The sequence below is a fragment of the Oryctolagus cuniculus genome, chromosome 2 (assembly GCF_051225735.1).
Source record: "Oryctolagus cuniculus isolate XC-2025 breed Fujian yellow rabbit chromosome 2, ASM5122573v1, whole genome shotgun sequence".
NCBI lineage: Eukaryota > Metazoa > Chordata > Mammalia > Lagomorpha > Leporidae > Oryctolagus > Oryctolagus cuniculus.
In genome coordinates this window covers 10,563,994-10,833,936 of record NC_142868.1, presented here as the reverse complement: position 1 = coordinate 10,833,936, position 269,943 = coordinate 10,563,994, and the positions used below count along the sequence as shown (strand labels likewise).

The 269,943-nt window shown below is 43.0% G+C and overlaps 2 protein-coding genes across 11 annotated transcripts; one reads left to right on the top strand and one right to left on the bottom strand.

Annotated features, from left to right (window-relative positions):
* Positions 1-26,183: 26,183 nt before the first annotated feature.
* On the top strand, positions 26,184-88,323 carry FBXL5 (F-box and leucine rich repeat protein 5). Of its 2 annotated transcripts, XM_051830210.3 has the most exons (12): positions 26,184-26,337; positions 40,173-40,388; positions 43,168-43,263; positions 46,483-46,669; positions 49,636-49,818; positions 53,491-53,616; positions 59,136-59,284; positions 59,878-59,960; positions 61,156-61,881; positions 79,090-79,238; positions 79,349-79,406; positions 87,532-88,323. In XM_051830210.3, exons 1-11 carry the CDS (start codon positions 26,254-26,256, stop codon positions 79,360-79,362), a joined length of 2,013 nt encoding a protein of 670 aa, XP_051686170.3. In that variant the 5' UTR covers positions 26,184-26,253; the 3' UTR covers positions 79,363-79,406; positions 87,532-88,323. The 2 variants fall into 2 exon arrangements, with proteins under 2 accessions (XP_051686170.3, XP_051686171.3); XM_051830211.3 differs by lacking the exon at positions 79,349-79,406.
* Positions 88,324-90,927: 2,604 nt separating this feature from the next.
* CC2D2A (coiled-coil and C2 domain containing 2A) lies at positions 90,928-243,241 on the bottom strand. 9 transcript variants are annotated; one of them, XR_011386194.2, is made up of 37 exons: positions 242,906-243,241; positions 237,823-237,879; positions 234,317-234,394; positions 232,360-232,483; positions 204,605-204,693; positions 204,231-204,332; positions 188,595-188,696; positions 187,737-187,889; positions 184,249-184,411; positions 180,553-180,689; positions 179,449-179,580; positions 167,218-167,427; positions 166,827-166,933; positions 162,817-162,957; positions 161,485-161,641; positions 159,822-160,060; positions 158,945-159,122; positions 143,540-143,696; positions 141,750-141,897; positions 139,929-140,067; positions 137,345-137,548; positions 134,538-134,630; positions 126,121-126,212; positions 122,450-122,617; positions 119,600-119,705; positions 118,988-119,097; positions 117,097-117,193; positions 116,227-116,325; positions 114,100-114,276; positions 108,982-109,185; positions 106,239-106,328; positions 104,248-104,339; positions 102,601-102,735; positions 96,393-96,515; positions 94,001-94,059; positions 91,818-91,995; positions 90,928-91,249 (listed from the first exon to the last, which is right to left on the bottom strand). XR_011386194.2 is itself a non-coding variant. In XM_051830185.3 (37 exons), exons 2-37 carry the CDS (start codon positions 237,859-237,861, stop codon positions 91,061-91,063), a joined length of 4,833 nt encoding a protein of 1,610 aa, XP_051686145.3. In that variant the 5' UTR covers positions 237,862-237,879; positions 242,906-243,241; the 3' UTR covers positions 90,928-91,060. The 9 variants fall into 9 exon arrangements, 8 of the variants coding, with proteins under 8 accessions (XP_051686145.3, XP_089183083.1, XP_089183084.1 ...); XM_051830185.3 differs by having other exon boundaries at positions 104,248-104,361; XM_089326957.1 differs by lacking the exon at positions 108,982-109,185 and having other exon boundaries at positions 104,248-104,361.
* Positions 243,242-269,943: the final 26,702 nt, after the last annotated feature.

Genomic DNA, 269,943 nt, shown 5'->3' with positions numbered 1-269,943 from the left:
CGTGATGGGCTTTGCTCTTTAGTTTACTATAGTTCTAAGGCAAGCGATATGGGTTCCTTCTTAATATAAATGGAGGTATATTGCCTGTATGCTTTTATTACTTTGTTTAACTTTATTTATATAACTTTATTTAACACTGTAACTGTAATACATGTACTATGTTCTTTTTTCTCTGCTGCATAGTATTCTGTTTTAGAAATATACCACATTTGAATTACCCATTTTTTCCAGTGTTTCTAAATATATATAAACTTTCTCAAGCTAATATGCCGAGAGGTAGTGTTTTCCCTCAAAATTTATGTGTTGAAGTTCTAACCACAGAGTGTGACTGTTTGGGAGAAAGGGTCTTTAAGGAGATGGTTAAGTTATGATGAAGTGGGGGTGCTGATCTAACCTGCCTGGTGCCCTTATAAGAAGAGATGAGGATACACAGAGACACTGAACATTCACATGCACAAAGGAATGGCCATGTGAGGACACTTCCAGTAGGCAAGCCAAGGGTAGGGGCTCAGAAGAAACTAACCTGAACTTGTAGCGTCCAGAACTGTTATTTAATAGCCACCTGGTCTATAGTATTTGTCATGTCAACTCTAGCCAACTAGCACAGGTGAAATTGCTGGGTGGTAGGATTATGCACATGTCCACCTTTAAGTAATTCTGATGTTTTTTCTAAAGTAACTGGGTCAGTTTATAATCCTACTAGTTTTGTGCTATGGTTTGTTCCCTCTGAAAGCCATGTTGAGATTTAATCCTCATTTGAGATATTAAGAGGTGGGTCCTGTAAGAGTGAGGGCTCCACTCTCCTGAGTGAATTAATTGATTAATGGGTTAATCGATTTCTCAAGAGTAGGTCTGCTGTAAAAGTTTGCTTAGGTCCCTGCCCCTCCCTGTGTGATGCTCTGCCCTGCCCTGCCTTTCTCGGGACTCTGCCACCAAGAAGGTCCTCACCAGACATAGCCCCTTGGCCTTGGACGAGAATTGTGAGACAAAATAAACCTCTTTTTCTTTATAACTTACCCAGCCTGTTTTATTGTGTTAATAACAACAGAAACAAGCTGAGACACTGTGTCTCAGAGTTCTTGTTCTACATCCTCGCCAAAACTTGTTATTATCGACCGGTCTGTTGGGAAAAGAATGGAATCTTATCATTTTAAGTGTATTTGCCTGATAAAATTAGAGTTGACTATATTTCTTGTTTGTCTATCAAATACCTCTTAACATGTTTTTTCCACTTCCCTGTTGCACTATTTTTTTTCCTGTTACTAATGTGTTGGAGTTAATTTCAGGGAAATTAGGCTTATTTTTTCTTTCCTTTAAAATTTTTTATTACTTTTATTTATTTGAAGGGCAGGAGACAAAAACAGAGTGTGTATGTTGTGGGGGGTGAGGGGGGTAGAAACAGAGAGATCTTCTATGTGCTGGTTTATTCTGCAAATGTCTGCAACAGCCAGGATGAAGCTGGGAGCCAGGAACTCAGTCCAGGTCTCCCAGGTGGAGGCGGGGACCCACTGCCTGACCATCACCTGCTGCCTCCCCAGGTGCACATTATCAGAGAGCCAGAATTGGACGCAGTGGAGGCCTGAAGCCAGGCACACTGATACAGGGCGCAGGCGTCTCAAGCCGTGTCTTGACTGCTGTACTGAATGCTGTTTCTGTCCTTTCTTTTCAGCCTGTCCTCTTCTGTGTCTTAAGAAATTATTCCCAACCTCCAGAGTAAAAACAGGTAGTGTCTTTTTTATTTCCTGAATGTTTTACTTTTTACGCTTGAATCCCTAATGTACCTGGGAATTTTCTTGTTTGATTTGATGCCTGTATGTAATTCCACTCCACCCACCCCCGTTTATAACAAGTTGTTCCCAGCAGCATTTACTGAACACTTATTTTCCCTCTCAGCTGACCCGAAGCTCCAGCCCTGTCATACCTCAAATTTGCATACAGTGTGATTTTCTTTCCTGTCCTAGGCTGTAATTATTTTATTGACTCTAGACTAGCATTACATTGTCTTAATTATCATGGCTTTATAATGAATATTGATCATAGCAGCTGGACTTATTTTTGTTTTAAATGATACATGGTGTATAATTACTTGACTTTGAGTGCCTGGTATTCAACCTGTCATTTGGGGAGTAGAGCTGATAAAGATTATATAAGATACGAAAGGGCTTTGCTTTAAAGATTACAACAAAAATCTTTTCAAGGCAACACAATAAACACCACACCCATGGATATTTTAAAAAGACATTCGCAATATATGTCTGGGGCTTTGTGGGTATCTTCATTTGGGGGTTTAAGTGAAAAATGTGAGGTTGATAATAGTATATTCATTTCATAGACTTCAGCAGCTTATTTTTTCAAATGATGAACAATGTATCTTTTAAAGAAAATTTATTGAGGCAGGTGCTGTGGCCTGGCAGGAAAAGCCATTGCCTTCAGTGCTGGTTTGTGTCCCGGCTGCTCCACTTCTGATCCAGCTCTCTGCTGTGCCCAGGGGAAGCAGTAGAAGATGGCCCCGTGCACCCATGTGGAAGACCTGGAAGAAGCTCCTGGCTCCTGGCTTCAGATCAGCGCAGCTCCAGCCATTGTGGCCATCGGGGGAGTGAACCAGAAGATGGAAGACCTCTCTCTCTCTCTCTTTCCCTCTCTCTCTCTCTCACTCTCTCTCTCTTTACCTCTCCTTTCTCTCTGTGTAACTCTGACTTTCAAGTAAATAAATAACCCTTTAAAAATTTATTTATTTGAAAGGTTGAATTATAGAGAGGTCTTCAATCCACTGGTTCATTTCCCAAATGGCCATAATGGCCAGAGCTGGGCCATGCCAAAGCCAGGATCCAGGAGCTTCTTCCAGGTCTCCCACATGGGTATAGGGTCCCAAGGACTTGAGCCGTCCTCTGCTGCTTTCCCAGGCATATTAGCAGGGAGCTGAATTGGATGTGGAGCAGGTGGGATTCAAACTGGTGTCCATATGGGATGCTGGTTAAGCCACTGTGCTACAATGCCAGCCCCAAGAATGTGTCTTTTATTAGGTAATTATAGTAAGCTGTTAGTGACTACATTTTTGTTTAATTTTTTGTTTTCTTAATATTTTGTCTTTAGCTCAGGAATTTTGTTTTTCCAACAAAGACTAGAACATTAACTCAATAGAATCGAAAGCCATAATTTTTTAAGTTCATTTATTAAAGTGTTTAAATATATACAAAAATAGAGAATCGTATAATGAACCCAACAACCCAGCCCTTAGGTTCAACTATTATCAACATTTGGCCAATCTTGTTTCTGTTCTCCCATGCCCCACCACTCACTCATCCACATGTACACACCCTCCATGATGTACCAACCTACTCAGCCAGATTTTGAAACAAATCCCTAATATTGTAGCATTTCACTAATAGCAAGTATTTGGATTTTTCTAGTTTTCTAAACAAAACCTTTTCTCATACTTGTTTCTTTGAATTAGAAGCCAAACTATGTCTGTACTTTCCATCTGATTGATATATCTTATGCCTCTTGATATATAACAGGTTCTTTTTTGGTTTTCCTGGACATTTTATTTGTTGTAGAGATTGGGTCTTTAGTTGGTTGGATTTCTTATGTTCTGATTTTGACTGTTTTCATCCTCATACTATTTCATTCAACATATTCCATTACGTATATTTCCTAAAAACTGATAGTAAAATCAGGATGCCTGACTGGATATAGGTTTGGCTACTTTGTGGGTGTTGGGGACAAGATACTTCTTATGTGTTAGTTTAGAAACATCCTATTTCATTATCTCAGGAGATGAGACTCTTCAATAATATTTTTGGAACAGTCTTTTATATAGATTGAGGATTATACAGCAATAACAATTCTCATAAGTGTTTTTCTTCTGTAATTATATCTTCTCTAAACTCTGGTTTTACAGCTGGGGAAAGGCCCAGAGAGTTAAATATTTGGCAAAGGCCAAAAACTAATTTAGTAATACAAGTAAAATTTTATCTTAGAGGCATATACCTTTATCTGTCTATCAGAAGAAACTCCAAGGTGCTGAGGATGGCATTTCTGCCTTTCCAATTGGAGATTTTGTGATTGAAAAGTTAGGACAGTAAAGTCTCAACTCCAAGTTCTGTTTATGCACTACCTGTGTGGGAACTCAAACTTGGGTTTGAAGGAAATAGCTAGTGGCAGGCTTAAATAGGACTTAAGCCGGATGCCTGGTAAATCCAGGACGGGAAGAATACAAGAAAATGTTTATTACTAGATGGACATTTGGCTTTACATAAATTTTTATATGTGATACTTACCTCATTTCTTTTTTAAAAAAGGCAGAGAGAGGCCGGCGCCGCGGCTCACTAGGTTAATCCTCCGCCTTGCGGCTCCAGCACACCGGGTTCTAGTCCCAGTCAGGGCGCCGGATTCTGTCCTGGTTGCCCCTCTTCCAGGCCAGCTCTCTGCTGTGGCCAGGGAGTGCAGTGGAGGATGGCCCAAGTACTTGGGGCCTGCACCCCATGGGAGACCAGGAGAAGCACCTGGCTCCTGCCATCGGATCAGCGCAGTGCGCCGGCTGCGGCGGCGGCCATTGGAGGGTGAACCAACGGCAAAGGAAGACTTTTCTCTCTGTCTCTCTCACTGTCCACTCTGCCTGTCAAAAAATAAAAAAATAAAAATAAATAAAACTATAAAAACAAAAGGCAGAGAGAAACAGAGAGGGAAAGAGACAGACCTTCCATCCATTAGTTCAGTCCCCAAATGCCTGGCCAGGGGAAGCCAGGAGCCTGGAACTCAATCTGAGTCTCCCGTGAGCGGCAGGGATCTAAGCCCTTCAGCCCTCACTTGCTTCCTCCCAGGGAGCACATCAGCAGTAAGGTAGAGTCAGAAAAAGCAGAGTCAGGACTCAAACCCAGGCTCTCCTGTGTAGGCTACAGTTGTTCCAAGCTGCTTCTAAGGTCTGTGCCAAACGCCCATCCCTACCTCATTTGTTTTTGTACTAGTATCTTTTGTTTCCACTTCTAGTTTATAATTGTCTTATAAATATTAGCTATAAATTAACATCAATTTGAGGAAACGGAATTGTGGAACAAAATATAGGAAGTGAAAACCAGAGGGACTTTGTATTCTGCAGCAGTTTACATAATTGAAGAGATGAAGTCAATGATTTGGAAAAATCTACAAGCCTGGTTACCCTTCACTGAAATCTTGCAGTTGCTTTAACTATTTGACATGCAATGCAGTCTGTGGTGGCAGGCTCACAGTTTTTTCTGTGACTCCTATTAAACTGATGGGAATTTGCAAATACAGTGATTGTGGGTATATGACAAATTACCATTTCAAGCAATTACCTTGACCATTTTCCAACATGATAAAAATGAGGCAGCAAATAGAAAGTTTTATAACTTAAATAAAAGGTCCATGAATGATATATTTTAATAAAAAAGTTATGATCATGTATAATTCACTAATATTTAAATGCAATATGGAGAAATCATCCCAAATAAAAACAATGCAAATAAAAAGTGGAGAACATTTTACTTAAAGTGATGTGTGTGCTGTCTGTTCATAAGTTCATTCTGATCTGAGAGTACAAAAGGCAATCCTCAGAGTACACTACTAACCCTATTTCTTTGTTTTTAATTGGGTTAAATATTGAAAGTACTAATAGCAGTACTGCATTCATTCTATATAGCAATGGACAGTTAATTCATCCAAAAGAATGATACATTTAATGTTCCATAATTGTTCTTTAATATTTATGATGTAACCTATATTATTTCATATGCCTCATATACCAAGTATAACTCAGGCTTTGATCAAGAGTTTTGGAAAAATAATGAATCTATCCAGATACTTTCCTTGAATGTATCAAAATTTTTTTTCTAGGATATAATGGCCAGAAACAGTAAAACATGAACAAAATTACATGTAAAGCAATTTTTTGAATATATCAAAATTCAGCCAATGAAGGACAATGAATCCTGAGTGACAGAAATATCATGAGTTCTATAACTGCCTCAGTGACCTCCTTGAGAGAATTCTAGGCCTCAGCACAGGTAGGTAGAAATATGCAGCCTGGTGGAACCCCTAAATTCATGAGATAGCCTGGGGAACCGCGGCAGCTGGAGTTTGCAGCATGGAGTGCTGGAGAGGAAAGAGCTGCACAGAAGGGGAATTCTAGAGATCCAAAGCAAACCTCCACTGAGTTCTCAGGTAGGTGCTAATTGGTGTATAAATATGAGGAAATGACTTGAGACCAAAGAAAGGATCACCAAAAGCATGGAGGGGCTTCAAAAATTTCGTGAAAAATTCAAGTTATCCATTGGTTGTATTTTCCATGAACTTTTAAAAGAGATTTATTTGTTTTTCATTTGAAAGGCAGAGTGACAGAGGGAGAAACAGATCTTTCCTCTGCTGTTTCACTACCCTATTGGCTGCAAGAGCCAGATCTGAGCCAGGCTGAAGCCAGGTACATGAACCTGCATTCCAAATGGGCTGCAGGCATCCAAAGTACTGGCTGAACACACTGTGCCACAATTCCTACCCCTCGGTTAACTTTCTGAAGTCCAACAGAATCACAGATACTTGTGTCCTGCTCAGGGAGGGCTGAGAGTAAAGCCTGTCCCCATAAGACAGACGGAAAAGTCTCATCATTCATAGAACTTTGTGTAGTATCCGTTGAAGGGTCTTGTCTCAGGTGTAGGGAATAATTATCTCTAGAGTAGGCACTGTTCCGTCTTGCCTAACAAGTGTTTAAGGCAAGCATCAAATTCTTTTAAGTAACTGTTCAGATAAAAATTCAAGAAAAATCACAGGGTGCCCTGGCGCAGCAGGTTAACACCCTGGCCTGAAGCGCCAGCATTCCATATGTGCACCGGTTCTAGTCCCGGCTGCTCCTCTTCCAATCCAGCTCTCTGCTATGACCTGGGAAAGCCATACAAGATGGCCCAAGTCCTTGGGCTCCTGCACCCACATGGGAGACCTGGAAGAAGCTCCTGGCTCCTAGCTTCGGATCAGCTCAGCTCTGGCCCTTGTGGCCAATTGGGGAGTGAACCAGCAGATGGAAGACCCCTCTCTCTCTCTCTCCCTCCCTCCCTCCCTCCCTCCCTCTCTCTCTCTCTCTGCCTCTCCTTTCTCTGTGTAATTCTGACTTTCAAATAAGTAAATAAATAAATCTTAAAAAAAAAGAAAATTCATAGAAATACAAAATATCCACTCCACCCTATCCCCCCCCCCCGACAAAGGTGAAATTTACAGTGTCCATTCTCCAATCAAAAGTTACTAAGGATGCCAATAAACAGGAAAATAGGACTTTCAATGAGGGAGAGAACATAAGAAATATTTGAAAATAATAGCTCAAAAGTTTCCAAATGTGATGGAAACTATAAATCCACAGATGCAAGATCAATGAACCTTAAGCACCAGAAGCATAAACAAAATTACAGGAAGGTTCACTATAATCAGATATAGGTACACTATAATATAATATAGGTACAATATACAATATAGGTACACTATAATCAGATAATATCAATGACAAATAAGAGACCACTTAGGATGCCCTTATCCCATATTGAAGTGCCTAGACTTGAGTTCCTATTCCACTTTTTTTTAAATTTATTTATTTTATTATTTTTTATTTTATTTTTATTTATTTATTTATTTTTTTTTTGACAGGCAGAGTTAGACAGTGAGAGAGAGAGAGAGACAGAGAGAAGTCTTCCTTTTTCCGTTGGTTCAACCCTCAAGTGGCCACTAAAGCCGGTGTGTTGTGGCTGGCAGGCTGCGCCAATCTAAGGCCAGGAGCCAGGTGCTTCTCCTGGTCTCCCATGCGGGTGCAGGGCCCAAGCACTTGGGCCATCCTCCACTACCCTCCCGGGCCACAGCAGAGAGCTGGACTGGAAGAGGGGCAACTGGGACAGAATCCGGCGCCCCGACCCGGACTAGAACCCGGGGTGCAGGTGCCGCAGGTGGAGGATTAGCCTAGTGAGCTGCAGCACCGGCCTATTTATTTTATTATTTGAAAGGCAGAGTTACAGAGAAGCAGAGGCAGAGAGAGGTCTTCCATCTGCTGGTTCACTCCCCAAATGGCCACAGTGGCTGGAGCGTTGCCAATCTGAAGCCAGGAGCCAGGAGCTTCTTCCAGATCTCCCACATGGGTGCAGGGGCCCAATCTTTTGCTTTCCCAGGCCATAGCAGAGAGCTGGATTGGAAGTGGAGCAGCCAGGACTTGAACTAGTGCCAATATGGAACGCCGACACTACAGGCAGTGGCTTTACCCGCTATGCCACAGCACTGGCCCTCCTGTTCCACTTTCAATCCAGCCTTCGGCTCATGTTTATCCTGTGAAGCAGCACATGATGGCTCAAGAACTCGAGTCCCTGCCATCCACATGTAGACCTGGATGCACTTTTGGGCTCCAGTCTTTGGCCTAGCTCAGCTTGGGCTGTTGCTGTAGGGGAGTGAACCAGCAGATGAAAGATGTGGCTCTTTCTCTCCGCTTCACTCAACTTTTCAAATAAATAGCAATAAAAAAGAGACTGTAAAGAAACGAGCACTGTTTCCAAATAACTTGGAAGTAAAGTCACAAAGGTGAGTATAGTATCAGATTTCCTGTAAGAGACAATTTATTTGCGAAATCAGTAAAGCAACATATTTCAAGTAGTTGGAAAAATCTTGTGAAACTAAAGCCCCATGCCCAGAGAAGACATCTTTGAGAAACAAAAGCAAAATACTTTTTCAGACAAAAGCAGAGGGAACTCAACCAGCAGATTGTACAAGAAATGTCAAACAGAGTTAACTCTCCTCACCAGAAATACAGGGCTGGCAAAGTAGCCTGCAACATGTTATTTTACTGCCCACAAGCTAAGAATGGTTTTTCACTTTTCTCGAGAATTATAAAAAGAAAAAAAAAGATACTTCAGACATTGCCAAGTGTTTCTTGGAGGGCAAAACTGCCTCCAGTTAAAACCACTGCTTTTACATGTATATAGACCCCAGAAAAAGCTAGAGAGTATTAGGCTGGATTAAAAAAAAAAAAAAAACAGTACTCAATTGTATACTGTCTGTAAGACACACTTCAATTCTGAGGACTCAAATAGGTTAAAAGCATGAAAAAAAAAAAGATAGTAACACCAATCAAAAGAAAGCTGGATAGCTATATCATTATTAAGGTAGATTTTGGAGGGAGGAATGTTGGCAGATATAAAGACTATAAAATAGAACATCACTTTGGAAAATATAGTGGCAGTTTCTTGTAAAGTGAAGCATACATCTACCACTTATATGATCTAACCATCCTGCTTCTAGTTGTTTTATCCAAGAGATAAGAAAATATTTGTCCATATAAAGACCTTTATAGAAATGTTCAAAATAGCTGTCGCTCTGCAGTTTTTAATTAATTAGTTGAGATTTAAAGGTGCATACACTATAACTAAACATGTTAGAAGAAAATATATGAGTTCTTTTCTCACGGTATTCTTTAACTTTGTCACCATCCTCCCCACCCCTCCCCTTTCCTTTCCTCTTCTCTCTCTCCATCCCCCTTTCTCATCCCTCCTTCTCTCTCTGCATTTCAATGAAATTAATAAATATTAAAAATACTTAATATTCACTAACAGGTTGCAGTTTCCTCAAACCAAACATGAAACAACTTTTTTTAATTCCTATTTTTAAAATCTGAGGGGCCGGTGCTGTGGCACAGTGGGTTAATGCCCTGGCCTGAAGAGCCAGCATCCCATATGGGTACCAATTCGAGACCCGGCTGCTCCACTTCCAATCCAGCTCTCTGCTGTGCCCTGGGATAGCAGTAGAAGATGGCCCAAGCCTTTGGACCTCTGCACCCATGTGGGAGACCCGGAAAAAGCCCCTGGCTCCTGTCTTTGGATCGGCACAGCTCCAGTCATTGTGGCCAATTGGGGAGTGAACCATAGGATGGAAGACTCTCTCTCTCTGCCTCTCCTCTCTCTGTGTAACTCTGACTTTCAAATGAATAAATAAATCTTTAAAAAAAAAACACACAAAACAAAATAAAATCTGAATAAAGATTTGCATTACATGAACAAGTTAAGGAAATGATGTTTTTTTAATGTGATGTTCTTTTTGTGTTTATTTTTCCCCAGAAAACTTTTATTCAAAATTACAACTTTATGAACATAGTGATTCTTCCCACCATATCCACACTCCCACTGCTCTTCCTCTTCATTCTCCTGTTCCCATTTTTACTTTTTACTAAGATCTATTTCAATTAACTTTATACAAATACGATTAACTCTATATTAAGTAAAGAGTTCAATGAATTGTATGAAAAAAGCCTGCTCTTCAACAGTTGAAACAAGGGCTATTCAGAGTCATTGAATCTTGAAAGGCAGATTTACAGAGAGTAGGAGGCAGAGAGAGAGAAAGAGAGAGGTCTTCCATCCACTGGTTCACTCCCCAAATGGCTACAACAGCCGGAGCTGAGCCAATTCAAAGCCAGGAGCCAAGAGCTTCTTTCGGGTCTCCCGCGTGGGTGCAGGGGCCCAAGGACTTGAGCCATCTTCTACTGCTTTCCCAGGCCACAGCAGAGAGCTGGATGGGAAGTGGATTGGATTGTGGAGCAACTGGAAAGGGATTGGAAGTGGAGCAGCCGGGTCTCAAACCGGCATCCATATGGGAGGCCGGCGCCCAGGCATTGGTCTCCTTTGAGGAGAAGAGGTGAGCTTGAGACCAAGACAGAGCTGAACAAACCTCCCCTCTGATTTAAAAAAAAAAAAAGGGGGAAATTTACCACGCCCAACTTGGGCGTGGGCGCTAGCCCCAGTTGGTACAATTTTCATCCACGCTGCCACAGAACCACACAAAGGATCCGTGCAGTCCTTGGTGTGAACATGGATCCTGCAGCAGTGGTCCTCACCAGGGAATCGGGGAACCCTAAGCATGTGGAGCTGCCCAAGTGACTGCCCAACGGCCCAGCCATACCCTGTGCCCTCCCACGCAGCCACGGTGTCCTTACAGTTCCAGCAAACAAGGCTCCCACAGTCACGAGCTCCCAGCTCCCTGTCAGTGCTCACAGCCAGACTCGTGTCTCCTCTCAGCTCACTGCTGGGCATTCAGACATGAGCTGGCGCAGCTGTTGCGTATGTCTAGAATGGCACCGCCCTCTCTTGGCTAGGTACAGTATGCTGGTGCCAGCTGGTTGGGGAGAGAGAAACATGCCCCCTTTCCCCCCTCTATGTTGGCAGGTACAGGGCTCCAAGCTGGATTCCTGCCAGGCTCTTCCTGCAGCTTTATCACCAATGGCTAGGGCTACTGCTGTCTGGTCTCACCTCACTCCGAAGTGGTGCTGAGGCTGTCGGCTGCTGGGTCCTGAGCTGTGTGTGTCCACACCCTCCACGTGGGTCCACATTGTCCATCTAATTTGTGTGGAGTTTGCTCTGCCATTTTCTCCCTAATTCTTCCCTGTGACTGTACTCTCTCCACTTTTTTATTTTTTTAACTATCTTCTGCTAGACTAGAGCAGTAAGCTCCCTCCCCATTCCACCATCTTGACTCTCCCTGTAATGTTTGGAAATGGGATTTTTTTAAAGAAGTGTATCAGTAAGAAATTGAGGCAATTCTGCATGATGTGGCCATAAGGAAGTGAGTCAACTTCTTTCCTTCAGCCCGAGGATGTGGCATATGATCTCAGACAGTTCTTTTGTTGTTTTGTTTTTGTTTTGTAACATGTGAGAAACATCCCTGAGGACTCAGAAGGCTCTCACAATAAGGGTAGGAAGGATTTTGTTGAAGTTGGAGATTCTAAACTTGAAGGTGGTACAAGGAGTCATTAAGATTCATGAGTTGATAATGTTGCAACCCATTTATACCTGTGGGCTGTTTGGGCCTTGGGAATTATGAGTTCTATGAAGATGAGCAAACAGCCTTCCTACCTTTGGAAAGAGTCTACTCAGGTGAGGAAAAAGATATATATATATATATATGTATATATGTATATATATGTAAATAAGCAATATATTCAACTTTATAAGTCATGTACTGAACCAGGTGCTTTATTGAATGACACATAAGAGTATTAGAGTCAGGGCCGGCACTATGGCATAGTGGGTAAAGCCATCACCTGCAGTGCCGGCATCCCTTATGGACGCCAGTTCAAGTCCCTGCTGCTACTCTTCCGATCCAGCTCTCTGTTATGGTCTGGGAAAGCAGTAGAAGATGGCCCAAGTCCTTGGGCCCCTGCACCCATGTGGGAGACCCAGAAGAAGCTCCTGGCTCCTGGCTTCAAATCAGCTCAGCTCCGGCCATTGCAGCCAATTGGGGAGTGAACCAGCAGATGGAAGACCTCTTTCTCTCTCCCTCTCTCTCTCTCTCTTCCTCTCCTTCTCTCTCTGTGTAACTATGACTTTCAAATAAAATAAATCCTTAAAATCAGAAGAGTATTAGAGTCCCATCTGATAGAAATTGGAGTGCCATTAATTTTTTTTTTTTTTAATAATGGAGTCATGGGACCTGTGCTGGGATGTAGCAGGCTAAGCCTCTGCCTGTGGCACAGGCATCCCATATGAGCACTGTGTAGGAGCACTGGTTCATGTCCCAGCTGGTCCTCTTCCAATCCAGCTCCCTGCTTATGGCCCAGGAAAGCAGTTGGAATGGCCCAAGTGCTTGGACCCCTGCACCCTCGTGGGAGACCTGGAAGAAGCTCCTGGCTCGTGACTTCTGATCTGCCCAGCTCTGGACATTTCAGCCATTTGGGGAGTGATTCAGTGGATGGAAGACCTCTCTCCATCTATAATCTACCTTTCAAATAAATAAATAAAATCTTTAAAAACAAAAACAAAAAATAATGGAGTCATTTATAAGATCTGTTTCAGAAACATTTTCGACCAGTTGGTTTCATAGAAGGTTAGGAATGAGGCTAAAGGCAAAGGGAAGAGCAGTTCAGGCTGGAGGTAAGTTGGGCATAAGCTAGGTATGTATTAGCATGAGTAGAGAGGAGACTGACTCACAGTGTTTAAGGGGACTGCGTACCTTATTAAATATTGGATTGATGGAAAGTGAACATTTAAAAAATAACTCTAAGGCCTCTAGAAATAGTATTATATGGTACCTTAAAGATAGAGGGTGGGGCTAGATTGTCTAGGTTTGAATCTTGCTTTTAGCAGAGTATGTACCCTCTCAGTTTCCGGGTTTTTTTTTCGTACGTAAAATTAGGACAATAATCATACCTACACTACATAGAGTCATTTTGCCCCTGAACATACCCGATCTCATCTGTTCTTGGAAGCTAAGCAGTGTTGGGCCTGGTTAGTACTTGGATGGGACTCATTTTGTGAGCAGAAGTAGTTTAATGCCCCAAAATATCTTTAGAATACTGCTTTACATTTTGGTCTGTTTGTTATTATGCTAGCTAGGGTAACTGAATAAACAACCATAAAAGTCAGTGTTATGTGACTACAGACTTGGCAAACTCAGTAGACAGAACGGTCAGATCACTATTGAACATATAGAATCTGTAGTTTCTGGCACACTGTTCTTATAAGTTCTGTTGAATAATAATAGAAATAATTAGATTTTTAAAAAGGCACTTAAAAAAATCATGTGCCAGTTACTGTTGTAAACTCTACCTGTATAATTTCATTTAATCCAGACTACTATCCTATGACACAGGTAGTATTAACTCCATGTTATAGCTGATTTACCAGAATAGTGAACAAGCTTATGGCTTAACAATGTTAGCAAAGGTATCATTCCCAGGAGCCAAAAGAAATTCTGATCTACCTTTCTGGTAGTAGTTGAGAAGGTGGATCAACTGGGATTTGAACCTAGACAATCCAGTTCCAGCAGTAATGTGCTAAGCAATTATAGTTGTCCAAATCAATTTGAAACCTTTGGCCCCTAATAATCTCAATACCAGACTCTATTATAGTGTATAGTATCCTATTTCATAAGTGTTAACTGTTTAATAACAATGACACCTATAATTCATTGAATGGCCATTCTGTGTCATTATGCATTATACTCTGGTATTATACCTAAACACATTGTCTTCAGTTTCCATAATGACCCATTAAGATAATCAGTATGTCCTTGCCACATAAACTGAAGCTCAGAGATTTCAGCCCTGGTCTGTTTATTCCTAAAGTCTATACTATCTCTGTACTAATCTTTCGATTTTAGCTATTATATTTAGAATATCATATTCTGTTTTACAAATGATACTGTGACTTCCTTGGACTCTGCAAAACAACTTAACTGAGTTTAAAAAACAGTTTTGATTTTGGAAGTGTAGTAATTGACATAATTTGCAAAATTTAGCTACGAAAGAATCTCGTGTAGAGACCTACGCCTTGCTGCAATGTGCTGGACCAGATTTCAAGAGTAAGTCTAAGGATCACATTTTTCAAAGCACCTGGTGTGATTGCGATGCACGTTCTCCAAGGAGCGTACTTTGAGGAACACTGTGAGGGATGGGGCTAGTTCCGACATCTTGACCTCTGAGCTTTCTAATTGAAGTCTTACTACATTTGCATCATCAGCACCATACAATTTATTGCCTCTAATTATGATTTCATGTCTGCTATTGTTAAGTTAGTTGAGAGCAGGCACATGGCTAAGAACCCTGAAGCAGTGTGTTCTGTGCTTCCTGCTATGCTGTCCATTCTCTGCCACTACATGCCTTCCCCCAGGTGAGGTGCTCAGCCAAGCTGTATGATCAGGCTTGTTTTGAACAGGAAGTCGTGATGTGATGATTGTCCAGGGCATGAGCACTGGCTACAAATCCTACTTTCTTCTCTGAACTTTGGTTCCCTCGTCTGTAAAATTGAGTTGACAACCTGCTTCACATTGTGAGATAATGTGGTGACTAGTACCATATGTAGTTAGTCTTTCAAAACTGATGGAGGGCCGGCGCCGTGGCTCAATAGGCTAATCCTCCACCTTGCGGCGCCGGCACACCGGGTTCTAGTCCCGGTCGGGGCGCCGGATTCTGTCCCGGTTGCCCCTCTTCCAGGCCAGCTCTCTGCTATGGCCAGGGAGTGCAGTGGAGGATGGCCCAGGTGCTTGGGCCCTGCACCCCAGGGGAGACCAGGAAAAGCACCTGGCTCCTGGCTCCTGCCAGGATCAGCGCGGTGCGCCGGCTGCAGCGGCGGCCATTGGAGGGTGAACCAACGGCAAAGGAAGACCTTTCTCTCTCTGTCTCTCTCTCTGTCCACTCTGCCTGTCAAAAAAAAAAAAAAAAAAAAAAAAAAAAAAAAAAAAAAAAAAAAAACTGATGGATATCTTTAGCACACAGTGCACTCTTACCTTTGAGAAGCTTGTGGGAGTATTATGCTATATGTAAGGGGAAGGATATAATTTCTTAGGAATGTTCAGTAAGAGACTAGCAAGATTAAACATGTGAACCTGTCATTCTTCATGAATGATAGCTTTTTTTTTTTTATTTCTACCCATCTTCTACCCAATTAGACATTTGTGTTTGGTAGGTATTTCACAATTTTCTCTTATTAATTCATTGCTCCTCCTACAGACTAGGTTGCTATGACCTATTGTTTTGTTTTATGGATCAATTATTCAGCTGCTGAAATGTTATTTGGACAAAGATCTGGTAGCAACAAATGTGCACACTACCCCTTTTTTTCTGGGATTAACATTGTTAAGCCAAAAATGTGTTCATTCTTCTGTGGTTCCTTGTCAGCAACAATAACACGTTGGCAAAGAAAAAAAATTTATAACTTACCACTTATCACTTACATTTAAATTACATAAAGAGAATGGATTATACAATTTAACTTCCTACAGATTGTGACTGAGGAAAAAGAGGTTTTTATTTTAGGTTGAGAATTGTGAGGGAGGCTCACTTGAATTATCCAGATTGAACTTCTCATTACCAATGATTTCTAAGCCTGATTTTTCAAAAGGGCAATTCATCTCCTATTATTTCTTGGGATAGTCTTGTTAATCCATGATATGTAATAATAAAAGATAGTATTGAACGCTCAATGTGCCAGGGACTATGAAAATGTGTTGTTTATCAACTTTGCTAACCATTACAGAGACACTGTGCAGTGTGTATTATTTTTTCTCCTAATATATAAGCAACTACCCAGAAGCTGAGAGACAATAGGTAATTTGCCTTGTATCACACAAGGAAGGATGGACCTGGGATGGGAACCTAAGTCTAATTGTTAGCTCAGACTTCTACCACATTGCTATAATCCCCTCAGGCCCTCAAATTGGAGTTATTTATGTCTTAAATATATGCCATACAATAGTTTTTTTGAAAATGGGATGTTACTAAATCAAACAAAATATCAGAATAGTATCATAACTCTAAAATAATCACTGGTACCTGCTTTTCTAACTCATCAGAAAATTGATTAGCTTTTCATTTCAAATTTCTAGCTCAAGTAATTATACTATTTCATTTAATTAAGAGTTTTTCAACATTTTAATTAACATAATAATAAGAAAGATCAGGAACTGTAAAATGTGGGAGGGAGTATAGCATTGTGTTTAATGTTTACTAGCAGCGTGACTGAATACAGTGCCTTGGTTTACTGTATGTAAAGTGAGGTTTAAAAACATTTTCATAAGGTAAAGATATGAAGATATCTTCAGTATCTTGAGAAAATGAATCTTCAGTGTTGAGGGTATTGCCTGTCATATACTTCCTTCATATCTATGATTTAATTTCATTTCCAAATAATGTTCTGAGGCAGAACATTATATGTTTATATGTTAACCAATATGTTTATTTCAGTCAAGAAGTCTTCATAGAAACATTACTGATTATTTCACTTTCTAGGAGGAGAGAGCACTAGATCCTGGGTTGTAGGTCATTTAAAGTAAGAAGTTTGAGTTTTAGCCAAGATGCTGTGGAAACTGTGAAAGGAGGGCAATGCTATATTATTTGTTCAAGTGAGTCCTTTGAAATTTCTGTTTGTCCCCCAATATCTCTCCACCTACAGTAACAGATTCCCTGAATTTTGGCTTGGTTCATGTTCACTCAGAATACATAGTCACATTTTCCTCCTTGCTTGCGACTCCGTGAGCTTTGTGATCTAAGGTATAGCCGATAGGGTGTAAAAGGGGTCTTCAGAAAACTTCCGTGTGTACACTCTGACTCTCTTCTTCCTTTCTTCAGTCTTGTTGCCTAGAACGCAAGTTCCACCGTCTTTGAACTTAAACACGTATGAAGATTACCTTCTAGAGCTAACAGAGTGAGCTGGGGAGAGCTGTGCCCCTAAAGATGAAATGGAACAGAGCTGGAAAATCAGTCCTGGGCCAGTTATGCTAGTCTACATGAGTGTGGTAGCCTGTGCTCAGCACCCCCCCCCCCCCCAGTGATCCCTGTGTCTGGCATGCACACCCTTGTTCAGTCCTCTTCCACATTGTGCAGGAGTGGTTGGTATGCATGACCAATGACACATGAGTAAAGTGATGGTTTGTGGGGCCAGCGCTGTGGCATAGTGGGTAAAGCCGCTGGCTGCAGTGCCAGCATCTATATGGGTACTGGTTTGAGTCCTAGCTGCTCCATTTCTGATCCAGCTCTCTGCTGTGGCCTGGGAAAGCAGTGTAAGTTGGCCCAGATGCTTGGGGCCCTGCACCCTTGTGGGAGACCGGAGGAGGCTCCTGACTCCTGGCTTCAGATCAGTGTAGCTCTGGCCTTTGTGGCCATTTGGGGAGTGCACCAGTGGATGGAAGACCTCTCTCTCTCTCTCTCTCTCTCTCTCTCTCTGCCTCTGCCTCTCTGTAACTCTGCCTTTCAAATAAATAAATCTTTAAAAAAAAAACTGAAGTGATGGTTTGTCTCTTCCTATGTTACGTTATAGAAAATGGGATTATTTTGGGTGTTTGGATTCACTTGCTTTCTCTTTCTTGGCACTCCCCCTTTAGAAAGCAAATACCGTATTCTAAGTAGTTCTAGGGAGGGTCCCACATGGAGAGGACTTGAGGCCCATAGTTAAACAGCCTGCGGGTATCTGAGGCCTCCTAACAACCACTTAAGTGATCCTGAAAGCAGTGTCTGCTGTCCCAGCGAAGTTTTGATGTGATTGCAACCCTGGCTGCCAACTAAGAAACTGAACTTTATAAGAGAATTACCTGGCTGAGCCACTAATGTTTGATCTCCAGAAACTGAGATAATAAACATTGCTACTTAAGCCACTATGTTTTAGGATAATTTGTTATGCTACAATATGAAGGTACTTCAAAAAGATCTCAAATAATTAAATTAAAAGATGTTTGGGTGCAAAAAAAATTTGTTTTTTCATAACATGCATCTTCTGTGAATTTTTTAAAGAATTCTCATTGATACCTGAGGAAGAGAGAAAAACAAAAAAACTCTGTCTTATTTAAGTCATTGTCACTTGTACTTCCTGTCACTTGCACTCTAACTCTAAATCCCTTCTCCAGGAACTTGACCTTAAGTTATTTGTAGGATAAACTTTAAGAAACAGCTTCTACTGTCCCAGGGTTCTCAGGGGCTGAGAACTGGCAGAGAACGTCTTGTCTGCTCTCTTCATTTTACAGGTAAAAGTAACAGCTAACAGTGTGTCCTATGCCAGTCTGTGTAGCTCCACATTCAGCATCGCATTCTTAGGATACCCTGTGAAGTAGAGACTGCCTATCCCATTTTACAACTAAGGAAACTAGGCCGGCGCTGCGGCTCAACAGGCTAATCCTCTGCCTAGCGGTTCTAGTCCCAGTCGCGGCGCTGGGTTCTGTCCCGGTTGCCCCTCTTCCAGGCCAGTTCTCTGCTATGGCCGGGGAGTGCAGTGGAGGATGGTCCAAGTGCTTGGGCCCTGCACCCCATGGGAGACCAGGAGAAGTACCTGGCTCCTGCCATGGGATCAGCGCGGTGCGCCGGCCACAGCAGCCATTGGAGGGTGAACCAACGGCAAAGGAAGACCTTTCTCTCTGTCTCTCTCTCTCTCACTGTCCACTCTGCCTGTGGAAAAAAAAAAAAAAAAACTAAGGAAACTAGGTCCACACTCCTACCCAATTTGCTTTATTGCCTGTTAATTGTTCAAGAATATTTTTAAAAATAATTCAATTACAAGCGTATGTCAACATTTAATCTTGCACACAACAGGAAAGACCTATAGTAGTATAGCAGTCCAAAGAATCACCTTGGTAGAGACAATTTAGGAAAAGTCAATAGAATGGAATCATAATTGAGCTAGTTACCAAAAGAAAATAATGATTAAAGGCCACCTAACTCCCAACTCACTTACCTAGATGGTTGATGACTGGTTTCCCGGAAAAATCAGGCATGTGCCTGTAAAAGTTCTTTATAATATGTAGATGAATTCATCATGGTGATCACTTAGGACTTAAAAGCATCCCGGATTGACTCTTCAGTTGAGGAAGTTGAGGCCTCAGATTTGTGCAACATTCTATGGGTGTAGGCAGAGGGGGGGATTGGAACTCAGGTCAGTCAGTCTTCTAAGTATAAACAAAGCTGTTTCCAAAGAACTGGTGAATAGGAATAGGAATTCCTGTTTCATTCTACCAACATAGTCCTTAGCATTTTAAAATTTTCTGGGAGTTGCTTATGTAACTAAGGATTTTTTTGGTACTATTTTCAGACATTTTTAATGTCTAGGAAGGAAGGAAACAGAATTTTTCCCTCAATGATTTCTGTTTCCTCTCTGTAGGCAGTGATTAAGCAATTGCTGCCAGATTTCATCATTGCAGTGAATGTAAACCTGACAATTGACAGGAAGCTTATTGTCCGTTTCCAGTCTAGAAACTTGTGATACTTTCCCTCACTATGTAATGTGACAGCTGAGTCATGCTGTCTGTGAGAGCAGCCACCTTTCCCTCAGGCCATATATACAACATCCTTGCTCCCCATAATAGAACCTTTGATTGGAAGTCAAGGAGTTGCTGTTGACTTAGCAATATTTATTAAGAACAAAACAGGTGACAAGAAAGGAAGGTTTTTGTTGTCTGGAATGTTTGCCTAGAAGTACGATGGCCCACTATATACATTGTCTCTATATTTGTAATGAAGCAAAATATGGCTTTAACACTATCTTAACTACTTCTCATCAAAAGACGATCTAAGGAATGAGACTACTCCATTCCTGGACATTTATGTAGTTTGTGGTATAGCTCACATTCTTCTGGGCGAAGAGGTGCCCATAGCTGAGCCTCATCCAGTACCCAGTTTAGGAGTGAATTCTTGCTTATGAGGTCAAACTAAGAACCCTTTAAAAGAAGGAAAAATATTTTGAAAGTAAGAAGGACTTTAGGTATAGCTTGTTTGGGTTGGTTGATCTTAAAAACCATTTATGTGTGTTACTAAATAACAGGAATTTTTGTTTGTAAAAGTCTTTCAAATTCTTTTTTATTCATGCAACAGAAATATTTTATGCCTCTTATGTCTGTCTACTGTTTGTTCTAAGAACATAGATAAAGGAGATGAACACATTATCTATAATATCAGGTACTTAAGATTGCTAAGAAATAAATAATTTATTTAATGGGCTACTCTTTTATTTCTGCTATTGTTCTGAATTTTGATTGTTAAAAATATTATGTAGTTAAAGCTGTCATCCACAGAAATGACAAAGAGGAAACACTGACATCACAGATTCAGGATGGCATGTGTAATATGAAACTTTAAACCTCCTTAAAAACTGTGAGGTTTTTCAAGAATAGTAATCTGGATTTATTCTACTTTATATCTTGAGCCACTGTTCCATAGTGGGTATTCAGTTAATGCTGACTAAATGAAAATAAAGTCCCAGAAGTGCTGGATGGATAATTTCTCTGTATCTCCATGACTGAGCTCAAGGGCACCTCTACCAGAAAGTCCCCTTGAGCTATTTGGAAACTACAGTAAGACACCATTCTTTATGTGTCCATTGGGCTTCTATTTACTCTGATGCTAACATGCATTCTTTTCTGTTCACGAGGACACAGTGTAAGCATTCCTGGGCCAGCACTGTGGTGCAGCCAGTTAAACTACCATCTGCACTGCTAGCGTCCAGTACGGTCACCAGTTTGAGCCAGGGTTCTCCACTTCCAATCCAGCTCCCTGCTAATGTGCCTGGGAAAGCAGCGGAGGATGGTCCAAGTGCTTGGGCACCTGCCCCCACGTGAGAGACCCAGATGAGGCTCCTGGTTCTTGCTTCAGCGTGGCCCAGCCTTGGTGGTTGTGGCCATTTGGGGAGTGAACCAGTGGATGGAAGATTTCTCTCTGTCTGTCTCCCTCTCTCTGTAATTCTTTCAAATAAGCAAACAAATCTTAAAAAGAATTCTGTACTGGTCACCTTTGGCTGCAGCTGAGAGATTATTAGCACACATTAGGCATTTAACTTGTTGATATGAACTAATGACCAAGAATTGACTTTTGACTATAGGGTTAAGTGCATATTCTGGAATGAGAAGGTCTTGGGATCTAAATCCTTGATTTTCCACTCACTAGCTCTATGACCTTCTGTGGTGGAATGAGAAGGCCATGCCAAGATGGCCGCTGGCAAGCGAGCATCAGTTACTCAGGAATGGCTTTGAAACCCACCTGGCAACGGAGCCTGCCTGGCAACAGGCTGTGATTGGATGGCTTTGGAAACTGCCTGGCAACAGGCTGTGATTGGTTGGGGCATAGACCGGATTGGCTGGTCTTGGCTACATAAGCTGTTGTACCAAATGAAATAAAGGAGTCTGTAGGCTGCTTGCCTCAAGCCCGCTTTTCACCTGACTCCTGGTGTGGTAACTCCCTGCCTCTTGCCCCCACCATGCTCCTCCTCTCAGAAAGGAATCCACTGCAACGTTGTTAAGAAATCAACTGCAACAAACTTCCATGGGTCAATGACTCTGAACGTCATTTTCTTTACTTATGAAATGAGAAAAATAGTAGAGAATTTCACATATTGTGAGGATTACATGTGATAACTCATGGAAAACATTTACAGTGCCTGGTGCATATTAAGTCTGCCATATATTTTAATGACAGTTTTCTTTCCACTTCCACCTGTATCTTTATTTTTTTTTCTTTCCTTTAGTCTGCTTTTTCCCTGTCTTTTTTACTTGTGTTCTATCTGTCCCTTTTTCTTTTACACCTTTTTTTTTTTTTTAAGATTTATTTATCTATTTGAAAGAGTTACACAGAGAGAGAAAGAGAGAGAAAGAGAGAGAGAGAGGGAGAGAGAGTTTATCTTTCACTCCCCAAATGACTACAAAGGCTGCAGCCGGGCCAGGCCAAAGCCAGGAGCCAGGAGTTTCATTTGGGTCTCCCACATGGATGCAGGGACCCACGCACTTGGGCCTTCTTCCATTGCTCTCCAAGGCACATCAGTAGTGAGCTGGATAAAAAGCAGAGCATCCAGGACTCCAACTGGCACCCATATGTGATGCCACAATGCCGGCCCCTAAACTGCAGATTTACAAAAGTAATTTTACTGCTTCCTACCTTAATACCCCTGCTCATAATTCTGCTGTAAAACTCTAGAAACTTTCTTTTCACAAATTACAGCATTACAGCATATTTATTTAACAGTGTTTTAAAAATCTTTTATTATTTTACTTTATATAAATCTTGGCTTCATACAGTAGCAACAAATAGAAATGAATCATACATTTTAACAGATCCATACTTTTCAATTGAATGGATGTGCTATAGTTTACTTCATATCCTACTGATGGACATTTATTTGTTTCCAATTTTTTTTTCTCATTGTGAGAAAGGGAGGATTGTATATTTGGAATAAACTTTTATTTCCAATATGTTATTGGCTAATTTGTTTTCCCCCAATTTTTATTTTAAAGCCCTAACCCCCAGTACCTCAGAATGTAACTCCTTTGGAGATGAGATTTTAAAGAGCTTGAGTACCTAAAAATGACGTGGTTGGGAGAGGGCTAATCTGATTTGACTGGTGTCTTAAAATAGGAGGGTAGCACATACAGAGACATCAGACACACACACACACACACATACACACACACAGATAAAAGGCCACGTGTGGGCACTCTGAGAAGGCAGCCAACTGCAGGCCAAGGAGAGTGGTCTCAGAAGAAAAATATATAACATATGCACACATGTAGGTATATATATTTTATTCACTAAAGTTCACTTACCCATAAAGTGTACTAAAGGAAAAAAAAAAAAGTAGCATTGGGCCACTGCATTTCAACTCACTGTCTTTCTTTTAAAATACTATGATCCACACTAAAAGCTTTACCTCTAAGTCAATTTAGACTGCCCAGAGCAGTTGTTGATTGGCTATTTTGAATGACAATGAGGTTCAGCTGGTACAAAATTAGGATTGTTTCTGTTTTGCAACTGCAAATTTTTTTCATTGCTTATTTTCACCAGGAAACCCCTAGTGGGTAAAGGGCTGTCAGAGCCTCAGTTAACAATGCCTGAGAATTGACCTTCCCTGACTAATAACCCCAGAGTCTGCAAAACTATGGTTGGAAAATATTACAGAAGAGGCCTCGTGTCCTCGTATCTTGGTTACCAGAGAATGACTTGACTTTTCCAGAGAGTGAGAGTAGGAAGAGTCTAGAGAGCGATCAGAAGTTGCAGGCACTGTTTTCATTTGAGTCATCTAGTCTCCTTGTAGAGGCCACCACCTAGCAGGTTGGTAGAATTCCAGTGCTGTCATATAACCAAAGGCATCATACGGAGAGGTGATTAGACCAACAATCCCCACCCCCCACCCCCGCTTTTTTTTTTTTTACAGGCAGAGTGGACAGTGAGAGAGAGAGACAGAGAGAAAGGTCTTCCTTTGCCGTTGGTTCACCCTCCAATGGCCGCCGCGAAGGCAGGAGCCAGGTGCTTCTCCTGGTCTCCCATGGGGTGCAGGGCCCAAGCACTTGGGCCATCCTCCACTGCACTCCCGGGCCACAGCAGAGAGCTGGCCGGGACAGAATCCGGCGCCTCGACCGGGACTAGAACCTGGTGTGCCGGCGCCTCAAGGTGGAGGATTAGCCTAGTGAGCCGCGGCACCGGCAGACCAACAATCTTTATCTTAAACACAGTTTCTAGCTGCAGTTGTTCTAGCAACCTACAGTAAAGATATTACATTGATTAATGTCTTCTCTCTAGGGCTAAAGTTTAATATAAGTCAATCATTTATTCTGGATATATAAGGTGATTAATTGCCACATTATTCAGCATTTGGAGCTAACGTTAACAGCTTCTTAGAAGGAAAAAATAACCAACAAGTCTTATTTTTATCATTTTATTTCTTTCATTTTGTCATCTTAAATTCCCGGAAATGGTCAGAGTCCAACGTGGCTGGTAATACTATTCAACTTCAGATACTATACAGCTTCAGATCTGGGTGAAGGTGAACATTTGTGCATGGAGTTTTTTGTTGTAAAGCACTTATTTAAAAAAAAAATGTCCCTGGTTTTACGTAGATGAGTGAATAATACAGACAGAAGTGAATGGGAATTACAGCAAGGTGATTTAAAAGTTAAAATGAGGATATTACAGAATACCATGAAAATAGGTCATGAAATACTTAACAAATATTTATTGAGTTCCACCTGTATGATAGGCAGTATTCTAAGTGCTGAGGATAAAACAAAGGGCCCGTTCTTATGAAGCTCGTTTCCCTGTGACTGGTTCACTAGAGGTGTGGTTCTACATTCCAAGATAGCTGGGTTAAAAGATCAGAATGAAGTAAAGAAACAGAAGGCAAATAAGGAAATGTCTTCTGGCAGATATTAAAAAATACAGAGGCAGAGCCTTAGTGAAAGTGCAGGAAAAAAAAAAGACGATGGAAAATAGAGGGAGGAGGGCTTCATGCATTTTCTTAACTGCATATAAGCTATTTCTGTGTCCCTCCTAAGGAAGTGCCTGGGAGGGTATTAGAACCAGATTCAGAAGGCCAGGTTATTTGCAAACTAATTTGTAGGGCCTTGGGCAATTAGCACAAGGTCTTCAAGACTCCATTTCATATAGGTGTACCTGTTTTAGAATTAATAGCTCACAGATTGTACTTATTATGGGCTTACAAAGTGCTATTGTTAAGTATTTCAAATATACGAACTTACTCGTTATAAAAATCCTGATGTAGGTATTATCGTCTCCATTTTATAGAGGAAAAAACTGAGGTAGAGAGAGGTCACAAAGCTTGTCGAGGGTTGTACAACGGGCCCCTGGCAAAACCAGGAATCTAACTTCACCTCCAGAGTGTTTTTAACCACCGCCCACACGGCCTGCCGGTAAATGTCAGTCGAAAGAAGGCAGTCCCCTCCCTCCAAGCTGCTTTCGTACTTCCTACTCCATAATTTGTTGGATATTCATCGAACCTCCACGTTGTCACGGAACAGCGAAAGGAGGGTGCCCACAGCATATTTTAACTCCTGTCCTCCTGGAACTGATGGCTGTTAAGCAAAATGATATCCTCTACCCAAGTTCTCAGCCTTGCCTGTTCTCTTCCCATTTCCCTGTGCGTCCATCGGTTCTGCAGCCAGCCAGCCGAGGTTGAGCAGCAGGAACGGAGAAGGCACGTGGGGAAAACAGAAACTGACCTGGGCCTCCGCAATGACCTTGTCTAAGACTCCGTCCTCTGGGCCCCCCTACAAAGCAGGGATTGGGCCGAGGTCCTGCCCCGCAGGCGGTCCTCGATGACCCGCCCGTCCCCCTCGCCCAGGGCCCCCACCGGGCCAACAGCTGCGGGCTTCTCCGCCCCTGGACCCCCTGGACACCGCTGGCCGCCCTGCCCCGCACTCCCAGGCCGCGCGCCGGCCCACGCACCGCCGCCTTTGCAATGGGTTGCAAGACCATGGAGCCCCCGCCGGGCCGGGAGCCAAGCCCGGGCCTTCGCAAGCCGGCGGGGGAGCAAGCAGCGGCGCCGGAGGGCCCCGGCCTGCGCAGCTCCGGCGCCCCCAGGCCAACGGGACACCTCGGCGAGGGCCCCAGGTCGAACTCCCAGGGCGAGCGCGGCCATTGTGCTCAACGGCCTGGGCCTCAAGGCCTGGTGGGCAGAGGCTACGAGGAGACGCGCCGAGTGCACCCCCGCCCCTCAGACAGTGTGTTTTCATGCGGTGCAACAAATAATGAAAAATGCTTGGTTTCTTCCCCCACATGCGAGAACCAGAAAGACCGAGAGTCGGAGGAAGGAGGAGGCAGCCGCGAGCCTCCGCGCGCGCCCGGTCACGTGGCCCGCGCTGACCGCATGGCGGCGGCCGGCGCGCCCCCGCGACTCTGCCGGCCGAGCGTCCCGGGCGCGCGCGCCGACGGGGCGGGCGCATGCGCATGGGGGCGCGCCGCCTCTGCCCCGCGGCGAGGGTGTCTATGGAGAGGCGGCGGCCGCGGCTGCGGAGGCAGAGGCTGAGGCAGTGGCGATGGCGCCGTTCCCTGACGAGGTGGACGTCTTTACCGCCCCGCACTGGCGGATGAAGCAGCTCGTGGGGCTCTACTGCGACAAGGTAACCGAGCGCTGGGCCTCCTGCTCCGGGCGGCGCGGGAGGCGGGAGGAGCGGGCCGGGGCCCCGGGGCGGCCTGGCCTGCGCGGCTCCCGCAGCCCCCTGGGCCGCCGCCGCTCGCGCAGCTGTCAGCGCTCTCCGCACCGTCCCCAGGGAGCCGGGCCGCGGCCTCGGACGTGCTTTCGGGGCGGGCGGCGCGGCCCCGGCCCGGCCGCGTCCTCGCGCCCGGGGGCCTGGCGGGCTGAGGGGAGGGGGCGCTGCCCGGGCCCGCGCCCCCCGCCGGCCGCGGGGTCAGCCCGAACGCCGCGCCGGGCCTCCCGCAGCTGCCCCCGGGGGCCAGGGGCCCTCGGGGACTCGGGCCGGCCACCTGCGGCGGGCTCCCCGTTGCTCCAGGCGGCCTCGCCCCCCGGGTCGGTTTCGGGGTTCCCCGGCGCTCTTCGTAAACCCCGTCGCTTGCGTCCTGGTTCGGTTCGGGCGGCGGCGTCTCCCAGGTTCCCGCTGCTCAGTTTGTCCTGCTAGTTTCTCCGCCGGCTGATTTGGGAGGTTGAAGAACTTGGGAGCCTTCGCTTCTCATTTATGGCCATCTTTCTGCCTCCCAAATTGTATTGCTCAGAGCGTTCACTCGAGGTAGATTTTGTTGAGAGGGACCCCGGGGAAAGTTGGTTTAACCCATTGTGAGACACTGTTTTGGACTCTCTACTGCTGCAGCTTAGGCTGGAGAACCAGTTCTGTGCAGAAAGTTCAGGGCCTTCGGCTCCCGAGCTAAGGAAAATGTAACCGTTTCCACCTCTGTTGGGGGAGATCTCGTGCAAGCCCTGAAAACTTCACGCAGTCCTCAGTCCTGTTACTTGTCGAAGTGAGCCACATGAAAGGCATTTAAATGATTGCTGTTGAAACAGAGAGATCAACGTTGACGAATTTTCAGGAATTACCTACCATTAAGGAGAACGCCTTCGACAGAAATCAGGGGTGTCTTGCAACCCGGAGAGGTTTTCGGAGGATTTCCGCTGAGTTGGATGCTAGGCCACACTCAGGACCAGCCGCTTCAAGCGCTGAGATTGAATTTCAGGTTTTAGCACCCCTGCCCCACAACCATCCTCTCCCTCCCTACATTTTGAAAATTATATGATACTATATTCAGATGTAGTTTTAAACACTAGGGCTATTTAGCCCACTGGTTCTCAACCTTGGTTGATTCTTAGAATTACTCCAAAAGCTGTGAAAACTCCTGGTACTCAAACCACTAAAATTAAGACCTTGAGATTGGAACCAGACATGGAGTTCCTGATTTAAGGTTCTCCAGGTGAGTGCAGACTGTGACCAAGGGAGAGAACCCTGTATCTTGGAGAAGCCGAAGGAATGGATAAATCTTAAGCAGAACTGTGTAACCCTGAATTTTCCAGTTAGCTGTATTGTGTTTTTATCCCTTCTGGCCTTGAATTTTGTTCATTCTAACAATATCCTTTAATTGCAGAAAAGAAAAAAATAGACAGGTTTTATATTTTGTCAGACTTAAAGAGGTTAATGAGGACTTACAGAAACCAAGATTTTCTCCCAAGGTTAGACTGGGCGAGGTAGTCCAGACATCACCTGATATTATATGGAAAAGTTTATGCATGTCTACGTTTTCCTAGGGGATCTGTAGCTTTCATCAGACTCCCAAATAATTGTGACACCTCCCCCAAAATCACATTTATTTAGTTGTGTACTACATTAACTAGCCTTATTTAAGAATTTTGTGGGAGTTATTCGCTATTTTTGTGGCTCTTGGTGATGGAGAACATTTGAACAAATTTTGAAAATGCTGTTACCTTAAAAAAACTCAAAAATAAGATTTTCAGTAGTGAAATGTTTCTTCTTCCATATCTAGTTTAATAAAGCATTTGAATTTGGCATAGCTTAAGTCCAAATTATCACTAACTGAACTAATTAGATATAATTAATGAGACTGCTTCATCATGAAGATAAAAGTCCAGTTTCTTGAACTGGGACCAAGGTGATTTAACTATGTAGAAATTTTTTACCTGGATTTCTTCTCAATAGTGGTAGTCAATGAAAAGCTCTCAGAATGTCCTTTGGGACGTAGAGTGGAAAAATAAATATAAAGTGATGGTTAAACTGTTTTAAAGGAATTAAAGGAAGAGTGCCTTGTTTATTTTTATTCACTTGTCATCTCAACTTATAACATCACCATTCTTTAATTGTATAGACCAAGGCTATCCAACCCAAACAGGCAACAATGAATCTATGCAAAGTTAAAACTAGTTTTTATAAGTTAAAGTAAAAAGGCACAAATAATGTCATTTTACTGTATTCCACATTTTTACTTTAAACATCCAATAGTTATAAAGAAGTTACTTTTATTTCCAACATTGAATTTTTCAACTGCAGAATATTTTGGAAGCATCTGTGTGTTTACTAGCAACAAATCAGTCATTTAATACTTAGTTGGAATTTTTTTTTTAATTTATTTTTAAAAAAAGATTTATTAGAAAGAGATCTTCCATCTGCTGGTTCACTTGCCAGTTGGCTGCAGCATCCAATTGGGCCAGGCCAAAGCCAGCAACCAGGAACTCCATCCTTGTCTCCACTGTGGGAGGGAGGGGCAAAACACTTGGGCCATCTTCTGTCTTCCCAGGAGCATTAGTAGAGAGCTGGATCAGAAACTGAGTAGCCAGGACTTGAAATTGCACTCTGATATGGGATGTGCAAGTGGTGACTTAACCTGCTGTGCCACTATGGCAGCTCTATACTTAAAATTATTTATTTATATAGACTTTTAACTATTGCTGTATAATACCTAGTTTAATACTTTTTCCATGAATTCCTTTATATTTATAAAAGGCTTCCTGGAAAGGTTTTTCAGTTTTGTTATTCAGACTGTATCTTTTTTTTTTTTTTTTGACAGGCAGAGTGGACAGTGAGAGAGAGAGACAGAGAGAAAGGTCTTCCTTTGCCGTTGGTTCACCCTCCAATGGCCGCTTCTGCAGCCGGCGCACCGCGCTGATCCGATGGCAGGAGCCAGGATCCAGGTGCTTTTCCTGGTCTCCCATGGGGTGCAGGGCCCAAGCACCTGGGCCATCCTCCACTGCACTCCCTGGCCATAGCAGAGAGCTGGCCTGGAAGACGGGCAACCGGGACAGAATCCGGCGCCCTGACCGGGACTAGAACCTGGTGTGCCGGCGCCGCAAGGTGGAGGATTAGCCTATTGAGCCACGGCGCCGGCCTCAGACTGTATCTTTTGAGATAGGTAAGGCTGATGGGGTATTTCTATGTACAGCTGGGGATTTGTAGGCATAGATTAGCTAGGTCAATGTTACATAAAGAGGGATAGATCAGATGGAAATCCATGTGAGAATTATGGCTCCTAGCTTTATTTTCTATGTATGAAACCGTAGTAGTTTCTAATTTTTTGGGTTCACAACCTGCTAAGAAATATTTTTTTCTTTTGCTAATACACTAACCTCAAAATTAGGATGATTTTAGAGAAAGATTAGCATTCAGTGACATCCTTTTCTGGTAGTACTCCAGTTCCTCTGTCTTTTCTCTAATTCTGAAAATTTAATACCATTACTTCTCTCAATGAGAGTTTTCTTCTGTCAGTCCCACCTGTAGTAGCTCTTGTTGGCAAAGTGAGATATGGTCTCTAAAGGAGTTCACAATCTAGTATGTAATGACATTTGTGCTAGGATAGAAATCCAAATAGGTTTGTGAGAGCAAAGGGAGGTATGTGGTCAGTTTTACATTGAAGTGTCAGGAGTGGTATCTTCATCTGAGTTGATTCCTGAAGACAAAGTAAGTGATGGTTGTAAGGATAAGGTAGTCCAAAACATTCTCAGACTTATATGTAGACCAGTTAAGAAGTTAAATTGGTGGTAGCCTTAGAGAATACCCAAGTTTTCCAGTTAAATATACTAAAAATGCCATCCATTTTATTGTTTTATAAAGAAAGGCTGTTTTATGACCAAAATTCTGAGAAGGAAGTAATTCCAGAATGATTTGAATACAATGTTTTAAAAAAAGTTGAATGAACATAGCTTTGTGATCATTTTTCCTTGCCTTTCTCAGTACTCTGCTTACATGTAGAAATTTACTGACTAGTTGTGAAGACTGGTGTGATAGAATATTGAATTGAGAGCCAAGAGAAGAAGGAAAGGGGAATTTAATGAGTTCTTTCTATGTGCTTATATTTTAATCCTTACAAAAACTCCTAAGTATTATACTTCATTTAAAAATGAGGAAACAGTCCTAGTGGCTAAATGACTTATCCAACTCATTCATCGAATAATTAGTGGAGCCTGAATTTTAATAGTAAGAATTTTATTTTACTCTACTGAAGTGCATATTTTTTTGCATTACCTCAGTGATTCTGCTACATACTACTAGCTTTTTGATCTTGTGCAAAACAGTTTACGTGTGAGTCATCAGTTTTCCATCTATGAAAGTAAATTTCACTAGATAGTGCTAAAGTTTCTTTTTAACATAACCTTTTATATTTCGTTTTTTATACAAAACTATACAGCTTTATAGTTGCAGACTTCATACACTTCATAATTACAACTTTAGGACATGATGATTCTTCTACCCCTACTCCCACCCCTCTACCTCCTCTCTCTCTTATTCCCACTCTTATTTTTTACAAAGATCTATTTTCAAGTGACTTTTTTGTTTTTATATTAAACTTTTTTTAAATTTATTTTTTAAGGAATAAAAATTTCATGAGTACAACTTTAGGAATATAGTTATTCTTCTCACCATACCTGCCCTCCCACTCACACTGCCAACCCCCCTCCCCTTGCCAGCCCCATTCTCCATTAAGATTCATTTTCAGTTAACTTTGTACATAGAAGACCAATTCTACACTAAGTAAAGATTTCAACAATTTGTGCACAGATACACACACAAAACTGAGAACTAGTTTTACAGTTAACTCTCATCATACAACTCATTGAGGACAGAGGTCCTGCATGGGCAGTTAGTGAACAGTGACTCCTGTTAATTTAACAGTCTACACTCTTATGTATGATGTCAGTGACTACCTGAGGTTCTTGACATGAGCTGTGGAAGAAGCTAGGCTGTGGAAGTCTTTTGAGTCCACAAACTCCTTCAGTATTTGGACAAGGCCATAAACAAAGTGGAAGTTCTCCCCTCCTTAGAGAAAAGTACATGCTTCTTTGATGGTCACTTCTTTCAGCTGGGGTTCCACTCACAGAGATCTTTCATGTAGAACATTTTTTGCCACAATGTCTTGGCTTTCCATGCCTGAAATGCTCTCATGGGCTTTTCAGCCACACCAGGAAGCCTTAAGGGCTGATTCTGAGGTCAGAGTGTTACTTAGAGCAGAGCCATTGTTGTCATGCTAATCGGCTGTGTGGACTGCTTCCCATGTTGGAACATTCTCTCCTTTTTAATTCTGTCCATTGTTATTATTACCAGACACTTGATCCAGTTTATATGATCACTTTAACACTTAATCCTATCTATATATTCACTTTAACACTTAATATGATCCCTTTCACAATTAAGATGGCATTATTAACACCAAGGTTATTGGGATTTGGAGTCCCATGACAAGTTTTTAAACTACCCTTAAAAGTAAGTCCATAGGAATATATGCAGCTTTACAGTTACAAACTTCCTCCTCCCTCTCTTATTCCCATTCTTATTTTTCACTGAGATCTATTTTCAGTTGACTTTATACACGTATGATTAACTCTATGCTAAGAAAAGAGTTCAACAAATAGTATTTACAAAAACCCAAAAACTTCCTCAGTAGTCAAGACGAGGGCTGTTCAAGTCATTGCTTCTCAAAATGTCAGTTTCACTTCTACAGATTTCATTTTAGGTGCTCTATTAGTTATCACAGCTCAGGGAGGGTATTTGTTCATTTGGGGCTGACTGGCTTATTTCGCTAAATATGATGTATTCCACATTCATCCATTTTTTTGGAAATGACCAATTTCATCTTTTTTCACCACTATGTAGTATTCTGTGGTGTACATATCCCATAAATTTTTTTTATCCAGTCTTCAGTTGACGGGCATTTTGGTTGATTCCTCGTCTTAGCTATTGTGAATTGAGCTGCTATAATCATGGGGGTGCAGATAACTCTTTCTTACGCTGATTTCATTTGGTTTGGGTAAATCCCAGGAGTGGAATGGCTAGGTCTACATTCAGATTTCTTAGGTATCTCCATACTGTCTTCCATAGTGGCTTTACCAGTTTACAGTCTCACCAATGGTGAATTAGGGTACCTTTTTCACCACATCCTTGCCAGCATTTGTTGTTTGTTGATTTCTGTATGAAAGCCATTTTAACTGGGGTGAGGTGAAACCTCATTGTGGTTTTGATTTGCATTTCCCTGACAGCTATTGTTCTTGAGCATTTTTTTCTTATGTCTGTTGGCCATTTGGATTTCCTCTTTTGAAAAATGTCTAAGTGCTTTGCCCATTTTTAACTGGGTTGTTGTTGTTGAGTCTCTTGATCTCTAGATACTCTGGATATTAATCCTTTATCAGTTGTATAGTTTGCAAATAATTTCTCCCGTTCTGTTGGTTGCCTCTTCACTTTCCTGAGTGTTTCTTTTGTGGGAACAGAAGCTACTCAGTTTCATGTAATCCCATTTGTTGATTTTGGCTTTGATTGCTTGTGCCTCTGGGGTCTTTTCCAAGAACTCTGCCTGTACCAATGTCTTGCAGGGTTTTCCCAATGTTCTCTAATAATTTGAATGTGTTGGATTGTAGATTTAGGTCTTTAATCTATTTTGAGTGGATTTTTTGTGTAAGATGTGAGCTAGGGGTCTTGCTGGTGTTCGATCCAGTTTTTCAGCACCATTTGTTGATGAGACTGTCCTTGCTCCAGAGATTGGTTGTAGCTCCTTGGTCAAATAGCAGTTGGTTGTAGATGCTTGGGTTTATTTCTGGCATTTCTGTTCTTTTCCATTGATCTATCCATCTGTTTTTTTACCAGTACAAAGCTGTTTTGATTATTACTGCTCTGTAGTACGTGTTGAAATCAGGTATTGTGATGCCTCCTTTTTTTTTTTTTTTTTTTTTTTTAGTAAGATTTATTTATTTATTTGAAAGAGTTATACAGAGAGAGCGGTCTTCCATCTGCTGCTTCACTCCCCAGTTGGCCGCAATGGCCAGAGTGTGCTGATCTGAAGCCAGGAGCCAGGAGCTTCCTCTGGGTCTCCTACGTGGGTGCAGGGGCCCAAGGATTTGGGCCATCCTTCACTGCATTTCCAGGTGATAGCAGAGAGCTGGATCAGAAGTAGAGCAGCCAGGCCTCAAACTGGCACCCATATGGGATGCCGGTGCTTCAGGCTAGGGCGCTAACCCACTGTGCCACAGCACCAGCTCCTCTGGCTTTGTTTTTGTTGTATAAGATTGCTTTAGCTCTTTGGGATCTCCTGTGTTTCCATATGAATTTCAGCATCATTTTTTTTTCTATATCTGAGAAGAATATCTCGGTATTTTGATTGGTATCACATTGAATCTGTAAATTACTCTTGGTAGTATGGGTATTTTGATGATATTTATTCTTCCAATCCATGAATATTGAATATTTTTTTCTATCTTTATTTCTTTAATGCTTTGTAATTCTCATCATAGAGATCTTTGACATCCTTGGTTAAATTTATTCCAAGGAATTTGATTTTTTGGTAGCTATTGTGAACAGGATTGATCATAGATGTTCTTTCTTAACTGTGCATTAGCTGTGTATATGAAGGCTGTTGATTTTGTGTATCGATTTTATATCTTGCTACTTTGCCAAACTCTTCTATGCATTCCAGTAGTTTCTTGGTGGAGCCTTTGGATCCTCTCTATATAAAATCATGGCATCTGTAAATAGGGATAATTTGACTTCTTCCTTCCCAGTTTGTATCCCTTTGATTTCTTTTTCTTGCCTAATAGCTCTGGCTAAAACTTCCAGGACTACATTGAATAGCAATGGTGAGAGTGGGCATCCTTGTCTGGTTCTTGATCTTAGTTTTCAGCTTTTCACCTTTCAGTAGAAATGCTGTTGTCATAAATGTCCTTGATTGTGTTGAGGATTGTTCCTTCTATACCCAATTTGCTTAGAGTTTTCATCATGAAAGGGTGTTGTATTTTATCAGATGCTTTCTCTGCATCTATTAATATAATCATGTGGTTTTTATTATTCGGTTTGTTAATGTGATATATCACATTGATTTGGTAATGTTGAACCATCCCTTTTTACCAGGAATAAATCCCTCTTACTCCTGTTGAATGATCTTTCTGATGTGTTGTTGGATTTGATTGGTTAGAATTTTGTTGAAGATTTTTGCGTCTATGTTCACCAGGGAAATTGGTCTGTAGTGTTCTTTCTTTGTTGTATCTTTTTCAGGTTTAGGAATTACGGTGATGCTGGCTTCATAGAAATAATTTGAGAGAATTCCGTTCTTTTGAATTGTTTTGAATAGCCTGAGAAGAATTGTTGTTAATTCTTTAAATGTCTGGAGGAATTCAGCAGTGTAGCCATGTAGTCCTGGGCTTTTCTTTGTTGGGAGGGTATTTATTACTGATTCAATTTCCATCTTGGAAATTGTTTAGATTTTCTATGTCCTAGGTTTTCTATGCCTTCATGGCTCAATTTAGTTAGGTTGTGTATGTTCAGGAATCTATCCATTTCTTCTAGTTTTCCTGGTTTGTTGGCATAAAGCTCTTTGTAGTAATTTCTGATGATTCTTTTTATTTCTGTGGTGTCTGATGTTAAATTTCCTTTTTCATCTCTAATTTTATTAATTTGGGTTAAAGTTTCTTCACTGAATGTAAGTCTGCCTTGATAAAATGAAAATAACCTGGTGGAGTAGACAGGGTTTTGTGTTTTTATATATTATTTTCATGTCTAATTTTGAGCTTTCTGTCTTTTAATGAAACAATGCTTTTGATAATCCCCTTTAAACCAGGCTGTAATGTTTTAGGTTGCAAAGTGTTTGCAGTAGAAAGTTATAAAATCTTTTGAAATCTATACAGTGACATGTTACTGTTACTATTTGTTGATTATGTGTATCATGTTCTGTGTTGAATCCTTATTGAATTTGTGAAGCACCATAGTGTATAACAATGTAGATCGCTAGGAATCTTTCTATTCTGTTTTTCAAAATATACCCTAAAAGGAGCCTGGCATTGTGGTGCAGTGGGCTGAGCTGCCACCTGTGATGCCAGTATCCCATATGAGCACCGATTTGAGTCATCCACTTCCAGTTCATCCCCCTGCTAATGTGCCTGGAAAGGCCAGGGATTATGTCCGAACTGCTTGGGCCCCTGCTACACATGTGGGAGACCCTGATGGAGTTCCAAGCTCCTGGCATTGGCCTGGCCAAATCTTGGTGGTTTAGGGAGTGAACCAATGGATTTAAGAAATCTCCCTCTCCCTCTCCAACTAACTCTCAAACTCTGCCTTTCAAATAAATAAATGTTAAAAAATTTAAAAAAATATTGTAATGTCCATTAGTAGGCCATAAAACAACTCTGTTGGACAGAAACAGCATTAAAAATAAAGTGGAAAAGTATTAGAGTATTACAGTACATCACAGGTTAGAGAGGGGAATACTGTTTCCTGAGATTTTTTTCAAGTGTTTGTGTTGTGCCTGTGTCAGGATTGCCCTTTGTTTTCATACTGAAGAGCATGTGTAACAGTGTTTGAATAATGGTTCTCTAGAGCAGTGTTTCTCAACCAAAGTGCTTATTGACATTTTGGGCAAGATGATTCTTTGTTGTGAAGGCTGTCCTATGTGTTGTAGGATGTTTAGTCACGTCCCTGGCTTTTATCCACTAGGTGTCAGCAGCACTTCTCAGTGGTGACAGCAAAACTGTTTCCAGAACTAGCCCTCTACCTCCTAGGGGACAACTGTTGATAACTGTTTTTATTTTTATTTTTTATAAAGGCAGAGTTATAGAGAGGCTGAGAGAGAGAGAGGGAGGGAGGGAGGGAGATTGCTCTTCTATCTGCTGGTTCGCTCCCCAGATGACTGCAATGGCCAGCCATCTTCTACTGATCTCTCAGGCCATAGCAGAGAGCTGGATCGGGAGTGGAGCAGCTGGGACTCGAACTGGTGCCCATATGGGATACTGGCACTGCAGGCAGTGGCTTTACCTGGTATGCCACACTGCCGGCCCCAGCACTGTGTATTCTTTCTGACAATTTACTCTCTTGGCTTTGAGAAGATAGTTTTATGATCGAAACTATTGTAACTTGCAGAAAGCACATAAGTGTTAGAGTAATAGATCTGGTCTCTGCTTTGTTGCCTATCATGTAGTTATATCTCTGAGCCTCACTTTTTAAATTTATAAAATGAAGATTTTAATACCTATTTCCTGTGATTAAGAATGAACTAGTATCTAAAACACCTAGTATAGCACTTGGCATCCTGTAGGCTTCAATACAACCCAGAAATTATGGGTGTCCAGGCCTTTTTTTTTTGTTTTCTAATCAAGTCTGCATGTTTGAATAACTTTGTGTAGGCAAGTGTTTTTTTTTTTTTTTATGGTTTTATTTATTTATTTGAGAGGTATAGTTACAGAGACAGAGACAGAGACAAAGGTCTTTCATCTGCTGGTTTACTCCCCAGAAGGCTGCAACGGTTGGAGCTTGGCCGATCTGAAGCCAGGAGCCAGAAGCTTCTTCCAGGTCTCCCATGTGGGTCCAGGGGCCCAAGCACTTGGGCCATCTTCTGCTTGCTTTCTCAGGCCATAGCAGAGAGCTGGATCTGAAGAGGAGAAGCCGGGACTAGAACTGGCACTCATATGGGATGTTGGTGCCACAGGCCTAGGATTAACCTATTGTGCCACAGCGCCAGCCCTGGCAAGTGATATTTTTAAAAACTGTTCATATAAACTGACTTTTTAAAAAATGTGAATCCTGTGTTCTCTGTTTGTTTTAACTTCCAAATCTACTAACTTTAGGCACCAGATTAAAAGCATTTGTGTTGTGGTGCAGTGGGTTAAACTACCACTTTGGACCCCTGCATCTCATATTGGCAAAGTACTGATTCAAATCTTTGCATCTCTGCTGCTAATCCTTCCAGGGATGCAGCAGGTGATAGCTCAGGTGCTACCCATGTGAGAGACCTGGAGAGAGTTTCAAACTCTTGGCTTTGGCCTGGCTCAGCTCTGACTGTTGGTGGGCCTTTGGAGAGTGAAGCAGTGGATGGAAGATCACTCTGTCTCTGTATCACTCTGCCTTTCAAGTAGATGAAAAATAAACATTAAAAAAAAATCTGAACTTCTCATGTGAAGAAAAACTGACTTCGGTTTTTATATGGATTTTATATGCTATGTTCTTTAAATGTATTAACTTTTAGTCATCATATGAACCCTATGTGAGGTAGTTAATACTGTTGAACATATGAAGAAACTGAGGCACAGAGGCGTTTAGGACTTGCTGGCAGATGGAAACACACTGTAGTAATCTGGCTTCAGTATCAGTGGGTTGACTGTCTTTGAGTCCTTTTATATTATTTATTTTCTTCTCAATATGTCATATAAAACGAATCTTTACCTTAACCTGTTATTAAATCTAAAAATTTCTAATAGTGTGGCATTTCTTACGATCCTTAAAACCTATAATATGAGTTTAAACAAGTCTTTTCTGTGTTTTGTTTTTGTATGGTTCAAGAGCTAAGAGGTTTTGTTTTGTTTTACATTTTCACAGTTGAGAAAAACGAAAAATATTTTATGATATGTGAAAATTATATGAAATCCAGATTTCACTGCCCATAAGTATAAACATTTATGAAAATACAGCCATAGTCATTGCTTTACCTATTGTTTATGACTACTTTTGTGTAACAACTGAGTTAAATAGTAGCTACAGGCCATATGCCCTGCAAAAATGGAAACATTTACATCTATCCCTTTACAGAAAAAGTTGCCAACCGCTGTTCTGGATGATTTACTATGTATTGTGGTTAATTCCTCATTTCTTACTTCCCTTCACTAGAATGAGAACTCCATAAAGGCAGAAATCTTTGTTTTGTTCATTGATATGCCCTAAGTACCACGAATAGTGCTTGGCTTATGATAGCTGCTTGGTAAATACTTGAATAGAGTAAAAAATGCATACATTTATAATACGTCTGTGTAATATTCAAAATGATGATAATCAGCATTATTAAGTACCAGGCAATCATATGAAATGCAGATGTTGTATTTCCATTAAACACCAAGAGGAAACTAATAAATTGAAAGATAAAAGTAACTTACCTCCTAGGGTTCCACAGCTAAATAAATGGTAGAATTGGTATGTGACTATAGGACTGGTTCTCTATAAATAACCCAATGTCTAACCTGTAATGCCTTTTATGGAAGGTACTTAGTTAATTTTTTTATGTGTAGTGGAATTGTTTTGACTTAGGAGTTTGCACCTCTTCTTTTCTGTTACTCTTTAATCAGAATATAGTTCCTGCCTGGAGCAGGCAGTGAGGAAGCTTGGATTGTGCTTTGTTTTAGGTGTACTGGGTCAGACTTCAGAAATAAATGTGAAGTATGGTATTAGTAGCTTTTTGTTCTCTTTTACTTGTCATATTTAACCTAACCAGCCTTTTTCCATTAAAATAAATTTTGAAACTAGAATTGACACAGTGGAATGTAGATTTAATATAGGTAATAGATGGTTTGAATCTTTGAATTTTAACTTTATAGAATTTTTGGATAATATGTGTGTTAAATATTAGAATTTAATTTGTCATTAAGTGTAAAGTTACTTAAGAATAGTCATTTTCTCTTGAATACTAGATATAAATTGATGGTGTTTATATTTCTTGATATTTTTATTGATTTGCACCTTTTTCCCAAATGCATTTACTTTCTCATACTTTTTTTTTTTTTTTTTTGACAGGCAGAGTTAGTGAGAGAGACAGACAGACAGAAAGGTCTTCCTTTTCCGTTGGTTCACCCCCCAAATGGCTGCTATGTCCGGTGCGCTGCGCCGATCTGGAGCCAGGAGCCAGGTGCTTTCTCCTGGTCTCCCATGCAGGTGCAGGGCCCAAGCCCTTGGGCCATCCTCCACTGCCTTCCCGGGCCCCAGCAGAGAGCTGGACTGGAAGAGGAGCAACCGGGACAGAATCCGGCACCCCAACCAGGAGTAGAACCCTGGGTGCCGGCGCTGCAGGTGGAGGATTAGCCAAGTGAGCCGCAGCGCTGGTCTTCTTTCTCATATTGTGATGTGTTAGATTTCTACATTGTACTACTACTGTGCTTCCAGCCCAGAAAAATAAATAAGCTACTAAGTCTTTATCTTAGTTTTCTTTTTTAAAAAATAGCTATACTAAGATTGTCTAATGGCATTCGAATAATCAATATTGTATAAATATTTCCTGCATAGGTCAGTCTCATTTTGATATTAAATTTTAAACAAGCTATATGATATTTCTGAAATTTTATTTTGTAAAAGTAGAATAACATGAATAATATTTTGAGTAAAGAAAAGAGCACATCATACTAACACAACTGTTCTAATGTTTACATGTGCCTCTGATATGCTTGCTTGTATTTAATATCCATAGAGGGTAATGAAATTTTTGGCTGAGGGGACCTGGTTTAATTCCTTTTATTTAAAGAAACTGATTTTGCATGCATCATTTTTCTATATTACCAAGTTCTTCAGATGCAAACCAGCATCCTCCTGACCTAATGTATTTTTTATTATATGTTAAAAAATCATAATTCATGATTTTCTTTATTTGTACTTTGATATAACCTGTTATAAGTATCTTGGTATGTACTAAAGTTAGTAAAAATGCATTTGAATATTTCTTACTGGTACATGTCTGCATGTATTTACTATGGCCTTCTTTTAAATTTTTTATTTAGCTTTCTAAAACCAACTTTTCCAACAACAACGATTTCCGTGCTCTTCTGCAGTCTTTGTATGCTACTTTCAAGGAGTTCAAAATGCATGAGCAGATTGAAAATGAATACATTATTGGTTTGCTTCAACAGCGCAGTCAGACCATTTATAATGTACATTCTGACAATAAGCTCTCTGAGATGCTTAGTCTCTTTGAAAAGGGACTGAAGAATGTTAAGGTGAGTTACAATCATTGATATTTAACTATCACAACTTATACCACATTCTGATATGTTACTGGCAAAATTTGTTAGCAATTTAGAGTAAGTGCTATTAAAGAAAAAAAAAGTTTGTAGCTGTTAAAGGTGGAAAAGAAGATATTCAAGAGGCACAGCTGCAGTGGAGGCTTGCAGTAGGATAGAGAAGGAAGGGTCAACTCCCAATAAAACCAGAATAAGTAGGAGTTTATAGCCAAGGAGCAAGGTGGGACTCAGTGGATGAAAATACACCAAGAGGAAACATGAAAGCTAGGGCCTTCTTGTTAGAACAGCTCTACAGGATTCTTGCTGAAGGCAAGCAGGGGAGTAAGTTAATTTGACCAGATACTGGGAGTAGTCAGATCTCAGGGGAGAAGGTTTTCACTACCAACTCAGGATTCTTGATAAAATGGTCTGGGTGGGCCAAGGGTGGAGTGCAAAGTTAGGCATATGAGAAGAGGGCTCAGAGGAGCCTGGTTTAGCTTTAGCAAGAGTCTTATTAATCAATTGCTTCTTTATTACTGTTTTATAAAATTTTATAAATGTTACTCACCAAGACTGAATTAAAATTTTAATTACCATAAAGTTGTTAGATTCTGTTGACATTTGTTATCAGTGCAGGTACAAGGGACTAAAGGTAAAATTGTTACTTAGATTGAATACACACTTTAATTTTATACTGTTTATTTGAAAGGCAGAGTGAGAGAGAGATACTTCATCTACTGGTTCATTCCCAAATACCCACAACAGCCAAGATCTGGGCCAGGCAACAGCCAGGAACCGGAAACTCAATCCTGCACATGATGACAGAGACCCAAGTACTTGGGTCATCATCCAGTGTTTTCTTAGGCAGGTTAGCAGGGAGCTGGATCAAAAGCAGAACAGCCCAAAGTTGAACTGTCTCTCAGATAAGGGATACCTGTTTCACAAATGGTGGCTTGACCTATGCCGCAATGCCGACCCCAGTAAATTTTATTTTAAAGTTCAGTGCCATATATAATGTTTACTGTATTTTATTTTTCTCATGGTAGGTAGCAGGGATGACTAAAAAAGGACAGTTTTTAATTTTATAACAAAACAATTTTAAGTATAGTTCAGGGTAATGTTATACTTTCCTCTTAATTATGTTTATATGTTGTAGATATTTGAAATTTGATCTTATTTCCTTCTGACTCAGTGAAGAATAGGCTTAAGTTAAAGCTCTATCAAAGTATGCTGTACCCTTTTGAGATTGGTGTTCTAGAAAGGCTGTTCTGTAGGGGTGGGGAGGAGGATGGATTGAAGGAGAGGTAAAGACTGGCAGGAAGACTGTTACAGAAATATTATTGTAACAGTCTCTGGAGAACACTTAGTAACTACCTGGTCAAGAGGGTAGGAGGTTGGGTAGGGTACTGGATAGTAACAGAAGAGAGATTTATTTTCCTGTTGAAAGCTCCTTTGTGCTCTTGGAATTTTGTATCATATTCATGTGTTACTTTTTCAGTAAGATCTGAACTAAACTAATGACTACTAGACGTAGGGGAGGGATAGACAACATTTTGTAGGAAATAAAATTGATAGAGGATGGTGATTGTGTATAGAGAGAAGGGGAAAAAGAAGTGGGAGGATCGAGCCTGACTTTCTAGGGTGTATAGAAGAGGGTTGGAAAATAAAATGATCATTCTGGACTGGTTAGGCTTGAACTGCTTATGTAATCCAGGTGGACATTTATTAATAGGAGGAGGAGGAATAAATGGATTTCAAGGTCAGGAGAGTAATCTGATACGGAAAAGAAAATATGATAATTACTAGAATATAAGTAGACATGGAAGCCACATGGCTATGCTTAAAATATGTAAAAACCTAAGATAATAACACATTGGATTGAACTTTGGGAAGCAGTTAAATAAATTAGCTCAAGAAAAAGGAGACTAGAGAGAACTCAATATGTATTAAAATATTGACAGCAGTAGTCCCTTTTTTTTTTAGTGTAAAACAGGATGATCAGATCCAACACCTAAGATTTGGTTTCCTTTAGTAATGTGATTTTTTTTAAATAGTAGTAAAAATAAAATTATTAAATAATAGTAAATATTAAGTAGAATAATATTTTAAAAATGCATAAAAAGTCTAAAACCAAAATATTCACATATTTTCAACTTTTCATTGTTTTGTATATTTCCACATGGTTGAAGTTGAGAAGGTTGGTATAGAAGTGATGGATAGGTTACAGGAAAATGTGATTTTAGTCCATGTGAGAAAGAACTTGTTAGCTCTTAGAGTTGCCTAGAGTTAGAATGATTTACTTTAGGTATAATGAGCCCCTTGCCTTTGGAAGTGTTGATGCTAATGTATAAGATCTTCTGTATTAGGATCACATCACAAGTATTCTGAATATTTTAGTGGACTGTGTTCCATGATCTTAAAGGGATTTTGTAATGATACATTTAGATGGGCTTTTGTGGGGCTGGCTGCTCTGAGACATAAGATTATTAACACATGGTTACATGAAGGTATAAATTAGAAATCAAATCAGAAGAAGTTTTGAGCAGCAACCTCCTGCTTTTAGATGTTTTATTCATTAAAAAATAATCACATTGCTAAAGAAATTAAAAATTTATGTTTTGGATCCGACCACTCTTTTAATATCATAGAAAGTAAAGAGGCAACTGCTATTTGTCTGTCTTTTCTGAGATTTTATGTTGCATTTAAACTGATTTCCTGGGATCAGGGACAATATACATAAGCAAAACTTTCATAAGAAATATTTTTTTGTTTCCAGAATGAATATGAGCAATTAAATTATGCAAAACAGCTGAAAGAGAGATTGGAGGCTTTTACAAGAGATTTTCTTCCTCACATGAAAGAGGAAGAAGAGGTAAGTATATTTTATATGCCTTGTGATTTAGATTTATAAAATCTTACAAATACTTTACCTCCTTAGAGTCAAAATAATGCATAGAAAGATAATTCTGACTGATGGTGAGAAGCCTTGAGTTTCTTTTGGGCGCTCAAAGAAAAAAAACCCAAGAAGGAAAAGCATCATTTCATTTCCTCAGAAAGGTTGTTACTTTTTTTGAATGAGTGATTTAATTCATTTCATCAAGAAATTTTTATTTTGTTACTGTAGATGGGGACTGTGTTAAATGCTAATAACTTTTTTATATCACCCAATTGTCTTTTCAGATACTTTAGAAGGTTCTTTAAACTTTTGGCTTTGTTTATATACTAAGTTTAAGGATTTCTAGTAATTTTTGGTTTTGGTAGTGGACTTTAGCAATTAAATGAGGTTTTAAGTTTATCAGTTTCTCTGTCTCTGTCTCTCTTCTCTCTCTGCCTCTCAAATAAGAGGTGAGTGCTTGGTCTCACAGTTAGGATAGTCGTCTCCAATATTGGAGTACCTAGGTTTGATAGCTCAGTTCTAATTTTCTGCTAATGTGGGGAGGCAGCAGGTGATGTTCAAGTGCTTGAGTTCCTGCCAATCACATAGGAGACCTGGATGGAGTTCCTGGCTCTTGGCTTCAGTCCAGACCCAGCTTGAGCCATTGTGGGCATTTGGGGAGTGAACCAGTACAGAGGAGTGCTCTTCAATGCTTGCTTATGCACACTGTCTCCCTTGCTCTCCCTTTCATAGATAAATGAATAAATATTAAAAAATTCATCAGTTTTATGCCTAATACACATATATTAAGGGTTTTATTCAGTGGGTGAGCAAAACATTTTCCCTTCTTTAATATGGGATGAACATTAGTGTAAGATACAGAGAAAACATTTTATGAGGATCTACATCCTTGTTCAGCTATAATGCAGTTGTCAATTATAACTTCATCTTATAATCAGACTGATTGAAAAAAAGACAACAACCTACTTAATCCCTTTCCAGACCAGTTAAATCAGGTAGGAGGCATTGGCATGAGTATTTTTTTCAGGGCTCCCAAACTTAATGTATATGCAGCCAGCATATTACATTGAATATGCTTTGAAACCAGTGTTACTAAAGCAGTGTTGCCCATACTGTGATGCTCATCAAAATTATCCGTGGAGGGCTGGCATTTTTCCTAGTAGTTAAGATGATGGTTGGGAGCCTGCACCCCATATTGGAGTGCCTGGATTCCAGTCCAGTCACTCCCAATTTCAGCCTCCTGCGGATGTTCCCTGTGGGAGGCAGCAGATGCTGACGTAAATGGTTGGGTTTCTGCCATCTGCGTGGGAGACTTGGATTGCTGGTCCCTGGCTTTGGTCTGGCCCAGACCTGACTGTTGCAGGCATTTAGGGAATGAACCAATGGATGAGACATAAGTCTGTTTTTATCTCTCAAATAAATGCATAAAATAAAAAATAAATATCTGTGAAACTAAAAAAAAAAAAAAAAAAAAACTTTGTTTCTACCTCTCATTTGTTTCACTGAAGTTTTCCATAAATGATTATCTAGGAGTCCCTGTGGTAAAATAGTGATTTGGGGAAACATCTCCAAAACCCAGAAACAATATTGAATAGTTCAGAATCTTAGTAGAATTCTTACTTTGATGGTTTCACTACTCTTGAGTTTCATTTTCACTTGAGGTGGAGGTTGTTCTTGTGTGGAGTTCAGTTTTTTTTTTTTTAATTTTTTATTTAGTAAATATAAATTTTCAAAGTACAGTTAATGGATTACAATGGCTCCCCCCCCATAATTTCCCTCCCACTCACATCCCTCCCGTCTCCCGCTCCCTCTCCCATTCCATTCACATCAAGTTTCATTTTCAATTATCTTTATATACAGAAGATCGATTCGGTATATATTAAGTAAAGATTTCATCAGTTTGCAACCACACAGAAACACAAACTGTAAAATACTGTTTCAGTACTAATTATAGCATTACTTCACATTGGACAACACGTTAAGGACAGATCCCACATGAGAAGTAAGTACACAGTGACTCCTGTTGTTGACTTAACAAATTGACACTCTTGTTTATAGCATCAGTAATCTCCCTAGGCTCTAGTCATGAGTTGCCAAGGCTATGGAAGCCTTTTGAGTTCGCCGACTTCATCTTATTCAACAGGGTCATAGTCAAAGTGGAAGTTCTCTCTTCCCTTCAGAGAAAGGTACCTCCTTCTTTGATGGCCCCTTTCTTTCCACTGGGATCTCACTTGCAGAGATCTTCCATTTAGGTCGTCTTCTTTTTTTTTTTTTTTTTTTCCAGGGTGTCTTGGCTTTCCATGCCTAAAATACTCTCATGGGCTCTTCAGCCAGATCCAAATGCCTTAAGGGCTGATTCTGAGGCCAGAGTGCTATTTAGGACATCTGCCATTCTATGAGTCTACTGTGTATCCCGCTTCCCATGATGGATCGTTCTCTCCCTTTTTGATTCCATCAGCTAGTATTAGCAGACACTAGTCTTGTTTGTGTGATCCCTTGGACTCTTAGACCTATCAGTGTGATCAATTGTGAACTGAAATTGATCCCTTGGACTAGTGAGATGGCATTGGTACATGCCACCTTGATGGGATTGTATTGGGATCCCCTGGCATGATTCTAACTCCACCATTTGGGGCAAGTCCGATTGAGCATGTCCCAAATTGTACATCTGCTCCCTCTCTTATTCCCACTCTTATATTTAACAGGGATCACTTTTCAGTTAAAATTTAAACACCTAAGAATAATTGCGTGTTAATCACAGAGTTCAACCAGTAGTACTAGAAGAAAACAAAGAGAAAATACTAAAATGGATAAAGTATTACATTGTACATCTACAGTCAGGACAAGAGCTGATCAAGTCACTGTTTCTCATAGTGTCCATTTCACTTCAACAGGTGGAGTTCAGTTTTTACAGTACAAGAAGGCAGTAAATTGACCTGTGTCTAACACTAAAAATGCCTGTTTATGAAACTCAGTGCAGGAGAATCCTCTGGTCTTGATGCTTTCAAGTTGCTTAGAGTTTGACTTAGCTGGAGAAAGCACAGAGAAAAGGATCCTTTTGACAACATTTTCTGCAATTTTATCTCTGAAATATACAGTCATAATAATATACTTGAGCCATTACTAATATGAAGAGTGTAGAGTAAAACAAAACAAATTAATTATCTTACCTTATGAATATTCTGTTTAATTTAGGTTTTCCAGCCCATGTTAATGGAATATTTTACTTATGAAGAACTTAAGGATATTAAAAAGAAAGTGATTGCACAACACTGCTCTCAGAAGGATACTGCAGAACTCCTTAGAGGACTTAGTCTATGGAATCAAGCTGAAGAACGACAGAAGTTTTTTAAATATTCTGTGGATGAAAAGTCAGATAAAGGTGGGATTGATATATGTAGATAGAGAACATTTTAGTTAGAGAACATTTTATTAGCTCAAGGCCTTTGACCTCTTGTTGATATGAACTGTAGATTTTGTTTGAGGAATCATTTAACTCAGGCTTACAGTGTGGTTAGTTGAAGCCTTTTAAATCACTTAACAAATTTAAATGAGGACTGTAGTTTCTATTTCATTTAAAAAATTTTAATGTATAAAAATGGTGCTATGTATGGTGTGCCATGTGATGATGTTTTGGTACATGTATACATTGTGTAATGTCCAATCTGTGTAGTTTCTGTTTTATAATTTAGTGTTGTCTATGATTTATCATCTCATATACTTGGGTCATAAACGGTATAGTGTTTCTTGAATGAATTTATATATGCAAACAATATATATTTTGTTTTTGACAGGCAGAGTGGACAGTGAGAGAGAGAGACAGAGAGAAAGGTCTTCCTTTTGTCGTTGGTTCACCCTCCAATGGCTACCGCGGCCGCCTGATCCAAAGGCAGGAGCCAGGTGCTTCTCCTGGTATCCCATGTGGGTGCAGGGCCCAAGGACTTGGGCCATCCTCCACTGCACTCCCTGGCCACAGCAGAGAGCTGGCCTGGAAGAGGGGCAACCGGGACAGAATCCGGTGCCCCGACTGGGGTTCCGACTGGGACTAGAACCCGGTGTGCCAGCGCTGCAAGGCGGAGGATTAGCCTATTGAGCCGCAGCGCTGGCTTGCAAACAATATTAATAATATTTGGCCAACCAAAGTTATTGAAAACCACCATGAACAGAGCACTTTTATAGTGTAATCCAACATTATGGATTCCATGGATCATAGTGGCTTTTTTTTTTCTTTTTTTCATTGATTTTCTAAATCATTCATATGGATGGTCCCCAATTTAAAATTGTTCAATTAATGAGGGCCGGCGCCGCGGCTCACTAGGCTAATCCTCTGCCTAGCGGCGCCGGCACACCGGGTTCTAGTCCCGGTTGGGGCGCCGGATTCTGTCCCGGTTGCCCCTCTTCCAGGCCAGCTCTCTGCTGTGGCCAGGGAGTGCAGTGGAGGATGGCCCAGGTGCTTGGGCCCTGCACCCCATGGGAGACCAGGAAAAGCACCTGGCTCCTGGCTCCTGCCATCGGATCAGCGCGGTGTGCCGGCCGCAGCGCGCCGACCGCGGCGGCCATTGGAGGGTGAACCAACGGCAAAGGAAGACCTTTCTCTCTGTCTCTCTCTCTCACTGTCCACTCTGCCTGTCAAAAAATAAAAATAAAAAAAAATTAAAAAAAAAATTGTTCAATTAATGATTTTTTTTGACTATATGATGGTGCAGAAGTGGAAGGCATATTGTACTTCACGTTTTTTGTTTTGGTTTCTTCCCAGGCTGGCAGTATTTGGTATGATACTCTCTAGTGATGCTGGGCAGTGGCAGCCATAGCTTCCAGTCAGCCATGCAAGTCACAAAGGCAAAAGCTGACACAGCACAATGTATTGTGCAGCTAAGCTATGATATTTGGTAGATTAGGTGAATTAAATACATTTTCAACTTTCAGTAGGTTTACTGTGCTCTAACCTCATCATAAGTCAAGGAGCAAACTACTTATATTTCTACCCTTTTTCATGTATCATTCTGTATGTTTATATCCAGTAGTACTCAAGGGAGTGAGTATGACAAAGCTTTTCTGTATACAGTTACTTTGAAAGTATACCTGCTTTTTTTTTCATAGCAGACTACCTCTTTATTTTTTATTCTTATTTATCTTTAATAGTTTTGCCCTTTAAGACATAATTAAAGAAACAGTTGGCATTCTCAGGTTTGTAAAAATTTCCTTACTTCCTGATGGGTGGTAGCAATGGTTTTCCTGTTAAAATAGACTACAATTTTTTAAAATTAGTCCTTTATTCTTGTTTTTATATAATAAAGTAGGTTAAACTCATGTTGAAACAAAAATATTGTAAGTTAAGCTGTAATTAGGCCCATAAAGTTTGTATACTTTACTCTGAAATGCAGCTTGTGCCTCATATACCAAGCTAAGATCTGTTAGATCTGGTTTAATTGTAATTATAACATGAGATTTAAAAGCATCACACTTAATTATGTTTAATTTTCTTCTTCAAAGCAAATTATAGCTGTGTTATGTTTAAAATATTTGGCATTTTAAAAGTGGTAGTCTAAAGCAATTTGATCATCCTATTTCTATATTTAAGTCGTTTTGTGAAGACATGATATACAAGATTCTTAAATTCTTTGTAGTAGAATTTAGTATACATCTTTTATTTAGTACTGTATTTTCATTTGCTTTCAAAAAATTGCTGCTGAAATAATACATTGTAAGAAATACATCTAATGACTTAGTTTCTCTGGTAGTTGCTGACAAGAGTCCCTTTCATTGTATACCAGCATCAGAACTATTTATATTGTATCAACTAGTATATAACTTAGGTAAGTTATGTATAGGTTAATGAAGTTAGATACCACAGACCTTCTATATGAAATAAGAAAATTAAAAAGGGAACATGTGGAAAGTCCTAACAGGAGTCATAATGCCTGAATAGAACATATGAGATTTGTGGGTGTCATTAAAATGCCTTGGAGATCTCATAATCTGGCCTACTATATACTTACTGATTTAAAGCTGTGTAACCTGTTTGGTTCCTTTTCCAAATGATGCTACTTATGCTACAAAGTGAGTATTGTTTTTGCTGTAATGCTTTTGTAAGAGGAAGTCAAATGTGTATTCATTATTGTAGCTCCCACTGGTGGAGTATGATTTGGGCTATGATAGTTTAACCCTACAGGTTCTTAACAATTTTAACATCCTCATGGGACCTGTAAAACATGTTACTTCCTGTTCACATCTTGCAAGCAGGAAGGAATTAACTCCAGGTACTGGATTTTATTTATAGAAATGTGGTTGTAATTTCTTGTTGCGTTCTTAAAGCCTTTACTGATAATTTTTTTCTTTTTATTTCAGAAGCAGAAGTATCAGAACACTCCACAGGTATAACCCATCTTCCTCCTGAGGTAATGCTGTCAATTTTCAGTTATCTTAATCCTCAGGAACTATGTCGATGCAGTCAAGTAAGCACGAAATGGTCTCAGCTGGCAAAAACCGGATCACTTTGGAAACATCTTTACCCTGTTCATTGGGCAAGAGGTATGTTAATGGGACTTTTAAATTTTTTTAAAAAATACTATGATGTATTTTTCTAGGTGAATACTTGCAGTCATTAGTAAGCAGAATCAGGAAAGAAAACTGAGAGGTTGACTAAAAAGTGGATTTCATTGTTAGGTGATGAATTCTTGGTATACATTTTTGAAAAGCTAATAATGGTAAAATGTTCATGGCTAAATTATATGGTGTCTGCAGTTTCCTTCAAAATAACTAGGAAAAATAGTCTGGGGAGGAAATGCAAAGATTGACAAAATGTTGATAAATGTTCATGATAGGTAATGGGGTACATGGAGATTCATTGTATTAGTTCTTTCTATATTTGACTATGTTTAGAATTTTTCATAAAACTTTTAAAATTGATTTTCAGAACAGTTAAGTAAATTATTTGAGATCTTTTTTTAAAAAAAGATTTATTTATTTATTTGAAAGAATTAGAGAGGGAGAAAGATCTACCATCTACTGGTTCACTCCCCAAATGGACCCAGTGGCCAGGCCTGGGCCAGACTGAAGCCAGGAGCCAAGAGCTCCATCCTGATCTCCCATGTGGGTACAAGGGCCCAAGCACATGGGCCATCCTCTGCTGCTTTCCCAGGCACACTAGCAGGGAGCTGGCCCGGAAGTGGAGCATCTGGGACTCAAACTGGTACCTATTTGGGATGCTGGCACTGTATACAGTGACTTCACCCTCTTGTGCTACAGTGACAGCCCTTTGAATATCTTAAAAATAGAGAATTCTATGAAATTTTAAGATGAGGTACCATTATGGCTTATCTTGGTGGTGAATCAAAATAATCTATTTTTGTCTATAACATTTTTTGTGATGGGTAATTTCTCATATCACAAACTCATTAATTTCATTGTAGTGTGTTACTTACACATGTGAATAGTTAAAGAACATTTTCTTTTCATGAGCATATTTTACAACCATGGATTCTCATAGCTCATGGCATCTCCTGTCACTGAATTAAAAGTGTTTTCTAGGTGAATATTAACTTAAAAATTTACATTAACTTTTTTATAGTTCTCCATTTTGTGAGATTTTAACATGGAAATATTTTTTTAAAAAAGGTTTGTTTATTTATTTATTTATTTTAAAGGCAGAGTTAAAGGGAGGGAGGGACAGAGATCTTTCATCTGCTGGCTTACTTCCCAGATGGCTGCAACCGCCAGAGATGAACTCATCCTGTCAGTGGCCAGGAGCTTCTTTCCGGTCTCCCACATGGGTGCAGGGGTCCAAGTACTTGGGCCATCTTCCACTGCTTTCCCAGGTAAATCAGCCGGGACCTGAACTGGTGGCCATGTGGGATGCCAGCACTCCATATGGTTGCTTTATCTGCTACGCCACAGTGTTGGCCCCAGAAATATGTGTTTATCACATCATTTTGTGTTTGATTCAAATTATGAATATTTTAAAAAGTTCTTATTTGTTCCAATAATATATAAAATTAAAAATGTTAGAGGGGCAGGCGCTGTGGCATAGTTGGTAAGGCCACTGCCTGCAGTGCCGGCATCTCATATGGGTGCCAGTTTGAGACCCAGCTGCTCCACTTCCAATCCAGCTCTCTGCTATGGCCTGGGAAAGCAGTAGGAGATGGCCCAAGTCCTTGTACCCGTGTGGGAGACCTTGAAGAAGCTCCCAGCTCCTGGCTTCAGTTCGGCACAGCTCCAGTTGTTGCAGCCAATTGGGGAGTGAACCAGCAGATGGAAGATTCTCTCTCTCTGCCTCCCCTTCTCTCTCTGTATAACTCTGATTTTCAAAGAAATAAATAAATCTTAAAAAAAGATATTTAATATTTTTGAGTTGAGCTATTTGGAGTGTTGGGTAGACTTATATGATCCAAATAATTAGAATCGTTATTTTTTATGCAGAATAACTTTTCCTGTTAGTTGTAGGATAATGAAATATTGAGTGAGCAGTTAAATAAGAGATGCATCAAGTACTTTTGTTGTATCCAATTATGAGTTCTTAATTGAAGACGACTTCACATATGAATGCAAATGTAATAGTGCTATTAGTGAATGCACTCAAAACTTTAATAAGCCTTTTTAAAAGAATGTATTTAAGCAAGGAGTTCCAATAAAAATGGTTTTTATATATGGGATTTGTTTTGAGTGGTTTTCAGTCCAAATTGATTTTTTTCTTTTTTGACAGGTAGAATTATAGACAGAGAAACAGAGAGAAAGGTCTTCCTTCCGTTGGTTCACTCCCCAAATGGCTGCTACGGCTGGCGCTGCGCCAGTCTGAAGCCAGGAGCCAGGTGCTTCTTCCTGGTCTCCCATGAGGGTGCAGGGGCCCAAACACTTGGGCCATCTTCCACTGTCCTCCCGGGCCCCAGCAGAGAGCTGGACTGAAAGAGGAGCAACCAGGACTAGAACCGGTGCCCATATGGGGTTAACCGGCGCCACCCCCACCTCCCTCCCCACAACATTTGAAATGTTTGGAAACATTTTTTGTTCATCCCATATTGTTTTATTTTGGCATCTAGTGGGTAAAGGCCAGGGTTGCTGCTAAGCACCCTACAATCCACAAAATAACCTCCTGTAACAAAGAATTTCTGGCCAAGGGCAAGTGTTGTGGCATAGTGGCTTAGCATGCCACTTGGACCTGACTACTGTCCTTCTGATCCAGCTCCCTGCTAATGCATCTTGGGAGTCATGGGACAATGGCTCAAGTGGTTGGGCCCCTGCTACCCTCATGGGAGACTTGGATGGAGTTCTGGTTTCTGGCTTCGGCCTACCTCAACATCGGCTGTTCTGGGCATTTGGAGGGTAAACCAGCAGATGGAAGATCAGTAGATCGCTATTTCTCTCGCTCTCGCTCTCGCGCGCGCGCTCTCTCTCTCTCTCTCTGTCTTTCAAGTAGATAAAAATAAATAAGTATTTTTAAAAAAAGAATACTCTAGCCGGATATGTCAGTAATATTAAGGTTGAGAATCCCTATTTTAGATGTAGTATTAAGAATAAATACATTAATTCTGCATTGTCTTTCACAGTAATGTAGTTTAGTTGCAATATATTTTCCAGGATTTCTATTTATGGTTTAGCTTTACCTTAGTCTTTCCCTTTGAGTTCTATTCCTGCCTACTTCTGAATTAGAGTCCAATATGCTTTGGTTTACTAGCTAGCATTGTATTGGGACTGTCTCAGGAGCCAGGTGAAGCCACAGTAGGGGAAAAAGGTTAGGTTGTTTTCAGTGGTTTCTGAAGTTTCATGTAGGGCCATTAATAACTACTTTTTCTAGAAAAGATTACAACCACTAAGTCTATTCTGTAAAATATAACAGTTGGAAAACATTGCATACAGAGAATAAATACATAGTAAGGGTATAGCAGTCTATGTACATTTTTGTAGTTCTGTTGTCAGTTTTAGAGAAGGATTTACTTTGGGAAAATATGAACTATTGATAATTTGTTAGTAGTATTAACTGAATCTATATATAGTCCTAGTTCTTTATTATGTTTGAAATGGAAGCATTAGCTTATTTAAGTGTAGGGTTTTTTGTTTTGTTTTGCTTTCTTTAATCCATAGTTAAATACTTCTAAAAGTAGCTGGTCTTTGCCTGTAACTTGGATGTTTCCAGTGTGTAGAGGTTTTTATTGTAAATAGATAGGTGATCTAATCTGATTTTGTTCCTCTTATTTATTCACTGGATAGGTGATTGGTATAGTGGTCCTGCAACTGAACTTGAAACTGAACCTGATGAGGAATGGGTGAAAAATAGGAAAGATGAAAGTCGTGCTTTTCAAGAGTGGGATGAAGATGCTGACATTGATGAATCTGGTAAAGCATGTTTGGGATTAAATTATTACATGACATTTTAATAGCTGATATTATGTTTAATAATTAGGAATTAAGATTCACGTGTTTTGTGTTTTCTGAGGAAATGGGGCTTTGGTTCTTTTTTTTTTTTTTTTTTTTTTTTGAAGATTTATTTTATTTATTTGAAAGAGAGTTACAGAGTGTGGTAGAGACAGAGAGGTCTTCCATCCACTGGTTCACTTCCCAGATGGCTGCAAAGGCTGGAGCTGCGGCGATCCAAAGCCTGGAGCTTCCTCCTGCGGCAATCCAAAGCCAGGGTCTCCCACGTGGGTGCAGGGGCCCAAGAACTTGGGCTATCTTCTGCTGCCTTCCCAGGCCATAGCAGAGAGCTGGACTGGAAGAGGAGCAGCCAGGACTAGAACTGGCGTCCACACGGGATGCCGACATTTCAGGCCAGGGCTTTAACTCCCCCGGCTTTGGTTCTTTCTTTTTTTAATTTTTAATTTATTTTTTTATTTATTTGACAGGTAGAATTATAGACAGAGAAACAGAGAGAAAGGTCTTCCTTCCGTTGGTTCACTCTCCAAATGGCTGCTACGGCCCGCGCTGCGCCAATCCAAAGCCAGGAGCCAGGTGCTTCTTCCTGGTCTCCCATGTGGGTGCAGGGGCCCAGGCACTTGGGCCACCTTCCACTGCCCTCCCGGGCCCCAGCAGAGAGCTGGACTGGAAGAGGAGCAACCAGGACTAGAACCGGTGCCCATATGGGATGCTGGCACCACTGGTGGAGGGTTAACCAAGTGAGCCATGGCGCCAGCCCTTGGTTCATTCTTTTAAGATTTATTTGTTTATTTTCAAAGTGTTACAGAGAGAGAGGGAGCGACAGAGTTATTCCATCCTCTGGTTCACTCCCCAGTTAGCCACAATGACCAGGGCTGGGTCAGACTAAAGCCATGAGCCAGGAGCTTCGTCTAGATCTCTCACATGGGTGGCAGGACTCCAAACACTTAGGCCATTTTCCTCTCTTTTCCCAGGTCATTAGCAGACAGCTGGATCGGAAGCAGGGCAGCAGGATGTGAACCAGCACCCATATGGGATGCTGGCATCTTAGGCAATGGCTTTACCCGCTATGGCACAGCGCCAGCCCGTTTGTTCATTTTTTTATTTTAGACGGAGAGAGACAGTAAGAGGCAGAAGGACAGAGCGCTCCCTTCCACTGGTTCATTTCCCAGATGTCCACGATGGCCAAAACTGGGCTGTGCCAAAGCCAGGAATTGGAAACTCAATCCAGGTCTCTCACATGCCTGGAGGAACCCATTTAATTGAGCCATCACTGCTGCCTCCCAGGTTTGCATTAGCAGATGCTGTATCAAGAGCTAGGGATCAGACCCTGGTTCTCTGATATGGGACACTGGTGGTATCTTAGCCGCTAGGCTAAGGGCCCACCAAGAAATGGTGTTTTTAAGCCTACTACTTTTTAAAATTTGAAGGAGTAATATGCAGATTTAAAATTTATTCTGTTTAAAATTTTTTCCTGAGGTATACAGGATTGTTTCTCATGGTTTTTTTTTTTTTTTTTTTTTTTTTTTAAGATTTTATTTATTTGAAAGAGTTGGAGAGGAAAGCCAGAGAGAGGTTTTCCATTCCACTGGTTCACTCCCCAAATAATCGCTCAGCCATAGCTGAGCTGATCCGAAGCCAGGAATCAGAAGCTTCTTCCAGGTCTCCTACGCGGATGCAGGGGCCCAAGGAGTTGTGCCATCTTCCACTGCTTTAACCCACTGCACAACAGCACCAGCCCCTCCTATGTGTTTTTATATTAAAATTAAAAATCGGAAATAATGCCTGTTTTCTCTTGGGCAATAATGTATAATCATTATAATGCTTTATAGTTTACATTGTGTTTTTAGGGGCCATTTCAATTGAATTTTCAGTTCAGTGGCATTTATTCAGTCATCTGTGGTGTAGCAGAGCAAACCATGAAAGCTGTTGAGTCTGTTTATTCATTTGTAAAGTCATAGCCCTTACCTCATAAGATTGTTATAGAATTAAGTAATAGATATGAAAATTCTTTGTTAGTGATAAGAGATTGGCTAAAATAGTTTTTACATTCTTTAAGCACTGTGGGAGAGTTCATAGGTGACTCATTCTATATCTTTAAAGAATTCACAAATGGGAAGATTTAGACTGTAATACTTAATTCAAGGCATGTAATGAAAAATACTGTAATAGAAGGGCAGAGATACTCCTAGAGTATGGAGGAAGAAGACCTAAATTCTGTCATTGAGATTAAGCTAGATAATAATTAGTAAAAGATGATAGTTAAAAATTAACAGTTGTGATATTTTTGTAGTTTTTTAAAAAAAGATTTTATTTATTTGAAAGTCAGAAATACAGAGAGAGAGAGATTGATCTTCCATCCTTTGGTTCATTCACTAAATGGCTGCAACAGCCAGGGCTGGGCCAGGCTGAAGCCAGGAGCTTCTTCTGAGTCTCCTATGTGGGTGCAGGGGCCCAAGTACTGTGAGCCATCTTTCGCTGCTTTCCTAGGCACATTAGCAGGAAGCTGGATCAGAAGTGAAGCAACCAGGAACTGAACTGGTGCCCATATGGGATGCCAGCACTGCAAACTGAGGCTTAACCATCTATGCCACAGCTCTGACTCCTGTTTTTGTAAAACTGAAACTCTAGGGAGTTTTTATTTGTAAAGCTTCCCGCTTAAAAGTTAGGTGGTCTGGTAAAATAACTACACATGGAAGGGCCGGCGCTGTGGCTTAGCAGGTTAAGCCACCGCCTGTAGTTTTCGCATTCCATATGGACACTGGTTCAATTCCCAGCTGCTCCACTTCTGATCCAGCTCCCTGCTGTTGTGGCCATTTGTGCAGTGAACCAGCACGTGGAACATCTTTCTCTCTGTCCTCTTCTTCTCTCTGTAGCTCTGCCTTTCAATTAAATAAATAAATATTTGAAATAAGGGAAAAAAAAGAACTATACATGTGGAAAGTAAGAACTCTAAGTATAAGGACGATTCTTTCAGCAGCTAATGTAGTTTATTCTTTATTTTTGAATGATTTATTTTATTTATTTGAAAGAGCTACAGACAGAGGTAGAATCAGAGACAGAAAGGTCTTTCATCCGCTGGTTCACTCCCCAAATGACACTGATGGCCAGAGCTGAGCTGATCTGGAGCCAGGAGCTTCCCTTAGGTCTCCCAAGCTGGTGCAGGGGCCTAAGTAACTTGGGCCATCATCCACTGCTTTCCCAGGCCCTAGCGGAGAGCTGGATCAGAAGTAGGGCAGCCGGAACTCGAACAGGTGCCCATATAGGATGCCAGCACCATAAGCCAGGGCTGTAACCTGCTGCACCACAGCGATGGCCCCAATGTAGTTTATTCTTAGGAAATGAAGCTGCCACATTTTGGTATAGATTTGAAACTTTGGAAAGTGTTTCTTTTTAAAAGTTTTAAAAAAATCAAAGCAACATTTATTCAAAAGGCAGAGTGACTGAGGGCAGCAGAGGCAGAGAAAGGTATGTCATCCATCCCCACATGTTACAACAGCCAGAGCTTGGCCAGGCAGAAGCCATGAGCCAGGAACTTCATCTGGGTCTCCGATGTAGGTAGCAGGAATCCAAGCATACAGGCTGCCATTTGCGGCTTTCATAGGGAAGTTAAATAGGAAGGTGGATCAGAAGTGGAGCAGCCTGGACTCAAACTGCCCCTCTGCTATGGAGTACTGGTGTTGCAAGTGGCAGCTTAACCTGGTACAACATATTGCTAGCTTCTGGAAGGTGCTTTTTTAAGGAAGAGGTCTATTCCAGTGAGATTTGGTGTTGTGTTTACCTGTGACACTCTAGTAGTATGAGGGATATAAACATGAACCAAAGGGAAAAAACACTCTGATCCTGTTGAACTTAAAATTTGGAATGGGTAGGCAAACAATAAACACAGATTAAGTATGTGCTCTGTTAGATGGTGATAAGCATCTTGGAGAAAAACAAAAAAGAAGGAGAAATATGCCAGAAAGAGTTGAAACGGTTGCAGTTTTAATTGGAGGGATTATTAAGAAATTTGAGCAAAGAATTTAGGTAAGACTTAATTACCCATTCTAGAAGATTTTTTCATGGTGTTTATATTCAGAATTTTAAAGGCTTTGCCCAGCTTAGTTGGTTTGCTTCAGTATTTGAAGAAAGGCAAAGAAAAGACTTGTTTCCTTCATGTTGAAAGGGAAATTTAAGGCTATAAAAATGGAACCTTCTAAGATACGCATTTATTTTGTTAGTGTATGTAAGGCAGCTTTGGATTTCCCATCTACTACAGTGCTTTTTCAGTTTTGTTTTCTTTAGTAGTCCTGTAGAGAAAGGATTTTTAGTTTAGTTTTTTTTTTTTTTATTCTTAAAGATTTATTCCTTTATTTGAAAGAGTTATGTAGAGAGAAATTTGCTGTCCCTGGTTCACTCACCAAATGGCTGCACCATCCTGAGCTGGGACAGGCTGAAGCCAGGAGTTAGGAGCTTCATTTGGGTCTGCCATGTGGTTAATAGGGGCCTCAGCTCTTTGGCTGCCCTCTGCTGCTTTCCCAGGTGCATGAGCAGGGATCTGTATTGGCAGTGGAGCAGGCGGGACTCAAACCAGTCCTCATATGGCAGGCAGCAGCTTAACCTGCTGTACTCCAATGCCAGCCCCAGTTTTCCTTTTTCCTAGATTTCACAGGAAACTGTACACATTTAGATGTAAAGGACCACAGGAACAAAAGAGTGACTTGAGAATAAAATTAAAGTAGAATAAATAGGGCTTACTAAATTAATTTTGATTTCTTTTCATATTTTACATGTATGTCTGGTTAAAGCAGGAGTTGAGGATAATACCGTAAACCCAGTGCCAATCATAAGAAAATCAGTAATTGTTCTTTTCACTTATATTCCTTTTGTCTACTGTATTTTGTTTTAAGTGAGATTTCTTTAAATTCACTGTTTTAAATTCTTTCATGTTTAGAGACATTCAAGTTGGGTCTTTAGGTGAGCATGATAATAGGAGTCATTGTTTTTAGTGTAGTTAGTGTGTTTTTGCCTTGTATTAAATTGGAGTTTGTAGTATTTTTATTGTAGTTGTTGCTTCAGTAGTACAACTTTATAAACACTCAAACTTCACAGGAGTTATTAAGTGAAAGACAAAAGTCATGTTTATTTTTAACTTCTGAAAAATTGTGAGGTACTTTACTTTGCTTGACTCATTGTGATCAGATTAATTCAGCTTCAAATCCCTTCTAGCTCTGTGACTTTTTTGCTTAGGTAGAATAACTCATAATACTTCTTACCATGGGCCATTTTTCATTTGATATCATCTATTCTCTTGAAAAATTTTTACTGTTCTTCTAATATTCAGAATTTTTTTTCCCAAAACTATTTTGTTGCCTGAAAATGGGATTTTACATTAGGGAGTTTAAAGATAATGTAAAATATTTTATACTTAACAATTTGAATTTTTAAGTGACCTAATTATAATTAGTTTATCAAGTTCATAGACTTTTTAATTCATTTTACAGAAGAGGCTGCAGAGGAATCGATTGCTATCAGCATTGCACAGATGGAAAAACGTTTACTTCATGGCTTAATCCATAATGTGCTACCATATGTTGGTACTTCTGTAAAAACGTTAGTATTAGCATACAGTTCTGCAGTTTCCAGCAAAATGGTATGTATGCATTAGCATTAGTTTGGGTATTAAGGAAAATTGCAATGATATTACTTCAGTTGCTAATTCTTGAGTCTGATTAAGGGAAAAAAGAAACCAAAACAATTATTAGGTGCCATCCCATGAGTAGGCACACACTGCTAGATTTCATATAATTTTACTCAGTTTTCACAGCAATCTGTGTAGCATAAATATCGTTGCCTACATATTGTAGAAGAGGTAACAGACTGGAGGAGGCTGATAAGCATTGTATTCAGTTTCATAGATGTTAAGTGATGAAGACCAGTTTTATATAACTTTATGATAAAATATGTAAGACATGGTACGCTGGACAAATCAGGTGAAACCAGTTTTATGAAAGTATTTTGACTTCTACCTTCTTAAAAATATAAACGTACTGGTTTTCAGTTGCATGACTACTTAAATTGGTTCCCAGGGATTGAGCCCAGAATATTTATTTTTATTGTGCTATTCAACTAATGTTTTACATCCACAGAAGTTTGAGAATCATGGTTGTATTTACTAATAGTTGTCTATTGCTTGTCTAACTGAAGGTCTGTTGATCTTTACAGTGTCTTTTTCCCCCCTCTTAGGTAAGGCAGATTTTAGAGCTTTGTCCTAACCTGGAGCATCTGGATCTTACCCAGACTGACATTTCAGATTCTGCTTTTGACAGGTTAGTTTTTTTTTTTAAATATTTAAATATAATGAATTCTAGCTATGAATCAGTAGAATTGCTCTATAATTTCTTACATAGTTGCAGTTTAATCATATTGTTATTTTTTTACTACCAAATCTTAGTCATACATGACTTACTACTTGATAACACTAATTGTTTTTTTTTAATTATTTATTTATTTTGATTTTATTTGAAAGAAACAGATTCCCCCATTAGCTAGTTCACGCCCCAAAAATGCCAGTAACAGCCAGGGCTGAGCCAGACTAAGCCAGGAGCTCAGAAATCAATCTGGGTCTTTGATTTGGGTGGCAAGGACCCAAGTATTTGAGCCATCACCTGCTGTCCCCTGGGGTGCACCCTAGCAGGCAGCAAGTCTAGCTGGAACTTGAACGAGGCACTCTTGATAGGAAATGCAGGTATCCCAAATGGCATCCTAACCGTTGAACCAAATGTCCACACATCTCCTCGCTATACCCCCATCCCACTGCTGCCCTGTTCTTTGCCTCTTGTCCATAGGTCTTAGCTGATTTTAAATTCTGATTGGTATCATCTTGCTGTCTCTGTTGTCTTTTATTGTGTCTGGGCCTTGAAGCTGTGCTGTGCAACCATGTAGACTGGTATTATATTTTTCAGGCTTCAGTTGGTCTCTGAATGCTATTTGGCAAAGATCTCTCTTAAATTCTTCACAGTTATTCTCAAATGCTACCACTTTCTTCAAGCTGCACTTTCAACAGATAATTTTTCCTTGGGTACCAACAATTTCCCCTATTCTGTCTCACCCCTCCTTCCCCCCTGGCATTTCCTGATTCAGAGGAAAAGGTAAATTCTTCTCTTGCTAAGACTAATACTCTCCCATGCCTGGAGCTTGTTTCTTCTGGATCTTCCTCCAGTAATCATTAGTTACTGTGTAGAGACTGCCTATCCTCAACTTGTTACTTTGATAATAAACTGAAGACTAGCCATTTCTTACCTTTCTCTAGTCTACCCTTTTGTTAGGTTAGCAGTTCTATTTCCTAATTTGGCATTTTTTTCCCTATTCCTAGTGTCCAAAATAGTGCCTGCAAATGATAGTGAATGTTTGAGTAACTATATTAAATTTACAATCTTTTACTTATATGTGTGTGTTTGTATGTATAATGCTTTTGATGCATTTAGCAGTATCTATTAATCATCTTTTACCTCTTAATTATAGTTGGTCTTGGCTTGGTTGCTGCCAGAGTCTCCGGCATCTTGATTTGTCTGGATGTGAAAAAATCACAGATGTGGCTCTGGAGAAGATTTCCAGGGCTCTTGGAATTCTGACATCTCATCAGAGTGGCTTTTTGAAAACTTCCACGAGGAAAATTACTTCGACTACATGGAAAAATAAAGACATTGCCATGCAGTCCACCAGGCGGTATGCCCGTTTGCACAGTTTAACCAGTGAAGGCATTGGAGAAGAAATAAATAATGAACACACCTGGACTAAGTCTGTTTCTCCTGAAAATTTTACTTCTCCATATGTGTGGATGTTAGATGCTGAAGATTTGGCTGATATTGAAGATGCTGTAGAGTGGAGACATAGAAATGTTGAGAATCTTTGTGTAATGGAGACAGCACCCAACTTCAGTTGTTCGACCTCTGGTTGTTATAATAAGGATATCGTTGGACTAAGGACTAGTGTCTGTTGGCAGCAGCATTGTGCTTCACCAGCCTTTGTGTATTGTGGTCATTCATTTTGTTGTACAGCAACAGCTCTAAGAACTATGTCAGCACTCCCAGGGTCTTCTGCAGTGTGTAGAAAAGCATCAAGGACTACATTGCCCAAGGGAAAAGACTTAATTTACTTTGGGAGTGAAAAATCTGATCAAGAGACTGGACGTGTACTTTTGTTTCTCAGTCTGTCTGGATGTTATCAAATTACAGATCATGGTCTCAGGTAAGTACTCAATTGTATAGTATTAGGAAATGGATATCTTTCTCATACATGAATGGAATAAGAAATTTTTACTATAAGTTAATCATGCCCCTTTATATAGGCAGGAGAGTTAATCAAGATCAGTCCTACTTCTTAGTGCTGGAACATTATGATTTCTCATATCAGCAGTTTCATTCAGTTCAAATTCATTTTGGCATATAGAACAAATTTAAAAGTTTAATCAAAACTTAGTAATGGCTACATTACATTTTTTTTCTTTTTAAAGTTTTATTTATTTATTTGAAAGAGTTACAGAGAGGCAGGAGCAGACAGAAAGATCTTACATCCACTGGTTCACTCCCGAAATGGCCACAACAGCTGGAGCTGGGCCAGTCCGAAGCCAGGAACCAGGAGCTTCTTCCAGGTCTCCCACGTGGGTACAGAAGCCCAAGGGCTTGGACCATGTTCTACTGCTTTTCTAGGCACATTAGCAGGGAACTGGATTGGAAATGGAGTAGCCGGGACCCAAACTGGCACCCATATGGGATGCTGGCATGGCAGGCAGTGGCTTTATCTGCTGTGCAACAGTGCCAGCCTCTACATTACCTTTTTTTTTTTTTTTTTTTTTTTTTTGACAGGCAGAGTGGACAGTGAGAGAGAGACAGAGAGAGAAAGGTCTTCCTTTGCCGTTGGTTCACCCTCCAATGGCCGCCGCTGCAGCCGGCGCACCGCGCTGATCCGATGGCAGGAGCCAGGATCCAGGTGCTTTTCCTGGTCTCCCATGGGGTGCAGGGCCCAAGCACCTGGGCCATCCTCCACTGCACTCCCTGGCCATAGCAGAGAGCTGGCCTGGAAGAGGGGCAACCGGGACAGAATCCGGCGCCCCGACCGGGACTAGAACCCGGTGTGCCGGCGCCTCAAGGTGGAGGATTAGCCTATTGAGCCACGGCGCTGGCCTACATTACCTTTTTAAAAGATAATAAAATAGATGAATAAGATAATTTTCACCCTCAAGTACATAAAACAGAAGAAAATGTGTTATCATATACTGTTGCTGAATATTGTTACGGTGAAAAACAGAATACAAAATAATTTAGTGCAGCTATATAGCTTTTAAGTATTTATAGGAACAAAAGCACTTCTAGGGTAGAACTTTTTAAATTTCATGGTTTTTTGTTTTTTGAAGCAGTTTGCTTTGTTTTTTAATTTTTTTACTTCTTTGAAAGAGCAGCAGAGACAGAGATCCCCTTATCTGCTGGTTCAGTCCCCAAATGCCTGCAACTACAGGGGCTGTGCCAGGCTAAAACCAGGAGCCTGGAACTCCGTCTGGGTCTCCTGCACGTGTGGCAGGCAACCAAGTACTTGAGCCATCACCTGCTGCCTCCCAGGTGTGCAGTTAGCAAGAAGCTGTATCAGAAGTGGAGTGGGGACTTGAATCAAGGTACTCCAAAATGGGATGCAGGTGCCTGAAGTAGCATTGTAACTGCTGCACCAAATACCCATCCCTGAGGCAGAGTTTAGATACTGTAGCTGGAAATTAGAATTTTTGATCATGACGTACCTAATCTTCTGCTGTGGAAGTTCTTCATTTTATTTTCTCATTTTTATGAACACAACCTTTAGCAGATTAAATTGAACCCTTTAAAATTATTTATATGCTTTTATTTATTGGACAGAGACGACATATCTTCCTTTTTTGCTGGTTTACTTTCCAAATGTCCACATGGGCTGGAGCTGAAGCTAAGAGCTTGGGACTCAATCCAGGTCTCCCAGATGGATGGCAGGGACCCAACTACTTGAATGATCACCTGCTGCCTCCTAAGGTGCACTAATATTAGTAAGAAGCTAGAATTAAAAGTGGAGCCTGGACTCTCACCCAAACTTTCCAATATAGGATGTAGGCATCCCAGACAGAGATTCAATCTACTCTCCTTTTTTTGCCCCTAGACAAAAAGAGAGGTAGAAGTGAAACATTCATTAGCCCAGAGAAGTAGCTCTTTTCAGAAACCAGGTTCTGCTATATATTCTATGAAACCCAATTGGAATTTTGTTGGGTTATGAGTACTCTATGGACAATGTTGGGGACAATACCATGGTTCACTGGCTTTAGGGCCAGACCTACTTTGGGTAGATTATGCTCTTCTTTATCTGTATAACTGGCATTTTGTAAAATATTTAACTTCATTGTTGTGAGGCTTAGGTTACATGCAAAGCATCTAACAATAATGTGAGGTAGGGTTTCAATAAATACAGCTACTGTGCAATAATTGTTTGATTACCGTTGATATGAACCTTTGGAAATTGTTACAACATAAAGTTCTGGGGGGCTGATGTGACACACAGGGTTGGAGTTCCAGGAGGTTTAGTTTTATTTTATTTTTTTAAAGATTTATTTATTTGAAAGAGTTACAGAGAGTCAGAGGCAGAGAGAGAGAGAGGTCTTCAGTCTGCTGGTTTATTCCCCAAATGGCTGCAAGAGCTGGAGCTGGGCTGATCTGAAGCCAGGAGCTTCTTCTGAGTCTCCCACATGGGTTCAGGGGCACAAGCACTTGGCCATCTTCTACAGCTTTCCCAGGCCATAGCAAAGAGCTGGATCAGAAGTGTAGCAGCAAGAGCTAGAACAGGCACCCTTAAGGGTTGCTAGCACTGCAGGTGGCAGCCTTACCTGCTATGCCACAGCGCTGACCCCAGGAGGTTCACTTCTGATCCAGCTTCCTGCTAATGTTTCCTCAGAAGACAATGGAATATGGCCTAAATAATTGGGTCCCTGCCATGCACGTGGGAGACCTACTTGAAGTTCCTGACTTCTGGCTTTGGTCTGACATAGCTCCGACTCTTGTAGGCATTTGACAAGTGAACCAGCAGATCCTCCCTGTCACTTTGCCTTTTAAATAATTAATTAAAAAATGTTTAGGGATAATGGGATTAAAAGATGTTTAAGTGCAAAAGTATTTTGTAGTACATGCATAGTTTTTTCATAAAATATGCAGTTTCTATGAACTTTTGAATATCCCTCATTTGCATAGATTTCAAATTTTTTTTCACAGAAGGAAATTTAATCTTAATTATATTTTTCCATGAATTTTTTGAAGTACCCTTTTGTTTTTTCTTGATAATGAGATATAACCTGTTCTGGGACAGTGTTTAGAAACACTCAGAATGGTCCAGTGTTTGATGTACTTCCATAGGCTTTCCTACAGTACAGCCTCTAACAAAACTGGGCTGCCCTGAACCGCTGATAAATTAGTTGTTTACCTTTAAAGTAAGAAATTAGGGATACATGAAAAATGTTTGTGGTGTGTGCTCAGGTAGACTTTGAAGAGTTTGTGCTTAGAGACCTAAAGTTCTTATGAGGTTGTCTAAAACAAAAAGCAAAACATGTAATCAAGGCCTATGGTGGTTCCATGGGTGCTAAATATGTCTGTGAATATCAAGCACACTTTCCTTATTTGAAGAGCAAAAAATCATTGTGAAAGTGTTGAAGGCACAAGCAGAGTCAAAAAACTAAATGTAAGAAGATAACCATACTACTTTCCCTTTCTCCCTCCTTCAATCCCCTTTTTTCCTTTTTTTTTTTCTTTAGTTTTTCCAAAAACATGATTTCAGTTCACTCCATAATCACAGTATTAATGCATCACTAACCCTAATATTCAACAAGTAAAAAGTAGAAAGACCAGGGCTGGTGCTGTGGCATAGTAGGTTAATTATCTGCCTCTGGCGCTGGCATCCTATATGGGCATTGGTTTGAGTCCCAGCTACTTCACTTCTGATCCAGCTTCCTGCTGATGGCCTGGGAAAGCAGTAGATGGCCCAAGTGCTTGGGCCCTTACACCTACATGGGAGACTTGGAAAAAGCTCCTGGTTTCAGACTGGCCTAGCTCCAGCTGTTGTGGCCATTTGGGGAGTGAACCAGTGGCTAGAAGACCTCTCTGTCTCTCTCTCCCCATTTCTGTCTGTATGCCTGCCTTTCAAGTAAGTAGTCTTTAAAAAAAAAAAAAAAAGTAGACCACAGTTCTACAGGAGTATCAACAAGGGCCAAAACCAACAATCAAATCACAAGATGTCCATTTTATCCCTATACATTTTTCTTTCTTTCTTTCTTTTTTTTTTTTTTTTTTTTTTTTTGGTATTCTATAGTAACTACCACATATCTGAGAAGGCATATGATATTTGTCCTTTTTGGATTGGCTTATTTCACTAAGCATAATGGTTTCTAGTTGCATCTATTTTGTTGTAACAGACTGGATTTCACTCTTTTTTATGGCTGAGTTGTATTCCATAGTGTATATGTATTACATTTTTCTTTATCCAGTCATCAACCGATGAACATCTGGGTTGCTTCCATATCTTAGCTACAGTGAATTAAGCTGCAGTAAACATAGGGGTACAAATAACTCTTTGCATATGCTGATTTCATTTCGTTTTGGTAAATTCCCAGGTGTGGGATGGCTGGGTTAAATGGTATATCAATTTTCAGATTTCTGAGGAATCTGCATACTGTCTTCCATAATGGTTGCACTAATTTACAATTCTACCAACAGTGTATTAAGGTACCTTTTTCCTCACATCCTCACCAGTATTTATTCATTTTGATTTTTAGATGGTGTCCATCTAACTGTGTTGAGGTGAAACCTCATTGTGTTTTTATTTATATTTCCTTGGAAGATTTTTCCATTTTTTTTCTACTCTTCTATTTCTTAATGTCTTGTAGTTCTTGTTGTAGAGATCTTTTACATCCTTTGTTGAGTGTATCCCAAGGTCTTTAAATTTTTTTTGTAGCTATTGTGAATGGGACCGATCTTAAAAGTTCTGTCTCAGCCATGGCATTGTCTGTGTATACAAATACTGTTGATTTTTTTTGTGTTGATTTTATATCCTGCAGTTTTACCAAACTTTCTTATGACTTCCAATAATCTCTTAGTGAAGTTGTTGGTTCCCCTATGTATAGGATCATGTCATCTCAAACAAGGATACTTTGACTTTCTCCTTTCCAATTTGTACTCCTTTTATTTCTTTCTCTTGCCTAATGACTCAGACTTTTATAACTATATTGAGGGGCTGGTGCTGTGGTGTAGTGGTTAAAGCCCGCCTACAGTGCTGGCATCCCATATGGGCATTGGTTTGAATCCCAGCTGCTCTACTTCTGATCCAGCTCTCTGCTATGGCCTGGGAAAGCAGTGGAAGATGACCCAAGTCCTTGGGTCTCTGCATCCACTTGGGAGACCCAGAAGAATCTCCGGGCTCCTGGCTTTGGAACAGTGCAGCTCTGACTGTTGCAGCCAATTGGGGAGTGAACCAGTGGATGGAAGAAACACCCCTCCTCCTGCCTCTCCTCTCTCTCTCTCTTTTTTTTTAAGTTTTATTTATTTATTTATTTGAAAGAGTTACACAGAGAGAGGAGAGGCAGAGAGAGAGAGGTCTTCCATCTGCTAGTTCACTCCCCAGCTGGCTGCAATGGCCAGATCTCACTGATCCGAAGCCGGGAGCTTCCTCTGGGTCTCCCATGTGGGTGTAGGGGCCCAAGGACTTGGGCCATCTTCCACTGCTTTCCCAGGCTATAACAGAACTGGACTGGAAGTGGAACAGCCGAGTCTTGAACCAGTGCCCATATGGGATGCTGGCCCTTCAGGCCAGGGTGTTAATGTGCTGTGCCACAGCGCTGGCCCCTCTCCTTCTGTTTAACTCTTTCAAATAAATAAATAAGTCTTTAAAAATAAAACAACTATATTAAATAGTAATATTGAGATTGGACATCCTTGTCTGGTTCCTGATCTTAGTGGAAATGCTTCCAAATTTTCCCCATTCATATGCTGCTGGCAGTGGGTTTGTCATATATTGTCTTTATTGTTTTGAGGTATATTATTTCTGTACCCAATTAGCTTATGGTTTGTATCATGAAAGGATGTTGTATTTTATCAAATGGTTTTTCTGCATTTGGTTTCTATTCTTCAGTTTGTTAATGTGATGTATCATGTTTATTGATTTGTGTATGTTGAACCATCTCTACATCCCAGTGGTAAGTCTCACTTTACCCAGGTAGATGATCCTTTTGCTGTGTTGGTTTGATTCAGTTAGCTAGTATTTTCTTGAACATTTTTGCATCTGTGTTCATCAGGGCTATTGGTCTATAGTTACAGTTTTTGAATTAAGATGATGCAGGTCTCATAAAAGCATTTGGGAGGATATTATCTCTTTCAGTTTTGAGTAGCTTGAGAAGAATTGAAATTAGTTCTTTAAAAGTTTGATAGAATTCAGCAGTGAAGCCATCTGCTCCTGGGCTTTCTTTGTTGAGAGGGTCTTTATTACTGATTTAATCTCCACCTGAGTTCTTGTTCTATTTGTATTTGTGCCTCAATTTCAGTAAATCACTGCCTTGATTTGTGTTGAGAAATGTTTCTTCTATACCCAGTTTGCTTAAAATTTTCATTATGAAAATGTCTTCTTTTTTTTCACATGCTTTCTCTGCATCTACTGAGATAATCATATGGTTGTTGTTTAATTTGTTAATGTGATATATCTCATTGGTCTATAGTGTCAATTAACTCTTGCTTCCTTGCTGATCTTCTGTTTGGTTGATCTGTCCCTTGCTGAAAGTAGGGTATTAAAGTCCCCCATTACTGTTGTATTGGAGTCCCCATTTAGATCCAGTAACATTTCTTTTTTAAGTAGTTAGGTTCCCTGTAATTAGGTGCATATACATTTATAATAGCACATCTTCCTGTTGAATTGATCCCTTATTCATTACATAGTGCCCTTTTTGTCTTTTAATTTTTTTTTATGTTAAAGTCTATTTTGTCCAGTATTAGGATGGCTACACCAGCTCTTTTTTGGTTTCTGTTAGCTTGGAATTTCTTTTCCCATCCTTTCACTTTGTGGATATCTTTGTTGGTGAGATGTGTTTCTTGTAGGCAGCAAATAAATGTGTTTTTATTTTTTAATCCATTCAGCCAATCTGTGTCTTTTAACTTGAACTTTGAAGTCATTTATCATTCAAGGTGACTATTGTTAAGTAATGACTTGGCCCTGACATTTTCCCATAAATATTCCTATTGTTTATTTGGATTTTCTTTTTACTTTTACTTTATCGCCAGTGGCTTGTGCTGTTGCAGACTGGTCTCACCTCATTCTGCAAGGCTGGTGTTGAGGTTCTGGGCTTCTGGGGTCCTGAGTTGTGTGTGTCCTCACCTTCCTCGTAGGTCCACAGTGTCCCTCTAATTTGTGTGAACTTTCCTCTGTCATTTTCTCCCTAATTCTTCCCTAAGACTACACTCTCTCCACTTTTTTTGAAGCTATTTTCCCTTAGACCAGAACAGTACACTCCCTCCCTGTTCACCATCTTGCATCTAATCTGACCATGTATGTTTGGATTTTTTTCTAGGCTCTTTATTCCATTCCTTTGGTTCTATGTGTTTTATGCCAATTCCTTTCTTGATTATGATGTTAGCTCTGGGTTTTTCCATCAATGACCTTTATTATGTTAAGGACTTTCCTTCTATGTCTTAATTTTTAAAGATTTTTTTTATTAAGAAAGGGTGTTTTTCTTTTTTCTCTCTTTTTTGAAGTATTTATTTATTTATTTGAAAGGCAGAGTTATAGGGAGAGGTGGGGAGATGCAGCGGCAATGAGAAAGAGATATCTTCTATCTGCTAGTTTACTCCCCAGATGGCTGCAACGACTGGGACTGTGCCAGGCTAAAGCCAGTAGCCAGGAGCTTCATCTCAGTCTCCCATATGGGTGCAGTGGACCATGCACTTGGACTGTCTTCCCTTGCTTTCCCAGGTACATTAGCAGGGAGCTGGATTGGAAGTGGAGCAGCCGTGAGTGGAACTGGTGCCCACATGGGATGCTGACACTGCAGGCAATGGCTTTACCCACTAAGCCACAGTGCTGGTCCCTGAACTTTATCAAATGTGTTTTTTGCATCAGTTGATATGATCATGTAGTATTTGTCTTTGAATCTGTTGAGATGAATTGTTTGCTTTGTGTATGTTAAATCAGCCTTACCTGACAGAGATAAAGTCTTTTTTTAACATAATGTATAATCTTTTAAGGTCTTGTCCAGTTCAGTTTGACAGTATTTTATTGTGTTTATTTAATGCAGTTGCATTACTGTTCACAAGGGATATAGTCACAAGAGATTATTTAGTACTGGTAACTTGAGTTGCATACATAAATGAGAACATTTTTTACTATACCTCACTATTTATAAATTCCAAGATATTTACTCATATTAATTTAAAAGGCAGAGAGAGATCAATCTTTTCTTCAGTTAGCTCCCCAAATGCCTGCAATAGCCACAGTTAGGCCAGTCTGAAGCTAGGAGCCAGAAACTAAATCTGGGTCTGCCACCTGGGTAGCAGAGACCCAAGTAATTGAACCAGTACTTGCTATCTTCCAGGGTATACATTGACAGGAAGCTTTAATTGGAACTGGAGCCAGGTCTCTAACTTAGGCACTCTGATATGGAATGAAAGGTGTCTCAGGTGATAGCCTAACCTCCGTGCCAAATACCAGCCCTGTTGTTTAGTAGTTTGTGCCTGGATACCAGTATGAATGTGTTTTGTTATTTTTAAATTTTTTGATTTTTTTCTAAAGATTTTTTTTTTTTTATTTGAAAGAGTCGCAGAGGTCTTCCATCCGCTGGTTCACTCCCCAAATGGCCGCAGTGGCCAGAGCTGAGATGATCCGAAGCCAGGAACCAGGAGCTTCTTCTGGGTCTCCCACATAGGTGCAGGCGCCCAGGGACTTGGGCCATCTTACACTGCTTTCCCAGGCCATAGCAGAGAGCTAGATTGGAAGTGGAGGAGCTGGGACTTGAACCAGTGCCCACATGGGATGCCGGCACTGCAGGCCAGGGGTTTAACTCACTGTGTCACAGCACCGGCCCCAAATTTTTTTTTAAAGGTGTACAAATTTCATGTATTTCATATATGCAGACTTAGGAGCACAGTGATACTTTGCATTCTGCCCACGCTCCCACCTTCACTGCTCTTTCCTTTCCCATTCCTTCCTTCAATTATTGCAGTTATCTACTCTCAGTCTATTTTATACTCGAAAGATTAACTTTACACTAAGTAAAGAATTCAACAAATAATAAGCCAAGAAAAAAAAAACCCGCCATTCCTCAACAGTAGAGACAAGGGCTATAGACAATCATTGAACCTCAGAATGTCATTTTTACTCTTATAAATTAGAGTTTTTTGGTACTGTATTTACCTCAGATCAGGGAAAACATGGTCTTTTTGGGACTGCTTATTTCACCAAGTAAAATTGTTTGCAGTTGCATACATTTTATTGCAAAAGACAGAACTTCGTGCTTTTTTTATGACTGAGTAGTATTCCATGGTGTAGGTATACCACAATTTCTTTATCTAGTCACCTGATGATGGATAGCTCAGTTGATTCCATATTTTAGGTATTGTGAATTGAGCCACAGTAAACATGGAAGTACAGATAACTCTTTTCATCTGTTTTCATTTTATTTGGGTAAATTCCCAGGAGTGGGATTGCTGGATCATATGGTAGATGTATTTTCAGATTTCTGAGGTATCTTCATACTGTCTTCCACAATGGATACACCAATTTACATTCCCACCAATAGTGGATTAGGGTAACTTTTTCTGCATATCCTATCTAGCATTTATTGTATGTTGATTTCCATTCTGCCTGGGGTGAGGTGAAACCTCATTGTGATTTTGATTTGCATTTCCATGATGGCTGGTGATCTGCACATTTTTTTCATGTGTCTGTTGTCCACTTCAGTTACCTCTTTTGAAAAATTGCTGTTCAAATCCTTTGCCCATTTCTTAAGTGCATTGTGGTGTTGTTGATTTTCTTGAGCTTTTTGTAGATTCTAAATATTACTCCTTTATCAGTTCCATAGTTTGCAAATATTTTCTCCCATTCTGTCAGTTGCCTCTTTAGTTGCCCCAGTGTTTATTTTGCAATGCAGAAACTTCTCAGTTTGATGTCATCCCATTTGTCAATTTTGGCTTTGATTGCTTGTGCTTCTGGTATCTTTTTCCAAGAACTCTTTGCCTGTGCCAATGGATGGAGTTTCCTCAGTGTTCTCCGCAGGTAATTTGATGGTATCAGGTCATAGACTTAGATCCTTGATCCGTTTTGTTTGATTTTTTTTAAGGTGTATGGTAGGGGTCTTATTTCATACTAATGCATACATACAAAGATACAATTTTCCCAGCACCGTTTGTTGAAGAGACTGTCCTTTCTTCAGGGATTGATTTTAGCTCCTTTGTCAAAGATTAGTTGGTTGTAGATTCATGGAATGATTTCTGGAATTTCTCTCTGTTCCATTGTTCTGCATATCTATTTTTGTTCCAGTACCAGGCTGTTGTGATTATTACTGCCCTGTATTATGTCTTGAAATCAGGTGTTGCGATGCCTCCAGCTTTTTTTTTCTGTTGTAAAAGATTGCTTGGGCTATTTAGGGTCTTTGATGTCTCCATATGAATTTTAGCATTGTTTTTTGTAGAGAGGAGTGTTGTTGGTATTTTGATTGGTGTTGCATTGAATTTGTAAAATGCTTTGAGTAGTATAAAAGTTTTGATGATATTAATTCTTCCAATCTTCAAATTTGGAAGATTATTCCTAATTTGTGTGTCTTATTCTATTTGTTTCTTTAATGTTTTATAATTTTCATTGTAGAGATCTTTGACATCCTTGGTTGACTTTATTCCAAGTTATCTAAGTTTTTTATAGGTAATGTGAATGGGATTGCTCGTAGAAGTTCCTTCTCAGCACGTCAGTGTCTTTGTGTACAAAGGCTATTGATTGTTATGTGTTAGTTTTATATCGTACACCATCACCAAACTGTCTTATGAGTTCCAGTAGTCTCTTAGTGGATTATTTAGGTTCCTCTTCATATAGAATCATGTCATCTGCAAACAGGGATAATTTGACTTCCTCTTTTCCAAATTGTATCTCTTTAATTCCTTTTCCTTGCCTAATGGCTCCTAGAGTTTCCAGGACTATATTGAATGCAGTGGCGAAAGTGGATATACCTTGTCTGGTTCCAGATCTTAGTGGAAATGCTTCCAACTTTTCCCCAGACAGTATGATTCTGGCTGTGGGTTTGACATAAATTGCTTTGATGTGTTTAGAAATATTACTATCACACCTAATCTGCTAAAGTTTTCATCATGAAAGGATGTTTTATTTTATCAGATGCTTTCTCTGTATCTGTTGAGATAATCATGTGGGTTTTTTTTTTTTTTTTCTTTTCTTTTCTTTTTTTTTTTTTTTTTTTTTTTGACAGGCAGAGTGGACAGTGAGACAGAGAGAAGGGTCTTCCTTTACCATTGGTTCACCCTCCAATGGCCACTGCGGCCGGCGCGCTGCGGCCGGTGCACCACGCTGATCCGAAGCCAGGAGCCAGGTGCTTCTCCTGGTCTCCCATGCGGGTGCAGGGCCCAAGCACTTGGGCCATCCTCCACTGCACTCCTGGGCTTCAGCAGAGAGCTGGCCTGGAAGAGGGGCAACCGGGACAGAATCCGGCGCCCCGACCAGGACTAGAACCCGGTGTGCCGGCGCTGCAAGGCGGAGGATTAGGCTGTTGAGCTGCTGCGCTGGCTGGTTTTTATTCTTTAATTTCTTAATGTGATGTATCCATTTATAGCTTTTTGTATTTGAACCATCCCTGCATACCAGGGATAAATCCCACTTGGTCTGGATGAATGATCTTTCTGATGTGTTGTTGGATTTAATTCACTAGTATTTTGTTGAGGATTTTTGCATGTGTTCATCAGTGATAATGGTTTATAGTTCCCTTACTTTGTTGTATCTTTTTGTGGTTTTTGAATTAAGGTAATGCTGGCCTCATAGAAAAAAATTTGGGAGGACACCCTCTCTTTCAATTGTTTTGAATAGTTTCAGAAGAATTAGAGTTAGTTCTTTTTTTTTTTTTTAAAGATTTATTTTATTTATTTGAGAGGCAGAGTTACAGAGAGAGAGGTCTTCCATCCGTTCGTTCATTCCCCAGATGGCGGCAGCGGCCGGAGCTGTGCCATTCCGAAGCCAGGAGCCAGGAGCTTCTTCCGGGTCTCCCACACTGGTGCAGGGACCCAAGGACTCCATACTCCACTGCTGTTGCAGGCCATAGCAGAGAGCTGGATAGGAAGTGGAGCAGCCGGGTCTCGAACCAGCACCCATATAGGTTGCGGGCGCTTCAGGCCAGGGTGTTAACCCACTGCGCCACAGTGCTGGCCCCAAGTTAGTTCTTTTTTAAATGTATGGTAGAATTCAGCAGTGGGCTTTATTTTTTTGGGAGAGTCTTTACTACTGATTCAATTTCTGTCTTGGTTATTGGTCTGTTTAGGTTTTCTGTGTCTTCATGGCTAAATTTAGGTAGGTTGGCCGGTGCCACGGCTCACTAGGCTAATCCTCTGCCTGCAGCGCCCACACCCCAGGTTCTAGTCCCGGTTGGGGCGCCGGATTCTGTCCCGGTTGCCCCTCTTCCAGGCCAGCTCTCTGCTGTGGCCCGGGAAGGCAGTGGAGGATGGCCCAAGTGCGTGGGCCCTGCACTCGCATGGGAGACCAGAAGGAAGTGCCTGCCTCCTGGCTTCAGATCAGTGCGGTGCGCCGGCCATAGCACACCGGCCGTAGCAACCATTTTGGGGGTGAACCAACAGAAGGAAGACCTTTCTCTCTGTGTCTCTCTCTCTCATTGTTTAACTCTGCCTGTCAAAAATAAATAAATAAATTTTAGGTAGGTTGTATTTGTTTTAAAATCTATCCATTTCTTCTGGGTTTCCCAATTTGTTGTCATACAGCTCTTTGTAGTCATTTCTGATGATTCTTTTATTTCTGTGGTGTCTGCTGTTACATTTTCTTTTTCATCTCTACTTTTATTGATTTGGGTCTTTTTTTGGGCCAGTGGTATCTCAACTTTGTTTATTTTTTCAAAAAACCAGTTTCTCATTTGCTGATCTTTTATGTAGTTTTTTTTTGGGGGGGGGGAGTTCAATTTTGTTTCTTCTCTAATTTTTTTAAAATACTTATTCATTTATTTGAAAGGTAGAGTTACAGTTACAGAGAAGTTACGCAGAGAGAGAGAGAAAGAAAGAGAGAAAGAGGTCTTCCATCCACTGGTTTTCTCCCCATATGGCCACAACAGCTGGAGCTGTGCCGATTGGAAACCAGGAGCCAGAAGCTTCCTCTGGGTTTCCCTTGCAGGTGCAGGGGCCCAAGAATTCAGGCCATCTTCTTTGCTTTCCCAGGCCATAGCAGAGAGTTGGATCAGAAGTGGATCAGCTGGGACTCGAACTGGTGCCTATATGGAATGCTTGCACTACAGATGGTGTCCTTCCCAGCTCCTTTTCTCTAATTTTAATTACTATTTCTTTTCTCCTGCTAATTTGGGGTGTCATTTGTTCTTGATCCTTGTTTTCTAGATCCTTGAGATGCATTGATAGCTTGTTTATTTGATGCCTTTCCAATTTCTTGATTTTGGCGCTAACTGCTATAAACTTCCCTCTTAACACTGCTTTTGCTTTATCCCCTAAGATTTCATATGTTGTATTATCTACTTCATTCCTTTCCAGGAATATTTTGATTTCTTTTTTGATTTCTTCTGTGATCCCATTGTTCATGTTGTTCAATCTGTGTTTTTGCATGTTTTCTAGAGTTTCTTAAGTTGTTAATTTCCAGCTTCATTCCATGGTGGTTGGTAAAGATACATAGTATGGCTTCAGTTTTTTCGAATTTGCTGAGAGTTGCCTTATGGCATAGCATATGGTCTGTCCTAGAGAAAGTTCCCTGAACTGATGAAATGAATGTGTATTCTTCAGCTGTGGGATGAATTGTTCTCTAGATATCAGATCCATTGGGTCTCCATAATATAGATTAGCTATATTGTTTCTCTGATTTTCTGTCTAGTTGATCTGTCCATTGATGAAAATGGTGTGTCTAAGCCCCCCATTACTATTAGAGTGTATATCTCACTTTAGATATATTAACATTTGTTTAAATAGCTGGGCACCCTGGCATTGGGTGCATATACATTTATTATAATGACATCTTTCTGTTGAATAGGTCCCTTAATCATTACAAAATGCCCTTCTTTGTCTCATTGAATAGTTTTTGTGTTAGTCTATTTTATCTGTTATTAGGATGGCTATACTTGCTTGTTTTTGCTTTCCATTAGCATGGAATATCTTTTTCTGTCCTTTTGCTTTCAGTCTTTTGTTGGTGAGGTGTTTCTTGAATGCAGCAGAAAGGTGGATCTTGTTATTTAATCTGTTCAGCTAGTCTGTACCATTTAATTGGAGAATTTAGGCCATTTACATTTATGGTTACAAGTGATAAATTGGTCCTGCCAGTTTAACATAAATATTCCTATTAAATTCATTGAATTTCATTTATTCTTTTACCAGGAGTTTTTTCTGCCTCCACATTCCTTCATAATGATGTCTATCTTTTTGTGTTTCTGTGTATAGCACATCCCTAAGCATCATTTGTAAGGCTGGATGAGTGGCGACAAATTCTTTGAATTTTCTTTGTTATGGAAGATCTTTGTTTCACCTTCATTTATAAATGTGAGCTTTCCAGGGTATAATATCCTGGGTTAAGTTTTTTTTTCTCTTGAGACTTGGAATATATCTCGCCATTCTCTCCTAGTTCATCGCATTTCTTATTAGTTGTTACTACTCCTCTATCTAAACCTTTCATTGAGTCCTACTGTCCTTTGGCAAAAGGCCATATTCTTGGCCTTTGCTTGGGTCTGTGATTTGTCTTTTTTTAATCTTTTGTAAATCTCCCTCATCCTCCTGTGTTCATCCTTACCAAAGACAACATTGAATGGATAAATACTCTGCACACACACCCCCCATTCTTCAGTTGCTCATACTCTGCTATTTTCTCAGTCTCCAAGGTACCTCACTTCTCTTTCTTGGGTTACTGTATTTGCTTCCTCTGTCTCATTTACTATTATTGGGTAACTTTACTCATCATTTCTATCACATCTTAGATGCTGCTTCCAGGAAATCTTTACTGACCACCAAAGGCCCTTCTCCATACTCTCAAAAGGACATTTATTGTATGGTACTATAATTACTTGCTTACTTTTCAACTTAATTGATTTTCCACTAAGTCCAGTAAGTCCATTGACTACACAGATGGTTTACTGAAGCATATATGTGATACGAAATTTTATATTCAATGCACTTGGTCCTTATTTGCTGGAAATTTTTTCACTTTTAGAACTGAAGCAGTCTTTGCATTGAGGCACTGAGATCTTTTATTCTTTTATACCATTTTTTATTTTTTTTACTTTTTAAAAATTTATTTTTTTGAAAGGCTTAGTTACAGAGAGAAAGAGAGAGAAGGATCTTCCATCTGTTGGTTCATTCCTCAAATGGCCAGTTCTGGGCTGGGCCATAGCCAGGAGCTTCATCTGGGCCTCCCATGTGGGTGCAGGGGCCCAAGTACTTGGGCCACATTCCACTGCCTTACCATTCACATCAGCAGGGAACTGGGTTGGAAGTAGAACAGCTGAGCCTTGAATCAGCTCCCATAGGGGATACTGGTGTTGTAGGCAGCAGCTTAACCCGCTATGCCACAACACTGACCCTGGAAGATAATTAGTAAACTTTTAAACCCTGTATTTCTTTCCTTAAAGACTGCTTTGACTAACTGCTGTGGTCCAGTCAAATCATAGGAATTATGAAATGATGCTGTAGTTAACCTAAAGTCTGTAAGAATAGGGGAAATCTATGATTAAAAGTAAGTTCTTAAAATTGAATCAAAAGGTAGCGGGAAGTATGCCTTTAAATTTCTCTTGGGATTTGTTTTCTTGATAAGCTGTTTTGAAGAGATAATTTTGTTTCTTAAACTAGCATATACAAAACTTTAAAATGTTCCAGTCTTTACCATTCATTATCCTCCTCACTGAACACATTTATCAGTAATATTTTCTTTCTTTCGGATCTCAGTAGTTTGTGTACTTTTTACTGAACATTACTTCATAATTTTGTTGTGAGAGATCAGACAGCACAGAGAATACTCCTCCATCCCTACTTCTCTCTCCAACCCATCACAGCTAGGGCCAATGCCAGAGCTGGGAGCCAAGAAGCTATGCCACAATTGTGAACTGAAACTGATCACTTTGACTAGTGAGATGGCATTGGTACATGCCACCTTGATGGGATTGAATTGGAATCCCCTGGCATGTTTCTAACTCAACCATTTGGGGCAAGTCAGCTTGAGCATGTCCCAAATTGTACATCTCCTCCCTCTCTTATTCCCACTCTTATATTTAACAGAGATCACTTTTCAGTTAAATTTAAACACCTAAGAATAATTGATAGAATAAAAAAGGGAGAGAACGCTCCAACATGGAAAGCGGGATACACAGTAGACTCATAGAATGGCAGATGTCCTAAACAGCACTCTGGCCTCAGAATCAGCCCTTAAGGCATTCGGATATGGCTGAAGAGCCCATGAGAGTACTTTACGCATGGAAAGCCAAGACACTCTGGCCAAAAAAAAAAAAAAAAAGGACCTAAATGAAAGATCTCTGCAAGTGAAATCCCAGTAGAAAGAATGGGGCCATCAAAGAAGGAGGTACCTTTCTCTGAAGGGAGGAGAGAACTTCCACTTTGACTATGACCTTGTCTAAATAAGATCAAAGTCAGCAAACTCAAAAGGCTTCCATAGCCTTGGCAACTCATGACAAGAGCCTAGGGAGATTACTGACGCCATAAACAAGAGTGTCAATTTGTTAAGTCAACAACAGGAGTCACTGTGTACTTATTCCTCATGTAGGATCTCTGTCCTTAATGTGTTGTCCAATGTGAATTAATGCTATAATTAGTACTGAAACAGTATTTTACACTTTATGTTCTGTGTGGGTGCAAACTGATGAAATCTTATTATATACTAAATTGATCTTCTGTATATAAAGATAATTGAAAATGAATCTTGATGTGAATGGAATGGGAGAGGGAGCGGGAGATGGGAGGGTTGCGGGTGGAAGGGAAGTTATGGGGGGGAAAAGCCATTGTAATCCATAAACTGTACTTTGGAAATTTATATTTACTAAATAAAAGTTAAAAATAAATGGATTCCTGCCCAAGAATAAGGTTGGTTATCAGAAATTCTTGTATTTTCTCATTACCAAATCAAAACATGTAAAATAGTGGTCTAGTGGCTAATAGGAGTACATTAATTTTCATAGAGTGACATATTCTAATTGTTGAATTATTTCTTTTGCAGGGTTTTGACTCTGGGAGGAGGGCTGCCTTATTTGGAGCACCTTAATCTCTCTGGTTGTCTTACTGTAACTGGTGCAGGCCTGCAGGATTTGGTTTCAGCATGCCCTTCTCTAAATGATGAATATTTTTATTACTGTGACAACATTAACGGTAATGCCTTTTAACATTGAGATACTTTAAACTTAAAGTATCTTAGCAATTCTAATAATTTTGATGATTTTAAGTTTTCAAGGTTTCTAATTCAAGTGTCTTGCTTTCAGATTTAGTACTTTAAATTTGATAAAATAGCCATGCATTCATTGATTAGTATCTTGAAAGGTAAGTTTTTCTTTTCAGATAGCTATTCATATGTACATTCTGTCAGGTTTTTGAGTCATGTAGTAATTAAATTATTAAAAATGGTAGCTTGTTTTATGGAAATACTGAAATACTTATAAAGTTTTGGGGAATTTCTGTAGTGTTTGCTCTTTAAAAGTTCAGATGTATTCTAGATGCACTGATTTCTCTGGAACAGTAGACTCAGTTTTTGTGGTACACCTTTATCAAGTGCAGTAAAAAAAGGAGGGCGTTGATCATGTGAACTCCTTATGAGTTCTGGGCCTGATTCCAAATAAATCTTACCGAAGATGGAGGGAAGGATAGTGTGGTATTGAGAAAAAGCTGATATGCTTTAGACATGACTAAAATTCCTATAGTATTTGATTCCTGAACCTACTTAAAAAACATATTTCTTGGTGATTTTTTGGGTCATTGTTTTGTTTTTCAAGACTACCCTACCATCCAGTGGTCCTGTTGAATATGCTTTCTGAAAGTGCTTTCAGTACTTTTTAGGCATTTTATAGTCACTGCTAGACACTAAATTTTGCAGAAGTATTACAAGCTGTTCCTCAGTTATTAGTAAATGGTTCAGCATCCTATATTTAGTGCTGGGAGAAAATTCAGATGGCCCAGATTCTCCTGTGCACGTTTTTATACTATATACTATTGTCTTTGAGAACCCACTTCATCTTCAAGTGATGGAAAAATCAGCTGAATTTTTCTCAGAACAATTGATAGGAGCCAAGAAGATAAGAGAGAATAGTGATGTACTGGGAGATAGAGAAGTTAGCAGATCTGCTATTTCTTTCTTTCTTTCTTTAAGATTTATGTATTTGAAAGTCAGAGTTACACAGCGAGAGGAGAGGTCGGGGAGTGGGGTCTTCCATCCGATGGTTCATGCCCCAATTAGCCACAACAGCCAGAGCTGCACCAATCTGAAGCCAGGAGCCAGGAGCTTCTTGCAGGTCTCCCGTGCAGGTGCAGGGGCCCAAGGGCTTGGACCATCTTTTACTGCTTTCTCAGGCCATAGCAGAGAGCTGGATGGGAAGTCGAGCAGCCAGGACTCGAACTGGCATCCACATGGGCCACAGTGCCGGCCCCCAAATCTGCTATTTCTTAGAAATTAGATTTTCCTTAGAATATATAAGGAGATCAGAGATGACAACTCTAATATTTTGGAAATCACAATGTTATGCAGGAGATGACTACTTTTATTCCTATACATCAACACTAAATTGAAACATATCTGTTGACTTCACTGTATGGTCAAGGAATGGTGAAGATGGTTGCCATTTTAGATGCAAACTGCTGAGTTGGCAAAAACAAAATGTAGTGTAGCACTTATTTTTTTAATTTTAAGTTTTTAAAGATTTATTTATTTGAAAGGTAGAGTTACAGAGAGTGAGAAGCAGAAAGAAAGTGATAGGTCTTCCATCTGCTGGTTCACTCCCCAAATGGCTGCACTGACTGGAGCTGAGCCGATCCAAAGCCAAAGGAGCTTCTTCTGGGATTCCCACACAAGTGCAGGGCCCCAAGCACTTGGGCCATCTTCCACTGCTTTCCCAGGCCATAGCAGAAAGCTGGATCAGAAGTAGAGCAGCCAGGACTTGAACCGGCACCCACATGGGATGCCAGCACTGCAGGCGGTGGGTTTACCTACTATGCCACAGCGCTGGCCCCATAGCTCTTACTTTTGTGGATGCAGTTGGTTTGATAAGAGTTTTTTGTGTTTTTTTAACTTAATATTTTATTATTTTTTGAGATAACATTTTAAATTTACATTATGGTCAAAGGCTTAATGGCTCTACTAAATAGAGTTCAACAAATAAGTAAAAGGTTTTTTGTTTTAACAGGAAGTTGTATTATTGTAGCCTCAGTGTACTTCTTTTTTTGACAAACAGAGTGGACAGTGAGAGAGAGAGAGAGAGAAAGGTCTTCCTTTGCCTTTGGTTCACCCTCCAATGGCCGCCGTGGCCGGCGCACCGCGCTGATCCGATGGCAGGAGCCAGGTGCTTCTCCTGGTCTCCCATGGGGTGCAGGGCCCAAGCACTTGGGCCATCCTCCACTGCACTCCCTGGCCACAGCAGAGGGCTGGCCTGGAAGAGACTATGCATGGGTTTACAAAAAAATTTTCAGCAAAATAAACTTAATGCTTAATTCCACTTTCTATAAACTTTTTGAAGTACTCATAATAATAACTAAGCAATCACTTTTATAAGAAAACACATTTTATTTGAATTTTGAATTGTTCACATTGATTTCAACACAGGTTATATTTGGGAATAAATCTAATAACCTAATTTATTATATTTATTTTGGGATATATAGGAGTTACGGGTGGTGCGGCATTGAATATCGGTTCATTTTTATGACCTAGTTACTTGTTTTGTGTTTGTGTTTTTAAACTTCTTGAAGTAATATAGATGGGATAAATTTAATATATAAAATCTTTTGTACTGTCAGTATTCTTTTCATGTTAATCTGTTTTGAATATGTAAATGTTAAAGTGTTCCAAAGGAGCTGTTATATTACTTTTGTTAAATATACGATTTTTGTTTTGGTAAATGATTGGTAATTTTTAATAAATAAATTTTAATGAAGTGATCTGATTTTGAAAGATTTGAATGGAAATTGAAATGCTTGTTTAACCCAATATTCATTCTCCTTTTATAGTTTGTTGTATGGTTTGGGGGAGCTAGGTGACTTGTTACTTGTGTTGCAGAGTTCCGGCTAATGCTTTGATATAATCTTTTCATTAAAAGGACGTTGGACAAGCTACAAAGTGTTACAGTTGCATTGTAACTAGTTTTGCAAGATATCATAATTTCAAAACAATTTAGCTTATAAATATTTAGTGAATGCCTAATGGCTTGCTTTGGCACTCTTTCTATTATTACTATTATTTTTGAAAGTAGTCTGTTTAATACAAGGCTGTGGAGTAATGAGGAAGCATATTTAGGTGCCAAATTATATTTTAAATATTTGAGAGTAGCCTTTAAATGTGTTTTGTTAAGTGAAAATCTACATAGTTAATCAGGTTATTAATTAAAGGAAATAAATGCTAAGAAACATTAGTCATTGAGTAGTAAATGATAAGGACAGCAGAACTTAGCACTAATAGAGATTTTTGACAATTGTCATTAGCGATTCAAATAACTATCCTGAGCAAAAAAACCATTATCCTAAGCACTCATAGGAAGTGCAACTTTTGAATGTTCTGAATGATTCTTTATAACTTTTAAATTTACTATTTAATTGATAAGGATTTGAATCTAAAAGCCTTCTTAGCTGTAACATTTAAAACATTCTTTATCATTTTAAGGTGTTAATTGTAATAGCAGTTTTAGTGCTCTGAATAACATTTGAACAATGATAGCAAATAAACTTTCGTACATATTTGCATTCAATGTATTTATAATTTATGAATTAAGATAGATTAGTTCATAGTTTTGGATGTCTCAGATGATTTGCTCTCTTATGTTTCTAATTTAAGTTAAAGAGGAATTAAAGGTAAGTGAAGGTAAGTGCAGATATATAGCCTGAGTAAAGTACAGCACCTAAAACCCAGGAAAAACAAGTCATTTAATAATAAAAATTGGGGGAGATATTAGCTAACTTTACAGTTCTTTTCACTTAATATTTTAAAAGATTTTATTTAGTGCTTATGCAGTTTTATTTTCCTATTTTGTTTACTCTTTATAATTTCTTCCTCATGTTATAATCATTTGAGTTCTGTGTTGAGATAAAAATCTGCTGGTGATAAGTATTTTAAAGGAACTGCTTTTTGTCAGTATCTGTGGCAGCATAGCTGTCTACTTGATACACCCGGCAACCTGACCTATCCTAGTGATATTTCTCTCTAATGCTGCCTCGTTGTGTCTGTTGTCCATTTTTTTGTTTGTTTTCTGAGCAGTCTTCTGTGATATTTAAGGGTCTTTCAGTCGTTGTCTTTATTTTGGTTTTGCTTTGGGCCTTTGGTAGAATAAAATCCTTTCATCGGTACTATCAGTTTCATGATTATTAGTATCAGACACCAGTAATTGCTTTGTTCCAGACTTCAGTACAGGATTGTAGTTCTGAGGTGTTTAATATTCTTCTCTAGAGAGACTTTACTTTCAAATTTGGAAATACCAGTTTGTTAATTACTTCTCTGTACACTTAGAATCCCACTGGAACTCAGATATTCTGGTGCATAGTTGGAGCAGAGGGCACATTTTATATCAGTGAAAGCTGAGGTTTTGTTTTATGATTAAGAAGGAACTGCTGACAGCAAGATTATTAGCTTTCTACCTAGCTTAGAGTGCAGACTTATACTCCCATGCTTTTCTTCCCCTATTATTTCTACCACCAGCCATTTGACATTGATGCAGAGTGACCCGGGTAACCAGGGTAGAAACTGAGGGTGCTGGGCCTCAGAGTCTCGGGTGAGGATAGTTCAAAGCTGTATGGATCTGGGTAAATGTGAATCTCAGGAGAACGTCTTCCTTGACCAATTGCTTCTTTGAGGTCCCCTTTTACTTTTTACCCTTGTAAATCAGTTGCATACTTAACCTTTCTGCCATTTAAAAAAATGAGAATATAGACATTTTGAAGTGTTTTAGGATGTCTTAGTTTGGAAAACTGTATGAAAATCTCCATGTCTCTCTCTCCTTATTTCTCCCTTTAAAAAGAAACTTAGAATAATTACACACTGATAAATTATAGATCAGATACTTCTTGACAAAACCTAGCAATCTAGGCCTTTTGTCCTGGACTAGGTTTCAAGGCAGGGGCACGTTAGTGAGGCAGAACTCCGGCTGTAGGAACAGGCACTACGTGATGGGCAAAGCAGTAACTACTGTAGGGAATGAGGAAAGACAGGGAGTGGGGGTTGCATTGTAGGTAAAACTGGAAATACATTCAAAGGGAACACCTGGTCAGAAGCTGATGGTGTTAGGAGTTTCAAAACACAGGTTTCCTTATCAGGGCATTTCTAATAAATAGTTAATGGCATGTACCAAAAAATGTTATCTTGACTTTGTGGTTAAGATGACATAACACTGTCCTATTTTAAGGGGAAATAATTTCACAAAAACAATGCTTTGTGAACTTTAAATATTTGCCATATTTTTCATTTAAAAATGGAACATATATTTATTTTCATTAAATAAAAATAGGCTTTATGGTATTTCAGTTTTACACTTAAGATAATTTTAAACTGTTGGAAAGTTTTAAAAATATAAACAATATAAGGAGTCTTCATGTACCAGCAGTTTTAGCAGTTATAACTCTGGTCAGCCCTCTTTCATCTGTTACCATTGCCTATTCGATAATTTAAAGCTAATCCCAGCATCATTAGTTTTAAAATTAATTATAACTATTTGGAAACAAATGAAATCATGAGCGATAGCAGTTCTACATGTATGTATAAGGTTCATTAGTTTATTTTTTTTAATTTTTTTTTTTTTTTAAATTTTTTGACAGCCAGAGTGGACAGTGAGAGAGAGAGACAGAGAGAAAGGTCTTCCTTTGCCGTTGGTTCACCCTCCAATGGCCGCCGCGCTGATCCGATGGCAGGAGCCAGGTACTTATCCTGGTCTCCCATGGGGTGCAGGGCCCAAGCACTTGGGCCATCCTCCACTGCACTCCCTGGCCACAGCAGAGAGCTGGCCTGGAAGAGGGGCAACCGGGACAGAATCCGGCACCCCGACCGGGACTAGAACCCGGTGTGCCGGTGCCGCAAGGCGGAGGATTAGCCTAGTGAGCCGTGGCACCGGCCCCATTAGTTTATTTTTTAAAGATAATTTATTTGAAAGGCAGAAATACAGAAGGAGGAGGAGAGAGCGAGCAAGACTGAGCAAGCGAGCTTCCATCTATCAGAAGTGGAGTAGCTGGGACTTGAACTGGTGCCCATATGGGATGCTGGCACTGTGGGCAGTGGCTTTGTCCACTATATCACAGTGCTGGCCCTAGTTTCTTTTCTTAAAGATGTGTTGTCATTTCTATAGTGAGACGTGTGAATATTATACTCAGTCTTTAAGAAATTTGTCCTGTTACTTCATTTATGCTATCTTGGAAAGACAAGGAAAGTTAAATTTCTGGAAATAAGTTTTATCTTTGCATTTAGTTGCAAGTAATTATTTCCTTCTGGTATTATTGGCAGAAGTGCCACCTTAAAAAGCTACGAATTTAGGGCCTGATTTGTGGTGTGACATAGAGGGTAAAGCTCTGCTAACATCCTGACTATTCCAATTCCAATCAAGCTCCACACTAATGGCTTGGGGAAAGCAGTGGAGGATGGCCATGCCATCCATGTGGGAGAATTGGATGAAGCTCCTGTCTCATGGCTTTGGCCTGACCTAGTCCTGGCCATTGCAGCCATCTGGGGAGTGAACCCACAATGGAAGAGCTCATGCTCTCTTTCCTCTCTCGCTGTACCTCCGCCTTTCAATGAAATATTTGTTTTGTTTTTAAAGATTTACTAATTTATTTGAAAGGCAGAGTTAGAGAGATACCAGTCTTCTATCTACCGGTTCACTTCCCAGAAGGCTGCAATGGCCGGAGCTGGACCAACCCAAAGCCAGGAGCCAGGAGCTGCTTCTGGATCTCCCGCGTGGACTTAGGGGCCCAAGTGCTTGGGCCATCTCCTGCTGCTCTCAGGCATATTAACATGAGCGGGATCAGAAGTGGAGCAGCTGGGACTTAAACTGGAACCCATAAGGGATGTTGGCACTGCAAATGGTGGCTTGACTACCATGCCACAGTAAGTGACCCCCAAGTAAATAAATTAAAAAAAGAAAAAGCCCTCGAATTTAAAATAAGTTTGAGTTAAACTAGCTATCATTCCAGAGAAGTAAAGTTTTTCAATTACAATTCACTTGATAATTCTGTAATAAAATTGTATTTTGTGTACTTTTTCATTTTTCATTGTCTGTGTCACAATTGTGTGTGTGTGTGTTTTAATTATTTGACAGGTAGAGTTAGAGAGACAGAGAAAGGTCTTCCTTCCATTGGTTCACCCCCAAAATGGCCGCCATGGCCAGTGCTATGCCTATCTGAAGCCTGGAGCTAGGTGCCTCCTCCTGGGCTCCCATGCGGGTGCAGGCGCCCAATCACCTGGGCCATCCTCTACTGCCTTGCCAGGCCACAGCAGAGAGCTGGACTGGAAGAGGAGCAGCTGGGACTAGAATCTGGCGTGCATATGGGGTGCCAGTGCCGCAGGCAGAGGATTAGCCAAGTGAGCCATGGCGCTGGCCTCAAACAATTGTGTTCTAATACGTAGGTGAAGCACTGATAAACTGTTCTTTATTTGTTCCTAGTGCAGACATATTGAAAGATTTCACTTAGTTGAAACAGCCTTTTCCACAGTTGCTTGCTTCTGTAAGAGCTCATTTATTCAAAGTACTTAACATTGGAGTATGTGCTGTGAAACCTCTTTGATACTGTGAATTCTCAGCTTTGTTCACTAACGCAGCTTTTATCTACTGTCTAGGTAGTACAGTGTGACTAGAATAAAATTTCAGTTATTCTACAAATGTTTTGCTCCTTTTTTGAAAGTGCATCACATTTTTATTATGCCTTAGATAATTTTTAGTCACTTATAACTTTGTAAAAACATTTTCATCTAATCCTGCCATATGATTTTTTTTTTTTTTTTGGTTTCAAATGTTTAAATAAAAGTATGGTAAACATTGTTAAGCCTATTTTTCTATATTATAAATTTTGAATTTATTGTAATTATTCAATAGTGGGTTCTTGGGTTATCTATTAACAGGATTGTCTTGCCTTATTTGATTCTAGGAAGACTGTTCAGATTATAAAATGTGTTGTTAAATTGACCTCCAGTCTTGTTTCTGTGGATTGTCTCCTTTTCTTGGACTTTTATCTTGTAAGATTACTGCCAAAAAAATTATTTCGCTTTTTCCACTTACCTTTTGGACCACAAAGGATATATTAACCAAAGTCAAACTGCTTTTGGTGATATTTTCTTCCCTGACTAACTTTTTATGTACCCATTGTGAGATTTTACTTCTGTAATGTAAGTGTATTGCTAGTAAAGAAATACATGTTTAGCTCCCTCATAAGTAAAATTACTTTTATGTGATCTGAGAAATTCCTCCTTTCACATTTTTCTGTTTTCATACAGGTCCTCACGCTGATACCGCCAGTGGATGCCAGAATTTGCAGTGTGGTTTTCGAGCCTGCTGCCGCTCTGGCGAATGACCCTTGACTCCTGACCTTTGTCTACTTCATTTAGCTGAGCAGGCTTCCTTTCATGCACTTTACTTACAGCACATTTCCTGTGTTAACCATCCCTTTTAAGTGTGACTTGTTTTGGCCCTGTTCCTACAATCTCAGAAATCTTAATTACTAGTGAATTGTACAGTGTTGTTTCTCTTACAAATTACGTTTTTGTTTCAGAAAAGGATTAGATGTTTTCATAAGGGTTAGAACAATTGTATCAGATTTCTTTTAAATGAAATACTTTCAAAAGAATGTTGCTAATACCATGCCAGTTAAAGTATTTTTAAGGTTATTTTGAATTTTAAACTTAAAGGGAGTTATTGGTTCTTGTTATGTATAAGCACTGTACATCAAGCTTTGCAGATTTTTTCCAAGACTTAAATTTCTGAAGTTTTATTTTCAAAGATTGTACATTTGGGAGACTAATCTCTTTTCCATAACATTTCCTTTATTTGGACAATTTTCAGAGGGCCAATTCAAACATACACATAAGAGATTCTGTTTATATTATCAGTAAATTGGCTTCTTGGTGATAGCTCAATGAGCTAACATAGCATCAATCTGTTTCTATTTGCTTTCTTCAAAACCCCTGGTTCCCATCACTGTTCCTAAATTGTCAAATTTGAGGGGGATTTTTAAAAATCCTACAATCATTTGAAGAAATGTATAAATAAAACTTACTTTGAAAACTTTACCAAGTAATGTCTTTTTTTGTCATTTATTATAAATCTTAATCTAGGTTTTTCTGTAAAATAAGACTAAATATTTTGTCTTCTGGGCATGTATGAAATCATTACCATGACAAATAATGTTTTAGACAAATACTAAGTTTTGTTGAACTGAATTTTTTTTGAAAGTATTCAGTAGTCAGAATTTGAAGTTTTGTGTTTATCTTCATTGCTTTTTGAAAAGATCGTGAGAGTAGAGACCTACCACTCAGAAAAGCACATATTGGGTCAGGTTTATGTTCTCTGTGTAACTTTATGTCATGAAGAGGAAAATGGCAACAGGCATTTGTTTTTATAAGTATATGCAAAACCACCAAGAGGAAGTAATCTTGCATTCAGGTTCTTTGTGGCCCTAGGTATGTTTTTGTTTTATTTTGGGAGAGAATGAGTAGGAGAGAGATAACTATAGACAGATTGATTCTAGTTCAGGCTAAGAGAATACTCTTATTTTGGACAGTGTTGTCTAGAGAAGGAACAGTCATTTGATGGGAATATAAAGAATTCATGAAAACTTTTTAAAGTAACAATTAGAGCCTACTCTATACTTCTCTGCATTTCAAGGTAGGATCAACTTAGGCAAGATATTTGGTATTGGCATTGTGATGTAGTGGGTAAGCTGTGAACCTCGATGCCCACATCCCATAGGGGTGTTGGTTTGTGTCCTGGCTGCTCCACTTCTGATCCAGCTCTCTGCTAATGGCCTGAGAAAAGCAGCGGAAGATGGTCTGAGTGCTTGTGCTCCTGCACCCCTGTGGGAGAACCAGATGAAGCTCCTGGCTTTGGCCCATCCCAGCCCTGGTCATTGTGGCCAGTTTAGGAGTGCACCAGCAGATGGAAGATCTCTGTCTCTCTATGTAACTCTGACTTTGAAATCTTTTTTTGAAAAAAGATTTCTTTGCAGCTTTACCCTGCTCTAAGGTTTCTCTTATTTTGATTCCATTGCTGTTAACATTTGCAAAATGTAAGATGGAGCCTTGGAGGTTTCTTGCAGTTAGGGTGGGGCACTGTATAACTAGACCATTGTAGCTTTTGATTTGTTTTCTCTTAAGCTTAAGTAGTTGTGTCTTTTATGGCACCACTACATCTAGCCACAAAGGAGAGAACAAGTTCTTAATTCCCTAAGAGAACTAGAAAAGAACCTGAACTGAGTAGTTACAGGATCAGAAGTTTATTTTGTTAGGTTGGTTCTTTTGTAGTTATGTATTTTTATTTCCTTAACTGCTTAATAAAGTTTATTTGAAAAGTTGATATTAGGGACTGTTTTGAGAAAAACACACTACAAGAATTCTTCTGAGGTGAGTCTCATTCCACCATGTGCTTCACCTTGTATTTACATGAACTGTATGATAAAATTGCTTATCCATACTGATGGCCACGAGTCATCAAGGGAGTACTTACGTTTATCTTGTGATCAGAAAACAATTTAATATTGTTGAGGGAAGTTTTGGTAACCTGTATGGAAACAGATCATGATTGAAGGATGTTTCAAGGCTTGTCTTAAATGTTGTCCTTTATAACTTCACTAGTTCCAAGCAGTTAGTTTCCTCAGAGATCCTAGGTACTCGAAATGCCTGTTAATAAACCATTTTGGCAGTCAAACTGACTTCACTATGTCAGCACACCGTCTTGTGGGAATTCACTGTCTTGTGGGAATTCATTATTTCACTGTTTTCTACTGGCTACCTTACCCTGCGCCCACAGTTGCTTAGACGCATACTCTTAAGTTTTATACATTGTCCTATATAAAGGAGCTAATTAGACACTGATGAGACATTATATATTTGGTTTATTTTGGATCAGCCAGGATATGAACTGGCACCAGTAAGGAATGCCAGACCCTTTTTAATCTCTTGGTAGTATATGAATTTGTCTTGGTTGGAGCTACTGTAACAAAATACTGTAGAAACAATAAACATCTGTTTCTCACAGTTCTGGAGGCTGGGAAGTCCATGATCAAGTTCAGGATCCAGTGTCTTGTGTGGGCAGTTTGATGGTCATCCTCTCATTAAACTTCACATAGCAAAGAGAGAGGGAGAAAAAAAGTGAACAAGCTCTGTTCTGTCTCTTAGCAGCACACTATTCCCATCATAAGGGCTTTACTCATGACCTAATTACTTTCCAGAGCCCTATCCAAATACCATCACTGGGGATTAGAGTTTCCACATGGCACTTTTGGGACTGTGGTGCTGTCACAAGTCATGGCAGTTTGTTTTTTTCTTAACTATTTTGCTTTGGATAAATATTCCTGTTTTTACTAAAATACTACATTGTTACAGTGGATACACACACATGGATGCGCTTGTTCCATATTTCCATAGAGTAACATGAGATACTCGTTAAAAATGTGATTCTGCAAAACGGTTCCTCCTTTCCCCAGACAAGTTGTGAAGCGTTGTTTTACTGAGTCTTTTAAGTACAGTACATTCTGCACTGAAAAGGCAAGAAGGAGTCCAGGCTAGAGGTAAGCAAGTATTAAAGCCTTAGATGCGTGATGCTTGTAATGTATCCTCCAGCAAGTAGTTTCAGTTGAACTTAGGGTCAAAGTAGAGAAATGAACACTAAAAAAACACTTTGCACAGTTTGAAAATATATAATTTTATTTCATTATTTTCAAGTATTTTACTCCTTTTGATATCAATATAATATAAAAATATTCTTATACCCCACTTAGTTTTTACATGATATAAAAGTATAATGAAAATATTACCTACTACGTATAAGGGAAGCAACATAAATCCAAACAGACAAGACATTTTTGGGATACGGGTGGATATATACAGCTAAAGCAAATTCAACATTAGGAACATCAATGTTATGTACACCAGTGCTGTATACAGCTTCAATCAAGGGCTTCACTTCTGAATAGGCCATGTGAAGGGGAAATCCCGAGAACTGAGGAGAGAAAAAAAGTGTTACTGAAATTTGGAGATGTAAGGTTCGTTTTTTTTTTTGCTATATAATTGTATACAATTCTTAATATAGTATTCAATTTAGTGATGTTTTCTATTCACCTATATTTTAGCAATACAGAAAATGGAGAGGGACTTAATCTTTGTCTTACTTGCTTTACTTATACTTATGTAAGATGCCAGTTAGTCGTCCAGTCATTGTTCCCTTTCTCTTTCTGACAGCCGCTGGTTACTCTGGTAATTCAGAATTTAGATTAAACTTTTCAGGGTATTCCATCCCCTTGGCCACAGTAATCAAGAGGGATGGGCATATGAGCAAAGAAAATCTCAAAGCGAATCTCAGGACACTTGATAGGATTATTGGCATGCAGCTACTCTTTTTGGACAACATTGTATGCAGATGTGAGTCTTGGACCTTTTCTATAGCACTTGCTACCTCAAGACAAGACAGTGTGGGGATGATGTCAGACGTGGAGGACAGGGTAGATGGGTCATTTTCTGTTTGAAACCATCAGCTCACCAGGGTGAATTTAGGATCTGCTTGTACTCACCCTGTAGTCACCCAGCTGTTTCAGCAGTTCTGCTCTGTGGTCGTCTTCCACATCCTCTCCTTGACTTCTTTCCAACAGAGGCAAGAAGTGACGCAGAGTGGAGGTGCAGTACCTGTTCCACCGAGTCAGGTGACGTGGCCTCCAGTCCATGATTTTTTCTTTTAGTATTTTTTCAATCCTGTTTGTAAAAGGAAATTCCATTTTTTTTTTTTTTTTTTTTTTTTGACAGAGTGGATAGTGAGAGAGAGAGAAAGGTCTTTCTTTTGCTGTTGGTTCACCCTCCAGTGACCGCCACGGCTGGCGCGCTGCGGCGGGTGCACCGCGCTGATCCGAAGCCAGGAGCCAGGTGCTTCTGGTCTCCCATGGGGTGCAGGGCCCAAGCACTTGGGCCATCCTCCACTGCACTCCCGGGCCACAGCAGAGAGCTGGCCTGGAAGAGGGGCAACCTGGACAGAATCCGGCGCCCCGACCGGGACTAGAACCCGCTGTACCAGCGCCGCTAGGTGGAGGATTAGCCTATTGAGCCACGGCGCCGGCCTCTCTTTTTTTTTTTTTTTTTTTTTTTTAGTGACTTGACTTTGCTTGTTAAAAAAAAATTGTATTGTATACAGTAGGGATTCAGATGATCGCCCAATTATATTTTGTTGGTGATGTCATTCATCAAGCATAGTTAGTACCTAATATGGGCTAATCCCTGGGAATTCAAAAATTGATACAAATCCTTGTCCCGAAGGATTGTATATGGGTTGAGATGAGCTATAGACCCATTTTAAAAATATTTTATAAATACAAAGTAGATGATATTGTAAGCGCCATAGCAAATGCCTGAATAAATGCCTGAAATGTAAGAGGGGGAAGGGAGCATTGAGTGATGGCCTTCAATACATTTACTATGAGACTTGATTATCATAAAATATTTTATCAATTTTCTTGTTGGTAACATATATAGAAATAGACCCTGGCATATGTTGAAGGCCTCAAATATTTGTACAGCTGTTAGTGCCTTATACTAAATTTTTTCCCAATGACTTTTATTCATGATAAATTGTTTTGAAATTGCCTTAAAAATACCAGGCATCATTGCAACGTTAGTATGTGCACGTATTGAGTGTGTAGGGTGTAAAGCTGGAACTTGGAATGAGGAAAATAGCTACAGTTTATCAAGCCATTACTTACCAGGCACTATGGTAAATGCTTCTTATACATTTTTAATGAATCCCCAAAATAACTGCATGAGAGTAGGGGATATTGTCTTGATTTTACAGTTAAGGGGGAAGTTGAGGTAGCTTAAGTGACTTGACTGAAGCAAGGGAGTTAGCATTCAAATGGAAGCCCTGCTGATGGGTTCCTATCTATCGTGTAACCATGCTCAGATGGAGACCAGCCAATCTCCTGTTGTGCAGTAGCCTTAGGATGTAATTCTTTGTTGGCAGTTACATATTTTTGTTCTGGGTTTCAGAATGATCTGAACAACAATGTAAATCAATTGCCAAGCACTTCAGTAGTCGAGAAATAAATAACTTAAGTCTGATCAGTAGCATGCAACAGCTAGAAGGAAAAAAGATTGGAGATCGTTGTGCATGGGGATCTCAAGGCTGTATGGAAAAACAGTTAACTGTTTTCAAATAATCTTAAAGGAGTGAGATTTAATCTTGTGAAACTGACATGCTTTTTTTCCACACAGCTTGCTATAGTAGAAATGGCACACAGCTTTGAAATTTGGGTTTAGGAGCCCCCTTTAACACTCAACAAATATGTAGGCCACACAGCCTCAGATTCCACTTTTGTGTAACTGGGAGAATAAATTATAAGGACTCATGTATTCTATGCAGGTAGGTGCATAAACTAGCTAAAATTCTAGAAGCCACTAACCGGCAAAAGAGATAGTAAATTGAGGATAAGGATGTGTCTCAACAAGACCCATAACAACATGGTGTTAAACTCCAATCTGAGGACGGATAAGGAGGTAAGTTAGTTGTATTCACTTCTCTTTGTCCCACACCATGATGATGCAACGCCTCCTCTTGAGCTATGGGATTCTGAGCTCTCATCCCTACTTCGTATCTATAAACATGAATTAAAATTGTCCAAATTATTTCAATGATCCAGGCTGGGAGGTGTCTTAAAGTTTAGCATTCATTTCTAGTGACAGATTATATGTGGATTTATGAATGTTACATTACCTGTCTTGTAATTCAGCTGCTGCAGCTTTGTCTGTGCATTGGTAAATTAGCTCTTCAGGCTATAAAAGATAAACTAGGTCAGAAATCATCTATACTTAATTTCAGTAGGTACATTCCTTTTTTAAAAATTTTTTAAAAATAATGAAATCTCAGACATTCAGTAATATACAGAGGATAATGGATGCCAGTGTAGTCATGAACAACTGTAAGTCAAATTTACAAATCATAGGGCTATGTAGTTCTTTCTCAATTTCATTTCTGTTCTCTGTTGTCACAGAGATAACGATGATGTGAATTAGCATTCCTTCGTTCAACTAAGGCTGAGTACTTTCTTTGTGCACAGAACTTTTCTCAGGTGATGAGGCCAGAGATAGGACCATGAATAAAAATCCCTGCCGTGATGGTGCTTATGTTATAGTAAGTGAAAATAGACAAGTTAATATAGTGTGCTTAATGATTTTCACACGGTATTGCCTGTTAACTTCATGTGATCGTTTTACTTTGTGAACATGAAACTTGCTCTTGCTTAACATTAGAGATTACAGCAAATTTTCAGAGTGCTAAGTTCATCAATAGATTTTTGTGTGTTTTTAAAGATTTACTTATTTATGGGGGCTAGCGCTGTGGTGTAGCGGGTAAAGAGTCCCAGCTGCTCCACTTCTGATCCAGCTCTCTGCTATGGCCTGGGAAAGCAGTAGAAGATGGCCCAAGTCCTTGGGCTCTGCACGCACGCGGGAGACCCGGAAGAAGCTCCTGGATTCGGATCAGCACAACTCTAGCTGTTGCGGCCATTTGGGGAGTGAACCAGTTGGAAGACCTCTCTTTGCCTCTCCTTCTCTCTTTGGTTTATTTATTTGAGAAGCAGAGCCACAGAGAGCATGTGAGAGAGGGAGAAACAGATCCTCCACCCACAGCAGCTGAAGCTGGGCTGATCTGGAGCCAGGAGCTTCTTCTGGGATTCCCCATGGGTGCAGGGGACCACGCACCTGGGCCACTGTCTGCTACCTTCCCAGGCCACCAGCAGGGAGCTTGATCAGAAGTGGAACATCTGGGACTCAAACGGGTGCCCACAAGGGATGCTGGCACTGCAGGCAGAGGCCCAACCCACTACACCACAGTTCCACAGTTCCGGCCCCCATTAATATATTTTTTAAAAGATTTAATTTACTTATTTGAAAGAATTACAGAGAGATGGGGGGTGAGACCAACAGACAGATCTTCCATCTGCTGGGTTACTACCTTAATGGCTGCAGTAGCCGTGGCTAGGACAGGCTGAAGCCAGGATCTTCTGGGTCTCCCATGTGGGTGCAGGGGCTAAAGCACTTGGAGCATTTTCTGCTGCTTCCCTAAGCACATTAGCAGGGAGCTGGATTGGAAGTAGAGCAGCCAGAACTGGAACTGGTGCCCATGTGGGATGCTGGCACCACAAGTGGCGGCATTTCCTGTTTACAGAGCCAGCCCTGATTCATTATATTGATTCATTTTAACTCCTAACATTCTAGCATGTAGCAATTTTTCTCCTGTCATTCCAGTTCACAAAATCTTGTATATGTCATCTCACATACGGTAAAATTTCTCTAGGGCAGTATTTTTTGAAGTTTTTTTTTTTTTTTTTAAAGGTTTGATACACAGATGCATGTGTATTCTGATTTGTTTGATAGGAAGAAAAGTTTTAGTAAACAACTCAGGCTTACCACTTACCGTCTTCCACTGGCCAGGACCCTCTAAATTATAAGCCTCTAAGGGATCATATCTGACATTTGATTTCATGTTTGATTAGCAGTCATGAAACTGAATTAGCAAATTGATCACCATTTAAAAAAATGGAATATATTTTGTGGTATTATGGGAATTTTTTATATCAAAACTGTTTGACATTAAAATGCATATTGATCTTTTCACATCTACATAAAGACATATGAGGAGCTCAGGTAACTTTGAAAAACCAATATGGTTGTAGACTTACCCAGGAGTGGGATTAAGGGGAAAAATATAGCTACATAGTATAATACACTTTATTTTCTTTTCTATATTCTATTATTATTAGTAAAAGAATTATACCTGGAGCAGATGCTGTGGCATAGTGGGTAAAGCTGCCACCTGCAGTGCCAGCATCCCATATGGATGCCGGTTCAAGTCCTGGCTGCTCCACTTCCAATCCAGCTCTCTGCTATGGCCTGGGAGAGCTGAAAAAGATGGCCCAAGTCGTTGGGCCCCTGCACCCATCTGGGAGACCTAGAAGAAGCTTCAGACTCCTGGCTTTGGATTGGCCCGGCTGAAGCCGTTTGGGGAGTGAACTAGCAAATGAAGACCTCTGTCTGTCTCTACCTCTGCTCCCTGTAATTTGGCCTTTCAGATAAATAAATCTTTAAAAATAAACAAAAAATTGTACCTGAACACTGGAAAGGCCAGGGTATGGAAGGCTTCTTGAAAAGAAAGATTTCCAGAGCTTGGGCTTGGTAACATCAAAATTTATCCTTAGTGGAGAATCATATTGTTGAATATTAAACCAAACCTAAAAAAACAATACCATATTAGCATATATGTTAACCAAAATACACGCACGTCTCTGGTGTGTGTGCATATTGTATGTACACATAGACTGTACATGTTTTCTTTCCTGACCCTGCTTTTCCAGCTCCCAAAATTAAATGTGTACCTCTTTGTTTCTACAGCCCTCCGCACCTGTCTTGTTGAGGCAGTGTGGCATGTTGGTTGTGGAACTAGACTACATGCACTTGAATTTTGACCCTAACACTTTTCAATTGTCTGACCTTGGATGATTTATCTAACCTTTTTGTTCCTCAGTTTTCTCATCTATAAGAATGGAATAATAACAACTGCTTCATAAGGCTAAGCGATTCACAGTTGATTTACCTGTACTTATTAGAATAATGCATAGATATGTAGTAAGTGCTCAATAACTATTAGCTGTTCTGTCATTATTTGTCAGTTTGTAACTGCCTGGTTATTTATCTGCATCTTCACTATTGTTTTAAACTTTCGCCTTGAGAATGTTCACCATAGGCGTTACTTGCCATTCAGTCTTTAGCACTAGCTTACCTCGTGGCATATTCTAGTCATATTGAATGATATGTCTAGCACAGATTAAGTTTTCATCTAACTGGTGTTCAGTCCTAGGTTTATTAATCGGGTTAAGTAGTGAACGAAACAGTTCTAAGGAGTATCTAGGCCGGCGCCACGGCTCACTAGGCTAATCCTCCGCCTGCGGCGCCGGCACCACCAGGTTCTAGTCCCGGTCGGGGCGCTGGATTCTGTCCAGGTTGCCCCTCTTCCAGGCCAGCTCTTTGCTGTGGCCCGGGAGTGCAGTGGAGGATGGCCCAAGTGCTTGGGCCCTGCACCCCATGGGAGACCAGGAGAAGCACCTGGCTCCTGCCTTCGGATCAACGCGGTGCACCGGCCACAGCACTCCGGCCATTGGAGGGTGAACCAACGGCAAAGGAAGACCTTTCTGTCTGTCTACTCTGCCTGTCAAAAAAAAAAAAAAAAAAAAAAAAAAAAAAGTATCTAATGAGTAATGAGATGATATATCGGAGGCAGGCATTGCAGCACAGCAGATAAAGCTGCCTTTCCCATAAGGGCACCGATTTGAGTCTCTGCTGTTTCACCTCCAATCCAGCTCCCTGCTAATGTGCTAAAGCAGCAGAAGATGGTCCAGGTACTTGGGCCCCTGCACCCACGTGGGAGACCCAGAAGAAGCTCCTGGCTTCTGTCTGGCCCAGCTTTGGCTGTTGTAGCCATCTGGGGAGTGAACCAACAGATGAAAGATCTCTTGTCTCTCCTTTTCTAACTCTGCTTTTCAAATAAAATAGAACTTAAAAAAAAAAAAATGTGGGGCCAGCATTGTGGGTAGAGCCACTGCCTGTGATGCTGGCATCCATATGGATGCTGGTTTGAGTTCTGGCTGCTCCACTTCCAATCCAGCTCTCTGCTGGTGTGCCTGGAGAACAGTGGAGGATGGCCCAATTCCCTGGGCCCCTGCACCCACGTGAGAGACCTAGAAGAAGCTCTTGGCTCCCAACCAGCTCAGCTCAGGCTATTACAGCCATTTGTGGAGTGAACCAGTGGACCAAAGAGCTCTCTCTCTTCCTCTCTTTCAAGTAAATAATCTTCAAAAAGATACAGCAAACAAATCAGCAAGTAAGTACATGGGATATAGATGGTGTTGAAGGATAAGATAGATTGTATCATTAGCTTCAATTCTCTTCCTCTATGGCTATCTTTTTTCAGGTTACTTTGCAGTTGCTTCCATTAAGAAAGATGAGAAACACTTCCCTGCCACTTGGCTTTGGTTTGTTGTTGTGTCACCCCTGAGTCTAGGCTAAGGGGCTTTGCCCTGTTGTGCCTCTGCCACTGTCAGGGCCCTGAGTTCCATAATAAACATGAAGCAGAGCTGCTCAGCCGCAGCCAAGTTTCCCAGCTAACCCACAAATCTATGAAAATAGATACTTGAAGCCATTTAGTTTGGAGTTGGGTTTTTACGATATTATGATAATTAAATGTGCACAGGCCATGGAGAAAACTAAGTTGCAGGAACAGAAGAAATTTTGATGGGCAAGGAATTTTTCCTGGAAAAAAAAAACGACATTTGATCAGAAATGCAAGAAATGAGGGAGAAGTTTGTGAATCTAATCAGTAAAGGTGGGAGGGGTATTGGGAAGGCATTGGTGGTCATTTATGCAAAGGAAATAGCAAATGCGAAGTGTTTGTTGAATAACAAGGAATACAAACTGGCTTTAGAGGAGTGGGCACGTTGGAAAGATAACAGCAAAGGAAGGGGAGAAGGCAGGGGTAGGCAGGGTGGATGTCAGATCAAGGAGGCTTTGTGGGCCATTTTGAAGGTTTTGGCTATGATGTATTGGGAAGACAGTAGAAGAGTGACAATTTGTCTTCTGTCTCAGCAGAAATTTGCTTACTGTTTGAAACTAGAAAGAAGTGGGTAGAGGCAAGAGGTGAAGTCTGCTGTTAGGTAGGGATGGAATAATGCTGGCGACTTGGAGGAAAATGGTAGCAGTGGAAGTCTTGAGCTGTGCACAGATTCTGGGTGTGCTATAATGGTGGAGCCAGTAGGATTTGCTGCTGCATTAGATGTAGGAGAGAGTGTAAGAGGAATCCAAAGTTGATTTCAAGGAATTCACCCAAGTAATTGTGCTGATGGAGTTGCCATTTGCCGAACAAGGAAAGACTCCAAAAGGAAATCAGGAATTCCAAGTTTTGGGCATTTTAAGTTTGAGATGTCGAAATGAGGATGGTAAGTTGATTGGTTATTTCTGTCTGAAGTTCTGGGAGCTACATGTGCTGAAGGTATCTGGGAGCCATCCACGTATACATGGAGTTCCTAGGGATGAAGGGCAGGTAGCGACTCGAGGATTTCTCATGTCTGAAATTTGAAGAAACAGGAAAAGCAGCAAAGGACAGAACTGTCGACCAGTGCAGTAGGGGCTTGTGGTGATTTGCAATCCAAAGCAAGAAGTTGTTTTAAGGAGACAAGATCTTTTAAGAACTATAGTTTGGGGGCCAACACTGTGGTGGAGTGGGTAAAGCCACCACCTGCAGTGCCGACATTCCATATGGGCACTGGTTCAAGACCTGGCTGCTCCACTTCTGATCCAGCTCTCTGCTATGGCCTGGGAAAGCAGTGGAAGAGGGCCCCAGTCTTTGGGCCCCTGCACCCTTGTGGAAGATCCAGAAGATGCCCCTGGCTCCTGACTGGCCTGGCTCTGGCCGTTGGTGACAGTTGGGGTGAACCAGCAATGCAAGATCTCTCTCTGCCTCTCTGTAACTCTGCCTTTCACAGAAAAAAAGATGTATTGATTTGACAGGCAGAGTTAGAGAGAGACAGAGAGAAAGGTCTTGCTTCCATTGGTTCACCCGCCAAACGGCTGCCATGGCCAGCGCACTGTGCCAATCCGAAGCCAGGAGCCAGGCGCTTCCTCCTGGTCTCCCATGGGCCACAGCAGAGAGCTGGACTGGAAGAGGAGTAACCGGGACAGAATCTGGCGCCCCAGCTGGGACTAGAACCTGGGGTGCCAGTGCTGCAGAGGGAGGATTAGCCAAGTAAGTCGTGGTGCCAGCCAAATCAATACATCTTAAAAAAAAAAATCCTACAATTTGGTGGTAGGGTAAGGATGTGCAGAAAAGTAGTGGGAAAGAGTGCTAGTGAGATATAGTTGAGGTCAGATTACTATATAGGGCTTTTAAATCCACAGTGAGCAGTTTACTCAAATCTGTGTGCCACAAAATGCTCCTGCATACACTTAGAACCATACGATGATGAAAACTGAACGTTAGGAAGTTTAATCAGTAATTGTTGTGGGGTGAAGCAATGATGGCATGACCTGGGAGACAAGAGTTTGAATTTATGATTTGGTTTCTGTAAGTGGGATTAAAGTAAGGGAGAAGGAAAATCAGGGACAATTCTGACATCCATGGAAATAGAAATCCAGGAGGAAGAACCTAGTTTTTGAGTTTCAGATGTGCTGAGTTTGAGTTTGAGATTTATTTAATAAAGTGTCCAGGGTCTAGCAAAAATTGAAAATTTAGGACTTGAAGATCCTGGGGCTGGTAACAATTACTTATCTGCCAGGATAAAGTAGATAGAGCCACAATTAAAAATAGTATCTATGGTCTTGGAAGAAATCTACAGGATCTTCAGGAACATTACTTTTAAAATGTAGTTAGAACCAGCAAAAGAAACATAAGAAGCCACTGCAGACAGATGAAAAGGAAAGCGTCCCTCATCAGTAAACCAAGGAGGGGAGGAAGTGTTTTTCATGGAGAAGGGATTAGTCGCGTCCTGTGCCACAGGGAAGGAGAGGAGAGTGGGGCATGGGAGTAACCCTTGGAACTCTTCCTTAGCAAGACACTGGTACTTCTCAGAGACTGGCCTCTGTGGTATGGACAGAGACGAGGAGCTGGATTACAGTGGGTTAAGTTCTTGACGTGCTGAAAAAAGGGGAGCAGGAGGTGTGACCTGTATTTGTTGCATTCTGGAAGGACAGGGGCAAGGGTAGTTCAGGGTGTAGCTGGGTTGTCTGAAGTATGTTTTAGAATGGTTGGGCTGAGCATAACAGTGGGTAGAGGAGAAAAGAGAAAATGCATGTGGGGATGTTGGGTCACTTAGTGGAGCCAGGTCTGGGTGTGAGTGGAAACAACATGTGAATAGAAAAGGAGTGGAGGAGGAGAAAAACTACCCAGGAAGGTGGAGAAGAGAGCAGCTAAGCCTTCAGAATGCCAGGCCAGCCCGCACTCCTCGGCTGAGTGGTCAAAACATGGAGCAGTTTTGACTGCAAAGCATTGTGAGCCAAAGAGGAGAAAAGGCAGTTCTCTCTTCCTCACAAAACACCAGCTTGATCAACTATACTGCAGCTGTCTGCGAGCTAATAATTTTGACAGAGACGAGTTCTCTGGAGGTTTTCTTCTGTGCCTGTTGACCTTACCTGATTCTTCCTGACTTTAAAATGATTATCTAAATGTTGATGGAATCAAGTCTGTCACTGATGACTAACATGAGAATAGTGCTCCCTCCGCAGTGCTCTTACTACATTTGTAATTAACACTAACTGCCATTTGGGGAGCATCTAAAGACAGATGCTTTGCTGCATGCCGGCTGTGTTTTTCTAATTTTAGTGATAGTCTCTAAATAATAGACCAGTGGTCCCCAAAGTATGATCCTCACTTTAGGAACATGGGCAGGAAATATTAGATTTTCTTAAATTTTTAAAGTACTTTTTTATATAATACAGGTAAAAATAATATGTTGATCTCCTAGTAAATATATACAATTTATAAATAAAAATGTACATGCTGGGATGCATGCACAAATAATTTTTACTGACAAATGACACGGTTCAGAGCCCTTTAAGGTGGTGATGAAAAAACAGACATAATTGAGGTGTTAGTGTGTGTGAGGTGCTACCCATCGATTGCCTCATTCACTTTCCACAACTGTTCTATCAAGCAGTGATTTTACAAAGTAATGACTTGACTTTTGCCTCCATTTTCCCAGTGGAGAAACTGAGGCTGGATCACAAGATCACACAACTAGTACATGAAGATGTTGGGGTTTGTTTAACTCAGGCATTCTGACCCTATAGCTCATGTTTTTAACTGCTGCTTTGTATAGTAACCTTCACAATGAACTCACACAGCCCTCCTAGCCAGGAACAACCAGAATCATTTGGAGATGCCTTTGCAAAAGAGAAAGAAACCTAATCTCAGTTGATGAATTTGCCTCATTTAGTTTTTAAATACAATGCATTAGGCATTGTAAGCTCTCAGTTAGAAGAGATACCTGGGATAGAGCCAGGACACAAACTCAAGTCCTCTGAATCTAAATCTTATGTTCCTTCTTTAACCTCCTTCTCTTCTACAGCTCAGGTGGCTAATTCAACCAAAAGTTTTAGTTAGGACAGTTCTGCCACTGCTAGACACTACATTTCATTAACTGGTGTATGTGTGTATGTCTACATTTATTTATTTGCATGTATATAATACATACAATATTACTTAAATAGGCCAGTTTAAAAAAAAAAGCAACAGTCAACCCACCATGTACAAGATGAAATAGTAATACTTACATTATCAGGACCGATTAAACAGCCAACACTTTTCAAGGGACAGAAGGTATCAAATTGTCCATAAAAATGTCCACTGCAGGGATTCCATATTAAGTAATGATTTTGTTCCCAAGTTAGCACATAGGCAGTAGGACCCTGAAAAAAAAAGTCATTAAAAACAGCTTCTAACCAATTATACCATTAAGGTCAATAGTAGTTTATACAGATGATTCGTTATTTTAGTTAGACCTCTAATTTCGAAAACCTCAGTTAACGGTGAAAATTATTTTGAGATTCTATGTTGTACTAGATTTTAAAAAATGAAGCCAAACATTTACTTTTGCAAAATTCTTGTATCTGTTACTTACTAGTGCACGGTAGTGATTAAATGATAGCAGTCACCTTACCCAAACAATATATCTTAGGATTTGCTGCTTTCCATTAATGGTTATTCAGCTGTTATTAACATTTTTTAAGACTCAATAAGATTGCCATTTAAGTATATAGAAGCATGGTTATCTAAATACTATTTTTATTATATATGATATATATATGATATATATATACATAAATATATATATGATATATATTTGTAGCTTTATAAGTGCCTGTAAGAGTTGCAAGTAAGTCTTCATGCCAAATTTAAGAATAACTAGAGTTGAGGAAGAGAGTGGGACTGGGGCTGTAGCCTGAAGAGGGGCTTTTAAGCTTTTCTCGGAATGCATGTAGTGTTCAGTTCTTTTAAATGCGTGTTCCTTGATGTTTTGCTCACGAATGATGCCAGCTGGTGCTCACAATAGTCCTCAGGGAAAAGCAGGACGGAAGTTATTCCAGTTTACTTGTAGAACTTGGGATTGTGAAGTCGCTAGCTTAGGATCACATAGCTGGTGAGGAGTGGGCACAGAAACTTAAAACCAGGCCTTACGATTTTCTAGCCCAGTGCTCTTTTCTAGGCTATCTGAAAGATAATGATGGAGAATGAACTTGAAGACAGATATGATTCTGCCTCATTACCTGACTGGCAGCAACTCATGTGGTATAATTCACAAAGATTCCTAGAGGCTCACAGCCTCTTTCTGAAGCACCCTGTGAATAAAGTGCTTCAATCCTTGTCATGTTTCCAACTTTCTATCCATAATTATCCATCGAGGCCAAAATTTAGGGGTATTTGGAGGGTACTAGTGAAAAAAAAACTCTAATGTTACTAAGTTTCCAATCTAATAAAATATAGCTGCCACCAGTCTCTTCTGTGATTATCTGATTTGTTCCCTGTTCTCTCCCAGGTTATCAACAGGTACCCGCAGAAGCAGAGGAATGAAAGGAGAGCTCTAGTCTATCGCACCTCTTTGGATCCCTTTGACTCCTTAGCATGAAGTGGAGATGCCTAAGGGGATAAGTCTTCAGAACATAGATGGGAGGAGGCGCCTACTAAAAGGACAGAATGACATGGAGTAAAGGGTGGTCGAGTATTCAGGTTTGGCAGAGACAGTCTGAGTAGGCCCGTGAGTACCATTGTCAACCAGCTGATACCTCATCACTGGTGGTATCTCTGGGCCACTGTCCTAGCAGCTCAAAGGGCTGATACGGAATGTAAGTCTGCCGTGATCTGGACTAGGCAGGTAGGTTAGCAAACCAGCCCTCTGTTGAAGCTAGCCTATGCGATCTTACCTCGGGAATGGCACTGCCCATCACCAGCCAGGCCTTCTTACCCAGGGACAGGAAGTAGTTGCAGAGCAACACTGCATGCTCTTCTTCATCTCCTGCCAGGAGATCAAGAAATTGCTGACAAAAAGGAAAAACAATGAGGTTGCATTGACTGACTCCATTCTGGACTGGCTGCCCAGGAGTTAAATAAGGCATAGTTAAGAATAGTGCCTTAAAGTTTAAGACTCATTTTTCAAGTTCCTTCCCCGATTCTTGATACTATGTTGATAATTGCATTTTTTAAAAGAAACACTTTTAGTGGACTTGGTTTTTTTTTTCCTCTGACATTGATGTTATGGATTTCTAAAATCAATAATTACAATTGAGATGGGGTAGACAGATTATGCAGTTTTGCTTTTCATATAATAACTCATAATATTTAAGGCACATTGTATGCATTAACTCATTTAATCTTAGAATATTCCTTTAAGGGAGATATTCTTTATGTTCCCACTCTATAGATGATGAAGTGGAGGCCCAGATTAATAAGGCAAAAGCTACAAAGTGATAAAACCAGTCTGGCTCTCGAGCACATGAACTATTCATTTTCAGTGTCTTTTTTATTTTTTTTTATTTTATTTTTTTATTTTTTGACAGGCAGAGTGGACAGTGAGAGAGAGACAGAGAGAAAGGTCTTCCTTTGCCGTTGGTTCATCCTCCAATGGCCGCCGTGGCTGCACACTGCGGCCGGCGCACCGCGCTGATCCGATGGCAGGAGCCAGGTGCTTCTCCTAGTCTCCCATGCAGTGCAGGGCCCAAGTACTTGGGCCATCCTCCACTGCACTCCCTGGGCCACAGCAGAGAGCTGGCCTGGAAGAGGGGCAACCGAGACAGAATCCGGAGCCCTGACCGGGACTAGAACCCGGTGTGCTGGCACCGCAAGGCGGAGGATTAGCCTAGTGAGCCATGGCACTGGCCTTTCAGTGTCTTCTTACAGATGCCTCAGAGTTGTAGGAATTTTATTTCCAAAATTGTCAACATGTATGCTACCAGAATACATGGAGGAACAAAACAGTCAGAGTGTCTTGAAATTCCTTCAATTTAAGGCTGTCCTTCAAAGTAAGCTGTATAATACAGTATAGTTCAAACAGTATAACATCACATACGTAATTAATACCCGTGGTCACATAGGTTTGTTTCATGCTAAGATCTGTTTGGAAGTTTACATAGTATGCATAGATTGTGAATTCCTTGAGGACAGAAACTGTGTTTATTTTGCACATAGCCAGGATTTAGTATGGTGTCTGGTATTAGCAGGTGATGAAGAAATACAGACTGAATAAATAATGACATGTCATGCCTTGAGAAGCCACAAATGAAGGATTATGAAATTTTAAATTACAGGATGCAATGTTGATTTTCTTATGAATAAAACTAGGATATTGTTAAGAGGATAACAGAGTAGCAGGATGCAGACATCTGAAATGTTATTTTTTTATTCTTTGTGTAATTTTATTTTTAATTTCTGAACTTTGGGAAAATTGAACCAGCAAGAAAAAGTACTCCAGAGGCTGGTGCTGTGTCACAGCAGGTTAAGCAGCCATCTACAGTGTCGGCATCCCCTATGGGCACCAGTTTGTGTCCCTGCTGCTCTACTTCCCATCCACCTCCCTGCTAACGAGCCTGGCAAGAGATGGCCCAAGTCCTTGGCCCCCTGTACCCATATGGGAGACCCAAAAGAAACTCCTGGCTTTGGCCTGGCCCAGTGCTGGCCATTGCAGCCATTTGGGGGAATGAAGCAGTAGATGAAAGATCTCCGTCACTCCTCTTTCTCCAACTCTGGCTTTCAAATAAGCAAGTCTTAAGAAAGGAAAGAAAGTACTCCAGAATTTAGCTCATCCTGCTAAACAGACGGCTAAGCAGAATTTTTATGGTGACTAATAAACGTTGCAGTTCAAAATGATACAAGCCATTTAGCTAATTTTCAAGTAAGTTTGTGAGGAAGAACAACTTACATCAGATGTGCTCCACAGGTCACAGATACCAGCAAACGAAACAGTGTCAGGCAGGAAAGGAATCAAGGACACATACCGAGCTACCAGTTCCTAAAGACACAGACAAAATTAGCCTAGAAGGTTAACTTCCCATCAGAGCTGCATCATTTCTTAAATACGCTTTATTTATCACAGACATTTATGTGTATGAAATGAAGCTAATGCTCACTAACAGCTTCCCCAGTGCTGTGCTAATATCTCGGTGCATCCTCACCGAGCATCCTATATGGGAGGTCACTGTTCCACCAACTTTTACGGTGAAGAAACTGGCCCCGAAGTCCCCTTGAAATGGCCTTGTTGGTTTTTATTTTGTATTACTTTAGTGTCTAAGGATAACAAGACTTTCCAAGATTATCTCCATCCATTTCTGAGAGCAGCCAATTCTTCAGCCACATTGCTTGCTGTTACTCACTCCCAAGTTTCCCATTGTCTTTACTTAGATGATGTGCTGCATCTAGGATTTTCCTGAAAGCCTTCCTTCTCTTTGAAGTAGGGTACATTTTTCAGAGATTCCTTCCGTGAGGATCTTGTGGTTACACATCCTCCCAGTGTTTGTGTGAAAGACAGTCTCGCACGATAGAAGCTGCTAGCTTGACAGCTATTTTCTTCAGCCTTTGAAGCTGTGCCCGTCCCGTCTTCCGTTTGCGCGGCTGCGCAGTGTGCTGGCCTAATGGTTCTTCTGTAGATAATCTGCGCCTTGTCTCTAGCTGCTCTTCAGATCATCCTCGTCTCTGTGATGGTCTGTGGCATGCCTCAGTTTTGGTTTCTTTTCATTTATCTTGCTGAGGAGTCACTGGGGTCTCTGGATCAGAGGGTGGTTGTCTTCCATCAGATCTGGGGACTTCTAGCTCAATGTCTTCAATGCTGGCTTTCTGCAGGCTCACAGCTTTATCGCCAGTGGCGTGGGCTGCTGCAGTCTGGTCTCACCGCGGTCTCCAGAGCTGGTGCTGAGGCTCTGGGCTGCTGGGGTCCTAAACTATCTTCTCCTGGACTAGAGCAGTAAGCTCCCTCCGTATTCCACCATCTTGGTGCCTCTTAAACATTTTATATTCTGTATCTGGTAACTCAAATATCGATATTTTTTGTAGTTCTTTTGTTTCTTGTTTCTGCTAACTCGCACTCATTCCTTCATGATGACTGACTTCTTCATTGATCTTTTATTCTGTCCATGTTGCTTGGAAGTTTTCCTGTGGAATTTTTTTGAGGCTGGGTCTAAAGGGCTTTCTTCTGGGAGAATTTGTTTGCTTTTGACAGGTAACACCTGAGGGAGGGGCGTTACCAACAGGGGACGCTTTCAACTGCATCTTCAGTTGAAGTTTTTTTGAGTCATATGAGTTAATTCCAGGCCCAATTTTCAGTAAATACAGGCTGGTGGTTAGGAACCATGAAATATTTTTTTTTGTTTTTTCTTGTCTTTGATCCAAAGTCAAGACCAAGACATTCAGGGTCCCTTACGCAGGGCAGGAGCTCTCCCAGTTTAGTACTGATGATATTACCTGTCCAGAGGCTCAGCCATGTGCCCAAGTCTCAAATTCAGCCTTGCAGGCTGCTGCGGCCCTGTGCGTGATCTCCTGTCTCCCCAGCCTGGTCAGCAGAATTACCAGACTACCTGGGAGCAAAGCCCTTCTCACCTTCGTGGAGCTGTGCTTTCTTCTTGTTTGTTGTCTGCTCTGCTCTACTACTTTTCCATCCATGGTTCAGAAAATACTTTAAATATTTTATTATCACTCTTGAGTGTTCTTTATTGAGAGAAATTTTCTGCACATCTACCACGCTGGGCAGAATAGAAATCTCTGTTGTGGATTTCCATAAAAATTGGTTAACCTTTAAAAGGAAGTGAAATGTAGGACACAACGATGTTTTTGTGTATCAGATAGATGAAGGGTTTTAAAAAGTTAATGGAAAGTGCATATATGCAAAAGCTATGCAAGGATTTCAGTTTTTTTTTTTTTTTTTTGCCAAAGTAAACAAGTTTTGATTGCATTTCCCACAAACTTTTTGAAGTGCCTTCATTCATCATTGCCCTGTCTCTAAATTTCCATATTAATGGCAGTTAGCAGTAATGAATTTCTCTGTAGCCTCTACTCTCCAAAGACAGTTATGGGTTATGGTGTTCATCTGAAAATGGTCTGGTTCACACAGGTTTGTGATGGGCAGTGTGCTCTGGGGCCGGAGAACAGTACGTATGTGTTAATGGTCCAGTGTCGATGTACTCTGGGGTGACGGCCTAAATGCTGAAAAACTTAACTTGTGCTTAACTTAAACTCCATGATATTTAGAGCATTAAGTGTAATACTGAATAGTTACCTTGGTATAGTAGAGAGTGCATGAATTCTGAAGCTGAGGCCTTAACAAAGGTCAAAAACCCTAACAAAGCTCCTGAGAATACACAATGAAAACACATTCATGAAAGACATTTTTAAAATGTAGAGTATCTTCCACATGGTAATTTCCCCACATGTACTGGAGTGCTAGGGACACAGTGAGCACTCAATAATGGCTGGAAGAATGAGCTAAGGATTATCATCATCCCAGTCTAAAGAAAGCAAGCTTCGTGGTAATAGGAGAGTTTTTTACTTTCATCCTGAATAATCTTGATGTAGTCAGTATCTCAAGTACTGTCCCTTATGGTAATTAAAGTGACAGTCTATTGAAATCTTAGGACATTTTTAGCACCAGCATGGGCTGGCTATGAAGTACTCACCGCAGTTGCCTGTGGATTGCTGGGATAGACAGTAAGGAGCTCCTCGGGAGGATTTAAAGGTCTGAGATAGCGAGTGATGAAAACGGTTTTTCCACTTATGTCAATTACTGTTGTGAGGCACTGGCGGTTTGGAAACTTTAGGGCACATTCAGCTTGAAACTTCTCTGTTGCTTGAAGCAATTTCTCATCTTCCTGAGAGTCAAACTTCAAAAAGAAGGCCGTCATGGGGTTCACAATCAATTAAGGAGACAAAGCACAACATGTTCAGATTCCAGTCAACATGAACGAAGTGTGTGGTTTGGAAGGGATGATCAAGTCACTCCTTGTAAGACCCATCGCCTCTGGTATTCCTGCAGCTTTAGTTTATACTTGAAAAGTTAGACTGATTCGTTCAATATGTAGTTACTCAACAGGATTAAGGAAAGTAGTCAACAGGAAGCAGGCATGTGGAAACTACTGGGTTAATGAAACCGTGTGTGAAAATTAAGCTGTGACATACTAATTCTGATTAATGAGACTAAACAATATGTGTACTTTGATGTTGGTTTTGAGGGAGGGGGCTCAGAAATTTAACATCTCAAGTGCAAATGTTAAGTAATTCAAATTAACTGGATTGCCAGGTTATAGGTATAAATAGGCAGGCTAAAAGTTTCAAATCCATAATCACTATAATAAGTTACAGCAATAGATCATTCAGGAAGAAGGAAGCAGAACTAGAAATGTCAAGTGTATAATGAGTATTTTAAGTGATTCTTTGATCCAAGATGAGCAACTAAGAGACAAAACATTTCAGTTGACTTTAGTCACATGTCAGCCCCTGCCCTAATCTGTTGCTAAAAATATGGCATTAAAAAAAGCAGTTATTTGTTTTTACAAGATTATTCATGGTTGCTTACATTTTAAGGGATTTCAAGGATAACTGAAACTCTCATTAGAAAAGTTAATTTTGAAGTAGAATTTAGAAGAGGCCTTGCCTGTTTTTGTTGCTTTGGAGGAAGGACGTGTGTCAAGCCACGCCCCTGTACTCTGCTTCATTTCGCTTTGTAAGACTTGTAGCCTCCGATGGTACTTGTCAGTTCTGTCTCCCCTCAGAGTAAGGTTCCTGAAGTCAGATTTTATTGTGACCTCATATTTTATCTCCAGTACCAACCCAGCACATAGGAAGTATCTAGCAAGTACTGAATGAATGGAAAACATCCCATTCTTTATAACCTCAAATGGAAGCTAGGTTATCCTAATTATTCTTGATTTCCCCTTATGATTAGGGCTGGATTGTGGCTTCCATTTCTAACTTAATTGCTATACTGTGAGAAGCTGGAATAGTGGTTACAGGGGTTGTTTAGGAGAGGGGCATCTCCAAAAGCCTGCTGTCTATTCTCATGGGATGTGTCCCCTGACATCCAGCTGAATTTTAGCATCATCCTAATGATTGTAACCACTTACCATACTGCCAGGACAGGGCAGCTACCCAAAAGGAGTTACAGTAAACAACTAAATGAAGACTCTGAGCTCATAGGGTTTGTGCTGGGTCTGCCACAGAGACCTAGAATTGTCAAGTCCGAAATAATTGTAATTTTAGGAAGCTGGAGAATTAGGAAACAAGGGTGTTGTGAAGAATCCAGTTGAATTCACTGCTATTCCTTTAAACTCATTCTTTACTCATTCATCCAATGTTTTGAAAATAATGTTTGCTAAGAATCCCTAAAAGGTTCCAGGCATTCAAAATAAATGATTATGGGGCCAGCGCTGTAGCGCAGTGGGTTAACACCCTGGCCTGAAGCGCCAGCATTCCATATGGGTGCTGGTTCGAGACCCAGATGCTCCACTTCTGATCCAGCTCTCTGCTGTGGCCTGGGAAAACAGTAGAAGATGGCCCAAGTCCTTGGGCCCCTGCACCCACGTGGGAGACCCAGAGGAAGCTCCTGGCTCCTGGCTTTGGATCGGCGCAGCTCCGGCCATTGTGGCCAATTGGGGAGTGAACCAGCAGATGGAAGACCTCTTTCTGCCTCTCATCTCTCTGTGTAACTCTTTCAAATAAATCTTTTTTAAAAAATGATTATCAAACAATTTCCTCAAGGAACTTCTAGTCTAGGGGAGGACATTAATAAGCAACCAAGTACTTAAAATAATTGACCAAAGGTTCTATGGGGCTAAACACAGATCACTATGGGAACATTTAAGAGAGACATCTACATGCACTGTCCAGAAAGAACAAGCAAAATTTTCAACCAGTGTCGACTGTTGGCCTTCAAAGTTGAAAATACAGCTGTTGTCTAAACCTTTCCTACACTTGGACCCGAGTGTTCTGTTGTATATGGTGACCCTCTAACTAGTGCTTCTTGAAGGCAGGGCCTGAGTTTCAGTAAGTTTGTGACCCTTCCCACACCTAGTGGTGAGGAGCTTACTAATACCCATTAATACTTGTTTAGCCACCAGGATAACAGGAATCCAAGGAGTAGTATGCTATGTGGCAGTCTAAGAAGTGCCAAGGGAAACCTAAATACTAAAAGAATTAGGGTCACTTATCATGAAACAAATCAAGGTAGAGCTGATAAATTCACAATTCGGCTCAACTTGAAATTTGGAATTCTTAAGTGGATTAATTCTTGGATCTTTAGACTGTAAATGTTTACAGAAAAATGAATGGGTCTATCTTGCCTCTGAAAACCTACAGACATAATTGTCAGAGCTACGCTGTCTCTGCAAACCACTTGGGATCTTACGGATTTGGAAACAGAGGTAGTGCCTAGTGTTCATGTAACATTCAGACCAATGACTTGTTAGGTTCAAAGCCAACTAAAAATCTTCCTGACAAAATAAATTGGGCCAGAAGACAAAGCCAGATATTCTTCATGAACTGCCTGTACCTACAGTTCATGGCTAGGGATCACACATGCACCAGGACACAGCACCTGCCTCCAAGGGGCAAGGGACAAAAGCAGCTAATGAAAGCCAAGTAACTATTGATTGATGAATTGTAAAACACAATACTTGGTACCTTCTTAAGCATGACACTCATCTATCAGAGGCAAGAAAGAAAGAAAAAAAGACATGAGAGGAAGGTGGTATTAACAGAAATAACCTATTTTTTAAAACGTATATTTAACCAAGACAAAGTAGGGGATGTTTAAATAAGAATTTCAAGAGTTTCTACTAATTTTTAAAACTTTTCCATTAGTAGATATTTTTTAGAAACCATAGGGAATTATTCCAAACAGCTACAAACGCAGGCTGTAGAGGACTAATTGAACTTCTTCACACAGCCACTGTGGGGCAGTGAAATGCCACCGGAGGCAGGCTGCAGGACTTAAGGTCCATGCCTCAGAGTCCTGCACACACAGTCAGGCCCAGGAAGGCTGCCAGGGTGCAGGGGTCTCATAGTCGCCCTCGTGGGCACGGGCTGCACTCACACGCTTTGGAAGCTCCCCTCTGCATGGGGTACTAGCTGACTGCTTTTTCTTGTTAAGAATTCACAGAAATAATGAAATTTTGTCTGGGAGGATTATTCTGGGTAAACGTGAGTGTGAGCTCTCTCTTCAGTTTATACATGGTGACAAACAGCCAGACTCTATGTACTTCCCTCTCTAAAAGTATCTCAGAATGCATATATTCCAGTGTGTTTTCTAGAAAACCATAGATTTAGTGACAGAGCCTAGTATTTGAGGTTGAGTTTTGGTAGATTTGTTTTCCCAGAAATTCTGCATGTCCTCTGTAAATGCCTTGCAAATGGGAGACAGCAATAATGTTCTTTTCTGTGATCAAAACTGTAATACTGGAAACAAGAATATACTCATTTTTTTCACCTCTATTCAAACCGTATTTAACAATGGACAAATTAGAGCCAGTAAAATAATCCTTGCAGTGTAACTTAGTAGTTAACAATTTGCTCTTATGTGTGACTGTAAGCTTGGTGGAATTTTTACCTGCTTTTCTAGGTTGCTATACCTGAGTATATACACAATGTAGAGTGAGACAAACGCCTAGGAACTGCCTGGTGACCCCCGGATACACTGAACCTTATTTTCCTCATCTGTAAATTGAAGACACGCTGTAGAAGAGAGCTGTGAGTTTTGAAAGAGACAGCATATATCCAATGCCAAACACAGTAATGAGGTCAGAGTAAGGATTCAAAATATGTTAGGGGTGGTAGTGGTTGCTATTATTGTATTAGTCTGTATACAAATAAGAGGTCAAAATTTTTTTCCCAAATCTGGTAAGGCAGTAGGCGTAAATGGAGCAGAGATTACATCAAGAAAGCTTCCCAACAATGACGGTTGGCAAACAACTGCTAACAAATGGAAGTTCTGGAAACCTACTTTTAAGAACTATTTAGGGGCCAGCACTGTGGTGTAGCGGGTAAAGCCGCCGCCTGCAGTGCCAACATCCCATGTGGGTACCTGTTCGAGACCTGGCTGCTCTACCTCTGATCCAGCTCTCTGCTATGGCCTGGGAAAGCAGAAGATGGCCCAAGTGCTAAGGCCCCTGCACCCATGTGGAAGTTCCAGAGGAAGCTCCTGGCTCCTGGCTTTGGATGGGCCCAGCTTCAGCCATCATGGCCCTTTGGGCAGTGAATGGGGCAGCAGATGGAAGATTCTCTCTCTCTCTCTAATAAATAAATAAAACTTAGAAAAAAAGTTTAGTGGAGCACTTGGGCATATATTTGATGGATTGAATGGCGGTGACCCATGCGGGTCATCCAGGTTTAAGACCCTATGAACTGACACAATGCATGTGCAGACAGACATGGAGACATATTTCAGCATGCTTGCCAACAGATGTCAAATAAAAGAACAAAGTCATTTTTTAGTGTGTCATGTATCATTTTCTTCACATCAAAGAAATTCTTCTAAAAGCAGAGCATGTTTGTATTTGTCTTGCTTTGCCTAAAAGTTTAAGTTGCTAACTGACCTAATTACCGGCTCAGTGAAAATTCAAAAGCACACATCTGTTCTCTCACCATCATTCTGTCCAAACTGAAGGGATAACACATGGAGATTAGAGTAAGGGAGACTTTGTGCAGTGCAGCACAGTCCAGATTTATGGAACCACAGCCTGGCAGGCATTGGTCACGTCCCATCAACACCAGACCCTGGGTTCCCAGACTACCAGCAAAATTACCTTTTCTCGAACTGACTCTCCAGGCACCAGCTGGGGCTCCATGGTGATGAACAGGGTGATGTAGGAGCCTTCACTTAAGCTTCGAACAGAATCAAAACCCCGCTCAATCATCATGCTTCGCTCCTTACTGTAGCCCAGAAGAACTGGGGGGATATCGATTTTAAATGTTCCATCGATCTGTGAAGAACATACGACTTTGTAAACAGCCTGTGATTTTACAACTAAAGTTCAAAGGCAAGTGTCAACTATTAATTGATGAATTAGTAAAAACAGGTCAAATCATCAGCCTGTCTCCCTACACTTTCCTCAGAGAAGGTTCTATATTTCCATCTCCTTTTCCCTTTGGGAGAGAAGGATCTGTTTATCCGAAGTCCCGAATTCAAATCCTGGGATAAACCCCAAGTGCTTTTGGACAAAGGAGGCAGTAACCTTGCTACCCCTGCAGTATGTTTGGAGTAAAGAATTACTCAGCAGGTATCAAACACCATGGGGAATGCCTGGCACAAGGTGAGTACCCAGTCAACGTTCCTCTTTTCTGGAACGTTCAGCTTCCCTTCTCCACCTTTCAGAATTCTCATCACTTTTCAAGGCTTAGGTCAAACGCTGTCTCTCACGAACGGCTTTATTGTCTCCACCTCTGCCACCCTCTCATAGAGTTGGTTTCTCTCACTTGCTACATGAATGCTTTCTGCCTTCCCAGGTTGTATTCCAGGTAATTGCTCTCCGAGAACAGAGTCCGTATTTTACCCCCTTGTGCATCGCCCTTCTTTGGTGGATAGCAGTGTTTTGTTTACCAGTGAGTGCTCGGTGAATGTGGGCTGAATGGAAGAACTATTGTCAAGAGGACAAACTGACTCAAAGTAATGAGAAGGACTGATTTATGTACAGCTTCAAAAGGAGAACTTTGCAGTCCTTGGGAAGTGAAAGCAATAATTTACTAGATTGCCTAGTACTACAAAACTATTCAGTACTAGAATTTGAAATTCACAAATCACACAGAATTCAATAATGGTATGTAAGATACACCCAATACATGTAGTTACTAATTATTATGGAATCGGGATTCTGATGTCATGGATACCTCCAGAGAGCTGAACCAGGACCTGAGAGGGAATGACAGGGAAGTCATACATGATGGCAGAGTTCAAGGAAGACACTCCTGACAGAGCTGTTGGAAAGAAAACGAACTGCACAGGTGTTACAGGGTGCAGTAAAGGAGATTCACTCATCAAGGGGTTTGGAGTAACACTTCTGACTTTCCTTTCAAATGTGCAATCCCGACTATCACAGGCAGTTTGACTGCAAAATGATGTGCTTTTAATTTTTTAGATTTAAAACCTATTGAAAGACTAAAAGCTTCTGGGAGGCACATCACTGCAGCACAGCCTGTAGACGCTCCCTTTGCCGAGGGAGGCCTGCAATATTGCTCCTGGAGGTTCCAACCAGTGCGAGCCTCTCAGACCTGAGTTTTGGCCTTGGCCTTGCAGGAGATTACGTGGTACAGGTGGCATTTACTCGGTGTAGTCACCACTGCGCACGTAACCGCCTGTTGGCATGGATGTAATGCTGGGGTGTTGAAGCAGCTTTAGAATCTTTAATTGTCCCACGTTAGGGCTACCAAGTCATTCAAGGGCTGTCAGTCTGATGGAACCCTGTAAGCGAAATCATTAACTCTGAAGGAGGTCCCTGTTGAGCATGTCTATACTAACATCTTTCCAATTTTAAGTAGTACAGACTTGTGGGGATATTAATGGAATGCACTTGGTTAAATAGGCCATCACTGTCCTGCTTGTTTTCTTCAGGTTTCTTTCAGAAATCTGGTCTGCTACTGTCATCTGGACAAGTTCTCACTCTGCCCCACTTCTGCTTCATTACCATCCAAGTGCTTAAAAAATTCTCCGATTTGAACGTAGTATATTAACTACTCACTGTAAGGAACACAGAGGTTTAGTAAGTCATGCAGATGTGACATAAGAACAATGGCTTTATACAGTGGCTTTTATCTTTCCCAGGGCTTGCACAAATATATATTCTCTCACTGTTGAGGGTAGACCCCACAAAACACTTTTCACTGGAAAAATGCATATCCCTCCCCATTCCCATAGAATTCTGAGTTCTTATGCTTACCCTTGATTGGAAATATATTGTGCTAAATGGGATTTTCACACATCCCAGCCAGTGTCTCTCAATACGGGTGTGGATTCCACGTCCTCTTTCGCGGTCATCCTAAAGGAAGGGTGGGCGTTGATAACTATTTATTTATTTTGTAAAGATTTATTTATCTATTTGAAAGGCAGAGTTGCAAAGGGGGGTGGGGAGGAGAGATCTTCCATCCACTGGTTCATGCCCCAAATGTCCACAAGAACAGGAGCTGGGCCAGTCAGAAGCCAGGAGCTTCCTCTGGGTCCCCCATGTGGATGCAGGAACCCAAGTAGTTGCATCATCCCCTGCTGCTTTCCTAGGTGCATTAGCAGGAAGCCGGATCAGATATGGAGCAATGAGGACTTGAACTGACACCCTCTGGGATGCTGGTGGGCAGGCGGAAGCTTTAACTGCCACACCACAACACTGGCCCCCGGTGATAACTATTGAGGAACTCCAGACACTAGCTGATAGCAGGATTGTAGTCGAAACACGTGCATTTAGAATATTAATCGGATTCTGATTTAGACACTTAGTGGCTTTGAGTCTGTGTCATCTAACCTTCCAGAAGCTCAGTCTTCTCGTCAATAAACTGGAGATTCAACACTCTACAGAGTTATTTTAGGACTAAATAAGACAACGGATGGAAATGACATAGCGAACTCCTAGGGTAGAACAGATACTCCACTGAAAACAAGAACTAATTCTCTTTCTTCTCCTCTCCTCATTTATACTTATCAAGTTTTGAAGATTTCAAAACAGAAGATAGGTGGAAAATATGCTTGGACTTAAATCAGTAGTAGGTAGAAGAAATGAAAACAGGTCCAGGTATCTTCCTGGAAACTGAGAACGTACCTCTAACACGTCATACAGCACTTCATCAAAAATGTTAATGAACACATCGTCCTTCACAGACTGCAAACTGGCTGTGCTATAGTCCCCGTTAGGAGCCCTGCAAAGTAACCACGCCCAGGAAGCGTGAAGACAGGCAGATCAGAGATGATGAGCATTTAAATGTCAACACTTGAAAAAGACCCACACAGGAGCAGAGGTAGGAGGATTTGTTTCCGGGTACTGTAATACAGTGCCTACAGTGGAAAGGAAATGAGCACCCTCTGCTGGCTTGTTCCCCCACCCTCCATGGCAGGCTGTGCAAGGAGCTCACCGGCCAGGACGGAGGTGACTCGATGGGCGGCTTCAAGGTCTGCAACTGAAACTCGAGCCACCTGTGGACTTCTGAAACTGACTCCAGCAGGGCTTCTGCAGCAAGGCCATTCCTGTCACTCACCTCCTCTTACTCTGTGGCTAGTCGAATGGGTACGGCCTCTCACTTATTTTCCCATGTAGTAGTAAAGCAATGTAGGGGTGAGGTTCATTGGCTGGAACAACCCAGCCAAGACCAGGCTGGCCTGGTCCAGCATTTCTCTCCAGGACACGATGGGAGTCTAGGGTACTGTTTGTGCTCTACTGAGCATTTGCCTTCAACTCTTCTGTTTGCTCCATGTATAACTGTGGTCTCTGCCCTCTTTTCTAACTTAGCTCATGTTAATCCTGGTTTCTCTCATTACTATGTGACTTGAAGTCGCCATGGCTGTTTGGATTTTAGTTTCTTCTCCATTGGAGTAGAAGCTTGGACTAGATAATCTCTAAGATCCCTTCCAACATTGAAATAATGTCTTTTAAATATCTAAAAAATCCTTTGACCAGACTTTGGAAAGGCCACAGTATTTCTGATGAAGGAGAAAGTGTAGTTGATGGGAACCAGGAGGTTCCAAGTTTGTCTAAGGACGGAAGGTAAGAAAGAAAAGCAGAGTAGGGACAGTGTGAGCAGTCAGCGAGAAACCTTGGGGTGCAAGACGCCGAGCCAAAAATGAGCCCAAATCTCAAAAGTTGGATATTTCTTCATTTTTATTCTTTTATTAAAGATTTATATATTTATTTGAAAGGCAGAGTTACAGAGAAAGAGAGAGAGAGAGAGAGAGAAATCTTCCATCTACTAGTTCACTCCCCAAATGCCCACGACCACTGGGGCTGGGCCAGGCCAAAGCCAGGAGCTTCTTCCAGCTCTCCTATATGGGTGGCAGGGCCCAGGGACTAGTGCCATTCTCCGATGCTTTTTCCAGGCCACTAGCAGGGAGCTGGATCAGAAGTGGAGCATGGGGCTGGTGCGGTGGTGCAGCGGGTTAAAGCCTTGGCCTGCCGTGCTGGTGTCCCATGTGGGGGCCATTTCTAGTCCTGGCTGCTCCTTTTCCGATGCAGCTCCTGCTATGGCCTGGGATAGCAGTAGAAGATGGTCCAAGTCCTTGGTCCCCTGTGCCAGGCTCCTCGCTTCGGATCAGCACAGCTCCGGCCGTTGTGGCCATCTGGGGAGTGAACTAGTGGTTGGAAGACCTCTCTCTCTCTCTCTGTTTCTACCTCTCTCTGTAACTCTGTCTTTCAAATAAATAAAAATAAATCTTAAAAGTGAAGAAAAAAAAAGGAAGTGGAGCAGCCAGGACTTGAACTGATGCTCATATGGAAATCTGGCCTGGTGTGCCACCGCACTGGCCCTTCCATTTTTACTCTTAGATGGAGTGAGCAGTGGGAGAGGAGGGAAGATGCAGGACTTGGGTGTCAGGACACCTGGATCTTTTTCTCATGTGTCAATTTCAAATCTTTCACCTAAGCCATTTTCTTCTGAGTCTTTTATCTCCTCCACATTTCCTCAATGTATCTTATAGTTCTTGAATGAGAATAACATGCTTACCTAAATGGAAGTTCAAGTTCTTCATTCCAGCTGGGGTTTGGCCCTTCAGCTGTAGTTGTATGGCAAATCGTCCGCTGAAAAGAGACTTCTACAAAGGGGCGTACCAAAACCTTAAACCAAGAGCAGATCATGAGTTGATAAGGTCAGTAGAATTATTCGCTTCTTAGCAGAGGTAGAATGTGTTTCCTAATAGTATGTTTCTACAGAAAATGAAGTGGAAAGCAAGAATGTTTGTGAGGCTTATTGGTGAGTCTTTAAACAGAAGCGGTGCGAGCAGGCATTTGGTCTAGCTGTTGACACTGGTTAAGATGCCTGCATCCCATATCAGTCCCTGCCTTCCATACCCAGCCCCAGCTCCTGACACAGCTTCCTGCCTCTTTGGGAGGCAGCAGGTGATGGCTCAAGTAGTTGGGTCCCTGCCACCCACATGGGAGACCTGGACTAAGTTCCCGACTCCTGACTCCAGCCCCAACCCAACCCCGGCTATTGTGGGAATTTGGAAGGTAAACCAGCAGATGGGAACACTCTTTAATAAATTAACAAAATTTTTAAAAATTAAAAAAGCAATAAGGGGCAAGATTCAAGGTGAAATCTGGCACTGTGTTCTCTCACCTGGCCCAGGGGGTAGTCAGCACTGTGGGTGGGGCTGTGTGTGCTTGGGGAGGCAGCATGCTTTTCGACGAAAGTCCTTGAAGACCTTGATGGCTGCTGGAATTTGCTAGAAGGGAAAAACACGTGGAAATAAATGAGAGTCTAGAGAAGATGCTTCCCTCAAAGATGAATGGTGATGCTGCCGGCTGTGACAGTCCACTCTCTCTAAGCCACTGACATTTCAGAAGGGTAGCAGGAGGGTCTGGTCCTCTCCAGCCTCCTCACGATTACCAGGGCCTTCTGACTCTGGCACGTGTGTCTGGCTGAGAACAGAGGAAGCCGCCTCCTCTCCCGTCCCCTCCCAGGAATGCCTGGACAGGAACCAGGTTTTCCTCCATGAATGAGAGCTGCAGGCGCTCAGCAGATTCTTGAGCTTCCCAACCAGCCTGCCTGTCTTTGTCTTCACCCAGTTTTAGCTCTCTTCCACAGCAGTTTCTCTCTTTCTCTTTCTCTCTCTCTCTCTCTCACTCTCACTCTCCCTCCCTCCCTCCCACTCCCTCTCTCTTTCTCTCCTCTCTCCCCCCTCTCCCTCTCCCTCTCTCCCTCTCTCCATTAAGCCCAAATTTAAAGTTTTTATTATTTTAGAGGCAGAGAGACAGAAGGAGATTTCCCGTCTGCTGCTACACTCCCCAAATGCCCAGGACAGCCAAAGTCAGGAGCCCTGACCTTAATCCAGGTCTCCCACATGGCTGGCAAGGATGCAGCTACTGAAGCCAACACCTGCCGCCTCCCAGTGTGTGCATTAGCAGGAAGCCACAATGAAGAGAAGACTCAGACCCAGGCACGCCGATGTGGGATGTGGGCATCCCAAGCCGTGGCTTACCTGCTGTGCCAAATGTTCACCGACCCTGCGCTCACCACTGACCCCAGGTGAGCTGCACATCCCAGGCCCGACAGCGCCCTCTGCCAGTCTCCCTGGGAAAGCAGGCTCAGGGACTCCCAGCTTGAGTCAGGACCAATGAGTTTACTCGGTTTCCTTTTTCAGCCGCTATTCTTACATGAACTAATGAAATTTATCTCCAGAGAATCTACCAGGCCCCTCCTACTCTCAACCAATAACCCACATTCATATTTGCACTGAACATTAAGGTTTACCAAGGGTTTTTGCATTCGTCACTGGGCAAAGTATACATCGTCCCTTTCTACCAAAACCTTTCACAGCTCAGGGTCCAAAGTTGAACATGGAATTTAATGGCTACCAGAAAAAAAAAATACCTTTTCTCTTTGCAAAACTGTCAATTAATTATTAAGATTCACTTAGGACCTGCTATACTGTGGGGATGCAAAGACAAGTCAGACCCCGCTTCAGCCCAGTCTAGACCAGAAGACAGAAATGCAAACGTAATTTCATGGGTGAAATAACTGTCAGACTAGAGGGATGGGCACAGGCTGTAGGAGTGCAGAGCTGAGAGCCCTGTTGGTGCAAGCAAGGGAAAGGTACAGTTTCAGGCAGGCTTAGCAGAAACCTGACTTCTGAGCTGTCTTGATGCAGCTCGGTTGAGATGTGTAGCACGGAGGACCAACTACCTTCCTTGAGACACGTGAATGAAAGGCTGCACTACTTGAACTATTATATAGACAACCATAAAAGAAACACCTATGTGTTCTGTTACTAAAACAGTTTTTCACTCCACAGAATTGAGCTTTGAGGCAAGCGGGGTGAAAGGGTTGCCTGTGGGCTGGGGAAAGCAATGCCATGGGCCAGATTCCAGGGCACAAAGCACTGGAAGTGGTTGGTGATGACAGGATGTCCTGTGACAGGTCAAAGCAGCAGCCAGGAAGGAAAACTGTGAAGGCAGGCGGGGCAGGGAGGGTAGGAAGTATCATTATGCTCTTGAAACTTATATATGAACTGCATGAAATTTGTTCCCTTAAATAAAAAAATAGGAAACTAGGGCAGAATATTGGAGTGAGAGGAAGGAACACATTAAAGGGGAAGAAGGTGACACAGGGAGTGCAGCTCAATGACCAGGACAAGCCCCTTCCTGCCTCTTTCCTTGTGTCAAACGAAGGGAGTAATGGTAGTTAAGCGCGAAATGAAATAAGATGGGCAAATGTGCCTAGCGCGGTGCTGGAACCATGGTGAATATCCAGTAAATGCTACTTTCTCTCATTACCCTAATCAGGGCTCCAGCCAAAAGCAGTTCCTGTCTCTGCTCTGCGAGGGCATAGGAAACGCCTATGGCTGAGGGCTCCCCACTGCCCCCAGGGTAGTGAGCCATGGTAGTCAGAACCCATCTCCCTGAACATAACAAAAGAGAAGTCACATTCGCTCCCAGCACGTGTGTTCCAGAACCACGGCAGACACCTCACACCCTCTTCCCTGAGGACTGTTCCCACTTCCATGGCTGGTCCTTCCCTTGCCTCTCTGGCTGTAGGTAATTAGACCATGGATCAATCCTGACCCAAGTTATCACCTTCAGGTCCTCTCCTGAGATGATACCTGGTTGCTGGGAGCTGGCTGCAGGGACCACTTCCAGCACCTGGGGAACATGATGGAAACTCAGGGAATCGAGTGACAGATGGAGGGGCCTCAGGAGTTCCTTCTTAGTCCCCGCAGTCCACCACGTAGCTCAGCTTTGCCTCCTGTCTTGGGTTCTGTGAGATGTTTCCAATACCCACCCACCCCGATCCCTGTAGCCTAAGTTGACCGAACTGCAACCTCTTGCAAACAGGAGGGCCATGCTGCCAGCGAGAACTCACAGGCCCTGCTGAGATCTATGCTAAGCACGAGAGTGAGCCGCTATAAAGAAGGTTGTACGTGGCTGGGGCCCAGCACCTGCCACCCAGGGCTGTTCCAAGCGCTCTCACCTTGGCGTCGGTGTCCTCACTGGGATGTCGTAAGCCCGGATAATGTTCACCAGCAGCTTGACGTCTCCGTCCGAGAGGCTTTGGGCGGTCACCTTCTTCCGGCCTTTTCTTCGTGGCCTCAGTGGTCGTTTTTGTTCTGCCAGCTTGAAAAGGCTTAGGCCCAGAATGCTAACAGACACAGGAGAGAGTCAGGACCCAAAGGAAAACAGCGGTCTGGATACTGTGAAATGACTCCCACTCGGCCTCGAGCTCTCTCCTAGGCCCCTGAACAGCTCTTTGTCTTTTTAAGGAGGGTGGAAACAGTCTAACAATTTCCGCATAGGAGGATCCCACTGCATGGATTCTTAAGGTTGATTCTAGCTGCTACTCACACGAGGAAAACAAGCCCTAGCACGGCTCTGCCTGCATTTTCTACCTTGATCTCTGTGGCGTATGCACCAGTCTTTCACATGTGTCCTGTGCTCTCCCACCTGTCTGTCACCTTTCCTCTTGCCAGTCCCCGCACAGGGAATACCTCTCTTTCCCTGTCTGCCTTCCCCATGGCAGGTTGACCTGTCTCTCAGGACCAGTGTCTCCTGCAAAGCAGCAGCTACATTTGCAAGGGGCACTTGCTCTTCTGAGCACCTGTTAGGACATACTCTGGTCACGTGACTGTGGGTATAACCTGCCCTCGGGGGCAGTTCCTGGGGTCTCTTGCTCTCTGGAGCTAGAACTGGGTGTGAATCCTGGCTCCATTCTTGGCTATTGAGCAAATAATTTCACCTCTGTAGGTCTCCGTTTCACCACTTGTAAAATGGGGTAATACCTACTTCCTGCGCTCATTGAGAGGAAGTGAGGAGGGGAGCGGAGCATACCAGTAGCTGTCTAGCACCTTGTGGATGCCTAAAATCACCTGAACTTAAATTCTGTAGAGGCCAAGTCACCCAGGTGCTGTCAGTAATGTGAAGGTGCTACCCAGTTCCCAGGTAACAGAGCCTTGCAACCAACCTCAACCCTAACAAGGGCAAGGAACATCTACCATACATTAAGGAGGAGTGAGCTTTCCCTCTTAGGGCCATGTGGGAAGAGGGGTGAATGACTCCTGCATATAGGTATATATTTCAGCCCATGTGGAAACGAGAGTGGGATGGGAATGCCCCTGCTTAATCAATAACCAAGTCTGCTAGCTGGTACCAAGTACTCTCCAGTTTTCAGTGAGGTATTCTTCGATTTTCAATGTGGTCAATAGCCAAATACAAGTCAGCATTGTTTAACCTGACTTAATGCATAGACTCACCCTGTAAGAAAAGTATAAGACCTGTAACTTGAACCCAGACATGTGAGCTCAGCATCGGACTGGTTTTTTCTGAGTTTAGATCTAAACTTGACTTGCTGAATGAACGTCAACTCTGATTTCTCCACCAGATTCTGACTTTTCAGTTAACAATGGGATGATGACAATGACTATGATGCCAGTGGTTATGCTGGAGGAAGAGGAGGAGATGGAGGCAGGAGGAAGGGTGTGGACAAAGAGTGGAAGGCTCTTTCATCTCTCCAAATCCTGAGATGGTATCCAACAAACTCTTCCAGGAAGGTGAAGACAACAGGGCCAGTGATTTGAGGGAGAAAGATGCATGAAGCAAATACGTTCTAGCCCAGAGGGTGAAGAGGAAAACGGGTGTGACTCTGCATCAGAAGCTGACACTAATGACTTGCCACAGAGCCACAGAACAGCACCAGCTACGTACAGTCTCAGGCTTTGGTGCTTATGGTTCTTTGCCCAGTATCAGAACCAGCTGAGTGGCCTCTTGACTGCAGCCATCTTTGCTGAGGATGAGAGCCCAGCAGCTGCTGTCTAGGCATGGCAGAGAGGGCCCAGAGGAATCCCAGGAGGTTTGCAGGAGCTGCCGTTTCCGTTTGATTGCCAGGGTCTTGCACATAAGAGCTGCCAAGCAGACTCACCCTTGAGGTATCAAAGAGAATTCTAGGTACCTCCTGTATGAGTTGCTGGTCTATATAAGTATACTAGTTGTCCCATTTTTCAGTTTAGAAACTAGAGGCTCTAAGAGATGCTATTATTTGCTGAAAGCTTAATAGGAGAAGGAGCTGGGGTTTAACCTCAAGCCGCAGGCTATATAGCACTTATCCTCAGTCACAGTGCTAGGATGGTCACCTAATCCCAATTGGGGGCCTCAGAGATACGGCTTTGCCGAGGGTGCCGACGTGACAACCCCTTCCCTTTACCAACACTCCCTCCCTCTCCCAGGGTGTGTGATGCTTCCACAGCAGTCAGCATGGCAGCACCATGTTGGCTGGGCCCATCACACACAGAAACTATGAACAAACTGAAATTAAAAGGAGAAAGAACATACCCTGAGCCTTCAGAACTTAATGCAGAAAGTAAAGCAGAAAAAAAAGAAAAGAAAAAGAACAATGTGAAAAATCATCATCTATTCTAAGTGTAATCTTCATGACTGCGAAAACATTCAATGACTAGACTCTGGGCCAGGAGTAAAGAGAGAGGCTTTGAATGAATTTGTGTGGGTGTGGCCTCCCCCCTGTGCATGGACGGAGGTGGAGCCAAGGAAAGGTGCTGACGCGGATGACAATTTTTTTTTTTTTTTTGACAGGCAGAGTGGACAGTGTGAGAGAGACAGAGAGAAAGGTCTTCCTTTGCCGTTGGTTCACCCTCCAATGGCCGCCGCGGCCGGCGTGCTGCGGCCGGTGCACCGCGCTGATCCGATGGCAGGAGCCAGGAGCCAGGAGCCAGGTGCTTTTCCTGGTCTCCCATGGGGTGCAGGGCCCAAGCACCTGGGCCATCCTCCACTGCACTCCCTGGCCACAGCAGAGGGCTGGCCTGGAAGAGGGGCAACCGGGACAGAATCCGGCGCCCCGACCGACCGGGACTAGAACCCGGTGTGCCGGCGCCGCTAGGTGGAGGATTAGCCTAGTGAGCCGTGGCGCCGGCCAATTTTTTTGTATCCTTCTCAACTGTATGTGGAGAGGAAGTAAATCATATGGAATAGCCATCCTAGGAGACCAAGAGATTGACTCACAGGTCATGAAGTTAACGGACCACACAGGACCATCTTATGGGGAATTAGCCATCATCTTTTGTGCACCCAGCCCTAGATGAGACCATCCGAGGATCGTTCTAAATAACAGGGAGCTAATTCCCGATTTCCACATCAAAATCCATTTTCTCTGCTGCCCTTCACCTTCAATAAGCACACACCCCAGCTCTCTGCCTCCCAGCGTGGTGCCGGGACCAAGCCTCCAATGCCAGCACTTCAGAGGGCAAGGACTCAGCCACCTCCACTGCCCACTATGGACAGGAGGTTATGAGGAAGCCTTGGCAATGGGAGATTAGGAAGGTAGGGGGAGTGTGTGCAGGAGAGAAATGGAAGTGGGGAAACATTAGATGAGGCTGATGAGTTGGACTCTGAAGGAGTGGGAGGTCCGATGGCTCCACTGGAGGGTGGTAGGAGAGGCTGGAAGGCAACTTGCCCTCACAGAAAATGTCTAAGCTGTCGCCATCACAAGGCCTTAATCAGGTGTAGCCTGGTCTCCATTATTAGACTTGGCCCAAACCATATGATTGTTAAAAAAAAAAAGTACATGACACCTTTCATAGAACAGAAGCAAATAAAACATTTTATAAGAAATAATGATAGTGGCTTTAATTATTTTACCTGATATTGGGAACCTCTTCTTCTACTACCAAATCAGTAAGAAGAAAATGATGTTTTGCAATCAGGAAACGATTTATCACTGATTCTCTAACCTGAGGGAAGAAATCAGCTTTACGTAAAATGTTCTTATTAAATTTTGGGGGTCACTCTTTACAACCAATGTTACCTCAGTGTCCCACCCTTGGTCCCATTCCCCCCATCCAGGTATTAATTTTAATTCTATCTACTGTTATTACCAGACAGTTGATCTTATTTATATGATCCCTTTGACACTTAATCCTATCTATATGATCAATTAAACACTTAATAATACCATCTTATATGTTAAAGTGATCATATTAACACCGAGCTTAATGGGATTTGGAGTCTCATGGCAAGTTTTTAGCTTTACTGTTAGAAGTCTGTAGGAATGTATGTAGAACTATACAGCTCCTCTCTCTCTTATTCCCACTCATATTTTTTACTGGGATCTATTTTCAATTGAATTTACTTAACATAGAATTAATCATATGCATATAAAGAGTTCAACCAATGGTATTAAGAAAGAAAACAAATAAAAGTGAAATAAATAAAAAACTATTCCTTGACAGTCAAGACAAGGGCTGTTCAAGCCATTGCTTTTCATAGCATCCATTTCACTTCTGCAAGTTTCCTTTTAGGTGCTCTCTTCCTTATCCTAGATCAGGGAGAACATGTGTTATTTGTCTTTTAGGGAATGGCTTATTTCACTAAGTAGAATGTTTTCCATATTCACCTGTTTTGTTGCAAATGTCTGTCTACAGCTGTGTAGAATTCCAAAGAGTGCATATCCCATAATTTCTTTATCCAGTCTTCAGTTGATGGGCATAGGTTGATTCTATGTCTTAGCTATTGTGAATCGAGCTACAATAAATATGGGGCTGCAGATAACTATTTTCTTTTGTGGATTTCAATCCCCTTGGATAAACTCCCAGGAGTGGGATGGCTGGGTTGTATGGTAGCTCTGTATTCAGATTTCTGAGGTATCTCCAAACTGTCTTCCATAGTGGTTTTACCAGTTTACATTCCCACCAACAGTGGATTAGGGCACCTTTTCCCTCACATCCTTGCCCAAACATCCTTGTTTGTTGATTTCTGTATGAAAACCATTCTGTTTGAGGTGAAACTTCATTGTGGTTTTGATTTGCATTTCCCTGACAGCTTGTGATATGAGCATTGTTTCACGTGTCTGTTGGCTATCTGGATTTCCTGTATTGAAAAATGTCTGTTTAAATCCTTGGCCCATTTCTCAACTGGGCTGTTTTCTTGTGGAATTTCTTGATCTCTTTGTAGATTCTGGTTGTTAATCCTTCATCAGTTACATTGTTTGCAAATATTTTTTCCCATTCTCTTGGTTGCCTCTTCACTTTCCTGAGTGTTTGGTGTACAGAAGCTTTTCAATTTCATGTAATCCCATTTGTTAATTTAGGCTTTTATTGTCTGTGCCTCTTTGGTCTTTTCCAGGAACTCTGCCTATGCCAATGTCTTGCAGGGTTTCCCCAATGTTCTGTAATAATTTGATGGAATTGGGTCATAGATTTAGGTCTTTAACCCATTTTGAGTGGCTTTTATGTAAGGTGTAAGGTAGAGTTCTTGCTTCATACTTCTGCATGTGGAGATCCAGTTTTCCTGGCACCAGTTGAAGAGACTGCCTTTACTCCAGGGATTGATTTTAGCTACTCAAATATAAGTTAGTTGTAGATGCTTGAATTGATTTCTGGCATTTCTATTCTGTTCGACTGGTCTATCCATCTGTTTTTGTTCAATTACCAGGATGTTTTGGTTATAACTGCCTTGTAGTATGTCTTGAAATCTGGTATTGTGATGCCTCTGGCTTTGTTTTAGTTGTATAAGATTGCTTTAGCTAATCGAGGTCTTCTGTGTTTCCATATAAATTTCAGCATCAATTTTCCTAGATATGAGGCGAATGTGTTTGGCATTTTGGTTGGTATTGCATTGAATCTCTAAATTGCTTTCAGATGAATGGACATTTTGATGATATTGATTCTTCTAATCCATGAACATGGAAGTTTTTCCAGTTTTTTGTGTCTTCTTCTATTTCTTTCTTTAATGTTCTGTAAGTCTCATTGTAGAGATCCTTGGTTAAATTTATTCCAAGGTATTTAGTTTTTTTTTTTTTTTTTTTTTTTTTTTTTTTTTTTGGTAGCTATTGTGAATGGGAACGATCTTAGGAGTTCTTTCTAAGCTGTGGCAATGTCTATGTGTACAAAGGTTGATTTTGTGTGTTGATTTTATATCCTGCTATTTTACCAAACTCTTCTATGAGTTCCAATAGTCTCTTGGTGGAGTCTATTGGATCCCCTTTAAATAGAATCATGTCATCTGCAAATAGGGATAGTTTGACTTCTTCTTTCCAGATTTGAATCCCTTTGATTTCTTTTTCTTGCCTGATGGCTCTGGCTAAAACTTCCAGGACTATATTGCAATGGTGAGAGTGAGCATTTTTGTCTGGTTCCAGATCTCTGTGGGAATGCTTCCAACTTTCCCCCATTTAATAGGACCCTAGTTATGGGTTTCTCATAAATTGCCTTGATTGTGTTGAGGAATGTTCCTTCTATACCCCATTTGCTGATTTTTTAGCATGAAAGGGTGTTGTATTTTATCAAATGCTTTCTCTGCATATATTGAGATAATCATATAGATTTTGTTCTTCGGTTTGTTAATGTGATGCATCATATTGATTGATTTGTGATTATTGAAACATCCCTCTTTACCAGGGATAAATCCTGCTTGGTCCAGGTTAATGATTTCTTATGTTTGATTAATTTGGTCAGAATTTTTGTGTCTATGTTCATCAGGGAATTGGTCTGTAGTTCTTTTTTAAAACTTTTATTTAGTAAATATAATTTTCCAAAGTACAGTTTATGGATTACAATGGCTTCCCCCCCCCATAACTTCCCTCCCACCTGCAACCCTCCCATCTCCCGCTCCCTTTCCCATTCCATTCACATCAAGATTCATTTTCAATTATCTTTTTATATACAGAAGATCGATTTAGTATATATTAAGTAAAGATTTCATCAGTTTGCACCCACACAGAAACACAAAGTGTAAAATACAGTTTCAGTACTAGTTATAGCATCACTTCACATTGGACAACACATTAAGGACAGAGATGCCACATAAGGAGTAAGTACACAGTGACTCCTGTTGTTGAATTAACAATTTGACACTCTTGTTTATGACGACAGAAATCTCCCTAGGCTCTAGTCATGAGTTTCCAAGGCTATGGCAGCCTCTTGAGTTTACTGACTTTGATCTTATTTAGACAAGGTCATAGTCAAAGTGGAAGTTCTCTCCTCCCTTCAGAGAAAGGTACCTCCTTCTTTGATGGCCCATTCTTTCTATCGGGATCTCACTTGCAGAGACCTTTCATTTATTTTATTTATTTTTTCCCCAGAGTATCTTGGTTTTCCATGCCTAAAATACTCCCATGGGCTCTTCAGCCAGATCCGAGTGCCTTAGGGCTGATTCTGAGGCCAGAGTGCTGTTTAGGACATCTGCCATTCTACAAGTCTGCTGTGTATCCCACTTCCCATGTTGGATCGTTCTCTCCCTTTTTTATTCTCAGTTAGTTCCAATACAATCCCATCAAGATTGCATGTACCAATGCCATCTCACTAGTCTAAGTGATCAATTTCAGTTCATAATTGATCACACTTATAGGTCTAAGAGTCAAACAAGACTAGTGTCTGCAAATACTAACTGATAGAATAAAAAAGGGTCTGTAGTTCTCTTTATCTGTTGCATCTTTTCTGGGTTTAGGAATTACGGTGATGTTGGTGTTACAAAAAAAAATTGGGATGATTCCCTCCCTTTGAATTGTTTTGAATAGCTTGAGAAGAATTGGTGTTAGTTCTTTAACTATCTGGTAGAATTCAGCAGTGAAGCCATCTAGTCCTGGGCTTTACTTTGTTGGGAGGGTCTTTATTACTGATTCAATTCTTGGTTATGGGTCTGTTTAGGTTTTCTATGTCTTCATGGCTCAAATTAGGTAGGTTGTATTTGTATAGTAATCTATTCATTTCTTTCTTTTTCTTTTTCTTTTTTTTTTTTTTTTTGACAGGCAGAGTGGACAGTGAGAGAGAGAGAGAGACAAAGAGAAAGGTCTTCCTTTGCCGTTGATTCACCCTCCAATGGCTGCTGTGGCTGGCGCACTGCAGCTGGCGCACTGTGCTGATCCGATGGCAGGAGCCAGGTACTTATCCTGGTCTCCCATGGGGTGCAGGGCCCAAGGACTTGGGCCATCCTCCACTGCACTCCCTGGCCATAGCAGAGAGCTGGCCTGGAAGCGGGGAAACCGGGACAGAATCTGGTGCCGGTGCCCCGACCGGGACTAGAACCCGTTGTGCCGGTGCCGCAAGGCAGAGGATTAGCCTAGTGAGCCGCAGCACTGGCCTAGTAATCTATTCATTTCTTAAAAATTTCCCAGTCTTTTGGCATACAGCTGTTTATAGTAATTTCTGATGATTCTTTTTATTTCTGTGGTGTCTGTTACATTTCCTTTTTCATCTCTAATTTCGTTGATTTGGGTCTTCCTTTTTTGGTTAGCTGGGCTAATGGTGTGACATTTTTGTTTTTTCAAAAAACATCTTCATTTTGCTGATCTTTTATGATTGTTTTGGATTCAATTTTGTTGATTTCTTCTCTGATTTTATTTATCTTCTACTAGTTTTGGGTTTAGTTTGCTAAACAGAGAAGTAGAGGTGGGGGGGTGTCTTCCATCCGCAGAATCACTCTCCAGTTGACCTCAAGGGCTGGAGCTGTGCTGATCTGAAGCTAGGAGCTTCTTCTGGGTCTCCCATGTGGGTGCAGGGGCCCAAGGACTTGGCCCATCCTCCACCACCCTCCCAGGCACAGCAGAGAGCTGGATCAGAAGTGGAGCAGCCAGGTCTCAAACCAATACTCATATGCATCGCTGGCATGGCAGGTGGTGGCTTAACCTGCTATGCCACAATGCCAGCCCCTCATTATACTATTTTCAAAATGTCTACACACACCTACATATATTCCACATTGTGTACAGAGGTCTCCATCCAATTTCTTAATGTAGGCACCAATTGCTTTAAACTTTCCTCTTAACACTGTTTTTGCAGTTTCCCATAAGTTTTGATATGTTATGTTGTCATCTTCATTTGTTTCCAGAAATCTTTTGATTTCTCCTTTGATTTCTGCTATGACCCACTGTGCATTCAGGAGCATGTTGTTCAGTCTACATGTGTTTGCATATATTCAGGAGATTCATGAGTTACTGATTTCCAGCTTCATTGCATTATGGTCCAAGAAGATGGATGGCATGATTTCAATTTTTTTGAATTTGCTTTCTTTATGGCCTCGAATGTGGTCAGTCCTAGAGAAAGTTCCACACAATGTTGAGAAAAATGGCTATTCTGTGGCTGTACGGTTGAAGGTTCTGTAGATATCTGCTAGGTCTATTTGTTCTATGGTGTTGATTATTGTTTCCTTGTTAATTTTCTGTCTGGTTGATATGTCCATTGCTGAAAGTGGGGTATTGAAGTCTCCCATTACCATTGTATTTGAGTCTATATCTCCCTTTAAATTAATTAGCATTTCTTTTAAATAGCCAGGTGACCTGTAATTAGGTACATATACATTAATAATAGTCACATCTTCCTGTTGAATTGACCCTTTAATCATTATATAGTGTCCTTCTTTGTTTAAGAGTTTTTGTGTTAAAGTCTGTTTTACATGATATTTGGATTGCCACGCCAGCTCTTTTTTGGTTTCTGTTAGCATGGATTATCTTTTTCCTTCCTTTTACTTTCAGTCTGTGTGCATCTTTGTAAGATGTGTTTCTTGTAGGCAACAATAGATGGGTTTTCTTTTTTAATCCATTCTGCCTGTCTAACTGGGGAGTTGAAACCACTTAAATCAGGGTGACTATTGTTAAGTACTGACTTTGCCCTGCCATGTTTTCATAAATAGTCCTGTTTTTGTAGTTTGGATTTCCTTTTTGTACTTTTTGCTGGGTCATTTTCTGCATTCATTTTCTTTTGTAGTGACGTTTCTGTGTTTATGTGGGTAGCACATTCTTAAGCATCTTTCATAGGACTGGCGAGTAGTTACAATTTCTTTCAATTTCTGCTTATTGTGGAAGATCCTTCATTTATAAATGAGAACTTTGTAGGGTTCGGTAATCTGGGTTGACAGTTTTTCTCTTAGGAAAGGGCATTTATCTCACCATTCTCTTCTTGCTTGTAGAGTTTCTGATGAGATGTCTGCAGTGAGTTTAATTGGATTTCCTCTGAATGTGATTTGGGGTTTCTCTTGTGCACATTGTAAGATCTTTTCTTTATGTTTCACTGTGGAGAGTTTTACTACAATGTGTCGTGGTGAAGATCTTTCTGGTTGTGTCTTGGGAGTTCTGTGTACTTCCTGTACTTGGATGTCTCTTCCTCCAGATTGGGAAGTTTTCTGTTATTTCATTAAGAAGGCCTTCTAATCCTTTCTCTTTCTATGCCTCCCAGAATTCCGGGGATCTGTGTGTTGGGTCATTTGATAGACTCTTAGTTTTCCAACCATGTTTTTTAGTTTTCTAATTTCTTCTTCTTTTATTTGGTCTGACTGTAATATTTCTAGAAATTTATCTTCTAGTTCTGATATTCTTTCTTCTGTCTCACCTATTCTGTTGTTAAGGCTTTCCACTGCATTTTTTATTTGATCTATTGAATTCTTCATTTCTAGTATTTGTTCTGTCTGACTTCTCTTTAATATCTCAATTTCTTGGGAGCACTTTTCATTTAGATCAGGAATTTGCTTCTGATTGCTCCCAAGTAATCTGACGATTAATTTTCTGAATTCTGTTTCTGGTATATCCTCGATCTCATCTTCTTCACCTTCTACTATTGAATAGTTACAGTGTTCCTTTGGGGGGCTCATAGTGTCTTCCTTATTCTTATTTAGGGTTTTTCCTTTGTTTTTCAGCATTTGTGTATTTTTTTTCTGGTTGCTTTTCTCTTTGTTTCTTTGTGCTTGGGGTGAGATTTCCCTCTGTTATGTGTCTGTGCCTCGCAAGTGGAAGCACCCAGCTCCGCCTCCTGGAGTCCAACCCACTTCTCCATGGTGATGGGGGTGGGTTCGAGCTCTGGTACACTAAGCCCCGCCTACTGGGGGGCCCAGCTCGCTTCTCAGTGATGCATGAAACAAGTTCGAGTTTTCGATATGCAGGACTTCTCCTTGTTGTACAGCCTGCGTGGTGGGGAAGGAATTACTCTGAAATGTCGGGGTCCTCATTCCTGGGTAGAGGATGTGGTGAGGAGGCCCCCGCAACTGATGGGCGTGTGTACCTGAGGCAAATGTGGTAGCCCCTTGCTTACGTTCGAAAATGTAAACACTCAATATGGCTTTTCCCAGCCGGCTGCAATTCTGGTTGAGGGAGTGGGGAGATGTAGATGGACAGGGACATGCCCGACCTGTCGTTTGCTCCCCTATACCTTCTCTTTCTTCCCGCATGGAACTTCACATGCAGTTCACCAAGCTCCCCCTCCCACTATCTGCAGCTCTGTGGACCCGCGATTTCCTCTCTAACCTCGTCTGCTAGGGGGTGGCACCAGCCTCCCCAATCTGCGTCTCCACTGAGCCTCTGCCGCACCTCTGCCACTTCCCTTTCTTCTTGGCTCCTTCAGCATGGACCTGCCCAGTCTCTGTTGAACTCTTGGGCTTCCCTGTACGAATTTCCCACGGCTCTATCTGCATTTTGTATCCTCTCTCCTTTTAACTATCTATTTTGCCCTGCATAACTCGTCCTGTTGCTATACCACAACCTTGGGCTCTCCCTCCGTACTCCAGAATTAACTGCTTCCTAATTTAAATAGAGGACCTCTCAGCATAATTTTTTTAAAATATAACCTACAGGGTAGCTTAGCTGGTAGGACAAATGCAGTGTAGTCACTGTAGCATTTCTTTTAAGTTTATGGAAAGAAGGAGGGAAAGAGGGAGGGAAGAAAAAGAAAATCAGGAAAGAAAAGAACCAATGAAAGGGTGTCTCAACTTTAATTTTAGTGCACAATACAGTTTTCATGTAGCTTATAAACTGTTTCCCCCGATTACAAAGAGGATCATTGTTATGCAATGCAACATTCAGATGTCAGAAAAATACAACTTAGAAGTTGAGTCTCTCTTAAACACCTCCCTATTATCATAAACACCAATAATGAACTGGGACACAACCTAGTGGTTTCATATCATTAGACGGTGAAGACAGCTGTCAGTCAACTACATGTCTGTACTCATGAGAAAATGAGAAGTTTAGTGGCTTGCATGACATCACACAGATTTGTACAGGAGTGGAGGACTTCCCATTGTAGGATGCTAGCCTGTTTCCCCCTGTAGAGCTTGTTTGAAAAAGCCTTTCTTACCTGCTGGAGGTACTTGGCTACTGTGGCCCTATGAGTGTCTATGTGGTCCTTGGTTTCTATTACGTTTCTGTCTCGTAACCGCTTCTCATAGTCCTAAAATTAAAAAGAATAATTTTTGATTTTAAAGTACTCTCTGATGGATTTCCTAGAATTAGAGCATTGTTTATCGTATGTGACTGAAGTAATAAATTAGGGTTGTACATGTTTCTTGCACTTTCCTCCTAACTCCTGGCTCAGAACGGATCATTGATGCAATAACTGGAATTCTGAGTCAGCTGGTTGAACTGCCTGGTCAGTGAAGAGAATTAGCAGAAGAGAGTTACACGTTAGAGAGGTCATCCAGGAAGAAAGAGAGGCCTTGGACATTTAAGAGAAAGCCATTATAATTCAAGATGCCACGCTTATCAAGCAAATCAGCCAAAGCCCCCACTTTGTGTTGCCTGCTCTATTTTAAGCAAAGGAATTACAAAAAACAATGAAAAGCCTCAGTTAAACCATTTACCATTATCACATGACATCTGGCTGCAGCTGACTTGGGTCATCTCCCTGGAGGAGGGTAACAGGTAGTTTTGGCTTTGCTCAGGCCTGTCCGTTTTCTATCAGTAAAACCATGTGAATGCCCCTGGGAACTGTCACACTCTCCCTGCCTCTCTTCCTGCCCAGTAGTTGTACCTTATCCAGGCCCAGGGAGTCTGAACTGTACCCTAGATTTCTGAACTTGAGACAAGAGGATACATTTCTCTGCAGAATGAAACCACTGGATGTAAGCATGGATGACATTGGTGACCACGTGGCCAAGTGAGGGAACCTTTCTGCAGAGGGGGACAATGAAACCACCACCTCGAAGAAGCCAGACAGGATGGACAAGTGCCTGGCAGCAGGCAGGTCCTGAGTGTGTGTGTGTCGGGGGTCGGGGGGGGGGGGAGGCAGGGATGGGGGACCCTGAGGGACAGGTGCATTCCTGCATCTACACAGCTTTAGACATTTAACCCTACTTTTGGATTTCATCACCCAACCTCCCATGGGTGTCTAAGATGGTTAAAAATTGGGTTTGTTTTCCTTAGGAGCACAAGTACAAATGAATACAAGGAAGATCAAAGCAGCTTTGAAAATGTTCTCCAAGAATATTTCTGCAGAAAAAACCATAATGGCATTAATTTCTATTAATTTTCATTTCCTTCATGGAAGACCAACACATCCAGCAGCTCCATCTATACAGCCTGATACCCATAATTCCCGAAAGGCTTCTTCATACACATGCCTACCCATGCCTGCTGTGATTTGTCCTCCTGTGAGCTGGCTGTTCCTGCCTAGGATGGGTGCCCTGCTGTTCCCAAGGCTGTACATACTCTACCCGTCTAGTTGTTCCTGTAGTGCTTTGTCACTGCGTGTTGTATGTGGTGCTGAGGTAATGCATCCATTCAGATCCAGGATCCCTCTATGTGTCAAAATCTGCGGGTGCTCAATGTCCCTCTACAAAACGATGTAGTGTTTGCACAGAGCCTACACATACCCTGCTGTAGATTTATGCTTTTTCTAGATTACTTATAACACCTATTATTCACAATACCTAACTTCTAGATACTTATAGTGATCTGACATATGATATGAATATTCCTTACATTGTATTGCTTGGGGAATAATGACTAAAATCATGTGCATGTGCAGTGCAGATACAATTTTTTTCCCAGAATGTTTTTCATCTACAGTTGGAGTGAAACTCATAGATGTAGAGAGCTGATTGTACTTACTGCTTTAAAATGAAATTGGATTCTTAACCAAGGCAGGAATAATTACCATACCCTTAAGGTAGTTTTCAATCCTACAATTTTAATTATAGGCAATTTAACCAACTGTTTCAAAAATCCTAGTTAGTTTATAGGTCATTATACTGAGGCAAAGCATTTTTAAAAAATTATTTGAAATAGATGAAGTTAAAATGGAGAGAGACAGAGACACAGAGAAAGAGGGAGCGATAGAGAGAAGGAAGGAGGGAGGGAGAGGGAAAGGGAGAGGGAAAGTATCCTATCTGCCTGCAATAGCTGAAGCTGGGCCAGGGGTAAGTCAAGAGCCTGGAACTCATTCCAGATCTTCTTCCACATAGGTGACAGAGAGACAACCACTTGAGTCATCATTGACTGCCTCCCAAGGTGCACGTTAGCAGGGAGCTGGATTAGAAGCAGAGCTAGGAGTCAAACCCAGGAACTCTGACATGATATAGACATCTCATTTGGCAACTTGATCACTGCACCTATGATTCAGTGACTGCCCCTGAAGAGATTATTCACATGTTGAATACAAGACAAATTATAGAAAAGTTATATATAAAAATGCTATTGGGGCATAGTGATAAAGCTGCTGCCTGAGATGCCACCTCCAATATGGGTGCCAATTTATGTCCTGGCTGCTCCACTTCCAATCCAGTTCCCTGGTAATGGCCTGGGAAAAGCAGCAGAAGATGGCCCAGGTGTTTGGGGCTCTATCATCCACATGGGACACCCAGAAGAAGCTCCTGGCTTCAGTCTGGTCCAGCCTTGGCTGTTGCCACTATCTGGAAGTGAACCAGCAGATGGAAGAAACAGATGAAACAAAGATGTCTCTGTTTCTTTCTCTTTTACTCTGTAACTCCAATATCCAAAATAAATCAATCTTTTTTGAAAGTTTAAAAAACGTTGTTAAAGGAAACCAACCCTGCTACTGAGAGCAGGACACCACCACTTCCAACACAGAATATCTATGTAATAGTATTCCACGTGGCAAAGCAGATTTTCCACTATTGCATTAACACCTCTCAAGTGGCTTCTTACCTGGAATACCTTTTCCATAATTTCTCGGTCATACACTGGGATTTGCTTGTAATTTCGGAATTCTGGCACCTCCTGGTTTCTCAGCTGAAGAAGCCTGAATCGTTTGGATCTGTTTAACTCCTCGTCGGACACAAAGTTAAATTCCTGTTGTAGCTGTTCCAGTCGAAAGAAATCAGGGACGTAAGACTCGCCACTGGTGGCAACCTGTGACAAACAGAACAACCAGACTTCATACCGCAGGCAGGCTTCATCCAAACACAGCTGGTACCAAGCTTTTGGGAACATTTGTCAGTTTTAGAGTGAGAGACTTGAAACACTGTAATGATGAAGCAGATACTGTTACATACATTTGGCAGCTACAAGAAGTATCACAAATAATTTTTCCCACCCAAAATAATAAAAGCTGCACGTTTCACTTTTGGTGGGCATACTCCCCTAATAATGTTTCTAGGCAAACATATACACTGAAGGGAGAGATTTATATCAGACCCCAGTGTTACTGGCTGGTGCCTACTAGAAATGAGATCACTCATATACACAGTGTATATAAAGGCCAGTATATACACGATTTTTTTGTTTTAAAGATTTATCTACTAATTGAAAGGTGAACAACAGACAGAATAAAAGACAAAGAGATATAGGGATATCTTTTACTGGAGGGTTCACTCCCCAGGTGACTATGACAGACAGAGCTGGGCCACTTTGAAGCCAGGAAACTGGAACTCCATTTGGGACTCACATGTGGGTGGCAGGAAACCAAATACTTGGGCCATTATCCACTGCAGTCCCAGGAAGCTGGATTGAAAGCAGAGAAACCAGGGCCAGCTCCCAAGCACTCAGACATAGGATGCAGGGATCCCGAGTGGTGGCTTACCCAGCTGCGCCACAGTGCCTGCTCCTAGACATGACCTCTGGATGTGTTTATGCATATATGTAAATCAAGGTGCCAGAGTCAGTCTGCTAGCTCCACTCGGCTCCTCAGTCCTGCATTCTCTGAATAGCCCCTCACAGCCATGCTCATGGGGGAAAAGTAAGCCAGAGAGGGATCCAGGAGAGCCAACTTCCAGAGCCACTGTATACTGGCACAGGCAGCACAGCTTGAGGACACACACATGAGCCAGTGTGGGCTAGCACATGCTGCTTCGCGACTGTGATCTGCTCCTGGGCAGGCGGAAGCCAGTGAGTAGAGATTTGACTGGCATAGTGAGCCTGCTTTTACCTTATGGAAAATTCCGATTTTTAGCAAGATCCCAGCCTGGAGGGGAATTCCTGTGTTTTATTCTTCTAGGGAAAGATGAAAAGTTAAAAAGAAAATGATGCATGTGATGTTCACGTGTGCATCCATGTCACTGCAGATTTAAAGACAGCAAGAGCAAGAGGACTTCAAAACTACACAGAACGGACTGCGCTGGAGGTAATACGGCTGCTCTTTCTTTTTTTTTTTTTTTTTTTTTTTTTTTTGACAGGCAGAGTGGATAGTGAGAGAGAGAGAGAGACAGAGAGAAAGGTCTTCCTTTTGCCGTTGGTTCACCCTCCAATGGCCGCCGCGGCCGGCGCGCTGCAGCCGGCGCACCGCGCTGATCCGATGGCAGGAGCCAGGAGCCAGGTGCTTTTCCTGGTCTCCCATGGGGTGCAGGGCCCAAGCACCTGGGCCATCCTCCACTGCACTCCCTGGCCACAGCAGAGGGCTGGCCTGGAAGAGGGGCAACCGGGACAGAATCCGGCGCCCCGACCGGGACTAGAACCCGGTGTGCCGGCGCCGCTAGGCGGAGGATTAGCCTAGTGAGCCACGGCGCCGGCCTACGGCTGCTCTTTCTAATATTTCTATTATCCACATGAAGAAGCACAGGTTGGAAGGAGGGTTTGGAATGACAAATGTCAGTAAATCAAAGCTTGTTTGAGAGGATGAGACGCGTGATGAGAATTCTCCACCTGGTTACAATTATCCTAGTGATGAACTCGTGGTAATAACCATGTCTAGGACACGAGAATGTGATGCTGTGGCCACCCTCCAGAGAACCTACTCGTTCATTCTGCTTCTGTGCAAAGCACTGGCAGTAAAACCAATCGTATTTGATATGAAGAAAGAATTTATCAAACCATGTTCCATTTTCTTTATAAATTCACTGAAGAAAGAAATGACTGTTATGGTGAATAAAAGCAATTTATCTAGTTCATACTTAGCACTTTAAGGGGTGATGGAAAGACCAGGTGCTTTCAAGGTGGACTGACTTACTACCTCGGTGAGCTTGAATAAGTGACTGAGTTTCGGATGCCAATTTCTTCTCTACAGAATGCAGAAAGTCTTTAGCGCTTTTCAGAGGTTGCCGGTAGGGTCACAACAGCAACAGCCGATACCTCCTGCCCATGGGTTGTGTGTCCAGCTCGGTGTTTCCATGGAGTAGCTCCTGCCTACCCACGAGGGCGGCACAGGGAAGCAGCTGAGCTGCAATTTAGTCCTGCTGCTCAACCCAGCACTTCACGCTCTTAAGCCGACTGCATAGACCAACACAGTGTAAAAGGAAATGGGTAAAGGGCTGGCCATCAGCTGGACTATCTCACCACATTGTAACTGGCACATTACCGAGATGAGCTGCATCAGAGGGGCATTGTTAGGGTCATTTGGGTCGAGCTTGGACTCTGTTGCCCACTTGGCCAACTTCTTCATGTCTGCCAGTCCCGATGTGCCAATTGACGAGATGGCGTCTGCTCTCTTCAAAGCACTGGAAGAAAAGCAAGTTGATTGCAGGAGACTGACTGTAACACATAGCACTTGCATCAGAAACACAAGCTTTTTCCTTCCCTAAGAGAAAATCTTATAAAGGAAGGACTTTCACTGCTTTCCTTTACTTGCTGATTACTGTTAACCACGCCATAGGAACAAGAAAAGAAACGGGAACTGAAGAGACACAGATGCACCTCATTCTCTGCCCAGGGCCTGACAGTGCCTTATGCCCTCTCAGTCCCTGGACCACAGCAATGAAGGCTGGTGAGAAGGCCTAAAGCCTTACATGCCAGGCCACTGGAACCCACTTGGGCTGAGGACAAACCAGGAGCAAAAAGCATCGCTTACACATTGATCTCCAGCATTGGCTTTGGCAAAGGGGATTCAAAGGCAGCCGAGGGGGTGAGCGTGGCCAAGTCAAGCGGGTGCTTTAGTCATCCTCATCTCCCCTGATGCACACTGTGCGCTACCTCCTCTCCTGGGGCCCTGGAAGCTGTAATCCCCAGGAAGTGTGTCTAGCGTTAAACTCAAGTGAAATCAGTGCAAAATGCTCACACTCCACGGCACAACCAAGCCTCCATCAGAAGTGACTCCTGACCTAGAAAGGGCAGAGCCACAGCTCCTTGTGGCTGTTGTGTTGTTTTAATTTAAAGAGAGAGAGAGACAGAGACACACACAGGCAGACACGCACATCTTCCATCCATTGGTCCACTCCCTAAATGCCTTCAACAGCCAGGGGTGGGCCAGGCTGAAGCCGGGAACTCCATCTGGGTCTCCTACATGGGTATTCAAGCAAGAACTTGAGTCCTATTCTGTTGCCTCCCAGGCACATTAGCAGGAAGCTGAATAAGAAGTGGTTGCCAGAACTCAATCCGACCCTCTGGTATGGGATACTGGCATCCTAAGCAGGGACTTAAGCTGTTGTGCCAAATAGCTGCCCTTCCTCATGCTTTTATCAAATGGATGTGAGTAGTGGGTTTATGGATGGAGAGCGCACTGAGGGAATAAAACAAGCTTCATCTGTTTCCCACAGCTTGAAAATGACAGCCTGTGACTTGTAAAGTGTTTTCTCAACGATTAGGAAAAATCCTTTTATTTAAGAGATGAGGCAACCACGGCCTAGAATGGTGATCACCTCAGACATGTCTTGGAGATACAATAGGAGAAGTTCTACGTCTTGGGCCCTAGGAGCCAGACAGCCTGGATAAGCATCATCATGGAGAGGAACCACTAGGGAGCACTGGCTAGGCCAGAGGCCCTCTCTTTGCTTGGAGGAGAGACTGAACACTCAGCAATAGGACGATGATTGGAGAGTAGAGATTCCACGTAACCAGAAAGTTCTAGTCCAATCATCACTAACAGCAGACCTTTCCGAAGGCCAGATGTATGCAAGGATGTGCTGTGTGCCTCCCTCGAGTATCAGAGAGAGAAAATATATATCAGAGAGTCATTATGAAGATGATATCAAGTGCTCCTCACTGTGTCTGACTGATAGACATGATATTTGTTAGGCTTTTCATATTTTAATTTTTACCTTACAAACAACAACAACCTCTTGAAAACACAGGCACCTGACAAAAAAGCAAGGAATGTGATGCTGCTAGCTTCCTCACTCCCCCGGGGGTATCTTCAATGATAACATTGACACTGCTCATGAATTTATGCTAAACCATGTATTACCTCCGAAATCCAATGTTCTGCTGAGACAAGGGAGGAATTAAAGGAATCCCATTTTCTCCAATGGCCCAGGCCACACTGTGGGACACTTTCCCTGAGGTCATTAGAATGAGTTGATTACTGCCATCAGCTTCAAAGGAGAATGGCACTCCTAGGGAAACACCAGATTCAACAGGATGTTGTTTAGACAGAGGCAGTGAGCCTGTCATGTTAACAAGACAGACAGAAGGAACTTGGAGTGCAGGGGATGGTAGGGGTGGGACAAATAATTCAAGCCAGTGTTTAAACAAAATAATGAATGAATGGATAAACGATTCAGAGTCTGAAGTAAGGACAAACAGCTATCAGAAATGATTAAACACATTGAAAAAGAACTAAATAGAATTTCTAGAGTTGAAAACCACAGAAACTTTAAGTAGAAGACAATGAATTTTGTTGATTACACATAGAGAAATAGTGAATTCATGACATGGAAGATAAATGTAAAGAAATTACATAGAACGTATCAGAGAAAGAAAAATATTAAATATGAAGATTCTTCAAAAAGTTCACGGAAATGCATATCATGATAAAAACTATGCATAGACTTCAAATTTTTTTAAGAATTAAAATGAATGCTATTTTTTAATATAATTTTCATGCAAAGTTTTTTTTTTAAAGATTTATTTTCTTTATTTGAAAGGCAGAGTGACAAATGGAGGGAGAGGCAGGAGACATGATCTTCCATCCTCTGGTTCACTCCCCAAATGGCCTCAATTGCTAGGACTGGGTAAGGACAGAGCCAGGAACACTCTGTCCATGTCTCTCATGAGTGGCATCTTCCGCTACTTTCCCAGGCACGTTAGCAGGGATCTGGAGGTGAAGCAGAGCAGCCAAGTCTTGAATTTTCACTCCCATATGGGATGCCAGCATTGCAAGTGGTGACCTAGCTCTCTGTGTTACAACGCCCATCCCTATACAAGGTTTTTGAAGCACCCTCATGTATTAAAGAAAAGTTAAGAGACAGAGGATAAAGTGAAAGTCTATCACATATCTTATTAGAATTGGAGAAAGAGATGTGATAATACTGATAAATAATTTCCCTATTACAATTATTTAAGTTACCATAACCTTTTTTTGACAGGCAGAGTTAGACAGTGAGAGAGAGAGAGAGAGAGAGAGAGAAAGGTCTTCCTTTTTCCATTGGTTCACCCCACAATGGCTGCTGTGGCTGGCGCGCTGCAGCCAGTGCACTGCGCTGATCCGAAGCCAGGATTCAGGTGCTTCCTCCTGGTCTCCCATGCGCGTGCAGGGCCAAGGACTTGGGCCATCCTCCACTGCCCTCCCGGGCCACAGCAGAGAGCTGGACAGGAAGAGGAGTAACTGGGACAGAATCTGGAGCCCCAACAGGGACTAGAACCTGGGGTGCCGGCACCGCAGGCAGAGGATTAGCCTATTGAGCTGCGGCGCCGGCCACCATAACCTTTGCAACCATAGAAATATTACTGATGTATTTTTTATTAATACGACTTTGTCCTCATATCAAATAATGTTCTTTGGAAAGATTCCTAGAAGTGAAATTAAGGCATCAAGGGGCATTTTGAATGTCCTTCATTCAAACTGCCAAACTACTTTATGGGTACATAGATAAATGTATTTGTAAATCTTACAATAAATAATGATATGTCAAAAATAATTATTTTGAGTTTCTGATGGTAATTTTATAATAAGCTGCTAATCTAAGAAGCAAAATAAAAAGGTATATTCAAATCTGACAGTGTACTGTGAATCATTGAGAATAAGTCTTTTCATACCACTTCCAACTCCCTCGTGGTCCAGTGTCACATGCTGGTTACTGCTAAACTCCACTTCTTCAATAGGAGCCCTTCCAGTAACCACAGTAGTCTCAGGAATGGGCAGAAACACTTCTGCGAGCAAGGTGGCACTACTGTGTCCAACGGTTTCATAGACCTGAGAATCAGGAAGAGAAATGGCCAATAAGAAACTCCACAGAATGTGCTCACTTTCAGGTAGTCAGTCCCCACTGTCAGGGTGTGGAGGCTACTGAGAGCTCATCTCAGCTCAGAGAGCCTTCTCAGAGTGAAAAAGTGAGTTGTGCTACTATGGTCACCATGGAGATCAGCTTACATTCTGTTTGTGGTCAAGTTATCGACACCTTGTCTTCTCACCTGGCCTAAACTTTTGGGGTAGGGGAGTTCATTAAAGTAGGAGGCTAGTATGGTTGTTTTTGTTCCAGATCAACATGCAAGTTACTAAGGGAATGGGCTTTCTGCTTTTCCTGGTTGAGGTTGTGTCCAGACAGCTATGTTGTCAAGTGGAATGGGTGAGACAGCATGGATATCACATTAGACAGTATATCATCTGCACCAACCTCAACGCCAGTAGAAGCCCCCTACCCAGAGCATTCCTGAGTGTCATGTTTGGACCTACTATGTAATAATTCTCTCAAATTCTTCCCTTGAAGACTTCACTTTATTTGTTAGCTGTTGACACCTTCCCCAGTTGGTTCCTTCTCAGGACTTCTTCCAAGATGGAGCCAGTTAGAACACCCGTAGCTGAGATCAAGTCCCCTGATGTCTCATCATAATGCCATCACCATGAGGTGAAGGGCCCACTCCCAGGGCAACCAAGGATCAAGGAGAACATACAAGCTTTACTAGTAAAAAGATCTACCAATAAACTTTAGCAGTAATTCAACTCTACTAAAAAAGAAAGAGGTAATTTTTGATTTATATTAAAGTATTTATATTAAAGTATTAAATTTATATTAAAGTATTTGAAGAAAACTTCAAACATACATAATTCAGGAATTATGATATACATGGACTCACCACCTAGACTAAACTATCATGAATCCATGGCCAATCTCATTCACCTCTATTCTCAATACTTTCCTTCCTCTCTAATGTCTTGAATCTAGACATAATATCGGCTACTAATGATAGGGACTCTAGGGGCTCACAGAAAGGAAAGAAAAACACAGGAAAGAAAAACCCATAATGTTAACTCTCCAGGAGCCCTAAGGGAGGGGGAGACAGGAGACTGAGGAAGCACATAACCTAATCTTCAGACAGTGTTGGATCTGCTGAACAGACCTGATCGAGAACTCTGCAAATTCTATGCAAGACAGGCAGTTCAATGTCAGTTCCCCGATTGGTTCATGTAGTAAGCCTCATTAGCACACATATCGACCAATCCTGGAGAATGTCCTTTTTAGAAATCCATCAAAGTCTCAGCCAAGCACTTAAGGGTAGCCAGTCCTTTGGGCAGGTACTCCTGACTGCTGAAGCTCAACCTCAATCAAGCCAGCAGAGAGGCAGCAACCCAAGACAGCCCATGTTGATGGAGCCAGCAGAGGGGAGAGGCTAGGACCCAGAGACAGCGGCACTCAGTGGACCCAGCGGAGAGGAGAGAGCTGTAACACAGAGAGTTATAGCGCAAAGAACTGTAACATGAGAGCTGTGCTGCTTCTCAAGGATCCAACAGAATCTGCCACATCTCTCAGGGGGACACAGACCCGAGTGACTCCTCCCGCCACTGCTCCTGTGCCACCAACTCCAGAACTCCCACACATATTTGGGGGCTCACTCGGGATGGCTGGAGGGGTAAGTGAAAGCAGGCTAGACATAGTTACTAATCTCTGCCTCCTGATTGGTTGTTACTCTTCCCTCCTGACTGGTTAAATCTGCACTCACTTTTCAGAAAGGAGCCAATCGGAGAGAGTCACTTTGAGTTAAGAGAGTACTTGTAGATTCCGTAGGCAACTCCTCCCTTGGAGTCTACCTCCTGACTGCTGTGGCAGGAAGTGTCTCACTTTCAATGTACCTGGCTTTGCTCACTGTCCCTGTCCATATGGAAATTCTCCTTCAATGTGAGACAAGAACTGAGATCGCTCAATAGGTCTATAAACACACACAGTTTGAAGAATATGGAGTAGGTTATAAGTTACTGAACAGAAGAATTTGATTTGTTCTGTTAAATTATGGACCCAACAGCACGAAGCTCCAGCCTGAGAAGTATTTCCTTTCGTTTTTCTTACATGTTTAACATTTTCCAGAATTTTGCTTCACAGAGACGCCTTTCCTATGAAGCTCACTCGGGGCTGTGGGTGTACTATCTTGTATAATCTCTCCGATGGTCCTGTGAAGGATGATTTATGGTGACAATTAAGTAAGATAACTGTCCCAGCAGTTCCAGATGATGGATTTGAGGCTCAACACGGGGAGAAACTGCTCATGATCATCAGGCAGTTAAGTAAAAAATCTAGGATTAGAACAATTATTTTTACTTCAAACTCATTTCTTTTTTTGCAATAGCTTTTTCATAGGCCAGATAAAATCAGAAAGGTGATTAGAGAAGAGTTCTTTAAAGTCATAACCAAGATCCATAAGATATAATTAGCATAGACAAATTGGTAAGAAATAGTGAGCGATCAAAACAGAATTTAAAACCTGAATGAAAGAACCAGAAGAAATGGAATCTCAGTAAACGCAATGGCTATAATAAAAGGTTAATGCATCACCTTATTCGCATGCAATGGTGGTAAAACAAAACAAAACCACTGACCTCATCCTGTGTGAGACTTTGCGTTGCTCAGTATTCCCAAGGATGTTGTCAATGGACTGAATATCTGTGCCCCTCAAAATTCATATGTTGAAATCCTAACCCCCAATGTGACTGTAGCAGGGCAAGGGGTCTTTGGGAGTTTATTAGGTTATGAGGGTGGAGCTCTCTGGCTCTCTCACCACCATGTGAGGACACAACAGAACAGACAGTAACCAGAAACCCAGAAGGTGCCCTCACCCTCACCCGGCCATGCTGGCAAGCGGGCCTCAGACTTCCAGCCTCCTGAATGGTGAGAAATAGGTTTCAATGATCTGTAAAGCTACCCAGTCTATGGTGCAGCCTGAACCTACCAGGGCACCCACCAACACCAACTTATGGTGCCACCACATCCTGTACTACCCTATAGAAGCACTTGTCCACTCCATGTCAGTTTCTCTCCCTAGACAATGAGATTCCTGAGGGTCAGAATTTTATTTGATTTCCCCTTGAATGCCCAGGATATCTGTGAATCAACGTAGGTAGGAGGGCACATGGATGAAAACTGAGATGGACTTGTTCTCTTCTCTGTTCAACTCTTGGATGTGGGTATGCTATGGCTCACAATTTCTCACTCTTTATTTTACTCCTCACCTCCTTCCACACCTGCAGGGGGCAGTGTGGTGGCCAGGAAAGGGCAGCTTTGTGGGCCAGCAGCTCCAGATCTAAATCCTGGCTTTGCCACTTACTAGCTGTGTGACCTTTAGCAGGACTCCAAAGCTTTGCTCTCATTGTAAAATAACGACATTACCTAAGGCTCAAGGGGAAGACAAAGGTTAAGCTTAGCTGAGATGGATAAAAAGCCTCGTACCTTCATTACAAGTTCAATAAATGTTCTTCTGTTAGGCATACAGTTGTCAATAAGCACATGCTTTCCAGTGCACGAAGCTCTTTCATAAAGATGATTATGTTTCCCAAATATGACATCCCATTGAATTGATTTTAGTAAACTTGATGGCATAATAATTTTATTTAAATTAAATTTAAACATAAAATCTATCTTTTCAGGATGTCTTGCTTATTTTTAGTGAATAAATCACTGAGCATTTATAGAAATTTCATGGTACATTCCTTATTTTAATTAAATCAGCAGGCCAGTAAAAATATTAAAGAATAAACTATACTTCATCAACATTTCTGGATTCCCAAAGGCAAGGAAGGAGGTAAAGAAGAACCACATTAAATAGATGGTGGAATAGGGAGGGAGCTTACTGCTCTAGAAAAAAGAAGGGGCTCTTTTCTCCCTGATCACCCTGCAACCAGTACCCTGTAACAAGGTGATAGGGGATGGGTGTCATTTTGGACATATGTAACAGACACCACAGAAATTAAAAAAGAATCATCAGAAACTACTACAAACTGTTGTATGCCAACAAATTCGGAAACCTAGAAGAAATGGAGAGATTCCTGGGACACATATATCCTAACCAAATTGGGCTATGAAGATATGGAAAACCTAAACAGACCCATAACCAACATGGAAATTGAATCAGTAATAAAAAACTCTCCCAACAAAGAAAAGCCCAGGACTAGATACCTTCACTGCTGAATTCTACCGGACATTTAAAGAACTCCTATTATTCTCAAGCTATTCAAAAGAATTGAAAGGGATGGAATCCTCCCAGATTCTAGGAAGTCAACATCACCGTAAATCCTAAACCTGAAAAAGGTACTGCAGAGAAAGAGAACTACAGACCAATTTCCCTGATGAACATAGGCACAAAAATCCTCAAGAAAATACTAGCCAATCGAATCCAACAACACATCAGAAAGATCATTCACCCAGACCAAGTGGGATGCAGGGATCCCTGGTATGCAGGGATGGTTCAACATTCCCAAATAAATCAATGTGATACATCACATTAACAAACTTCTGAACAAAAACCACATGATTATCTCAATGGATGCAGAAAAAGCATTAATACAACACCTGTTCATGATGAAAACTCCAAACAAATTGGGTACAGAAGCAATATTCCTCAACATAATCAAGGAAATTTATGACAAACCCATGGCCAGTGCCCTATTGAATGGAGAAAAGTTGGAAGCATTTCCAGTGAGATCTGGAACCAGACAAGGATGCACACTCTCACCACTGCTATTCAATACAATCCTTGACGTTTTAGCCAGAGCCATTAGGTAAGAAAAAGAAATGAAAGGGATACAAATTAGGAAGGAGGAAGTCAAATTATCTCTACCTTCAAATAACTTGATTCTATATCTAGAGGATCCTGAAGACTCTACTAAGAGACTATTAGAACTCATAGAAGAGTTTGGTAAAATAGCAGGAAATAAAGTGAACACACAAAAATCAACAGCCTGTGTATATACAAACAATGCCCTGGCTAGAAAGAACTTCTAATCAATCCCATTCACAATAGTGACAAAAAAAAAAAATCAAATACCTTGGAATAAATTTAAACAAGGATGTCAAAGATATCTACAAAGAGAATTACAAAACATTTAAGAAATAGAAGCTACAGAAAAATGGAAAAATCTTCCATGTTCATGGATTAGATGAGTCAATATCATCGAAATGTCCATACTACTGAAAGTAATTTATAGGGTCAATGCAATAGCAGTCAAAATCCCAAGGACATTCTTCTCAGATCTAGAAAAAATGCTGGAATGGGTCATCAAAGAAGGTGGTACCTTTCTCTGAAGGGAAGAGAGAAATTCCACTTTGATTATGGCCTTGTCTAAATAAGGCTGGAGTTTGTGAACTCAAGAGGCTTCCATAGCCCTGGCAGATCACGACAAGAGCTTCGGGTGATTACTGACGTCATAAATTAGAGTGTCAATTGTTAAATGAACAACAGGAATAACTGGGCACTTACTTCCCATGTAGGACCTCTGTCCTTAATGTGCTGTACTATGAGAATTAACGGTAAAACTACTCTTCAAACAGTACGTTATACTTGTGTGTGTGTGTGTGTGGGTACAAACTGTTAAAATCTTTACTTAGTATATACCAAGTTGATCTTCTGTATATATAGATAATTAAAAATGAATCTTAATGAAGAATAGGATGGGAGAGGGAGTAGGAGGTGGGGTGGGGGTGGGGGTGGGAGGGTGGGTATGGGGGGAAGAACCACTATATTCCAAAAGCCATGCCTATGAAATTTATATTTATTAAATAAAAGTTTTCTAAAAAAAAAAAAGAAAAAATGATGCTGAAATTTGTATGGAAACACAGGAGACCCTGGATAGCCAAAGCAATCTTATGCAACAAAATCAAAGCCAGAGGCATCACAACACCAGATTTCAAGACATACTACATGGCAGTTATAATCAAAACAGCCTGCTACTGGTACAAAAACAGATGGATAGACCAATGGAAGATAATAGAAATGCCAGAAATCAATCCAATCATCTACAAACAACTTATCTTTGAGAAATTAGCTAAAATCAATCCCTGAATAAGGACAGTCTCTTCAACAAATACTGCTGGGAATACTGGATCTCCACATGGCAGAAGTATGAAGCAAGACCCCTACCTTGCACCTTACACAAAAATCCACTCTAAATGCATTAATACCTAAATGTATGATCCAATACCATAGAGAACATTGGGGAAACCCTGCAAGACATTGATTTAGGCAAAGAGTTCTTGGAAATGATCCCAGAGGCACAGGCAATCAAAGCCAAAATGAACAAATGGGATTACATTCAATTGAGAAGCTTCTGTACTACAACAGAAACAACTAGCAAGGTGAAGAGGCAACGGACAGAATGAGAGAAAATATTTGCAAACTATACAACTGATAAAGGATTAATAGCCAGAATATATAAGCAGATCAAGAAAATCAACAACAAACAACAAAACAAACTACCCAGTTAATAAAAGGGCCAGTTAAACATGCATTTTTCAAAAAAGGAAATCCAAATGGCCAACAGACACAAGAAAAAATGCTTGGGATTGCTAGCTATCAGGAAAATGCAAATCAAAACCACAATGAGGTTTCACCTCACCCCAGTTAGAATGGCATACAGAGATCTCATACAGAGATCAATAAACAACAAATGCTAGCAAGGATATGAAGGAAAAGGTATCCTAATCCAATGTTGGTGGGAATTTAAACTGGTAAAGCCACTATGGAAGACAGTATGGAGATACCTCAGAAATCTGAATGTAGTCCTACCATATGACCCAGCCATCCCACTCCTGGGAATTGAAATGAAATCAGCTTATGAAAGAGTTATCTGTACTCCTATATTTATTGCAGCTCCATTTGCAATAGCTAAGACATGCAATCAACCCCGGTGTTCAGATCACCTGAAGACAGGGTAAAGAAATTATTGGATATGTACCCCATGGAATACTACACAGTGGTAAAAAACAAACATGAAATCTGGTCATTTGCAAAAAAAAAATGGATGAATCTGGAAAGCATCATACTTAGTGAAGCAAGGCAGTCCCAAAGAAATAAATATCATATGTTCTCCCTGATCCGTGACAACTAATAGAGCACCTAGAAGGCAATCTGTGGAAATGAAATTGACATTTTGAAAATCAATGACTTTAAACAGGCCTTGATTATTGAGGAACATTTTTTTTTCATAATATTTGTTGAACTCTTTACTTAAAGAGTTAATCATATGTGTATAAAGTTCATTGAAAATAGATCTTAGTAAAAAATAAGAGTGGGAATAGGAGAGGGAGGAGGAAGAAAGGTGGGAGTGTGGGCGGGAGGGTGGGCGTGGCAGAAAGAATGGCCATGTTCCCAAAGTTGTAATTATAAAATGTATGAAGTTTCTAACTATAAGTCTGTATAGTTCTGCATGCAGTCCTACAGACTTACCACTAAGGGAACAGTGTGTGCTCTGTGATGGTCTCCATGCTTGACCACGGCAGTGTCACCTCTGGTGGACATCAGTGGGTAGCTCATTTTGCCCAGACTGCACCCTCATTCCTGTCGATTGTCCAGAGGCAATGACGGGGACTCTTGGGGCCAACTCTGTAGGTAAGAGGAAATCGAGGACTCCCAGGGATGGTGAACTGGGACTACTCTCTCAGAAGATGGTTCTCTACTTTTCATTTCATAAGAAAAAATGGATTCCATTTGACAAGGCCAAAAAAGAAAAATCCCAAATTTTCCCCCAAACTTTTCATACTACTCTCCTATGTTAGCAGCAAGTCTATTTAATGCTAAAATAAAATGCTGTTTAAAAAAATTGAAAAATGGGTAGTCTGGGCTTTAAATAGGCAATTAGAAATGGTTTTCTGTATAATTAAGTTTAATTTTTGCCTTCTCACTAAGCCAGCCTTCTCAGTCTCAGCACTGCTGTCATTTTGGGCTGAGCAGTCCTTGGTTGGGCGAGTTGCCCTGTACATTGCAGGCTGTTCAACAGCGTGCATGACCTCAACCCACCAGTTACTGATCATCAAAAGCATCTCCAGGCATTGTCAGATACCCCCTAGGGGCAAAATTAACACTGAGAAGCACTTCTCTCAGAAAAATGAGTGTGCATCTGAAGAAACAATGTTAACGAAGAAATGATTTGGGAAATCGGATTTGTTTTACATTCAGATGTTCCAAAATTTTTGTTGTATAAAGCAAAGCAGCGGTGAATTCAGAACAGCAATTAGGTCAACCGCTGAAAATTGAGGCCATTTTAAAAATTATTACTCCTCCTGCATTTGGAATGTTGTAAACAGTAACTCAAGAATCTGGTGCAAGTTTAACTGCTAATGGGATTTAGAATTGTAAAGATGAGATGAAGTTAAGAAATTTAAGGAAATTAAGCTAAAACATAGAAAATAATTTCATCCTGAAATAAAGTTTATCTTGCATGTTTTTCAATGTTTATTTTCATCTACTTGTAAGGCAGAGTGAGAGAGTGAGAGTGAGAAATCCTGGAACTCCATCCAGTCTCTCACATGGGTGGCAGGGACCCAAGTACTCGGCCGTTTCCCCCTATCTCCCAGGAGTATTGGCAGGGAGCTGGATCAAAAGTAGAGCAGCTGGAGGCCGGCGCTGTGGCTCACTTGTTTAATCCCATATGGGCGCCGGGTTCTAGTCCCGGTTGCTCCTCTTCCAGTCCAGCTCTCTGCTGTGGCCTGGAAGTGCAGTGGAGGATGGCCCAAGTCCTTGGGTCCCTGCACCTGCATGGGAGACCAGGAAGAAGCACCTGGCTCCTGGCTTTGGATCGGTGCAGCGCAGGCCATAGTGGCCATTTGGGGGGTGAACCAATGGAAGGAAGATCTTTCTGTCTCTCTATAACTCTGTCAAATAAAAATAAAGTAGAGCAGCTGGGACTCCAACTGGGCACTCCGATATGGGATGAGGTGTCCCAAGTGGTGGCTTTAACTGCTGTTCCAAGACGCCCACCCCTATTGCATGGTTTTAAGCCATGTTTTCTGGATTGGAAAGAGTTTCATCTCTTGCACCTGGTGGCACTGGAGCCAGCACAGTGACAGTTGTCATCCTGGCTGCCCTTGATGTCACTTCTCCAGTGAGGCTGTCTCCTGGTGAATGTCCACGCCTCCACTCGGCACTGAGCTAGAAGTTTCCTATTCTTGTGCCCACAGACTCCCTCTCCCCACTCAGAAAGTTGAGAACTCCCTCCCTAGGCCTGCCCTCATTCACTTCTCCCCACCAAGAGATCTTTCCAAGGAGATCCCTTCAGCACGTCTGGACCCCCTTCCCAGAATGCTGTGTACTCTGGACCCTCCTACCCTCCTAACTTCCCTTATTTCCATCATCTTTCACGCCCCGGCTGCTCTGCTCATAGCTGACAAATGTGCTCCAATGGTCACACCCGAAAGTAAACCACTCTTCCCTTTCAACCTCCCATTCCACGTCCCTCCCTCCCTTCCCCACCAAGCCTCCTCTTGTGTCTTCATTTTCTCTCCTCCCATTCTATTGGACCCTAATCTTCAAGCCCTCCTGTCACGTCACCTCAGTGTAACTGTCATGTCAGGAATCCTGTCTAGTTGATCCTCCCGTTCCCACAACGCTTAGTAAGCTCTTGTGGGCTGAATGCACAAACCAGAGTCATTGCAACATTGTGAGGTGGTTCAGAGAACAGGTTCTGGGCCCATGCCCTGGCTCTGCCACTCTCTGTGTGGTCCAAGGCAGTGACTTAACTTTTCCAAACATGTCAGTTTTCCCATCTGTAAGATGGGAGGACAATTCAGCTACGGTAGGATTGCTGTGAAGATTAAATGGGTGCATACATCAAAAAGGTTTAAAATGGTGCCTGGCATACTATAATCATTCAACAGCTCTTCTGTTGCACTAGATGTTGTTAACACTACTCAATACACGATGATGCCTGATGCATCAGTACTCAGAGTGTGAGAGATAAGACCTGGTGCCGGGGACCTGTTAAGGCTTTGGGGATCTCTGAGTACAGGGATCTGTCATGGTGCTGGGGATCTGTCATGGTGTGGGGGATCTGTCAGGGTGCAGGGATCTGTCTGCTAATTTTGGACTTTGTTCTTAACCATTAGATTCTTTTTATTTTTATTTTTATTTTTTTTTTTTTTATTTTTTGACAGGCAGAGTGAACAGTGAGAGAGAGAGAGACAGAGAGAAAGGTCTTCCTTTGCCGTTGGTTCACCCTCCAATGGCCGCCGCGGCCGGTGCACTACACTGATCCGATGGCAGGAGCCAGGTACTTCTCCTGGTCTCCCATGGGGTGCAGGGCCCAAGTACTTGGGCCATCCTCCACTGCACTCCTGGGCCACAGCAGAGAGCTGGCCTGGAAGAGGAGCAACCGGGACAGAATCTGGTTCCCCAACCGGGACTAGAACCCGGTGTGCCGGTGCCACAAGGCGGAGGATTAGCCTAGTGAGCCGCGGCACTGGCCAACCATTAGATTCAATGGAGACAGCAAAGCAAACATAAAAGTTAGCATCAAACAGACGTGGGTTTAACTTTGCTCTACCAGGTGACTTTAGTGCTCAATTATGCATTTCTGAAGCTCAGATTGCTCATCTTTAATTTGGAAGATTAGCTGTCTCTGTGGTTTTCTCAGGTACAGCATGAGATAGCGTCAGACATGTAATGATAATGAACACTGTTTCCTAGAGACTTCCTCATTTCCACCGGCTCCAAACTACCCAAGCTCTCAGACAGATTTAGGTGTCTACACCTGGCTTCCCCTTGTTCAGGGCCACCGATCCTTGCACTCTGCCACTTGCCCTTTCTACCTGCTCCCAGACACCCAGTTCCTCCACTTGGCACAGACTGTCACTCACGCAGACTGCAGACAAGTGAAATGTGTGCAAAAATGTATGTGCACAAAGGACTAACAGAAGCCAAAAAATGAGCTAGACAGACATTTCTCCAAACGTGTTTTCTCCAGGCTGATAGCGTTAGTCCACAGACAAGCCAGAGAAATCAGGGGAGGCCTCGGGCAGACTCAAGCCATCACCACTGGGGTGAAAAGGGGTATTTCCCCACCTCAGTTCACATGCCAGGAATACAAAGCCCAACAGGATTGGTTCAGATGGAAGAGTAATAATGCTAAAATATCTCAGGCCATTCAGCAGTAGGAACACGACAGAATCAGGGGGTCAAAAGGTGAGGGTGGGGTAAAATTACAGAAATGAGTGAGAAAGAGGAAGGTAATTAACAAAGTTTTTAACATTTGTACGCTAGATTTCATTTGTGACAGGCTAAGCATTTATTGTGAAGCAAACAACTTTGGAAGCCAAGATTTTCCAGATCTTTCTGCGAGGACTCTGATCTAACTCTCCCGTCCTGGGAAGGCCACTCTCACCCTTCTCCTAAGCCAACTTTCACCCCACTTTTTTTTTTTTTTTTTTTTACTCTCCTCAAGCTGTGCTGTTCCCACTACTTGGGACTGCAATGCCCTCACTTAATTCCTTCTTCTCAGTTCTATAGCGAAGCCCTGATCCCTGATCCTGTCCTGTCTCCCTGGGATTTTTGTGCCAGCCTTTTTGGCCTTATCTGCTGCTTGGACTGTGACCTTCTTATTTTAGGGCTGGCAGGAAGCACTGAGCCCTACAAATATGCAACAATCAAAGACACAGCTCCTTCCCTTCTGTGGTTCTTGACAGCCACACACCAATGCATGCTGTTTCTCTGTAGCTCTCTCATTTCCTGTCTGGACTAGAAACTCTTCCCCCACCCCGTGGCAGGGGAGAGTGGCCCCTGTGCACCCCTCTATATACATGGCTTCCAATTCTTCCCCACACGCCCAGCTCAGTACCAGATACTCAGATGGCCCTTAACAATCAAGTAGCAAACACTCATGAATTGGTTGTTGGGTCAACAGTAGATGCATCATGGTTTTGAGACCATTACAACTTTTTCTGAAATCCATTAGGCTGTAAAGCTAAGAATGTGACAGCATTGGCATAAACATGCATTCCAAGTGAGTATTTTCTTATGTTCTTCAAGTTGCCAATAATCTTGAACCTTACCTAGTTCGAAACTAGCAATTATATGGAAGAGTTTCAATAACACAGCCCTGGAGACTGGAAATGTAATATCCCTTAAATTGATTTCATCTATAGTGGCTACGCAGTCATAAAATTATGCCAATGGGATACAGTTTGATCAGTTATGCAATCCCTTTAGATAGTTTAAGAAGTAAGCCAGGACTCCTTTAACTTGCCATATTTCAGAAAAAGTTTACAAGATTCGAACTAATTGCCTGTGAGTATAGTATGGAGGTATAGGAGAAAACTTCCCTTTTAGTTTAGAAATTCATTCTATCGTATTTCAGAAAACTGCCCTTTTCACATTATCTTGTAAAGAATTATTCCATTGTAAGATTCAGAACAAGGTACTATTCAAGGTAGTTAACAGGCGATAGCACTGGCGGCTTTGCTTACATTTAGGATATTTGTGAAATAAAACATTGGTGTGCTGGTGCAAGACGGAAGACTGTGCTCCTTCCTCAAGTAATTCAGAGAACTCAGAGCGTCCCATAAAGAGCGTGGCGTCCAGGCACTGCCCTCGTGGTCTGAGCTCTTGCTGCGGGGCTGGGGCCCGCTCTCCTGCCCCTAAGGCGTCTAAGGTGGGAGCCTCCTCCCGGCTTCCCACCTGCTACAGTACCGCCCGCTGCTCTCCCTCGCCGCACTCTGGCCCTCTCTCTGTTCTTCGTGTTAGCCGTGCTTGTCCTCACGCCAGCTTTTCCTCTACAGGGGAGGTTTTAACCATGCACCTCAAACTAGGAGGCAAAACTCAGAAAGCTGAAATGTTTGTGCTGTGCGCAAGCAGAGAGGGAGTGGCTCCGAGGTGGGCCTTCAGCGCCCCCTCGTGGATGCGGGGCAGGTGACACGCGGGACTCCTGGACTTTGTGATAATTACTCAGTCAAGTTAGACTTAACCCAGATGCACCTGTGTGCCAGTCTTACTGAACCTTGAGGTGACCCCTGCAAGGGTGGGGCGGCCGTGGGAAGCCGTGAGGACTCAGGGCCACTCGCCCGCAGACGCTCCCGGACAGAAGGCACTGCCCTTGGAAGAGTGCCCTGCAAGGGCTGCTCTCCACTGGGTGGGCACAGCACGGGCTTCCTCTTCGCCACACCTGAGGCGGGCTCTGGCCTTCGGTGGACGGTGCCTCAGGCTGAGCTGCGTGTCCGTGGGTGGCGAGGAGGCGGTCACTGCAGCAGACTCACAGGCAGCTGGAGAACAGCGCCCACAGGGACCCTGCTCTGCCCCTCGCGTGTTCCCAGGCCATCAGCCCCTGAGCAGGGGACGGAGCTGGGTGAGGAGCCCAGGGAGAGCAGGGCTAGTTAGGGCTGGCTGTGCCCACCCGGGTCCCTGGCCCACCACCCCAGCGCAGCGTGGGGCAGCCTCCACTCCTCTTCACACAGAATCACCTCGTGTTACTCCCTGTGAAATCGAGGTGAGGATGGGAGTGGGGGAGGAGTAGAAATTCATGGAGACCATTTTCCCGTGGATAATATTCAGAAGGGAGTTTCCAGGCTTAAGGAAATCTAGTTTTCCACAAAAACTCCAAATGTAAACCTATTTCTAATACTTAAAAAAAAGCACAAGTGTCATCCCCTCACCCATATTAACAGCAAAATGATTTCTTATTTTTTAGGTTCCAGAATATTTAGACTTTTTTTAAACCTTAGGTAATATTTTACAGAATTTATGAGTGACTGGATTAAGCCAAGTTCTAAAATTTCAAGGAAAATGTTTAAAAATTTTTTTTATTTTTTATTTTTTTGAGAGGCACAGATGCAGAGAGACAGGCAGGCAGAGATCTTCTGTCCTGTGGTTCATTTCCCTGCAGATGCGTGCAAGAGCCAGTGCTGGGCCAGGCCAAAATCAGGGTCTTGACCTCAATCTGAGTGTCCCACGTGCATGGCAGGGACCCCAGCACTTGAGCACACCTCTGCCTGCCAGGGTGCATGGAGCAGGAGGCTGGAGTTGGAAGCAGAGCCAAGAGTGTCCCAAGTGTGTGTGTCCCAGGCAATGGCTTAGTGGCTGCTGCAAATGCCAGCTGCTCAGCCACCCCTTTAGTTGATGGATCTGGACAAGCCATGGGGTCCCTGTGGCCAGATGGACATTTCTGGGGAGTCAGGGCATCAGCTGTTTACCACTCAGTTCAGAAGTAGATAAATATACTCTTATCTGGTGCCTGCAGACTTAGTGTCAATTACAGTCAATAGGGAGGGACTGCCTGAAGAAATGTGTTGAGAAGGATTCTGATGCTGTACCCAGGCTCAGTAGGGGAATAAAGGCATTATCAGTCATTTCTGGCAAGGGCAATGGATGCAAGTGAGAAATTCCTGCTTAGCAATGGGTGAGACCAGTGCTGATGGTGGATAGGAAACAAGGGTAGGTGCAGCCCTAGTTACTAAGCCTATTAGAACCAAAGGGGAGAAATCTGTTACCATCATACAAGACAATCCACCAAAAGGACAAAGAAGCTTAAGATGCTGCAGTGGGTAGTGTCTTCCAGAAATTATGTGCACCCAGAACTTCAGAACATGACCTAATTTGGAAATAGGGTCTTTGCAGATACAGTTGGTTAAGGACTGAGATGAAATTATAGTGAGTTAGGGTAGGCCCTAACTCCCAAAGAGGGTGCTTTAGAACAGGCAATCAATCAATCAAGCAATAAGTCTTGAAGAGACACAGGGAAGGCTATGTGAAGAGAGAGGCAGGGGCTGCAGCTGTGCTGCCAGAAACCAAGGAACCACAAGCACTGGCATCAGCTGGAAGGGGCGAGGAAGGGATCCCCTCTGGAGCTTCCGGAGGGAGCACACATAAATAAATATCATCGCTGATGGTGGGATTTAGGCTGGTGGGGAGATTTACTAACTAGCACCTGTGTCTCCACTCCCATCATAACTACCTATGATTGGGGCAAAACCAGTTATTGCTCTATTCTGAAAGGGTCCTGGTAGAGGTGAGATGGAAGTATTTCTTTAATGAATGAACCCCTGTCCCCAAACCTCCTCCATCCCCAACTCCTTCTTAGGCGCACACTTCAGCACCATGGCCAGAGTCATTCTGCAGCTTTTTTCTGCCCACCAAGGAGGAGGCTGTTCCTCTCGAAGGTATCAATTCACCTGCACAGCCAGTGGGTGACATAAAACCATCTCACACAGGCAATGACCAACACAGTCATGGGACAGTGAATGTAACTGAAATGTGTACCTGAAGCGTTAAGCTCTCTGGCCAGTTGAATATCTGCAAATTGAAAATCTGTCCAAAGTGAACTCGGAAGTCCGCTCCTAGCTGCCGACTGACCGTTCTGGACACCTCCTTGTTGTTGAAGAGCACCTTCAAGTACACAGAGCGCCTCCTCACGTCTTCTCTTCTCAGAACCTCCACCCTGCAGAGGGAAGACCGTTCATGGTGGGATTAGTATGAATTTATGGAGGATCACTGGGCTATTTGGCAAGTGGACACTGAACAGAACAAGATACACTGGAAGCTACTCTGTCAGTCACATCAGCCCCATTTAACTAAAATAGCCACAGGTCCTGCACGACTTACTTTAATAAAATGATGTGATATGGAACTGATGGAGAAGCCACTGTCAGACCCTGGAAAGGGCACAAGGAATTTAAGAACTGGGGTCCCAACATCACCGTACTGTGGTCTCCTCACTTTCTTCAAACATGCCTTATATTAGCATCCAAGGCAGTGGATTACTAAGCAAACCTATTTCTTGTTGAATGGCATGAATCCAAACCATAGAGATAGTAATGATTTATATTTGGGCAGGAAGTTTTATCCTAAAAAGTATGAGCCGGTGTAGATTTGAGGCTGGGCTGCTTCTCCCACAGGCAGCCTTCCACAGCGTGCTCCCAAGTGGCCAGTGGGATGCATTAGCAGGTGAACCCCAAGAAATGCCCCAAAGTGGGAAGCACCACCAATTTCATACAGCCTGGCCTGACCAAGCCGAGAGAGAGCCAACATTTCTCCTGATCACACCAGGGTAGCTCAATAAACGTATTCCCCACGTGTGTGTGTGTGTGTGTGTGGAGGGCAGGCGTCAGCCTCCTCCACAGGCAGAACGCCTCCTCACCTGGGGCACTGGTCATTGGGTGTCACGCTGCCCGCCAGGCTCAGCTCTGGGACTAGCGTGGGCTCCCCAGGTCTCCTCCTGCTCTGGGCTGCTCGCTCCCTCACTTGCTGCTCCAACACTGCCCTGTCGGTGGGCTCTGGAGGGACGGGCTTTCCAGGGTCTTCCTCGGGTGGGGCCTCCTCGGTCTCTTCATCAGGAGGTTCCTCTGTTGCGTGTTTCTTTTTCTTCTTCCTGGCCCTCTGTTGGGTAAGAGGCAACCCGACATCAATCAGGAATTTCATGTAAGAATAGATCGTTCAGAACCAGACAGACCTGGATGCAGAGCTCAGCTCCCCTTCAATGAGCTGTGTGCTGTGTGCTCTTAGGCAGGTTACTAAGCTACCTGATGTCTCTGGGCCTCAGTTTTTTAATCTACCAAATGGGCACAAGCACAGGAAACTCCTCTGGGGCCTCTGAAGTGAAGCAATGTCTGTAAAACACTTATCATAGTGCCTGGTGCCTAGAAGAGACTTAAAAAATATTAGGCCAGCGCCGCGGCTCACTAGGCTAATCCTCCACCTTGCGGCGCCGGCACACCGGGTTCTAGTCCTGGTCGGGGCGCCAGATTCTGTCCCGGTTGCCCCTCTTCCAGGCCAGCTCTCTGCTGTGGCCTGGGAGTGCAGTGGAGGATGGCCCAAGTACTTGGGCCCTGCACCCCATAGGAGACCAGGAGAAGCACCTGGCTCCTGCCATCGGATCAGCGCGGTGCGCCAGCCGCAGTGCGCCAGCCGCGGTGGCCATTGGAGGGTGAACCAATGGCAAAGGAAGACCTTTCTCTCTGTCTCTCTCTCTCTCACTGTCCACTCTGCCTGTCAAAAAAAAAAAATATTAGCTATTCACGTGATCATTAATACAGGCTCGCAAGGGCAAGAAAGGATCTCATAGTAAGATAAGACTTGAGAGCCAAAGGCACTGCTGACACCCCGGGATTCACTTTTGCGGGGTCATGTGCATAAAGTCATAGAATTTTCTAAAGGAAACCTGGAGGCCTCAGTACCCTGCATTCAGTGGGCTAATGCATGTGAAATACTCCAAACAGAGACTGCTATATTAAGACTTGTTTGCTCACCCACACAGTCAAGGGGGGCTACTCAAAGCCATCCATGAACAAAGCTGGCTGTGGGGTCTGCTGGCTGGGTGGTTTTTTTTTTAAAAGATTTATTTATTTATTTTAAAGGCAGAGTTACAGAGAGGCCGAGGCCAGGGCTGAGAGAGAAGGTGGGGGGGGGGAGGGAGGGAGTGATTTTCCATCCACTAGTTCACTTCCCAAATGGCTGCAATGGCTGGAGCTGGGCTGATCTGAAGCCAGGAGCCAGGAACTTCTTCCAGGTCTCTCACATGGGTGCAGGGGCCCATCTTGTACTGGTTTCCCAGGGCATAGCAGAAAGCTGGATCAGAAGTGGAACAGCTAGGACTCGAACTGGCATCCACATGGGATGCTGGCACTGCAGACGGCGGCTTTATCCACTATGCCACAGCGCCTGCCCCCGGGTGGCTTTTTCAATAAGTGCATCATCCCCTGGCAAGGGGGCAGGGAAAGAGATGGAGCAGAGCAGAGCTGGCAGGGGACTCCAGCCCGCAGCCCAGTCTCCTCCTCTCAAGCCCTCCTGGTCAGCCTGCGTACCTGGGCTCTCTTCCAGGCTTTCCACTGCTGGTGCGCAGCTCTGTACTCTTCCATCTTCTGTTCGTACTCTTCCCTGTGCTCTTCCAGCAACTCACTGATTTCCGCTTGGATTTCCGCTTCAAATGCTTCTTCGTCTGCTTTCTGGTCCACTTTTTCCCTTTTAAGATAATTTAGAATGCTTTGGTTATTTGCTTGGAATTAGTTAAGAGTAATAATCTCAGCAAACTCTTCCTTGGGTTTCCTCTTCACACATCGTGGCTGATGTTAACTCACAACGCTGTGGGGCAGGCACTGTCACCTGCATGTCATCCATGATGTGACCATGGCCCAGAGAAGGCAAGGAATTTGTCCAAGAATGCATGGTTGGTGAATGGAATAGCTGGACTGTGAACCCAGCCTGTGGCAATATCAGCACCAGTTTATAGTATAAAGAATAGCTGATAAACAAACATGAAATGAATAGTTCAAAATGAAATATTTCATAAATGTGAATGTTTCTAACTTGATACATTCATAGAACGCAGTATTGCAAAGCAAACACATAGCTCTGTGCTGCCCAGCAGAGGAACATGGTATTGAAGAAAAGAAACATGTGTTTACTCACTGAAGAACTAGTACAAAATACCTTCGCTCCTGGGAAAGGCAAACACAGTAATTCTGAACTATCTGCTTTTAGGGATTACACATATAGGGCAAAACTTAAAGGCAGAGAAATAATAATCACAAAATCCCAGCGGTTACTTCTGGGATGCAGCAGGATGTTCCCGGGTAGAGGATCACGGTGCTGCCCAAGTACTGGCTACGGTCAACTTTTTAGCTTGGGGAGTGGGTTCATGGTAACTCATTTGCCATTATTATTTATTTATTTGAAATGCAGAGTTACAGAGAGAGAGGGAGACGTCTTCCATCTGTTGGTTCACTCCCCAAATGGCCACAATGGCCGGGACTGGGCCAGGAACTTTTATCTGGGTCTCCCATGTGGGTGACAGAGGCCAATCATTTGGGCCATCCTCTGCTGCCTTCTCAGCTCCTTAGCAGGGAGCTAGACTAGAAATGGAACAGCTAGGACTTGAACAGGCACACAGATGGGATGCCAGTGTAGTAGGCAGTGTGTTAACCCATTGTACCATGCTGCCAGCCCCATCATGCTCCCCATTCTGATTGGAAAAACAGTCTCCAGGACTCAAACCAGGCACTCTGATAGGAGAGGCAGGCAGCCCCAGTGGCAGTTTAACCCACTACACCCCAATGCCCACCAAGGTATCTATATTTTATACATTTTTCTCAATATATGATACAACCCATTAAAGCAATCCTTGGAAAAAAGCCTACTTTCTCAAAACAAGCTTCAAGGGTGTATTTGTAAACCTCTGGAATTCTCTAAGGGATTTCATCTCTTTCCACACTTTTATGATGGTCTTGAGCAATGTTCGATCTTTTTCCTGTTCAGCATCCCGAAGTCTTCTTGTTTGCCTACAAGACAGAACCAATGGGCATAGATTAAAGTTATTTCAGAAGTGTGCTTGTTTATAAATTGGAGAGGAATAACATCACAGGGATTGTACATTCAGTTTGACGGTCATAATGATTGTAAACAAGAACTAGAAAACCAAGTACCAATGTCAATTCAAAGACAACAGGATGCCCATCTGTTTAGAGAGGTTTATTTCAACTCATTCGTTCTATGTGCATCTGACCTTGGCTAAATTGTCTTCTAAAAGCCTCATCAAAACTTCCATGGTATAAAATAAGGGGCCTGGTAAAGAGAGGTCTCACGGACTAACTGATGGAACACTTGGGAACTACGATGTTGTCCTACTAATGACAGAACACGACATCTTTCTGCACTAACACACATCACGAGTTCACTCTGCAGAGAAACAGTCTTGTTCACCACATGCTTTGGAGACTGTTCAGGGCTATCTAGATTACTGAATTTTTTGGCTTGACTCAAGAGGTGTCATTTGAACCCGCTTTCATCTTTATTGTCATTATTTATTGTGTTTGGGAATTATTTATCTCCTGATGTTAAGCCTTCTTTACAAATGGTAACCAAATCCAGACCTCAAAATACTCTTGTGCCATTAATTAATGAGTTACTACTGAGATCATGGTTTACCTTGGAACAAGTACCGTGTGTCATTCTGGGGGATTCAGGAGTATCTGGGAGAGGAGGGGTCTCTGTCCTCAGAGTTAGTTTAGTTCAGGAGACAGACACATACACAAATGATGATGACATCCAGAGAGATTTGCCTAAGACAGCACCACAGATGCCAGGAAGGCAGCCTTGCACCCAGGAGCCCTGCCTGACTTCCAGAGGAGGGCCCGGCTCCTGAGGGTGTGCTTGGCTCAGCTGCTCTATAGAGAAGGTATGGAGAAGCAAGGAGGCCCAGGACACTGATGGTTCAACCTGCGGCTGGGCAAACGGAAAATGGCAAGAGACAGCAAGCTGGTGTTTGGGAAGCCAAGACTCAGGACTTTCTGAAGTCCTTAGAAAGCAAGAAAGTGGTGAAATGCAAGACGACACATTCTCCTTGTGGACCAGCCAATGTCCTGGCTTGGACTCAGACTGCCCAGGTTGGAACCCTGGCTCCGTTGTTTACTGGCTGGCCTTGGGCCATCCCACTTCACATGTCTATGCCATGTCTGTAGGCTGTGGATGATGACAGAGCTGACTATAGGGCGGGTGGGAGGAATACATGAATTAATAGGCATTACGCGCTGGAACTTTGCCTGGTATTTAGAAAGTGACTGACAACTGCTCTCTGTCATTAGCAGGTGCTCTCTTCTTCTCTTATGCTATCTGTCTCATTTTAACTTTTTGTTAAAGTTTTATTTATTTGGAAAGGCAGAGTGACAATGAAAAATGGGGGAGTCGGACAGAGATCACTCCCTAAATGTTCACTCCCTAAATGTTCACAATGGTCAGGACTGGGCAAGGCTGATATGTGGAGCCAGGAACTCCATCTGGGTCTCCCCCATAGAGGCAGGAACCCAAGCACACGGTGTATCATCTGCTGCCTCCCAGGGTTGGCACTAGCGGGAAGCAGAGCAGCCAGGACTGGGACCAGGTACCCCAATACAGGATGCAGCTTCACTGGCCATGACACAATGCCTGCCCCCTGCCTCACTTTTAAAAGCTAAAATGTTAATTATTTTTCTGAGTTAACAGGACATCTTCAAGGTTTCCGACATATTTTCGACTTCCTTTAATGATACCTAACCAAACAAGTTCTCAGAAATGTTAAAAAGAACTCTTAGCAAGAAAAATTTGGCATATGAGCTAAAGAAGTAGAGAGAATCACAATAAAATGTTTCTTTAAAAGCTACAACCGGAGCCTTGGAGGAGAAGGGAAGGGAAATTTTGACTGGGGATTCGGGAGTGGTGTGTGGAAGACTGTATTTAAAACCAGCACAGGCACAGGGTCATCCTGGGAGAAATCGCAGATTTTTAAAGAGTTAAAAAGAAAACAACCCGCGAGGAATCCTGGGCAGAGGACAGTGCGGACAGGTGGCTGGAGGACGAGGGCAGCCAGCAGAGGGCGCTGTGGAGGTGCGGGGAAGGGGCCGTCTGTCCCCCCACCTCTGGGCACGGTCAACTTCACAGCAGTGGTGGGGGGATCCCGGGCTGCAGGGAGGTCTGCGTTGTGGGGGCAAGGTGAGAGCAGGAGTGTGAGGGGCTGGAAAACAGAAAGGAGGTGCACGGCGAGGTGTTCTGCACCCATTAGGGCTCAGCAGATACGTGGGGGGTGGGGGGCGCTTCCCAGGGTGGCTGAGGAGTGGGTCCCTAAGGGATTGAGGAGCTGTGTCCCCCTGATAAGACAGCCAGCAACAGTTCACCTGCCTAGAACAACGAGAAGTCAGCGAGGGCACAAAATTCTGAACTCTTTAACTGGGTCATAAATGTTTTTCATTTCTAAGGGCAGTAAAACTGTTGGATGGGTCTGCCATGTGTGCTCTCGCACACAATTCTGCTGTTTGTCAAATAGTGATGAACGAACACAATTTCTTCTAAAACCATGATTGCTTTCAGGATAGCTTTTTGTCACTTACTTATCCAAAGAATACTAAAACAAGAATTTTCCTCCCATGGAGACTGCAATATGCTTTAAAAACATATCTTCATATGCTGACAACCACAATATACAAGCTTCACTAACATCTCATGGCTAGATTGTAAGAAAAGTGCAAGAAGTAATACTCGGATAGGTACACAGACATATGCACATGAGAATTTTAATTATGGCACAACTTCAACAATAAAGTAGGGATAACACAAATACTTAAATTGGACTTATACAAAATATAATGAATCCACATCATGCCAGTCTTTAAATGACATAGACCTAGGTGTACAGTAAGAGGAGATGGTCCAAGGTGTGTCCTTGCAGAATGGTGTAGAAGACGTGATTCCTTTAAACAGTGAACACATACATCGAAACGTGAGTAAACCTAACAACTGTTCATCCGAGGGGTGGGGTGGTAGGCGATCTTCGCATTCCACATTCTACATTTTTTCACTGTTTGGCTATGATCAGGGTTTTAATTTTTGCATTTTAGAATGAAGAATACAAACAGAACAGTGCAGATGATAAGTAGCGTATCTATCCCTGGTTGACACCTTGCCACATTTACTCAAGGTTGTTTTCTTTTTTAAGTATCAGAGGCACCTTTGAAGACCTCTGCATTATTACAGCCCCTGCCCTCTCTCCCAGGAGGAAGAAACAGGCATGTGTCTTTTCTGTCTGTCTGCACCACACTTGTGTATCCCAAACAAATGAGCATTGTTTCGGGAGTCCACTGGGCTCTGTGATGCACACGATACAGTGAACGTGCCTACAGTTTCCACTCTAGATGGTTTTCCAGATTTATCATGTTGACACATGCAGCTGCAATTCTGCGGTTTCACTGTGGTGCAGAGACCTGCTGGAAGACTACGTCAAGATGTGCTCCTTCAGACCGGTTACTGCTGGTTCTTTCCACCGCAGGTGACGTTGGTACGTCTCTGCACGTTCCCGTGCACACCTGCAGCAGCATGAGGAGTTTGGGCAGCTGGGCACCTGCAACACTTTCCTAGGCTATGGCTGCTCTACAGAGTGGCAGCTGTAGCAACTTGGATGGAAGCGGCAGTGTAGGAGAGGCCCTGCTTCCCCACATCCTCATTCATATTACTGGGCTTGAGACGCTGTGTTGGTGTGACAGATGTGGCTCATTATTTCACTTGGTGTAATCTCACATGTATTCAGCGCAGTTAGAAAGCTATCTGGAAAAAATAGACTGTAAACAGGCACCCATCTCACAGAGTGAAAAAAAGCCAATAGGTACATTTATGAGCTACTCACCAAATTTCAGCTTTATACTCCTTGATGGTCTTCTGAGTTGTTTCAAGAGACTGCTGAGGTTTTTCAGGATTGAGTCCAGTCTGAACAGCGTTTCTTAGAGCGTGGAGCTTGCAAAGAGAGGGAGACAGGTTTGGAGACAGAAACTCCATTGCCTACTGCAAGCGAGCTGACCTGGCCACCTGCTTCTGCCGGACATAGGTATTCTGTGAATGGTGTTCAAGCACCCAGCTGTCTTTCTCCCAATGAACTATTTGACAAGAGAACTCTGACCTCTTCGCAAGAAAATGGGAATCATAAAAACCAGGCCATGCCCCTTGCCGTTTGGTGGCCCCGACTGTACGTACTTCTCACGACCAATCCCATCAACAAGTCTGGAGGAGATCACACGTACCTTATCGGTAAGAAATTTCGCCTTGTTTCTCTGGTGTCTTGCGAGGTACTGGTCATAGAGCTGGGCCAGCTTGGCTGCCAAAACGTGCTCTCGGCTGAAACAGGGGTGATGAGTGAAGATTAACCCGGAAATGTCGATGTCCACTTGGAAATTTCCAGAAGGGTCTCCAGACCCAATCATGTGCTGACTGCGGTGGACATACTTCACTGCCTGCCAGAGAGAGCAGAGTGGGGGGTGGAACACAGGTGAGGCACTCCTACAAGCTGATGCTCGAATTTGCAGTAGGAGAGCAGTCGGAGACAGAACACCTCCTGTTCTGGTCAAGTCAGGTGGACGATGCTTGATTTCCTGTTTCCAGGTGATAGGGACTTGTTCTTTTTTGGACACTTGAAAAGGAAAATGAGAGACCAAGATTGAGAAAAGAAGCCATTTCAGTCTTGCTTCCCTACGTCTTTTAGGGTCCATTACTCTCTCAAGTCACAGTCCTAACGTTTCTCATGCAGACTCTGCTGTTTCTTGAAATCTTGGGTTTTGTAAGCTGATGATCTTGAAATTTTTTTTAAAGATTTATTTATTTATTTGAAAGTCAGAGTTACAGAGAGAAGAGGCAGAGAGAGAGAGAGAGAGAGAGAGAGAGAGAGAGAGAGGTCTTCCATCCGCTGGTTCACTCCCCAATTGGCCGCAACTTCCAGAGATATGCCGATCTGAAGCCAGGAGCTTCTTCTGGGTCTCCCACGTTGGTGCAGGGGCTCAAGCACTTGGGCCATCTTCTACTGCTTTCCCAGGCCATAGCAGAGAGCTGGATCAGAAGTGGAGCAGCTGGGTCTCGAACTGGTGCCCATATGGGATGCCGGCACTTCAGGCCAGGGCATTAACCCGCTGTGCTCAGCACCGGCCCCAATCTTGAAATTCTTCAGTGAGAGAAGCGTAGGTTCTAGTCCAGAGGATTTGGATCACAGATATACTCCCTTTTAAAACATGTGGAAAAATTTTATTTTGCAGACAGTAGGGAGACACTAAGCCTGACATGGGTTTCATGCTGGCATCCAGCTTTCCTGGGGTGGAAGTTAAGTGTTCACAGTAAGAGAGAGGAGGGGCGAGCACAGAAGACAGGAGTGGACATTTCCAGTGGGAATTTCTTGGAGGACTTGGGTAAAATTTATGAATCTCTCCTGGCTCTTCTTTCATGTCATCTTCAAGATATCCTGTATTGGTCCCTACTGGCTGCTGTGGTCGGGGTTTAAATGTGGAGAGGAAACATCTTTGGTTTTGTGTCTTTGACTGTAGTCAAGATTGATGGCTTCACATATCACTCACCCTTCCTTTCGGCAGAGGTGAGCTTTGGAAGCGATTTGTGTTCTCTGAGAAGTAGTACCATATGATTATATAGCACACATGTACTATTTAGAAGTTCTGAAGTGAAATGCAACTTGTAAAAACTAGCCAGGGTAGAAGCTGTCATCTTTCATAAACTGTGTGGAAGGTGCTGAATGATCTGAGTTTAATTCTTGTGCATGGTATCATGTAAAGATGCTAACTTTGGGACAGAAGTCTTGGATTCCAGCCGTGGTTCTTTGAACTTGCTCTGGGACCTGGGCAAGTCACTATATATCTCTATCTGTAGAGGTGGGGGGCTGAGGAAAGATTCAATTAGTGTTTTATAGCCCATGAGACATCCATCTAAAGCACTTCACATGTATTTATTAAATAAAGATTAATGGATGCCTATAGCATCTTCAAGCAGCCATCTACTTAGAGAGGAAGATAGCCCTGGAATCTAAACGGGTAACACGGAGGATGTGCAGAGGGAGGCACAGAAGCCTAGAAGGGGAGACCCCAAGATGGCTGAACAGGAAAAGATGTGTTGCCTTTGACCAGGGGACAAGAGCACAAGGAAAGCGGAGGAAGTGCACTTCCAAGGAAGAATTGGAGAGAAGTTTGCATTGGAAATTCTACAGAAGGAAGAGGAACACCATAGAGCAGTGTGGGAGGTGTGGGTGCGCAGCAACGAGTGGGGAAACCACACAGGACTCTTGCAGCTGGGGGCTGGAGGAGACGCCAGCTCTGGAGAGGGAGAACAGACTACGGCAGCCCATGCCACTGGTGGTATTGCCAGAGGGAGAGCCTTGCGGGCCACACCGATCTGGCCTGGAGCTCTAGCCAGGGGCAGGGTACCCAGTAATCCAGTGAAAGAGGGGCACATTTCTTTCTCCCCATCCTCCCAGAAGGGTCCTTGACAGCTGGTGGGGAGAAGATACCATTTTGATACCAGTAGAGGCAGCAGCAGCTCTTGTGCATGTATGTGCCTGCGGATTTTACCAGAGGGGAAAATCTGCATTCCCCACTGACTTTGAGTCTGGCAGGGAGGGTTGAGAGGGGGCTGGGCACCCATGAAGGACTGTGAGGTGCCTCCACCCTCTCAACATACCTCAGGCTCCAGGGCTCAAACTGCCAAGGCAGAGCACACACAGGCAGCTGGCTCTGGGAACATCTCTGCTCTCTCTGTGGACAGTGCAGGCTCCCAGGGCCAAGCAGATCCTCCGTACCACGTGACTGTGGGAGTCTTGCGCATTGTGACAGTGGAAATCCTGTAACTTCATGATCGGGCACTGGGTGTAGCTGGCTCTTTGGGCAATCACCGTGTATGGTGTCAGAGGCTCAAAGCTTTCTGACTGCCTGGGGTGAGTCATTGCAGAGAGTTCCTTGTGCACACTGAGGACCACACAGATCCTTTGCGTGGTTCATCTGCCAGTGTGGTTGCGGGTTGTACACACTGTGAGCTAGTCCCTGGCATTGATCACCTTGAAAGAAAGGAAGTAAGGATGCGATTATGCCAACAGACATGATCATATCCTCTCCCCTGCTGACAATATAGGAAATCTATCACACTCAACGTGGGTGTCACCCTGGGTGCTCGCTACACCTTGGAGCACTGACCAGAGCTCTCTGGCCACACCCAGCATGTATCTCTGGGTATTCACTGAAAGAGCAGACATTCTAGTAAGCCAGAGAGGCACAGTTCAGAGATAAAACCCATCAGAGGAGAAAACCAACAAACATTTCCACAAATGCCTAAAAATAAACCAGAAATTCAAGAAACAAGGATAAGGAAAACAACATGACTCCCCTAAAGGGACACAACACTTCAATATTAGAATGTGAAGACAAGGGGCTGGTGTTGTGGCACAGCAGGTTAAAGCCCTGACCTGAAGCGCCGGCATCCCATATGGGTGCTGGTTCTACTCCTGACTGCTCTTCTTCTGATCCAGCTCTCTGCTATCACCTGGGAAAGCAGTAGAACATGGCCCAAGTTCTAGGGCTCCTGCACCTGTGTGGGAGACCTGGAAGAAGCTCTGGCCGTTGCAGCCATCTGGGGAGTGAACCAGTGGATGGAAGACTTCTCTCTGTCTCTACCTCTCTAACTCTGTCTTTCAAATAAATTAAATAAATCTTTAAAAAAAAGAATGTTAAGACAAAGAGATTGATGAAATGCCTGAAAAGGAATTTTAAAGAATGATCATAGGATTACTCAAACAATGAGAAGCCAGTTCATGAGTCGGAGATATCCATACATGACATGAATGAAAAATTTTTCCCATGAGATAGATTTTGAAGAGAAATCAAAATGAAATATTAGAAATGAAGAATTTGGTATGTCAAATAGAAAATACAGTGTAAAGCCGTAACAACAGACTTGGTGAGGCAGAAGAAAGAATATGAGCTAGAAGACAAATCTTTGGAAATATGTCAGACAAAAAAAGAAATTAGAAAAATTAAGAATAATGTTTGAGATTTACAGAATACTATTAAACAACCCAACATATGGGAGATAGGATTTCCTGAAGGCATGAAAAGAGAAAGATCATAAGACCTATTCAGGTGCTGGTGCTTAGCTATAGTAGGCTAAGCTTCAACCTTCGGCACCAGCATCCCATATGGATGCTGGTTTGTGTCCCAGCTGCTCCTCTTCTGATCCAGCACTCTGCTTGGCCTGGGAAAGCAGAAGATGGCCCAAGTGCTTGGGCCCCTGCACCCCCATGGGAGACCACAGAAAAGGCTCCTGGCTTTGGATTGGCCCAGCTCTGACCACTGTGGCCATTTGGAGAGTGAACTAGAGATGGAAGACTTTTCTCTGTCTCTCCCTCTCTCTGTCACTCTACCTCTCAGATAAATAATAAATAAAATCTTTTAAAAAGAAGACCTATTCAGTGAAATAATAAATGAAAACTTCCATAATTTGGAGAAAGAAAGGAATATCCAAGTACAGGAAGCACATAGGACTCCTAATAGATATGACCAGAAGAGATCTTCACCATAACAGATTGTAGTCAAACTTTCAACAGTAAAACATAAAGATTCTAAAATTTGCATGATCAGAATGCCAGATTACCTTCAGAGGATTTCCAATTAGACCCATAGCTGATTTCCCATCAAAACCTTACAGGCTAGGAGAAAATGGAGAGACATAGTCCAAGTCTTAAAAGAAAAAAAAAATTTCAACCCAGAATACTGTCCCCTGCAAAGCTCTCATTTATGAATGAAAGCAAAATAAAGACCTTCCATAACAAACAGAAATTGAAAGAATTTTTTCACCACTTATCCAGCCTTACAAAAAATGCTTAAGAATGTGATACACATAGAAACATAGAAAGATAGCCATCATTATGAAAGAATGTGAAGGCAGTAAGTCTCCTAGTAAAACTACAAAGGGAATCCAAAGCAAACAACAAGGCTGAGTAGTTACTTGTCAATAGTTACCTTGTATGTAAATGACCTAAATGCTCCAATTAAAAGATACAGGCTGGTTGAATGGACTAAAAAACAAGACCAAACTATTTGTTGCCTTCAAGAAGCACATCTCACCAACAAAGATACACACAGACTGAGTGTGAAAGGACAGAAAAATTCCATACTAATGGAAAGCAAAAACAAGCAGGCATACCATGTTGATATCAGACAAAATAGACTTTAATACAAAAACTGTCAGAAGAGACAAAGAATGGCATTATATAATGATTAGGGTCAAGTCAACAGATGTTATGATTATAATAAATGTGTATGCAGCCAATGCCAAGGGTCCTGGCTATTTAAAACAAATGTTCATGGACCTAAAGGGAGACAGACTCTAATACAATCCTAATGGGGGACTTCAACTCCCCACTTTCAACGGACAGATCAACTAGACAGAAAATCAACAAAGAAACAATATGGCTAATACATGCTAAGGAGCAAATGGACCTAACTGATATCTGCAGAACCTTTAATCCCAGAGTTGAAGAATACACATTCTTTTCATCAGTGCATGGAACTTTCTCTAGCATAGACCATATGCTAGGCCATAAAGCAAATCTCACCAAAGTGAAAAAACTGAAGTCATACCATGCATCTTCTCTGACAACAATGGAATGAAGCTGGAAATCAACAACTTAAGAATCTCTAGAAAATATGAAAACATAGACAAACAACATACTACTGAAGGGACAGTGGGTCAAAGAAGAAATCCAAAGGGAAATAAAAAAATTCTTGGAGATGAATGATGACAATACAAAATATAAAAACTTATGGGATACAGCAAAAGCAGTGTTAAGGGGGAACTTTATACCAATTGGTGCCTATGTTAAGAGATTGGAAAAGCATCAAATCAATGAGCTATCAATGCATCTCGAATACGTAGAAAAAAACTGAACCCAAAAGTAGGAGGAAAAAAATAATTAAAATAGAATAACAAAATTGAAATAAAAAATACAAAAGTTCAGTTAAATGAATAGCTGATTTTCAGAAAAAAATAAACAAAACTGATACACCTTTGGCCCAACTAGGCACAAAAAAGAGGAAGAAAACCCAAATCAATAAAATCAGAGATGAAAAATGAGATATAATAATGGATAACACAGAAATAAAAGGAATGATCAGGAATTACTACAATAGCTTTATGCCAATAAATTTGAGAATCTAGAAGAAAGGGATAGATTCCTGGACACATATAATCTACCAAAATTGAGTCAATAAGACACAGAAAACCTAAAGAGACCAATAATCAAGATGGAGATTGAATCAGGAACAAAGACCCTCCCAACAAAGAAAAGCCCAGGACCAGATGGTTTCACTGCTGAATTCTACCAGACATTTGAAATAGAACTAACTTCAATTCTTATCAAGCTATTCAAAACAAATGCAAGGGAGGGAATACTCCCAGGCTCTTTCTATGAAGCCAGCATCACTTTAATTCCTAAACCTGAAAAAGATATAACAGAGAAAGAGAACTATAGACAAATTTCCCTGATGAATATTGATGCAAAAATCTTCAACAAAATACTGGCCAGCCAAATCCAGCACCACATCAGAAAGATCATTCACCCAGACCAAGTGGGATTTATCCCTGGTATGCAGGGATGGTTCAACATTTGCAAATCAATCAACGTGATACATGACATTAAACTGAAGAACAAAAATCACATGATTATATCAATAGACACAGAGAAAGCATCTGATAAAATACAACACACTTTCATGATGAAAACTTTAAGCAAATTGGGACAGAAGGGACATTTCTCACCACATTCAAGGATATCTATGACAAACCCAAGGCTAGTGTCCTACTGAATGGATAAAAGCTGAAAGCATTTCCACCGAGATCCAGAACAAGGCAGAGATGCCTACTTTCACCAGTGCTATTCAAAGAAATTAAAGGGATACAAACAAAGGAAGTCAAACTATCCCTATTTGCAGACGATATTATTATATATATATAGGAGATCCAAAAGACTAAGACACTGTTGGAACTCCTAGAAGAGTTTGGTAAAGTGGCAGGATATAAAACCAAGACAGAATAGCTTTTGTATACTCAGACATTGCCAAGGCTGAGAAAGAACTTTTATGATCAATCCTATTCACAATAGCTACAAAAAAAAAAAATCAAATACCTTGGAATAAATTTAACCAAAAATGTCAAAATTCTCTATTAAGAGAATTATAGAATATTAATGAAAGAAATAGAAGAACACACAAAAGAGTGGGAAAATCTTCCATGTTCATGGATTAGAAGAATCAATATCATAATGCCCATACTACTGAAAGCAATTTACAAAGGAACTAAAATCAATCCCTGGAGCAAGGACATTCTTTTCAACAACTGGTGCTGGGAAAACTGGATCTCCACATGCAGAAATATGAAGTAAGACTCCTACCTTACAAAAAATCCAATCAAAATGGATCAAAGACATAAATCTGTGACCTGATACCATCAAATTGTTAGAGAACACAGAGGGAGAAACCCTGCAAGATATTGGCATACGTAAAGACTTCTTGGAAAAAGACTCCAGAGGCACAGGCAATCAAAGCCAAATTGACCAATGGGATTACATCAAATTGAGAAGCTTCTGCCCTGCAAAAGAAACACTCAGGAAGTAAAAAGGCAACTGACAGAATGGGAGAAATTATTTGCAGAAACTGATAAAGGATTAATAACCAGAAAACATAAAGAGATCAAGAAACTCAACACAACAAAACAGACAACCCAGTTAAGAAACAGGCAAAGGAGTTGAACAGACGTCTTTCAAAAGAGGAAATCCAAATGGTCAACAGACACATGAAAAAATGCTCAGGATCACTAGCCATCAGGGAAATGCAAATCAAAACCACAATGAAGTTTCACTTCAGCCCTGTTAGAATGGCTTTCATGGGGCTGGCGCTGTGGCTCACTTGGTTAATTCTCCACCTACGGTGCCAGCATCCAATATAGACGCCAGTTCTAGTCCCAGCTGCTCCTCTTCCAGTCCAGCTCTCTGCTGTGGACTGTGGCAGTGGAGGATGGCCCAAGTGCTTGGGCCCCTGTACCCCCATGGGAGACCAGGAAAAAGCACCTGCCTCCTGGCTTCAGATTGGTGTAACTCCAGCCATAGTGGCCATTTGAGGGGTGAACTAACAGAAGGAAGACCTTTCTCTCTGTCTATCTTGCTAACTCTATTTGTCAAAAAAAAAAAAAAAAGAAAAGAAAAAAGAAAGAAAGAAAGAAAGAAAGAAAGAAATGGCTTTCATATGGAAATCAACAAACAACAAATGCTGGTGAGGATGTGGGGAAAACTGTACCCTAAACCACTGTTGGTGGCAATGTAAACTGATACAGCCACTGTGGAAGATGGTATGGAGATGCCTCAGAGATCTGAACATAGACCTACCATGTGGTCCAGCCATCCCACTCTTGGAAATTTACCCAAGGAAAATGAAATCAGCACATGGATGAGTTCTCTGTACCCCCATGTTTATTGCAGCTCAATTCAGGATAGCTAAGATATGGAATTATCACAAATGTCCATCAACTGAAGACTGGAAAAAGAAATTATGGGATATGTACACCAAGGAATACTACAAAGCAGTAAAAAAAAAAAAAAAAAAAAGTGAAGTCCTGTCATTTACAACAAAATGGAGAAACTGGAAAACATCATACTTAGTGAAATAAGCCAGCCCCAAAAGGACAAGCATTGTATATTCCTCCTGATCTGCGATACTAATAGTACATCTAAAAGTTGATCTATAGAAGTTAATTGACGGTTTGAGATACAGTGACTTTGAACAGCCCTTGTCTCGACTGTTGAGGAACAGGGTTTTTGTTGTTTTTTTTTTTTTTTTTTTTTCATACTATTTGCTGTACTCTTTACTTAGTATAGAGTTCGTCATATGTATGTAAAGTTAACTGAAAGTAGATCTTAGTAAAAAATGAGATTAGGAGAGGGAGAAGGAAGAGGGGTGGGGTGTAGGTGGGAGGGTGGGTAGGGTGGGAAGAATCACTATGTTCCTTAACTTGTATTTATGAAATGCATGAAGTTTATATTCCTTAAATCAAAGTTTTCCTGGAAAAAAAGAGAATGGGTTAAAGTAGACAAATATGGAAAATTATAAAAGTATTAATTCTGAAAGAAAAGCTTTGTGTTTTCAATCAGTGGAAGGTTGCATAACCACATAAAAAAAGACTGAAGCATGAAGGCAACAAGAAACTTAGAAGATAACTTGTTATGGAAAAACAAAGAAGTCTAGAATCTCATCTAATTTAAACTCCAGAGCTTCTTCCTTAGCACTCTAAGACATTCTTCCTGCTTTGCCAAGTTCAAAGCCTGGGCCTCAGAGATTTCCTGGGGAGGTTTCATCCCCTTGGACTTCCCTGACCTCTAACTTCTTTGGCTTTGTGATGCTGTCTGTGGCACTGCACACTTGTTCTACTTTCCAGTCCTGCCCAGCAGAAGTGATATCTCCCCTCTCGAGAGTTCTTGAAGGCAGGCCTCTTTTTTTTTCCTCCTCTCTCTCCATCCCTACTGGCTGCTTCCCGGGGAGGAGCAGGAATGGGTCTGATTGGAGAGCTGGCTGGAACACAAGGTCCAAGTTCTACATTGGGCAAGGCTGGCAGTGGCCTCTGGCTGTGCCGTCTTAGCTTTAGTCTAGGAGATCCCAGCCCTTTGGTCTCCTTGGCACTCCTCGATGTAAACTTACCCAGGCAGTTCTGGCTGCTCAGTTTGTGTCTAGATGGTGAACACAATGCAGAGATGAACAGGAAACCACATGGGCTTGGGTCCAAGTGGCATTCTTAGTGCAGCTGAGATCTCACCCTCTCATGACTCGAGAGCATTTCCATGTTAGCTGGGAATGTTAGAATCTGTTAGGCCACTGAGGCCTGATAGAACCCACTAGGCTACTGGGCCTGATCCCCAGGCCTGAAAAACTGGGTGTGGGTAGCTAATGCAATGGCTGATGGAATGTTGATTGCTTGGGAGCAAGCCCCGCACTTGGGGACATTCTAAACTGCTGTGATGATGCATTGTAAGCGTCACCAAGTGTCGCTCCCCGTCTTCGTGGAGGAACGACACTAAACCCTGCCTAGGCTTCATATCCGAGTCACGGCACCATTATGTCGCTCCCCCTCTTCGTGGAGGAACGACACAGGACCCTGCGCTGTTCTTTCATCTGCTCGGCCCTCCCCGGGTTTGCTGCTGGTTCTTCCCGGGTTGGCTACTATCCCTTCCACCTCCGTGGAAGGGCAGTTCCCCCTGGCCACATTCCCCACTTCCGCAGGGGAGCGGCACACCGCCGGCCGGCTCTCTCGGGGGCTGCACAGGTGTTCCTTCAGCTAGATGTTCCCCATAGATGTTCCTGGTGCATGCCGTCTCTCTCCTCCTTTATAGTCCTCCTCCGCCAATCCCAACTCGGCTGCCCACACGCCGAGTACGCTGCTCTCCTCCAATCAGTAGCAAGTCCTACAGTTTATTGGTTGAACTGGAGGCAGCTGTGCGGAAGCTGTTTACTTCTCTCCCAGCGCCATACTGTGGGAGAGCAGATGCATAGAATAAGTCCTAATTCCAGTAACTTAGTCCAGTCCGGATTGCTCCCCACAACCAAGGAGCCTTTCTGCACATCCCTGCCCACCTCACAGGGCCCACGTGGTGCTGGGCATCTCCCCCAGCAGTGCCCGCTGCTGAAAGGGAATGGAACTGCTTCAAACCTCCACACTCTGTCTAGGCAGATTCAATCCCCACTCTCTCTATCCCTCTCCATTCTGTCCCCCCTAAAATAAAGCTTTTTCTACTTTAACTAACTGCCTCCTTGCCTCCTTTGAATCCTAAAATTGTAAAACCCAATGGACTTTCTAAAGACAGGTGAGATTAATTAACTCCCTCATCTGCTGCCCTCTGTATTAATCATGCTTCTTCTTTTTTCTAATTTTAACCCACAACTGAGTGCTTCATTATGCCAGGGTTTCATGCTGAAATGCACAGATGGATGACGAGATGGACTGATGGCTTATTTGATATATGCATAAGCCGAAGCTGTCTTGATCATTAATTATATCATGTATCTTTGTCATGTAAACAAACAAGTGATTCATTCTTCATCAGCTGGGACTTATGTTTCTGTTTGTCTACGTCCAGGATCACATTTCTGTACCCAGTGACATTCATTAATATTTGTCTGTAATAACAATATTTTATAGAAATTTACAACATAAATGAAGGACACACGTGTGGATCATCTTGGCACTCACAATGACCCTTTGAGCTAGAGAAGACAATTATCCTAATTATCAATGAAGGGAAAGGGTCCAGAGAGGGGCAAAGCCCCCACCATGTAGGACAGCCTGACACCACTAACATTCTCTCACTTGAGCCAGGGTCTCCTCTGCTCCTGCTCCCACTTCACAGCAGGACCAGCATACTCCTTCCTCGGTTTTCGTTTGTCAGCATCGAAATGTCACGCAATTAAATGACACAGGTTTCTGAAGCAGGCAGTTCCAGGAATTCAAGAGCAATATAATTAACCATGGGGACCAAAACTCAGTCTACTTACCACTGGCCAGCACCTGAGCTCTGTTTCATGCACATATATCCATCGATCCCGTTCCATCTGCACAGCAAATCCTAAGAGGTGGACGCTATTTTATGCCCACTACACAGAAGAGGAATTTCAGGCAGAGAGAGATGGGGAGCTAAGTTCACCAAGGAGTGCTGAAAGCGAGGACTCAAGTCAGGCAACCTGGTGCCAGGGCTTAGGGAAATCCACTGAGAAGGATTTGCAAGGATAGCAAATCCCTAGTTCTGTTATCAAGAGACAACACATGAGAAATAGTCCTGCAGCACGTGTGAGACAACAGAAGGGAAAAGAGAAGGGCGAGAGAGGCGGCGGCGGAAGCTCCCTGCAGATGCAAATAGGATGCTGTCAGAGCTGTGCCTGCCTAGCAAATGCGGTCCTCATTTAGGAAAGGCTTAGGTGAGCAGATTAGACCCACTCTCTGTAAGACACCTGCTGAGGAGGGCACTGTGGTGTAGCAGGTAAAGCCATTGCCTGAGATGCCTCATATGGGCACTGGTTAGCGTCTCAGCTGCTTCAGTTCTGATCCAGCTTTCTGTATTGTGCCTGGGAAAAGCAGTGGAAGATGGCCCCAGTGGGAAACCTGGAAGATACTCCAGGCTCCTGGCTTCAGCCTGGCCCAGCCTAGCTGTTGAGGCCATTCCGGGAATGCACCAGTGGATGCAAGTGTCCTTCCCACCCCCCTCACATTCTGTCTCCTCCCTTCTATTTGTAACTCTTTCAAATAAATGTCTTCAAAAAAAAAGATACCGGCTGTTTGTTCTGTATGTGTCAGATAGTGAATCATTAAAAGAAAATCAAAGGAAAAGGATACAAATTCAGCTCTCCAAGCCATGAAAAACACAAATCACTTTCAGTTTCACATTTAAGAATGCCTACCTTTTTATACAGCGTTTCCAGTTCTGCTGCTGTGCTCTGCCCCCGGGGTAGCACCGGTGGCCTTGAAGGAAATGGCTTGATGGGGCTTGGCAGTGCCAGGATCCTGCCATCGTCTCCAAACCATCCTCTCTCCTGTGGATCAAGCAGAGGGAAGGCCACAGCTTTTCTTACCTGGACAGAAAACGGCTTACGAAGCAAACCCCATTTGCTGGAAAACATCGCATCCATATTGCACTCCCCCTCCGCCTCGTCCCAACAGAACTTTAAAAGTCTGTTTCCTTTAGCAATGAAGTCTTCCCTAACATGCCCCATAAGTGCTTTAAGATACAGTCCCTGATTCTCCCAAATTTTAAGAAAAAGTTTAAATGAATGCTTAAGAAATCATTTACTGTATATTCCTTAAAGATTTAAGGAAGAAAACCATAGAAGAGAAACTTCATTGGGAACATTGTATGCATGGACCGTGAAAATATTCTGCAAAAGACAAATATTGCACGCTCTCGTTTCTGGAAGCTGAAAACATAGATCTCACTGGAGAGTGGAGTAGAAGCAGGGGAGGGGTGGAGTAGAGAAGGGGCTGGGGCAAATTGGGTTGGAAGGGATTAGTCTCGTGTTCTATAGCACAGTAGAGTAACCATTGCCTATGGCAGCCTCTAATAGAGTTCAAAATACCCAGAGGTTCTCAACACATAGAAATGGTGCTTAAGGAGAAAGAAATCTAATAAACTGGATTTAATCAGTACAGTTCTACACAAGAATTGAGTTATTATACTGTATCTGAAAATATGTATAAATATTATGTCACTTAAACATCTTTCAAAATCGTAAAAAGCACACACAAAATCAAACAGGCAAACACTCAAACTGTTCTGTGACTTGGGACAAGTTGCCAACACAAACAAGCAGAAGGCTGGCATCAGCTGGCAGGAGATGGGGTTTGAGCAGTTGAGAGGTTGTGTTGTTCGAGGATCACTTGGCGAAAAGGGAGCCCTTGCTGTAGATGACTTCCAAAGGCAGAGAGCCAACAGGCCATGATGGGCTGGTGGGGAGAAGGGTCCTTTGTTGGAGCACGCCCAGGCCCACAGGAGCAGGGCCCATGCTTACCGGCTCCTGCACCAGCAGTCTGTTCTCCATGATGTTCCCAGTGGTGCGGGCTACCTCCGGTCTTGCCCCGATGTAGAGGCCTTCATCTTCCAGGAATCTGGGCTGCACGTTCTCAGGAAGCTTCTTATAGGTCGGCACTGGAAGGTTCATCGATAAATAAACGTTAGTGCCAACCTCGGCGTTTCTAACTGCAGTTTGGCAACTTAAAATAACCACTGGAGATCCTCCTCACTGGCTTGGAAACTACAATTTTTTTTTAATGTTAATTTCAAGAAGCAGAAGCGAGGACAAGAAAGCATTCACTCATACTGTCACATGGAGAACCAGGTACTTTAGGGCTAGCACCCCAATAGTTCCCCTCAATGAAGCATCCCCTTCACGTCCACCCAAAGCCACAGACACCCTGGTCCTAGAAACACCATCCTAGGTCCTCAGAAGACATGGAGCTGCGATCGCTTCACCCTTTCCTGCTCCCTGCACCTCCTCACTCACCGCTGGCCTTCAACACTTTTCACTGAAATCTCTGAGTACTCACCCAACGCCTGCCGATTGTTTACTTATTTATATGAGAGACAGAAAAAGAACAAAAGAGAACTCTCATCTACTGATTCACTCCCCAAATGCCAACCATGGCCAGGGCTGAGCAGGGTCGAAGTGCAAAGTCAGGGACTCCATTCAGGTCACCCACATGGGTGGCAGGAACGCAACTTCTTGAACCTGCTGCCTACTAGGGTTTGTGTTACCAGGAAGCTGGAGTCAGGAACTGGAGCCAGCAGGCAAACCCAGGCCCTCTGACATGGGATGTGGGTTCCTTTTATTTTTTAAAAGATTTATTTACTTATTTGAAAGTCAGAATTGTAGAGAGAGAGGGAAATGGAGAGCAAGTGTGAGAGAGTGAGAGTGAGATCTTTTATCCACTGGTTCACTCCTCAAACGGCTGCAATAGTCAGGACTGGGCCAGGCTGATGCCAAGAACTTCTCCCAGGTCTCCCATGTGGGTTCAGGGGACCAAGCAGTTGGGGCATCTTCCACTGTTTTCCCAGGTGCATCAGCAGGGAGTTGGATCAGAATTGGAACAGCTGGGACTCAAACCAGCGCCCATATGGGATGCCGGCACTGCAGAGGGAGGCTTTGTCCCCTATGCCACAACACCGGCCCTGGGTTGTGGGTGTCTTAACCATTGGGCCATAGCCTACCCCTAGGTATTTATTACATATGTATTACTATGACCACAAATGTAAAGTAGGGGAGAATGAGATTAAAAATGAAATATAAATAGAAGTCTTATTATGCTATTCCTACATCCCAGGTGAACACCCAGCCCTTTGGAAGCTACTGCTCTGGACAAAGCAACAGCAACACCCATTGTTATTTTCGATGCCTATTATGTGTTAGTCATGTCTACAATGTGTTATTTATAATACTAGGTCCCTCACTCATTATTTTCTTAATGCTCACAGTCAAACACCCCCAGTCACCTCCTAATAGTTCTTATTTCCGCCTTTCTTCAGCTAGGGCACCTGAGAACAAGGAGAATTGCTCCAGGCACACCTCACAGAGCTGGGACCACCCAGTTCCCTTGGCCCTGCCAATGCCCCGTCACAGCCCTCCTTTGAGAGTATAGCGGGCAGAAGTCAAATCCAGGTTTAGATTCTCTGTCCAGAGCAGGTCTCAGGTACACCCAGGGCGCCCTGGGTCTCCTGCACAGCCTTTGCCAAACCCCTGTTTCTGGCTGCCTGACCTGGCCCCCAGAGAAGGTTGCGTGTGGTCTGTCTTCTGTTCCTACTCCAGGCTTAGGGAGAGTCCTAACTGTGGTGCCCTGAGCGAAAACCCAGGCACCAAGCTCCTCCGTGGCCAGGACTGCATTCTGTCTCTCCAAGGAATACCCTAACACACTGCAGCTGGGTGTCTGGCCTTGAGAGCACGCCACCTAGGGAAGACACCTGTCTCTGTCACTTCACTAGGTCACAGTCTTGGGCCATTTGCCCGGGTTCTCTGGGCTTCTGCTTTCTCATCTGCAGAACAGACCTGATAAGGAACCAATGCAGGGCCGGTGCCGCAGCTCAATAGGCTAATCCTCTGCCTTGCGGCGCTGGCACACCGGGTTCTAGTACCGGTCGGGGCGCTGGATTCTGTCCTGGTTGCACCTCATCCAGGCCAGCTTTCTGCTATGGCCCGGGAGTGCAGTGGAGGATGGCCCAAGTGCTTGGGCCCTGTACCCCATGGGAGACCAGGATAAGCACCTGGCTCCTGCCTTTGGATCAGCGCCATGCGCCGGCCGCGGCGGCCATTGGAGGGTGAACCAATGGCAAAAGGAAGACCTTTCTCTCTGTCTCTCTCTCACTGTCCACTCTGCCTCTGAAAAAAAAAAAGGAACCAATGCAGGATCACACTGGCTGTTGCATGCCACATGCCTTGGAAAGTGCCCTGGGGAGAAGTGGACAGGAGGTATCCACATTCACTCATCACAGTGGTAACGATTATCATTAGGGCAAAGTCTTACCCTTTGGACACTTCTGTCAGTGTCTGTTTTAAAAAGAAACTTGGGCTGTCCAACAAATCCCAATACCTTAAATGTATGTGATGCAGGCTGGCGCCACGGCTTAATAGGCTAATCCTCCACCTAGTGATGCCGGCACACCGGGTTCTAGTCCTGGTTGGGGCGCTGGATTCTTTCCCGGTTGCCCCTCTTCCAGGCCAGCTCTCTGCTATGGCCTGGAGTGCAGTGGAGGATGGCCCAAGTGCTTGGGCCCTGCACCCACATGGGAGACCAGGATAAGCACCTGGCTCCTGCCTTTGGATCAGCGCGATGCGCCAGCTGCAGGGCACCAGCCGTGGCGGCCATTGGAGGGTGAACCAACAGCAAAGGAAGACCTTTCTCTCTGTCTCTCTCACTGTCCACTCTGCCTGTCAAAAAAAAAAAAATGTATGTGATGCAACATGACCTCTCAAAATTAACAATTTGACCCTGACTCAGCAATTACTTGGAACTCAAATAGAACATGGCACACTAATAGGAAATCCAACTTACAAAATTCCATCAAGATGTATCTGTTCCTGTCCTTTCCCTCCCAACTTGAAGTAGAGAGAAAGTAAGGTAAGGCCAGGTCCCCTTTACAGCTGGGAGGGGCCTTCTAATGGGTCTGGGGCTGCTCTGTTACTTTGTATCACCTACTAGAACTGAGTAAACTGGATATTCTTCATGCCCTCTCAGAAGGGAGGGATGTCCCAGGGCTGAGAAGAGCAAAGTTTAACCGGGTCTGGAATGAAGCCTGGCTCACTAACCAGGAGTCAACAGAGGGTCGCAGGTCCAACACTGTGGTCACATTCGCAAGGGCGAGAAACAATACCCAGCTTGAATCTCTGAGTCTCCCACACTCAGCATCCAGATCAGGCCACTGATGGGGTGAAGGGCTCCCACAACACTTGCTATTCCTTGCCCTCACCTATCAATAAGTGCTTCATAAGTGGTTATTTTTCCATGATGTGCGTCTTTTGTCTGAAGATAGTTCTAGATTATTACAGCAGATCAGAAACCAGAATCAATTTTGGAAATGGGGCTTCTAGTCTACGGCCATACCACCCTGAACGCGCCCGATCTCGTCTGATCTTGGAAATGGGGCTTCCTTATACAGCAGCCCCATTTCATTTGCAGAATGAAGATGTCCACACTGACCAGGAAAATAAAAGAAGTACCTGTCAGCCGACTAGGAACAAACAGCATTTCTTTTTCCTTCTGCAGCCAGTGGTGGACGCTTTCATACTCTGCTGGTCTGATAGCCACAAAATCGTCAGCCATGTGTTCTAAGCCCAGCAGGAGGTCCTCGGCCTCCCTACCATCAAGCAGCTCTTCTTCATCCTGTATAACATTGCAAGTAACAAGAAAAAAATCAGGGCAGATTCTGTTTACTTAGAGAAAGCATTAATCATACTAAACGCTTCAAACTTAATTTACCCAATAACTAAGTCCAATTTTCTGTTTTTAATAAACTTAGTGAAAGCATACAGCTTCATGGCCTTTCACACTTATTAAGTAGACTTTCACCGATTTTTTTTTTCTGTTCTCCATACCTGGAAGATACTGAAATCAAAGAGGGCTGAACCAGAAGAGATGTGGTAAGCAAAATGATTGAAATCCCAACAAATCTGGCCTTCTTTGTTGATGCTTATTTTTTGATGCTAAAGAACTAGGCTTATATGTAACGTGGATGAAGCCTTCCCTCGGGCATCTATGGGGCTGGGCACCATGGTGCAGGTGCAGAGGGCACACTGTTCAGATTGCCTGGCTTTGAATCCCTGCTTCACCTCATACAGCCTGGTGGGCTAGATGAACTCAGGTAACCTACTCATCTTCACTGTCCTCAATTGTGAGACGCCGATACTGAGCTTATCTTAGGACTTTCCATGCAGTAGAAATCCTAAACCCAGGGTTTCAAAATCACAGGAGTTAGCTCAAGTATGATCCTTTTGAGTGCTTTCCAAACTTTCTCTCCTTCCTCTTCTGCTTCTTTTTGCCTTTCCCTTTCTCCTTTCCTTCTCATTAACATTTAAACCTGCTGTCCATTGATGAGTCACTTCTTTGAAAATCCTTCAGAGACGTCCTTGTGAGCACAGACAGTGGGGGTATCTTCGCTGCCCGTCTCCCGTTTCCTCCACAAATACACAAAGCAGCAGGTGGAAGATGTGATTCTCCATGGAAACGAGACTTTCAGCAGAAAGCGAATACGGAGAATGCTCCAAACATCAGAGAAGTGGGAGGGGAAAGATCACCAGGGTTTATAGCTGTGTATAGTCTTTCTTGGGGGCAGCAAAGGCGGACTGAGAAAAGCTGCCCCGAAGACAGAAAAGGGAAGGCAGTGGAAGGGCTTCCAAAACTTGTTCAGAAAGACTAAATGCACTTCACGTATGAAAACACTGAACAAGGGTCTGGGCAGACCAGAACCTGCACCACAGGAAAGAGAAGGAAGGGGCTTCAATGTGTGCCCGACTTAGGATGCAGTTTTGGAATCCTTGTGCCTGGGGAAGTGACACGGTGAAAGGAGGGGAGAGGTGGCCCTTGGGAGGAAGAGTCCCGGCTGCAGAAGTTGCCCACAAATTGGTACTTGTGTCTGCTGTCGCAGAGCCCATTTCCCTCTCTTTGTGAGTGCATGCACTTGGTGACATGTCCACCCAGCAGAGTACTGTGGAAGTGAAGGGACATGAGCCTCAGACTAGGTCATTAGAGGCTCTGTGGCTTCCTCCTTGAGGTCCCTCTCAGATGTCTGCTGTGGGGGAAGCTGGCTCTCACGAGAGGACTCTGAGGCATGACATGGCGAGGGTGGATGGGAGCAGTGTTGGGAGCAGACCCTCCAGTCTCAGCCATGCCTCCAGATGCCTGCTTTCTTGGCCATCTTGTCTGCAACCTCATGAGAGATCTTCAGCCGGAACAAGTTGGGTATTGATTTGTAAAGCAATTATTACAGAATAAGCCGAAATATTCTCCAGTTTCCAGAGTCCTGGGTAAGAACATTCACCTTTCATGAGAGGAGATTATAAATTAAGCACAGAAATATGTCAACAGTGCAAATTCTAGAAGGTTCTGACATGTCTGCCTTTTTTATTTAATGTGGTAGAATATATACAAGACTTGCCACTGTAACCATTTTAAGGGTATAGTTCAATGGCATTAGGCACATTTATTATTGTGTTGCCATCCCCACTATCCATATGTAGAAGTTCTTTGTCTTCGCAACTGAAGTTCTGTTCCATTCATCAGGATCTCCCGCTTGTCTCCATGGTTTGATTACTCTAGCTCCCTCATTAAGTGAGATCACACAATATTTGTCCTTCTGTGACTCATTGATTTAGCATAATGTCTTCAAAGTACATCTGTCTGTGTTGCAGCATGTCAGAATTTCACCCTTGGTGAGAATGAATAATATTCCATTAGACAGATACATATTACATCTTGTTTATCTGTTCGCTTGTCAAACTCTTGGGTTGTTTCTGCCTTTGGGTATAGTGAATGATACTGCTGTGAACACCGGCTCATAGCACAAATACCTCCTCAGGCCCTTGTTTTCAGGCCCTTTGAGTATATGCCCAGAGAGGAGTTACTCCATCACATGGCAATTCTGGGCGAAGGTCTGAAGAACCCTCCAACAGCTTCTCATAGCAGCTCCAGCATCTTCCATGCCCACTAGGGAGGTACGAAGTCCAATTTCTCTACATTTTCCCCAACCCTTTTTTTTTTTTCAAATATATAATGGACATAAAGTGGTATTTCATTGTGGTTTTGATTTGCATTTTCCTAATAATTCATGACATTAAGCATCTTGTCCTGTGCTTATTGGCCATTTGTATATCTTCTTCAGAATAATGTCTATTTAAAGACCCTCACCTATTTTTTTTAATGTTTGGTGTATCTTCCTTTAATCTCACATACAACACCACCAATTATAGAATCTGGGAGACAGTGAGTCTTCATTTGCCCTGCTGAGGCAAACACTTAGCCTGTGAAGTGGATACTAATCATTGTATGACATCTAGCAAAAAAATCTAGAAGCCACATTGTTCTATTTTTTCCCCTCCCAGGGGTGTGATGGGCACATTTAATCAAGGCCTTTACAGGCTGGTGCCGGGACTCACTTGGCTAATCCTAAGCCTGCGGCACTGTCACCCTGGGTTCTAGTCCCAGTCAGGGTGCCAGATTCTGTCCCGGTTGCTCCTCTTCCAGGCCAGCTCTCTGCTGTGGCCCGGGAGTGCAGTCGAGGATGGCCCACGTCCTTGGGCCCTGCACCCGCATGGGAGACCAGGAGGAAGCACCTGGCTCCTGGCTTTGGATAGGCGCAGCACGCCGGCCGCAACACACAGGCAGTAGCAGCCACTTGGGGGGCGAACCAACAGAAAAAGGAAGACCTTTCTCTCTGTCTCTCTGTCTAACTCTGTCCGTCAAAAAAAAAAAAAAAAAATCAAGGCCTTTACTGTCCCAAGTGTGGGATAGAATCAGGAGTATGGGAAGTGAGTGGATCTGGTTCTGCCCACTCAAGAGTAACCCTGCTGTTTTCCACTAAGACACGGGTGACTCTTCCCATGGGAGGGGGTTGCTGGACGTGTTCTTGCTAGGACAGCACAGTCATCTCCCTCGCAGTCCCCCACCCCCCACCCCCCACCATGGCCATCAGAGTAACCGCTGTTGTGTTTACTTGTTGTCCGGGTGCCCCTGCCTCTTGATCAGCTCCACCTCTGGTTTTCGCTCCTGCTTTTTCCTCTTCGCTCCTTTCTTCTTCGGGTTCTGGGTCAAAGTTGAAAGTAAAGAAGTTGTAGGCTTCCTCTGGAGAAGGGAAGCCAGGTGGGACCTAAGGAGAAGGAGGGGCAACAGCACTGTCAGGTTGATTCAAACCCAAAAGAGCTCTGCACAAGTGGCCCACAGCCGGTGCCCATCGGTGGTGGCAGGCACACCCTGCACCTCCTAAGCCTATCATCTTTGCTGGAGGTACAAGGTCACTGGTAATGAACTTTAACAACTGCCATGACAGTTGGAGGCCTCCTTTAATAACTAGCTAATTACTTTTTAAGAAAGCAATTATTTACATCCCAGTAAGCAATACATCTATTCTTTACATCAGTAAAATCTTTAGGAAAGATGATTAAAATGCAAACAAAGTGGATTCATTGTTTTGTACGCAAATGCTGAGTTTTTTTTTTTTCCAGATTTTAAGAAATACAAGTCTTACTAATTTTTTAAAGTGACTTTTTGTTTGTTTTGGTTCTTCCTTAGTACCCTCCTGTCTCCCACAATGAAAGCTGGTGCGAATTCAGAGTTGAATGAATGTCCCCATCACTAACATTTCTTGCCCTTCTGTGTGTCCTACCCCCATCCTCAAATCAGGCCTTATTCTAATCTTTCCAGGTAGATTCTAATATTTTGAAACTAAGCATCAATTCTCCACACTTTGTTTTACATGCTTCATGGCAACAGTCAGTTTATGTATATGGTCATCTCTTGCTGGATACTTTGAGAAACACATATGGAAAACCATGATTTTAAAGGAATTTCCTACCTGAGGTTTAGACTTGATTTTTCGTCCTGAATCACGGAACTTTACTTTTGAATAGTTTTGGGAATCATCATCTTGCTGAGTCCTTCGTACCTCTTTACCTGGCTGTGTGAGTAGGGATGGGATAGACAAACCGTTTAAACCAAGGAACCAATGATGTTCTAAAATGAAGAGTAACACCACCCTCCCCAGCTTTATCTTCTGACCAGTGATGCCTCTCTTCATTCCTAAGCAATCAAAGTCTAACACATTTCACATATATTTGAAGGTTAATGTTGCCGCTGTTTTCTTCTTTAACTCTGTCTCTCTCAAGACTAAACATATAAGATTTTAGATTCAGTAAACCCCAAAATGGAATGTTATTTCAAGCTGTAGGTCAACAGATTATCTACTTCAGAGGATCATTTCTGAGCAGTCTATGAAGAAAAGCACCAACAGTGTCAGTCTGTAAACAAGTCCAGTGCACGCCATCCAGGGCACAAGGGCTGTCCTCACTGTCTCTGGATCTGCCATCTACACTGGTGAGCTCGCTCTCCATCTATGCTAACTTGATGTGATGATCCTCTTACAGGTGCCCCCTTTCTTCTGAGAATTTGTAAGTTCTGGCCCCAGATTGACCCATTTGTTCTTCTAATCTAGCTACTCCCGTTTTCACCAAGCATGATGCAGACACCAAGCCTTGCTTTGAAGCAATTCAAAGGCATCCCAGTAGGAATATCTAGATATTCGTAATGAGAATGGGCAAACACTCAACCTCTGGCGGAAACCTGATTGTTATTATGTGGACCAAGGTTATTTCACAGCATGGAATAATTTCTAGCCAACAGTGGTCACATGCTATACCTTCACTGGTGACCTTCAGTGTAGGCATTCCAGGTCCTACTGCCCTGTACTTCAAGACCATGCCTTTCACAGATCAGTCCACCCAAAATAACTCACTCTTCTAGAATCTTATTTTCTCAGGCATATCAGGCAGTGTTTGGCCAAGTTTGGTAACTGAAACCATGGGTTCTGGAGTTTTAACTTCAACCATGTGGTTTGAGCATCAAATAAGGCGATGCACATGAACTATCAGCAACGTTTAGGCTCATTGATTGAAACTATGATAATCACATGTTAGTTTTTCCTTCACCTCTACCTTTTTTCTCCTTAGTTTTTACACACATACTTTTTTTTTTTTTTTTGACAATCAGACAGTGAGAGAGGAAGAGACAGAAAGAAAGGTCTTCCTTTTTCCGTTGGTTCGCCCCCCAAGTGGCCACTACTGCCGGCACATTGTGGCCAGTGCACTGCGCTGATCTGAAGCCAGGAGCCAGGTGCTTCCTCCTGGTCTCCCATGAAGGTGCAGAGCCCAAGGACCTGGGCCTCCTCCACTGTACTCCTGGGCCACAGCAGAGAGCTGGACTGGAAGAGGAGCAACTGGGACAGAATCTGACACCCCGACCGGGACTAGAACCTGGGGTGCCGGCACTGCAGGCGGAGATTAGCCTATTGAGATTAGCCTATTGAGCCGCGGTGCCGGCCTGTACACACATACTTAACATGACTATAAATAGCTTTTAGTCTTTTTTTTTTTTTGGGGGGGGGGGGGAGTTCCAGTGGGCTTTTATTGAGATAAAAGGAACAAAAATCCAGATTTTACCACTCCTATTTTCTGAACCTTGTAACCTCAGTAGACTCTGGTCCATAAATGTGTACATACAACATAACACATCCCAACAAAAACAGAGACCCACTGGAACATTTGCCAATTAACAGAAAGCCAATTTTCCCTTTCCCCAAATGTTTTCAAAGTTTTGAGTTCCCACTGCTCATTTCTCAGTGGAAGTGGTCCCTTGTGGCTAGGGACGTTAGAATTTTCTCCCATTTTTACCAAACAAAAATAATAATTTCAAGTTTCAAAACAGGGAAGTCACTTTGTTTTCTCCAGGCACCCCTCCCCAAACCATTGGTTAAGATACAGCAGCCTGCATCTTAATAACCCAGCCCTACCCCTGCCCTTGCCTTACCCAGCGCTGTCTACTGGAGAATTTAAATACACTTCTGTTGGAATCTGTCAGTGGAGGGGCAGAGTCCAGGTGCCAGGCTAGCTCCCTCTGACCTCATGAACTGTTATAATCTTTGGACATTTAACTCTTTACCCCAAAGATGAGTTATTAGATCAGAGGAGAGATTTTTCTTTGGGAGTTTTAAAAAACTATCTTTAGGGATATAAAGAACTATAAGCTCACCAAAGTCCACTTAAGTTTACCAAAAAGCTGACTCACTTCAGCTCCCACCAGGCCAATAATTTTGTTTGACAAAAGTATTTGGCAAGAACATGATTCCACAATAACAATTTTAAAGATACATAGAACATTGAAAAAAGTAGCAAATTAAAATAACATGGCTTAATTCCCAAGAACTTATTTCATCTTTTTGTTACTCATCTAGCAGGTCAGGAGTGTGGCTAAAGGCAGTTTCTGATGAGGCTATGAGCTCCCAAAGTGTTTCTAAATCCTTAGTGCAGACACCCTTCCCTGTAGGGGCATAGAACCCTTCCTCCCACCCCTATTAAAAAAAAATAGGAAAAGAAAAAAACTGAGGTGATCAGAATGAGATGTTTTGAATCCAACAATTTATGCTAAAGGCTTTGTGCCAAGTTGTCTTGTTCTAACCACGCCTGATGGTATCAAACACAAAGCAAGAGTCCAAGGAAAGATGTTCCCATCTCATTCTGAAACATAAACTGGTGACCACCCCATCCCCCACCCAACTTTTTTGGCCAACCCATGTTATGATGCTGGGATCAGACTGAAAATAAGCTGTATTTAGGTTTTCCTTTCCCTTACTTCTTTCCAGGAAGATCTTAGAACGAACTTGCTGCATTCCTGAGGGAAAGGCAAGAAAGCTGTTTTCCCCATCAGAACACATGGGGAGACAAAAACCAAAAACATAGGCTCGAGGCAGCATGGTGTGTAACAATCCATAATCTATTACACAGCTATACAACCATAAGCCAAACCATGAATTGGATGCAGTTTTAGTATTAAAAATAGGGACTAGTTCTCACTCAAATGAACCACACTGGAAAAATATAACCATTACTGAAAACAAACAAAAACAATATTGGCAACAATCTGAAAATAATTAAAATAACAATGTTGAAGGATCCCCAAATAAAAAAAAATTAAAAAGAAAAAATAAAAAGGAAAAAGACTAGGCTTTGACCCAGTCATTAGAGCATCTTTCCATTTAACAAGTTCTATTCGAGTCAAGCACCAAAACTGGACAGTTGCTTCTGTAAGACTGTCCAATAGTGGTATCCCAGACAGTCTAAGTGCCACTCCTCCTCAGAGGCTGTACTTCAGTAATACTTTCCATTTTAAGTCTGTGCTTTAAGAGGGACCCACAGGCACGTGGCACCAGGCATAGCAGTCAGAAGTTGGCAAAGAGACTGCACTTCTTTTAAAAGTCACCCACATGCCCTCTAGCGAGATAGACAACACTGCATTTATACTGCTGTCTTGCTTTTGCTCTAGTGAAATGATCCCTCTTATCTCACCAGAGGTGGGGGAGAACGAGAGCTGCATCAGTACAGGGGCAAGATTTTTTGGTCAAAAGTTAACACCTTTTCAATCCCCTCCCACATCCCTTCCTGGGAACAGGTTAGCTCCTTAATTAGGGTTTGTATTTAGTAACCAGTGTTGACTGGATGGACAGTGAGTGACTTGGAGCTTGCTCTTTTTTTGGGTTTGTACTGTGCAGCTCTTGCTACAGTTGTTACAGAGTTAGGGCTATGTCTGATCAGGGGGCATCTGCAGGATTTTTATCCCCGGAAATTTCTGGATGAATCACAAAATAGTCTCTTAGAATTGGGCAGAGTTTTTTTTTTTTTTAAAGCCACCTCAAATAATTGATTTCTTTATCCAGATGTGTTAAGCATGAAGGCATATGCAGGACTTATCTTGCAATATTATTGTTAAGATTTTGAAAAACAGAATATGGAAATTAATTTTAATTTGTTTTTTGCTTTTCTCCCCCCAGATGCCTTCTGATTGACCTAGTACACTGTGTTAAACGGAATTAAAATCATTAAAAAAAAAAAAGTTCGCTGGTTTTGATTCATCTCACTCCTTTCGCCTGGAGATCAGGCATCAAGCATGCTGGGAGGGGCACAATTTATAGCAACACTACTGACTGTAAAGCCTCTGCCAGCAATTTACAATGCAAAATGACAGGACAATTCTTGTCACAGCGCAAGATGGCAAGCAGCTTTCTGTTGCGTGGAAGTTAGCAGCTCTCAGGGGTTGCCCATTCCTGCAAAAGTTTATGGATTAAGGTGGGCAGAGGGCAATGCATTTACACACTTAAGGAGATGATCCATTGAAAATAAAGCTCCTGAACTGCTAACATTACCAAAGCTGGTACTGGCTACTACTCAGAAGCTATGCGGGAGGACTCAGAGTGTGGCTGGGACTTCGGGCAGTCACTGCGGGAGACTCCACACGTTCAGGGCTTCCTGGTTACCTGGTGAGGGACATTGTTGGGGAATCTGAACCTATATTGAGGACTGAACAGATCCTTTGTGTGGTCCCTGGGGCAGAGCAGATGAATATTATACACACTGGGGCTAGTGCTCAGGCACAGTCTCCTTTGAAGAGAAAAGCTCAGCTGAGAATAAACTTCCCTTCTGATTGAAAAACAAATTTACTGTGCCAAACCTGAGTGTCACCTTAGACACGCCCCTCATCCTGGAAAACTGAACAGTTCCCTGGCCACACCCACCATAGTCCTCTAGATATTCACTAAAAGCAGACATTCCTCTCATCCACAGAGGCACAGTACAAAGATGAAAGCCACCACAGCAAAAAACAAAGCTAACGAGTATCTCCACCAGTGCTGAACAATACACACACCATTTCAAGAAACAAGAATAAGGAAGACAACAGGCCACCCCCAAAAGAATACAACACTTCAATACTACATTTTGAAGATGATGAGATGGAAGAAATGCCAGAAATGGAATTCAAAAAATTGATCCTAAGGTTAACAGAAGTACTCAGAAGCAAATACACAAATTACTGAAATGCATACAGGACATGAAAGAATCTCTCCCATGAAATTGAGATTTTAAAGAGATATAAAAATGAAATGAAGAATTCATAGAACAAATAAAAAATGCAGTTGAAAGCCTTAAAAAAGAATTGGTGAGACAGAAGAAAAAATATCAGACATAGAAGCACAGGAAATTATAAAGTCAAACCAAAAACAAGAAGAAGAAATTAGAAAACTAAAAAATGCTGTTGTGAATCTACAGACTACTATCAAACCACCCAACATACGGATTCTAGGAATTCCCAAAGGCGTGGAAAGAGAGAAATTATTAGAAGGTCTTTTTAGTGAAATAATAACAGAAAACCTCCCTAACTGGGAGAAAGAAAGGGACATCAAAGTACAGGAAGCACACAGAACTCCTAACAGACATGACCAGAAAAGATCTTTACTACAAAACATTGTAATCAAATTCACCACCATAAAACAAAGTGTGCAGGACAGAAACACCACATTACTTTCAGAGGATCTCCAGTTAGACTCACAGAGGACTTCTCATCAGAAATCCTCCAGGATAGAAGTGAATGGTGAGATATATTTCACGTCTTAAGTGAAAAAAACTGTCAACCGAGAATACTATACCTTGCAAAGCTCTGATTTATGAATGAAGGTGAAATAAAGACCTTCCACAAAAAACAGAAATTGAAAGAATTTGTACCATCCGTCCAGCCGTGCAGATGTTAAGGATGTGCTGCACACAGAAACACAGAAAGATGGTCATCACTACGAAAGGAGATAAAGGAATAAAATCCCCCATTAAAATTCAGAGGAAAGTTAAAGTAAAAAAAAAAAAGGAATATTTTTGGAAAAATGGCAGGGTGAAGTCATTATTTATCAATAGTCACCTTGAATGTAAATGGCCTAAACTCTTCTGTTAAAAGACACAGACTGGCTGAATGGATTAAAAAACAAAACCCAACTATTTGCTGCCTACAAGAAACACATCTCACCAAAAAAGACTGAAAGTGAAAGGATAGAAAAAGATACTCCATGCCAACAGAAACCAAAAGAGAGCTGGTGTAGCCATCCTAAGATCAGACACAATAGACTTCAACACAAAAAGTGTTAAGAGACAAAGAAGGGTACTATGTAATGATTAAGACAGGAATTCAACAAGAAGATGTAACTATCATAAACATATATGCACCTGGATATTTAAAAGAAATTTTAAGGGATATAAAGGGAGACATAGACTCCAATACAATAGTAATGGAGGACTTCAATACCCCATTTTCAGCAATGGACCAATCAACCAGACAGAAGTCAACAAGGAAACAGCAGATTTAACTGACACTATAGACCAAATGGACCTAACAGATATCTACAGAACCTTTCACCTTACAGTTGCAGAATACACATTCTTCTCACCAGTGCATTGAACTTTCTTAAGGATTTACCACATACTAGGCAATAAAGTAAGTCTCAGTAAATTAAAAAAAAATTGAAATCATGCCATGCATATTTTCAGACCAGGATGGAGTAAAGCTGGAAATCAGCAACTCAAGATTCCCTAGAGCATATGCAAACACATGGAGACTGAACAACATGCTCCTGAATGAAGAGTGGGTCATAGAAGAAATCAAAAGAGAAATCAAAAAATTTCTGGAAACAAATGAAGATGACAACACAACATATCAAGACTTATGGGATATAGCAAAAGCAGTGTTAAGAAGAAAGTTTATAGCAATTGGTGCCTACATCAAGAAATTGGAAAGGCATCAAATAAATGAGCTATCAATGCATCTCAAAGATCTAGAAAAACAACAGTAAACCAAATGCATAACTAGTAGGAGAAGCAAAATAATTAAATTTGGAGAAGAAATCAACAATATAAAAGATCAGCAATACAAAGAGCTGTTTTTTTTTTTTGAACAAAATTGACACACCATTGGCCTACTAACCAAAACACAGAGAGCAAAGACCCAAATCAATAAACTTAGAGATGAACAAGGATATATAACAGACATCACAGAAATAAAAAGAATCATCAGAAATTACTACAAAGAGCTGATGGCAACAAATTGGGAAACCTAGAAGAAATGGATAAATTCCTGGACACATACAACCTTCCTATATTGAGCCATGGAGACATAGGAAACCTAAACAGACCCATAACCAAGATGGAAACTGAATCAGTAATAAAGGCCCTCCCAACAAAGAAAGGCCCAAGACTGGATGGATTCACTCTTGAATTCTAGAGACATTTAAAGAAGAAATAACTCCAATTCTTCTTAAGTTATTCAAAAACAATTGTAAGGCAGGGAGTCTCCCCAAATTCTTTCTATGAAGCCAGCATCATGGTAATTCCTAATCCTAAAAGCAATGCAACAGAGAAAGAGAATTACAGATCAATCTCCCTGATGAACATAGATGCAAAAATCTTCAACAAAATCCTGGTCAATCAAATCCAACTGCACATCAGAATGATCATTCACCCAGATCAAGTGGGATTTATCCCTGGTATGCACAGATGGCTCAACATTCGCAAATCAATGTGATACATCACATTAACAAACTGCTGAACAAAAACCACATGGTTATCAATAGATGCAGAGAAGGCATTTGATAAAATACAACATACTTTCATGATGAAAACTCTAAGCAAATTGGGTATAGGGGGAATATTCCTCAACACAATCAAGGCGATTTATGAAAAACCCATGGAAAGATATCATATTGAAAAAGGAAAAGTTGTAAGCATTCCCAGAGACATCCAGAACCAGACAAGGATGCCCACTATCACCATTTCTATTCAATATAGTACTGGAAGTTTTAGCCAGAGCCATCAGGCAAGAAAAATGTATCAAAGGGATACAAATCAGAAAGGAGAAAGTCAAACTATCCCTATTTGCAGATGACGTGATTCTATATATAGAGGATCCAAAAATCTTCAATAAGAGACTAGGAGAGTTTGGTAAACTAGCAGGATATAAAATCAATACACAAAACCAACAGCCTTTGTATACACAGACAATGCCACGGCTGAGAAAGAACTTCTAAGATCAATCCCATTCACAATAGCTACCAAAAAAAATAAAAAATAAAGAAACTTGGAATAAAATTAAGCAAGGATGTCAAAGATCTCCACAATGAGAATTATAAAATCTTAAAGAAATAGAAGAGGATACCAAAAAATGGAAATATCTTCTATGTTCATGGTGGATTGCAAGAATCAATATCACCAAAATGTTCATTCTTCTGAAAGCAATTTACATATTCAATGCAATACCGATCAAATTACCAAAGACATTCTTCTCAGATCTAGAAAAAATGATGCTGAAATTTATATGGAAGCACAAGAGACTTTGAATAGCTAAAACAATCTTCTATTTATTTATTTATTTATTTATTTATTTGACAGGCAGAGTTAGACAGTGAGAGAGAGACAGAAAGGTCTTCCTTTTTCTGTTGGTTCACTCCCAAAGTGGCCGGTGTACTAAAGCAATCTTATACATCAAAAATAAAGCCAGAGGCATCACAAAACCAGATTTCAAGACATACTACAAGGCAGTTATAATCAAAACAGCATGGTACTGGTACAGAAACAGATGGATAGACCAGTGGAATAGAATAGAAACACCAGAAATCAATCCAAACATCTAAAACCAACTCACATTTGACCAAGGAGCTAAAATCAATTCCTGAAGCAAGGACAGTTTCTTCAACAAATGGTGCTAGGAAAACTGGATTTCCACATGCAGAAGTATGAAGCAAGATCCCTACCTTACATCTCCCCCCCCAAAAATCCACTCAAAATGGATTAAAGATCTAAATATATCACCCAATAACATAAATTGTTAGAGAACCCTGGGGAAATCCTATAAGACATTGGCACAGGCAAAGATTTCTTGGAAAAGACCCCAGAGGCACAGGCAGTCAAAGCCAAAATTCACAAATGGGATTACATCATATAGAGAAGTTTCTGTATGGCAGAAGAAACCCTTAGGATTGTGAAGAGGCAACCGACAGAATGGGAGAAATTATTTGCAAATTATGCGACTGATAAAGGATTAATAACCGGAATCTACAAAGAGATCAAGAAACTCCACAACAACAAAACAAACAACAAATTAAGAGATGGGCCAAGGACTTAAACAAACGTTTTTCAAAAGAGGAAATTCAGATGACCAACAGATACATGAAAAAATGCTCAGGATCAGTAGACATCAGGGAAATGCAAATCAAAACCACAATGAGGTTTCACCTCACCCCAGTTAGAATGGCTTTCATACAGAAATCAACAAACAACAAATCCTGGAGATGATGTGGGGGAAAAGGTACCCTAAGCCACTGTTGGTGGGAATGTAAACTGATAAAGCCACTATGGATAACAGTATGGAGATACCTCAGAAATCTGAATATAGAACTACCATACGACCCAGCCATCTCACTCCTGGAAATTTACCTAAGGGAAATGAAATCAGTAAACAAAAGTTTACTGCAGCTCAATTCACAATAGCTAAGACAAGGAATCAACCTAAATGCCCATCAACTGAAGACTGGATAAAGAAATTATGGGATATGTACACTATGGAATACTACACAGAGGTTAAAAAATGAAATTCAGTCATTTGCAACAAAATGGGTGAACCTGGAAAACATTATACTTAGTGAAATAAGCCAGTCAGCCCCAAATGGACAAATACCTTATGTTCTCCGTGATCTGTGACTACTAATAGAGCACCTAAAACGAAATCTGTAGAAGTGAAATTGACACTTTGAGAAGAGATGACTTCAGATGCCCTTGTCTTGACTATTGAGGAACAATTTCTTTGATTTTTTTGTTTTTCCTTCATACTATTTGTCGAACTTTTACTTAACATAAAGTTAATCATGTGTGTATCAAGTCAACTGAAAATAGATCTCAGTAAAAAATAAGAGTGGGAATAAGAGAGGGAAGAGGAAGTTTAATTGTAAAATTGCATAGTTCTGCATACATTCCTATGGACTTACTTCTAAGGGTACAGTTTAAAAACTTGTCATGGGAATCCAAATCCCATTAAGCTAGGTTTTAAAAATGCCACTTACTTGTTAAAGTGATTGTATTAAGTGTTAAAGTGAATATATAGATAGGATTAAATGTTAAAGTGATCATATAGATAGGATCAAGTGCCTGGAAATAATAATATAGAATTAAAAAGGAGAGAATATTCCAATATGGGAAGCAGTTCATACAGCAGACTCATAGAATGACAATCACTTTAAAGTAACACTTTGACCTCAGAATCAGCCCATAAGGCTTCCTGGTCTGGCTGAAAAGCCCACGAGAGTATTTCGGGCATGGAAAGCCAAGACACTGTGGCAAAAAAGGTGTTCAACATGAAGGACCTCTGTGAGCGAGACCCCAGTGAAAAGAAGTGGTCAAAGAAGGATGTACTTTTTTCTAAAGATAGGAGAGAACTTCCACTTTGCTCATGGCCTTGTCTAAACAGTGACAGAGTTTGTGGACTCAAAAGGCTTTCATAGCCTAGGCAGCTCAAGTCAAGAACCTCGGGTGGTCACTGACGTCATACATAAGAATATTAATTGTTAAATTAACGGGAGTCACTGTGCACTAACTCCCCATGCAGGACCTCTGTCCTCAATGAGCTGTATTATGAGGGTTAACTATAAAACTAGTTCTCAAACAGTGTTGTATGTGTGTGTGTGCACACATGCAAAATGTTGAAATCTTAGTATAGAGTTGTTCTTCTGTGTACGAAATGAATCTTAATGGAGAATAGGCTGGCAAGGGGAGAGGGAGGAGGTAGGGTGGGAATATAGGCGGGAGGGTGGGTATGGTGGGAAGAATAACTATTTTCCTAAAGTTGAACTTATGAAATTTGTATTCCTTAAAAAATAAATAAAAAAAAAGGGTTAGGTTCCACGTAGCAATATATGTATATATAGATTAGTATTTTATTCTGTTTTCCATTTCTTTCCATACTTGGTTGGTATAAGTTTAGATAACATAATCCCACTGGTGTACTTTATTGCAGTATTCACTTTTTAAACAATACTTATGGACTTAATAAAAAAGCTTGTAGCTTTTTAAAAAATATGAAAATTTAAAAGTTATATATAAGTACATTTAATGCCATTGAATTTTCTTAAAGTGATTGAGTATGCTGAATTAAATTTTAATGATATATTTTCTATAACGTATTTGTATAATCTTAAAGTAGTAATTATACTCATTTTTCAATCTAGCAATCAAACATTGGAGGCCCATCATGTATTTATCTAGGAATTCTTTCTCACCCATAAATTTGTTGTATCCTCTTAGAATGCTATTTAGCCGGCGCCGCGGCTCAATAGGCTAATCCTCCGCCTAGTGGCGCTGGCACACTGCGTTTTAGTCCCGGTCGGGGCGTCGGATTCTGTCCTGGTTGCCCCTCTTCCAGGCCAGCTCTCTGCTGTGGCCCTGGAGTGCAGTGGAGGATGGCCCAAGTGCTTGGGCCCTGCACCCCATGGGAGACCAGGAGAAGCACCTGGCTCCTGGCTTTGGATTAGCGCGGTGCGCTGGCCATAGCGCGCCGGCTGTGGTGGCCATTGGAGGGTGAACCAATGGCAAAGGAAGACCTTTCTCTCTCTCTCTCTCTCTCTCTCACTGTCCACTCTGCCTGTAAAAAAAAAAAAAAAATGCTATGTAGCCCTAGCCCTCTTCTAACTTGTATTAGACAATCTTGTCTCATTATTATTATGTTGTAACTATAAAATATATTAATATATTAGTCTTAGCCTTAACTTTTTTTTTTTTTTAATTTGACAGGTAGAGTTATAGACAGTGAGAGAGAGAGAGAGAAAGGTCTTCCTTCCATTGCTTCACTCCCCAAATGGCTGCTATGACTGGCGCTGCGTCAATTCGAAGCCAGGAGCCAGGTGCTCCCCTCTGGTCTCCCATGCGGGTGCAGGGGCCCAAGCACTTGGGCCATCCTCCACTGTCCTCCTGGGCCACAGCAGAGAGCTGGACTTGAAGAGGAGCAACCAGGACTAGAACCCGGCACCCACATGGGGTGCTGGTGCTGCAGGCAGAGGATTAACCAAGTGAGCCACGGCGCCGGCCCAGCCTTAACTCTTTTTAAAAACACTAATCAATATTTTAAATTTCTTACAAGCTATACTAATCTGAATGTTCTTTACATACGTCAGAGTTTTATCTATTCCAAACATTAATCCTTAATAGTATGTCCTTAATCAAGACATATGATTTCTGGGGCCAGCACTGTGGCATAGTGGGTAAAGTTGCCGCCGGCAGTGGGTGCCAGTTTGAGACCCAGCTGTTCCTTTTCCAATCCAGCTCTCTGCTATGGCCTGGGAAAGCAGTAGAAGATGCTCCAAGTTCCTGGGTCCCTGAATCCATGTGGGAGGCCCGGAAGAAGCTCCTAGGTCCTGGCTTCAGATCGGCTGAGCTCCAGCCATTGCAGGCACTTGGGGAGTGAACCAGTGGATGGAAGATTCTCTAATTCTGCCTTTCAAATAAATAATCTTAAAGACATAGTATTTCCAAAAATTTGTCCTCTTTTGTGTTGTCTTTTCACTTTCTTAATGGTTTCCTTTGAAGCAAACTGTTTTTAATTTTGATGAAGTTCAGTGTATCTATTTTGTTACTTGGTTTTTTGGTGTGATAACTATGAAAATCATTGCTAATTCCAAGATACCTCAAATTTTATATATTCCAACTCTAAGACTGGGGTTAGGTAGTGGGATCCTAATGGCACCTGCCACAGAACTGAAGCACCCTATTTCTCCGTTGACTGTTCCTATGTCTATCACTCCCACAAAACTCCTCAGGTGTGGGCTGTTACCAAGTGTTCAGAATCTATTGGACACTGGAAAGGGGGTGTTTCCATCAATTCTGACTGGATAACAGATACAAAGGATCAGATCGGAGTCACCTGGAACAGAGACCAGGCCATACATAGAGAAATCTTGGTCACACTGGGTGGAGATCAATTATTCAAGTGTTCTGTGTTCCCCCTCTTTGATGTTTCTGTGTTCCTGAAGATTCGTATTTGTTCTCTTATCACAAGTCTGCGAGTTTCAGGTGAGAACAAATGAGAAAGAGACCAAGCAATGACCGGTGTTGGAACATCTGGATGATTGATCAAATGATCCCCAACTGGTTTCTCCTCTCCTGTCTACCCAAAGCCTCTAACAATAGCTAATTCTCAAATACCAAGGGGTTCCCAAGTGTCAGGAACTGTCTGAACCACTGTCACATGTGTTAACTCATTTAATCCTCAAAACAATGCCAAGAACTAGGCTCTGGCATTATCCCTACTTTACACTGCTGGGAAGCGTGGTCCAAAGAGCAGATACATTGCCTGTCAAAGGTTACTCAACTAGTGAGAGGGGTTGCCAGGGCTTTGTCCTAGGGAGCTGAAGGCCAGCATCTGGACTCTTCATTGACCAACAGGCTATAAATCAACCATTTTCTAGGTATTCCTTCTGGGTGTGAGGTTTATACATTAAGAAATGTGTTTGTGTGATGTTTCATTATGAATATGAGATCAGGTATAAAGTCTGCCTCCAATCTATAGGAATGGCTTATAGAAGATATGGAATATAAAGCCAAGGTCTTGATCACAAGGATAAACTCCCTGTTGGCTGAGAAAATATCTTCTTACTTGTAGGACTGCCAGGTTTATGTGAGATACTGTCATTCACGGCCCATGGGCAATGGTAACTACATGACTTTGTGAAGGGATTATCAATAAAAGGGTATAGAAATAAAGACTAACTTCTTATTACTTAGCCAAATTGACCACATTCTGAATCCCCAGTGTTTGTGTCAAGCTGATGGGATTTCAGAAATTTTTAAATTAGGACTTTTCTGATTAATAAATCACAATGAAAGAAAAAGAAATGGCTTCTTGAAAGAGTGGATTCTGAAGACACACAGCAGATCGTCACAAAGCCTCTCCCTGGACTGGCTAGTGCTGTGCTCAGGAACCATGGGCCACAAAACAAACAAGGCCGCAACTTTCCTTGTAATCATGAGAGCTGTGACCTGTTTGGGATGAATATCGGTGAGATTTTATAACATCTCTGTGGGGAGCAACTCGGACTAGACTAAGTTACTGGAATTAAGACTTATTCTATGCATCTGCTCTCCCACAATATGGCGCTGGGAGAGGAGAAAACAGCTTCTAAGCAGCTGCCTCTTGCCAACTTGAGTGATGACCTCCAGGAGCTGATCCTGCCCCTGATTGGAGGAGAGCAGCGTACTCGGCGTGTGGGCAGCCGAGTTGGGATTGGTGGAGGAGGACTATAAAAGAGGAGAGAGACGGCATGCACCAGGAACATCTAAGGGGAACATCTGAGGGAACACCTGTGCAGCCCCCCGAGAGAGCCGGCGGTGTGCCGCTCCCCTGCGGAAGTGGGGAAAGTGGCAGGGGGAACCGCCCTTCCACGAAGGTGGAAGGGACAGCAGCCAACCCGGGAAGAACCAGCAGCAAACCCGGGGAGGGCCGAGCAGACCAAAGAACAGCACAGGGTCCTGTGTCGTTCCTTCACGAAGACGGGGAGCGACATAATGGTGCCGTGACTCGGATATGAAGCCCAGGCAGGGTTTAGTGTCATTCCTCCATGAAGAGGGGGAGCGACACATCTCTCCATAGGAACAGGAAGGGCCTCACTTGGGAAACCAGCGGCCATACTACAGAAGAGTACCTGGCGCAAGTTCTTCTTTGTCTCAAAGTTAAAAACCTCCAGCTCCAACCAGACCAGCCAAAAACAACGGGTTAGACTTGCAAACACGTCATGGCCATGTACTCTGTTTCTCTTTCCATTCTTTCGCCTGCCCTCCTATGAGGTGGTCCTTCGTCTGTACCCCTGCCTTGTCTTTCCTTCTCCAACTTCCTCTCCTCCTCATGGACCTGGCCTTATCCCTACTTTACACTGCTGGGCAGTGTGGTCCAAAGAGCGGAAATACCGCCTGTCAAGTGTCAAGAACTTCCGCACTCAGTCTGCCTCCCCTTGGGACAGAAGGGCATGCTCAACAGTCCAAAACTCACCCCAGTGGAAATATTTTCTTAATTTGTTTCTCCAGGTCTGCTCCCTTCCTTTGTGGATGTCTCTGAACACACACTCAGATTCCCCAACAGCACTGCAGATTCAAGAGAAAATCACCCCAGTGCATCCAAATCGCCTCCCCACCTGCTGCCAAGAGCTTTTCATCATGGCCCCTTGGGGGGGTGTTCCGGGCCCCACCATTGGGCCTGACTTTTAGTGCCCTTTTCTCTCTCTTCCAGCTTCCCAGCAATCCAGCAACAGCAACCCAGTGAGACACACTGGGAGGGAGAAGGTACTGGGGTTAAATCCCGATCTCTCTGACTTGAGGATGGCTCTGACCAATTCTGAACCTCAATTTCCTCCTCTGTCAAATATAAATGAGCATAATAGGACCTCCCCTGCAGGTACCCCATAAACAGCTATTGTAATTCTGAGCAAACTTTTAACACTTCCTCTGTGCACAGAGACAGGGTCCCAGGGACTTTTCCTGGACAGTTTGTATTCTGCTTCAGGGTCTCTGATCACAAAGTAGAGATGGCCCACGCTCACCTCTGTGCCAAATTCAGTCTCCGATTCTCTCTCACTGGGACTCCGCAGGCGCCGTGGTCGTGGGGTGGGGATTTCCTGCAGCAACGCACTCTCTGCTTTGGACTGAAAATCAGACAGAAAATGAGTGCAGCCACCATCTCAGAGAATAATCGGTAAAACAAAAATGAAAACAACAACAAAGCTGCGGCTCTTTAAGGGGAGGAGCAGAGGAGATGGTGCAGAAGAATGAACTTCCATTCTGAAGCATGATTTTCCTGTGTGCCAAGGCAGAGTGTGACATTAACATTTAGAACTTGTGCAGCCCACGAAGCGAGCTAACAAACCCTGCAACGCGGCAATCGGCAAGGCACGAATACGCATGCGGTTTCTCTCACCCTCGCGGCTTGTAATTTCTCTCTCATACGTTCCCTCATGGAAAATTCTGCAAAGCCTGTTCTGGAAGCCGAAGGAATTGGAGGTAAGCCTTAAAAAATAAAAGAAAATTACTTTAAAATATTTTTTTCCACCAGGAAGATTAAATAAAAATAAATGAGATAATTTTTTAAATTTTGCCAATTTCGAACTTCCCATCAGCAATCATGAGATAATGCTGACAACTGCCCCATGACGTCAGTGTGCGTGTCCTGGCTTCTCTGAGACCGACAGCAAAAACCTTCGTCCTGCCAGGGACTGTCACCTTGACTTAACTAAGAATAAAATGAATATCACTCGGCCACTTGGGGCACGCAAACTTACCAGTTCAATTACCATTGAAAGAGCCTCTCAATTTGTTGAGAAATAAACAGACTGGTAAAATGAATAAACAGTGAATCAGTTTGGGGGAATCAGGGTTTATTTTTAACAGCGCTGACGACTTTGACCAGGCCGTAACCCTGGGCCGTAGTATGGACACAACATAAATTTTGTACATACTATTGAGCATATAGGAACATCATGAACTATCAGACACTGAATGCATGTCAGTCCCCACATCTGTGTGTTGAATACACTTCTTTACCGATCTTTGTGCTGGCTCCCACTAGGAGGGCCAAGCTATCAAGCTAGCTCATTGCCAGCTATCAAGATGAAGACTGATGGATGAGGGGCTCCACTGTCACTCCCTTAGCAAGGACTATGCTTGAGAAACGGTCCCTGACCTGCACTCCCTAGTGCTGTAGTCCATCACAGAAGAGGTGGAGACACAATGGAGACCTTGGGGACCTGGGTGTCAGGGTGGTTGAGCAGAGTGCCTCCACTGGAAGGGAGGAGATGGGACTGCAAGAGGAGTTTGGGGAGCTTCTGGCACCCCACGGAGGAATCGACTGTGTTCTCCATGAGTGTGAGGTCTGGAGGAACAGGCAAGAGGAGGGGTGAATGCGAGCAGTGGGTTTGGAAGCTTCACCTGGGGTTGCAGGTACCGACTAGTTAGGAGGGAGCGGGCAGGCGCCAGGGACCTCAGCTAGGATATCCTGGTGCCAGATAATAAGGGAAGAGCAGTGGCGGGAGGCAGAGAGGCCACTGAAGGAAAATACAACAGGTCCTGGTGGCGGCAGCATCTTCTGGGAACATGCTAGATGCTCAGGCCATGCCCCAGCGCATTGAGTCGGCACCTGGAGGCTCACTCTAGGAAGCCTGAACACATGCACTCAGGGCAGAGGAACCTGGAGCAGGGGAGGAGAAGCAGAAGGCGTCAGGGTCTTCAGAGAGGGTGATGTTGCTGAGAAAGAGAAATGGGGAGGGAAGGCCGCCTGGGGGGCAGGTGCTTGTGATGGGGCCAGCATGAGCCCCAGGTGCTGGCCAGGACAGCGAGCTTTGGGAGCGGGGCCGGACGGGAAGGTGGAGACCTGGGAAGCACTGGACCATGGTGGGTGCTGCCCAGGACAGCAAGCTTTGGGAGCGGGGCCGGACGGGAAGGTGGAGACCTGGGAAGCACTGGACCATGGTGGGTGCTGACATTTGTTTCCTGAGGGACACTTGTAGGTAACAGCACCCACAGGAGGGCAAGGGCCAGGGAGGGATGAGAGACAGGGGAGGAAAAGAAGCAGAGAGAAAGAGGGGAGGAGAGGCAGAGGCACTGGGTGTGCAGGGTCCCAGCACCAGCTTGGCACAAAGACATCGTCCTGGCTTCCAGGCGTGTTCTGCTGCAAGCCCTGGTGATTCCTGCAGTTGTGCTTCACTTTTGTGCGATAGATGCAAAACACCACTAATACCACACTCCCAATCAAACCACTTATTTCATGCCTGTGCGGCTGAAATAGGCACGGTAACAATTTTAGTCTTGCAGGTGAGGCTCAAAGTTTAAGAGAAACTCAATAAAATGCCTTTCGCATTCCTTTCAATCTCATTTTTTGGAGAAAAATAAAAACAACTCCTTTTCCATTTTAAGGATCACATAACTGTGATAGATGATGTCTTTGTGACACCAGCTCAGAGTCCCGACACTTCTTCATTGCCCTTGTCATATTCTAGCTTTATGCATGGTTTTTCTGTGACTACTTGAGTACTACACGCTTCCTTTCCAGTTCTGGGGTTCGAGCCACACAGGGAAGACACATGTGGGCTGCCTGAGTGGGCAGGTGGGGGTGTCCAGACTGGCCCTCCAGTGCTTGTCCATTCTTTCTGGCTGACCACCTGCTATGTCTCTGTCTCCTCACTCCCTCCGGCACCCGAGAAAAGCCCTTTACAAAATAATCCATTAGTTACACATGAAAAACCATCTTGCTTTTTAACTCATGCTCCTCATTTAAAATTTTAACTTTTCTAGTTCACTTAAGTGAGTTACTACTCGTAGCACCACACAGAGCAGTGTCACTGCCCTGTCCATCTTTCCCCTCTAATCCCTGGCAAACACTGACACTTTTACTGAATTTTTTCAAAGCCTGGGCTATGCAAATGGCATTTGGTGCAGCAGTTGAGACACTGCTTGGGACACCCACGTACCACACTGGAGTGTCCTGACTCAGCTCCCTGCTCGTGTGCACCCTGGGAGGCAGCAGTGGTGGCTCCATGCTTGGATCCCTGTCACCACATGGGAAACTCAGAGGCAGTTTCCAGGTTCAGCCTGACCCAGGCCTGGTTGTGTGGGCCTCTGGGGAGTAAATCAGGAGATGGGAGATCTAGTCCTCTCTCTGGTTTTTGAATAAGTAAATATGCAAAATGCAAAATCTGAGCTAGTAAAACACATGTCGAGGCTTTAAATATTTCCAAATCTGCCTAACTCTGCCTTTTAAATAAATGAATGAAATCTTAAAAAATGGGGAGGCAGCATCGTGGCATAGCATGTTAAGCTGCTGCCTGCAATACCCCGTATGGGCCTGGATTTGTGGCGAGGCCACTCCACTTCTGACCCAGCTCCCTGCTGGTGTGCTTGGGAAAGCAGAAGATGGTCCTGCCACAACACACGGAGACCCAGAGGGAATTCCTTGCTCCTGCCTTCAGCCTAGCCCAGTCCAGGCCATTGCAGCCATTTGTGGGGAGTCAATCAATACTGCTCAGCCATAAAAAAGAGTGAAATCCTGTCTTTTGCAACAAAATGGATGTAACTGGACGCTATTATGCTTAGTGAAATAAGCCAGACCTCAAAAAGACAAATATCAATATGGTTTGATTTGTGGTATATAATAGAGTACAAAAAAAAGAATGTGTATGAATGAAATTGACATCTTGAGATTTGATTATTTATAGTCCTTTTCTATAATCCTGAGAAACAATGGCCTTTCAATTTGTTGAATTCTTTGTTTAGTGGACTAAACTTATGACTATGAAGTAAATTGAAAGTATGTTATTGCAAAAATAAGAGAAAAAGGAAGTAGGAAGGAGGGAGGAAAGAGGGAAGGAGGAAGGGAAGTATCATTATGGGCTTAAAATTATATACAGGAAACACATGAAAACTTTCCTCTTTATATAAATAAATAAAATTTAAGAGATTCCCAAATCTGGTTCAATGTACATCCTCTTCTTAGCTAGAATGCGACCATCGTGAGGGCTTTTGTACTTGATATGAGGGATGGAACCAGGAAGGTGTGAGGAACATTGTACTTACAAGGTACTGCAAACAAAATCATTGACGCTCATGTGCATGAAATCAGGGGATGAAGACGCCACTGTTTAAGGAGAATATTAACATGACATATCTGGAAAGCCAATGGCACGAATTCACTCTCTTTAATAACTAACAGGGTTTAGTCCTTTCTTTTTACTTTGGTAGAATATGGCAGTGTTTCTCTAAACATCCGGAAATTCTGAGACAATCTCATAGAACATTTTATTCTCCGATTTATTGCCAATCCCACTACTCCACTACTTATCAGCCACGTGATCCTCATCTGGCCCTGCTGTCCCTGTGCTGAGAACTGACTCACCAGGCGTGAGCAGGGTGTAAGGAAGAGTAGTCGTAACTGACTGACACAGCCGAGACAAACCAGCACAAATGATGTCTCTGCATCTCAAAGGCAAAGTGAAGGTGATGAAAACAATTTTTGAAATGATTCGAGATTTGATTCAGCAGCATACATGAACCTAATGGTTAATGCATTTTAAGATGTTTCCACTCAAATATACACATAAATTCAGTGTACAAAATACATAAGAAATACAGGCTGCATTGACACATTCATGTCTTTCCATAAGAGGCAGCAGGGGACAAGTGTTCAGCAGTGCCACGCTTCTTTGTTAGAATACTTATTAACCCAAGGGGCTGGAGTCGTGGCTCACTTGGTTAATCCTCCACCTGCGGCGCCAGCATCCCATATGGCGCTGGGTTCTAGTCCGGTTTTAGCCCGGTTGCTCCTCTTCCAGACCAGCTCTCTGCTGTGGCCCAGGAGGGAAGTGGAGGATGGCCCAAGTGCTTGGGCTCCTGCACCCGCATGGGAGACCAGGAAGAAGCACCTGGCTCCTGGCTTCCGATCGGTGCAGCGCCGTCCGTAGCGGCCATTTGGGGAGTGAACCAGTGGAAGGAAGACCTTTCTCTCTCTCTCTGTCTATATCTCTAACTGTCAAACAAACAAACAACAAAAAAAGAATACTTATTAACCTAAGGCCACCTCAACCCCAGGCTTGCAAATGGCTTCCAGATCTCCCTACTTTCTTTTTCCTTCAGCCTAACTCGCTGGATTCTCTCCCCTTACAGGATCAGGAAAATGGTGGACTCCGCCATTATTCACTTGGATGCTTCTGTCTTATCTGACCCCACAGCAAAGACAGCCATGTTCTCCTAACACAACTGCATCGCATTTTGAAGTACTTTTCTATTCCTTTCTTCTCATGTTCCCAGATGGCGGTGATCTGGAGTCCTGATGCCTCCCCCCACTTTTTTCTTTCACAACAGCTTTGTTGGGAGACACACCACACAGCTCACACTTTTAGAATGTTCAATTCAGTAGATTTACCCATTCATCAGTTGATGGATATTTGGGTAATTTCCACTTTTTGGCTATTATGAATTATGTTGCTATGAGTCTTTGTGTACAAGTATTTGTATGGACATATGTTTTCAATTCTTTGGGGTTTAGATCCAGTTGTTGAATTGTTAGGTCATATGCTAGCTCTATTTTTAACTTTTTGAGGAAGTACCAAATGTGTTTCAAAGTAGCTACATCATTGTACATTCCTACCAGCAACCCACATGAGCTCCAATTTCTCCACATGCTTGTCAGCACTTGTGATTATCTGTCGTTTTTTATTATTAGCTATCCAAGTGGATAGGGACCTGGCGGGGTTTGGGTAAAGGGGTATCCAGCTGTGGCTTTAATTCCCATTTCCCTAAAGACTAATCAGGTTGTATATCTTTTCAAGTCCTTCTTGGCCAATTGTACTTTTTTTTGGAGAAGGTCTACTCAAGCCTTTTGCCCATTTTTAACTTTGGATATTGGCTTTTTTATACTCTGGATACTACACCTTTATCAGAAATATGACTTGCAGATATTTTCTCCCACATGTGTGTTGCACAGAGCTTTGCCATCAGCTAGAGATGAGAGCTCGGGGGTGTCTCTGGTCTTTCCTGTGCATGCAGGAATTGTGCTGTTTTTCAAAGCTGCATATGGACAGTTTATTCCTTCTAAGGCTTGTGTGTGTATGTGTGTGTGTGTGTGTGTGTATGTGTGTGTCCAACAGATGGATGGTTATTACCAGAGTGAGCTCTCATCCAGGTCAAAAAATACCATCCCCAAGTATAGAGATTTTCAATGACCTACCACACGCAGGTCAAACAAGGGCAATTCTTGGGCAAGAAGACCTCTGGGGAGCCCCAGCTGCATTTCCCCTCCCAGTTGCTGCCTGGCTGTGTTGTGCACAACTACCACAGGTGTGAGACTGCTGGCTCCAAGGCTTCTGTGGAGCTGGGAAAGGCATTGGGATTAGGGCAATAGAACATGCCATTGAGCTTGCTGCTCCCACTGACATTCAGCTGTTTCTCTTGAAGAAACAGTCCTTCGAGAGTTACAAGCTTTTAGTTAATTTCTTTTTTAAGAAAAAGTTGATTTTGACAGTTTTGACCATGTCTTAGAAAACCCACTTCTCTGTAAAATCAAGAAGAGTCTTACTCCCCAAAATGTGGAACGGCCCTCCCTTCTCCTGTTTTCCCCAGGGTCCTTGTTTTGGGAATCTCACTGCCTAGACAGCACTTGTGTACCTGTGAGTACACAGAATGTTCCAGGGACTCGGAAGTCAGACATGGGGTACTTGAGTTTGGATTTGAATTGCTATTATCTAACTTTATATAGGTTGTAGACTAGGTGAGCGCGACAATGATTCTTATTGAATTTTCTCTTTCCATCTTCCTACTCTACATAAAGAATATACTTCTAAATTTTTTTACTTATTTGACTTTTCATCATCAAGAAATATTTGCCAGATTTTACACTCTCTCTGTTTTCATCAATCTTGGCTTACTGACAGTTGCTATACAGCTTAATCAAAGATTCAGTTTGTTAGCACAGTAAATAAAGGACTTTTAGTCATAAAAAATACATAAAATCCAAAGCAGACATGCAATGAAGAAATTCCATAATAGCAAAAAAGGGAATGGTATAAAACTTCACACTGTTAAGGAAAAGCTTATTATTTCTAAAATAGATGGTGATGGTGATCACATCACTGTGGAATGTAGGTTCCTTTGGATAACTTTAAAAATGATGTAACAGCTTTATTTTAAAATATTAATATTTGCAATATGCTAGCAATTAAGTCTTTTTCAAGTATTTAAAAGTATTATAAAAAAAGTTTATGGCAATTTAAAGCGAAACAAGGGGAGTCTAGTGTTTCCTTAATGCTTGTGGGGTGGTGGACAGAAAGGCTGGAAGAACACTGGCCTGGACTGCCTTTGGTTTCTGCCTGCCCTCTTCCTGATGCTCAAACTCAACCCTCCCCCACAGCCAGCCAGCCCACCCCTGACTCCGCTGTGACTTTCAGTGACAGAGTGTCAATATGCAGTTGGGGCAGAGGATGAGACGAAAGCCAGCTGGACTTCAGTGGCAACCATGGCAGATAAACAGCGGCTACGTCCTGAAAGCTCCAGGGACAGTCAGGTACAAGGGCTCGGGCCATCCGCTAAGCCACAGCAGTGCTCTGCCAACACAGGGCTTGCCTCTGTTGTCAGGCAGGACAAACCCAGAGCAAGGGAAGGGCCCAAAAGCTCAAACGGTGGTTGCTGTTGGGATGTGAGACTGTGGAAGATGAGGTTTTCTATTTCCTTCTCTTTGTTTTCTTATTTATCTAAAATAAACTAGGATCACTTGTGAAATTTTTGCTACAAGACAGAGCGTAAGCAGGCTGTCTATGAGGCATGAGCCCCAGAACTGTGGATAGTTCATAGTTACTGAAGGGCTCTGTGGGGACTATCTCTGGCCAATTTCTTGTTTAGTTTTCTCTTTCAAAGTCTCAATAACATTTTACATTTCAATTAGCTAAAAACTTGACAGCCCTTATTCCGGCACATGTCTCCTTCTGACACGGGGACCCTTGGATCTTGGGGCTCCCTCTCATCCTCTTCATGGTCCTTTAGACCTCTAGGCTTGGGGATCAGCCTCCCAGATGAGACCTGGTATTCTAGTGTCACTGTGGTATAAACATAGAGCCAGCTACTTCAAACAGGACTATCAGAGACTCTGAAAGTGGCAAAGAGCTTCACAGCTCTATTTGATGGGAAAATTGTGCCTAGAGTTGAGTCTTCTACAGTGTTTTGTCAAGAGTGCACAAAAATGTTAAAAGGCATTTGAGAGGGACAGGCATTGTGAGAGAAATGGCAGGTTAAGTGTAAGTGGTCTCATAACAAGTTTATGAATTTCCAAGAACTTAAGTGTGATGGAAAACTTCCCAGTATGGAATGTTTTCGCAAGGAGCTAACATCTGACAGGACACCAATATTCTATGTTCCAATTTTGGAAATTCTGAATTAGACAATCTCACCTCCACTTTTCAATCACGGAACCAGTAAATTTTCATTGCACACCAACAATGCATTCGAGGCACTGGATGGACTCCCATGTCTAAAATGTCCAGTGGTGACATGGAGAGACAAATGAGGCAGGATCAGGGATAAGCAGAGCTGAGAAGGTGCATTACAATTTAACAGTGTGGTCGACCAAGGACCTCAAGGTGACATTGGATCAGATAAGCAAGTCATCCAGCCATGTGGACACCTGGGGATTCAGCATTTTCAGACTAAGAAATATCTTTTAGAAAGACCCTGAGATGGGATCATGCCTGGTAGGAGACCAGGACACCACAGGGGAGCCCTGGGCATGGGAAAAGAATACTAGAATGTCAGGTTCTACAGGTAACAAGCAGGCCAGCTGTGTAAGCCATTGCAAGGAATTCAGCTTTAATTGTGAGAGACACTGGAGGGCTGGAACATAGGAGTGAGCATGATGCTGTTTTCATGGGATCACTCTGTTAGGCTGAGAATGAGGGTGAGAAGGGAAGCAAGGAGATTGATTTGGAGGCTACAGCAATTTTCTAAATGCGAGATGAAGGAAGCTTGAATCAGGACAGTGGTAGAAGTTGTGAGGAATGTTATAGTTTAGATCCACTCTGAAGATAGAGCAGACAGGACTTGGTGACAAACTGGATGCAGGCAGATACAAAGACAGGAGTCAAAGATGACTCCTAATTTTTGACCTAAGCAATAGAAAAGTGAAAAGTACATATAGTGAGATAGGGGAAGACTGTAAGACAAATAGATTTGGATTGGAAGAAAGATAACAGAAACTTGGTTTCAGACAAAATTTGTGTTGTCTCAAAATAGACCATAGACCTAACTAAGAGTTTAAACTATAAAATTTTAGGAGAAAACAAAGAAGAAAATTTTCATGACCTTGGTCAGGAGAAGAACTTTTTAGAAACAATCCTAAAAGCACAACTCATAAACAAATTTCAATTTATCAAAGCTGAAACCTTTTGTGTTTCAAAGACATTATTGACAAGTAAGAATATTTGTAAATTTTGTGATAAAGTACACGTAGCAAGAATTTAAAGGACTTTCAAGTGTATAGTAAGACAAATCACCCAATTCATAAATGAGAAAACATTTAAATAGACATACAAGTGAATAAGAATAAGAAAACATACTCAAAAGCATTAATTATTAGGGAAATGCAAGTTAAAAGCATGATGAAATATCACTATGTAGCTATTGCAAAGGCTATATTTTCAGAAAAATGATATGAAGTGTTGGAAAGGATATAGAGAAACTATACACTGTTGGTAGGAAAGTACGATGATACAGCCATTTTGGAAAACAGATTTGCATTTATCTTTTGAAGAATCTGCCAATCTATGATGTGAGCCAGAGATTTATCACTAGAAATTTTACCAAGAGACATGAGAACATAAATCCATACCAAGATATGTCACAAAAACTCACAACACCGTTCATAATATCAACAAATTGAATATAATCCAAACGTCCATCAACAGGGGAATGCATAAACATGGTATGTCCAAATGGTGGAGTATAATTCAGCAGTAAAGAGAAATGAATGTTGTTACATGGTACAGCATTTATGAATCTCAAAAAACATTATTTGAAGTAAAAGAAGCAGAGATGGACATGACTATATAACATTATTTTATCTATGTACAATGTCCAAAAAACATTTATAGGGTTGGAAAACAGACCAGTGTTTGTCTAGGGCTGGGGTGAGAATGGAGATAAACAGGAACAACAGAGCTTTCTGAGGGTGGTGAAATGTTCTAAAATTGTATTAGGATGACATTGTACAAGTCTATACATTTAAAATCAAAATTTAAAGTTGATACATTGAAAATCACTGAATTGTATACTATGAGTTAATTTATGATATGTAAATTATACCTCAATAAGACTATTAAAATATGAGTGGTTTATAAGATATGCAAAAATGGGATATCAAGCAGGCAGTTTCATTATTTAGTTTGGAAGAGAACCAGGCTCGATGTAAAACTTTAGCACTGATCAGTGTATAGATAGAATTTAAAGTCTGAGATGACAAGAAGAGCGAGTGTTGATAAAGACAACAGGAAGAAGCCCTGAGCCTGGTGCTCCAACACGAGAGGTTGGGAAGTGAGTGGAAGCTGGCAAAGGAGACGGACGGGTGCAGCCAGTGAGGCAGAGAGAGCATCAGGTCAGAGGAGGTTTGGAGAAGTGGAAAAGCAGGGGGAGGCAGGGTGCTGCGTCAGGTGCTGCGGAAACGGAGTTACGGGAAAGACCAGGAAGCTGGTATTGAACTTAGTAAATGTGCGATTCCTTGGCAACTTTGACAACAGAAATCTCCATGGGCAAGTGAGAATGCGAGTTAGAATCGAGTAAGTTTAAGGGGATTGGAGGAGAAAAAATGGGGATATATGAATCAGAGGAATTTTGCTGTAAAAGAGAAGAGGGGGCCGGCGCCGTGGCTCACTAGGCTAATCCTCTACCTTGCGGTGCCGGCACATCAGGTTCTAGTCCAGTCGTGGTGCTGGATTCTGTCCCGGTTGCCCCTCTTCCAGGCCAGCTCTCTGCTGTGGCCAGGGAGTGCAGTGGAGGATGGCCTGAGTGCTTGGGCCCTGCACCCCATGGGAAACCAGGAGAAGTACCTGGCTCCTGCCATCGGATCAGCGCGGTGCACCAGCAGCAGTGCACTGGCAGCAGTGCGCCAGCCGCGGCGGCCATTGGAGGGTGAACCAACGGCAAAGGAAGACCTTTCTCTCTGTCTCTCTCACTGTCCACTCTGCCTGTCAAAAAAAAAAAAAAAAAAAAAAAAAAAGAGAGAGAGAGAGAGAGAGAGGAGGGAATTGGGAATTGGGGTTGTGGCTAGAGAGGAAATCGTGGGTCATGCCCTTCCTTATAACTATGACAAGGGTAGTATTTATTTAGTACACATCTTACTACTTTTGTGTACTCCTCTCAGTACCACAGGAGGTAGTGAACTGCAGCACTGGTGAACTCCTTGGCATTTCCTGCGTTCTGAGTTGTGTGTCCTCTAACCAGAGTGTTTGTCATACTCTCCAGCTGCTGGCTGCAAGGCAAGTCCCGAGGCCCAGCTCCTGCAGGCAGATCTGCTGTGTCTCACACTGAGCCATATATCATGAGTTATATTGCACCAAATATGTGAACTTCTTGGGTCAGTTTCTGCAGGTCTTGATGCTTTCAAAAAGTATGCCTAAAATAAATGATTCCCTTTCATTTACATCAAATTTCATTGCATACCCAACTTTCTTTTCAACTGATACTGAGAAATTGGCTCTGAAATGATGCTTTAATCAGAGAGACTAATATAAATGAATGGAAAACAGATGTAAGTAATGGAGACATTTATGTTCATAAGAAACTACTTAACATTTGATAGTTACTCCCTTAAGAGGTGGAGTAACATGGAATCATGGGGGATTCTGTGTACTTTTCAACTAGATGTTTATTTGATCTGGAACTGGTGTGTGCTCAATGAAATGCTTTAAGTGGAATGTCATGACTCGATACATGCTTGATTAGAAAATTAGAAGCCAAATGTTTCACTGTACAACTTCGTCCATTGGGAGGTAGCACCTGTGGGCATGCACCTGGTGTGGTGTGTGAGGTCATAAGATCAGGGTCTCTGAATGTACCCTGACCTTGACAATAGCTGAAGCCCTCTGGAGACGACATTGGGTGACAGAAGAGCACAGGTGGGGGACTGGGCTGAAGCACAGGGGCAGGGAGGGAGGGAGGCACATTGCAGACCCATGAGATGATCGGGAAACAGAAGGTTAGGAGAAGAATCAAATGTCTGGATCCAGATGGCCAGAGCTGGTTGGAAGGATGGGGTGGCCATGGTGCCAGGGTGGCAGGCAAGTGCACCTGAGGCAGAGCGAGGCCTGCAGGGAAAAGCAAGAGGCCTGTTCACTCAGCAAACCCTGTGCCATGCCATCTGCATATCAGTGTTGTGCTCAGCAGAATTCTAAGCCAGGCTCTTCCCTCAAAGACTTTTAGTCCGGTGAAGGAGGCAGCACTGTGCTCAGAAAACAAGATGATTTCAGACATTCACAAAGGCATAAGAGCTACAGGAGCACAGAAAGGTCTACTTGGTCCACATTGGGGCTTTTCAAAGAGGGATGTGCCTACACAGGGTTCTGAAAAATGAGTAGCTAGAATATGGTGATACTGTAAAAATTCTAAACTGGCTTTATGGCCCATACTGAGTCCCTTGTAGGTCACTGGGAACCAATGACGACAGTGCTGGCTGGGTTATAGCATTGCCATTGTACCTTCTGTGTCAACTGCACACAATTAGCTCTAAAGACCAAAGTTAAGGTTTGGGTGTACAATGATGCTATAGTGCTACAATTAAGAACACAGATTCTGGGGCCTGCGCTGTGGCGCAGTAGGTTAAAACCCTGGCCTGAAGCGCCGGCATCCCATATGGGCGCCAGTTTGAGACCTGGCTTCTCCACTTCCGACCCAGCTCTCTGGTATGGCCTGGGAAAGCAGTAGAAGATGGCCCGAGTCCTTGAACCCCTGCACCCACATGGGAAACTGTGAAGAAGCTCCTGGCTCCTGATCGGTGTAGCTGCAGCTGTTGTGGCCAATTGGGGAGTGAACCATCGGATGGAGGACCTCTCTCTCTCTCTCTCTGCCTCTCCTCTCTTTGTGTAACTCTGACTTTTAATTAAATAAATAAAGCTTTAAAAAAAAAAACAGATTATGAAAGTCAGCAGGTTAGAGTGTCAATTTTGGCTCTACCACTTTTAGCTATTGATTCTCTAAAACAATGCCTGATAATAGGACTGTTCTGAGAATTAAATAACATAATACACATAAAGACCTTAGCACAGTGCCTACCAGCTTTTTGCCTAGCTCAGCAGAAAATCTCCCAATAAAAGTTCAAAGGAAAATAAAGTAAAAAATAGGAATATTTTTGGAAAAATGGCAGGACCAAGTTGTTACTTATCAATAGTCACCGTAAAAGTAAATAGCCTCAACTCTTCAGTTAAAAGATACAGACTGGCTAAATGGATTAAAAAACAAAACCCATCTATTTGCTGCTTATAAGAAATATATCTCACCAACAAAGATGCATGCAGACTGAAAGTAAAAGGATGGAAAAAGATAGTCCATGCTAGCAGAAACCGAAAAAGAGAGCTGGTGTAGCCATCCTAACATCAGACACAATAGAGTTCAACACAAGAAGTGTTAAGAGACAAAGAAGGGCACTATGTAATAATTAAGGGATCAATTAAACAGGAAGATGTAACTATTATAAACATATGCACCTAATTACAGGGCACTTGGCTATTTAAAAGAAATGTTAAGGGATATAAAGGGAGACATAGACTCCAATACAATATTATTAGGGGACATCAATACCTTACTCTCAGCAATGGACAGATCAAGCAGACAGAAAACCAGCAAGGAAACACTTAATGGACACTACAGACCACATGGAACTAATGGATGTCTACAGATCTTTTCATATGACAGTGCAGAATATACATTATTTTCACCAGTGTTTGGAATTTCCTCTAGGATAGACCACATGTGAGGCCATAAAGCAAGTCTCAGCAAATTAAAAAAAAATTGAAATCATACCATGAATCCTCTGACCACAATGTAATGAAGCTGGAAATCAACTCAAGAATATCTAGATCATATGCAAACACATGGACACTGATAACATGTTTCTGAATGAACAGTGGGTCAATGAAGAAATCAAAAGAGAAATAAAAAAATTGTGGAAATGAATGAAGACAATAAAACATCTCAAAACTTATGAGTTGGGCTGATGCTGTGGCACAGTGGACTAAGCATCTGCCTGTGGCAATGGCATCCCTCATGAGTACTGGTTCTAGTCCTGTCTTCCAACTTCTGATCCAGCTGTCTGCTATGGCCTAGGAAAGCAGAAGATAACCCAGGTGTTTGGTCCCCTGCACCTCTGTGGGAGATCCAGAAGAAACTCCTGGCTTCTGCCAGCAGATCAGCCCAGCTCTGGCCACTGGGGCCATTTAAGAAGTGAATCAGGGCTGGCGCCGTGGCTCAATAGGCTAATCCTCCTCCTAGCAGTGCCGGCACACTGGGTTCTAGTCCCGGTTGCCCCTCTTCCAGGCCAGCTCTCTGCTGTGGCCAGGGAGTGCAGTGGAGGATGGCCCAAGTACTTGGGCCCTGCACCCCATGGGAGACCAGGAGAAGTACCTGGCTCCTGCCATCGGCTCAGCACAGTGCACCGGCCGCAGCGCGCCTGCCGTGGCAGCCATTGGAGGGTGAACCAACGGCAAAGGAAGACCTTTCTGTCTCTCTCATTGTCCACTCTCCCTGTAAAAAAAAAAAAAAAAAAAAGTGAATCAGTGGATGGAAGACCTTTCTCTTTGTCTTTCCCTTTGTCTGTAACTTTACCTTTCAAATAAATAAAATCTTTAAAAAAAAAAAACTGGAGATATAGCAAAAGCAGTGTTAAGAGGAAAGTTTATAAAATTAGCCCCTATGTCAAGAAATTGGAAAGCCACCAAATAAAGTAGCTATGAATGCATCTCAAGGACCTAAAAAACAGCAAACCAAACCAAAAATTAGTAAGAGAAAAGAATAAAACTAGAGAATAAATAAAATTGAAACCCAAAAACACAAAGGATCATTGAAACAAAGAACTGGTTTTTTGAAAAAATAAACAAAGTTGACACACCATTAGCCCAACCCCCCCAAAAGGTGAAGACTCAGATCAATAAAATCAGAGTTGAAAAAGGAAATGGAACAGCAGACACCACAGAAATAAAAAGAATCTTCAGAAATCACTGCAAAGAGCTGTATGCCAACAAATCAGGAAACCTAGAAGAAATGGATAGATTCCTGGACACATGCAACCTACCTAAATTGAGTCACGAAGACATAGAAAACCTAAACAGACCCATTACCAAGATGGAAATTTAATCAGTTATAAAGAGCCTCTAACAAAAAAATGCCCAGGTCCAGTGGCTTCACTGCTGAATTAACCAGACATTTAAAGAACTAACTACAATTCTGCTCAAGCTATTCAAAATGAATTAAAAGGAGGGAATCTTCCCAAACTCCTTCTATGAGGCCAGCATCACCTTAATTCCTAAACCTGAAAAAGATACAGAGAAACTACAGACCAATTTCCCTGATTAACATAGACACAAAAATCCTCAACAAAATACTAGCCATCAAATGTAATAACACATCAAATATCATCCACCCAGGCCAAGTGGGATTTATCTCTGGTATGCAGAGATAGCTCCAACATTCATAAATCAATGTGATGTGTCACATTAACAAACTGAAGAACAAAATCTATATGATTATCTCAATAGATGCAGAGAAAGCATTTAATAAAATACAATATCCTATTATGATGAAAACTCTAAGCAACTTGGGTATAGAAGGAACATTCCTCAACACAATCAAGGCAATTTATGACAAACCCATAGCCAGCATCCTATTGAATGGGGAAAAGTTGGAAGTGTTCCCACAGAGATCTGGATCAAGGATGCCCACTGTCACAATTGCTATTCAATATAGCCCTGGAAGTTTTAGCCAGAGCCATTAGGTAAGAAATAAATCAAAGGGATACAAATTGGGAAGAAGGAAGTCAAACTATCCCTATTTGTAGAGGACATGATTCTATATATAGGGGATCCAAGAGACTCCATTAAGAGACTACTAAAACTCATAGAAGAGTTTGGTAAAGTGGCAGGATACAAAATCAACACAAAAAAATCAATAGCCTTTGTATACAACGACAATGCCACAACTGAGATAGAACTTCTAAGATCAATCTCATTCATAATAGCTACAAAAAAATCAAATACCTTGGAATAAATTTAACAAAGGATGTCAAAGATCTCTATGACAAGAATTCAAAACATTAAAGAAAAAAATAGGAGAGGGAGTTCCAAGATGGTGGAGTAGGGAAGGATTTTACTGCTCTAGCCCAGAAGTTGGTTTTAAAAAAGGTGGAGACAGTGTATTCCCAAGGAACAATTAGGGGAAAAGTGGCAGAAGAAACTACCAAAATTAGAGGGACATGGTAGACCTATGTGGGTGGCGTGGATGCCCACGGTTTGGGACTCCAACAGCCGAGAGCCTATGTACCAGCTCTGGAAAGTGAGGTAAGACCAGACCACAGCAGCCCAAGACACTCCATGTTTATTGCAGCTCAACTAACAATAGCTAAGACATGGAATCAACCTAAATGCCCATCAATGGAAAACTGGATAAAGAAATTATGGGATATGCACTCTATGGAATACCACACAGCAGTAAAAAAAAATGCAATCCAATCATTTGCAACAAAATGGAGGAATCTGGAAAACATCATACCGAGTGAAAAAAGCCACAAATAAGGGACAAATATCACATGTTCTCTCTGATCTGTGACAACTAACTAAGCACCTAAAAGGAAACCTGTAGAAGCAAAACTGACATGATGAGAAGCAATGAATTGATCAGCCCTTGTCCTGACTTGAGGAAAATCTTACTATTTTTTTAGTATTTTCTTTTTCTACTTAATATCATTCGTTGAACTCTCAACACAGAATTATTCTTAGGTGTTTAAATCCAATTGAAAATTGATCCTGGTAAAAATAAGAGTGGGAATAAGAGAGGGACACAGTTCGGCACACATCCCCACAGACATACACTGAAGGGCAAAGCTTAAAATCTCACCTTGGGACTCCAAATCCCACTAAGTTGGCAGGTACTAATGCCATTGTATTAGTTAAAGTGATCATTTTAAGTGCATAACTGATTATAAAGATAGGAATAAGTGTCAAAGGGATCTCATAAATAATACCAGTGTCTGCTAATAATAATAGAATTAAAAAGGAGAGAATGATCCAACATGGGAAGCAGGCCACACAGCAGACTCATAGAATGACAAATGCCCTAAACAGCACTCTAGCCTCATAATCAGCCCTTAAGTATTCGGATCTGACTAAAAATCCCAAGAGAGCATTTCAGGCATGAAAAGCCAAGACACTGTGGCAAAAAAATGGTCTACACGAAGGATCTCTGTGAGTGAGATCCCAGTGGATAGAAGGGACCAAAGAAGGAGGTATCTTTCTCTGAAGGGAGGAGAGAACTTCCACTTTGATTATGGCCCTGTCTAAATGTCAAAGTTTGTGGACTCAAAAGGCTTCCATAGCCTTGGCAGCTCATGGCAGGAGCCTTGGGTGATCCCTGATGTCCTAAATAAGAGTGGCAATTGTTAAATCAATGACAGGAGTCACTGTGCACTTGCTCCACATGTAGGACCTCTGTACTTAATGATTTGTACTATGAGAATTAACAGTAAAACTTGTCTTCAAACAGCATTAACTTTGTGTGTCTGTGTGGGTGCAAACTTTTGAAATATTTACTTAGTATACAGTTGATATTTTGTATATAAAGATAATTAAAAGTGAATCTTAATGAAGAATGGGATGGGAGAGGGAGTAGGAGGTGGGATGGGAGTGGGGGTATGAGGGCGGGTATGGAGTGGGGTAAGAACTGCTATATTCCAAAAGCTATACCTATGAAATTTACATTTATTAAATAAAAACTTTCTAAAAAAAGAAAAAAAGAAATAGAAGATGACACACACACACATACAAAGTGGAAAGATCTTCCATGTTGATGGATTGGAAGAATGAATATCATCAAAATGTCCATATTACCAAAATCAATTTACAGATTCAATGCAATACCAATCAAAATACCAAAAACATTCTCAGATATAGAAAAAATGATGCTGAAATTCATATGGAAACACAGGAGACCACGAATAGCTAAATCTTATTCAACAAAAACAAAGCTGGAAGCATCACAATACCAGATTTCAGACATACTGCAGGGCAGTTATAACCAAAACAGCCTGGTACAAAACAGATGGATGGACCAATGGAACAGAATAGAAATGCCAGAAATCAGTGCGAGCATCTACAACCTATATGTGATCAAGGAGCTAAAACCAATCCCTGAAGCAAGGGCAGTCTCTTCAATGGCTGGTGCCAGGAAAACTGGATCTCCACATGCAGAAGTATGAAGCAAGAACTCTGCCTCACACCTCACATAAAAGCCACTCAAAATGGATTAAAGACCTAAATCTATGACCCAATTCCATCAAATTATTACATAACATTGGGGAAACCCTGCAAGACATTGCATAGGCAGACTTCTTGGAAAAGACCCAAGAGTCACAGTCCACCAAAGTCAAAATTGACAAATGGGATTACATCAAATTGAAAAGTTTCTGCACTGCAAAAGCAACCCTCAACAAAGTGAAGAGGCAACCGACAGAATGGGAGAAATTATTTGCAAACTATTCAACTGATAAAGGATTAATAACCTTAATATATAAAGAGCTCAAGAAGCTCAATGACAACAAGCAACCCAGTTAAGAAATGGGCAAAAGACTTAATGTGCATTTTTCAAAAAAAGAAATCCAAATGGCCAATTGACACTCAAATAAATGCTTGGCATCACTATCCATAAGGGAAATGCAAATCAAAACCACACTGATGTTTCACCTCACCCCTATTAGAATGGCTTTCATACAGAAATCAATGACCACCAAACGCTGGCAAGGCTGTAGGAAAAAAAGGTACCCTAAACCACTATTGTTTGGAATGTAAACCAATACAGCCACTGTGGAAGTTGGTATGGAATTACCTCAGAAATCTGAATATAGATCTAGCATATGACCCAGCCATTCCATTCCTGGGAATTTACTCAAACCAAATGAAGTCAGCATATGAAAGTACTCCCATGTTTATTGCAGCTGAACTGAAAGTATCCAAGATATGGAATCAACCCAAATGTCTGTCAACTGAAGACTGGATAAAGAAATTATGGGATATGTACACCATAGAATACTGCATAGTTGTAAAAAAAAATGAAATCCTGTCATTTGTAACAAAATGGATGAAACTTAGTAACTAAGTTTGTAACATTTGTATCCATTTGTAACAAAATGGATGAAACTAAGTTAATACTTAGCAAAATAAGCCAGTCTGAAAAGGACAAATAGAGCATCTAAAATGTAATCTATAAAAATGAAATTGACACTTTGAGGTGCAAGGAGTTTGAACAGTCCTTGTCTCTACTGTTGAGGTACATTTTGTTTCATACTATTTGTTGAATTCTTTACTTAGTATAATCTTCTGTGTATAAAGTTAATTAAAAGTAGATCTTAGTAGAAAAGAGGAATGAGAATAGGGGAGGAAGAGGAAGAAGGGTGGGAGGGTGGGTATGGTGTGAAGAATCACTATGCTCCTAAAGTTTTATTTATGAAATGCATGAAGTTTGTATACCTTAAATGAAAGGTTTCTGGGGGGAATATTCTCAGAGCTCATGGTTGTCAGATTTATCACCCATGTATTTATATATCTATCTTTTTTAAAAGATGTATTTATTTATTTTAAAGTCAGAGTTACATAGGGAGAGGGAGAGACAGAGAAGGAGAGACCAGGAGAGAGATCTTCCATCTGTTGGTACACTTCCCAGATGGCTTCAACAGCTGAGGCTGGGCCAGCCTGAAGCCAGGAGATTCTTCGGGGTCTCCCTTGTGGGTGCAGGAGCCCAAGGACTTGGGCCATCCTTCACTGCTTTCCCAGGTGCATTAGCAGAGAGCTGAATCAGTAGAGCATCTGGGACTTGAACCGGTGCCCACACAGGATTCCGGTGTCACAGGTGGCAGCTTAACCTGCTATGCCACAACGCCAGCCCCTATCTAGCTGTTTATTTCTTTCTCTCTCCCTCTCTCTCAGCCTCACGTGGTTAGGGAAGAAAATAAAATGGAATTATATGAGCTTAAAAGTTCTGTAGCTTTCTCAATATCAATCCATGAGCATAGATTTTCTTGGTAGGCCTGGGAAAACCACTGAATCTCAGATTTTACCTGGGAAAATATAAGTAAACAGTGTTCATAAAGTGATTAAGAGGGAATGCATTATGATCCATTTACAGAGTATGAGGAGACTTCAAAAATTTCATGGAAATTGGAATTAAAAGATACATTTATTTTGGTGCAAAATTTTTCTGAAATCCAAGCACAGTTTTTTAATAATATGCATTTTCCATGAACTTTTTGCAGATCCTTCATATTAGTATTAGCTCCAGCCCAAGTTAATAATCCTTTCCTGGAAGAGTTACTTGGAAAGAGGCAACTCTCTCCTTAACATTCAGAAAGGGAATTAGGCTACATGGACAAACCAACATATAAAATCAATCAATCCTTATAATAAAGCACATCAACAGAATGAAAAACAAATGCAACATGATCATCCCAAAAACAGAAAAGCACTTGACGAAATTCAACACCCTTTCATACAACAAATTAAGAGTAGTGGGCAACTTCCTCAACAGAATAAAGGGCAATATGAAAAGCTTACAGCTAACATTATATACAATGGTAAAAAATGAAAATTTTTTCAAGAACAGAAAAAAGGTAAAGTTACTTGCTTTTTGTCGTTTTAGTCAACATTAGTATTAGAAGTCTCAACGAGAGCAGTTAGACAAGGAAAATAAATGAATGGCATACAAATTGGGAAAGAAAACATCTCTTTGCAGCTGATATGTATTTATATAGAAAATCCCCACGGTTTTACCAGAAAGAAAAACCATTAGAATAAAATCAATTTAGCAAAGCTGCAGGATACAGAACACATAAAAAATGGCTGAGTTTGTATATAGTAACAATGAGTCATCCAAAATGAAATTAATGAAAAGAATTCAATTTATGACAGCATTGAAAAGAACAAAACACTAAAGAATTAACCTAATAAAGGAGGCAAATGACTTGTGCATCAAAAACTCCAAAATACTCTTGGGCCCATGGGCTAAGCATCTGCCGGTGGTGCCGGCATCCCTTATGGGTGCCAATTTGAGTTTCGGCTGCTCCACTTCTGATCCAGCTCTCTGCTATGGCCTGGGAAAGCAGTGGAAGATGAACCAAGTGCTTGGGCCCCTGCACCTGCATGGAGGACCCGGAAGAAGCTCCTGGTTTTGGATTGGCCCAGCTCCGGCTGTTGCAGCCATTTGGGGAGTGAACCAGCAGATGGAAGACCTTTCTCTCTCTCACTCTTTGTAACTCCACCTCTCAAATAAATAAAATCTTAGAAAGACAAATGGGGCAGCATCAAATTTAAATCCCTTTCTGCTTCAAAAGACAACACAATCAATAGAGTGAAAAGACACCCTGTTGAGGGGAGAAAATGCTTGCAAGTCATGTTTGAAGAGAGGTTGTTATCCTGAATACTCAAAGAATTCCTACAATTCAACAAGAAAATAGTTAAAAATGAAGAAAGGACTTAAGTAGCCATTTCTCCAAAGATAATATACAAGGAGCCATCAAACACATGAAAAAAGATGAACATTCCTAATCTTAGAGCAAATAAAAACCATAGTAAGATAATTTCATACCCCTTTAGAATCGCTATTATAGGAAAACATAGAAATAACAGAATCTTTGTGCACAGTTGGTGGTAAAATGGTGCAGTTGCTGTGGAAAACAGTTTGGTGACTTTTCAAAAAAATAAATTAGAATTGCCATATGATCCAGCAATGCCATTTCTGAATATTTACTTCAAAGTATTGTGAGTAAAAACTTGAGGTTCTATAAAGATACTTCAACAAGTTCAATGGAAAATGGAATTAAAAGAAAAGTTCATTTTGGTGCTAAAAATGCAGTTTTTTCTATAATATACATGTCCATGAACTTTTTAAAGACTTCTCTTGTTTTCACTCATGTTTATAGCAACATTATTCACAGCTGCTAAATAAAACATTGTGCATAGGTACACTAGGATATTAAGCCTAAAAAAGGAGGGAAATTCTGTCACACGCTACAATACGGATGAACCACCAGGACACAAAAGACAAATACTGTTTGATTCTACTTCCACGAGGTGTCTAAAGTAGTCAAATTCATAGACAAATAAGCAAATACTGGATGCCATGGGCTATAGGGAGAAAAGGGGAAAGGAAGCTGATGTTTAGTTTCAGTTTTGCAAAATGAAAAAGTTCTAGATGTCAGTTGCACGACAATGTGAATATGGCTAATTCCACTGAATTGTGTGATTACAAGTGGTTAGGATGGTAAATTTTAATTTTTTTTAACCACAATTAAGAATAAAAAATGTTCTGGTGAAGAAAAAAAGAGAAAAAAGATAGATGAAGTAAACGTGAAAAAATGTTGCTAACTGTTGAGTCTGGTGAAGTGTAGAAGTTACTGGAGTTACGTATACTTACATGCACCTTTGAATTCTTATAAAAACAATAGGTCCTGAGGGGTTTTGAGAACTCCATCTGGATCTCCTACGTGTGTGGCAGGAGCCCAAGCCCTTGAGCCGTCATCCCCTGCTTCCCAAGTGCATTAGCAGAGAGCTGAGTGGGAATGGAGCAGCTGGGACTCAAACTGGTGCTCCCATACGGGAAGCCAGCATTGCAAGGGGCAGCTGAACCTGCTGCACCAGGATGCCAGCCCCCATGTCCTTTTTATAAAGGAAGCCCTTCTACTCCCCGTGCAGCCTCACCCAGCTTCCTCCTCCTCTATAGCACTTCTTGCCAGCTGCTGGGACGTATACTTTTCATCTTGATTTTATTTACCTTCTCTTTTCCTCTCATCCCCAACTGAAGCAGAAATGCTGTGGAGATATTAAGGCATTCTAGTCTCACCCCCTTTTATAGATAATGAAATGGAGGTTGAGGGAGGTTCAGGAATTTGCCTATGGGAGTAAGACAGAGCCTGGTACCCACGTTTGTCTGAGGCCAAAGTCCTTGATTTTTTTTATAATTTATTTATTTGAAAGGCAGAGAGAGAGAGTCAGAGCCAGAGGGAGAGAGAAGGAAAGATAAGATGTCCCATCTGCTGGTTCCCTCCCCAAATGCCCACAGTAGTTGGGGCTGGGTTAGATTAAAGCTAGGAGCCAGGAATTCCACCCGGGTCTTCCACTCAGGTGTCAGCGTTCCAAGTATTTGAGCCATCACCTGCCGCCTCCCAGGGTGCACATTAGTGGGGCGTTAGAACCAGCAGCGGAGCTATGACTTGAACCCAGGCACTTGGATATGGGGATCCCAGGTGGCATCTTAACTGCTGTGCTAAACGTCTGCCAAAAGCCCACAGTTGTAATTGCTACAACTCTGCGGCCTCCCAGTCATAAGTGTGACAGAGGAAGAGGTGGAGAACTTCCTTTAAGTGGAAACAAAAGCTGGGAATGTTTGCATGGTCGTGGGGCTCTCAGATGCAGGTAAGGAATCAGCCGGGGGAAAGACTGGAGAAGAGTAGAGAGGGTCCTAATGGCATCGGGGCTCAGATGCAGAAAACGTTAAAGTCTGCTTTGCACATGATGCAATTATGGATTTCTGAGTAGAAAAGTCAGAGTTTTAAAAGAAAGATGAATGAGGGGCTGGCGCTGTGGCACAACAGGTAAAGCTGCTGCCTGCAGTGCCAGCAGCCATAGGAGTGCCAGTTCAAGTCCCAGCTGTTCCACTTCTGATCCAGCTCTCTGCTGGGGCCTGGGAAAGCAGTGGAAAATGGCCCAAGTCCTGGGTCCCTGCACCCATGTGGGAGACCCAGAAGAAGCTCCTGGCTCTGGACTTCAGATGGGTACAGCTCTGGCCATTGTGGCCATCCGGGGAGTGAACCAGTGGATGGAAGACCTCTCTCCCTCCTTCTCTCTGCCTCTTTGTAACTCTGCCCTTCAAATAAATAAATAAATCTTAAAAAATAAAGATGAGATAATTTGCAAATATACCAAGTTCTGACATACCTCTTCAGAAGTTGGAGCCCAATTCCCTCCCATTGAACACGGGCTGGATTTACTGATACACTATTGATAAACAGCACTGGTGTGCCCTTCATGAGACTTGGTCATAAAGGGCATTACAGCTTCCACTTTGCTCTTGACCTACTATGTGTTTTCTGCTCACAAGTTTGTGAGTTTTCAAGCTCAAAGTCCAAAATCATCCTCACCCAACACTCTCCCTGGAGAGAATTCCTACGTACCGGGAAGGCTCAGGTCCTCTGTCCCCTGCCTTGCCACAGCTGCCCTGCTTATGGTAGGGTGCTTCTCAGAGCACCCATCATTCCCTGTGACTTGCCTGTCTCCTGTCTCTCACTCTAGAGTGTGCTGATATAATGAATGACACCTCTTCTGTTATCTTCATGGATACTCTTCTGTAGATTTTGACTTATTTCTAACTAGTGCTTGCCACACATTAAAAAAAAAAGTGACTACTATTAATCTCTTTTCTTTAAAAAAAGTTCATTTTTTTATTTGAAAGACAGAATGAAAGAGGGAGAGACAGAGAAAGATCTTCCATCTGCTTGTTCACTCTTCAAATGACTGCAGTGGCCAGGGCAGGGCCAGGCTGCAGCCAGGAGCTCCAGCGGGGTATTCCACACTTCCATGGGTGGCAGGGGCCCAAGCACTCAGGCCTTCCTCTGCTGCTTCCCCAGGCACATTGCCAGGGAGCTGGATTGGAAACGAGACAGTTGGGACTCAAACTGGCACTCCCGTATGACACACGTGCATGTCAAAGAGCGGCTTAATCTGCTGCACCCCAACGCTGCCCCCACACACAGCCCTGTTCTTTGCCAGTTTCCCTAGCCGCCTCCAGAGATGCTTTCTCTACAGCTTGGTGCACTGGTGCTGCCAGGTCAGTAGAAACTCCAGGCTCTGTGCAGGGCTCCGACTTTGTCCAAGCAGCCAAGTACCAACTCCGTATCTCCACTCTCTCCAAATCAGAAATTACGATTTTGACTAGTGCATAAATCTTTTTTCACACTCCTAGACCTCTTAGTTTCTGTACATTTATCCAGTGCTTTATAATTTTAAGATACCTCTGGGGTGGGTAGTTGGCCTAGTAGTTAAGATAGCCATATTGCATATTGGCATGCTGGCATTTGATCCCCAGCTCCTGTTCCCGACTCCAGCAGTCTGCTAATGCAGACCCTGGAAGGCAAAGTGATGGCTCAAATAACTGGGTTTCTGTCATCCACGTGGGAGCCCTCAACTAAGTTCCTAGCTCCCAGCTTCAGGCAGGGGCAGCCTTGGCCACTAGGAAATGAAAAAGCAGACGGGAGCTCTTTTTGTCTCTCTGCCTTCCAAATAAATATTTTTAAAACCTACATCAATTTTTGATTTTTTAAAAAATTATTTGAAAGGCAGAGTTAGAGTGAGGAGAGACAGAGAAATAGATCTTTCATCTGCTGATTCACTCCCCAGATGACCACAATGGCCAGAGCTCAGCCAGATTGAAGCCCAGAGCTTCATCTGGTCTCCCACATGGGTTGCAGGGGCCCAACACTTGGGCCATCTTCCACTGCATTTCCCAGGCCATTAGCAGGGAGCTGGGCTGGAAGTGGAGCAGCTGGGACACAAACCAGTGCCCATATGGGATGCCGGGGCAACAATGCCAGACCCCATATTTTTATTTGATTATTACAATCACCAGCCCCTCCTCCCCTCCCCCAGGTCACAATGGAGAGTATTTTCCCCATCTTAAGATATAAGGAAAAAAATCTGCCTTCATCCCACAGAGCCTTTATTACCAGTCGCCTCTTGACATTTTGTCCCTTGATTTTGAAATAATGATTGAAGTACCCAATAGTTGTGCTAAGGACGGAATTGTGTGTCCTCTCAACCTCTTGTGTTGAAGCGCTAGCACTCAGGGCAACTGTACCTGGAGACACGGCTTATGGAGGCAGTAAAGGTCAAACAAGGTCATGAAGCTGTGCCCTGGAGTGTCAGGACTGAGGTCTCTTTGGCCCATGGGGACCGGCATTGTGGCACAGTGAGCAAAGCCTGCAACACCTGTATCTTATATGGGTGCTGGTTTGAGTCCCAGCTACTTCACCTCTCATCAGCTCCCTGATAATGTGCCTGGGAAGGCAGTGTAGGATGGCCCAAGGACTTGGAACCCTGCACCTACTTGGGAGACCTGGATGAAGCGCCTAACTTCAGACCGGCCCAGCTGCAGCTATTTTGGTTATTTGGGGTGTGAACCAGCAACTGAATGATCGATGGATCGCTCTCTCTCTCTGCCTGCCTGTCTATGTAATTCTGCCTTTCAAATACATACATCTTGGGAAAAAAAGACAAAAAGACGACCCAGGGCCACACCCTCCTCACAGCACACGTACCGAGAAGAAGTTTGGCAAGCACACAGCAGGACGGGCAGTTACCTGCAACCCAGGAAGACAGGCCTCACCGGAAACCCACCAGCTGGGTCCCTGGTCCAAGACTTCTGGCCTCCAGGACTTGAGAAAAGAAATGTGTTGTTTAAGCCAAACAGTCCATGCTATTTTGTGCGGCAGCCTGAGCTGGCTAAGATAAGTGGTAATCTTCAGTAATGAATAATTTTGAGCATTTCTGTGGAATGAATGTTGGTTCTATTTTTAGCAAGCCCTAACAGCTCTCACCGGGTCATTTCTCTTCCACTGAAGCCACATTTTTCTCAGGGCATTTTCTGCAGACTTTTAGGAAATGTACCAGCACACAGATCTCAATCTCTCCCTCAACTGCCGCCCCGCCCTTGCTGTGCCTTTTAAGTAGATGAAAGTAAATAAACATTTTTAAAAATAGCCCTCTCATTTCAACAGTTATGTTATTCCCCAGCCCTGTCACAGTGAAATAGTGTAACAATCATGTAACAGGAAATTCGACGGTGCAGGTGTTGCAGTGACATCCCGCATGAGCTGGGGTTTGAATCCTGGCTGCTCCACTTCAGATTCAGCTCCCTGCTAACCCACCTTTATGGGCTCCTGAACTCACACGGGAGACCAAGATGGAGTTCCAGACTCCTGGCTTCAGCCTGGCCCAGGCCAGCCATTGCAGCATCTGGGGAGTGAGCCAGGGGACAGAAGACACCGCGCTCTCTTTCAAATAAACAAATCTTTTAAAGATGTGGAGGACACTTCTATTGTTTAACCTGCTTTTCATGAGAAGTAAGGAGAAAGGGGCAATGCTGTGCTCTAAAGTGAGATCATTAACGTTACTTCACTGCGTGGGGAAGCGCAGGTGCTGGAAAATGCAGGCCAAGGTTCTTGGCGGGGGAAGACCAGGGTGTCCTCAAGGGGCGAGTCACCGATTTCACCTCCAATGTCCCCTTCACTGACATAGTCACCGATTTCACCGCCAACGTCCCCTTCACTGGCACAGTCGGCCCCCTGTACCGTGGGGCTCTGTCCTGAGCATGTAGACTCCACGCTACTCCCCTTGTCACTATACCCTAAGCAATAGAACACTTCACACAGCATTGACCTTGAAGGAGATGCTGTGGGTAACAGAGAGGACTCTACGGGTGGCCCTGCATTGCATGGGTTATAGGCAAACGCTACCTTCCATGAGGAACCTGAGCAACCAAGGATTCCGACACCCACAGAGGGCCCTGGGCCCATCCTCGGGAATACTGAGGAACAGCTGCGGAAATCCTGAACTGTCACCCTCTTTTGAATTTCTGTGCACTTGACTATCTGTGCCATTGCTATTTCAGTTGGCACACGCTGACGCAGGCGGTTCTAGAAACACATGCCTAAGCTAAGTGGCCTTTCCCCCAGACAACACTCACCCAGAGACTTAACCAGAGCATTGGGGTGAAGGAGTAGAGCAGCAGGGGTCATGTAGAAAAAAATGGTACCCAGGAAAAAAAAAACTCCCCGAATCAGTCAGGCAGCACTGAGCTGACAGCAGGCACTTAGTAAGTACCAGCCGAATGCAACCAAGACACACTTACTGCGTGGGCCCCGCCGGGCGGTGGTACTCAGGAGGTGCGTCTTGGGCTCTTCCTGCCCCGGCTCCTGCTGGGGACCGAGGTGGGGGGTTTCAGACACCATTTCCTCTGGGCCAGCAGTCGGGGGCTGTGGACAGAAGGTGAGAGATTGAGACTTGTGACTCAGTTTGTCTGTGGGGTGCGGTGGGTCGCCAGAGAGGGGTGACCCTCAGTACTAAGCAGACCTGGGGAAGCCTGGGCCCCGTCTCGGGTCACTGTGGGTGTCCCAGAGGTGGTGCCAGCCTTGGGTGTCTTTAGGAGGGTTTTCATGAAATTACGGAGGCACCCCAAAACACAAGGGCTATTTTCATCTTTTCTGGGTATACTGTGTAACGCTCTGAAGCAGCCTGGGGGAGCATCACACCCAAGTAATTCATTCCTGAATCCAGGATATCTGGAGACAGCCGAGAAGGAGTTACCGAGCCTGGGTAACTCACAGGAAGCATGGAGTCCTCCCTGTGCCCCAACCACAGTGCCCGGCTCCTTCCCCAAATTCTCCGGGCAGCGGGCTGGCCGGGATGCTTTGGGGGCCCAATCAGACCCAGGCGCGGTGCTGACCCCAGACTGACCGTGGGGCTCTGGGCCGACAGTTCCCTTGCTGGTGCTCTGCTTTTTCATCCATGGAAGAGGAAAAATAGCAAGGAGCGCACTTCTGGGGCGGCTACAGTGCACGCGGCCTGGCGCCAAGCGCAGCGGCTCTGTCTTAAATAGAGGAGCAGGGTGCACCCGCGGCCTCTCGTGAACAAGAAGCGCCCGAGACGCTTGTTGCGTGCAGCTGGGCTCAAGAAACACGGCCGCAGGTTTCAGGCCGAGCTCGCCACAGCTGCGCTGCGTGGCCCGTGATCGGGGCTGGGGCGGGTGGGGTGGGGTGGGGGGCAGGTGCAAGCCAGGCACCTAAGTGCTCAGCTCCTGGGAGCTGTTACGGTCTCTCCCGCGTCCCCGCCCCCTCCACCCCTTCCTCCAGGCTCCATTGCCGGCTTCGCCTTGTCATCCAGGGCTCACTGTGCCCCAGACTGCAGGGCTCAGGGCTTGAACTCTTTGCAGCTGCTGCCTCCCGCAGAGCCACAGACTGACCCAGGCAGCTAAAGCCTCAGGCAAGGCTCCCGTCCCTGCGGGCCCACGTGGCCGAGCGGTTCTGCCACCGCCCTCGCCCCCATCTGGGCAGCCCCCATCCCCCCGCCCCAGCCTGCAGGAAAGAACACGCGCGGGAGGGTGCAGGGCTACAAGGTGCAGCGAAGGATCTCCCCTCGGACTGGTCTCTCCGAGTGTCCCTCCTCTTTCCTGGCCCCTTCTCGCCGGGCAATCCTATCACGTGATTGCAGGCTCAAAATGGCGCTCCCCCTCCTCCCTCCCTCCTCTTCTGGGAAGTGAGTTCCCAGCAAATCTCCCAGCCACAATAGCACTGTCCCTCTCTCTTCGCGGGGGGCAACTCCTTACCAGGGGGACTGAGGGCAGTGAAGAAGCCGAGCAGGTCGGGGATGCTCCCAGCCCAGGGTGGGGACCCTGTGGAGAGGTGGGGAGCACTGGCAGCCCGGAGTTAGTCTGTGGCTGAGAGTGTAGGGAATTCGGGTTTGGCGCTGGGGCTGGGAGGCGTTCCCCAGATCTGTGATCCTGCACTGCCCTCTACCGCCGTCTTAGTTCAGGGCCTTTGCTGGGAACGGCAGAGGCTCTTGGCCAGGCTTTGAGACTCTCAGGCGGTGGGAGAAAACTTTGAGGGAAAAGGCTCCAAGTCTGGATCACAGGCTTATTGCGAGGATCACACGGAAAGTCGCACCCCAGGGCCCTACACCTGGGACGGTCCATCCGCATCCCTGCATCGCAGTAGCCTAGAGCAGGCCGAATCCCCAGAAAGGAGGCTTCCCACGTGGCCCCTGGGGTCTGGCTGGTTGCTGATCCAGACCAGTTTCTCAACTCTTCCTACCTGTTTCTTTCTTTGTTGCCTTTGAACCTTCTTCTTCCTCCTTCCCACAGCTGCATCCTCTTCATTTTCAGTGAACTCCTTGGTTAAAATGCAAACACAAGAGGGGTGTGATTTTAGGCACTAGAATTAAAATCGTCATCCTGACCTTGGGCCTCTGGCCACTAGTGTTGAGCGAGAGGGAAAGGACATTTAACATAACCTAAACAGACAGCACCTCCCACTCCTCTCAAAGGAGACATGCTCTTCCAAAGTCCGATCCAAATTGAAACATTCCAGGTCCTGTTCACGCACGGGGCATTACAGAGCACCTGCTGTGTTCTAAGCCTTGTGGGGGCAGAGCTGAATGCCACATGCACCTTGCCCTTGGAGCTCAGTCTAAGAAAGATGACTAGCCAGTGACCCTACTAGGACAGATGCAAGACCTGGGACCGGCCAGACATCACAAGCACATTTGAGATTTCACAGGTTGGTTCTTCTGCTGCCCAGCCTTACCAGCATGGAAGGAATTAAAAGCCTAACAAAAAAAAAAAAAAAAAAAAAAAAAAACAAACAAACAAAAAAAAAAAAAAACAAAAAAACAAGTGAAATCGCCAGGGAGTTTCCATTTAGAGGAAATTGTGGCTGATCACCTCAAAAAGGGAGAAATCCTTTAACCATGCAGACTTCACTTCCTCTTCCCACATTGTCGTTACAAAACAGCCTGAGAGCGCTCATGTGTTCACACTTTGAAGTTTTCAAGTCTCGAGTTCCACTAACTGAGTTGCAAGCACACAGAACCTTTCCCTGGTACACCCAAGTTATTAGTTGGGAGATATTTTGTTTTTCTACTGAAACAAGATTGGAATACAAAGCATGGGTTTTAGTTATTTAAGATTTCAAAGAAGTGTCCTGCAGGTGGCTGGGCAGCTGTGTTCTCCCCTTGGCCATTGGGGTTAGGGAAGACAAGAACTTTAGTTACCCAGGCAAGAACTGGGCTCCGAACCAGAGAATGGGACTGGATTGGGGTCTCCATGACCCGATCTCTCTGGCTCCTCTCCATCCTCACTCGGTCCTCCTCTTCCTATAGGTCCCACAGGGTGGGACCTGTTCTCAGCTCCGGAAGTCACCAACTTAGAAGATGGGGTAGTGTTAAAATTCAAGTGTGCAAGTATGGTTCTTTTCTCCTTTCTGAGCTTTTTTTTTTTTTTTTTTTTTTTTTTTTGGACTGGGAATGGATGTAGGAGAAATCTAGGTTATTTTTGCTTTCCAATAATATTTTGTCCCTTAGCCAAAGGGAAACTGCCCAGAGAAACTTAAGACAGAATGTACATTCCAAGAGGACCCACGCCGGCGCCGTGGCTCACTAGGCTAATCCTCTGCCTTGTGGCGCTGGCACACCAGGTTCTAGTCCCGGTCGGGGTGCCGGATTCTGTCCCGGTTGCCCCTCTTCCAAGCCAGCTCTCTGCTGTGGCCAGGGAGTGCAGTGGAGGATGGCCCAAGTGCTTGGGCCCTGCACCCCATGGGAGACCAGGATAAGTACCTGGCTCCTGCTATCGGATCAGCGCGGTGCGCCGGCCGCAGCGGGCTGGCCGTGGCGGCCGTTGGAGGGTGAACCAACGGCCAAGGAAGACCTTTTTCTCTCTCTCTCTCTCACTGTCCACTCTGCCTTTCAAAAAAAAAAAAAAAAAAAAAAAAAGGGACCCACGGTTTGTCCACTGCTGCTTCCCCAGGAATTAGAGGTGCAAAGCGTATTGTTGTAGGAACGAATAAGCAAATAGGAATTTATGTGGTTTTTTTAGTGTTTCATGTCTTGCTTAAATTAATCCACATGGTTTTATAATGAGTTCCCTCAGGCTTTTTGATTTATTTTTATTTTTTTTAATTTTTATTTATTTATTTATTTTTGACAGGCAGAGTGGACAGTGAGAGAGAGAGAGACAGACAGAAAGGTCTTCCTTTTGCCGTTGGTTCACCCTCCAATGGCCGCCGTGGCTGGCGTGCTGCAACCGGCGCACCACACTGATCCGGCGGCAGGAGCCAGGTACTTATCCTGGTCTCCCATGGGGTGCAGGGCCCAAGCACTTGGGCCATCCTCCACTGTACTCCCTGGCCACAGCAGAGAGCTGGCCTGGAAGAGGGGCAACCGGGACAGAATCCGGCGCCCTGACCGGGACTAGAACCTGGTGTGCCAGCGCTGCAAGGCGGAGGATTAGCCTAGTGAGCCACAGTGCCGGCCCCCCTCAGGCTTTTTGAAACACGCATTGTCTCCCCATCTGTCTCTGTGACCTCCAACCTATCAGCATTGAGTCAAGGGAGAAATAGAAATCCAGTAGAATATTCACACCTGTGTCTGGAGGTCTCCAGTTTGTAGATGGCCTCCTTTCTCCTGGTCTGCACAGTGCTTTGGGAATTTTTGCCTACAGTGGGTCATACTGTGGGCCTCAGCCATTATAATGGGCACGTTGTTACCATTCATCCGAATTTCTTTAGAAATCAATTTGTTTCAGTCCGAGCTGGATCCAGTAGTAGGTATAAACTTGGAGCGGTTGTGTGCTGGGACTCACGAGATGGTGAGAGACAGCTCTGGTGCATTCAGGTGGAGCTGGGAGTGGAGAGCCACAAGGCTGCGTGTCCCCCGTCATCCACCCCCTGCAGGAGTGAGACACACTCTCTGTGTGCATGCAGTAGGTGTGTGTGAAACTAAGCTTGGCCTGAGGAGGTCTCCATACTTGGGGGGTTGCAGCATAACTTGGGATATCTTAGCATGCAAACTAATGGAAAGTCTCATTTGGGAGAGTGGTAGTTGATTTGGGAGAGTCTCAGCCAATCACAGCAGCTAAGCTGCAGTCACTCACTGTGGCCAAGTGCTCAGTCCATGTTCAAATCCACAGGCCTGAGCTGTAGCCAATGAAGCTGTTTCTGGAGTGCAGTTCTGTTTTCTTTTCTTTGTTTTTCCTTTTTTAAAGATTTATTTATTTATTTAAAAGGCAGAGTTACACAGAGAGATGGGAGAGAGAGAGAGAGAGAGAGAGAGAGAGAGGCCTTCCATCTGCTAGCTCACTCCCCAAATGGCCAGTCCGAAGCCAGGAGCCAGGAGCTTATTCCAGGTCTCCCATGTGGGTGCAGGAGCCCAAGTACTCCGGCCATCCTCTGTTGCTTTCTCAGGTGCATTAGCAGGGAGTTGGATTGGAAGTGGAGCTGCTGGGACTCAAACCAGTGCCCATATGGGATGCTGGCATTGCGGGCAGCGGCTTTACCCTCTATGCCACAGTGCTGGCTCCTGAGCTTTTGTTTTCTGTCCCTAGGTGCTGCCTGCTCATATTGGCAAGGGAGACCTCTGAACCTCTTCTGGTTCTAAGGGCTGCACAATTCCAGAATCATTCTTTGCTTAACCAAACTCTCTACTCAGTCTAACTGGCTGGAGTTCTTTTAACACATGCAACAAGTGCCTGTTCCCGCGCTGCAAATACATGTAACATGCACGTGCACACACAAACACACAAAGGAACATCTAGGCAGCCACTTACTTCTGCAATGATTTTCACTTTTTCTTCCTTGGGATTCATATTGGCCAAGATGGAACCCTGCCAGTTAAAAAATAAAGAAGCCAGTTATTTGAGAATCGATGAAATACAGTTCTTCCTGTTGCTAAGTAGGAAGCTGGTCTTGATGGCTAGTGATGTTTGTGTAGACTTTCTGCCCCCTGCCCAGGGACACTTGCAGACCCCAGGCCTTGTGAAAACAAGCACAGAGGGAGGAGAATGCCAGACCCCTGTCTGCGTGAGCCTGACTTTACTGTAACCCTGGAGCCAGATGAGCCCGATTGGAATCTAGCTCTGGAGGGAATGTTCCAGAGTGTCTCCTCTTCCTTCAGCCTATACCTTCCCGCCCCTCCACACTCTGCCCTTGGCCTTGGGTCTCGTTTTACTGAACAAACAGATGAGACCAGGAAGGATCTGCATCTCCTCTCCACATGCAGCACCTCACTGAATCGTGTCTCCCCTCTGCCTCTGCTCGCTGCCTTAAATCATTTGTGCTCTCATCTGGCCAACTGCCCTGCCTGTGCCCTGGGCCCCATCGTGTCCCTTCCTCCAGGACCTTGATCCTGACAGTGCCCTCCTCTCACCTGGATGACCACTTCTTCCCGCTCTACCGGCTCCACTGTATCAGTGCAGAAAGTGCTGTAATTTGTCTGTCCCTGCCTTTCAACAAAACCCTTTCTCTTTCTAGCTGTTGCTCAGTTTTCAACCTTTATAGGAAACCCCTGAAAACACTCATTGTATTTCTAGTCTTTTGTGGGGGTGTGTGTTTAGCATATCTTGAAACTGCTCTTTCCAGAGTTCCCAATAACCCCCGCATTGCTGCATCTACTGTCAGTTTCCATGTGACTGACCACAGCAGAGGCATTAAGCAGTGAAAGCGACCCATTGCTGCCTTTGGAAATACTCTTTGCACTTGGTTCTGGGACATGAGGGAGAAGTTCTCTCCTGGTTTTCTCACTCTTCTGCTAGTTTCTCTTTATCTCTCCAAGAACCAAAAAATTGGGGTGGATGGGGTCCCAGGGCTCATTCCCTGGCCATAGCATCCTGTCTGTTGGCTTTAAGCACCCTCTCTAACGCATGCTTCCCAAGGGACTTCCTCGGTTCAAACATCTCCAAAGCCCTCCAGACTCAAGGATGTGACTGCCTGACGAGCACCTTCAATTTCCTTGACACGTCCCAAATGCAGGTCTTGGCTTTTAAACCCGAGTCTGACTGTGCTGTGATCTCTGCTAGGATACACAGAAATCCATTCTGCTCAGGTCAGAAACCTCGCGGTCCCTCTTACCTCCTCTCTCGCTCTGAGAGGCACATCCAGCTGCCAGCTTTGCCTTCAAGTTGTATGCAGGGTCCCATCACTCTCATGCACCTCATGCACTCTAATCGCCCTGGTCTGCAGCACTACGAGAGCCTGCTGATTTCTCTGCTCCCCACACTGCTCACCCACAGTATTCTCTGCATTGAAGCCGCAGGGGTCATATCATTCCCCTGTTCAAAATCCTCAAATGACTTCCCTTTCTCACCCGAGTAAAATCCGAAATCCCTTCTGTGGCCCAAAAGGCTTTACTTGACTTGCGCTGGAACCATCTTCCCTGAAGGCCTTTTAACTGCTGTTCCCTTTGCTTGAACTTTCTCTTTTTAAAAAATGTGTTCAAAATAATTGTGTGCATCTATGGGCTGTGGTGTGGCAATTCAATACATACATGTACACACTATGTACTGATCAAAACAGAGTAATCAGCACTTCCCCTTGTTTGACATACTTCATGGCTGGAGGCTTGGGTCTTCCCTCTTCTGTTTGTTCATACAGCATGTGCTAGCTTACTATAGTCTTCCCACTATGCTGTGTGATGCTAGGAACTGATTCATTAGCCCTCACTCTGATTTGTTCCCATTATCAAGCTCCCTCTCTCTCCCCCTACTACTCGAAGCCTCTAGTAATCACCGTTTTGTTTTCAGAGTGAGTTGAGAATATGTGGTATTTGTCTTTTCTGTGTCTGGCTTATTTCACTTGACGTCACGTCCTCTCTTTCCCAAGATACCTGCTCAGCTTTACAGCTCTTACCCTCTCTTTTATTTCCTCCAGGTCCCTTCTGCAATTTCATTTTATTCAAGAAGTCTTCCCTGACCATTCACAAAACAATGATGAAGTCCCGCTTCCACTCTCTTGGGAGTCCCCAGATACCTTACCCTCCTTACCATTGTTTACTGTCTGTCCAGGCCTGTTAGAACATAGCTATAAGAAGGCAGGAGCAGTATTTTGCTCATTGTTTTTTCCCTGACACCTCCCCTTCCCCAGAGCCTAGGGCTATACCACACAACAGACATCGAATGTGTGTTTGTTAAACGCATGACTAAGTCCACAGCCACCTTCTGGAACCATTTAAAGCATCATTGTCCTCTCTAAGCTGCCATAAATGTTGGGAGAATATGCAAACATCAGGCCCGGAGCTAACCAATCATACGCCCTTTCTAACATCCATGCAATCCCAATCTTATCCAGGATTTGGTCATTTAAACAGCAAATTTGAGATGGTCAAGGGTTAGCTGACCCTCCTGGGGAATTAGCATGTTAAAGGCAAGTAAAGGATCTGAAATCCTATTGTCAACCACACAAAAAACCCAGAAGGAGGCCCTCCTTAACCTAGAGCTAACAGGGGGTCCACACTGAGAATGCAAATTCCAAAGGGCACAGAAACTGTCTCATAAATGACTCTGGTCGTTGTGAACGCAAAAAAAGAGTCCAGAAATACTTTAGTCACTAAAACACAGAAGAAAAATCACAAAGAAACAACAGAAGTCTAAAATGAAAAATGTAATGGGGTTGTTTTTTTCCCTTTCATTCTTTCCTGATCATTAACTTTGAATGAGATTCTAAGGAAATCAAATGACACCAAAATTTATTTTTGTTATGAACTCTGTTGCTAAGAAAAGATAAATCAATATTGCCCAGTGTTCATCCATGGCTTGCCTTCCTCACATGCACTGGGTGCTTGTTAACTGGAAACATCAAAACAAGAGCTATGATTTACTGCACAGCTATTTTTGGGATCTTCCGATAAACGTTCTTTTTTGGTTCTCGCGGTAACACTCCGAGCTCAGCAACTCATGCCCCATTTATACACAAGGAAACTGAGGCTCTTGCAGACTCCATAGTTTGTGCAAGGTCGTTGTGATGAAATGCCATGTTCAGAATTTGACCCCAAGACTCTAGGAGCCCAGAGTCCTCCCCATTCCAGGCTACCGTCAATGATTTATTTCAAAAGAAAGCATGTTTTTCAAGGAAAAGTACTGATGCTTCCTCTGAACAAATGAGCTAGTTCCAAGCATTGTCAGAGGGCCAGAGCCATACCTAGAGGGTCCTGTGATGGATCCCACAAGGAGTGGGGACTACCGTATGAAAGAAGAGGAAAGGAGAAACACGGCTCACAGAGCATCTCCACCTCGGCGCTTAAATCCAACACAGTCTGTGCCTCCTTCTGTTGAGCAGTGACACGATGGGTTTACGGAAGCATGTGAGGCCTTTACAAAGAGTTGTGTGGCCCTGAGTTCAAATTCCAGCCATGCCTTCACCTCCCTGAGACAGGCTCCTTCGCTGGTAAAATTGCGAACGTGTTCCAACCTCAAAGAGCAATCAGTTGTAAGGACTCAGTGGGAGGAAGTGAGTAGTAAACTGTCTGTCAGTGCTGGGCTCTAGGTAGGGTGAGGTGTCATTAGCAAGAAGAGGCGACAGTTGAAGGGAAAGGTGAAGAAAGGAGTGAGGAGGGAAAAGAGCTTGAGGGACAGAAAGCCCTGGGGTGACATGGGAGCCCCTGTACTTACAGGCTTGACTTCCCACCTTCAGCCCGGGCCACCATAACCCACCACTTCCCTCCAGTCAGGTCCAAGGCCATTGGCCTTCTGTTTCCATTTATGGTGCCTCTGAGAGGTCCTGCCCTATTCTCCAGAGCACGTTCTCCATCTCACCCTCAGAGCATTTGTCTGTCCCAGCCTGTTCCAGTGGGAACTCGGAAACCTGGGGAGATGCCGCATGCACCCCTTTTGAATTCATTTTCTAACCCAATGAGTTATTCCAACCATGGCTCCCCTTAGTACCACGCTAGAGGCAGATAGCTTTACGGAATCATTTATCAGCTTGATATAGTATATACTGCCCTCAAAGAGCCCAAGTAAATGCCACATTTGAGCTGCCCTCTGTGGTATATGGCTAACGCATTGACCCGATATGCTAAGGACTCCCTAGGGGTCCCCAGGTGCTCTAAGCCCTTTAGACCCTTTTGTAAATCTCCTTTGTCACTTAGCTCATTGTAGTATGATCATCTGTTTATAGGGCTCTTTCCCCAGCAAGCTGGATTTCTGATCTGGTCTAATTTGTTTTCTCACACTCTAAACCTAAGCATGTTGTCTGGTACATTGTTAATGCTCAATAAATGTTTGAATCAACGACTCTGTAAATGTGCTGTAGGAGATCTGTCTGTCTATATCCATCTTTCTATGGAAAGAGATATTTCACACCAGTACTCAATTTATTTGCAGAAACTGTTCGTACAATGCAACAGCAGACCTGGATTTCCTGCTAGACTTCGTTAGTTTTTCATTGCATCCTTCTGCAGTGAAAGGAAACAATCTGTTTTAATTGCAGCCAGTGGATTTTCTAGCGGTCTTTTGGAAAGCAATGCAATCCGCAGCTCTGTGGTTAATCACCCCTTGCTTAAGGCCACTGAAGTTTGCACCTACAAGTACTTCTCCCCATGACCCACACAGAACGGAAAGGCCCAGAAATGCAACGTGCGGCAAAGGATTTGCTGAGTGCTGGTCTGGAGGCTGCGGGATCAGCCTGACTTAACACTTCCTGCATACCAGACGCCAGAAGGCAGCTTGAATCAAAACCACCCCAGTACTGCTCTACGTATTCCCGTCCCAGGAAGTAAAAATGTAAATAATGAAGAGATCCCCTGGATGGCCAGTTCATGAAATCTACTCTCAGGGTGCCCAGGGAGAGGCTGCACTCACTCGGAGCCCATAACTACAAACAGGAAAGCGTCACTGCTCCCGTTACGAACTGATTTACCTTACGTGCTTTACAAAAGGCACTTGGCTGCTTCCCGGAAGAGGAGGAAGGTGGAGAGAGATGGTCCTTGCTGTTGAATCCTCTGAGTGGCCGGAAGGGAAAGGCAGTGAGCTGGGGAGGCCCCGGCTGCAGCCTGGGGAGCGGCAAGCCACGGCCCAGAGCAAAAACACCAGCTTAGCAACCCGTTCCTAGGGAAGGTCACTGGAGGCTTTTTTTTTTCTTTTAAAGTGACAGCTTATTTCTAGTAGTGGAAGGCAAGCCTCCCAGGAAAACGGAGGCAAAGAGAAACCAGCTTAGCGGGGAGCTGAGCAAAATGAGGGAAAACACTAGGAGTGCAGCTTCCTCTTGTCATCAGCTGGTCCTCCTGCATTTCATGTAAATGACAGGTGATGACAAGGATGGGGCAACTTAGACTCAGAGAAGGTCATCGTCACCTGATTCTGGAGGTGCCGCAGGCCACCAGCAAATACTGCGCTCAGCGACTTTCGGGCTAAACACGGAGGACTGACTGCACAGGTTTCATCTCTGCTTGTTCTCCGAATCCCACTGCAATCACTAAAAGGGGATTACATGTTACAGCTCAAAGCAGCAAAGGAAGTGGGAGAAGAGGCAAAGCAGGTGGCAGAGGAATTGGGCTGAGCAGGCCAAGGGAAGCCACATTCCAAGTGTACTTGTTTCTGTGTGTGTCTGCTCACGCCTAGGTCTCTCTCTCTCTCTCTCTGTGTGTGTGTATGTGTGTGCGCACTGGCTGTATTTTTTTGTTTTCTGTATTCTGGTTGCTCTGACATTTGGGACCTTGATCCTGGAGACAGCCTGCTGGAAACTCTACTTTCATATACAAACCAAGCAAGCGGGAGCCCCCCACACACCATCAACCTTTACCAACCTCTCACTTACCAGACCAGTGCTTCCCTGTCCTGACTCATCCCACGGCCAGGTAGCAGACACCCGAGAATACTTCCTGCAGCCCAGATCCCACCAGCATGGTTCAAACTCACTAAACTTAGCACACTTACCCTGCTTCTCCCATTCCTTCCTGGGAAAATCTCCAGAAAGACTCTGGCCCATCCTCTGCCTTTAGGGCTCCTGTGGGTGGCCTTGCATGGTGAGCCTTGGACAATCATTTGGGTGTATTGGAAACTTAAACCCAGTGCAACAGTGTGGAGGTGTTGGCCTGATGAGAGGTGATCAGCTCAGAGGTCTCTGTCCTTGGTGATTGGACTAATGCAGGTACAGGAGTGGGCTCATTACCACAGAGTGGTTTCCTTATGAAAGGATGGGTTTGGGGCCAGCGCTATGGCATAGTGGGTAAAGCTGCTGCCTGCAGTGCTGGCATCCCATATGGGCACCAGTTCAAGTCCCAGCTGCTCCACTTTCGATTCAGCTCTCTGCCTTGGCCTGGGAAAGCAGTGGGAGTTGGCCCAAGTCCTTGGGAGACCCAGAAGAAGCTCCTGGCTCCTGACTTTGAATGGACCTAGCTCTGGTTGCTGTGGCCATCTGGGGAGTAAACCAGCAGATAGAAGACCTCTCTCTCTCTCTCTCTCTCTCTCTCTCTCTCTCTCTCCCCCTCTGCCTCTCTGTAACTCTGCCTTTCAAATAAACAAATAAATCTTTTTTTAAAAAAAGGGAAAGGATGGGTTTTTCCTTCTCTCTTGCCCTTCTGTCTTCCTCCATGGGATAACACAACAAAAAGGCCCCTTCCAGACTCAGGTCCCTCAGCCCCGGCCTTCCTGGCCCCCAGAATGCCAAGAACCAATCCTCTCTCTTTTTTTATTTTTTGACAGGCAGAGTGGACAGTGAGAGAGAAAGACAGAGAGAAAGGTCTTCCTTTGCCCTTGGTTCACCCTCCAATGGCCACCGCGGCTGGCGCACTGCGGCCGGCGCACCGCGCTGATCCGATGGCAGGAGCCAGGTGCTTCTCCTGGTCTCCCATGGGGTACAGGGCCCAAGCACTTGGGCCATCTTCCACTGCACTCTCTGGCCACAGCAGAGAGCTGGCCTGGAAGAGGGGCAACGGGGACAGAATCCGGCGCCCCGACCGGGACTAGAACCCGGTGTGCCAGCGCCGCTAGGTGGAGGATTAGCCTAGTGAGCCACAGCGCTGGCCGAACCAATCCTCTTTATACGGCACCAGTCTCAGGTGTTACGTGGCAGAAACACACAGCAGCCCCTGACATCACGCCTGTTTCTAGGGAATCTGTGAACAACACTGTTTATCCTGACAGTCGTTTCCAGGTCTACTTGCTGACAAAAACTGAGCCAGCATACACTTTTTATTTTCCAGTTTTAAAAGATTTATTTATTTATTTGAAAACAGAGTTACAGAGGGAATAGACAGACAGGGAGGGAGAGGGGGAGGGGGAGGGGGAGAGGGAGGGAGAGAAACCCTCCAACTGCTGGTTCACTTTCCAAATGTCTGTAGTGGCCAGGACTGGGCTAGGCTGAAGCCAGGAGCCTGGAACTCCATCTGGGTCTTATGCATGTGTGTCAGGGACCCAAGCACTTGGGTCATCTTCTGCTGCTTTCCTAGGCACATTAGCAGAGCGCTGGATCAGAAGCAGAGCAGCCAGGACTAGAACTGGCACTCAATGGAATGCCAGTGTCACAGGCAGGGACTTAACTCACTGCACCACAATACTAGCCCCAGAGTACATTTTAAATGTAGTATGCATGTATGTGTATGTGTGTTAGCATATTCATTTCATGTTTGTTTCTGGGTGTGTCTCTCTCTGTGATGTGCCTGTGTGTGTTTCTGTGTCTTTGTGTGATGTATGTGTGTGTATCAGCATATTTGTTTCATGTTTGTTTCTGGGTGTGTCTGTGTGTGTGTGTGTGTCTGTCTTTGTGTGATATAGCTCTGTGTATATCTGTGTGTGATGTGTGTGTCTTTGTGTGATGTAGCTGTGTGTGATGTATGTTTGTGTGATGTGTGTGTTGCTGTATATGTGTGTGTGTGTGTGTGTGTGTGTGATGGGGGTGGTACAGGCAGGCATGAGAGCGGGGAGAAGGGTGGATGCACTCTGTAGAACCACAGAGACCCAGGCTTTGGAGCCATAGCGTTACTGACTGAATTGTGTTCCTACCACTCCGAATGTACATTGGAGTCTTAACCCTCGGTACCTCAGAATGTTGTTTGGAACGAGAGTCTTTATGGAGGTAATCAAGTCTGAATGCGGTCACCAGGGAGGGATCTAATCCCGGATCTCTGTGTCCTCACGGAAGGGGAATGTGGACACGGAGGAAGACGATGCAAAGCTGCAGCAATGACAGCCAGTGCATCCCAGGAGGAGCACCTCAGGCTGCAGGGCTGAGGCCCGGAACAGATACGCCCTTGCCAACCTCCCTGACTGTGGGCTTGCGGTCCCCAGAACCAGGTGACAATAAACTTCCATTGTTCTACACCGTCAAGAGAGTGGTACTTTGTCACAGCACCTCCAGGGAACTAATAGAGCCAGATGTCTTGGAAGGTGGGAGACATGTGGGGCTGAAGATGTGGAAGTCTGTGTCTTTGGGGCCAGCGTGGTGGCGTAACGGGTTAGGCCACCACCTGTGATGCCTGCATCCCTTATGGGCACTGGCACAATTTCCAGGTGCTCCACTTCTGATCCAGCTTCCTGCTAATGCACCTGGGACAGGAGTGGAAGATGGCTCAAGTGCTCCTGCACCCAAGCAGGAGATCTGAAAGAAGCTCCTGGCTCCTGGCTTTGATCTGGCCCAGCCCTGGCTTTTGCAGCCATTTGGGGAGTGAACCAGCAGATGGAAGATCTCTGTCTCTCCCTCTCTTTCTATAACTCTGCCTTTCAAATAAATAAATTAATCTTTTTTATTTAATTTTTTTTTGACAGGCAGAGTGGACAGTGAGAGAGAGAGACAGAGAGAAAGGTCTTCCTTTGCCGTTGGTTCACCCTCCAATGGCCGCCGAGGCCGGCGCTCTGTGGCCGGCGCACTGTGCTGATCCGATGGCAGGAGCCAGGTACTTATCCTGGTCTCCCATGCGGGTGCAGGGCCCAAGTACTTGGGCCATCCTCCACTGCACTCCCTGGCCACAGCAGAGAGCTGGCCTGGAAGAGGGGCAACTGGGACAGAATCCGGCGCCCCGACCGGGACTAGAACCCGGTGTGCCGGCGCCGCAAGGTGGAGGATTAGCCTAGTGAGCCGCGGTGCTGGCCAAATAAATTAATCATTAAAAAATAAAATTTGTGTCTCTAAGGGCTTGGCCTCTGGACCCTCTCATATCCAGCAGTCTGAGGAATGAATCCTTTAGTCCCATCTGCCCCTTCTGCTGCCCAGAGGATATGAGGTTTTTTTTATCTGCCCAAGGAGACTAAACTGGACAATCTCTGGTCTTGCGTTTCCAGGTATGGTACCAGGTGGCAAAGTCTCAGGGCTAAAAACAGCATATGAAACTGGGAGATCGTCGAGCCCTTCTCTCAGCCTTGCAAGGACTTTAGGCAACCAAACACACCCTGGCTTCTCCATCCCACCTAACTTGGATTGACTGGGAGAGAACCGTCATTCACTTTCCAGAGAAGCTCAGTGGTCACTAAGATTTTTCTGGAAACTCTGATGAAAAAAAATCAGCATACGGCCTTTACAGAAAAGCATTGCATAAAATGTTGAAAGATTCCAGGCTAGGAAATTTAACATTTGTAATTAAAGAGAGACTCAGGGGAATGGGATTGGACTTATCCAGTGAGTAATATTTGGAAGTCTTCGCATTGGAGAGCTGGTACAAGGAAACAGTCAGAACTGTCTCAGCTTGTGTTTTGCATGTGGTAGGGAAAATATTAAGAATTTGTAACCATCAGCTTGCACTGTGCCGTTTGTCTTATTTATGCTCTTTATATCTCTTTATATCTTTTGGGAACCTTCTAAATGACCTATTTTTTTTTTTTTTTTGACAGGCAGAGTGGACAGTGAGAGAGAGAGACAGAGAGAAAGGTCTTCCTTTTGCCGTTGGTTCACCCTCCAATGGCCGCCGAGGCCGGTGCTCTGTGGCCGGCGCACCGCGCTGATCCGATGGCAGGAGCCAGGTACTTATCCTGGTCTCCCCTGGGGTGCAGGGCCCAAGCACTTGGGCCATCCTCCACTGCACTCCCTGGCCACAGCAGAGAGCTGGCCTGGAAGAGGGGCAACCGGGACAGAATCCGGCACCCCGACCGGGACTAGAACCCGGTGTGCCGGCGCCGCAAGGTGGAGGATTAGCCTAGTGAGCCGTGACGCTGGCCTCTAAATGACCTATTTTTAAAAGTGGTCTCAGGGCCGTGCTGTGGCATAGTGGGTAAAGCTGCTGCCTGCAGTGCCAGCATCCCACATGGGTGCTGGTTTGAGACCTGGCTGTTCCACTTCGATCCAGCTCTCTGCTATGGCCTGGATCTGCACAGCTCTGGCAGTTGCAGCCAATTGGGGAGAGTGAACCAGTGGATGGAAGACCTCTCTCTCTCTCACTCTCTCTGCCTCTCTCTCTCTCTTTGCCTCTCCTTCTCTCTGTGTGTAACTGTGACTTTCAAATAAAATAATTAAATCTTAAAAAAAAATGAAGTGGTCTCAGGTTAGCATCCCTGTGGGGTGCAGGGGCAGAAGCCAGAGCAGAACAGAAAGTGAGGGCCTCACTTTCAAGGAGCCCTTTGAGTTGTCCGCAGGTAACCCTGCTGCTGCCGAGCTCCCAATCCAAAATTGACCACACAGGAGGAGACAAGGGAGCCTGCAGACAAACCAGATGGCACTGTTAGTGCTCAAGAATTCTAGTAATGCAGCGATCAGAAAGAGAATGCGAAAGAAGTGACTAAGTTTCAGGCCATAAAAGGAGAACTTCGAAAGAAGAGTGGGACACCATCAAAAAAATCAGGCAAATTGGAAAGAACCAGGCAGAACATTTTAACATAAACAAAGTCATGGATTTTTTTTTTAAAGCAAAGGTTAGGTAAAACTACAGATGAAAGTGCCGAAAAGATAACTATGTAAAAGATAAATTTAAAAATTAAATATGGCACATAGAGAAGGAAAATAGGAAAGGGTAGATAGAAGTTGGTGAAGGGAAATTGACAAGGCCCTTCCTGCCCAGGGCAGAGTCTAGAAGTAGAAAAGAGAGAAAGAAGCGTTCTCTCTCTCTCTCTCTCTCTCTCTGCCTCTGCTTCTCTGTATCTCTGCCATTAAAATTAATACATAAACCTTTATTTAAAAGAGGAGAGAGAGAGAGAGAGAGAGAGAGAGAGAGAGAGAGAGAAAGTCTTCATTCTGCTGGTTCATTCCCCAAATGGCCACAATGGCTGGAGCTGGGCCGATCCGAACGAAGCCAGGAGCCTGGAGCTTCTTCCAGGTCTCCCATGCAAGTGCAGGGGCCCCAGGACTTGGGTCGTCCTCTACTGCCTTCCCAGGCCATAGCAAAGAGAGGGATCAGAAGTGGAACAGCTGGGACTCAAACCAGGACCCATACGGGATGTGGGTACTGGCTTTACCTGCTATGGTGGCACACTGCTCTCTTACGCTGACTCTTGTAGTTGAGGAGTTTTGGTCAGCCTCCTTAACCTCTGTAAGCTTCAGTTTCCTTACTGGTAAAATGAACTCAATGATAAGCAACTAGGTGCAGGTGTCTGGCCCAACAGGTAAGAGCCAATTAGGTTGCTCCAGTCCCACATGGAAATACTTGGGTTTGAGCCCCAGCTCTGGCACCCGACTCCAGCTTCCTGCTCATACAGACTTTGGAAGGCGGCAGTGAGAGTTCAAGTGCTTGGGTCCCTGCCTCCCCCCACTATGTGGGAGGCCTGGACTGATTTCCTAGCTTCATCCCCCAGGTCCTGGCTAGGACATTGCAGGCATCTGGGGACTAAATCAGTGAATAGGGGCTCTCTGCCCATCTCCTTCGCTTGCTCTCTCCCTCTCTCTAATATACAATAAGAAGAAAAGTTTAATAATAGTAAGTGTCCCAGAAGGTTGTTATGAAATTTATCGAGCTAATGTTTCAAGTGTTTGGCACATAGTACGTGCTATAAATTTTATTAAAAACAAATGCAAATGTTTATTATAAGAGATCATCTACATGAAGCAGTCAGCTGTCATAAGAGGTAGGATTTCTCTAAAGCTTTTGAACTAATTAACCTTCTGACTATAACCTCCTTGACCTTTTAATACTTAACTAAACTAAACCAGTTTGTCAGAAATATGTCTTCTTGTTAAGTTCCAAAAACACTTAAAAATCATTCTAAAATACCATTTCTTGTAAAAATTTCTTAGGTAAGCCAGACACATGAATCTAGCAGATTTGCCAAATCATGATGAAAAATAACTCCCTTTTAGGTTAAGTGTTTATAGCTGGATAAAGAGGTTTTCATCAGGAGGATGTGTGCAATCACGTATCGTGAGTTTTTTGTTCTGTACATTTTGAGATAACCAAGTATAATTCTGCTTTCATCTTTATGTGGTGACTTTTACGACTTTTTAATGTCAGAGGCTCCTTGCATTCTTAGGACACACTCAACTTGATCAAGATATTGTAAAAACAATTTTTGAATTTACTTCATATTATTTAGATTTTTTTTGCATTTATGCTCATAACTGTGATAAATTTTTTGCTTCCTTTCTTGTCTTGTTCCTGTCTTCTTTTAGAATAAAGAACATTCTGGGGTGCCGGTGCCGTGGCTCACTGGTTAATCCTCCGCCTGCAGCGCCAGCATCCCATATGGGTGCCAGGTTCTAGTCCTGGTTGCTCCTCTTCCAGTCCAGCTCTCTGCTGTGGCCTGGGAGGGCAGTGGAGGATGGCGGCCTAAGTGCTTGGGCGCCTGCACCCACATCGGAGACCAGGAGGAAGCACCTGGCTCCTGGCTTCGGATTGGCGCAGCACCGGCCGTGGTGGCCATTTGGGGAGTAAACCAATGGAAGGAAGACCTTTCTTTCTGTCTCTCATAACTCTACCTGTCAAATAATAAAAAAAAAGAATAAAGTACATTCTTTTTTTTTTTTGACAGGCAGAGTGGACAGTGAGAGAGAGAGAGAGAGACAGAGAGAAAGTTCTTCCTTTGCCATTGGTTCACCCTCCAATGGCCGCCGAGGCCGGCGCGCTGTGGCCGGCGCACTGTGCTGATCCGATGGCAGGAGCCAGGTACTTATCCTGGTCTCCCCTGGGGTGCAGGGCCCAAGCACCTGGGCCATCCTCCACTGCACTCCCTGGCCACAGCAGAGAGCTGGCCTGGAAGAGGGGCAACCGGGACAGAATCAGGCACCCCGACTGGGATTAGAACCTGGTGTGCCGGCGCCGCAAGGCAGAGGATTAGCCTAGTGAGCCGCAGAGCCGACTTAAAGTACATTCTAACTTCAAAAAAAGTAGATCAATCTGATTTTTGCAACTGTTCACATAAAATTAGCATTGTCTGTCTGGCAACTTTGCAATACTTTCTGGGCCTGGTGAGATTTTTTTTTTAAGAATTATTTTATTTATTTGAAAGAGGAGTTACAGAGAGAGAGAGAGAGAGAGAGAGAGAGCGCTTCCATTCCATTGGTTAACTCCCCAAATGACCGCAAAGGCTGAGCTAAGCTGATCCGAAGCCAGGAGCCAGGTGCCTCTTCCAGGTCTCCCATGTGGGTTCAGGGGCCCAAGGACCTGGCCATCTTCTGCTTTTCCAGGCCATAGCAGAGAGCTGGATTGGAAGAGGAGCAGCTGGGACTACTGGTGCCCACATGGGATGCCGACACTGCAGGCTGGGGCTTTAACCCACTGTGCCACAGTGCCGGCCCCGAGTCTGGTGAGATTTTTAAGAAAATTATTTATGTGAGAGGGAGGGAGGGAGGGAGGGTGGGAGAAAGAGAGAGAGAGAAAGAGAAAGGAGCTTCATGGTTCAGGAGCCCACGCTGGGAGCAAGCGGCAGGAACTCAATCGCTTGAGCCATCACCCCTGCTGCCTAGGTTTGCATTGACTGGAAGCTGGGGCTGGGAGTCACACGCAGGCACTCTGATGTCAGATGCAGATATCTTGAATGTCAGACGCAAATACTCGAATGCTTACCAAGCTAAACTACTGGGTAACTGCTATGGTAACATATATGCAACATAAAATTCTGCACTTACCCATTTCAAAGTTAGCAATTCAGTGATGTTTAGTACATTTGCAATTATGCAACTGTTGCCATTATCTGTTTCCAAAATGTTTTCATTGCTGGAAACAGAAACCCTACACTTGTCAGAGAATTAGTCCCCATTTCCTCCTCCCCTCTGATCCCTTTTCAATCTGTAATCCACTTTATGTCTCTATGAATTTGCCAATTTTAGGTATTTCATATAAGTGAATTTATGCATTTTTTTTGTCCTTTTGTGTCTGCTTGCTTTACCGGATATAATATTTTGGGGGTTTATCAATGTTACAGTTTGCAGCAGTATGCTGTTCCTTTTTAAAGGTGTTTTTAAAATCTGAGACACAGAGTCAGGAACACACACACATACACGCACACAGTGTGTGAGAGGAGAAGGAGGGAGGAGAGAGAGAGAGAGAGAGAGAGAGAGAGAGAGAGAACAAAAGCTGTCATTTTTCTGGCTCATTTCCCAAATGCCCACAGTGGTCTAGTCAAAACAGATCTGGGAGCTTAATCCAGATCTCTCACATGGCCGACAGAGACCTGATTACTTAGGCTACCCCCACTGCCTCCTAAGACCTGCATTAGCAGGAAGAGGTAGTCGGGAGCCTGAACATGGTATTGAACCTAGGTCACTCCACAGACTTGAACACTGAACTGGAAGCTTGACTGCTAGGCTAATACTCATCCCTCCTTCTTTTTAAAGCCTGAATAATATTCCCCCGTATGCCTGTGCCACCCTGTGTTTATCCATTCATCTGTTGATGGACACTTTGATTGTCTCTTTCTTTTGGCTGTTGTGAATAATACTGCAAGGGATATTTGCATGCAAGTATTTAAGTATCTGTTTTTAATTCTTTGGTTGTTTCTTTTTTCATTTGAAAGGCAGAGGAGGAGGAGGAGGAGAGAGAGAGGGACAGAGAGAAACTGACAGACAGCTGAGAGTCAGAGACGGAATCTGTTTCTCCCACATGGGTAGCAGAGTCGCAAGTACTTGAGCCATCACCTGCTGCCTCCCAGGGTGTGCATCGGCAGGAACTATAAATGGAAGTGGATCCAGGCACTGTGATATGGAATATGGCTATTCCAAGTGTCCTGTTAAGTGCTATATCATATTCCCACCTCATGTTTTTAATTCTTTTGGGTATATACCTCAGAGTGGAATTGCTGGATAGTATGGTAATTCTATGTCTATTGTATTTTTTTCAGGACTGCTACCTGTTTTACACAGTGACTACAGCATTTTCCACTTCCGTGAGCTGTATACAAGTGCTCTCATTTTTCACATTCTCAGCAACACTTGTTATTTACATTTTTTATGACAGCCATCCTAGTAGATATGAAGTGGTGCCTCACTGCAGCTTTGACTTGCATTTCCCTAATGAACAGTGATGCTGAGCACCGTGCTTCGTTGTGTTTACTGGCCATTTGTGTTTCTTCTTTGGAGAATGACATATGTGTGTGCGGAGCAGGGGAGTGGTTATAGCTACGTTTCTGACAACTGATTCATTTTCTTTAATGCTTATAAGCCTATTCAGGTTTTTAAAAAATTGTGAGGGTCTATTCAGGTTTTAAAAAAAGTTATTTATAGGCTGGCGCCGTGGCTCACTAGGCTAATCCTCTGCCTTGCGGCACCGGCACACTAGGTTCTAGTCCCGGTCGGGGTGCCTGATTCTGTCCCGGTTGCCCCTCTTCCAGGCCAGCTCTCTGCTGTGGCCAGGGAGTGCAGTGGAGGATGGCCCAAGTGCTTGGGCCCTGCACCCCATGGGAGACCAGGATAAGTACCTGGCTCCTGCCTTTGGATCAGCGTGGTGCGCTGGCTGCAGCGGCCATTGGAGGGTGAACCAACGGCAAAGGAAGACCTTTCTCTCTCTCTCTCTCTCTCTCTCACTGTCCACTCTGCCTGTCAAAAAAAAAGTTATTTATTTTAATGTAAAAAGGATGGAGAGAGAGGGAGAGAGAGCGAGGGTGTGTGTGCGTGCGTGTGTGTGTGTGAGTGTGAGTGTGAGTGTCAGGGAAAGATCTTTCAACTGCTGGTTTACTCCAGAAATGCCTGCCACAGGCCGGGCAGGATCAGGCTGAAGCCAGGAGCCTCCCAGGTGGCAGCAGGGACTCAATTGCTTGAGCCTCATCTGATTAGAGGCTGAGTACCTGGGACTTGAGCCAGGCACTCTGATTTGAATGTAAGGAACATAATCATTGTACCAAATGTCCACCCCTTAGTTAGGGTTTATATTTCTTCTTATGTCAGTTTTAGTATATTAAATATATATTTTAAAAGTCCTTTTTTTTACCAGTTAATTATGTTTTCCCAATATATTCCTTTTTACTTAAAACCTGATAGATCTGTAGTCATCTTTCTTTGATTATTCCTGAGGATAAATGTTCACGTTCTCTCTTGGTATGCCTTCAGGGTGGTTTTCAAACAAAAACCTTCCAATTCTTTGACACCCATTGCATCAAGAAGTGGGTCTATTTTTCATTCTCTTGTGAGTGGACTTGCAACTGCATTTGATCAATAGAAAATGGCAGAAATGACGCTGGCTTGCTGGTTGAATTCTAAGACTGAGCCCTAAAAGATGATGCAGTGGCTAAAACTTCTGTGTTTACAGCCCTGAGCCTCCATGTGCACAGTTCAGCCACTCTGAGGCCACCATGCTATGGGGTGGCCACACCCCATGGGAAGGTCCCCTGTACGTGATCTGTTGTCAGTTCCAGTCTGAGTCATCACAGCCAAGGCTGCAGGCAGGATTCTCATGGACTCACGAGAGATTTTTCCAGCCCCTAGATGTCACCTCCCAGGAGTCAAGTCTTCTCAGTGGGAGTCTCAGACCTTGTGAAGCAGAGATTATCGGATAGCAGGTGAGCTCCAGTGCCTTCTTCTCTAGGTGGGGACCTGAGTCCATCACAGGAGCCCACGCCCATGACCTGATCTGTGCCTGATCTCCTTCCAAAGGCCCTGTTACCAAAGGACCCACCTCCCATGGGGGCATAATTTCATGCATGATTTTTTAAGGGATGGCACACTCATTCAGTCCACAGAACATGTATACCTCACAAAAAATAGGCAAATGCATTCAGTTCCTTCTAAGGGAAAGTTACAGCCAGATGCATTTGAGGTCTCTTCAGGAGCTTAGGGCTCAGGAGCCAACAACAAGCAATTGAGGAACCTGAGATGAGATACTGCGATATTTGAGGGAAGATGCCATAGTGCATTATTTAGGTCCACAAATAACTAATGTATGCTTTTCACACCTGGACATGTGGAGCAGAATTTCAGCATTAGATGAGTGTGTCATTCTTACTCAGTCCTTTGAATTCTGTACTCATGATTGCAGCTGATTCATTTTCCATGAAAGAAAAATGTATCGCAAGGGGAAACATTACTAAAATAAGTCGGAAGCTGAAGCTGGAAATGGAAACATCATCTTTGAATCATAAATTTTATCAGGCCACGCTCTTCAACTTTGGATTTATATTTTCCAATTTACTGAATTATGTACATCTCTCCCTGGAACATAACTTGAACCCCAGCAAACGGGAACCCCTCATTTCTGTAGCAAATGGAGAGAAACGGTTACTGACTCAGATATATTGGCTGTGTAGCCTAGTTTTACTTGGTAGATATTAAAGCATTTCATTTTCTTCCTCCAGTGCTGTGATTTTCAGCTTGTTTTGAATTACAGCACTTTCTTGTCATTTGCTTCATTTCACAACATTCTCACTTCTGAAGAGAGATGTCAGAGCTATTGAGAATAAAATGCTATAAGATTCATTTTATTTAGAGACTCGTGTCATAGTTTGAAATAACTGCAGATACTCTCCCAAAGCCCAGGAAAGTGCTGCTTTTGGGTGAGCAGTGAATACTCATAGTTTTCTTGTTGAAAAGGTTATTTTCTACCAATTTTACATTTTCATCTCTCCAGCTATTTTTCTTAAGTGTACTGACAGCACCTGCCTCACCAGGCGAGTGTACAGATACCACCACCACTCTTCCGTTTCCTCAGTAGTTGTTGGAAAATTGGCTTGGCCATTTTAGCAGGACACACAGCGTCTCCTTCCTGGAAGCTTCCTTTCCTCCCAGAGTCATTCATAAATCTTGAGGAGTTTTCCCTTGGTTAGAAGGGTCGCCCTTCCCCTAAATGCCGCGCACGCGCGAGAGAACTGCTGCAAATACTTCCCAGGAAGTCCAGCACTTTCCTCACTGGCTACCCTGATGGGCCCGATAATCCAGGCATTCACCCGCAGGCCTCACGTGGGAGTGTCTAGGGTTAGACTCTTTTAGTTAATACTGGCACATCAACAACAGGGTTGACACCCCCACTCTGGGACATTTGGCAACGTTTGGGGACATTTTTTGGTTTTGACAACTGGGAATAGCTAAGTGCTACTGGCATCTGGTGGGTAGAAGACAGGATGCTGTTGAACAGTGTACAAGGCATGGCACAGTCCCCTAACCACAGTTCCAACACAGAAAACTATGTGGCCCCAAATGGCAGCAGTGCTGAGGATGAGAAAGCTTGCTTTTCTCCAGTGGACTTCACCAGTCTTACCTGCTACTTTCCCCACGATCTCCAGGGGGTTCAGCCCTCAGTCACAGGCTATAGCTCCACCAGCAACTGCATTCCCAGACTCCCCAGCCTCCCAGGTCATCTGAGGTTTGTTTTAAACTAATCCACACTACTCTACCCCCTTTTCTCAAGATGTACTCTGCTCCAAGGTGTCAAATATCTTCTTGGCTTATCTCCATTTGAACTACCCAAGTTTATCACTGAGACTTCAATGCTGTTGAAGTCCATCAGCAGAGGCCAGTATCAAAGTCTGTTTCCCCTCCCAAGTTGCTCTTGGTCCCCTTTGCAAATCTATTCAAGGTATATCAAAAACCAAGAGGGGCATTTCAATATCAGCCACACCCCCAGACAATTCCATCATGTCCCTACATCCCGGGGTAGTGGGTGTCCCCTTGACTTATATTTGCATAATCCAGATGAATTGCTCAAAGGATCCTCTGTTGCAACAAGATCTTATCTATGGAGACTTGCTGGGCTCAGTAGGTAGAGAAATAGCATCTTGATTAAAAAATATATTCTGCCTCACTAGGCACTCTGATCCATCCGTCATTTTCTCCTGCCTTTTGATACCTTAGATTGCACTGAGTTTCCTCCTAGTGCACCAAGTGGTAAAGACATTTTGGAAGCAGGTAGTTTGCTGATTTGCTTTTGGAGTGACCTCTCTACTGATTACAGGTCAAACAATTTTTTTGTCTTTGTTATTTGTAGTCACAGCTCCCATAGTGACATCTTTGTTTTTTTTTCCCCCTGATATGAAATAAGGGATCCATAGGGGTTTGGGTCCTTATATTGGTACAGTGGATATTGATACAAAGAGTATCCAGGAACACCTGAACTCATTTTCTTATTTCTGTTAGCTTGGGAAGCTGTGTTTCTGGCTTCCTTACAGGGACTAGGGGATCAACAGTGTTCTCATGATCTGACCTCAAATCTCAATTACTGATGGTGGTTTTGGAAATGCAAGACAGATTCCAATGAATTGGCCAGCAGATTACTGGGGCACAAACTCTGAATAAATTGGTGGCTGCCTTTGCTCTCAGCATCTGATATGGAGGTTGGAGCGGAGGGCAAGGGACTACACACTACTACACAAAGATTACTGCACACCATTCTACTCTCTTGGGCTTGGGCCCTGAAGAGCTTTGCACACTTGAGGGAAAGATGGACACTGCCATATGCTGTCCATCCAGGAACAGATAGGGAAGCAGTCCTGCAGGAAACCAATGGATCTCACGAGAATGGACCAAACTTGTGGATTACACGTGTCATCATCTCTAGACGCCAGAATTTGGTAACTCTCTGTGTTACATATTTTCACTCTTATCACTGAGAGTTCAATAAAATCATACAAGTATTCCAATATCAGCTCATCTTTGCTATTAGGGGATTACAAAAAGATTTATGTCCAGGTTTGAGATGGAAGGTCACCAAGAAAAATGCACAAGGGCCAGAATGATGGTATCAGTGAAGACTGCTAAAATTCTCAAAAGATAAGTGAACTCTAGGGACAATAATTGGGAGTTGGCATTGGATATGAGGATTATCCCTTCCTATATGGAGATTCGAATTTTATATATTTTAATTTTATTTCAAAGATGGGAGGGGGAGAGGGGAAGAGATAGATAGATGATAGATAGATAGAGTGATAGATAGATAGATGATTTTTCCATCTGTGATGGTTCACTCTCCAAATACCCAAAACATCCAGGGCTGGGCCAAGTTGAAGCCAGGAGCCTGAAACTCAGTCTGAATCTATCACATGGATGGTAGGAACCCAACTACGTGAGCCATCTGTTGCTGCCCAGGGTGCATAATACCAGGAAGCTGTGTTGGAAGCAGAGGAACCAGGACTCGCAGCAGACATTCCAATAAGGGATGTGGGCATCCAAGCAGTTACTTAACCCACTGTGCCAGGTGCCCACCCCCATATGCAGATTCTGCCTGTTCTCAGTCACTGTGAGTAATTTTGCCAAGGAAACACGAGGTTTAATCATACTTTCTCCAAGATACTGGTGCATGCCTGACACCTTCAGGGCTCACTCTTGACTCGAGTCTCCACTAACACTGGAGAAGAATCCATCATCATTAACAAGGCTTCCTTCTTGCTTCATTCTCCCAGCACATATCACTAGCATAGCGTTTGACACATCATTCTGTCTTCCCCACTGGTTCTCATTACTCAGGCAAGTTCCTGGCGCAAAGTAGACACCCAGTAAATGTGTTGAATGATTGAAGGAACAAACCAGCACAGGACGGGAAGTCTTCATGGGGTTGTTACTTGAGGCCACAGTCTTATGATGGAGAGTCTGAAAAACACAATCTGCTCTTGAATCAGCTGTATTGATTCAGAGAGCTGGGAAGATACTTCTATTAATTGTAGGAAGATTATCATCAGTAGGATGTGTCCCGAGGGCAGCTTTCAGGGTCTGTGTGATGGTGTTGAGTGAAGACTAAACTTCTCACCTCAGATCTTAGTTCTGCCATGTGTTAATAGCATAACAAGGCAAATAGCTTTTGGTTTTAGTTGGTACCTAATTTCAACTTAAAATTTATCTTTCCATTCATCTGATATTGATCTAGTGCCTGCCATGTGGCAGGCTTGATGCAAAGTACTAGAGATTAAAAGGTGATTATGATAAAATCCTCATCCTCTAGCTGTTTACCATCAAGCAGGGTTGACATTTTCTCCCCCACAGCTATCCAATATAGTTGCTCTATAAATCACAGAAGAGCTGTGTAGACTGGAGTGCTGTTATTTTTACTCTAATTGTTTACTGATTGCTGTCATGGCACGAACTACATGAAAGACTGAAGACTTCAGCTCCAGGCCCATCTTAGTGGCCACTGACAAGTTACTCGTCCTTTGTGGATTTCTGTTTCCCCCCGCTATAGCCTGCAGTGGGCGGAGAAAGATGATCTCAAACTTTTCATAGCCCACACTTGGATTTTCTAAAACCTCAAGAGCAGATGAGTAGTTATCTTTGCTGGCCACTAGAGGTCAGTACCTTAAAAAGTGTGCAGTCCACATTTCCAGCGGTTTCCTCCGGGGCCTGAAACCTGCTTGAAGCACCTGGGAAAGCACTCTGCAGGGGCCCCAGCGCTGGACAATGATGTCCCTGAGCAGCGACTCTCAGGAGCTGGTCTTTACACACGCCAGCCTCCTCCTCTCTGCGGTAGCGACCCTCGGGGAGCACCTCCAGTCACCGCTGCGGCAGTTTGCTGAGTAACACAGACTTCCTGGTCCCTTCCCTCTACCACTTTCTCTCCACAGGAGTGGTGTCTCCTGCACCTCCCAAATAAAATTAACTTACACGCAGGTCCTTGCCTTGTTTTCTGCTTTTAGGAGAAATCAGCTAAGATAGAAACAGAGATAGAGATAGAGGGAGGGAGCGAGGGAGGCAGAGAAAGAGAAGGGGGGGGGGAGAGAGAGAGAGAGAGAGAGAGAGAGAGAGAGAGAGAGAGAGAGAGAGAGAAATATCTTCCATCTGCAGGCTTACTTCCAAAATGCCTATAACAGTTTGAGCTGGGCCAGGCTGAAGCCAAGCACCAGGAATTCCATCTGGGTCCCTCTCATGCATGGGAGTCACTGAGCCATCACCTGCTCTGTGCATTCGCAGGGAGCAGGATTGCAAGCAGAGGTGAGACTTTAACTAGGCATCCCCTGCAACGTGGTCACCACAAGTGGCAGCTTAGTGTGCTGCATCACAATACCCTCTCCACAACACGTTTTCGGAATAGAGGAAAGAAAAAGTGTGGCAACACTTCCTGTTGATGGGCTTTGCCCATGCAATCACATTGTAAACCAGGTGTTGATGCTCTTAGTTGGGGCAAATGATAGCCCTAACTCAGCCAGCAGCTGACCCCCCAGGCTGGCCTCTGGGCAGACAGAAGCCCACGAAGCCATGGGATCCCTGCTTCAGGAGATTTGAGCTGAGGGATGAAAAGAAAATCAGGGAGGGATTGAGCAGAAGTGAAGCCAAAAAGATGTCAGGGGCTAGAGCTGAGCTGAAAAATGGCAGGAGGTTAAGAGAGAAAGCAGAATCAAGGAAGTAGAAGAAAAGAAAGATCAGGGTAAGAAAGCCAGGAGACAGTGCAAGAAGCCCACAGATGCAGCAAGAAGCAAAATCATGGAACTGTATGGAACCTAGTTGATCACTCAGGCACAAGTCAGGATTTAGGGCCGTTGGAACCACCTGGTTCCTATCAGACCTGGTCAAAGCAGGTCTCCACTCATGCTCTGAAATTGTGAAAAATATACTTCAGAAGACAGTTGTCAAGTTTTGCTTTTAATGTAGGGTGTGAAACTGGATATGACCTTACCTTATGGAGCTGAATTAGAATGTAAGGAAATCCAAACTTTCATTGGATTTAGGGAAGGTGGGTTGATTTCTTTCTTTCTTTCTTTCTTTTTTTTTTTTTAAGATTTATTTTCTTTATTTGAAAGAGTTACAGAGAGAGGTAGAGACAGAGAGAGAGGTCTTCTATCTGCTGGTTCACTCCCCAGATGGCCACAATGGCCGGAGCTGCGCTGATCTGAAGCCAGGAGCCAGGAGCTTCTTCCAGGTCTCCCATGCGGGTGCAGGAGTCCAAGGACTTGGGCCACCTTCTACTGCTTTCCCAGGCCACAGCAGAGAGCTGGATCGGAAGAAGAGCAGCCGAGACTAGAACCGGCATCCATATGGGATGCCGGTGCTTCAGGCCAGGGTGTTAACCCGCTGCGCCACAGCACCGGCCCCAATTTTCTTTTCTTTTCTTTTCTTTTCTTTTCTTTTCTTTTCTTTTCTTTTCTTTTCTTTTCTTTTCTTTTCTTTTCTTTTCTTTTCTTTTCTCTCTCTCTCTCTCTCTCTTTCTTTCTTCTGACAGGCAGAGTTAGACAGTGAGAGAGAGAGAGAGAGAGAGAGAGAGAGAAAGAGAAAGGTTTTCCTTCCGTTGGTTCACCCCCCAAATGGCTGCTATGGCTGGTGTGCTGTGCTGATCCGAATCCAGGAGCCAGGTGCTTCCTCCTGGTCTCCTGTGCGGGTGCAGGGCCCAAGGACTTGGGCCATCCTCCACTGCCCTCCCGGGCCACAGCAGAGAGCTGGACTGGAAAAGGAGCAACCAGGACAGAACCGGCACCCCAACCGGGACTAGAACCCGGGGTGCTGGCGCCGCAGGTGGAGGATTAGCCAAGTGAGCTGCGGCGCCGGCCTATTTCTTTTCTGTCTTTCTGTCTTTCTGTCTTTTTTGACAGGCAGAGTGGACAGTGAGAGAGAGAGAGACAGAGAGAAAGGTCTTCCTTTGCCGTTGGTTCACCCTCCAATGGCCGCCGCCGCGGCCGGCGCACCGCGCTGATCCGATGGCAGGAGCCAAGTACTTCTCTTGGTCTCCCATGGGGTGCAGGGCCCAAGCACTTGCGCCATCCTCCACTGCACTCCCTGGCCACAGCAGAGAGCTGGCCTGGAAGAGGGGCAACCGGGACAGAATCCGGTGCCCCGACCGGGACTAGAACCCGGTGTGCCGGTGCCGCAAGGCGGAGGATTAACCTAGTGAGCTGTGGTGCCGGCTCTTTCTTTCTTTTTTTTTTTTTAAGTATTTATTTTATTTATTTGAAAGACAGAGTTCCAGGCACACACACACACACACACACACAGGTCTTTCATCCACTGGTTCACTCCCTAAATGGCTGCAATGGCTGGAGCTGAGCTGATCTGAAGCCAGGAGATTCTTCCAGGTCTCCCATGTGGGTGCAGGGGCCCAAGGACTCAGGCTATCCACTGCTTTCCCAGGCACAACACCAGGGAGCTGGATTGGAAGTGGGGCAGGCAGGACTCGAACTGGCACCCATATGGGATGCCGGTACTACAGGCTGGTGCTTTAAACTCTATGCACCACATCGCCAGCCCCAGGTGAGTTGATTTCATCTCAAGAGTAGACCCTTGTTGAGGGATGGGCTGTGTGGAGGCTTTGTTGCGAGCTCTGAGCCTGGGTTGCAGTGAGAAGGAGCTCTGTGATCAACCCATGATGTCTGCTGTAAGTTGAGAAAAAGGAAGACAGCCCCACATTCTCCACTACCCATCTAACATGGAAACAGGGGCTTACCGGATGGAATTAGGTGACTCATCCACACAAGGCTAATCACTGGGATTTTTTTGTCTTCTGCCTTTTTTCCAGCTTTTCCTATGTCCACCAGACTCTGCTAATCTTGGTTGTGTTTTGGGAAGCTAAGAATCCCTTCCAGTAAGAAAGGCTATTTCTTACTACTGTAGGTGAGAAGTTACACGCTCAGCCCCCCTGCAGCTTACTTGGATCCACATCAGGTCTTAGCAGGCGAGTCCCCAAGGAGTTGACTTGCCAGATACAGCCAATAAGAATACAGGACATCCAATTAAATATTTGAAATGTGATTTAATACTAAATAATTATTTATTGCATTATCTGAAATTAAAAGTAGAATTTCTGAGTGTTACCTGGCCATCCTAACTGGGAGTTAAGTGGGTACCTTCTTGTCTCTCTGTGTCTTTTGGAATATAGAGCATGTTTCCTGGGTCCTGACCATCTCACATACCATCATCTAATTATTATTTGTCAATAGTTCAATCAACAGGAATGCCTTAGGTATTTGTGCTTTAATTGTAGTTCCTAATGTCATAGACCTGGGTGCTTTCTGTAGAAAATTCTTGCAACTCCCCATCATCACGCCCAAGCAACTCCATTGATGATAGGGATGCACGGCAGTATTGGTGTTTTAAACTGAAGCTGAGGTAGGGGTCAGTCCCACAGACTTTGCCTTAACTTGCCTATTTCCATTGTGAGGCATCTCACAAGACAGTCTTGCAAAAGCACACTTTGTCATCCAGCAGCGTGTATGCAACCCCGCTGAGTTTGTGAGTTTTCTACTTCCAGTGATTTCAGATCATTTCTTGGAATTCCAACAAGGGTGGGCAAATCTGTGCTTCAGCAAATCCTGCCACCTCCACGATGGCACTGCAGGTTAGCCAGGCGCATGTCTTTGCATCAGTGCTCGTAAACACTTGCCATTAACAGATGCATTGATTCTGAGTGACTTCATGCTGTAGTTAACACACCAGATTTATCATTCTGGACTAATGAAAGGTTAATAAAATGATGTCAGTTCAACACTCATTTCCTTCCCTGTTCAAGTTAGGAGGGGATAATTAAAAAATACATATTAGGATGATTTTGTCTTATTTTGGCTTTAAAGAATCCTTTGTAATTGACATCCAGGTATGCTACCAGGATGATGCCAATTCACATTCAACTTACAGTTTTAGGGAGTTTGTTTTTATCACACTCTATATTTTTTCTCTATAATTCTTTGTAAGTAAAATAGTATGCAATTACTCTAATTATGCAACAGCTTGTATAAAATAAGTGAAATGTGTAATTGTAAAACTTAAAAATAAATATTTGAAGTGGAGGAATTTTAAAATCTATTAATATTATTCAAAACTTTTTGGATACATGTTTGCAAACTCTAAAAACATGATAGTCACTAAAAATTTTCTGTGGTAGTCTTTGTTCTGTGACTATTTCATGATCTTCCATGGTGCTAATTCATTTCTAGCCTCAAGATTTTTTAAAAAAGATTTATTTATTTATTTGACAGTCAGAGTTACACAGGAAGAGGAGAGGCAGAGAGAGAGAAAGGCCTTCCATCTGATGGTTCACTCCCTAATTGGCCGCAATGGCCAGAGCTGCGCAGATCAGAAGCCAGGAGCCAGGAGCTTCTTCTGGGTCTCCCACATGGGTGCAGGGGTCCAAGACCTTGGGCCATCTTCTACTGCTTTCCCAGCTTTATGATTTTTAATAATCACATTCTGTCAGATGAGTGTGCCACAGTTCAATTAATCTGCCTTCCACTATCAGATACTTAGTCTACCTCTCAATTTTCTGCTATTATTATTATTATTATAGATTTATTTTGTTTATTTGAAAGGCAAAGTCATTGGGGTGAAGAGAGAGAGAGAAAGAGAGACAGAGAGAGAGAGATTTTCCGTCTGCTGATTCACTCCCCCAATGGATGCATCGGTTAGGGCTGGGCCAAGCCAAAGCCAGGCTCCAAGAACTTTAACCAGGTCTCCTACATGGGTGGCAAGGGTATAAGTGCATGGGCCACCATCTGCTCCATCTGCTGCTTTCCCAGGCACATTAGCAGTGGGCTAGATCAGAAGCAGGGCGGCCAGGACTCAAACTGGTGCTCTGATACGGGATGTTGACATCTCAAGTGCTGGGTTAACCCACTGTACCGCAGTGATGACCCCTTGATTTTCCATGTTACAAACTTTAATGCATGACCTTTTCTATAATAAAACCTTTGCACACATTGTTAATTATTTTCATGGAATAAATTTTTAGAAACTGAGCTTTTGATTTAGTATCTTAGACAAAAGAAAGGAATGTTTTGACTACGTAAGAGGGAATGTGGATGAGGGCATGGTTTCTTGTGCACCTTCCAGGAAGTGACTCTCTAAAGGGAACAAGTATTTTACTGGAAATGGTGACCAACCATGTAGCTATGTCTGGCCACTGTACTTTCCCAAGCACATTAGCAGGGAGCTGATGAGAAGCAGAGCAGCCAGGGGACTGAGCAAACTCTGTCAACATGAGAAAGGGTGCAGAGAATTGATTCTCGACTGGGGACAATTTTGCCTCCCAGGAGACATGTGACTGTGTCTGGAGACACTGTTGATTGTCATGCACAAGGAGGGGTGCTGCTGGCATCTGGTGGGTAAAGGCCAGGAACACTGATGAGTGTGCTCCAGTGCACAGGACGTGCCCTCACAGCAAAGAGTGATTTGGCCCAAAGTAACATTGTTTCTGAGGCTGAGAATCCTGACATCAGGAGGCAGAAAAAAAGGAAGTGGCAATATTTCTCTTGAACACCGTGGCATGACACTACACATTTTATACATCTAAGAAAACTTATTTTTTTTATTTTTTTTTATTTTTGATAGGCAGAGTGGACAGTGAGAGAGAGAGACACAGAGAGAAAGGTCTTCCCTTGCCGTTGGTTCACCCTCCAATGGCCGCCGCTGCAGCCGGCGCACCGCGCTGATCCGATGGCAAGAGCCAGGATCCAGGTGCTTTTTCCTGGTCTCCCACGGCGCCGGCTCAGAAAACTTTGTTCTTAAAAGTTATTGAACTCGCCGGCGCCGTGGCTCAACAGGCTAATCCTCCATCTTGCGGTGCCTGCACACTGGGTTCTAGTCCCGGTGGGGGCTCCGGATTCTGTCCCAGTTGCCCCTCTTCCAGGCCAGCTCTCTGCTGTGGTCAGGGAGTGCAGTGGAGGATGGCCCAAGTGCTTGGGCCCTGCACCCCAGGGGAGACTAGGATAAGTACCTGGCTCTTGCCATCGGGTCAGCGCCGTGCGCTGGCTGCAGCACGCTGGCCGCGGCGGCCATTGGAGGGTGAACCAACGGCAAAGGAAGACCTTTCTCTTTGTCTCTCTCTCTCTCACTGTCCACTCTGCCTGTCAAAAAAAAAAGTTATTGAACTCTTCAATTACTGGACATATTTGAGATCTCTTGGCTTGAACTACGAGCCATACTGCACAACACACAAGACCTGTGGAAAGTGGGATCCAGATTGCTCCTAGCCCCTGAGTGGGTTATTCTTGATGTGTGTATGTGTAGTGTATATAAAACAGAGGAATTCAAACTGCCTGCGTTTTTCTAAACATAGTGATATAACCGTGGTGCTAAAAAGTTTCCTGAGTTCTTCTTGGCAGAACTCATCCAGACCCAAAAGGCACCACTGCTCCCTTTGGGCAGTCTTTGCTCCCCAGGCACAACAAGGAAGCTTGGTGCAGTTTGGACTCCTGGGAATCTTCAGAGCCATACGATTTGGTCACAATAAATGAATATTTTAATCATAGACAAATCATTTTGTGACAGCCTGCCTTCCGCTGCAGCTGGAGGAGAATGATGTGTAAAGATGGTCAAAGGACCAGGATTCCCCCTGTGCAATGGTCTGTCTGTGAAACTGTTTGACAGAAGAGGCTTTGAGATGTAGGGGAGTACAGGTGTGTGTGCTCATGACCAGGCATGGGTGTTGGTGGCAGGTGCACGGGAGTTAGAGCCCTGTCCTTGTTGAGGCTGGATGGCAAATTACTCAACTGCTCAGAGCCTCAGGGCACTCATCTTTAAAGAGCAAGAGGAGCATTTAACTCATGATGAGCTAGAAAGCTATTTGGCTCAAATTTTGAGCCCCACAATGCTTTACCAGCTGCCTCAGGCTATTGCTAGTTGAGGAGGAGGACTTGGAGAGGGGACCCTTGCAAAACCCATTGTTTATCCCTGCAAAGCCTTGATGCCAAACTCCTTTACAATTTTGTAAGTGGAGCTAGGCCATTTCTAAGATGCCAGGACTCCTGGTGCCTCAGTTACAGGCAGTGTTAGCAGCTGTGGACTGTGCCCTTCTGTCCTTTTCAAGACAGGCCACCAGTTTCATTGCTTAAGTGTAGGGAATTTTAGAGACTCTCAAACAGGAAGGGATCTAAGAGGGAAGATCTTGAAGGTTAATTTCCAATTGCCCTTTTGCCCTTTCTCCCTCTTATATCTTCCTGTCCTTCTGTCCTTCTCTGCTCTGATTTTTTTTTGGCCTGGGACAGAGCCCATCCATGTGCCCTGCATCAGTCAGACTCCCTTGCCCTAGAAATCTTTGGGTTTGATCAGTGGGGGTCACCAGTAGGAGACAGGAAGGTAGGAGTTGAGCATGGGCAGGGGATTTATCGCCTCGGCTTTGTCCCTGTTTCTGTGTGGTTCTGGCAGTGACCGGGCTCTCAGGCATAGCTCCTGCAGGATGGACCCACTTTGAAGTCTTCAGCTGCCCACCAACTAGTCAGTCACCAGTTCTTCCTCCTGCCCTTCAGGTTTGGGATGGTACTGGGTTTTTCTGATGCTAGTTCCTAAATACCTCAGCATCTTTGTTGGTTCTTTTAACCCTACCTGTACCTGTGAATACAATCCTTCCATTCAGCTCTCCATAGCAATGTCCATGGGAGTATGCCCTGTTGCTTCCTGCCTAGACCCTGAGTGGCATATTCCCAGCAGAGAAGAACCCACAGAGACCTTGGTGTGTGACCTCAAGGGACATTGTCCTCCATTCTCATACTCAAGAAACATTGCAGCACTGGGAACCCCTCAACATGTCCGTACAGGCACCTGTTTTCAGACGGGGAGGAAAGTGGGAGTAGCACTGAATTCTCAATAGAGACAGAATGTTCCACCAACACAAGCTTTTTCTAAGAATAAAAAGAGGGTGCCATGCTAAAAGGACTTAACATGGTGCCATTTACCAAAGTCAACTGAGATAATCAGAGTCTAGCTGGGAAATCAAAGCTGAAGTGTATTCAGCGAGTCAAATGGAGGATTTAAACCCAGGAATAAGCAGTCAGTTGCTGAGTGTGATGCAAGCTTGAGTTATACTTTTCTTACGTGAGTGCATGCACTGAATTATGCTTAAACAATCAGATTTATGTGTGGTTATCAATCACATTGAAAGTTGAAGAACACCTGGTAATAGCTAACAGATTTGATTATTGATTAGGGAGGTACAGGGAAAGGCAAAAAAAAAAAAAAATGGGATCATTAATCACTCTTCCTACAGTGTTCTGAAGACGTAAAACTCACTCTTTCTTCATATCGTAGACACTCCCTTGGTTGTCGTTGAGGTTTGTTAAAAGGTCATGTTACCTGGGAACAAACTGCGGACAGTGTTCCAGCTGACATGGGGCTCTGCAGTCACCTTTCCACTCTTAAATCCACGCTAAGGAGGCACACAGTCCATGGTAGCTGGTGGTAGCTTGTGAATTCAGGAAACAAGAAGGGAAGCCAGAGGCCAGCACTGTAATCCGTGGCCTAGGATGGCTTTACCGTCTCCTCTGTGGTGCTGTCATTATGTTGGCCAAGGAATGAATCTATTGGCTCATTTTGAGTCCATAATGATACGGATCTCAAAGGATGCCTCTGCCTTCTTTTTGTAATTATCAAAGATACTTGCATATTTTGTAGCATATTCTGAGGCTTCATTGTAAAAAAAATCAAGAGGGTTGAGGGAATAAAAGCCCATCAACTGAGAATAATGAATTCTTTCTTTAAAAGTGCTGGTTGGGGGCCAGCATCATCATATCCTGTGAGGTGAGATCATCACAGATGCCAGGCTCAGACAGTGCAAAATATTTAGTCAATTCTGACCAATTATTGTCAAATATTAGATTATCTCAGAGGATAGTAATCCTAGTAACGCATTGGTTTACTGTTACATAGACAACGTTTTGGTTTTATATGAAAGCAGTCCAGAGAGGTCACCTTTTGTTTCTTACTGCCGAGTAACCAATACCTCTCTGGTCCTGGCGCCCTTCTTTTCCTTTGGGAAATGATGTCTCCCCTACCCTGAGTCCATGAGACTTAGGTGGGATGATACCATTTCTAGCTCTAGGGGCGGCTGTGATGTCATGGGCCTGGCCAATGGGAACAGTACATCACCGTGGCCTGTCATTGATTGAGGCCTAGGCCCAGAACTCAAGCAAGACCAATCACAAATCACAGCCACAGGTTCTCATCCTCAGGCCTATGGCTGGAACTGTGGAGAAAAAGAATTTTTTTTTTGTCCTGTTGGGACCAAAAAAAGAAAACCTGTTGTTGCTGGTGGCCATCTTTGCCACAAAGACAAGACCTGCCTGAAACTGAAGTCAACATTGAGGAGAGCTGATCTGTGAGCCTGGGAGATAGAAAATCCTGGTGCTAATTCTGGGTGCAAGATCTGGCTCTAGAACTTCTTATTATATCTTGAGCTGGTTTGGGTTGGGTTCCGATAGCTGCAATCTGAAGAACCTTGATCAATGTACAGGATGGTTATGAGACTTTGATTATGCATGGCATTCACAAGAGAAGATTGTTTTAAAAGAACTTGTCACTGGTTAACTCATCATATTTTTGCTGTATACGTTATTAAGGCAGATACCATGTAGAGTCCTGGATATACAGACGAGTAGGACAAAATCTCCATCAGACAGATGAATGTGAGAACTTAGGAGCAGTGCAGAGATGGCACTGATGGGAGAGGAATGTGAGATGGGACAAGGGTGCAGCACAGCATCAAGGAGGGGGCTCTGTAGCTTGCCTGGCGCTACTGTGCCACTCACCTTTGACTTCACACCATCCTCCTCGCTTTCCTTCCTCTCTTCCCCCTCTTCCTTCTACTTCTTAGGCATTTATTTATTTTTAAATTGACAAATAAAATTGCATGCATTTATTGCATGAACATGATGTTTTCAAGTACATATACACAATGGAAAGACTAATCAAGATCATTAACATATATATTACCCTCACATAGTTATTTAGTTTTGGTGGGAATGCTTAATATCCACTATCTTAGCAACTTCAAGAGAATAATACATTAC

Excerpts from the sequence above, each read along its gene's own strand:
- CC2D2A (XM_051830185.3), bottom strand. The coding sequence starts at position 237,861 with ATGAATCCCAAGGAAGAAAAAGTGAAAATCATTGCAGAA. Across the intron at positions 162,958-166,826 it reads GAGTATAAAGCTGAAATTTG|GCAAACAAGAAGACTTCGGG; the intron begins GTGAGTAGCTCA and ends TCTGTCTTGTAG. Across the intron at positions 143,697-158,944 it reads CAGAGAGCTTAACGCTTCAG|GTCTATGAAACCGTTGGACA; the intron begins GTACACATTTCA and ends CCTGATTCTCAG.
- FBXL5 (XM_051830211.3), top strand. The coding sequence starts at position 26,254 with ATGGCGCCGTTCCCTGACGAGGTGGACGTCTTTACCGCCCCGCACTGG. Across the intron at positions 43,264-46,482 it reads ACATGAAAGAGGAAGAAGAG|GTTTTCCAGCCCATGTTAAT; the intron begins GTAAGTATATTT and ends TGTTTAATTTAG. Across the intron at positions 46,670-49,635 it reads GGATGAAAAGTCAGATAAAG|AAGCAGAAGTATCAGAACAC; the intron begins GTGGGATTGATA and ends TTTTTATTTCAG.